The sequence below is a fragment of the Serinus canaria genome, chromosome 13 (genome assembly GCF_022539315.1).
Source record: "Serinus canaria isolate serCan28SL12 chromosome 13, serCan2020, whole genome shotgun sequence".
Classification (NCBI taxonomy): Eukaryota; Metazoa; Chordata; class Aves; order Passeriformes; family Fringillidae; genus Serinus; species Serinus canaria.
Genome location: NC_066327.1, coordinates 17,232,334 through 17,514,481, shown reverse-complemented (window position 1 = coordinate 17,514,481; position 282,148 = coordinate 17,232,334). Strand labels below are relative to the sequence as shown.

General features: G+C 54.0%; 3 protein-coding genes and 2 long non-coding RNA genes across 14 annotated transcripts; 4 read left to right on the top strand and 1 right to left on the bottom strand.

Annotated features, from left to right (window-relative positions):
- The first annotated feature begins 64,459 nt into the window (after positions 1-64,459).
- Positions 64,460-125,352, top strand: NR3C1 (nuclear receptor subfamily 3 group C member 1). Its single transcript, XM_030229132.2, has 9 exons — positions 64,460-64,784; positions 66,567-67,756; positions 101,529-101,692; positions 105,354-105,470; positions 110,190-110,468; positions 112,900-113,044; positions 118,554-118,684; positions 121,840-121,997; positions 122,842-125,352. Exons 2-9 carry the CDS (start codon positions 66,582-66,584, stop codon positions 122,992-122,994), a joined length of 2,322 nt encoding a protein of 773 aa, XP_030084992.2. The 5' UTR covers positions 64,460-64,784; positions 66,567-66,581; the 3' UTR covers positions 122,995-125,352.
- On the bottom strand, positions 124,669-238,647 carry ARHGAP26 (Rho GTPase activating protein 26). 4 transcript variants are annotated; one of them, XM_050979801.1, is made up of 23 exons: positions 238,513-238,647; positions 219,012-219,107; positions 218,060-218,121; positions 217,661-217,732; positions 216,262-216,363; positions 214,379-214,489; positions 214,053-214,157; positions 213,303-213,432; positions 212,934-213,034; positions 209,571-209,665; positions 200,882-200,960; positions 184,909-184,945; positions 180,043-180,108; positions 179,284-179,358; positions 174,967-175,054; positions 173,852-173,910; positions 173,037-173,142; positions 160,874-161,033; positions 159,377-159,515; positions 154,852-155,005; positions 138,812-138,922; positions 136,861-136,952; positions 124,669-134,832 (listed from the first exon to the last, which is right to left on the bottom strand). In XM_050979801.1, exons 3-23 carry the CDS (start codon positions 218,066-218,068, stop codon positions 134,744-134,746), a joined length of 1,980 nt encoding a protein of 659 aa, XP_050835758.1. In that variant the 5' UTR covers positions 218,069-218,121; positions 219,012-219,107; positions 238,513-238,647; the 3' UTR covers positions 124,669-134,743. The 4 variants fall into 4 exon arrangements, with proteins under 4 accessions (XP_050835758.1, XP_050835754.1, XP_050835755.1 ...); XM_050979797.1 differs by lacking the exon at positions 238,513-238,647 and adding an exon at positions 236,405-236,748; XM_050979798.1 differs by lacking the exons at positions 138,812-138,922; positions 238,513-238,647 and adding an exon at positions 236,405-236,748.
- LOC127060123 (uncharacterized) lies at positions 141,245-145,406 on the top strand. The gene is made up of 2 exons (XR_007778774.1): positions 141,245-141,369; positions 142,236-145,406. It is a non-coding gene; the product is annotated as an uncharacterized LOC127060123 (long non-coding RNA).
- On the top strand, positions 192,156-194,577 carry LOC108962280 (uncharacterized). 2 transcript variants are annotated; one of them, XR_001990806.3, is made up of 3 exons: positions 192,156-192,452; positions 192,725-192,843; positions 194,373-194,577. It is a non-coding gene; the product is annotated as an uncharacterized LOC108962280 (long non-coding RNA). The 2 variants fall into 2 exon arrangements; XR_001990805.3 differs by having other exon boundaries at positions 192,199-192,452; positions 194,393-194,577.
- Positions 238,648-251,851: 13,204 nt separating the features above from the next.
- Positions 251,852-272,633, top strand: FGF1 (fibroblast growth factor 1). Of its 6 annotated transcripts, none has more exons than XM_009091566.4 (4): positions 251,852-251,941; positions 266,168-266,364; positions 269,630-269,733; positions 270,402-272,633. In XM_009091566.4, the coding sequence occupies exons 2-4, from the start codon at positions 266,196-266,198 to the stop codon at positions 270,594-270,596; spliced, it is 468 nt and encodes a 155-aa protein (XP_009089814.1). In that variant the 5' UTR covers positions 251,852-251,941; positions 266,168-266,195; the 3' UTR covers positions 270,597-272,633. The 6 variants fall into 6 exon arrangements, with proteins under 6 accessions (XP_009089814.1, XP_018771159.1, XP_050835727.1 ...); XM_018915614.3 differs by having other exon boundaries at positions 251,853-251,941; positions 266,109-266,364; XM_050979770.1 differs by having other exon boundaries at positions 251,871-251,941; positions 266,050-266,364.
- Positions 272,634-282,148: the final 9,515 nt, after the last annotated feature.

The following is a 282,148-nucleotide window of genomic DNA, read 5'->3' as shown; positions in this document are numbered from 1 at the left end:
GCTGGAGCCACAGTGCAGGGAACAGGACTCACAAGAATGTGTTTCATGAGAGGATTCCCAGCAATTTTGACTTTTGCAGTGTGTGCTCAGGGCTGGAGGGTTACAGTGGGCACAGCCTACCCCTCAGAGGTGACTGTGCTGAAGGTTTGCCCATTTCATTGCTGGATCCTTGCGTTGGAAAGGGACTTTCTGAAGGTGTTTTTGGTACTTTGGGAAGAGGAGAAGGGAATTTGATGTTCCTGTGGAGCAGGCAGGAAGGGGGCTGTAACTCACTTCTAAAAACTCTTTAAGCTGCAAGGTTTCCACCCTTCAGGCTCTTGAGCATGTGCTCATTAGTGCCAAATAAATGAAAAAGTGGAATTCCTGGAATTGCTGGAAAGCTGCAGCCTCCAGGGGTCTGGAGCCCCCTGGGGTGCTCTGGGTCCCAGAGCAGGGGCTGCCATACTGAGCCCAGGGCCAGCAAACAGGGCTGTAGCCACTGCAGGGAAGGACATTTTGCTGTAGTGTGTCTGAGAACAGGATTGAGGGGGTGGAATGAGATGATCTCCAAGGTCCCCTCCAACCCAAACCCTCTGGGGTTCATTGGGGAGCCTCTAGGGAGGGGGTGAAGGGACAGTCCCGTCCCCAGTGAGGTCCCAGCTGTGGCTGGAGCCTTGCTGGGCTCCACTGGTGGGACTGGAGTGCAGGAGGCTCGGGGTGCTGGTCCCTGTGAGGTGGGAGGGAGCCTGGGCTGCAGGAGCAGCTCTTGGCAGCAGCCTCTCCAGGAGGGCTGATGTGGAGTCCTGGGGGTGGATTTGTGTGCCCACACCAGGGGCAGCAATGCTGGTGGATTTGTATCCGTGTGGGATGGCTCCTGCCTTTAAAGTGCTGCCATTTCCATGGCTCCAGAACACTCAGTGGGAATGGCAGCTCCATTTCCAGGCTGACTGGAATTGGTACCAGGCTATGGCCACACATCTGCCTGCTGCAAGAGCACGTTTTGCCCAGCCTGAAATGAAACCCTTCCAAATGGCCCAGAAATGGTTATCAGGCATGAAAACAGAGCAAGAAATTGCTCAGATAAAACCGACCGGAGGGGGCCCACAAAGCTGTTCTGTTTGGGAAACAAAAACCACCATTTAATCATCCTGTGGCAGTAAAAGTGGCATTTTTCAGTAACAGCTCTGAGCTGTGGTCTCCCTCCTCTGAAGGGAGGCAGAGCCTGCCCAGGGTGAGCCTGCCTGCAGAGCCCAACACAGTTGTGTGCAGAGCTCTGGTTAATGCAGAGCTGTTAATTGTCTGACCATTAAATTACTTGGCTTCTACTTAGTCCCCACTGGGGACTAATTTTAAATTCAATTAGCACAGAATTTAAGGGATATAGTTGAGGGATTCCAGAAAGCTGTGGAGATATGAAATCGTGTTTGATAAGATGCAGCCGGGAAAGGGAAGCTTTTAATCTCCATTTCAAGCTTTTAAACCAGGAGAAACTCCAAAAGAGAAATTAATTCTCTTTGAATACACGTGCACAAGTGAGATTCCTTCATGTTAACGTGCTGTAACTTCCACTTATTTTGTTCTCTCTGTCCAACCATTGATCAGCCAGAATGTGAACAACCAAGAAAGCCTCTGGGAGCTGAAGTCACAGGGCAGCATTTGAAGGCTCACACGTTGTTGGATGCTTTAGGTGCTGGCTGAGACTTCAAAGTGTCAAACACCATGGCATTCTTTCACTCCCTCAGAATCAAGAGGGATGAGAAATCCCACGGGGGGCTTGGATATCTGTGGGGCTGTGGGATCTGTGCTGTCTGTGGGGCTGTGGGATCTGTGCTCTCCATGGGGCTGTGGGATCTGTGCTGGCCATGGGGCTGTGGGATCTGTGCTGTCTGTGGGGCTGTGGGATCTGTGCTGTCTGTGGGGCTGTGGGATCTGTGCTGCCATGGGGCTGTGGGATCTGTGCTGTAGTGGGGCTGTGGGATCCTGTGCTGGCCCTGGGGCTGTGGGATCTGTGCTCTCCATGGGGCTGTGGGATCTGTGCTGGCCATGGGGCTGTGGGATCTGTGCTGTCTGTGGGGCTGTGGGATCTGTGCTGTCTGTGGGGCTGTGGGATCTGTGCTGTCCGTGGGGCTGTGGGATCTGTGCTGGCTGGGGCTGTGGGATCTGTGCTGGCATGGGGCTGTGGGATCTGTCTGTCTGGGGCTGTGGGATCTGTGCTCTCGTGGGGCTGTGGGATCTGTGCTGTCTGTGGGGCTGTGGGATCTGTGCTCTCCATGGGGCTGTGGGATCTGTGCTGGCCATGGGGCTGTGGGATCTGTGCTGCTCTGGGGCTGTGGGATCTGTGCTGTCATGGGGCTGTGGATCTGTGCTGTCTGTGGGGCTGTGGGATCTGTGCTGTCTGTGGGGCTGTGGGATCTGTGTCTGTGGGGCTGTGGGATCTGTGCGTCTGTGGGGCTGTGGGATCTGTGCTGTCTGTGGGGCTGTGGGATCTGTGCTGTCTGTGGGGCTGTGGGATCTGTGCTGTCTGTGGGGCTGTGGGATCTGTGCTGTCTGTGGGGCTGTGGGATCTGTGCTGTCTGTGGGGCTGTGGGATCTGTGCTCTCCATGGGGCTGTGGGATCTGTGCTGTCCGTGGGGCTGTGGGATCTGTGCTGTCTGTGGGGCTGTGGGATCTGTGCTGTCTGTGGGGCTGTGGGATCTGTGCTGTCTGTGGGGCTGTGGGATCTGTGCTGTCCGTGGGGCTGTGGGATCTGTGCTGTCCGTGGGGCTGTGGGATCTGTGCTGTCCATGGGGCTGTGGGATCTGTGCTGTCGTGGGGCTGTGGGATCTGTGCTGTCTGTGGGCTGTGGGATCTGTGCTGTCTGTGGGGCTGTGGGATCTGTGCTGTCTGTGGGGCTGTGGGATCTGTGCTCTGGGGCTGTGGGATCTGTGCTGTCTGTGGGGCTGTGGGATCTGTGCTGTCCGTGGGGCTGTGGGATCTGTGCTGGCCATGGGGCTGTGGGATCTGTGCTGTCTGTGGGGCTGTGGGATCTGTGCTGTCTGTGGGGCTGTGGGATCTGTGCTGCATGGGGCTGTGGGATCTGTGCTGTCTGTGGGGCTGTGGGATCTGTGCTGTCTGTGGGGCTGTGGGATCTGTGCTCTCCATGGGGCTGTGGGATCTGTGCTGTCTGTGGGGCTGTGGGATCTGTGCTGTCTGTGGGGCTGTGGGATCTGTGCTGGCAATGGGGCTGTGGGATCTGTGCTGGCCATGGGGCTGTGGGATCTGTGCTGTCTGGGGCGTGGTCTGTGCTCTGGGGCTGGGATCTGTGCTGTCTGTGGGGCTGTGGGATCTGTGCTGTCTGTGGGGCTGTGGGATCGTGCTGTCTGTGGGGCTGGATCTGTGCTGTCTGTGGGGCTGTGGGATCTGTGCTCTCCATGGGGCTGTGGGATCTGTGCTCTCCATGGGGCTGTGGGATCTGTGCTGTCTGTGGGGCTGTGGGATCTGTGCTGTCCGTGGGGCTGTGGGATCTGTGCTGGCAATGGGGCTGTGGGATCTGTGCTGTCTGTGGGGCTGTGGGATCTGTGCTGTCTGTGGGGCTGTGGGATCTGTGCTGTCTGTGGGGCTGTGGGATCTGTGCTGTCTGTGGGGCTGTGGGTGCTGTAGGGCAGCAGGGACCCCACCTCAGCCCACGCCATGGGACCCCAGGGATGGCCCCAGGGCTCTCCAGCCTCTCCAGCCCTTTCTGCTCCCACTGCAGGCAGCAAGGGCAGTGCTGTGCCCCAGCTCGGGGTCCCTGCAGTGCCAGGGCCCCGAGGAGGAGGAGGAGGAGGAGGAGGAGGAGGAAGGAGCCCTCTGCTCCTCCTGCAGCAGCTCCCCAGCTGCCCCAAAGGAGCAGGGCTGGCACACCCAGAGCACTGATCCCGGGGCCAGCAGAGCTCCACGGGTGCCCTGCACAGGGACTCAGTCCCTGCCCTGCTGCTCCTGCAGGACCCAGAATATTCACATTTTAGGGCAAATGCTGACAGAGACCGAGGCACTGCTGGGAATGGTCTGGTGGGAACACAAGGCTTTGCTGGGATGGAGCCTGTGCCCAGTGCAGCTCCCAGCCCTGGGCAAAGAGCAGGGACAGCTCCCTGCCCTGCCCTGTGCCAGGGCCAGCTCCTCTGGGATGTGCCTGATTCCCATGCCTTTATTCTCCTTAGCTCCTCTCCATTCCATTTTACTTGTGCTGTCCACTTTCTTTTCTACTTTGATGTCTGTGTATATTTTTGGGAATAGAACCCTATATAAAAATAGTTTTAATAAAAATATAGTTTTTAATAGTACATTAAACAAAATCAAAAACCAAACCGCAGAATAATTACAATTCAATTTAAAACTTTTTAAAGGATGGCAAGTTTATTTTTCTTCACTTTTCTGGCACAAATCCATTCAGAAACAGAGCCTGACAACCCATCTTAATTTTGGATAATTACATTTTTGCGATTTCTAATTTGCTAATCTATAGTAATTCTCCTGTGATTTTTAAAAGGCAGAAGGGGGAGTATGGAAAGCTGATTTCTGATCAGAGTTCTCCCTGCTATAATTAACTCCATCTAAAAAACCATAATTGATGCCTGTATAGCTCCCCAATAGCATCTCTTGAATTGGAACAGGCTGCATTGTAAGCTGTGCCTGCTGCTCTGCAGAGATTGATTTGCAGCCACTACCAATCTGTTGCTAAGCACTGGGTGACGGCACACGCCGAAGTCCTCAAGGACAATACAGAACAGCCAGAATGTTTTTCTCAGTATCAAACCATTTTCCCCCTGTCTCCTGAAATATTGCATCAGTTGCTCCTTAATCAAAGCATAAAAAATGTTGCCAAGGCAATGCCAGGGCCGGGCTGGGAGCTGCACATTTGGGGCTCTCAGAAGAGCAGCAGGGCCAGGGGGAGCTGGCACTGGAGCCTGGGCACAGCTCAGGATGTAGGGATGGGCTGGCACTGGAGGATGGGCACAGCTCAGGATGTAGGGATGGGCTGGCACTGCAGCCTGGGCACAGCTCAGGATGTAGGGATAGGCTGGCACTGGAGCCTGGGCACAGCTCAGGATGTAGGGATGGGCTGGCACTGGATCCTGGGCTCAGCTCAGGATGTAGGGATGGGCTGGCACTGCAGCCGGGGCTCAGCTCAGGATGTAGGGATGGGCTGGCACTGGAGCCTGGGCACAGCTCAGGATGTAGGGATGGGCTGGCACTGCAGCCTGGCCAGCTCAGGATGTAGGGATGGGCTGGCACTGCAGCCTGGGCACAGCTCAGGATGTAGGGATGGGCTGGCACTGCAGCCTGGGCACAGCTCAGGATGTAGGGATGGGCTGGCACTGCAGCCTGGGCACAGCTCAGGATGTAGGGATGGGCTGGCACTGCAGCCTGGGCACAGCTCAGGATGTAGGGATGGGCTGGCACTGCAGCCTGGGCACAGCTCAGGATGTAGGGATGGCTGGCACTGCAGCCTGGGCACAGCTCAGGATGTAGGGATGGGCTGGCACTGGAGCCTGGGCACAGCTCAGGATGTAGGGATGGGCTGGCACTGGAGCCTGGGCTCAGCTCAGGATGTAGGGATGGGCTGGCACTGGATCCTGGGCACAGCTCAGGATGTAGGGATGGGCTGGCACTGGAGCCTGGGCACAGCTCAGGATGTAGGGATGGGCTGGCACTGCAGCCGGGGCTCAGCTCAGGATGTAGGGATGGGCTGGCACTGGAGCCTGGGCACAGCTCAGGATGTAGGGATGGGCTGGCACTGCAGCCTGGGCTCAGCTCAGGATGTAGGGATGGGCTGGCACTGCAGCCTGGGCACAGCTCAGGATGTAGGGATGGGCTGGCACTGCAGCCTGGGCTCAGCTCAGGATGTAGGGATGGGCTGGCACTGGAGCCTGGGCTCAGCTCAGGATGTAGGGATGGGCTGGCACTGCAGCCTGGGCTCAGCTCAGGATGTAGGGATGGGCTGGCACTGGAGCCTGGGCACAGCTCAGGATGTAGGGATGGGCTGGCACTGCAGCCTGGGCTCAGCTCAGGATGTAGGGATGGGCTGGCACTGCAGCCTGGGCTCAGCTCAGGATGTAGGGATGGGCTGGCACTGGAGCCTGGGCACAGCTCAGGATGTAGGGATGGGCTGGCACTGCAGCCGGGGCACAGCTCAGGATGTAGGGATGGGCTGGCACTGCAGCCTGGGCTCAGCTCAGGATGTAGGGATGGGCTGGCACTGGAGCATGGGCACAGCTCAGGATGTAGGGATGGGCTGGCACTGCAGCCGGGGCACAGCTCAGGATGTAGGGAGGTTCCTAAGGTTCCTTAGGAAGCCAAGCATGTTCCTTTGGCAGAAGTGTCTGTGCTCAGCAGCAGTATCTGTTCCAAACAGCCCAGAAACAGAGAATTCTTCCCCAGTCCTGCTGTTCCCTTGGGACTGTGGGGGAGAGACAGTGGGAATGTGCATCTGCAGCAGAGATGTGACTCCTGCACACCAAGAAACCGAAATCAAGCCCCAAACCAAACCACTGTGCCCATCCATCTGTGCATTTTCTTTATGTGCCAACTGAAAACCCATCCTTAAAAAGAGATCCTAAACCATCAGGTCGGGAAGGGCTCCGAATGCTGAGCTCTCTGCTTGCCTGTTCTGCTTTGTTATGAGATTTTAATAAAAAGACAGAGAAGAATGCCAGCTGAGCTGGCACAGCTGACATTTTGATAACCTCGTCAATAAGAGTTATTTTATTTTAAGCAGCTGCAGAACTTTGCCTTATTGTTTAGCTGTCTGCTCCTTCTATTCCTGTCTTGTTGATAACAGTAAAAGGATGATGAGTAACGGTGGCAATCAATAGAAAGGCATGTTTCTTCCTCTATGACCATGAACCCAACTCTTCAAATTGCATCTTCAGATTCCAGGGTCTCTATTTCATCATAAATAGGTACACAGGGGGAAAAAACATCTGAGTTTCTAGATGGTTGTATGAATGTTTGCTCCCAGGTTTTCACTCTTCTGCACCAACTTGAATTCTTTCAAAAGCCAAGCACAATGCTTGTTCCAAGTGGCAGACAGGCTTTTAGGCTGCAGGTGAACATCTGATGGCCAGGTGGGCACTGGGTGACCTTCCAGCAGTGCTGCACCCCAGCCAGGCCCTCTCCTCTCTGGCCTCTCCTGCTGAGCCCTGCCAGGAGAGCTGAGCGTGAATCTGTGCTTAAAACTATTTTGGCTGCAAAGGTCAGAATGAAGCTAAATGCTGCTCTCACCAGCACCTAACTGAAGTCTGAGTGCTGGGCTGTGAGACTGCAGCTGGAGCACAGAAATGGAGGTTCCTGAGCCACCAGCAGCTCCCAGCTTGGAGCAGCTCCTCCATGGCTCTGCAGGGTTAGATGTATTTCATGGCTTTACACACCAGAGCCAATCTGAATTATTGGTTTGAAGGATTACCTTCTGCCTTCTGAAAATAGTGCTAGTAAAGTCTAAAGCCCCAGCAGCAGCACCAGGATGAATAAATAATGCAGAGCCTGGCCCATGCTGGTGGGAATGGGAGCCCAGGATCCAAGCTGGGAGCTGGGGCTGGCAGCAGCAAACAGAGAAAAGCTTGTGAATGGTTCTTTTCAAATGGTCCTTTCCAAATCCCTCCGTGCCCCTGGAGCCCTTCCCTCCCTGGGAACAGACCCAGGCTGCCCTTGGAGCCAGAGCTGGCCAGGCAGGGGGGCAGCAGGACTGACACCCTGTGTGAGCAGCACCAGCCTGGGCACACCTGGGGCACATCCCTGGGCAGTTCTGGGCACACTGGGCACACCTGGGGCACATCCCTGGGCAGTTCTGGGCACACCTGGGGCACATCCCTGAGCCTGGGCACACCTGGGGCACATCCCTGAGCAGTTCTGGGCACACCTGGGGCACATCCCTGGGCAGTTCTGGGCACACCTGGGGCACACCTGGGGCACATCCCTGAGCAGTTCTGGCACATGGCACCTTGGGCACATCCTGAGCAGTTCTGGGCACACCTGGGGCACATCCCTGAGCAGCTCTGGGCACACCTGGGCACATCCCTGAGCCTGGGCACACCTGGGCACATCCCTGAGCAGTTTGGCACACCTGGGGCACATCCCTGAGCAGTTCTGGGCACCTGGGCATACCCTGGGCAGTTCTGGGCCACACCTGGGGCACATTCCTGGGCCGTTCTAGGGCATCAGCCTGGGGCAAACCTGGGGCACATCCCTGAGCAGTTTGGGCCACATCCCTGGGGCGAGCCGTCGGGCACACCTGGGCACATCCCGAGCAGTTCTGGGCACACCTGGGCACATCCCGAGCAGTTCTGGGCACACCTGGAGCATATCCCTGAGCAGTTCTGGGCACACCTGGGGCACATCCCTGGGCAGTTCTGGGCACACCTGGGGCACACCTGGGGCACATCCCTGAGCAGTTCTGGGCACACCTGGGGCACACCTGGGGCACATCCCAGAGCAGTTCTGGGCACACCTTGGGCACATCCCTGAGCAGCTCTGGGCACACCTGAGGCACATCCCTGAGCCTGGGCACACCTTGGGCACATCCCTGAGCAGTTCTGGGCACACCTGGGGCACATCCCTGAGCAGTTCTGGGCACACCTTGGGCACATCCCTGAGCCTGGGCACACCTTGGGCACATCCCTGAGCAGTTCTGGGCACACCTGGGGCACATCCCTGAGCAGCTCTGGGCACACCTTGGGCACATCCCTGAGCAGTTCTGGGCACACCTTGGGCACATCCCTGAGCAGTTCTGGGCACACCTGGGGCACACCTGGGGCACATCCCTGAGCCTGGGCACACCTGGGGCACATCTCTGGGCAGTTCTGGGCACACCTGGGGCACATCCCTGGGCAGTTCTGGGCACACCTGGGGCACACCTGGGGCACATCCCTGAGCAGTTCTGGGCACACCTTGGGCACATCCCTGAGCAGCTCTGGGCACACCTGGGGCACATCCCTGGGCAGTTCTGGGCACACCTGGGGCACACATGGGGCACATCCCTGAGCAGTTCTGGCACACCTTGGGCACATCCCTGAGCAGCTCTGGGCACACCTGGGGCACATCCCTGGGCAGTTCTGGGCACACCTGGGGCACACCTGGGGCACATCCCTGAGCCTGGGCACACCTGGGGCACATCCCTGAGCAGCTCTGGGCACACCTGGGGCACATCCCTGAGCAGTTCTGGGCACACCTGGGGCACATCCCTGGGCAGTTCTGGGCACACCTTGGGCACACCTGGGGCACATCCCTGGGCAGTTCTGGGCACACCTGGGGCACATCCCTGAGCAGTTCTGGGCACACCTTGGGCACATCCCTGAGCAGTTCTGGGCACACCTGGGGCACATGCCAGAGCAGCTCTGGGCACACCCAGCCAGGCTGAGGCACAGCAGGGCTCTGAGCTGCCCTGGAGCTGCCCTGCGGCTCCGGGGCAGCTCCCAGGTCCCGTGGTGGCAGAGGAGCTCCAGCAGCACCACGGTCCCTCCTTTGACCCAGCTCTTCCTTCCCCTTAGGGCACCAAACCCTCCCGCGGGCTGCTGGAAAGGATGGTTTCTGAGAAGAGATGATCACAGTGCATCTCCACTGGAACATAATCTTTCAGCTCATCCTTGGGGGAATTTTTTGTCCCTGTTTGTGTGTAATTAGAAACTGAAACACAGGCAGAAGGCTTGCTGTACACAAATTGACGTGCTCGGCTTCAGGAGCACATCAGAGTAGAACAAAAGGGACTGAAAAGACTGAAAACCATTCACCTTGTATGGAATGGGAGCAGAATGTACTCAATGAGAGGAGAACCAACCAAACCAAACCAAACCAAGGGGAAAGAAACCAACTGTTCCAACCTACACTACTGGGCCCTTTGGAATTCAGCAATCTGGAAAGTGTCTTCTAGAATTAACCTGTGGAACTTGAGCTCTGTTGCTCTAATTTTTCCAATTTACTCTATTTTCCTCCTCCTGTAATACCAGGATAATATTTTTTCCCTGTTTTTATTTCCTTGAGTTAATTCTGAGTATTTTTCCGTGGTTATTTAATATTTGCTGTTCAAACTGTGACAGTTCTGCCTGTAGTTGAAAAACCTCATGTTGTGTTGCCAAAAGCAGCAAGAGAAGCCAGGCTGCTTGTGTTAATATTTGCATTTGAAAGTGCAAAACTGAATTTTCTCTAGCACCAGACACTTCTCTCCTGGTAAAAGCGCTGGAGAAAAACATTTGCTGGGTAGAGGGAAAGATGCAAAAAAATACTTATGGAAAATACCACTTCTTGAATGATATTTTCAAAATACAGAGGCCTTGGAAATGTCAGCAGTCTGTGGAGCAGCAGCAGAAGTTATGTTGTGGTTCTGTGCCCTAGAACAGTTCCCATGTGGCTTTAATGGCACATTCAGCTCTGGGGAAGGAAATCCCAGCTCCACGATGGCTCTGGGGGCTCTGGGGGCTCTGGGGGCTCTGGGGGCTCTGGGGGTTGGTTGGGTTTGGGTTTTTGTTTCCAGCCCTGCTGAGGGAGGGTGAGATTGGATGTTTTGGCTGCCTGTCTTTGCTGTGAGCCTGGCAGAGGGGCCCCAAAGCACAGAGCTCTGCCAGTCCCTGTCCTGTGCCACCCAGCCATGGCTGTCCCTGCAGGGGACACAGGACACCTGGGTTGGTTCTGGCTTTCCCCAAGAACAACACAGGCTGCACTCTGTATTTAAATGTCACCATGGCCGTGTCTGTGTCACCCTGGCTGTGTCTGTGTCACCATGGCTGTGCCTGGCTGTGCCTGTGTCACCCTGGCTGTGACAGTGTCACCCTGGCTGTGACAGTGTCACCCTGGCTGTGTCTGTGTCACCATGGCTGTGCCTGTGTCACCCTGGCTGTGACAGTGTCACCCTGGCTGTGACAGTGTCACCATGGCTGTGTCTGTGTCACCCTGGCTGTGCCTGTGTCACCATGGCTGTGCCTGGCTGTGCCTGTGTCATCCTGGCTGTGTCTGTGTCACCATGGCTGTGCCTGGCTGTGCCTGTGTCACCCTGGCTGTCCCTGCTCACCCTGGCTGTGTCTGTGTCACTATGGCTGTGTCTGTGTCACCCTGGCTGTCCCTGCTCACCCTGGCTGTGCCAGTGTCACTGCAGGGTTCCCTCGCCCGCCTGCAGCCCCTCAGTGGCCTCTCCCCCCCATCTCAGCACTGGCAAAGGGGCTCTGCTGGCCTGCTCAGGGCCCAGATGTCCTCCTGAGGCTGGCCAGTGTCCCCTGCTGCTGGGGATGCTCCTCCTGCCACAAACAGGAGCCCGGGGGGCTGGCCAGTGTCTGACAGAGAGCCCCAGCTCCTCCCCAGCCTGTCTCCAAATCCATCATCATTGGCCCCAAGTGTTTCTCATTGGGACTGGTAACATACTAATTGTTGCATGATTTGCTGAAATCCGTGTTCTTTTTTAAAAATGTCATTTATTTGACAAATGCTTCTTTGCACGCTGTCACAATAAGGAGAAGGAGAGACTTGCAGGGTGAAGCTGTGCTCTGAGCAGCATTGATTTAGTGATTAGTGTCATGTTCGTCTTGGATTTTGTAATTCAGACTCATTAACCTGAAAATATTCTTGCAATTTTCTTCTCCTAGACTGGTTTGAAAGTACAAAAGCAGCCTCTATTCATTTCCAAGGAATCCAAGAGCAACTGTCTCTTGTAAAGCACCGAACAAGGAGGGGGCAGGCTGAGAGTCACAAAATGGTATTTAAAGCATTACTTTTACCATTTGTTTCAAATCTTGATCAAAATAGTATTTATCTGCTTTGCCTCAGCAGTCTGAGCAGTGAAACTAGATCATGGGTTGGGGGAAGCCCAGCCCTTCTGCCCCTGTGCCCCAGTGCCCCTGTGCCCCTCAGCCCTCTGCCCCTGTGCCCCTCTGCCCCTGTGCCCCTGTGCCCCTGTGCCCCTGTGCCCCTCTGCCCCTGTGCCCCAGTGCCCCTGTGCCCCTGTGCCCTTCTGTCCCTGTTCCCCTCTGCCCCTGTGCCCCTGTGCCCCTGTGCCCCTGTGTCCCTGTGCCCCTCTGCCCCTGTGCCCTTTTGCCCCTGTCCATGGCCGTGCCCTGTGCCCTCTCCCCTATCCCTGGCCTGTGCCCCTGTGCCCCTGCCCTGTGCCCCGCACTGGCCGTGTGCACACCGTCTGACCGCACTGGCCCCTCTGCCCTCTGTGCCCGATCTGTCCCTGTGCCCTGTGCCCCTCTGCCCCTGTGCCCCATGCCCTGTGCCCTGCCCTGTGCCCCTGCCCCCTGTGCCCTTCTGTCCCTGTGCCTGTGCCCCTCTGCCCCGTGTGGGCCTGTGCCCCTTGCCATGTGCCCCTCTGCCCTGTGCCCCTGCCCTCTGCCCCTGTGCCCCTATGCCCCTGCCCTCTGCCCTGGCCCCTGTGCCCCTCGCCCTGTCCCCATGCCCCTGTGCCCTTCTGTCCCTGTGCCCCTTGCCCTGTGCCCTCTGTCCCTGTGCCCCTGTGCCCTGTGCCCTGTGCCCCTCTGCCCCTGTGCCCTGTGCACCGGTGCCCTGTGCCCCGTGCCCTGTGCCCCAGTTGCCCACTTGTGCCCCTGTTGCCCTTCTGTCCCTGTGCCACCTCTGCCCTGTGCCCCTCTGCCCCTGTGCCCCTGTGCCCCTGTGCCCCTGTGCCCCTGTGCCCCAGTGCCCCTGTGCCCCTGTGCCCCTGTGCCCTTCTGTCCCTGTGCCCCTCTGCCCCTGTGCCCCAGTGCCCCTGTGCCCCAGTGCCCCTGTGCCCCTGTGCCCTTCTGTCCGCTGTGCCCCTCTGCCCCTGTGCCCCAGTGCCCCTGTGCCCCTGTGCCCCTCTGCCCCTGTGCCCCACTGCCCCTCTGCCCTTCTGTCCCTGTGCCCCTCTGCCCCTGTGCCCCTCTGTCCCTGTGCCCCTGTGCCCCTGTGCCCCTGTGCCCTTCTGCCCCTGTGCCCCAGTGCCCCTGTGCCCTTCTGTCCCTGTGTCCCTGTGCCCCAGTGCCCCTGTGCCCTTCTGTCCCTGTGCCCCAGTGCCCCTGTGCCCTTCTGTCCCTGTGTCCCTGTGCCCCAGTGCCCCTGTGCCCTTCTGTCCCTGTGCCCCTGTGCCCCTGTGCCCTGCCCTTGCAGAGCTGGAGCTGCTGGGGTCCCACTGGGACCTCGCTGCCCTCGGGGCTGTCCCAGTCCCCCTGGCTGGCAGGACACTGCTCTGTGCTTCCCAGGGCAGAAATCCCAGCTCCCTTTGCTCTCCCATCCCAAGCCCCTCTTTTGGGGCCAGGTTACAGGCCTGTCTGCCCGAACAGCCGCCCAGAACCTTCCAGAAGGTGGGATGGAGCCCTTCCATGTGTCACTTGTGAGCCAAGCAGCACCTTGGCTGCCTGGACACTGCCAGCTCAGCCCTGGCATCAGTGCTGCAGCTCCCTGGTGCTGCCCCGAGCAGCTGGGAAGGCTTTTCCTGATGGAGCAGTTTCCTGCCACTGGAATCTGTCAGTCGTGTATGCAGATCCCTTTGGTATAATCAGCTCCTGATTCAAGAGAGCAGATCTGATGGAACAGCCCATTGCAGCGAGGGCAGTTTAGGCCAGACAGCAGGAAAACCTTGCTAATGATAAAAATGGTGAGGCACGGCCTGGGCTGCCAGCAGAGCTTAAGGAAACTCCATCATGGGAAGTCTTTAAGAATAATTTTGGCAGTTATTATCAGGAATGATTTAACTATAATTGATCTTGACTTGGAGCAAGAGAATGGACTGCATGACTTCTTCTTTCTTGTTTTGCATGATTTCCAAGAAATTCTCAAAAAATAGAGCTGAATTTAGATGGTTTGGTATTTCCAAATGTTCCTTCCCCTCTTTCTAGGGGAATTTTTTACTACATTGCAACTGAGCGTGCAAATAGTTGGACACAATTTGTAATTCCACATATGTCAAGGTCTGAGCCTCCTGGGGATGTAGCTCCACCTCTCTAAACATTTAAATATTTAAATATTTTCCCTTCTCCTGTGGCTGGGGGGGTTGGTTGTGCTGCAAAGAGTGGCCTGGAGTTGGTGTTTCCCCAGAGAAGCCCAGGAGCTGCAGGCACAGTGCAGAGCCAGGCTGAGCCAAACCCTTCAGTTCCACAAGTAAGAATGAGAACAGAGAGGGCTTGAAGCAAACACTCCTTGAGTTAAGTTAAAGGAGGAGCTGAGCATTCAGAAAATGACTCAGTGAGCAGCGAGGAGGGGGCTCTCCTTGAGCTCTTGTCTCAGGGCTGGCTCATTAACTCCTGGGGTGAATGACTAACAGCACAACTGATGCACAATGCTGATAATGTGCTCGACCTCAGAAACCTCCAGGAAACGTATGCTTTGCTCATTTTCTAATTTAACAAAGCAGTGACATTAGTCACTCCTCACATCTGCTTCTCTGGCTCTAGGGAGATAGATAGATAGATAGACAGATAGATAGATAGATAGCATAGATAGATAGATAGATAGGATAGGTGATAGAAGAGATAGATAGATAGTCAAGATAGATATATGACAGATAAGATAGACAGATGGAAGGCATAGATAGATAGATAGATAGATAGATAGATAGATAGATAGATAGATAGATAGATAGATAGATAGATAGATAGATAGATAGATAGGCATAGATAGAATAGATGATAGATAGATAGATAGATATAGATATAGATAGACATAGATATAGATGATATAGATGATATAGATATAGATATAGATATAGATATAGATATAGATATAGATATAGATATAGATAAATAGATATAAATGTAGATATAGATGTAGATGTAGATGTAGATGTAGATGTAGATGTAGGTGTCACACTTCCTATGTTTGGAAAGGGCGTTTCAGCCTTGGGGATGAAGGTGCCTCCCCAGAAGCTGCTGCAGGCTGCTGGGGCTGCTCCCCTGTGTCTGACTGCAGGATGGCAGAGGAGACCCAGCAGTCTGGAACAGCTCCTCACCCCCAAAGCCCACAGGCACAGGCACTGGAGTGGAGGCAGCGACCAGACCACCTCAAATCACAGCTGCATGTGGTCTCTCAAACATTCTGTGACTCCTTTCAGACATTCCATTTCGTTCCAGCTGCAATATTGCAGTGACAGAAATCTGCAGCCCTGACAGCAGACACCCCAGTTCATATTCCCTGACAGAGATGGGCCAAGCCTGGAGTTACTTTCCAAATCCCCGTGACTTTGCAAGTTGGAATTAGAATATTTAGGCAAACCACACAAGTGATTTTGGCTTCAGGACGTGCAAAACTTGCCTGGTGAGCTTTAGCCAAATAAAACCACTCTGGGTTTTATTTCCCGGCAGCTTTTCCAGGCGAGGATGCTTTTCAGAAAATGAAACCCGCTGACCCAGGCCAGGCCAAGCAGAGAGGGAAGGGTGTGTAAAGGTTATAACCAGAAACACTGGAAGGGTTCTGCTCCACCCCTCTGAAATTCCACTGAGTCCAGCAGAACCCAGCCCTGGGCACTGGTGAGCCTGCAGCCAGGAGCTCCTGAGAGCCCATTCCCACCTCAGACTGCCTCAGTCCTGACAGGCTGGGGAACACCTGAACGAGGAAAGGTGTTCTGTACAAAACCATTCTGTCCTGTTTTAGTGACTGGCTGTGGCCAGGTATTGCCATCCCTGGGCTGCCCCAGGAGCAGAGGACCTGGCTGGTCCCTGCAAACCCGAGTTCCAAAGATGTTCCTTGTCCATGGAGCTCTGTGGTCATGCAGGCAGAGCCAGGGTGGGCACTGGGCTGGGAGCCCCCTGGGACAGGGGAAGGTGTCCCTGCCCATGGCAGGGGCTGGACAAGGTGCACTTTAGGGTCCCTTCCCACCCAAACCACTCTGGGATTCTGGGATTTTCTGTGTTCCCTTCACAACCCAGGTTAGGCATGGGGAAACAGCTGATGAGGAAGCAGCTCTGCCCATGTCTGATCTGGGTGTTTAATTCAGTATTTCTGGCCAAGTAACCTGGTTTTGGCACTCCAGTGCCCCACCCCTCCTCCCCCAGTTTCAGAGGCTTGGAGAGTCCATCTTTGGGGAAAACCAAAGAATTGGCTTCTCCTGCTGTTTCTAATTTATTATTTGCACACAGGTCCCACTTCCCCAGCTGCTCTGGGAGCACCTCTGTCCTGGCTGGAGGAGCTGAGCTCTGGAGCACAGGGGCATTGCCTGGTCCCTCCTCTCTCTGCTCTCTGTGAGCATCTCCTGAGCAGCCCAGCGGGGCTCAGCTGGTCCTGCACTCTGGGAGCCCTACAGGAGGGGTCTGGGCCAGGCTTACTCAGGGGAGTCCTGCTCCTGCCTTGGAGAGGAGCTGGGGTCACTCTGGATAGCTCTGCTCCCAGCACTGCATTTGCAGGATGAGGCTTCAGCCACTCCTTCTCCTTCCAGCTGCACAGAGCTCCAACAAGTCAGAAAAGCTTTTGTCCCTTTCCCTCTTTTTAGACTGAACACAGAAAGGAAAGGGGGGGCTGGACATTTCAGTCCCCTTTCCCACTGTCAGGTGGAAGGAGCAGGGGTGACCCAAGGCCAGGCCAGTGCCCTGCCTCTCCTGAGATGGCTCTGGCACCCCAGCAGAGCTCAGGCACTCAGATGGGGGCAGAGAAACCATGGAAGCAGGTGTGGGGGGGACTGAAACCTCTTCTGACTGACACTGTTGTGGATTTGTCAGCCCTGGGGTGCCAGCACTGTGTGTTTCCCTCCTGGGATCCATCATGCTCCGTGTGTGTGAGCTCTCAGCTCCCAGCTGTGGCAGTGACTGTGCTCCCTGGGCCGTGGCTGTGGGTGAGGAACGGGCCACAGGAACAGAGGAGGTGCTACAGGACAGGTGTCTGTGCTCACTCCCTGGTCAGTGCAGAGGGAAAGGAGTGAAACCCTACAGAATCACGGACTGAGCTCAGCTGGGAGGCACCTCCTGAGGGCCCTGGTCCATCCTGCTCAGAGGGATCAGCTCCTGCAGGGTTTTCCCAAAGTCCTGCCCTGCAGGGTCTGACCAGCAGCTCTTTGGGACTCTGAGCTGCAGGGGACAGAAGGGAGGCTGTGGAGAAGTGCTGAGCTGTTCCTCCCCCCTCCTGGGCTCAGAACTGCCCAGGCAGGCAGCATCCTGCAGGAATTCTCTCTTATATGGCTGAGCTTGGCTGAAAACTTCACGAGCCTGAGCGGAGTTTGGGTTTGTGATCATATCCAAAGTGGGAGATATTTTGCCAGGGGGTTGCTATGAAAATTGCTCTCAGCTCCATTGACTGCCCGGGCTGCCTCTGCAGCATCAATTCTATCCCTGGCTGACACCTTGGATTTTGGAATTGTCTCCATTTTCCAGAGAAAAGTATGTACATCAGCTATTTTTGGATAGCGTATATTTAATCTCCTGCAAGAAATGGAGCAAGTCTCTTGTTCCTTACTTCCAGGGCCATTACATTTCTCTTGGTGACAGCTCCAAGGAGCAGAAATCCTTATCTTGCCTCATGTCTTCATTCAGGTGATGCAAAGATTCCCTTTGTGCCACTGTGGGGTAAATCCTGTGCAGCACCACCAGGTCAGGCAGTCCTGCCTCAGCCTGGAGAAAGGGAGTGTGCAAAAGGAGCCAGGCTCTGGATGGTTCCTGTGTCTGCCCGGGAGCCAATTTCAAATGCTCGGGGCTGTTCATCATCTTCCCTGGCCATTCCTTTCCTCTGTGCCTAGTTGAGGATGAGCTGGGGTCTTTGCACCATGTAAAGTGTGTTTGGACTCTTTGCTGGAGTGAAAAATGAGCTGTTATCTGTGCCAGTGCTGAGGAGAGAGGGAGAGATCTGGGACAGCCACAGGGCTGCCAGCGGAAACGAGCTGTGGAAGATGTGACTGCTTTAATGGCAAACACAGAGAGCAGAGGCACTCCCTGAGAGCTGCTCGGGGAAAGGGCCCTAAAGTCCAGGCAGCTCCAGGGGGGCTGGGGGGTTCTGCCACTCCAGCACTGCTCACTGGCTCTGCAGTGTCCCATGGCACTGCTCCCTGTGCCAGTGTCCCATGGCACTGCTCTCTGTGCCCAGCCCAGCTCCTGGCTGCCACTCCAGCACTGCTCCCTCTGCCAGTGTCCCATGGCACTGCTCTCTGTGCCCAGCCCAGCTCCTGGCTGCCACTCCAGCACTGCTCACTGGCTCTGCAGTGTCCCATGGCACTGCTCCCTGTGCCAGTGTCCCATGGCACTGCTCTCTGTGCCCAGCCCAGCTCCTGGCTGCCACTCCAGCACTGCTCTCTGTGCCAGTGTCCCATGGCACTGCTCTCTGTGCCCAGCCCAGCTCCTGGCTGCCACTCCAGCACTGCTCCCAGGCTGTGCAGTGTCCCATGGCACAGCTCCCTGTGCCCAGCCCAGCTCCTGGTTGCCACTCCAGCACTGCTCACTGGCACCTTCCATGTGCCCTGAGGGCAGAAGTTTGGTGCTGTGATCGTGACAGCTTTGCAAACTGTGCTGCTGAGGTTGTTCACCTCTCACCTTCCAACCTTCCAGGGCTGGCCCAGGAGCCCTGCCAGGCCCTAGGACAGTGTGAGACTCCTGCCCAAACGTCAGCCCTTGTTTGCAGTGGCTGGAGTCTGTTCTCTGGGATTTCTGTCACTGAAACATAATGCAAGGCACAAAAAAATTTATTTAGTGCCAAGAGAAGATTCTGAAATTTCAGAGGAACAAAAGTTAATGATCTGAACTTGCAATTTCCTCTCATCTAAAAAGCCACAGCTTATATGAACAATTTACATCAAAAGGAGAAAAGCATCACATGCAAACTCTTATAACAGACCCAGAACACCCAGAACTCAGACCTGAGTAAATTTTTGCTAATTTTACTCACATAACTTCTCCTGTGGCTTCACTGCAGCTGTACCAAAGTGGTGGTGTTGAGGCTGGAGCAGATCCTGCTCAGAGAATCAATCAGATCACAGACACTTTAATTGTTGCCTTGTTGAAGGGCCATGGAAGGGTTTCAGGGCCGGTCTGATCTTCAAGTGAAAAATTTTGGCCCAGTAATGAATTTAAAGTAGGAGAAAAGGCTGGCTCTGGAACAGGGATCATCTCCACAGGAAGGGAGGTCTGACCCTGCTTGGCTCGTGCCTCAGACAGCAAATTCTGGGGATGCAGAGGAGTGCAGTGCCCAGCCCAGCACGGGGGCAATCCCTGCATGGACAGGGGTGCAGGGAGCTGGGGAATCAATCCCTGCATGGACAGGGGTGCAGGGAGCTGGGGAATCAATCCCTGCATGGACAGGGGTGCAGGGAGCTGGGGAATCAATCCCTGCATGGACAGGGGTGCAGGGAGCTGGGGAATCAATCCCTGCATGGACAGGGGTGCAGGGAGCTGGGGGAATCAATCCCTGCATGGACAGGGCTGCAGGGAGCTGGGGAATCAATCCCTGCATGGACAGGGGTGCAGGGAGCTGGGGAATCAATCCCTGCATGGACAGGGTGCAGGGAGCTGGGGAATCATCCCTGCATGGACAGGGGTGCAGGGAGCTGGGGAATCAATCCCTGCATGGACAGGGTGCAGGGAGCTGGGGAATCAATCCCTGCATGGACAGGGGTGCAGGGAGCTGGGGAATCAATCCCTGCAGGGACAGGGTGCAGGGAGCTGGGGAATCAATCCCTGCATGGACAGGGTGCAGGGAGCTGGGGAATCAATCCCTGCATGGACAGGGGTGCAGGGAGCTGGGGAATCATCCCTGCAGGACAGGTGCAGGAGCTGGGATCATCCCTGCATGGACAGGGTGCAGGAGCTGGGGAATCAATCCCTGCATGGACAGGGTGCAGGGAGCTGGGGATCAATCCCTGCATGGACAGGGGTGCAGGAGCTGGGGAATCAATCCCTGCATGGACAGGGGTGCAGGGAGCTGGGGAATCAATCCCTGCATGGACAGGGGTGCAGGGAGCTGGGGAATCAATCCCTGCATGGACAGGGTGCAGGAGCTGGGGATCAATCCCTGCATGGACAGGGGTGCAGGGAGCTGGGGAATCAATCCCTGCATGGACAGGGGTGCAGGGAGCTGGGGAATCAATCCCTGCATGGACAGGGGTGCAGGGAGCTGGGGAATCAATCCCTGCATGGACAGGGGTGCAGGGAGCTGGGGAATCAATCCCTGCATGGACAGGGGTGCAGGGAGCTGGGGAATCAATCCCTGCATGGACAGGGTGCAGGGAGCTGGGGAATCAATCCCTGCATGGACAGGGGTGCAGGGAGCTGGGGGAATCAATCCCTGCATGGACAGGGGTGCAGGGAGCTGGGGAATCAATCCCTGCATGGACAGGGTGCAGGGAGCTGGGAATCAATCCCTGCATGGACAGGGTGCAGGGAGCTGGGGAATCATCCCTGCATGGACAGGGGTGCAGGAGCTGGGGAATCAATCCCTGCATGGACAGGGTGCAGGAGCTGGGGAATCAATCCCTGCATGGACAGGGGTGCAGGGAGCTGGGGAATCAATCCCTGCATGGACAGGGGTGCAGGGAGCTGGGGAATCAATCCCTGCATGGACAGGGTGCAGGGAGCTGGGGAATCAATCCCTGCATGGACAGGGGTGCAGGGAGCTGGGGAATCAATCCCTGCATGGACAGGGGTGCAGGGAGCTGGGGAATCAATCCCTGCATGGACAGGGGTGCAGGGAGCTGGGGAATCAATCCCTGCATGGACAGGGGTGCAGGGAGCTGGGGAATCAATCCCTGCAGGACAGGGGTGCAGGGAGCTGGGGAATCAATCCCTGCATGGACAGGGGTGCAGGGAGCTGGGGAATCAATCCCTGCATGGACAGGGTGCAGGGAGCTGGGGAATCAATCCCTGCATGGACAGGGTGCAGGGAGCTGGGGAATCAATCCCTGCAGGGACAGGGGGCAGGGAGCTGGGGGAATCAATCCCTGCATGGACAGGGGTGCAGGGAGCTGGGGAATCAATCCCTGCATGGACAGGGGAGCAGGGAGCTGGGGAATCAATCCCTGCAGGGACAGGGGGCAGGGAGCTGGGGGAATCAATCCCTGCATGGACAGGGGTGCAGGGAGCTGGGGAATCAATCCCTGCATGGACAGGGGAGCAGGGAGCTGGGGAATCAATCCCTGCAGGGACAGGGGTGCAGGGCAGTGGGAGCAGCAGCTGCCTGCACTGCCCTGCAGGGGTGGCAGGGATGTGGCTGCTCCTCCTGGAGCACAGAAGGGTTTGTCCAAGGCAGCACCTGGAACACGTGGCCACGGTTCCATCCTCTGGAACTGCTGCAATTCACACACAAAGGTCAAATTAACAGCACCAACATCTCCCGGCCTCTGCTTTTACTTAATTAAAAAGAATCAGATACTAATTAGCATTCTTAATTGGGCTTGTCAATCCCAAATGAGCCCAATGGAAACCAATAAAATCTCATTTCTGGCCTTCATTACCAGAATGAGAAGCTGTTTATTTTTTTACAAAATAAAGCAGCTCCTCATAATTTCCATCTGCCTTTGCTGGAAGGAAGAGCTGTCTGTGAATCCCCCCGATGGTTTTGGGAGCTTTTAGGTGGTTTTTCCTCAAGAGTCTGAGCTGGCACTTTTGGATGCTTTTGGGGTTTGCTTTCCCATCCTATTTTGTTAGCAAATACATTTTTCATATCTTTGCTGAAAAATTACTTCACAAGTTACCTCCTTGTCATTTTTGACATTGGATAATATTTATTTTTCAGGAAAAGCTGTTCTGCTTGTCCAGGCAATGTTCAGGGTTCTTAAATAGATGTTTTATTAAATAAAATAGATGTTTTATTAAATAAATGCTTCTACCTGTTCTTGTGTGGCATAGCAGAAGCTGTGCTACTCCAGGACAGAGGTTCCCTTGTGTAACTATTAATCTTTAGTGATGGCACATGGCTTTTGTGGCAGCAAAGCCAAACCCTGAGCCAGCTGTCTGTGTCCTAAGCTCCACTGGCCACCTGAGCTCAGGTGTGTCCTGGGACAGCTGGAAAACACCTCCCTTAGGTTCCCTTAGGAGACAAAGCTCTGGCTGAGCCATTGTCACTGCCTGCTGCAATCCTACAGTGCAAGAAGCTGCAATTTGGGCATGGATCTGGGGTGATGGGCAGCTGGATCTGGGGTGATGGGCAGCTGGGTCTGGGATGATGGGCAGCTGGATCTGGGGTGATGGGCAGCTGGATCTGGGATGGTGTGGGCAGCTGGATCTGGGGTGATGGGCAGCTGGATCTGGGGTGATGTGCAGCTGGATCTGGGGTGATGGGCAGCTGGATCTGGGGTGATGTGCAGCTGGATCTGGGGTGATGTGCAGCTGGATCTGGGGTGATGGGCAGCTGGATCTGGGGTGGTGTGCAGCTGGATCTGGGGTGGTGTGCAGCTGGATCTGGGGTGGTGGGCAGCTGGATCTGGGGTGATGGGCAGCTGGATCTGGGGTGGTGTGCAGCTGGATCTGGGGTGGTGGGCAGCTGGATCTGGGGTGGTGTGCAGCTGGATCTGGGGTGGTGGGCAGCTGGCTGTGAGCAGCCCTTGGATCCCCTCCCCTTCCTGCCAGCAGCCCCCTGTGCCCCCAAGCCCCAGGACAGGGGCAGCAGGACAGAGATGCCCCTCTCTGTGCCAGGGCAGGGCTGGGGCTGGCTGCAGCCTTGGGAGGAGCCCAGAGATGTCCAGAGCAGGCCAAGAGTGCTCCCTGAGCACCCTGCCAGTGGGCAGCGATTGCCAGAGCTCAGGGGCAAAGCCAAGGTGCTCACTGCTCCCTGTGGGCAGCCTGGAGCTGCTGGAAGGGGGTGACCCTTTCCCTCCACGCTCCAGCTACATCTGCAAGTATTGAGGAGTGAGGGAAGAGGAGAAAATTAACTGACTGTTGAGTAATGATTTCTGTTCGCCCTTTCTGGTTCAGACTGACACCTGAGACTCAGCTGGGCTCTGCAGGCTCAGCTGTCCCCCAGACCCCCCAGGCACCCCCACAGAACCCCTGGGTCAGGGCTCTGGGCCAGGCTGGCACAGGGCTGCTGGCCAGGCTCTCTCACCAGCAGAGCTGGCCTAGCAGGAGCAGGGGGCTTGAGAACAGGGAAGAAGAAATTGACTTTTATTTTCATTGGAATCCTCTAAGTGTCTTTGACAACCATGGCCATAAAGTTGTTTATACAAGCAGAGGTACCAATAGATGAAGGATGGAAATATTGCCACAGTGTAAACACAGGGCTGGGCTGGGCTGAGATCCTCTCCAGCATCCATGGGATGCTGCCATCCTCCTGACATATGGTAATGCTTTCTCCCAATCATCTCCTGCAGAAGAGTTCTGGGCCAACCATTCATACATTCAAATTCCATAAAATATATAGCAGAGTTTGTAAAGTTATTAGAACAGAAATGGCTTTGGAGCTCTCGTTTCATTGTACAGAAATCTGTAAACAGCTATTTTAGCTGACTACAAAACTCTCTTCAGTATTTACTCTGACAATCTTAGGGGTGGACCTCAGCCAGTGTGTTTATGCAGCTCCATGCCTGAAGGTTTCTGCTCCAGCTTCACAGCTGAATGTTTTCCTGTGTGATGGACAAGGATTCCAAACTGCTGCTCTCCCCAGCCCTCAGATCCAAGACAGTGTTTGTTGCAAGCTGTAATTTCAGTGCAGAGGCAGATTCATTTCATGTCAGTGTTTGTACATGAGGAGCAGAGCTTGGAGGTTCCCTCTGCACAAGTAACAGCAGAACAGAACCAGGTCCTCCAGGGTTCAGTTAAGGAGCAATAAATAACATTGATGTGCGTCCTCGAAATAATTATGTTTGCTAAAACAAACTGAAACCCTATGCCAGAATCTCTATGGCAGTTAAATTCAACATTAAAATTGCTTTTTACAGTTGTTGCCTGGACACCCAGCACTGGATCAAGCCTGGGTAAAAGTCAAATGAAAACAGCTTTGTTTGTCTCTGAGTGCTTGTTACTGTCTCCCAAACCCAAGGATGCTTCAGGAGAGAGACACAAACAATTCCCCAGTAACTGGCTCGTCGATGCAGAGCTGATCAATGCAATTAGCTGAACTTGGTGAGTGATTGGCCTCAGCTTTGAGCAGACCCCTGTCACAGGCTGTGTTTGCAGCCCTCTGCCATTGTAACACCCCCAGCTCTTGCCCATCCTTTGATGCCAGTATTAAATTACCTCCCCTTCCCTCTGCACAAGCCAGGCTGACATAAAATGATGTGAGAAGTGTGCAAAGAAATAGGTTTTTAAAGGTAATTTAAACAGAGTACCCAGTGAAAGGCCTAAGGAAATGCTACTGAGCACTGGGGAGCAGTGGTGTGATAATGGAATAGAGGCAAAATTATGGAAATTGCTGTTCATTGAGCATTTATTTGGAATATAACCCAGCACTCTGCCCATCTGCAGGAGGTGTAAGGAGAGTTCAGAGTGGCTGGGGCACCTGCACTGCTCTGGTTGCTTTAGGGACTGATGGTGAATTTACACTGGGGCTGGAATTTCAAAAGAGCTCTCTTCCATTTGCTTGTTTATATTTAGTGTATGTCTAAATAGAGAAGCAATCAAATGGTGAGATTAACACAAATTTTGGTGCACTTTTACTGATTGCCACTGTTTGACCTTCTAATTATTCTGTGCCTCCAGCTCAGGCACCCTGAAAAATCCATGACTGTATTAATGGGGATCCTTCTCCTTTGAGAACATCATTCCCTCAGCTCCTTCTCAGTCTCCTCCCAGTTCTGCAGCCCTTGGGGCTTGGCAGCCTTTGGTGCCTGTGCTCTGTGCAAATAAAGGTGACAAGAGTGGCAGCAAGGGCACTGCAAGAGAAACGATGGCCTGGGGAGCAGGACCCTCAGGGAGGTCACACATCCCTCTGTGCAGAGCCTGTAGAAATCAGGAGGGAATAAAAAACCCCAATTATGTCACGAATTCTCAGCTTTGCAGCTCCAATGTCAGTAGCTGCAGTTGGACTGTAAACACCAAACTGCTCCAGGTGGGGGTTTTGCCTCCATGCTGTTGTAGGGCAGCTGTGATTTTGGGCATTTGGGCTTGACAAAGGAAGGGCTCAGGTGAGCCCAGGTGGTCCTGGTGCCTGGGCTGGCCGAGGGGGTGGCACAGAGCTGAGGGCTTGGGGAAGGTGTCAGGAGCACGGGGCTCCAGGGGGTTCTTCCCTGGCATGAGTGAATGCAGTTTGTGTTCAGTGAATATCTTCATGTGTTTTATCCCAGCCTCTGCAACCAAAGCTCTGTACGACCTTGCCCAAGAACATGTATTTTGGTTTGGTTCCTAATTTTAACTTCTAGATAAAACTGAAGAGGTTTGGCTTTTACCATCGCTCCTCATTCCGAGCTGGCATCTGACCTGGGGGAATGAGAGCAGCCTGGCTGCTCTCCAGGAGCTCGCTGATCTGGGCCAGGCTGAAACATCTGATTATTATTATGTGGCCTTATTGACACACTGCTTAGAGAGCCCCTGAACTGAATTGGAAGAGACAGGTTTAATATCCTCTGCAGGGGAATTTTCCAGGAACAGAGGTGTGTGTTTGGTCCAGTGAGGGCTCTGCACATCACCCTGCAGGAGGCTCCCAGAGCCCTCCTGCCGGGTCCAGCCAAGCCCAGGTGGGCAGCCCTTGCTGAGGAGAGTGCTCCATCACCCTGGCATAACCCTGGGGTAGATGTGGGCTCCTGCCAGGGCTGGCATGGGCAGAGCAGCTCCCCTGCCCAGCAGCCCAGGCTCCTGCTCTCTCACCTGTCCGTGTGCCCCCTCTGGCCCTGGCACGGGGCTGGAGGCACCAGCAGCCTGTCCTGTGTGCAATCTGGAACACAGCTCGTGGCTCCAGACATCTCAGCTGGAAATGTATTAACTTATGAGATTCTGGCTTTCATAAGTCTGAGGGTTTCTGATGTTTTGGGACTGTTGTCATCTTGATTTATTTTCTGGGCTTGAAAGGCTTGAACTTGGATATCCATCTTTAGGTTTGTGCCTGTCTGCTCAGCACTTCCCTGAGTTGCTCTGGTATTTCATCTTCCTAGAAGATTACTGTGCTGGAGTCAATGTAAGGATGGCAAAACCCTCTGGAGGCAGTTTGGGCTGGTTTATGTAGAAAGAAAAATGTGGTAGATTTTCAAAACCGCTGCCGTGGGAAAGAAGGGAAGAGTGTCTGTTTGGGCAGTCTCTGCTCAGGTGATGGGAGGGATGTGACCAACACCCTGTTCCCATGGGGTCCTGCTCCCACTGGAACCTGCCCTGTGACACCTGGGCTGTGGGAAACCAGGCACTGGAAGTGAGCTGGTTCTCACAGCAGGGAGAGATCCCTGCAGAGGGATCCCATTTCCATGGGATTTGATCTGGAAATGGGGCAGGGAGGGGGGCACCAGGGGGGCACAGCCCCACTGGGGCAGGGTCTGCAGCTGGGCATGGCCCTCAGCCAGCCCCAGCTCAGCCCTCCCAGCCCTGCTCAGGGCAGACAGAAGGTTCTGGAAGCTCTGGCCACGAGGGCTGACCCAGCACGGCTGGGCTGTGGCTGCCGTCACTCGCAGAGCAAGTTTTAAATCCAGACTTTGGGAGCTGGTTTGAATTTTTTGCAACTGTCAGATTTGTTTTAATCCCCGTCTTCTTTGACCAACGAAGACTGTAGAGAAAAATTTATTTCCTTGTCTTTTTTTCCGCCATCTGTTTGATGCTGCTCCAGTACCAAGTGATTCAGACAGCCCAGGCTGGGGAAGGGAAGGAGCCAGATCTCCCTTCTTGTCTTTGCAGGAGCATTTTGGGGTCAGTTCTTCAGCTTTGCAAAAATGCAGCTCAGGAACACTGCCGGGCTTCCTGTGCCAGGAGAGCTTTGTGGCAGTCACTTCAGAGAGCTGAGGGAACTTTTTCCTGAGATAAATCACCCCCACGGCTTTGACAGCAAATATCCATCTTCAGCCCAGAGCACTTAATGGCCATGAGCTAATCTTCATCATAAATACCAGTTCCAATTTTGCTTCAAACAGGTGGAATGTCAAATGGTGAGTGTTGGCCAGCTGAAATTAGTTTGATCTTGATCAGAACTACAGTGGGAGCTCTGGCTCTGAGGGCACACACAAAGATTAAGTGTCACCCTGCAGAAAAATGATGGATTTGCTGCAGGGGAAGAAACCGAACTCCTCATTTCCAAGACCCCTTGTTGGAATTATTCCAAGTAGACTTTGCCTGCTCTGTGCTCAAAGGTTCTGAGCATTTGAAGCAGAGATGTGAATTTTAGACAGATGAGAGAAGGATTTGCAGCTGCAGGGAGGCAGACTGGTGCCCAGCTCCTCACGCCAGCCCCTGGTGCTGCCCCTGGCTCTGTGGGCACGGGCCTGGCAGGGACTGTCCGGGGGTGGTCAGTGCTACCAAGAGCCACCCCTGCTCTGCCCACAGCAGGGACACAGAGCTCCTGCCTGCCCCTCAGGCAGCCCCTGGCTGCTGCCTCAGTGTCCCAGCTGTGCCAGCAGCACGAGGAGGTTGGGGCAGCTCTGCACGGGTCCAGCTCCAGCGTGGAGGGAGCAGAGGTGCCCACGGTGCCCACAGGGGACATGGGAGTGCCCAGGGCTGTGCTGGGCACAGGCAGCTCTGCCATGGGGACACGAATTCTCAGTGCCCAGCCCTGTGCCTGTCACGAGTGTGCCCTGCAGCTGTGGAGGTGCTGCAGCTCCTCCAGCCCAGCCCAGCTCTATGCCATTGCATTTTTTACATCCTTTCCCCCAGTTCCCTGTGAACTCCTCCGAAATTACCCAGCTCTGTGCTTCCTAGCCTTTCCCCAGCTATCAGAATGGCTTTTTTCATTACTAATACAGACTTCTGAGCTTCCCAAACACCACCATGCAGTAGAAGCACAAAGGAAGGCGCAGGCTGTGCTAGGGGGGCTTCACAGGCTGATGTCTTTGTACCCGTGAAGGGCTTTGAATCGAGCTGCAGCTGAGCAGTGACTAACACGGAGCTCAGAGATTTCTTCTCTTATTTAGATCTCGTGCATCACGTTTATAATCGTGCTGAATAATATCACCAGTACTGTATTGTGGCTTCTCCAAGGATTTCAGTTTGTTTATTGAAATTGCTGCACCAGTCTGTAGGGGCTCTTAGGAAGGCAGGATGCTTTGGGAGACCCAGCATTCAGATCAGGATTGAACAATGTAAGGGAGAGCTGGCGGGACAGAGGGACAGAGGGACAGAGGGATAGAGGAACAGCGGGACAGAAGGACATAAGGACAGAGGGACAGAGGGATGCTGCCCGAAGAGGCAGCTGTGCCCCTGCCCTGCCTGCTGTGCCCAGATGTGCACCCCCAGCAGCCCGGGCCCCTGGAAGGGGAGCAGGGGCCGGAGCCATCCCCGGGCACGGCCACCGGGAGCCGCTCCGTGCATCCATCACCGACCCGGCTGGGAGAGGAGGGCAGCGGGCACCAGAGAGCTCCCGGAGCAGAGCGAGGGGCTCTGCTTCCCGCAGATGTGTTGTTTATAAATACGTGCTGTACTTAGGAAAGTGCCGTTCAATTTCCCAATAACGCCGGATTTATTTTTCCCAGTGGTCTCCAGTCTCCGAGTGGGAGCTGCGCAGCCCATTGGCTGCCTGCGATGGTTTCTCAGGAAACTGGCAATTAAGGAGCAGGAAAAACGTCTGTGAGTCACAGATACTTATAAACAAGGCGAGGGGATTGATTGGGCTGCTCGGGAGCCATCGGGCAGTGCCGGGTCCCGTCCCAGCGCTGGCAGTGCCACGGCGGGCTCCGGGCACCGCTGGCACCGCTGGCACCGCTGGCACCGCTGGCACCGCTGGCTGCGAGCAGCGGCCGCTCCCCGGTGCCGCTCTGGGTGATCCAGCTGTGCTTTGGTCCATCGGCACTCCTGGTGTGCCCACTCCGGATGTCCCGGCAGCAGCAGCCTCTGTGTGCCCTGTGCGTGCCCTGCAGCCGGAGCTGGCACCGGCTGGCACCGGCTGGCTGCTGCTGCTGCACGGGAGCCTGGGGACACGGGGACATTCAGGGTCCCTTGGCCATGGAGCTGCGCTGGCAGGGCTGGGCGCTGGGTGCTGCCCTGGCACGCCTGCTGCGGGAACACTGGGGAACGGAGCTGGCCTGGGGAAACCTCGTGTCTCTCCTCTCTCCAGGCCTGGGACCCCTCCCGGCTCAGAACTCAGAACTTCATTTTCTGGGGATGGCCTGAGCTCGTTCTGTGCTCCTGCAGCCTCTTTGTCCCCAGCTCTGGAGGTTCTGCCCATGGGGTGGTGCCCCCAGGTCCCAGCACAGCCTGGGCACCAGCACCCTCCCCACAGCCCTGGCAGAGCATCCCTTGCTCCAGCCATGCCCTCTGCTCCCTCTGCCCCTGCTCCAGTGGGGGGCTGGGAGGGCACGACCAAAGCCAGGGGCCCTGCAGAGTCACCGGAACCAGCAAACCCAAAAGGAGAGAGAAAACACAGATGTGAGACGTGTGCAGAGCCTGCCAGGGGCAGGGGCCGTCGTGGACAGTCCCACCTCTGGGCTGGCCACTGGCACCTGGCAGGGGTGGCCATTGGCATCTGGCAGGGGTGGCCATTGGCACCCTCTGGGCAGGACCTTTGGCACCATTGGTGGTGGCCACCGGACCCATGGGGGTGGCCACCAGCACCTCGTGGTGCTGTGCTGGGCCAGGGGCACCCTGCATGCAGTGAAGCACTGCAGAGGGTGAGACAGGAAACAGCAAGGGCTTCTCAGCAGCTCCTTTCTATTTATTCCATATCCATTGGAAAGCGATTGTGTCCTGAAATAATTCCTCTGCTGTCATACGGGGAGTTGATGATAGAACCAGAAATAGCTTCCCCCACGGTAATGCCTCGTGCTGTGCTGCTCTGGGCGGTGCTGCCGACACAGCCCTGCTCTCTTTTCTCCTCTCTTATCCCCCAGTAAGACAGAAATATTCAGAAATTTGGGGAAATTTCTCCTTTTCCTGCTGAGCCCGTCTCTCAGAGCCGCAGGGAGCTGAACTCTGTCAGCGCTCCCATTATCGGTTTTGTGCATTCTGACATACATTAGTCTGGAATATAAAAATCTCCTTTCATATTAAAGCTAATCTAGAATTTTGATTTAATAAATTGGATCATGCTCAAGGAAATCAGAGTGAAATATCAGCTTGTTAAGTTTCATACCACCAGCTCTCTGATAGGTATAATACGGCAATTTCTGGTGAATAAATTATCAAAAAGTTTTATGTGCTGCGTCTCATCTCGATTTCCATCAGATAGAAATTACCACCTACCTCCCAAAGGATTTTTATTATTATTCTTCTGTACAACAGCAAAATTAATTATGCTGTTTGGGGTGGGAGTTTATGAAAAAGACACAGAGGGTGGTTCTTGGGGAATTATCTTATTAATGTTACTTCAGCCATCCAAATAAACACGAGGGATTCACTTGAGAGGGAGGCAGAGTCATCAACTGCTTTGATTCAGTGGATCAACTCTGTCCCACTTCAAAGTCTCATCTTCATTATTTGGCACCAGCTCTCAGCTTTATCAGTTTTTTAAATGCCCTCCTCTGCTCAGCACTTTGGAGATATTTTCCTGAGCGGGTTGTTTGTTCCACTGGCCCTGGCTGAGCTGCATCATTATTCCACATCTTAACGGCGCTCTAATCTTCCTCCTAATTACATGTAATGAGTATTTTGGAGTTGACAGAAGTACATCAAGACATAATAATAAAGAAAATTACTAAATTGAGTCTTCCAATTACATTCTATTAGCTCAGATGGTTGGCATCTAGTAGAAATAAAAATAGGCATTATTAAAATCCTTCAGTTTTCCCTTGGTATTTTCTCCTGGCCCCACATGGTGCTTCCACAGTCACATCAACAAGAGGTTCTCTGTCCAAGCCAGAGCCTTGCAGAGGCAGAGCCGAGCAGAGCAGGGTCCTGGCTGTGCTGGAGAGGCCAGAACCCAACTGGCTGCCCTGGGAGCAGCTCCATCCCTCACCTGGGAAGGCCTGGACCCATTAAATGCCCCCAAATGTGTGAGGGTGCTGTAACTGGTGAACCTCAGCACAGGAGGAGAGGGCACTCAGCCCCTCTTAGGATAAGCTCCACTTTTTTCCTGTTGCCTATTGAAGGAAGCAAATTTTGTTCAATCTGACTGAAGGGTGGAGGCTTTGCTCTTGTTTTCTCACCACATCTTGTATTATTTATGGCCTCTTTCCACAGTGCTGATTTCAGTATAAATAGAGGAAAGGTCTTAATTACCACAGCTCTTCCATCCATGGAGTCCTTCCAAGTTTTCTCACCTGGTGGTGCAGCCATGGGTCAGTGCAGGGTGAGCACTGCAGCATCTGCCCCTGGGGCCTGGACAAACCCTGCAGCATCTTCATCCCATATCCTGGATCTGATGCTGAGCCCAAGCCACAGCACCTGCACCCAAACTCTCTCAGGGTCAGTGGTTTGTGTTGGAGCTCCTCTGGCTTTGGGATCTAAATGCAAACATTGTTCCTAGGGTTTGTGTCACCCCAGGGTTGCCTTGTCCTCACCTTTGTCACAGCCTTTTGCCTCTCTTCATGTACATCCCACTACAGAGGGGTTGAAATTTTGGAAAAGCCCTTCCCAAGAGAGAGAGAACAGCTAGAGAAGAAGATTTCAATATTTGATCACGTCCACAAGTGTCTTTGTGTCTTCAGGACAGGCTCAGGGTCTCCAGTCCCTTCCTAGCCAGGGAAAGTCCTGCCAGGCTGCTTTCCCTGCTCCCCCCTCAGCATGGCCTCAGCTAGGGTTTGGAATGGATTTGTTGCAGTCAGAATTAAACACGAGTCAGGCTGCAGCTCTCTGTGTGTCATGGTCCAGAAAACCACGCAGACATGACGAGCTCTGACCCCCTCAGCTGCCTCCACTGCTCCCACCAGGAGCTGGCAGATGAGCAGCTGAGCCCACGTTGTTTTCCAGCTGTTTGCTGCTCTCCCCCACAAAGAGCCCAAGACTGAGCTTCCCCTGAGTGCCAGCCCTGACACTCACACTCATCCCGGCTGCCTTCGCCTGCCTGAAAGTCATTTCCACCCTCGGGGCTGGAGGAACATGCTGGATTGGAGGTGCTCCCTCGTGCAGTGCCATTTGGAAGCAGGAGTGTGATCAGACTGAGGGATTGCCCATTAAGTGCTCGAGTGGTGGAAATGAAACCTGTGAACAGCTCGGCTGTTCTCCGCAGGAACGGCCCCGCTGCGGCTCAGCCCAGCTGATCTTTCCTAAAGACAATTACAGCATGCAAATATTTATAAATCACCCTTTTCCTTTTGGCCCCTTGATATGTTAAACACAACCTCTGTGTTTCCAATAAGGCCTGAACAAACTCTGCCCCTCATCCATCGCTCCTGAGCAGGGACACAGGTGCTGCTGGGGCCTCAGGTGTGTCCTGGGCTGCCTGGGGCAGCCAGGATCACATCCCTCCATCCCCACATCCCCCCATCCCCACATCCCCCCATCCCCACATCCCCACATCCCCATCCTGCTCAGCCTCTGGGATGGGGGCTGCAGCCCTGCTCTGTCTTTCAGAGGAGCAGGATGTCATCCTCCTAAAATTTTCTGTGATGCACTGGGAACATGGCACTGATAAAAAGAAAAAATGTCCCTTCAGAGCTGCAGGTGTTCAAATGCAATGGAGTCAGAGGCATTTGCCCCTTCCCAGCACCAACAGTGCCACCCTCCCCCTCCCTCTGCCCACCCTGCACTAACCCTGTCCCCCAGACCCTTTTGGCTGCAGTTCCAGCCACTCTCAGCCTGGACTGTGATGTGGCCTGACGGGATGGGGTGGCTTTGCCTCTCCCTGCTCTGCAGGGCAGGAGCTGTGAGATGTCACCATTGGCCATTGTCGGGAGCTGGGTGTGGAAGGCGGGCCTGCATGGCAGTGTGTGACTCTGCTGCTGCTGCTGCAGAAAGCCACAGCCCTGGTTTAGAGCCCCCAGACCCATCCCTGGCCTTTGGCAATGACCGTCCCCTCCCTCCTCCTCCTCCCCAGCCCAGCCCCTGCCTCGGGGCCAGCAGCCAGGCCAGGGCTGGGGCTCAGCCTCGAGCTGGCCCCATCAGACACGCCGTGATTTATACATCCTGTCCCAAGGAATGGCTCCAGCAGAAGAAAAGCACCGACTGCAATTGCTGCTGTCACTTGTGCTTCCTGTTTATGAGGCAGGATTGGGTTACACAGATGTCAGCGGTGGCACCGCGAGCGCCGCATCTGCCCTGGCTCAGGTACGGAGCAAACGAGGGAACATGAGCTCTCAAATCACATTTTGGTGCCAATATCTTCCTTAGCAATAAGGCAAAGAAGAAAAACGATTTCAGGAGAAGGCAGTATATAAGGCACGGTGGCTCCTGAAGCAGAACAATTATTGCTGCCATAAAGGAACCTGTGATGCATCATCTGCTCCTTAACAACCCCTGAGAGACAGGAGGGTGAGAGGGGGACTCGGGGGGCGAATCTCTAACCCCAGTCTTTAATGAAGAGCTGGAAAGAAGTCAGGAAATTATACACTTGTAGGGTTGATCTCAATGGTAAATGCGAGTCTACAGAAATTAATAAAGGATGAGGTCACCCAACAGCTGGAGGAGTTCGTGTTGGTTTGAAAAAAATCTCCAGATGGCTTTTCTAATTTCTTTTTTAAAGGAATAAGGCCTTACCTGACAAAGCTGTAAGAATGTTCTCAGCACTGACAGAGGAAACGAGGTGAGATGGGCAGTGACAGCACCTGGATGCAAAGATGCCTCAGCGTCCCTGTGGGCAAGGGCAGAGGGGCATCCCCACGGAGGGGGCCCAGCTCAGTGCCCTCCAAGCACTGCCATGGAGGTGCACCCAGCCAGGGGCCAGGTACACAGCCCTGCTCTGGTGCCCACCAGACAAAGCCCTCCAGCCATCCTTTTGGGGAGAAAACCCTCCTCCCTCTCCCCATCCCTGCCCCATGGCAGCCAGCCCAGGCCGTGGTGGGCACCCCCATCCCTCTGCAGAGCTGGCTGGGGAGCCAGAGGCTCCTTTGCTGGACTCTCAGAGGTTCATGCAAGGCCAGGGGACACCAGGGGCTGCCCAGCCATGGTGAGGAGCTCCTGGCTGGCTCTCAGCAGGTGCTGGGCTCTCACAGCCCATCCTCCTCCCTGGATCCTGACCCAGCACGGGCTGGCCTTTGAGGCTGGGGCCAGCTGGGCTGGAGAGAAATCAGTGCAGGAAACAGTGCTGGGGCTGAGCTCGGTGCTCTGCCTGCCTCTGGGGAGCACTGGGACCCCGAGTGGGTGTGGGCTGCTCCAGGGCTCCTGGGCAGCCCCGAGCTGCTGACTGGGGCATGTCAGAGGGGCACGGGGCTGGGCTGGGGTTTGGGAGCAGCAATGGAGGGCTTGGCAGAGACAGGAGGCTGCCTGGGACCTGCCTGGAACCCTCAAAGTCACTGCTGAGTTCTGAGAAGGGAGAGGAGAGGAGAGAAAATGCTGAGATAGAAGAGCCTGCCCACATGGATTTACTCCCTGTGCTATCCCCTGGGATGTTCAATGGAGAAAGAGAGCTCTCAGCAGGCAGAACCAGATCTGCCCCACGGGAGAGGCCCCACTGAGAGCAGAGCTGGGCACGTGGGTCTGAGCAGGGACAGTGCCTGCAGCTGGGAAATGGTCTGGCAGCAAGGTGCACCTCTGTTCTCCAGCCTGACACTGACCACACTCAGCCTGGGGATGGCCAGCCTGGGGGATTTTATCAGGAATTTCATGGCAGTGTTTCCTTAGCTGACAAGACTTTCCTCAGCTCTTCTGCCAAGACTCATGCAATACAGGGATTTATTTTGGTTTTACTACAACGTACCATTTTAACCTATTACTGCAGCCCTTAAATTGCAGTAAAACCCCTGTGAGTGGGAAATGCACAGAAAAGAACCTGTGGGAAGTTTGCCCAGCTGGGTGGTCTGTCTGTCACTCCTGCAGCTCCCACATTTTCCACAGAGACCTTCTGGTGAACTTTTAGCACTGAGCTAATCCTGAGCTGGTGTGAGCAAGCTCTGTGGATGAGAAGAAGGTTTTACAAGCCAGGGATTCTCTCACAGCAGTCTGCTGACCTTTCTCTGCTGAAGGACCATCTGACTGCTCAGGGGACCAAAAGTGGGTCACCCTCAGCCTCTTCTTGCTCAGCTATTGAAGGAGATGTGGTAAATAAATAAACATTTCAGCAGAGAGTGAACAAGATGTCTCTGTGCTGAGGAATCATAGCAGCCCTGTGGTAAGTGCAGGGGCTGTAATTAGTCAGCAGGAACCACTGGAAAGCAGCACCTGACCCTCTGTGTGCAGGCCCTGACACGCTTCTGCCCACCCAGCTCTGCTGCTTTTGGAAAAAATGTGTTGTTTTTCAGCTGGTTTCTAATGCCTTATTAACTTGTGCATCGCTGATGTGTGGGGAATGGGCTGTAGCCTCTGGCTTTGCTCAGCTGTTTGTCTGGGCTGAGCTCTGAGCCACCAGCCCCACGCACTGACACATTTCCTGGGCCCTGAGCACCAACACATTTACCAATCTGTTTACTAATTCATTCTCCAACACATTTGCTATTATATTTACTAATTTATTAACTAGATATTAGTAAATATTCTGACTGATTAGCTGGGAACTCCTTCTGGGCTCTCTCTTGATTCCAGAGCGCTCGAGCTGCACGTGGGCAACAACCAGAGCTGGAACCACCAGCCCAGGAGCCACCCAGGCCGGGGACACCCTGGGTCCCCTTGTCACCCTTCCTGGACAAGACTGCAGACTGTGTCCATGTTATGTTTTGTAATCAAAACCTTAATTTTGGTCTTTCTTTTGGACTTTGGCTCCTAATGCCTGGTAATGGATACATGGGCTGGAAAAAGGAAAAACCTCAACATTTGACCAGTCCCAGAGATTTCAAATCAGAGCAACTCTGGCACTTATAGAAAGAAACTCATTTAAGATTTTTATCATTTTCATTTCCACTAAAAAGCTGACACGCAGGTGCATGTCTAAGTCTACATATTGTCATCTTTCATGTCTTGGCTCTCTTTTATTTCCCTTTTATTTTTACCCCTGCTTTTATTCTTTCTTTCCTTTATTCAACAGTGACAACTCAAACCACCTTTTTTTGAGACGCATTGCCAGGTCAGTAAATCACAATACACACTTTTAAAAGTTAGGCTGCAACGTGCACGGCCATAAACAGCCAATAAATAAATTTATTGGCATCTAAAGGTGTCCTCTCCCAACAGACTTCCTTACAGTCATTTCCTAATTTTCCTGCTGACTGACTTACCAAAGTCGTTCTTTCCGTCCTTCGGAGAAAAAGAAGAAATACTAAAGAATCATTTCTTTCCAGTGGCACCATCCATTTCTGCTAAATCAGTAGCAGGTCACGTTGGCTCAGGAAGAGCTCTCCTCATCCTTCCAGCCAAAATGAACCTTGGCTATGAAAAGCAGCACGGTTACCGTGTGATTTGGGAATGCTGTTAAAAATAAACAGGGATCAGGGCAAGGTGGAGCCAGAGATGTGGCTCATCCCCCTTCCTGTGCCTGCAAATGCCTCTTTATGCACCATTCTGGAGAAGATGGAACAAGGCAGGAATGATTACAGTAATGTCCCTGTCACTCTGAATAAAACATGAACAAAATTAGTTACTCTTGCCTCAGATTGAAGCAATTATTTCATGTCTCCTTGCACGAGGCCATGTGTAAGCGATTGCCAGGCGCTGCAGTCGGGGCCGTGAAGGATGGAGAAATAACAGCTGGGACTAATTGGAATTGGGGAGCCTTGATTCACTCCATTTATTTATTTCTTTATTTGTGTGTGTGCAGGGAGGGGAGGGAAGTTTCCCTCAGCGTGCAGAATACTTAAAGGGAAAACAGCCGTGGCAGGTCTGCCGGTGAGCTTGGCTGGTTTAATTAACCTTTCCACACAATCCCCAGCTTATCACCTCGTTAACACTCGCTCCGTGCCCTGTCTGTCCTGCCCACCCCTACACCAGGCTGGCACTGCCAGCTTGTCCCCATGCCTGCTGAGATGGGCACACGGGGCAGCTTCCAGCTGGCACCCATGGAGCTGTTTGCAGGGAAAACCTGTTCCTGGGCAAACTGAACCTCCTGCACTCCTTATCCTCCTGTGTCTGATTATTCGTGGGCATGAGGAGGCAGCTCTGAGGATATTCAGGTAGCTCAGGCTGAAAATTCCAGGTGCCTTGGTGCAGCCCCATGCCCAGCCAGGCTTTGGGAAGTTTGGAGGATCCCATTCCCAGGGAAGCTCAGGAGAGAGAGCAAACGGCTGAGGAGCTTGTGGAAAATGTCTCAAATCCAGAGGTTCCTCCAGCCTGTTTGTGTTCTGACACAGGGATGATTTCAGCCCAGACTGTGTTGTTTGTCTGCAGCCCCCAGCCCAAGGATCCACGAGGGCCACTCTGGGCCCCATCACGGTGGGACCTGGGGTCTCTGGGGTCTCTGGGGTGTCTGCCTGGGGTCTCTGGGGTCTCTGGGGTCTCTGGGGTCTCTGGGGTGTCTGCCTGGGGTCTCTGGGGTCTCTGGGGTCTCTGGGGTCTCTGGGGTGACTGGGAATCAATCCCCATAGTCTGAAAACAGCAAAATGGTGCCTGGCAGCACTGGGGGAGTGCAGAGGTGGAACATTTGCAGGATGTTTCAGAAATGCTGTAGCCTCCTGGCTATAGATAGGCACAGAACCCACCGAGGCCGCTGGGAGCAGAGCACAGCTCATTTTGGGACATTGTGGGTTAATCTGGTGGTTTTTCTGCCCTACATTTTTTTTTTTTCTTAAGATGTGGCAGGATGCTGCTGAAAATGTGTAACTCAGGGCACTGGAAAGAATCCTGGGAGTTGCAGTGAATAAATGCAGAGCAGGGAGTATAAAATATATGTGTTTTTTAATATTTATTCATAGATTAAAAAGCCAATATAGTGGCTGAGATGAATGCTAAAAACTTTAATTAAAACCAAAACAACAACGCTTTATTTCAGTTACCGTGGCAGCAGAGAAAATGTAGGTAAACATCCTTCTTTCTGAAAAATGATCCTGTTCCTAGCAAAGCCCACCACCTCCCTTCCCAACAGGAATGCATCAGCCTGCTGAACTGAACCATGAAATGACACCGTGCAAAGTCCTCGGAAGTCAACGTGAGGCTTTCTGCTGATCTTGCTGGATGCCAGATCAGGAGGTGGAAAATGATCTCATTTCATTAATTAGTTGGGAGAAAATTAATCATCTTCTGGTGCATGAAATGTTGAATGCTGATTTCCCCTCTCCTGGGCTGTCTGTGCCAGGGTTTGGGGAGCCGTGGCTGCCTAAGGCCAAGCTCAGCTCAGCCTTTTCCAGGAGGCTGAGGGGTGGGACCCAGCAGAGACCAGAACTTTAACCCTGGCGTGTTCCACGAGCCCGTGGAACCAGGGCACGCTGAATCCTCCTTACAAAAACCACATTTCACCAAATTGTACCACCATGAGCAGTAATGATGTAGTTCAAGATGGGGACAAGCACAGAGCATTGTCTGCTCATTTGGGTTCCATTGCTGGGGGGCTTCTCCCACTGCCCAGGTCCATCTCCCACCACAGAGCAGGGATCAGGGGCCAGAGTGAGGGGAGGGAGGGATGGAGGGTGGGGGGATGGACGGACGGATGGATGGATGGATGGATGGATGGATGGATGGATGGCATGGATTCAGGATGAGTCATGCATGGAGGATGATGTATGGAGGATGGAGGAGGTGGATGGATGGATCGTGGAGGATGATGGATGGATGGATGGTGGATGGATGGATGGAGGATGGATGGATGGATGGATGGATGGAGGGAGAATGGTGGAGGAGGATGGTGGATGGAGGATGGAGTATGGCTGGATGGATGGTGGATAGGATGATGGTGGATGATGGTGATGGATGGATGATGGATTCATGGATGGTATGGATGTGATGGAGTGATGGATGGATTGGTGGATGGATGGATGGATGGATGGGATGGATGGATGGATGGATGGATGGATGGATGTGGATGGATGGATGGATGGATGGATGATGGATGGGATGGATGGATGGATGGATGGATGGATGGATGGATGGATGGATGGATGGATGGATGATGGATGGATGGATGGATGGATGGATGGGATGGGATGGATGGATGGATGGATGGGATGGATGGATGGATGGGATGGATGGATGGATGGATGGATGGGATGGATGGATGGATGGATGGATGGATGATGGATGGATGGATGGATGGATGGATGGTGGATGGATGGAGGGATGGATGGATGGGATGGATGGATGGGATGGATGGATGGATGGATGGGATGGATGGGATGGATGGATGGATGGATGGATGGATGGATGGATGGGATGGATGGATGGAGGATGGATGGATGGATGGATGGATGGGATGGATGGATGGATGGGATGGATGGATGGATGGATGGATGGATGGGATGGATGGATGGATGGATGGATGGATGGATGGATGGATGGATGGATGGATGGATGGATGGATGGATGGATGGATGATGGATGGGATGGATGGATGGATGGATGGGATGGATGGATGGATGGATGGATGGGATGGATGGATGGAGATGGATGGATGGATGGATGGATGGCTGGGATGGATGGATGGATGGATGGATGGGATGGATGGATGGATGGATGGATGGATGATGGATGGATGGGATGGATGGATGGGATGGATGGATGGATGGGATGGATGGATGGATGGATGGATGGATGGATGGATGGATGGATGGATGGATGGATGGATGGATGGATGGATGGATGGATGGGATGGATGGATGGATGGATGGATGGATGGATGGATGGATGGAGGATGGATGATGGATGGATGGGTGGATGGATGGATGGATGGATGGATGGATGGATGGATGGATGGATGGATAGATGGATGGATGATGGATGGATGGATTCGTGGATGGATGGGTGGATGGATGGAGGGATGGATGGATGGATGGATGGATGGATGGATGGATGGATGGATGGATGGACGGATGGATGGATGAAGCTCCCTGCAGAGCTGACACCCAGCCCAGCAGGTGCCTCTGGCTGTCCCTCTCCCAGTTGTCCCCACTTTGGGCACTTGCAGGGATGGGAATCCATAGCTTCTCTGGGAAGCTGGTGCCACTATCCAAAACAGGAACTCCAGTAAAACTTTTACCAGCCTGTCCAGAGTCTTCAGGCCTGGCATGGGCACGGTGAGCCCTTCCCACCTCGAGGGTGCAGAAAGTAACTCACACCTGCATTGAAAGATGCTTTATGAGCTGTGGGGGAGACCTGAGCTCCTGCATGTCAGAATTAGAAACCATTACTGCAGAGTTTGACAAAAATCAACTCAACCTTGACTGTTCATAAACATGGCCTGACATTTCCCTCGCTGTCTGTACACACTGGGCAGGCTTTTAAAGAGTCCAACCCTATATAAAGGATCACTGTTACGAAAAATAATTTACATTGGTTCCTTTCCCAAATACATCAATTACAACCTCAATAAGAGCACACGGTGTTTGCATTTCCACTTCCCACTACGTGTTCCTGTGAGAGTGCACTGGAATAGCTGGAGCACTTTATTCCATCCACAGACCTTGATAATCCAAGGTCCACAGGGCCCTCCTTATGGAAAAAGCAGTTTCAAAATCAGTTTTCCTTTCCATGAGGAGGCAATACCAATAAAATAGTTCATACAATGCTCATGTCACCCAGGATGTTGGCAACTGGAATGGTAAGGGACCTTAAAGCCCACCCAGTGCCACCCCTGCCATGGCAGGGACATCTCCCACTGTCCCAGGCTGCTCCTAGCCCCAATATCCAGCCTGGCCTTGGGCACTGCCAAGGATCCAGGGGCAGCCCCAGCTGCTCTGGGCAGTGTATATAATAATAATGTAAGAATTTAGCTGTAGGTTGCATTACATATCAGCAGGTGAAATACCTATTTGCTCATTTTACCTTCAAGTCATGAAGAAACGAGCACTTAATTTACTTTCTTCATTTACTTGTCAGCTCTATTCATTATAGATGCACATTTTCTGAGTTAAGTATCCAGATTTCATGTCTATATTATAATCAGAACTAGGAAAATGTAATGGGTACAGGTGTCATTTAACCCTCCTATTCAAATTACTCCTATTTTCAGCCAGTGGTTCAGGAGGGGCATTTCCAGGGGGATCTAAGCTGCTGCATTTTTCTGCATCCCCTGTAAAGATGCTAAAAGACATTTGGCCTTCTGCCTTCCATGGGCAACAGAAACTTGGCTGGCTAAAGCAAAAAACCCTTTAGGGCTCAGGTTTGTGTCCTGCTCTGTGAAATGGGAGGAGCTGGTGCTGCTGGAGCTGTGACCGTGAGGAGAAACTCCCAAATAGTCGTGGTGGAGGTGACAGCGGGGAGGTGGAGGTGACAGAGTCATGATGGAGGTGGCAGTGGGGAGGTGGAGGTGACAGTATGGAGGTGGAGGTGGCACTGTGGAGGTGGCACAGAAGAGTGAGGTGATGTTTAGGTGGGTGAGATGATGATCAGGTGGGTGAGATGATGCTCAGGTGATTGAGATGATGTTCAGGTGGGTGAGATGATGCTCAGGTGAGTGAGGTGATGTTTAGGTGGGTGAGATGATGCTCAGGTGAGTGAGATGATGCTCAGGTTGGTGAGAGGATGCTCAGGTGAGTGAGATGATGCTCAGGTGGGTGAGATGATGCTCAGGTGGGTGAGAGGATGCTCAGGTGGGTGAGATGATGCTCAGGTGGGTGAGAGGATGCTCAGGTGGGTGAGATGATGTTCAGGTGGTAAGGTGCCGTTCAGGTGAGTGAGATGATGTTCACATGAGTGAGAAGATGCTCAGGTGTGTGAGATGATGTTCACAGGAGTGAGAAGATGCTCAGGTGGGTGAGATGATGTTCACACGAGTGAGATGATGTTCACACGAGTGAGAAGATGCTCAGGTGTGTGAGATGATGTTCACACAAGTGAGAAGATGCTCAGGTGGGTGAGATGATGTTCACACAAGTGAGAAGATGCTCAGGTGGGTGAGTTGCCGTTCGGGTGAGTGTTTGGATGGAGCAGCTTTGCTGATGTTGCTCTGTGGGCTGCCTGAGCAGTGGCTTGTGCAGCCAAGCACAGTGGTGGTGGTGTTTGAGGGGAGGTGGGAGCATTCCCAGCGCAGCCTGGCTGAGGGATGACTGTGGTTTAAGCTGTGTGTGGCACAAGCACCAGCTCTGCTGCCCCTCCCTGCCCAGCAGGCAGCACCTTTGCTTTATATCAAAGTCTTGCACACAGCTCAATTACCACAAATGGTGCTGATAAGGTATAAGGAATATCAAAGGAAAAACATGGTAACAGCCCAGAAATGATGGAAAAAACTGATTGAGGAGTGTGGTAAAGATGAACTTCTTCCATTTGGGTATATTGAGTATTTTATTGTATTTATTGCTGCGGAATCGCAGCCTCTCCTGGGGCTTTTCTAATGCTGTGGTTTGTATGTGCTACACTCCAGCCTAACCAGCTGTCTGCATGCCAGGGACATTTTTTTTCCCATTATAAATGACAAGATTTTGATTTCACACCACAGTTATATCAATATTCCAGCCTCCCAAGAGCCTCTAAATGCAATGATAATCGCAATATTAGTTCAGGCTGTTAATCCCAGGGCTCCTGTATTTCAGCATATCCCCAGTCTCATCAGAGTTATATTCTTTCAAGAATATATTGTTGTGTTTATCTTCATATGTATCCCATAAATAATGCTGATGAGCACCCAAGCCTTAGCCAGAAGTTTCCAGGGGAGTGTGAGGAGCTGTACGTGGTACATTGGCACCCTGCATCCATCCAGGACTGGCTGTTTCACAGGCCAGCCCTGCTCTGCTTCTCCATCTGGATTTCTGTTCTTTTACACAGAGGAATTGCTTGGTGTTCTTTGCAGTCTCCAGAGGGAGCCTGAGGGGAAAATCCTCCCTGTGCTGCAGCCCCTCAGGTGGGAATGGTTTGGCTACCTCCCTGAGAATTCCTGGGCAAAGCAAAAGCATCCTGGTGTTATAAAACATGGGAGTTCCTTTGGTGCTGCGCTTGTTGTGGTTTGGGGCTTCTTCCAAAAAGTGCTTTCTGTGAATACTTTGTATAATTTTGAGGCTGCTCAAGGTGGGTTTGTGCTGGCTGAGGCTGAGCCATGGAGAGGCTGAGTGCAAGGCTTTCCTGCCTGGTTGTTGTATTTCTTTCTCACAGGAATAGCTGTGATTTTATCATTAACCAGATAAGGTGGTGTTGCCTGAAGCTCTATGAATAATCTCAACTGCCTTGCAGTGCCTTCTTGTCTGGTATTTAATTAGCCTGATTTTTTTAAGCTTCAGGCAGAGAACAGATCTGGCTGTAACTTCAGGAATACTGTGTGTAACCCCAGGAATAACACTGCTGAGTCTGTTAGGAGATGGTGCTGTGCCACAGTTCCTCTGTGCTTCTGGGAATTTCACCTCGACCTCATGAATTAGGCAATAGGTTGAGGGAAGGTAGAGTAGATATTGCAGCATGTTGGCAAATCAGAACCAACACACACAGTTGTCAGTTCATGCTGTCTTCATTTTCTGGCTCCAAATAACTTCCTTGTCACTTAGCAGAAAAGAGGGAATGTCCCCAGAGGAGCAGGGTGGGCAGGAGCAGCACATCCCCTGTGCAGCCCGGGGTCCTGCCAGCCCTGCTGTGGTAACTCCAGGTGTGCTCCTTTCTCTTTGCCACTGGTCATTCTGCAGGCTGGGTCCCCTCCCCAGCCCCTGCAGCCAGGGCTGAAGTCACTGCCAGGCTGCTCCTCTCAGCCACAGCTCTCTCACAGCCCTGCTCATCTCCTGCTGCCCCCCCTGCAGCACCCAAGGGAAGCACAAAGCCACTCTCCCGGACAGACCATGCCTCAGAGGGCTTCACTGTGTCTGTCAAGAGCAGGAGTGCTCCCTGAAGGGTCTGCTCTTCCTGCTGGTATGGCCTTGCAGAGCTGGAAACAACTTTATATATATATATATATATATATATATATATATATATATATATACATACGTATGTTTAAAGACTGAAAAACTTCTCCCATACTCCTGCCTAGGTCTGTCAGAAACTCAAAATATGGACCATGCCCAGGGCCAGAGGAGCTTCCAGGGCTTCTCAGCTGTATGTGGGGGCCCTGGCAGGCAGGCAGCCTGGTTCCCTCTCCTGGGCAGGAATTTCACTGTATTTACAGCTCTGCACTGGGAAACAGGCTCTGGATGCATCATCCTGAGCCCATGCAAAGGAAGAGGCTCCCATTCCGTGTCTTTGCACAGAATAAAAGCTGCAGCCTCCTGCTCAGGCTGCAGTCTCCATGCAGAACTGCATCTCTTTAGGTTAGAAAAAGGGATTGATGCCTCCACCAGAATGGTGATGCAGTAAAGACTTTGGTCTGCAGAAAACCCCACAGAAATACTTGCAAAGCTCTTCAGAAATTCTGCAAGTGGCCCAGAGCTTGCTTTGTCAAAGAATTTAAACATGTAGTCCTGACATGTAAATATTTCCAGAAATATTTCCTGAATAAATAAGATTCCTTCCAAGATGACCTCAGCCCCTGGCAGCAGCGAGAGCTGTACTGTACATCTTCCAGAAGGATTCATCTGCTCTGCTGGGCCGTGGAGCCCCTGGAGCTGCTGCCAGGAGCTTGGCATCTCTGCTGGGATGGGGCACGGGAGTCTGGAGTGTGTCACCCCTGCCGAGCTCTCGGCTCCAAAGCCTCCTTTTCTCTCCTAATCCCATCCTCCTCCCAGGTCTGCAGCACCTCTGATCCCCACCATGTATAGTCAAATGTGGGGAGGCAGAACTGAGCATCCCTGGGCTTTATGGACCATAAATCATCTGGGTTTTATAGTTTCTATAAGTCATCTTGCACTCCAGATAAGCAGGGCTGGAAGTTGGTTTCCCTCCAGTTTCTGGGGCAGGTTACTGGGGGCCCTGCAGAGCTGTTCCCACTGATCTGACCTTCCAAACCCCATGTGGGCTTTTCTCCAGGTTATTTTTGGAGCTCTCCCTCAGGGCGAGCACCTGTCCCTGCAGCCTGGGCCAGCTCCCACCTGGTGTGCTCACAGATCCCTGGGGGCAGGGACAGCATTTCCCCTCCAAACCTGGTGGGGATGTGGGGACACAGCAGACAATAAATAACTAAATGTTCATCACAGGCCTCTCTTAGTGCTTAGAGCTATTTCCCACTTCGGTGTCTGGGAATTTCCCCTGCCCCTTCCTTCTGCCAGCCCATCTCCTCCCCAGTGCTGGGATTTCCTCACACCCTGGAGCGTGGCTCCCCCTCACCTCTCTCCCTGTCTCCAGATCTGCGACCTGCAGCCAATTTCTTGCTGAGCTGAGCAAAGCACAAACTATTCCTGCCAATTAAATCTTTATCCAATGATCTTCAGTTACTTTTCAGTTGCCCAGAGAGCTGCAAAGTCTCAGTTCCCCCTCCTGTAGGGAGGCTGGTGAAGGAGCTCTGAGGGGAGCAGTTCTGCCTCCATAAAACACTGGTTTTTCTCTCTGCTTGTCTAAAGTTATAAAAGTGATAAAAAACTCCACTCATTTCTTCAAGTTCGAGGAGACCATAAAGAGTTTCCCAAAGGGCATCTCTTCAGAAAGGGGGATTTTAAAATCAGTTTCATTTCTTGGCCAATTTGTTGCTCAGCCCTCGCTGTGTTATCAAAATACTGAATTTGCAGAAGTGAGCAGGGCTGGCTGGAACACAAGAATGTCATTTTTTGGAAAGCTCTTAGACTGAAATTTGTTTGCAATGTTGATCACAACCAAACAACGTTGAACACAACCAAGTGCTTTTTTTGGGGGAAAAGAAAAATATGGGAACTGTGCCTCCTGGATGGGCACAGCCATCCCAAAGAGCAGCAGTTTGTGCTGCCCTGGCCTGGCCTTTGAGCTGCTGAGTGGGAGCTGCTGGCCCCTCGGCCCAGCCCGTGGCCAGGGTGACTCTGTGGTGTCCCAGGGACTGGGTCACTTCACATCTGGGGCCACAAACCCCTGGGCAGGAGCTGGTGGAGCCCTGCAGGGGGGTGGCACTGTCCAGGCTGGGCTGTGACCCCGGGGACATTGGGAGGGGACCCTGCCCTGCCCTGAGCACCGTGTTCACCCTCAGTGACTCCACACATGGACCTAATCATGTCTGAGTCCATCCATACGTGAATAGCTCCTGAGATTTTGCTTGCTGATCCCTGAAATTCTGCCTGGTGCTCCTGCAGAGCACGAGCAGGGCGGGCCCCTCCAAGGACATGGGCTCTGACGTTTGTTTTCCACCTATGGCTCAGTGGCTTTTTCCCCTCTTGGCTAATTATTGCAGTTCTTTTTAAATGATGCATTTGGTATTGAACTATGGATTTAAAAAAGTTTTTATGCTTGTCTTAGCTGGAAATATGTTCTGGCCTGACTTGTAATTCCCTCTGCAGCCTTGTTGGAGTCAGGTAATATACCTCAAATATGAAGTCAATAAACTTGTACTGTAAGTCACTGCAGATTTAAAGATTGTTTTTTTCTTTTAATGAACAAGAATCCCAGGCAGAGAGAAATAATTTCAAAAAATTCCAAGCTCTAATTAAAAAAATCATTAAAGAATATCTTGGGATTTAAAAATATGCCAAGGGCTTTGCCTGCACAGGGCTGTGATGGGCAGGGGGCTGAGCACAGGGGCTCTGGCCCCTCGTCCTGCTGGGGTGGGAGTGGGAGCGAGGGCAGTGCTGAAACTGCTCTGGGCAGAGGTAACTGGTGCAGTGGATGTTCCTGCCAGCAGGAAAGCAGAGGGGGAACATCCATCCCTGTGCCTGGGAGCTGGAGCACAGCCTCCCTGTGCCTGTCACGGCTGGAGCCACGTCCTGAGCTCCCCGTGGCCTTTGGGACCCTGGGCAGGTGCCACCAAATCTGCAGGCAAATGAGAAAAGTGCTGGGAGCAGCATCACGAGTGTGGCCCAGAGCAGCTCCCAGCTCAGTGTGCAGCTGGGCTTCCTGTGATGGTGAAAGCTTCCCACGGAGCACCCAAATGTTCTGTGCTCCACCTGCCAGTAAAGGTTGCAGCAAACCTGGGAGCCCTGGGTGGGCCCTGAGTGACCCCTGTAAGCTCTGGGTGACCCCTGTGAGCTCTGGGTGACTCCTGTGAGCTCTGGGTGACTCCTGTGAGCTCTGGGTGACCCCTGTGAGCTCTGGGTGACTCCTGTGAGCTCTGGGTGACCCCTGTGAGCTCTGGGTGACTCCTGTGAGCTCTGGGTGACCCCTGTGAGCTCTGGGTGACTCCTGTGAGCTCTGGGTGACCCCTGTAAGCTCTGGATGACTCCTGTGAGCCCTGGGTAAGTTCTGGGTGAGCCCTGTGAGCCCTGGGTGAGCCCTGTGAGCCCTGGGTGACTCCTGTGAGCTCTGGGTGACTCCTGTGAGCTCTGGGTGACCCCTGTGAGCCCTGGGTGACTCCTGTGAGCTCTGGGTGAGCCCTGGGTGAGCCCTGTGAGCCCTGAGTGACCGCTGTGAGCTCTGGGTGACTCCTGTGAGCCCTGGGTGACTCCTGTGAGCTCTGGGTGACCCCTGTAAGCTCTGGGTGACTCCTGTGAGCCCTGTGAGCCCTGGGTGACTGTGCCCCAGGATGGGAGAGGCCCAGGGGAGCACTGAGAGCAGGGTCAGAGCTCGCCCCGAAATCCAAGAGAATATCTTCATTTCCTTCCCCAAACACAGCATGGTCCTCAGAGGCTCGGGGAGCAGGGGGACAGGGGGCTCCAGCTGAGGGAGTGTGGGGTGTCCCCTTGGGCACACAGTGAGGACTCCAGCTCACCCAGCAAAGGGCAGCTCCCACTCCTGCCGGGGCTCGGGTGACCCTGGTCAGTGACATCTCTGGAACTCACCTGCTCTCAGGTGTTGGCCCAGTTCCTCCTGCTGGTCCTGGCTGCAGGCACAGAGGGCACATTCCCCATCCAGTGGGAGCAGCTCCTCTGGGAGCTCCTCAGCGTTGCCCTCGCAGGGTTTGGGGGCTGGGAGCACACCCAGCTCGGGGTGTCCGTGTGTCAGCCAACACCCTTGTGCTGGGGAGGAAACCAGGGGTGTTTCAGGGCTCTGACCCCCCCAGAGGGCTTTCCCTCTGGGAATGTTCTGCAGGTAACACCACAGGAGGGTTGCCTGCAATCACCTCCAAGTGTGGTTATTCACACAGCCACAAAACCACCGGAGATCCAGAACAGTGTGTATAGATTTGTCTTGTTTGGGGTTTCATTTCATTTCAGCCTTTTTTTGGCTGCTTCTCCCAGCTCAGGGACACCTGGAAATAGTATTCCTGGAGGGATGCACCTTCCTGAAAAACCATGGTGGGACGCTTTAGAAATAATATTTGTGTTTAATGATTAATTCCACCTAATTCAGAGTTCCACTGACCTCAAGCCCAGGTAAAGCCTTCCTAAAGAATGGAAGACATTGGCTGTGGTTGGAAGCATCTCTTGTGTTATGTTTAACCTGGAAGTATTTAATTTTGAGATAATTTGAAATCATGTATTTTGCTTTAGAGATAACTTGGAAAGAATAATTCCAGTAAAAGGATCTGTGGTTACAGCACCAGGCTTGTTTCTTCAGAGCTGATGATACTGATGGAGTCAAAGCTTATGCACTCTCATAAAGCAAATGAGTGATTCACAGGCTCCATCTCTGCACAGCGACTCTATTTATATGATCCCAGAAATTATATAAATACTGTGTTAATCATACATCTGCATTCACTTTGATGGCAAGGCAATTATTTCTCCCCAGCACAGTCCTGTTCAGTGACTTCCTAATGCTCCAGAGATTATTTAATTCAGAAAAAAATGTTAAATACACTTAAATGGTCAACACTGTATTGCCCATGCTGTCCTTGTCATGCCCCAGGCAGGGACAGGTGGGTCCATGCAGCTGGTGCTGCCAGGGGCTGGCACCTCCACGTTCTGCCAGCTTCAGGGACAGCAGGGTCCAGCACTGGGCTCACACTGAGGGCTGCACCTGGGCAGGACAAAGGGCAGCCAGGGCCACACCTGGAGTTCATTCTGCTCTGTTCTGCTTCCCCTGTCACCTGAAAACCCAAACACTGATTTATTGCCCCTTTTTCCTTCCAGGCAAGGTTCTCACTGCAGGCTGGGCTGGCAAAGCCCTGCACCCTGAGCAGCTGGGCACTGACGCCCTGGCAGGGACAGTGCTGCTGTCATGGCCCAGCTGCTGTCACTCCATTGTCACTGCCAGTCCTGCAGCTGCCTCCTGAGCCCTGTCCCCAGCACGGCTCCTCCTCTCCCTGCCCAGCAGCGCCGTGTGCAGCCAGAGCACCCCGGTGTGCTCCTGCCTCCCCTGTGCCGCAGGTGCTGCCAGTGCTGAGCTGCCTGCACGGCTCCATCACCCCCACACATGGGCTCTTTTTCCCTAAGATGAAAAGAGCAGCTTCTTTAGAAGTTTCTTATTAAATGCATAATCTTGTTGAGCAAAACCATCTTGCTTTTAACTCGTTTTAAGGGCCTTTCATCGCATATTTGTTCATGCTTGATCTACAAAGTGCTTTAACTTTTGCAGAATTCCGTGGGTGTCGAGGGTTATTTTCTCAGGATTTTGTCTTGGGGAGATTGGAATGGGAATTATTGCAAAGACAAAGCAAAGGTCCCAGTGCCAGGCAGGTTCTTCAGGCGTTTGTGGCCTCAGACTTTGCTGTGTTACCTCCTCGCAGTGGGTCAGGCAGTCCCCAAAATCCAGGGTACAGATGGGACCCCACCCATGCTGGACTCTGGGCAGAGAGGAGGTCTGAGAGTTTCAGGCTGTGTTTTATTGTAAACTGAAACGCAGGACCTGGAAAATTGGGGCTCCCAATGGGTGAGGATTGCTCCCACCTCCCCAGTGCCCCTTCAGGGAGCACCCCTTCCCCAGCTGAGGGCAAACCCCATTCCCCTGCTGTCCCTGGGCTGGCTGCATTCCTGAGCTAATTGCACAGCAATTAAACCGTGCCCTCTGCATGAGATGTTGCAGTTGCAGTTCTGCCTCTTCTCGTTCACAGTGCTGGGCTCTTGCCTATTGCCAGGATTCATCCCAACTCCATTTCTTGGGAAAGATCTCTGCAGGAGTGGGAGCCATGCACCAGGGCAGGCTCAGGCTCCCCATCACAGGTGATTTACTGACAGCATCCTGCTTTGGCAAACAGGAATTTCAGTCATTGTAGCTCCTTAAAGGAAAAACAGAGCTGACACCTAGATCAAACATCTAGACTATGTCAAATATTAAGGTTGTTCAGGTACTAGTTTAAATTACTTAATCTTTATTTCTTTTTTAAATTTTTTTCCCAGCACTAATTAATATCTCCCTAAACCTTTGGAATTCATACAATTTCATATCTATTTTAGCCAGGCAAAAGCCTTTAAAAATATTCTCTTGCTATGTTAGGGAAGAAAAAAAAAAAGAAAAAGAAAAAAAGAAAAACAATCTACCCAAGGAAGGCTGTAGTTAGATTACTTCTGCAGCCAGAGACCATCTTGCTCTTAAAATATATCAAAAGCCCCTCTCAGTGAACTGTGTACATTCTGTCCCCAAAGATCTCAGAGCAGCAGTGACCTCAGAGGGTCTCTGGAAGAGCAGCCCTTTACGTCTGAATGGGTGTCCTGACATGTGATGAAGAGATTGCCATGGCAAATCCGCATTTCTTGCTGTAATCAGAGAAAATAAGTGAATAAACCACATAAGTCTGACTCATAGTTACTGCTGCTCAAGGCTCTAGTAAGCCCTCGCTCCTGTTGCATGGCCAGAGCTTTTCTAATTTAAAATAATAATAATAGATTGTTAAATTCAAATAAGGCCATTTCAATCCAGTTGTGCTCCCTTTGCCTTGCAGGTTTAGAAATGTTCACTTACAGCACAAAGGAGCCCAAACCCAAGAAGCTGCTCCTGCAGCTCCAATCACACACAGAGCAGCAGCCACGATGGGCCCCTGGTGCTGAACCCCTTTCCAGGGGAGCAATCCCCTTTGTGCTGAGCCCCCTTTCCAAGGGGAGCAATCCCCTTTGTGCTGAGCCCCCTTTCCAGGGGGAGCAATCCCCTTTGTGCTGAGCCCCCTTTCCAGGGGAGCAATCCCCTTTGTGCTGAGCCCCCTTTCCAGGGGTAGCAATCCCCTTTGTGCTGAACCCCCTTTCCAGGGGGAGCAATCCCCTTTGTGCTGAGCCCCCTTCCCAATCCCCTTTGTGCTGAACCCCCTTTCCAGGGGGAGCAATCCCCTTTGTGCTGAGCCCCCTTTCCAGGGGGAGCAATCCCCTTTGTGCTGAACCTCCTTTCCAGGGGGAGCAATCCCCTCTGTGCTGAACCCCCTTTCCAGGGGGAGCAATCCCCTCTGTGCTGAACCCCTTTCCAGGGGGAGCAATCCCCTTTGTGCTGAGCCCCCTTTCCAGGGGTAGCAATCCCCTTTGTGCTGAGCCCCCTTCCCAATCCCCTTTGTGCTGAGCCCCCTTTCCAGGGGGAGCAATCCCCTTTGTGCTGAACCCCCTTTCCAGGGGGAGCAATCCCCTCTCAGGATGAGAACAGTCAGGGAGCACTTTGCCTCTGGCTGTGGTGTCTGATGGCACCCAGAGCAATCTCCTGCTGGTGTCCCTGGGTGTGTCCTACCTCCACAGCACAGCCTGCTTGCAGCAATTTGCCCTCCCTGGGATGAGCCCCCGCAGAGCTGCTGAAAACTGGTTACCCCTTGGAACCCTGGGGCACCAGGTGGAGAAAATCCTCATGGTTTCATCTAAAATGTTGGAGTTTTATTCCATTCTAATGGTCCAGCCCCAGGAAATGTTAAATGCAATATCCAGCTCAGGATCTTCCATGATTCTGTGGTTCCAAGAGCTGCACAGCAGGGAAGGCACCGCTGTTCCCCCCTGACCTCAGAGCTGCCCCCAGTTCTGGCTGTCCCTCCCATCCTGGGCCTGCTGGGTGTCCCTGATTTCCCTGTGCACCGGGATCCTGCAGGATCCAGCTGCAGGATTTCACCTTCACCCTTCCCCTGGGTGGTTGCAGTGGAAGTGCAGAGCTCTGCTCTCAGCTGGGACAGGGACTGAGGGATGGGGATGTGGGCAGGGACCAGGCGAGCTCTACCAGGCCAGAGGAGCAGTCTGACCATCCAGGAGCTGGGAAGGTCTCAGAGGGTACAAACACTCCCCAGTTAACAGGCAGAAGTCAACCCAGCAGAAGGATTGGAAGGCTCTGGGTAGTGGCAGATTGTTTCTGAAGCGGAGAAGTGGCAGTGTAATGGGAACGGCAGGTTTTCCTGGAATTCTGGATGTTGTACAAAAACAGCTCCTTTCAGACCCAGCAGACAGAAGCCGAATAAAATAGGGGTTTTGAGTGGAAAACTGCCAATTATTCCAGATTGTTGTGATAGTTTAGTGATTCACACAAGACTTTTGTAGACTGCTAAGAGAACTCCTTCTCCAAATGCTCTTCAGGCTACAGAGCCTGTTTGGGAATAATGCACATTTGGAAGGAACTCTTCCATGCAGTTTTTCTGCTTCCTGAGGACTTCCATTGTATCAGCAGGGTGGGCAGGGGGTGGCCAGCAGCTCTATGGGTAACCCCAGGGCACAGGACCAAGGTGGGGTTGTGGACAGCCCAGGTGTGCTACTCACACCCAAGGCAGGGTGGGAGGAGTTTTACCTGCAGCTCTGTGGGTAAATGAAGGTAGTAGCAAAAAAATAATATTGACTATATTGACTCATTTTTACCTTACCTAAACTTCTCACTAAAATATGTGAGTGATAGAACGTGCACGTGGCATCAATTCTGTTATAAGTGCCAAAAAAATTTCTATACAGTTTACAGAAACCACAACAGATCTTTAAAACAAATGATTTTGGTGTTTTTTCTTTACAATTTTGCAGTGTTGGCAGTTTAAGGAATCTGAAAATTGAATCCATCCATCTGGCATTGGGAAAACAAACAACATATTTGTCTCTGTTCTCTCTTCACTCCAAAGCTTAAAGATGTGAAACACAAGCAAGTCAATGTGACACGGGAGGGGAAGGGAGGGCTGAAATCCCTTACGCCTCAGGCTGTTAGCTTGAACAGGTTCTAAAGACAAGATTTGACTCATTTACCAAAATTCTTCCTTGCAACTGAGACATTTCAGAAGCTGTAGAAGATCTGAGAAGTGCAGAGAGTGTAAAATCCCAGGAACTGATCCGACAGCCCTGGGCTCGGAGCTGTCCTCTCACAGCAGGGCTGTGCTCCCTGGCATGGAGCCACAGGGGACACAGGGACCCACCCTGGCACCCTTTGGCTCCATGGAGGCTTTTCCAAGCACGGCAAACAGCAGCAGTGCTGCTCCCAGGTAATTATGTGGGACCTGGAACTGCTGGCTGAGGAGTCCTGGGTGCTCCACAGCGATGCTCTCGCGTGCAGCATTCACCACTCTCCTCCACCTCGCTCCTCAGCCGTCTCAGGGGCTGATGCAGAGGTTCTACCATCACTCCTTCTCCTTCTGGACATGGGAGGAATGACAGGAGAAGAGTGATGGTGTCTCACCAGTGAGTGCAACTGGTCCCTCCACGAGTTATGCTCATCAGGAAAATGCAACAAGCCACAGATTCTCTTCTTCCCTGTGCAGAAAGAAACAATTCCAGAAATTCAGCTCCCCGTGAAGTGACAGTTCCCAGATTGCCTCAGGGCTTTGTGCACTTGGCTGTCTCTGCTTCCAGAGGTGTTTTCTTTAATTTTTCTGTTCTGGGCTCTAACAGTTTAAGTCCATCAGGAAAGCTTTGGCTGTGGAGAGCAGGTCCTGGGGCTTTGTGTGCCCTGAGCCTGTGAGCTGGAAATCTCATGGACTGTGCTGAAGATGTAGCATTCTCTCAGGGTGAAGGATAGCCCCGATACTGCTTCCCTCTGGGAAGGTGTTCTGGCCTTCCACAGAAGGAATCACATCCTTCAGACCCTGATTACATTCTGAGGACAGCAGGAGGAAACTGAGGCTGTCAATTTTCCTTCCTGAGGTCAGGTCAGTTGGGACCGTGTCATGGTTTGAGAAGAAATGAAGTTTTTTGTGATGGTGTGGGCAAGCTAATCAGTGTTCAGATTTAATATTGGATCACTGGGCACTTGCTAAATGAGAGAAACTGCAAAGAGTTAATCTTTATCAGGAAAGCATAAGCACACTTAAGCACACATAATAGCCACATTATTTCCATTAAATTCCCTCCTCCCACCTATAACCTTGGTCACATAATCAGGAATGAAAATCATTATCTATTTCATTCACATCTGTTAGTAATTTTTTTGAAACTCCTTTTAATCTGATTAGAAAGTCTCCTCTAAACCAAACAAATTCTAAACTCAAGGCTAAAATATCAGGTTAGCTTAGTAATCCACGTAATATTTTCATTTTCTCTTCCTAATTGAATTTGTACACTGATCCGTTACTGTTCTCCTGGCCATTGTTATCAGCTGTTTCCAAATGCCAGAGGTGTCTGGTGCTCTGGGAACGCACTGACAGCACACTGCTTTTCCAGCCCCTGCATCCCTGTCCCTGCCCAGGCCATCCCCTGTGCCTGCCCCTCTCTCTCTGCCACCCCTCAGCTCTCGGGAGGATTCTTCACCTTAGATTGGGAACCTTGAGGTGAGCTCTTGGGGTGAACCTGGCTCAGGGTGTGACTGGACACCCCATCCCTGGCTCAGGGTGTGACTGGACACCCCATCCCTGGCTGAGGCTGTGAAGGGACACCCCATCCCTGGCTCAGGGTGTGACTGGACACCCCATCCCTGGCTCAGGGTGTGACTGGACACCCCATCCCTGGCTGAGGCTGTGAAGGGACACCCCATCCCTGGCTGAGGCTGTGAAGGGACACCCCATCCCTGGCTGAGGCTGTGAAGGGACACCCCATCCCTGGCTGAGGCTGTGAAGGGACACCCCATCCCTGGCTCAGGGTGTGAATAGACACCCCATCCCTGGCTCAGGGTGTGAATAGACACCCCATCCCTGGCTCAGGGTGTGACTGGACACCCCATCCCTGGCTGAGGCTGTGAAGGGACACCCCATCCCTGGCTCAGGCTGTGACTGGACACCCCATCCCTGGCTCAGGGTGTGGAGGGACACCCCATCCCTGGCTCAGGGTGTGAAGGGACACCCCATCCCTGGCTCAGGGTGTGGAGGGACACCCCATCCCTGGCTCAGGGTGTGACTGGACACCCCATCCCTGGCTCAGGGTGTGAAGGGACACCCCATCCCTGGCTCAGGGTGTGACTGGACACCCCATCCCTGGCTCAGGGTGTGACTGGACACCCCATCCCTGGCTCAGGGTGTGGAGGGACACCCCATCCCTGGCTCAGGGTGTGACTGGACACCCCATCCCTGGCTGAGGCTGTGAATGGACACCCCATCCCTGGCTCAGGGTGTGACTGGACACCCCATCCCTGGCTGAGGCTGTGAATGGACACCCCATCCCTGGCTCAGGGTGTGAATGGACACCCCATCCCTGGCTGAGGCTGTGAAGGGACACCCCAACCCTGGTTCAGGGTGTGAATGGACACCCCATCCCTGGCTCAGGGTGTGGAGGGACACCCCATCCCTGGCTCAGGGTGTGACTGGACACCCCATCCCTGGCTGAGGCTGTGAATGGACACCCCATCCCTGGTTCAGGGTGTGAATGGACACCCCATCCCTGGCTCAGGGTGTGAATGGACACCCCATCCCTGGCTGAGGCTGTGAATGGACACCCCATCCCTGGTTCAGGGTGTGAATGGACACCCCAACCCTGGTTCAGGGTGTGAATGGACACCCCATCCCTGGCTCAGGCTGTGAAGGGACACCCCATCCCTGGCTCAGGGTGTGAAGGGACACCCCATCCCTGGCTCAGGGTGTGAAGGGACACCCCATCCCTGGCTCAGGGTGTGAATGGACACCCCATCCCTGGCTCAGGGTGTGAAGGGACACCCCATCCCTGGCTCAGGGTGTGGAGGGACACCCCATCCCTGGCAGTACCCAAGGCCAGGCTGGACAGGGTTTGGGTCACCCTGGGACAGTGGCAGGTGCCTGTGGCAGGAGTGGGACAGGATGGGCTTTAAGGTCCCTCCAACCAAACCATGCTGGGTTCTCTGGTCCTAACTTTGGGAACGTCCTGCCTGGCAGTGCCAGTACCGGTAGAAAGAGAAGGCAATCCAGGGCATCGTCTTCCCCTCCTGCCGGGTGTCCCCATTGCTCTGCAGGGCCTCAGGCTCAGCAGGCAGCAGGACACTGTGGGGAAGGAGCGGGCACAGGGAACGTCCATCCCCTCTGCAGGGCTGCGCTTTCCTGTTTTCTCGGTCGGTTATTTAGAGAGGTCTCTCTCCCAACACAACCAGGCAGCTCCCTCTGGGGCTGCTCCCGGCAGGGCCGGGCCAGGCCGGGCCGGGCACCGCGGGGCCCGGGCTGCCGTGCCAGGGCCCGAGGGCACGGCCAGCAATCACCTGAGAGTTTCACTTTCGTTCTGCTGAGGAGAGCGGATGCTGCCAGGCGGTTTCGCTTTGTGGAAATGCCTTGGTACAGCGGCTGAGAAGGCCGGTGGGAGCTGGTGCAGGCCTCGGGAGGGCAGGCAGGGAGCCCCGAGCCCCGCGGCTCCCGGGCCGGCAGAGCGCTGCAGTTTGCTCTCATCTGGCCTCCGCTTGTCTTGCCTCTATCTCAGCCCTTCGGGGGCTGCAGGCACAGCAGAGTTTTGGCAAGGAGACCACGCTGTAAAGCTTTTATTTGCCTTTTGCAGTTGTTTCAGGTCCTGTTCCTTGTTAAGCAGTAATGGGAGAAGTCAAACACTGACCTTTCGTGTAAGCACAAAGAGCCTTTTGGGGCACTGTAACAACCTCTGAGGACCCCTGTAGTTCTTCACAGGTCTCTATAAAGTTACTATTCATAATCTGCTTTTTCCTTCCTCTCTGATGATGAGCGAGTTATTTTAAATTAGTATTTCTTGGTTTATTAGTAAATATTTCTCAGTCCCGTCCATTCATTGGGGAGCATCCTCTGACACTGCTCATTTAAGGTGCAGGTGTCCCTGCCCACGGCAGGGGCATGGACCAAAATCATCCTTATGGGCCCTCCCAGCCCAAACCAGTCTGGGATTCCCTAATTCTCCAGACATTTCCTTTGGCTTTCCCCAAGAGAAATGCCCACTGTGGGCACTCAGAACACCCTGAGGAGGCTGTGCCCATGGACCTGGCGGCTGTGCCCGTGGGTGCAGGGCCATGGCAGGGATGCTGGCACACCACAAACCCCCGTGTGATGGCAGACCCTCTCCTGCAGACAAATGATGCTGCAAGGTTTAACACTGGACTGCTCACAGCACCCAGGGAGCTCCAGCTCCTGAGAGATGTGAGAAACTTTTGTAATAATTCCCAGCGAGTGCTGAGCCTCGGGTTCTCTTCATCTTTGTTAAACCCTATAAATCATCACACCTGCAGGACTTCTGCCATCACGCAGCCCCTTCGGCTGTGACAGCAGGGGTGTGGTTGGCTCCTACCTGCAAATTACCGAGGAGTTCCACACCATACCTGAAAAACCAGAGAAGACTTGTTTCACAGGAGAAACGGTTTTTTTTTAGGAAGTTTTGCATTGATACAGGAGAGTCCAAACCTGCAGCTTCATTAGTGCCTCTAAGCCAATTAACCTCGCTCGTGTTCTCCTGGGGAGAAGTTTGCAAACTGAGGAGTTAAAATCCTGCTGGCGAGTCTGTGCTTGGGCAAAAGCCCTGGCTCCTCCTCGCTGCTGCAGCTGAGGGCTTCTGTCTGCAGGGTGAGTCAGGCTCTTGCTCCTCTCAGCAGGAATCTCTGATTTCCTTGTGCTGACACCCACAGCAGAACTGGGCCTTCATCTCCCTTCTCTGGGTTTTAATAAAAGGTCAGGCTCCTCTGCTTTCTCGCCCCTTCAAGACAGCTTTCATGTCAGACAAATTGAGCTGCCCAGAGTAACAGAGAGGATCCTTTAAAGGCTCAAAAAGTGGTTGAAATGTGGAAGTAAAAGGTAGGAAGAAATAGATCATTTCACAGCTAAGTGGAGTCCCACAGAGATCTCTGCCATTCCAAATACTCATAAATGATTTGGAAAAGGAGAGGAGGTGGTAGGAGGTGGCAGGAAGTGACAAAGATGTCTGCTGAAAATAAATTATTCAAACCCAAAGTCTAACTAAAGAGCTGCAGAAGTGGCTGACCAGTGTCCGACCTGAGAGTGAACAGGTGATCAAATGCCAGGCTGAATTTATAATGCACTGAAGATTATAAGGCACACAAGGAAAAGCAAGAAAAACAAACGAGTGTGTGCCATGACAAGCTGTAAATTAGATATTGCCACTGGAGATATGGAGTTCTTCTGAGACAAACTCCCCTCTGGCTTTCAGAAAAATCAGCTGGAATTTTCAGAATGATGAAGGAAGGGAGAGAGAAGAACTTTGTGTGACCATGTCTTGTGTAGTGTGTGTGCTTCTGATCGCCCCTCAGCAAGTATATCCTAGAATTAAAAGGTGTAGAAGAGATCAGGTGACAGGATTAGGGTAAAACAGCAGCTTTGGAGAGCACACACTCCTGCTGGATTCCGTGGTGCTGGAGCCAGGGCTGAGGCTCCTGTCACTGTGCATCTGCCCCTGGGGAGCTCTGTGACACGAGGTGTGACATGGGACACTTGTCCCCTCTGCTCCCACGTCCTGGGGAGAGCTGAGCCCAGCCCCAGCGAGGGCTGCAGGGGAGAAAAGGAGCTTCAGGGGGCTGGCTCCAGGCTATTTCTGAACAAAAAGTGGGAGAGGCCCTGCTCCTTGAAATATTTTAAGTGAGGCTGTTTCTGACAGAGCTGCTGCTTATTTACACTGAAGTGCTTCAGAGCCACTCGCAAGTCTGGGTTTCAATGCTGCTGGCAGCACAGAAACTCTCAGGTGGCAAAATAACCACCTGTTCTGGAGAGCCTTGTGTTTCCAGAATGTTTAGGCTGTCTCTAAACTCATCTTTAAATAAGATAAGACAATATCATTTTCTTTTTATTTGTTTTCTCTTTCAGCTCCAGTTTCTGTGATGTCAGTCAGATGACAAGCACAATCCCACAGAGGAAATACCTTAGTAAGTATTTTGGTTTTTTATAAGATCTCCCAACTAAATCACAGAAAATGCCTGTTCAAAACAGCAGTGCTTTGAAAGTTATATCCATGTAAATACTGGAACAACAAAACACAGGGAGTAAAGAGGATGGAGCTCAAAGGATAAGGACAGTTAAGCACTTCTTCCATAAGAAATTAAAAGATCAAGACCTTGCATCCAATTAATTTCTACCATATTCCCTTCTTGTCTCCAGAAAAAGCATTTTAATTTTTTAAGTCCCAGCTCCTTACCTAACTCCCTTTGAATCCTCCCATTTTGGGTTTGTGATATTTAGGAAAAGGTTTAAAAATCCTTTCTTCATATGGCACTCATTGCAAGTCCAAGAATCCTTCCCCTTGGCCCCTGGGATTGCCTCAGGCTCTAATTTAGGAGCCATCCAGGGTACTAAACATGGCAGAGTTTGGAATTATGGGTTCAGTTTGAAGAGGTACTAAATCTCTTGCTGTAAAGGCAGATGTTTTAAAAGGCAAGTGGTGTTTCATAAAACACGCTTTAAGCAGTAACATTTTTGTTTTGTTCATACCTTTACTTACATATTTCACTCCTGAGTCCGAGCTGAACACTCTGCCAGTGTCACAGCTGAATTTGTTTCATTAGTGAACCCAGCTGCACATAACTCTGCTTTATTGCTGACAAGCCCTGGATTTATGGAACGTGCTTTGAAATCACCAGCATGGGGAAGTAGGACTTGCTTTAAAACAAAAGAGGTGTCAGCCTGCTGTGTGGTGCACTTCTGCAGTGGATCTGCCATGGTGGAGTCACTTGGGAATGCAGTTCCAGAGTCCCTGGGAATACACAGCTGTGCCCACGCTGGCTCCAGCACTGCCTTGGCACTGGTGTTAAACTGCCCCTTTGCAGCAGCAGCAGCGCCACAACATTCCAAAACAAACAAAGGAGCTCCCAACACTGTTGTTCATTGTTTCTGCTTGCCTGGCTCCCTGCACGTGGCAATTCATGGAACTGCTGAGCTGGGTCAGGCCCTCACTGATTCACCTGTCCAGGTAACTTCTCCCCATCCCCAAGGACAGCTGAGCTAAGGTGAGCCCAGGAGCTGCCATTGGGTCTCTGTGACACAGAGAGCTCCTACAACCCCCCTGCCTGTGGAGGGGCTGCCTTGACAATGCCACAGAGCCCAGGTTCCACTCAAATCTGTGTGCCACTGGCTACTGGATTTCAGCAGGCATTGTGCTGCAGGAAAAAATACGGCTGCAATCAAAGGTGCTTCTCTTCTTGCAGGCATCCTGTAATTAGCTCAAGTTTTCTTTTTTTCATAGAGACGTCTTGATGCATAAACCAAAGGTTTCCTTTTCCTTGCATGTTGTTGCCAGATGTTTCTGCAAAGAATCAGAACAACAAAGTTGTTTGTGTGTACTTGCATATGACTTCACCCCATGCCTGTCACAAAGTGCTCCTCCTCCTCCTCATCAATTAACCCAATTAATTCCCCTCCCCTTCTCCCCTCCATTTCTGACCATTGCATTTCACTGTCTGTCTGTCCCAGCACCTTGGAGTTTCAGCCCTTTGTCACAGATCCCACAGGAATGGTTTGAGCTTCAAGGTCCCTTCCAAGCCAGGCCATTCCATGATCCTTTAGGGGAAGGAACAAAGGGATTCAGGATGAAGCAGATCAATACATGAAAAGAGGAAGGAGCTGGGAAGGAGAACTACAGAGGGAGAACTACAGAGTGGTTCATCTAGAAGTGAAGGACCTGGTGGGAAATCAAAGCACAAAATAGACCACAGCAGACAAGGGCTACCCTGGGAAATACAGGAAAAAACATGGTAAAGATAGGAAAAATACCAGGAGTCATTAGTACGAGGAGGAGTTAGGAGGGCATGGCCCTGCCCCTCTGTGCCTCACTCTGTGTCTGACCACAGCTAATGGCAAAAGCACACTTGGAGTGAGCTCAGAGCCAGGAGCCTCCCCGACAAGCACGTGGAGGATGCTGTGATGTCCTGCTGGTAAAGCAGCAGCTCCTGAGCCGTGGGAGCCACAGCTGGGGAACATGCTTATCCCATTCTGGCTTCCCTGCAGAGCTATTGACAGGCTGCAGGCACTGGCTGAGCGACTTTGATGTATGTTCAAGAATTAAACAGAATTACTCTCAAGCTGATAGGAAACAAAACTCAGCTCCTTACAAGGCAACCGAGATCTCAAAAGATTTGGGCTTGCAAGAGCCTTAGACACTGGGCATGTCACTGCCCTTTTGGGAGAGAGCAGATTGCAGAGGGGGGAGCAGGATGAAACTATAAAACTCTGCTTTACATGAGCTGTCTGAGGCACAGCTACAGAGCTGGCATTTCATAGGAAAAGGCAACACAGCCCTTACTTTTGGAAGTACTTCCAAGTAGGCTTAAAGACTTTAGGAGTTGTTATGTGTGGAGTCCATACAGCCTTCATTCCATAAGTGCAGACTCTGATCTTTCCCCATGTGACTCCACACTGAGCTGCTTCCTGTGGCCCATGTTCTGCACGCTCCCTTCTGTCAGATGTGACAGGATCTGCTTATCTCCAGGTGCCCCCATTGTCCATGCTGACCCCAGGCAGATTTATGTCAGCATCTGGCAGCCATAGGAGTTCCCTTCAGATGTTCTTTCTGACCTTTGGAACGCTCCACACAAAGCTCAAAGTGGCTCCTGCTTCCATGAATTGCCTGATCTCCTCAATGAAAGCCATAATTATGTTTTAATGATTTAATAATATTCTCCACTTCTATATTTTAAAGTCTATATTTAGTGTTTTTTTTAAGGTCAAGGCTCATTATCTCTGCAGTATTATTACATTGTGGCGTAGGAATGTGCAGCCATTTATAGATTTTTGAAATCTGTAGTATGACAATTGGCATCACTGTCCCTGCGGCCCCCCAAAATTCCTGGGGCTCTGGGCTCCCACCAGACCTGCACTTACTTGAAAAAAAAATCACGAGTTTTTTAAAGCCTAACTTACTCCATGCATTTGTATAAACTAGCAAAGATGAGCTGTATTTAGCTCTGACCATCATCACATAACACACTGGAAGTTGTTCTGTGTTGGATACACATTAATGTGGTAAAGCAGCCAGAACACACAGTTTATCAGCTTTCACATTACATTATTTTTACAGTGTAGGAGTGTCCTAGGGATCACTTGTGTCCGAAGGAGAGCGAGGGGAGGTGGTTTGTTGGGTGCTTGAGCCCCAGAGGGCTGTGTCAGAAAGGTTTGTGCAGCTCCAGGGGAGCCTCGGGCACCGGAGCATCCATCCCCCGGCCGCTGCCCCGCGGGACGCTCCGGGCTGCCCCCGCCCGGGGAGCACCTGGAGAAGGGCGAGCCTGTAACCTTCTTTTCCCAGTGTTATAGAGGCAGAAAACAGCTGACATTTTTTTATCTGCTCCATTCAACAGAAAACTTTTAAAGGGACCAGATCTCAGGGACAGAACCCGGTGCAGACTTGGCGCGGCTGCAGCGCCGGCCGGAGCTGCGGGGACACGCCGGGAGTGTCACCAAAAGGGCCGGCACTGAGCGCTGCTGCAACCAGCACCGAGGAGAGACACCTCGGGAGAGGGGGACCGCTGTGGCCCGGGCAGAGCCCCCTGCACACAGCCCTGTCCCAGTTCCCGCAGCGGGAGCTGAGCTGGACGCGCCCGCAGCCCCCAGCGCCGCACTGAGCCCCGGGCTGGATGAATTCACAGAATCACAGCACGGCTCGGGCTGGAAAGGACCTAAAAGTCCCCTCATTCCACCCCCTGCCATGGCAGGGACACCTCTCACTGTCCCAGATGCTCCCAGCCCCAGTGTCCAACCTGGCCTTGGGCACTGCCATGGATCCAGGGGCAGCCACAGCTGCTCTGGGCACCTGTGCCAGGGCCTGCCCACCCTGCCAGGGTACAGTAAAATTCTGTATAATAACTAAAATCGGGTTCTTTTGGATCAAAGGTGACATTAAGATAAAGAATTATTCATTAGAGAAGGAGTGTTCCCCCCATTACTGTACAAACCCAGCTGTAATTAAGCATCTGAACGGGTGTTTATAAACAGATGTTCTCATCTAAATGTCTTAGAAATAAACAGCTTCGTTATTCCAGTTTCCCCAGACTACAGAAGGAGCTACAGCTCTCCTCCAGGCTGATGTTCTCCCACATGTACCCTAATATTTGAGTTCCCCAAATTGCAGGGGTAAGAGGTGTCCCCAAATGCAGGACAGTTTCTGCAGCAGAACATTCACAGAGCAATGGTGTGAATTTCCAGGCAGCACTTTGGGATTTCGTGCTTTAAGAGAGATCATTGCCTTTATTGAACAGCCAGAGGACCTCTGCAACAGCTCTGCACTGGTGACAGAGGTTTCACAGTCTCTGTGAACACTCTGACTTCTGCTATTCCAGTTCCCTTGCATGGGAAGAAGCGTTTCCTGAGAGCTGTAAATCCATTGCATCATTCAAAATGCACCGCAAGACAATTTTGAGGGCTTCTTTAAACACATCTTTCAAAAATGGGGAAGAGCTACAATTTTTAGAACCATTTTTCATGACTTGTGGGGGAAAAAATAATGTTAATGTAACATTTTGTGCATGTGCTTTGCATTTTAAATGTAAAACAACAGCTTCCAAAAGTCAACGTGGCCTGAAAAAAACTTATAATTAAAAAAAACAACAAGAGGACATATAATTGTGCTGTAAAATCTCAATCTTGTCCAAGCCTCTGTCAAGGCAGGGTCACCTGGAGGTGACACAGGAACATGTCCAGGTGGGTTTGGGATGTCTTTAGAGAGGGAAACTCCAGCCCCTCCCTGGGCAGCCCTTCCAGAGCCTGCCACCCTCCATGGAAGGAAGTTCTTCATGTTGAGGCGGAACTCGTTGTGTTTGAGTTTACTGCTCCTTGTCCTGTCACTGGCACCACTGAGCAGGGTCTGGCACCATCCTCTGCCAGCCCCTGGAGATGTTTGTATGGATTAAGGGGATCCCTCTCAGTTTTCTCCAGACCAGTCCCTCCTTGACCACAAAGATGCTCCAGACCCCTCAACATTTTCATGACCTCTGCTGGACCCTCTCCAGTAGCTCCTTGTCTCGCCCATAGAGCAGAGCCCAGAGCTGGACACGGGCTCCAGCCGTGCCACGCCAGGGCCAAGCGGGAGCATCTCCCCCTGCCCTGCTCTGCTCCGTCCTGCCCCGCTCTGCCCAGCCCTGCCCACTCTGCCATGCTCTGCCCTGTCCGGCTCTGCCCGTCCTGCCCTGTCCATTCTGCCCTGTCCTGCCCCGCTGTGCCCGCTCTGGCCCGGGCCCGGCTGCACTTTCCCGTCTCGGCCAACAGGTCGCACCGTTCGCCCTCGGCTGGGGCTGCCCCGGAGCCGGGCGGCGGCGGCGGCGGCGGCGGGGCCGGAGCCGGGCTGGGCACGGCACAGCAGAGCAGACGCGAGGCGAGCCGGGGCGCAGAACAGCTCCGGCCGCGGCCGCCCCTCGCCGAGCCGGCTGTCTCCACTCCCTCTCCACGTCGGGGAGGCGGAGGGAGGGAGGGAGAGAGGGAGGGGAAGAGGAGGAGGCGGCCGCCGCCGTCCTCCATTTTGTGGCGGGGGCAGAACCGCCGAGCGCGGCGCTGCCCGGCGGAGGGACGGGGCGGGGAGCGCGGGGGGGCGAGGTCCGCGGAGGCAATTAGCGCTAATTAACGGAGGGGGCGCCGCGGCGGCGGGTGGGGACGGGTCAGGGTCTGGGGCCCGCGGGAGGAGCAGCGGCAGCGGCCGGAGCAGTATCGGCGGCGGCGGGGGGAGCGGTGCTGCCGCCGCAGCGGCCCCGAGGGGCGGCTGTTGACCCCCCCAGCCGGCTGCCGCTCCCGCCGCGGGGCGCCATGGCCGTGGGCGGCTGAAGGAGCCCCAGCGCCCTCCCCCGGACGAGGTAAGGGCGGCGGGGGTCCCGCGGGGGCTGCGCTTCCCCCCGGGAACTTGCCGGGGGGGTGCGGCGGTCCCCGCAGGAATGCCCGGGGCGGGGGGAACCGAACCCCGGAGGAGCCCGGGGCCGGACGGCAGCGGGAGCGGCGGCGGGGCCGCCCCGGCGGGGCGCGGGGACCCCCGGGCCGGGCCCCCGGTGTCCGTGTCCCGGGGGAGCGGGGGGCGCGGGCGGGGAGCGCGGCCGAGCCCCGCGCGGGGCTGCTTCTGCTGAAGTGGGTGTGCCACGAGACGGCTCAACAGGTCCCGACACATTTCTCTGAAAACTGTACTTTGCAAAGGCGATTTTATTGCAATCCGGCGGTTTTAAGTATTTGCAGCGTTTTCCGCCCTTCGGCAGACTCTCGCAGCTGATTTTTGACACGTTTCCTATGCGGGATGATTCGCTGCCTTGTTTTTTTGGGGCGTTGGGGGAATTGTCAAATGAAATAACTACCTTTTCCCTCCCCTTCATGTAAAAAAGGAAAAGGCAGCGCTGGAGATATTCTTGTGTTTTCTGTATTTTTTCCGGTCGCTGTCGGGTGTCCACCTTAAGCAGCTCAGCGGTTCGGGGTGCCCCGCGCTCCGGGCTGCGGCTCCCCCGGGCTCCGCTGCCCGGGCAGGCGGACGGGACCCCCGCAGCCCCGCTGCCGAGAGCTCCTGGCGCTCAGCCGCTCCCGCCCGGGACGAGCTCGCCCGGGCCACCTTAAGGTTTTACACGTGGGACCTTTCTGCCGCTCGCAGCCTTAACTTTGCACACAGAAATAGCGGCGGGGCCGGGGCTGCGGGGCTGTGGCGGTGTCCCCGTGCCCGGCGGGAGGGGACAGGCTGGCAGTGCCCCCCGGACTGCGGCAGTGCGGGCTGGGCGCTGCCGGGGGAAGGCCGGACACCGTGTCGGAAGTTTGCCGAAGAATTTACAGTATTTCTCCAAATATTTATGCTCTCCGCTGGGAAAAAAAAAAAAATGTAGCAAATACAAACATCTGAAACTTACGAGGTTTGTTTTCAGTGTCGGGTGTGTTTGGAGAGTAGCAGTGAAAGGGTAGAGTGCTGGAAGCTAATACAAATTATGCTCTTTTTTAGCTAGATTTTTATTTATAAATTGGAGATATATTTAAAGAATTATGCGGGGTTTACTGCGAGATGGGTGGGTTGCATTTTAAGACTGAACTCGTGCAAAGGCGGCAAACGCTGTCTTTTGTGGTGGGGAGGTTGAGTCCTGGGGAATGCCAAACCACGGAGGTGCCGCCTCTGGGAGCTCCAGACCTGCTCTGCAAGGGGAGACCTGACTTGAAAAGGTGGCAAATGTCCTTTTCCCCTGCTCAAGGTGTAGTTAGATACCAGAGGAATTTACCTTGGAAAATTTGTAAACTGGGTCCTTTACCAGTTCTTACATTTCCTTAGTGCAGGGATGGGTGACAGAGCTGGAGAGTGCGTGCACGGATGTCACGTGCTGTAGCTTTATTCCGAGTTGTGTGCAGGCAGACTTACCCCTTCCTCCAGGTTTAGCAAAGCTTTAAAATACATAGTTCCTCCTCATTAGACAGAAACCAAAACCTAAAACCCCCTGAAGACAAGTGCAGGGTGTCTGAGAGACGTGGCACGTGTCAGCCCAGAGCGTGGTGTGGCGTGCCTTCGCTCTCAGAGCAGCTGAGCCAGGTTTGCTAGGCGAAGGATTTAGACATTATACTTTAAAGCTTTTATTAACGTATCCTTGCTGAGCTGACTTTGACTGCTTCTCATCTTTTTATAGTTAAATGGTAAAGTAATGGATTCCAAAGAATTGCTTAACCCGTTGGATCAAGATGAAACCAGGAAAAATGCACTCATCAGTACCAAAGGAGGGATCGTGATGGACTTCCATCCACCCTTCAGGGGTGGAGCTACTGTCCAAGCCCCTGTGTCTACATCTCCTCTCCCTGCATCTTCTCAGTCAGATTCCAGTCAGCAACCTGCTTTGGCTGACTTCCCAAAAGGATTAGGAAACAATGTGCCTCAGCCAGACCTTTCCAAGGCAGTGTCGCTCTCGATGGGACTGTACATGGGTGAAACAGACGCAAAAGTGATGGGAAACGACCTTGGATTTTCGCACCAGGGCCAAATCGGCATCTCTTCTGGAGACACGGACTTCAGGCTCCTGGAGGAAAGTATTGCGAGCTTGAACAAGTCCTCGAGCCTGGCCGAGGACGCCAAGGGAACCGCGTCTTCTGAGGTGCCGCTCGAGCCAGATTTCCCAGGCATGGCCGGGCGCGGCGTCCCCGCGGAGTCGGGAGCTGCGGTCCAAGGCCAGGTGGGCTCGAATGGTGGCAACTTGAAGTTGTTCTCTGAAGACCAAAGCACCCTGGATATCCTCCAGGATTTGGAATTGCCGCCGGTGTCGCCGGGCAAGGAGCCCAACGGGAGCCCGTGGCGGCTGGACCCATTGCTCGATGACGGCGGCTTGCTCTCCCCCATATCCGCGGACGACGCCTTTCTCCTGGAAGGAAGTCTCAGCGAAGACTGCAAGCCTCCTCTTTTATCTGACACTAAACCTAAAATTAATGACCGTGGTGACCTTTTACCCAGTTCCAAAATGCCAATGCCTCAAGTGAAAACAGAAAAGGAAGACTTCATCGAACTGTGTACTCCCGGCATCAAGCAGGAAAACATGGGCCCGCTTTACTGCCAGGCCAACTTCTCCGGGTCGAACCTGCTGGGTACGAAAGTCTCGGCCATCTCCATCCACGGTGTCAGCACCTCTGGGGGACAGATGTACCACTATGATTTAAATACTGCGTCGCTCTCTCAGCAGCAGGATCAGAAACCAATTTTTAATATCATTCCATCTCTTCCTGCCGGGTCAGAAAATTGGAATAGGTGCCAGGGATCGGGGGACGAGGCATTGGCTCCGCTGGGAACGCTCAACCTCTCTGGCAGACCTGCTTTCTCTAATGGCTATTCAAGGTAATTAGTTTGTGTTGCTCTTTATTAAAATGCTACAAGTGTGTTTAGCACAGCTCCATGCATGCTGGTTTGTTGCTTGGGCTTTTTTTCCTTTTTTTTTTCCTTTTCCGTTTGGTGTGTGTGGATGATCAGACATCACTAGGGAGTGTTTATCCCACAGTACAGCATCAGCTTTAAGCAACTACTTAATTGGTATTAAAGGGAAAAAAAGTGGAGGGGAGCTGGCATGGTCTAAAAAGTAACTAAATAAAAATAAAGCTTCCAAGATACAGCCTAGAGGGGAAATCGAGTATGTGGTAGCAGGATCCATACACAGGCAGTATGGAAGGAAGTATTTAAATGTATACAAAAGCTCCTTCGTTCCCAGAGGTTAGAGGATCAATCACTGTGGGCTTTTTTTCCTTCCTAGCATTACTTAAATGTTGTGCACAAAAATAACTTGGTTGCTGGGTAAATTTCTAGAATTACATTTAAGCTGAACTCGAGTTTTCGCTGTGCTCGGTATCGCATTTACCTTACATGGACAAGAAGATTCCGAGTGGGAAATACTCTGCAGCTTGTTCAATAACTGCCTTTAGAGAGATAAGAGTATTTGCACTCAGACTTAAACATACCTGGAATTTAACTCCAAGTAGAACGGCAGGAGGGGGTGTGGGGAGCTGGTTCCTACCTGTGCCCAGTGCCTTGGTGGTTGTTTCCTGGAGTAATGCAGAGGTGCTGCTGGAGGAGCAGCTCTGGGACAGTTTTGGGACAGCTCTGGGATAGCTGTGCTCGGCTGTGCTGCTGGAATGGTTCTGGTTCCAGGGGAGCACCCAGCTGTGTGTCTCCTTGAGCTGCTCTGTGTTCAACAACTCCTTGCACGAGCAGCGTGTGGCCTCGGCAGAAGAGGGGGATTTGTGGAGTCTGTTAGAAAATGGCCCTGCAAGTGCCTATACAGAAACCTGGCATTTATAGGCTTTTAATGAAGGATCTGGTTTAACATTCTGGGTTTTACTGCTCTGCTGACAGTTGGATCCCCAGGGTGTTCCCACCAGTCCCGGGGCTCTCCCTGCAATATTTGCTCCATTTTCCCATGGCTGGAATGAAGCGTGTGAGGATTCCTTCTTTGTTTCAGGAAGAAAACTTTTAGCTTGCATTTGTTCTCAGTTTCTTTCATAGATTGTGATTTCTGTTGTAAACATTTTTTTTTCTTTGAAATGTTTAAAGCAACTTTTAATCTAAGAGATCCAGAAAAAAAAAATCAAACTCTGTGGCTAGACTCCACCTTGATACGTGAATATTGAGCGTATCTCACCATTTATTTCAAGAGACTAGAAGTGCTTTGTGCTAACCTTTTGCATAATTTGTTCAGTTTGTTTCGTGGGCGTTTTTTTGAGTTTCCTCTGTTCTGACTGTATTTTTAATGATAATCATAAACTTTGTGTCAAAGCAAGAAATGTTTCTGCACTGGGGAGGAGGCTTTCAGGGACAGTTTAAACAAGCAGATTCCCCCGAGGTGGTGGAAATGTCCCTCTCGAGGGTAATTCCGAGGAGGTGCTGCCCGGGCTGTGCTGTGCAGAGCTGTGTAGGCAGAGCCCCGTGCACTCGGGGTGGGCAGCGTGTCCCGTGTGTGATCCTGGAGGGATGGGCAGCTGCTCTGGGCTGTGATCATAGCAGAGCTGTCCTGGAGGGTGAGGGTGAGCAGGGGGAGATGTTTTGGGCTGTAGGAGCAGTTTGGGGCAGGGCTGGCAGTGCCTGGGACAGCACAGGGACTGTCCCGGGGCGTCCCAGCACCAGCTTCCTCCTCCTCTGCCCAGGGTTATCCATGCTGGGGCTTCAGCATTGACGTTCTTGCTTCCTGCAAGGTCATCTCACATTTTATTGCTTCCTTTTTGCTTTAAGATAATGCGATTTTTTTTTCTTTATGGAATGTGTAAAGAATTTCGAGGTGGCTCCTAGCTGAGCTTTGCATAAAAATGCATTATTCACAAGTTTGTGGGAGCTGTTCTTGCTTCCCAAGGATTTTTATACACTTCAACTACAAAGTCCAATTCTAAAAACAGCATTGTTTGGGTTTGCTTAATTATTTTTGTTCTATAACATTCAGGCAAGTCCATCTTCCTTTTACCATGTTTGAGGTATTAATGAACCCTGGGTTTGAAACAGGAATTTTTATTCTTCTTGAACCTTGCCAGAAATATTTGGTCTAAACTGGGTTAGTTTAAGGTGATGTATTGTGGATTTGTTTGTTTTTCTTGCAGAAGACTTAACAAAATTGGCATTTGTTTTAGAAACAAAGGAAGGACTCTCTTGCCAGGTTCCCGTGGTCTGGTTTTTTTTAGGTACTAAATGTGAGAGGTGGAGGCTGGGATTTTGAGAAGCTCCAGTTTCCAGGATGAAATACTTTTTGGTGTTTGTAAAATTATTTGTCTACTAATAACCTATTAATTATGGACTGAACACTGGAGAAAAAAAGCTGCAGTTCAGCCCTGGTGTTCAGGTTGTATTTAATTTTCCTGTTCAGTGGGAAACCTGGAATGTCCCTTTCTGTCCACTCAGGCTGGAATTGATGTCATGCCATTTCTGAGTGGTTTTTCTCCTCCAGGATGCCCAGCATGCTGGCTTTAATGAGACAAGTGATGATCAGGCCCAAGAAAACCAATCAATTGCAGGGAACTGCAGGAGGGATCCGGAAGTTAACGAGCAGAGTGCAAACTTCAGGAATTTGATTAATGGGAATGAATTGGCAATAATCAATAAGCTGCTGTCGGTGGAACAGCCAGCTGGGGCTGTGCTGAGCTGCTGAAGCTCTGAGCTGCAGCTCCTCTGACTCCAGGTCTGAGCACGGGGAGGCTCTGGCCGGCAGGATCGCTCGGGGGCTCCCCTCTGAGCCAGTGCAGTCCATGAGGAAGGTGGACAGAGTAAAAGAGAGGAAGAAGGAGACTAGCAGACATTTTACCTTAGATTGTCCTTAATGGCAGTGAGACAGCAGCTGGAAGAGGAGCAAATGGTGCTGCAGTGCTTCGCTGAAGAGCTGGAGGGTTTGCTGGCGTCCGTCTGCGATGGGATGTTGCTGTGATTTGTTACACAAACCCAGGGAAAACCGTTCCATTGCAAGGAAATGGTTTTAGCAACACACACTCCTGGGGCTCTTGCATGGTATATACATTAAATCCTTCGCTCAGCTCCTATTGCTCTGACTTCCTGGAGATGTGGCTTGTTGTGGGGGGAGTGAAGGATGCTGAGAACCAGCCCAGCAATGCAGGGTTTGCTCCCACAGCCAGAATTCACAGAAACTGGGCCCCACTGGCAGTGTTATGGCTTCTCTTATTACAGTTGAAATCATTCCTAGTACTTAAGCTTGTGGGGGATAAGGATCATTAAGGAAGTTTAAGAAAGGGCAAGAGCTGAGAGAAGCCATTAAAGGAGAGTCTGGAAGGAGGAAAAGTTTTGCTGGTTGGTCCCAGTCCAAAGCCTTGCTTCCAAAAGTTACCTTTCTGCCCTTCTACCCCTGACTCTCTAACTGGGATTCTTCTTGGGCTCAGGTGCTGTGAGAAGGAAGGGGAAGGAAGGGCTTGTTTGCCAGCAGTGGTAAAGGTCAGTTGTCCGTTTGTCTTGCCGCTTTGTTTCCCTCGGCTGCTGGCCAAGGCCGGTGGCTTGGCAGGGCTGGCTGCAGAGCTCTCAGTGCTGCCTGACTCAGCAGAGGATAATGTATGGGACATCCGCAATCGGGGCTCTTTTAACCATTCTGCTTTGATAGAAAACCCAGGCGCGGTGTTTGGAGGGCTCAGGGTTCCAGCAGGCTGTGTTGTGATTTGTCAGCTTAATGTAATACTGTACTTGGGGGTTTGACTCTGGAAGTACATGGTGAAAACCCAGTTGTTTTGGCAGAATGGGGTGAATCAGGAATGTCCTGCAGAATGTGCTCTAAGGTGCTGTGAAAAGGTAACTAGATAAATGCGAGGTCGCATAAGGTGTAATCCACTTTTCCCAGTTTTGGCTGATCCTTCCATCGTGTTCATAGTCAAGGAGGTTGCTGCAAGTCCAGTCCAAATGGTTAACTCCTGCAAATTTATTTCTCCTGACAATGATCTCTATTTTTAACTTAATTCTGGCTTATAAAGCAACCTTATTTTTGTTGTCCGTACGATTTTTTTTAAATTTATCTCCATGGTAAACTCCTTGTACTCTCCTACTGCCAGTGAAGGCAAAGCTGTGGTTGAATGAGTCCTACTCACGAATCTTCCCAGAAATGAGAAATACAGGTATTATCCAACTCCTACATTGTATATTTACCATGCTAAGGATTACTTTTACAGCGAGAGCAATTTATCCTGGGGGAAGCAAATATCCCTTCTTCCCTTATTGCTGCTCATCCTGGAAATGAACAAGTGGTGCATATTCTGTGTGGATATGTTACTGCAAACTGGAGTTATTTCTGCACTGTAAAAGGTTCCCAAGTCCTCTTTGGACTGGCATTCATTTTTGGGGTGGTTGAAGCCAGGCCGAGCTGCTGTCCCACCCCAAGGTGCTGCTGTAGTGTCATGTGTGCATTCTGCTAACAGTCCCCATGGCATCAGCCTGGGGAGAACAACATCTCAATAAAATCCTGTTTTCAGTCCAAGTTACAGGCAATAGGAAAGGCTTTGTAGAGCCGTAGTTACAATAACCTTGGGTTTGTGCTGTTAAAATAACTGTGAGCATCACCTCTGGTGTAGAGAAAGGAACCTGGAAGTCGCCTTTGTGATCAGCTTGGAACTGAGGAGCACAGAACAAGTGTGTGTGCAGCAGGGTGGTTTCTGGGCAGAGCACTTGGATGTGCTGAGTGCTGTGTGCCAGACCCAGGGAGTTTGGGTTCAGCTCTCTTTGGTTTCCCAGCCTTTGTCTCCCAGAGTCTCAAGTATACACAGATTTTAATCTTATTTACTGAAGAATTAATGTGTGGCAGTGTTGCATGTACAGATGATTGTTCTCATGGCGGGGATTTTCCGGCTGATTCAGTGCAGTGTGAGATCCATTGATAACCGTTTGGAGCAGCCCCTGGAGTGGGAGATCCATTGATGCCCTTCTCTAACACAGCCTTTGCTTCAAGAGCCCGGGCCCTCGCAGAGCAGGAGTTAATGTTGTTCTCAGTGCTGGGCTCTGGAAATACTGCTCAGATGCTGTCAGCGGATGGCCTCGTCCCCCTGGGACAGGAGTGAACCAGTACAGCTGGAATAGATGACACACGCAAAAAAAGAATCATTTCATCTCATTGTCTTGGCTCCCACTCCAGAGTAGCTCTTTTGGGCTATCTGTGGGAAAAAAACAAAACACAAGATCGACTGTTTCTTTGCCCCTTTGTGAGGGTGTGACCAGTTGTGGCTGTGGCATTGCTGTCACCTGCAGAGGGATGTCAGTCGAGGGTCACCTGCACAGAGTGAGCTCCATCCGTGGGCTGGAGCACTTGGTACCACAGACCTGGGGGGCAGCTGGAAGGCTCTGGCCGTGCAGCTCTTGCTGCCTGTGGGCAGGAGAAGCAGCAGCTGTGCATTGTCCCCATGTGTAACCAGTCCAGCACCCGGGTCCCTGCTGGGGTGTGGGTAACTGTGTCCCTAGAAGTGCACGGTTGGGCTGGGGGGGCAATTCAGCACAATTCCTGTGGCTCTCCTGGGGGTTTTCCTCCTTACCTCACCTTCACTCCAGAGAAGGTGTTGTGCCTGTGCCTCCCATGTCCTGGCCTGACTCGGCTCCCCCACACCTCTGCCATGATGTTTCCTGCTGGGGTTCCATCCCTGCATGAGGCAGTGTCTCCCTGTGCTCAAGCCATGCCTGTATTGCTTGAAACAGAACTACAGAACACCTGAGAAAGGATTTTGCTCCCTGGCCCACTGGCTGTGTCCCCTCCATGTCCCAGAGGTGTGTGGCAGGAGCAGGAGGAGCAGCTGCAGCTCCTGTGGCCCAGGGAGCCTGGGCTTTGGAATGCAGGAGATGGAGATGAGGTCAGGTTTTCTCCCTGCTTTAGACTCCAGGACATGGTGTTACTTACCCAGGATATCATGTAGAGTTCTATCATCTTGGTGCCTTAAATCAATAATCACCACAATTGTCTGGATTTCTGGAGGAAATTGTGCTCTTCAGAAGTCATCCTGACATGGTGTGTGGAGAATGTTTGTGTACCAGCCCACTGCCTTTCCAATCCAGCCCGTGCCAGTGGGTCACCATCAAACCTCCAGGTTCCAGCTCTACCTGTGGAGCTCCCAGTCCTTGCTAAACCTCCCTAGAAAATGACAATCCTGATGTATTTTGGAAATTAATATCCCACAGACTGCTGATACTTTGCTGTGGGAATGCAATATCACACACAAGTTCCCCTTTTTGATCAAATATCTTGGTTTTTGTGACATTGCAAATGCAAAAGTACTGTTGGGGAAGGAATTCTAAAATAATGATCATGTCTTTCTTGAATTCAGTTCACTGCTACTGTAATTTAGTAAAGAAAACGAGTTTCATATTGGATTTTACAGTAATACATTCTTCATACTATTTGTAATATGTTTGTACAGTTACTGTGTGTCAGAAAGCAGCTGGAGATCATCAAATTTCTGCGCCACGGTCACACAAGATTTAATATGAAACTTGTGAGCAGCAGGGTGCCATTTACTCTTGTCTTGCTTTATTCAGACACTTCTTATTTCTCATTACTTTTATTTGTGTAGCTGAGTTTAAAGTTAGCAAGTATTGCTCAGGATGGGACTTTTTATAAGGAAATGAGGGCACAAATGAGTAGTTTGCCTCAAAATACTACTTGAGAAACTCAGAAATGGGCTGTAGAGTCAAGGAGGAGCAAATCATGAAGTATCATTGAAGTGTGTCATCTATTCTAGAAGCAAATAATGGAAGTGATTTCACAGCTCCCTGGCTTGCTTTTCTTTTTTCCAAGAAACCTGGAAAAGGTCCTGTCATTGTCCTTACCCAGCAGATCCCTTGTGGCGCACTTCTGGGTGCAGCAGGGACTTCAGTCTTTTCTTACTAGAAACTTTGCAGGCAGGGGTGATTTGGGGCTTTTTGGTGTGTGTTGCTGTCCCTGAGTGTTTGAATCCCTGCTCCTGCTGGCAGTTCTCACGGAGAAGAGGGGCTGGAAGGTGGGTGACCTCTTTGCTCACAAGTGGGCAGCACCTTGGCTGCCTCTCACTGGTGAGAGGGCTGTGAAAACAGGATATCTGGGGATATAAAAATCTGTGAGATTATTACAAAATGAGGTTCTGGGCTTAGATGAGAATCCTGCAGGCGTTGCACAGCTCCTTTCCAGCTGTGTGAATTGGGTGTGACGGGGAGGGTTCCCATGGATCTCTTCCTTCCCAGCTGCCATTGGGAAGGACAGGGCTGCCTGTGGTGTGTGTGCACCTGGCCTTGGTTTGGGCTTCCCCTGCCCTCACAGCCTGCTTTGAGAGCACCACTTGGGCTTTGGGGGTTCTCAGGGACTTTTATTGCCAAGCTCCAGCAGGTCCCCTCTGCCCTGAGCCGGGAGTCCGGAGTCTGTGACAGAAACCAGCAGCTGATGTGGTTTATTTTTGCTGTCAGGGCTCAGAGAACCTGCTCCGAGGTGTGGTGGTGTGTAGGGATGTAGTAACAGGGTCTGGGAGGGCTCGGCGTGGCCAGGGAGCTGTGCCAGGGCCAGGCTGCCGGAGCGCCTCCGACACCGCGGTGCCACCGGGCTGGGCTGGGACAGCGGGGGCTCGGGGGGCTGGGTGGGCAGGGGAGCTGGGCTGGGTGGGGCAGGGGGAGCTGGGCTGGGCTGGGACAGCGGGGCTCGGGGGGCTGGGTGGGCAGGGGAGCTGGATGGGGTGGGCAGGGGACTGGGCTGGGCTGGGACAGCGGGGGCTCAGGGGGCTGGTGGGCAGGGGAGCTGGATGGGGTGGGCAGGGGGAGCTGGGCTGGGCTGGGACAGCGGGGGCTCGGGGGGCTGGGTGGGCAGGGGGAGCTGGATGGGGTGGGCAGGGAGCTGGGCTGGGCTGGGACAGCGGGGGCCGGGGGGCTGGGTGGGCAGGGGGAGCTGGGCTGGGTGGGCAGAGGGGAGCTGGATGGGGTGGGCAGGGGGGAGCTGGACGGGGTGGGCAGGGGGGAGCTGGACGGGGTGGGCAGGGGGAGCTGGGCTGGGTGGGCTGGGGGAGCTGGATTGGGTGGGCTGGGGGAGCTGGATGGGGTGGGCAGGGGGAGCTGGATGGGTGGGCAGGGGAGCTGGGCTGGGTGGGCAGAGGGGAGCTGGACGGGGTGGGCAGGGGGAGCTGGACGGGTGGGCAGGGGAGCTGGGCTGGGTGGGCAGAGGGGAGCTGGACGGGGTGGGCAGGGGGAGCTGGGCTGGGTGGGGTAGGGGGAGCTGGCAGGGGAGCTGGGCTGGATGGGCTGGGGAGCTGGACGGGGTGGGCAGGGGGAGCTGGGCTGGGTGGGCTGGGGGAGCTGGATTGGGTGGGCTGGGGGAGCTGGATTGGGTGGGCTGGGGGAGCTGGGCTGGGCAGGGGAGGGGGTTCTGGGCTGGCTCAGTTCAGGGGTCTGTGCCGAGCTGCTGCTGCTGTGCTGAGCTCCTCTCTCGTGCCCACAGCCTCAGAGCAGAGCTCAGCTGCCATCTGTCTGTGCAGGAGGGGCTCTGGTCCCATGGATGCGCTGCCAGGAAAGGGCTGGAGGATCTCCCCCATCACTCAAAAATGAGGGGGGTGTGGGTACAGCTGTGATGTGTTAAACTTGACATTTTATTTGGGATTTCAGCAGCTTTTCAGTTGGTCAGATGCTGTAAATTCAGAATGATGTATTTTAAACCAGCACACCTATCCACAGGCACGCTGTCCATTGCTGTGTACCCATATATTTTTTCCTCTTGCTTATTTTTTTCCCTCCCCTAAGAGTTTCTGTTACCTTTCTGAAGCAATAACTTCCTAAAACCATCAGCAAGGTTTTGAATAAATCCATGCTGAAAACGTGCATGTCCTGAATGCACATGTGTGGATTTGTTGTGCAAGAATGCAGTTCAGCCTTGTTAACTTCAAAAACAAAAACCAAAACTAAATAAAGAAAAGAACTGGCAGACTTGACAGTTTCATGTGGATTTCAGTCTGCATGTCGATTTCAGTTTCCTACTACCCCCCTGTTGTTTTCTCTCTTGTATTTTTTTCTGTGGGTTACTTTTGCTACCAGGGCCTTTGATGGTTTATTTGCCTGTTGAATTTCTGTTAATATTGTGTTCTGTATGAGTTGCTCCCAAATCAATTGTGCTGTCCCCATATGAGGGCGTTGTAGGTATAATTAGACTTTTTTTTTATAAAGGGCTCTGCATCTTGGTTCTCTTAAAACATGGAGTAGATTAGAACATTAGCCAATACAAGAAAAACAGTTGTATCTGAAAACAGACTTTTAAAAGAGCTTTAACAATTAGCAATATTAAGCTTCCTATGCAGAATAGTTTTTGGATGCTGAAGATGTGTGGAATTTAATTTCGCTTCACACCCTAATTTTAGTAAGATAATACACGTGTTTATTGAAATAACAGCATACTGGGGGATGTACTGCCTGTTGGTAAGGATTGGCAGTGACCCCAGTGACAGCACTGGAGTCACCTTTGGGGTTTCCCAGACCCGGCTTTCATTAAAAATCGTTTTCAAGCAGAATAATTTTGGTTGGAAAAGCCCACCAGGACCATTGAGTCCAAGCTGTGCCCCATCCTCCCTTGTCACCAGCCCAGAGCACTGAGTGCCATGTCCAGGTTGTTTTCTGTACCTTGCTGGGGTTTCCAGACATGAATTAAAATTAGTTTGTAGGGAATGATCTTACATCTTTGCCTTTTGATTAAAAACTTATGTAATCCCACTTGGGGGAAACGGAGGACCTGGAATGCTTTTGGGGTTATTTGCTTTGACTGAACAATCCTGATAAGCCTCAGGTTTGAAAGAGCACGGAAGGTTCAGTTCATGCTGCTGTTTGAAGCAGCACAAAGTGTAGCCGTGGTCCTGGATCACAGACAGGCTCTCCCAGCTGGAATAGCACTGCTGCCTTCATCCATACTCAGCAAAGGCTTTTTCTCTGACCTACTTTGGCCCAGCCCAGCCCAGGCTTTTGAGAGGTGCCCTGGCCACCCTGACTGTGGGGGAAGTTCTCTGGTGCAGGGTCTGAGTCCTGCTCTGGTGTGAGTTCCCTTGGTTTCATTTTCACGTCGCTGTACCAGTTCTGCCCTTCCTGGACACGTGTTTCTGCTAAGCCCCGCACATCTGCCATTTTCTGAACCGAAAAGGAAGCTTCTCTGACACCTTCTTTTTTAACAAAACCCATCTAACAAGTTCTGTGCTGACTTGGTTTCCGTAGCTGGAGAAGACAAGTCTGTTCTCATGCAGTGCCAGGTGATTTGCAAGTTCTGTGCATGATTTGATAAAAAATCTAGTGCCGAAACTCCCTCATCTAAAATGTAAGTGTTGTAAGAACCCGAGTGCTTGGAATTCTGTATTATGAGTAGCAGAGCATTCCTTTTTCAGCTCTTATTGAAGGGAGCAGTTAATATTAGGATGCCTGCACGACAACATCCTGAGTCATCGAGATACTTGACAGCTACTTTCCAACCAGAGCAACTGGTTTGACAAATGAGCTTGGACTTATTTTATCACTTTAAAGATAAATCTTTAAAGACTCATTTAACACGTTAAAGGTTGGGACATCTGATATTTTATTAAATAACAATCTGGAGGTTTCTGAGTCCACTTATTTTAGTGGCTGAGCTTGTTCCGTGTGGCAGATCAAAGCCCGGCTGAGTCTCAGGCATACCAGTGGGGAGGAGGAAGTGACTGGGTTTCTATTCCTGGCTGACCCCAGCCTCGGAACCGAGGGAGAGCTTTAAAGGAAATGCAGCATTCAGCTCTCTGAATCTTTCCAAGTATTCAGAAGTGCTACCAGCGCTGGCTTCCTGCGTGCGGCGTTTCAAGGCGTGGACATCTTAAAACTGTCCTAATTTCAAAATGAAACAGGGCTAACAAGGGAAGCCCTAAAATTCATGGAAATAGCAAAACTTGCCCTTCCAGATTTTATCAAAAACATCCAAACCATCCTATTTTTACCTGGCAGGCAGCTCTGCAAGCCCAGGCAGGGTGGGAGGTGGTGGAAGGAGGTGGGTGGGAAGGGCTGGCCAGAGCCCAGTGGAGCTGCTGGCACAGGCTCTGGCCCCCTTCAGCCTGGGCAGGGGGAGCTCCGTGGGATCAGTGCAGTGCCAGCCGTCCCTGGGCCAGGGTGGCTTTGCCCTGCAGACCTGGAGGAGCTGCCAGCCCTCAAGGATGTTGTCTGCAGTGACCCAGCAGCGTGTCGGGGCTCCTGGAGCACCTGCAGTTGCCCAGGAGCTGGAGCACTGTGGGTTGGAGCCCAGCTCTGGCCCTTGGCACAGGGGCAGGCTGTAAACCTGTAAGGTCACCGAGCACGTGGGGGCTCTTGCGAAAGAGCTGTCCTTGCTCCTGGAAGGAAAACATCATTTCTGATACTGGGATATTCACATCAGTGGCCTGGGCTGCTTGAGGGTGTCGGTGAGCTGGAAGTCCAGTCCACCTGAATCGACTGGAATTGCTTTTTCTCCTTTCTTTAAGACTTTGACATGATTCCTTGCCAGAGGCCATTTCCAAAGAAAGAACCCACCCAACAACCCCCCAGGGTCTCATGGAACTGGAGGAGCAGTTCTTCATGGGCTGGAGAGCTGGGCAGTGGGGCAGGATTTGGGGTGCCTGGTGAGGCTAAGGAGTGACCACTGGTTCCCTGTGGGTCAGCACTGGGCTGGGGAGGAGAGAGTGTGCACAGAGGGGTCTGGGCTGGCTGATCCTGAGCTGGTTTGGGTGCTGGGTGCCAGGCTGGACAGAGCACAGAGCTGAGCACGGGGAGCTGCAGCTGGAATGCAGGGCTGGGAGCCTTGGGAATATTGTCTGTGCATTGCTTGCACGGGATGGAGCTGGGACTCGGGAAGGGTTTGGGCTGTCACTGACCCTCTGGGGACACCCTTAGCTCAGTGTGCAGGTGGGTGAGGGTGTTTGTCACCAGGGAGGAGCAGCTGTGGCTGTGCTCTCATCCCAGCACTGCCCCTTCCCTCCTGACTGGATCCTAGAGCACTTCTCTGGATGGGTTTGGCTCCAGTGCTTTAGAAACTGTCCCCAAATGCCACCAGATAAGCAGCCAAAATGGAAGGGGGACAGTGGCAAATCCAGGGTGGTTGTGGTGATGGCTTCCTGCACAACACTTTTTCCTTTCCTTGTTTCTGATACTGGAATATTCACACATTTGTGTATTCCCCCCAGCCCATGTGTTAAATTCCATACTTCATTTTGTCTTTAAAATTTCAAATAAATCAAGGTGATTATAGGAAACAGGCTCTGCCAGATGCTGCCTGGGAAAATTCCTAAGGGCTTGAAAGCCATCCTTCACTTCTTCATGCTGCAGTCATCGTTCCAGAGACATCTAGGAAATTAAAATCTTCTATTAAAGAGATGGGTTCCTCTGTCACGCATATTACCATCAGGAGTTTCCCTGGCTGTCCCTGTCGTCCCCACACGCTTTGGGTTGCTGTACCAGCTCTGAGGAATGTTCTTTTCACTCCTGTGCTGCTGCCACAGATGTGCCACCAAAAGCAGCCAGACCCCAGTTTGGCAAAAATCACTTTTTTCTCTAGTTTACCTGCAGGGAGATTGTAGTGAATAGAATGAATATCAATTTAATAGAATTAATACAAATTTGTAACTGAAATGTAAACTTTCAAAGCATTTTTTCAACCACAGCAAGAAAGAACTTTAATTGTTCAAGAAAAACGAGAACTTGACCGTGTTCTAGCCATTCCAGTAGTTTATTTGTCTTTATTTTCTGACTGCCAAGATAGAACTGCCAAGGATAGAACCCTCTCTAATCATTCTTTCCCAGGGAAAGTGATTGTGTGTGTTGTTGCTGTGTTATAGATGTGCTGTGGTACTCCAGACTCCTCATTTGAGGGTGCATTAAATCCAGGGGTTTCCAAGGTGAGAAGTGGGGCTGCTGGGAGGAGCTGCCTCTGCTTTGGCTGTGTTGGGAGCAGGCTGAGCCTGGGGTCTGCAGGGGCAGGGCTGGGGAGGCCAGGGCACAGATCCCCCCTCAGACACTCCGTGTGTGCAGTACATTGTGTTTCTGCTGTACATTTCCCAGGGTGATGATGAATCTCAACAGTTTTCCCAGAATTGTAGTTTCAGTGAATAAAGCTGTTCTCGATGCTGGAGCGGGGAATGGCGTTGGGAATCCTTTGCCTGTTTCTGCCCTGGAGGGGTTTCTAATTCTTTCCAGTAGAAAGTCATCGTGCAGATACTGCAGAGCATTAATTGCTTGGCCTGAGCCTCGCACAACATGTGAAAATTAACAGTAATACAAACAAGCTGGCAGTGAGACGCTGCCCTGGGAGGCCTTGTGTTAAAATGACAATCACTGGCTTCTCCAGCCTGTGTTTTGAAGACCTTTCTGTGCCCATGAGTGAGCCCAGGCTGGGAGCAGCTAATGGCTCCATGCTCCATGGCTGCTGCTCTGCTCCAGGGCACGTTGCTTTGCTCTTATTTCTGGAGCTCAGTCAGGCTTTCAGATCACTTCCAAAGCAGTATTGTTTTGCTTGAAGTCCATCTTTGGGCAGTGGTGTCCTTGCTGTAGGCTGCCACAGTTTGTGAAGTGGAAGAGCAGAGCCGTGTCACTGCACACTGGAGCAGTTTCTCAGGAAGAGCTGTTGCACTGTTCTCACTGCCCTGGACTGCCTGAGGTGCTCCTTCTCACAGCCTGTGTCCTGGCCTGAGCACTTGGATTTCTTTGGACTCTGGACCTGTTCTGACCAAACCTGTTGGCTTGTTGCTGTTATTGGAAGATCTGCAGAATGTTATTCCTTTCCTCTTTCTGCAGGTGTCTGAGCTGTCACCTGCCTTTATTAATGCCTTTCCGCATCACGCTCGTCAAGCTGCTGCTGTCTGGGCAGGGGCTGTGTCTGTTACCATCCCTCATCTCAAAAAGTGGAGTCAAATATTTGGTGATAATTTTGTAGCACCTCAGCACTGACACATTCTCCTTTTATTCTGGACCCCTGAGTTGGTGAAGTCTCTACTTTCTTTTATTGTTGCTGGCACAGTGAAGACAGGATCCTAGAATGGCTTGGGTTGGACAGGACCTTAAAGCCCACCCAGTGCCACCCTGCCATGGCAGGGACACCTCCCACTATCCCAGGCTGCTCCCAGCCTTGTCCAGCCTGGCCTTGGGCTCTTCCAGGGGCTGCTCTGGGCATCCTGTGCTAGGGCCTCACCCAAAATCCCATCTAACCCTTCCCTCTGTCAGTTTAAAGCCTTTTCCCAGGCCTGTGTTGAAAAGAAAAGCGCCTTTTGTCTCCTTCTAAGTAACCTTTTGCCAGTCCAAATTTCAGTTTTCAGGCCAGCCAGTCTGGGTTTTGCAATTGCCTTTGATAAATAAGCAGTGTCTGGGTTTGCATTTGACAGGACAGGCATGTTGGAATTCAGTTGGTGAAGCCTTTTGCCCAAAACTGCTTCCTCACCCTAGTGATGCCTTTTACTGTTAAATCACCAGCTGTGATTAGATCTCTTACCATATGCAAATTTTAAATTTTCTGTTATGAAACTTGTATTTACTTAGATATCTGCTTAGGTATCTACTCAGATTAGAAGACACATGCAGAAGGTCTGTATTTGATGTTTAATATTTTTAGAGAAGTAGCTGGTTTTCTCTCAGGTTAGACATGCAAATGTCAGGCAAACACTTTGAGTCACAGGTCTGAAGGCTGTTGGTCAGTCCCAGCCTGTGGGACAAGATTAGAGTGTCTGGCTGTGAGAGATGGTCGAGGACCGAGTCTTTCCCTTAACAAACCAGGGGTTTTGTAACTGTCCACGTAAAGGCAGGGGAGAGCTCAGCCACCATCCCCTGCCAGCTCCTTATCAGCTCTGCTGCAGCCTGTGCTCTGGAATCACAGAGCAGGATTAGCTGGGGCTGATGTGCAGCTGCAGATCCAGCCCAGCAGCACCTGGGATCAGACACCTTCTCCCTGCCTGGGATCAGACACCTTCTCCCTGCCTGGGATCAGACACCCTCTCCCTGTCCCCACTCAACCATGGAGCCCTTCAGGCTGGCCAGCAGCAGGAGCTGTGTGCTGGCCATGGCTCCTGGAGCCCAGGCTGGGGCTGTGCAGTGAGCTGGTGTTTGGCTCAGCCTGTCAGGGTGGGTGCTGGTGGCAGAGCTCAGCCTGCCAGTGTGGGTGCTGGTGGAGGGCTCAGCCTGCCAGGGTGGGTGCTGGTGGAGGGCTCAGCCTGCCAGGGTGGGTGCTGGTGGAGGGCTCAGCCTGCCAGGGTGGGTGCTGGTGGCAGAGCTCAGCCTGCCAGGGTGGGTGCTGGTGGCACCTCTGCTGTCCAGGCAGCTGCCAGGGCTGCTGCTCAGGGTGGCATTGGCAGCAGCTGCTCCTGCAGTGCTCATGGTCAGCAAGGGGCTCAGCCCAAAGCTTCATGCTCTGTATGACTGCAAGGGAGGAGAATATGCTTGGAAAAAGCCACTGCTCTCTGTTTGTGGGGGCCAGAGGCACTTGCCAAAGCCATGCCAAGGCTCCAGCTCCTCTGGCACGTGGCTGGTGAGGCTGGGACCTGGCCACCAGGACTGTCCCAAATGAAGGTGCTGTGGCAGTGTTCTGTGTACACTTCAGGACTTGGCTTGTGGAATGTTTGCCAGCACCCATCAGCAGGGTTTTTCACTTGAATCACAGATTAGGTTTACTCTTCAATAACTGAGAGCTCTTGGAAGGAAGCAGACATCTGTGTGGTGTGTCTGCTTCAGGTGTGCATGTGCTCTGTGCTTGTGCTTGCTCGAGGAGCAGGGAATCCTGAGAGCTGGAGTTCTACATGGGGGGCATGTACACAGCAGCATTATTTCTCTATAGTGATATCATTCCTGCTTGCATCTAAATGCTCTTGCTGGTTTGATACATAAGAGTTCTAATTTGACACTGGATTCTTTCACCACTGTATATATTCAGAAGTGAGTGTAGTAGCCATCAGCAGTGAATATTTTTATTGTTGTCAGCCTTGCTCTTCCTTCCTCTCTGACCAGAAAACTTGGTTCTCTTTTGGGTTCGTGGATGCACTCTGGAGTTATCAGTGGTTAGACAACAAGTAAACACGTACTGTACATGGGCTGCTGGCCAGCTGGCCCTGGCAGCCGGCAGCTCAGGACTTGCTTTCAGCCCCAGAAGAATGCCTGTTTGCTTGGTCATTTCCTTTCCTTTCAAATACAAAAAAATAAAACTTTTTTCCTCCAATTAAATTGCTTTCCTGGCCTAAATATTGAAATTAGGGAGAGAGCTCCTCAGATATTGGGGCTTGGGCAGTTGGGGAGGGAGCTTTTGAGTTTGCACAGAAGCCCTCGAGAAGCACTCACTGGGATGGGAAGTGACCAGGCAGAAGAAATTCACTTCTTTTTTTCCCCTTTCTTTGTTCAACACTGACTTTCTCTCCCTGGCTCTGTTCTGCATTTTCTGTGGCAGCTGTGCTTGCCCCCAGAGAGGTGTTGGGGCACACAGAGCCCTCGAGGGACAGTGCCCTGAGCACGGGCTGTGTCCTTGAGGCTGAGATTTTCCTCTGCTTGGAAAATCCCCTTCCACGAGGGTGTTTTCTGTATGTCTTGAACTCCAGGATGGAGAAGGCAACCCAGAACATGACCTGAAGCACCCTGGGACATACCTGGCCACAGTACCCTGGTGTTTTGCACCACTGTGACTAGTTTTCATCCAATATTTGAGTGATCACGTTTCTGTCATGTGGAGTTAAAAATGTCTATGCTGTAAGCTGGAGAATAATTAGAATGAATGCATGCCTGTAATTGATCTTTTTGCTGGTTATTATACTAAAGACCTGCCAGGAAATTTGCCTCCTTTCCCACATCACTTCTCCCCTCAAAATGTGCTCAGGAACTCCAAAACAAAATCCCTCTGCTGGGAAAGCCTCAGCACGTGAATCGAGGCTCGTGGTTGTGGCTCCTTCTCTGACCCAAGGAGGATTTTTGCAAGGGCACCAACACAATGTGTGCATTATTCCCTCCAGCTCATGGGTTCTTCAGCCTGGGATAATGTATGGGCAGGTTTAACAGGGGCTGCCCAGGGGGGTTGGGAGTGCCCATCCCTGGAGTGCCCCAGGAAGGGCTGGAGGTGGCACTCGGTGCTCTGGGCTGGGGACAAGGTGGGCACTGGGCACAGCCTGGGCTCACTGGCCTTGGAGGTCTTCTCCGGTTTGAATGATCCTGTGATTTTGCTGGCATCCTTTGAGCAGTGTTACATCCACCAGAGAGTTATTGTTGGGTGTTGGAGTGAATCTGCTTTTGCAGGGAGCTTCCCAGTCATTGTTTCTGACCCTGCACTCCTAGGGATCATCTCTCTTCCTGGCTCTAGTCTGAGGTGAAAAGAAATCAGAGGGTGTCTTGGCACTGGGGTTGAAACAGCAGCACAGGTGGTCTTGGGGTTAATTTACTTATTCCACAGAACCCTCTTCCCAACTTAATTTTATCGCTTCCTGCGATCTGGTGTCTCTGTCCATGTAATGCTGTTTTGCAATAGCAGTTGCATTTCTGGCAGCTCCTGGGCTGGTTCTGCTTCCTTGGGGTGACAGAGCTGCCCCCACGCAGCCACAGCTGCCCCTGCTCGTGGTGCAGTGCTCAGGGGCAGCCTGGGCTGGAACACATGGATGTGTCTTCTGGAGAGGCTGGGGAAGGTCTCAGGAGAGACCCAGCATTCTGTATCTTGGCAAATCAGAATAGCAGAGGCTTTCAGGAGAGTGAAGGCTGATGATAGGAGCCACCTTCTTTTTCAGCTGCCTCAAAAAAAAGTCAAGTAAAATGCTTATTTTACACACCAAGGCTGTGAGGGAGTTTGCCTTTTAAAAGTGTGTAAAAACTTTCTTTTCATATTGTAGTGATCAGGACTGAATGTAAAGGCTGGTTTTGAAATCAATAATACTTAGTGGAAACTGGGTTTGAGTATTTTGAATAGTTTTCTTCATTATTAATTTCCATTTGAGCACTTTGAAGCCTATCAAGTCCATTTCCCGTCTCCATGATCACATTGAGATTACTTGGTGGTTTCTCTGATCTTCTCAAGGCCTTGCTTTCTGTAAATGACAGTCCCTGTGGTATTTATAAAACTGTTTTTCACTTGGTGGTGTTATTAAAAAATGCCGAGCAGAAAAAGTGAATCTGGAAGGAATGAATTTGGTTATTTCTGACTTTGCAGCACTCTTGGGTGGCTCTTGCTGGGGGAAGGAGGAGGCTGGTTCTGAGCAGGAGAGCAGTAACCGTGGGTTTATTCTGAGTCTGGGGAGCACATTCCTGGCTGCAGTTAAGGCTGTAAGGAGGTAAGGAGTGCTCTGCCAGGCTGCCATGTGCAGTCCCTGCAGGGCTCCAGGCATCTGAACACGGTACATTCCCATAATACACTGAATTTCTGGAAAAAACCTGCTTGTACGTGTAGGGCTGTGAACACAGCCACAGATACTCCCCTTGGGGCTGGTCCTGAACCTCCTGCACCCTGGCAGCAGTGGGCTGCATATGGAGCTGGGATTTGGCACCTGCTGTTAGCATGGAGCCGTGGAATTTGGTCCTTGCTTCATCAAAGCCCATAAAATATCTCAAGTTTTTCTTACAAAGCTTAAAAACAGTACCAGGTCATGGTTTGAGGCTCACCTTAATCGTGAGATTTAGTTGGTGATTTCCTTTCAAATACAAAAAGTAAAACGTTTTTCCTTCAATTAAATTGCTTTCCTGACCTAAATATTAAAAGGGAAAGAGCTTCTCAGATACGGGGGCTTGGGCAATTTGGAAGGAAGCTTTTGAGGTCTTTGAGAAAAGGTTCTGCAGATCACAGAATCCCAGAATCACTGAGGTGAGGAAAGACCCCCAACACCAGCGAGTCCAGGCTGTGCCCCATCCCCACCCTGTCCCCAGCCCAGAGCCACAAGTGCCACCTCCAGCCCTTCCTTGGCCACCTCCAGGGATGGGCACTCCCACAGCTTATCCCAGGCTGAAGAATCCAGGAGCTGGGAGCAATAATGTTTTCTTTTTCTTTTCTTTGTGCAGCAGTTTAAGCCCATTTTCTCTCCCTGGTTGAAATCAGAAGTGCTGCTTTGTTCTTTAGCTGCACATACATTTCTCAGTCCAGAACAGGTTTTCTGAGAAAAGACAGATTCTCTTAATTGTCAGCCCTTAAGTGAAGCTGAAGGAGAAGTGCCAGATGCTGCAGGATTTGTGATGAAAGTTGCAAGAATAATCAGTCCAGGGAAACACTCATCATTGTCTCCTTGGAAAGGCCAACCTGCTTATCTCCAGCTGAGGGGAGGAGCTGCAGCCTTTTGCCTGGATCTGATATTTCCTTATGGATTGTTGCAGGGGAAAATGGGGTTAGCTCATGACTTTTCCAAGCTTTTTGAAGCACCACAGCTTCCAAAGTACTGAGGAGTAGCAGCAGTGATGGAAGGTGGTGGGTCTGCTCTTGTCATGTTGTCATTTACTGTATTTCTCTCATGGTGCTTCCTGGGTTTTTCTTCAGGACCAGCTGCAGGTTCCCCATACAGAATAGGGTGAGAGGAAGATCTGTGTTACAGGAGGAAAAGCTGGAGATGATGATGGCGTGTGCAGCATCATGAATAAGAAAATACAAAACTTAAAGCATTCCTTCCTGTCACTTTGATGATAATTTATATTCAGGCGTTGGTTAATCTCATCTAAATTCAGATGTGCTGAGGACTCAAATTTAAGAGCATAATTATCCATAGTTCAGTTTTCTCCATGAGGCAGTGGGGAGGAGAAACAGGCTTGGATTGTTCTTGGCTCTTCAGTGTTTCTCTGTATTACCAGGTAAGTGTTCATTATAGCCATACTTCTAAAGTTAGTACCTCTTTTGGTTCCTGAAGTGAGATGAAATTAATTTGGGGAGAAAAATTGACACAAGATTTTTTAAAAATATTTTGTTCTTAGGATGTGTTGTAGTTCTTTTTTTTTTTTTTCATTTTCTGTGGTGGTGGTTTATTTGTTGATAATCTTAATTATACTTTGCAGATTGAACATTGAGACACTGAAATGTTATGACTGTATCCATCCTGCATGATCCAGATGTTGTCTTAACCTTTAACCTGGTTTGTCTCTCAGCCACATCCTTTATTACCTTGCCACGAGTAGATTGGATAGTGAAGCTTCCCTAGGCAGGGTGGAAAGGAAAAACCCCATGTGTGGTGGGGTGACTCCATAAAAACCAGGAGCTCCTGTTCTCCTGGGATCAGTGGGATGGCTCCATAAAAACCAGGAGCTCCTGTTCTCCTAGGGGTCAGTGGATGGCTCCATAAAAACCAGGAGCTCCTGTTCTCCTGGGATCAGTGGATGGCTCCATAAAAACCAGGAGCTCCTGTTCTCCTGGGGTCAGTGGGATGGCTCCATAAAAACCAGGAGCTCCTGTTCTCCTGGGAATCAGTGGATGGCTCCATAAAAACCAGGAGCTCCTGTTCTCCTGGGGGTCAGTGGGGATGGCTCCATAAAAACCAGGAGCTCCTGTTCTCCTGGGATCAGTGGATGGCTCCATAAAAACCAGGAGCTCCTGTTCTCCTGGGGGTCAGTGGGATGGCTCCATAAAAACCAGGAGCTCCTGTTCTCCTGGGGGTCAGTGGATGGCTCCATAAAAACCAGGAGCTCCTGTTCTCCTGGGGGTCAGTGGATGACTCCATAAAAACCAGGAGCTCCTGTTCTCCTGGGGTCAGTGGGGATGGCTCCATGGCACCAAGAGCTCCTTCTCCCCAGGAAGGGCCAGCTCAGCAGATCCATCTGACACGCCATGGGTCCTGCTGGCTGCCCTGCACCTGCAGCCCCCAGCCTGTGCCAGGTGAATCCCTGTCCAAAGAAGGCTTTATCTGCAGGTCCAAGCAGAACCCTCTCCTCACAAAGAGTTAAGTGTGCAGCCAGAGCTGGGTTTGTTCCTGTTGCAGACGTGTTTGCCAGCGTGACCTTTGTTTAATGTTTCTCAGACAGAACATGTAAGTGACATGAGAGCGGTTAGACACTGCCGGAGGGATTTTAGCCTGGAAATACAGCCAGGCAATGGGCATACCTGTATTTATTGCACCTTGCAAATGCTCCTGGGATAGCTGCACCTTCTGGGGCTGTTGGAGCCTGGGTGGGAGCCTGTGCTGGGGAGCCAGGCTGGTCCCAGCCTCTGCTCTTGGAGCCCTGGCCGTGCTGACGTGTCCGGAGCCTCACGTGCTGCTTCGCCCTGAGCCACTGTTAAAAACAGGGAAAGATTAACCACCCTGCTGGTTCCTAAAGGTGGCTTGTTTTGGGGTTAATTCCTCTGAAACCCCATGAATCTCAGAGGAGCTTAGGGAGAAAAACTGTTTTTCTGAGGGAGCCTCATCCCAGCGTTGGGGTTGGCTGAGCCATTGGATCAGTGTCTCCCAAGCAGCAGCAGTTGAAGTTATTGTATGGTTAAAGCAATACAGAAATGCTTGTTGAAACCAGGATGTTGTGTTTTAAATAAAAGCGCCTCCATGTGCTTTTTATTTGAAAACTTAAGGCTTTGTGAATGTCAGCATCCCCTGTTAAAAGCTTGTTTGGTGTGTGTGATTGCACCTGTATGGGGTCTGCACCCTGGGAGTTTCAATGCTGCTTTGGTTTGTTCTCTGGTACTTGCTGCTGAAAAAGCTGATTATAAAGCTGAGACTGAGACTAAGTTGTACTCCTGTGAGGTCTTCTCAGTAATGTCTGATTGAAATGGATCTTTTTTTCCTCCTTTACTTTATGTTAATATTTTTTAAAGGTGGGATTGTTGAATTGACTGGTCATCTGGTGGGTTTAAGGAGCTGGCTGATGAACTTTCATTTTTTCCTACCCTATCCTGCGTCTAGCTTTGTCAGATTTTGTCTCTGATGCACTCTCTTCAGGTGCCCATGGCTTTGAAACCTTTCCTGGCTGCAGCTCAAAAAGCATTTTTTGATATTTTTATATTGCTCAATTTCATCAATAATATGGGAAACTGATTGCCATACCTGTTCTTTCAGCTCCTGTGTAATTATGCTTATGTAAGGATTTAAGGACTTAGGGACTAATACCAGTCTTAAAACTGAATTAAGCACCTGTTTTCTTCAGGTGCTGAGTAGAGTGAGCCCACCTCCCAAACCCAGCACGCAGTGAATTCTGCCTTTCCCATTTTCAGTAGTAAACACCCCATAATTTTTCAGTGAGGAATGCTATGGCTCTCCTACTGGAACAGTCTTCAGATGTCTTCAAAACCTGTTGCAGCTGTGAATGCAATATATACTCCATTGAGTAAATCTTGAGTAATGACCATAGTTAAAATGTTGATCTGAGCTGTTGTGACATGTTCTAATTCAGGAAAAGGAAAGAGTTTCCCAGCAGGAAGGTTTTTAATACTTTTCAGAAGGAATGTTGGGATTGCTGATGTTGGACACCTGCAGTAAGTCCAGCCCCGAGGACGCAGGAGGTGCTCTCCGAGGAGAGGGATGGTGGGGAGAGCTCGGGGTCTGTCTGTCCCTGTCGTGGTGGCTGAGTGAGAGAGGTAAACAGCCCATTAATGAAGTTTACAGATGGAGTTTAATTGGGAGGGGTTCCCAGTGCTGCTCAGGAAGAGAAAATACACAAAGAGGCAGAGAGGAACAATGTGGCCAGGAAACAGCGCGAGGTTCAGCGAGGAAGGAATAGAGCTTCCTTCAGCTGGCAGGGAGGGGAGAGGAGGAGGAAAGTGCATAAAAAATACCAGAAGCCCTGGAGAGGGAGAGGAGGCAAGAGCTAAAAGTATCACGGGGGGAAAAAGCACAGCACAAAGGAGCCCAAAGCCCCAAGGTGAGAGCTGCCTGCAAAGGCGGGTGTGGGCAGCAAGGAGGGATGTGGTGAAACATCTTTATAGTCTGGTGTGACTTGGTTGCCAAGTGGAAATGAAAGCAGGTAATAACCTACTGTGTGTGCATGTTATAGCAGAAATTGTATCTATAATTGCTTAACAGTGTTGACAAAAGTAATTACAGCACTCTTCAGGATAATTCAATAAAGTTGACTTAAAAAGCCTTGGAAATGACATACTGTATACACGTCATGCAGGTCTGGGGTGCTACTCCTTGCTTGGTCTTCTGAGAATATTACACAAGTTTCTGTGGCTGATTTCATGTCAATAAACAAACTTAGGACGTGCTTTTCTTCCTGTTCGTGCAGGGAAGAGTGGTTTCGTATTTGTTTTTTGCATCCCCTGTGTCAGGGGCCAGTTAAAGTGAAGTGAAATTGTGTTCTGAAGGGTGGTAAAAGTGATTATAAGAGTTTGGGAAATGGTTCTTAAACAGATTCACTCGGTTTTAAGCTCTGTTACGTAGACACACAGATCTGGATATGAAGGATAAAATGCATCAAGGACTGAATGTGAAACAGGAAAAAAAAGCTTTTGTAGGGTTTGGGGGGGAGACCTCAGCCTCTCCCTCAGGGCCCTGAGCCATCACTGTGCTCGTCCCTCAGCAGCTCTCTGATTTTAAAGTCACCAGGAATTTTGAATTTGCTCCCTGTCTTTCTTTCAAGAATTCCTGTTCCCTCTGTAAGATGGTGAAAAAGAATCCCTACCCTTTGAAGTGATGTTGGTGCTCATGACCAGACGGGGAGCACGATCCACGCGAGCTGGCGCTGCACCTCGGCTCGGCCCGTGGCGCTGACTGCAGCTGCAGTCGTCATCCTTGTGACTAAGATCTCAAAATCATCACCAGTATTTTTGTCTTCCAGCAAAGTACCCAGGATATGATGTTTTTATTGGGTTTTGTTTGTTTATCATGCTCTTGGAAGCAGTCAGGAAAGCTGATTCCGTCCTGGCGGGTTTATTGTAGCAAAGCCCAGTCTCCCTTCCCACTGCTCTTCTCATTAGAGCCAGCTCAAGCTCCTCCTCGGCTGTTTCTTTGCCTGATGATGAAAATAAGTGGATATAACAATGAATTTCCCTCTCAGGGGATCAAAACATACTGAATACATACCTGAAATTAGAGTGGAAACACAGTGAGTTTACTCACAGTTTGAAAACAACAGGCATGGACCTTCAGTACAGATTCCTGTTGGTAAATACAGATTTTCTATGTAACAGGTTCATTTCGTGTCGCATCCATGTGGAAACAAACCACTGCAATTTATGTGCATCTCTTGTGCCAAACAGAAGGGTGTTTTCAGTACTGAAGCACTAACTTCTGGGGGTTAAATCTTTTCATTGTCAGCTGTAGGTTGAGCACTGGCTGAAGCAAATGACTGGTGTGCCCATTGCCCATCCAGAATTTCAGGAATATTCTACTGTTAAAAATACAGTTCTCATTTGCCAGTTGATTTATTTTGGGGGGAAAAGTTTGCTTTCCTTCCTACAGATACTGGGAATATAACAGACACGTTCTAAACCACGAGGTGGATTTTGATTTTTCAGTAGTTTCTGCTAATAGCAAACGTCATTTGAGAGTATTTTTCTTGCTTACATGCCTTATTTAAACTCTGTTTTGGCCGCTTTCTTTTTGGTCCACTGGTGTTTTTTGAGCTTCTGGACTCCTGTTCAAAGTTTAAAGAACAATAACCAGTCAAATGTAAAATAATGTCAATTGAACCAGCCGATGACTCAACAGTCAACCAAGTCATCCTGGCCCTGCACCAAGTGGAGTGAGGCCAAAACCTGCAGTTGGCACGGGTCCCCATCCCTGTGCTCCATGGATCTGCACTGGGGCAGAGCCCAGGGTGCAGCACTGGTTAATATTCCATCATGAAGTGCTGCACGTGGGAGTGTGTGCCTCCCATTGAGGGAGCCCGTGCTGGGGAGGACCTGGAGTCTGCAGGGCTCCCTCCAGAGGGACAGGGACACAGGAAAACAGGGAATGGGCTTTGTGCTCCAAGGAATTCAGCAGCCTCGCTTGCTTCAGTAGCATTTCCCCTCTGAACAGAGCTTCCTAGAAGGGCTGGAGAAGGAATGAAGGAAGAAAACATTCCTTTCTGCTTCTCTTGCCCTCTCTTCATCTTTTCCTTCTCTTCTTCTTCCTGCTCAGAGTTAAGGTGTTATTTCTGCTCTGTTATTTGTGTTTGAGTTACATTACTCTTAGTTTCTTTTTTTTTGTATTTCTCCTGATTTTTGTTGTTGTAAAGCAGGAATTACCTCTGCAGTGCAGCTAAAAGCATGAGCTGGTGAATAAGTCTGTGTGTCCACATTGATACAACTCCAGGTCCAGACCACTGTTCCACTGGCAGCAGGAGAGTCTTGATTTTATTGTGTTTCTTCAGAAGAGAAGACATGAACTTCCTAGTTACAGCTCCAAATTTATTTATGTCTTGATGGTTATTTGGCTGTGGAAGGACTATACTGCAGCTTTGAGGCTTTTCAGCCTGGAGGAGAGAAGGCTCCAAGGGACCTTGAAACCCCTTCCAGTGCCTAAAGGGGCTCCAGGAGAGCTGGGGAGGGACTTTGGACAAGGGGGAATGGCTTCCCACTGCCAGGGAGCAGGGCTAGATGGGATACTGCGGGTGGGGAGACCTGGCACAGGTGCCCAGAGCAGCTGGGGCTGCCCCTGGATCCCTGGCAGTGCCCAAGGCCAGGCTGGACAGAGCTGGGAGCACCCTGGGACAGTGGGAGGTGTCTCTGCCCATGGCAGGGGATCTTGCAGATCCTTTCCAATCCAGACCGTTCTGGGATTCTATGATTCTGCTGCAGTTTACTTTAATCTTTTACTGCCTTTCTCTCTGTATCATTAATATTTTTCCATGTATGTTAGAACCAGCTTTCCAGATGTCTCTCTCCTTTCCTAGCAGCATCGTTTTGGCAGCCTGCACACAGTCCTGTGATTGACACGAGCTCTGGACACCGCTCATGCTGAGGTCATTAATGGAGCAAGTCCTGTTTAATACTTTAAGTTCAGTTCCTCTGGTACAACATTAATGTGTGCTGGAATAAGGGGTCAGATCCGATCTGTGCTGACTGTGGAGGAAGAGCCAAAATGCTGTGGCTGCTCTGAGCTCATGAATCTCTTGTGATCACCACAGAATGTCTCTGCAGCTCTGCTGCTGTTCAATTCCAGGTGCTGGCCCATGGAACTGGTGTGTTAAATGGTCAGTGTTAAGACAGTACATTTTGGGGCAGTTAGTTTGGCTCTTGGTTAGTTTGCAAGGTTCAGAAAACTGAAAACCTGCTTTCAAGAAAGGTAAAGCAGCTCTGAGGCTCCTGAGATCTGAAACAGAACCAGAAGCTGGAAGATACTTTTAATGTTATCAAGTCCAGGCTGTGCCCAGTGCCCACCCTGTCTCCAGCCCAGAGCCCTGAGTGCCACCTCCAGCCCTTCCTTGGGCACTCCAGGGATGGGGATCCAACCCTCCCTGGGCAGTTCCAGTGCCTGAGCCCCCTTTCCATGGGGAAATTCCTGCTGTGCCCACCCTGAGCCTGCCCTGGGCCAGCCTGGGGCCGTTCCCTCTCCTCCTGTCCCTGTTCCCTGGGAGCAGATGCCAAATCCCACCTGGCTGTCCCCTCCTGGCAGGAGTTGTGCAGAGCCACAAGGACCCCTCTGAGCCCTCTTTTATCCAGGCTGAGACATTTCTTGGGATGCACTGAAAATTAAAAAAATACCCAATTCTACTCTGACTTTTGCTCTCTACTGTGGAGTGCAATATTTTGCAGCTGTCCTGGTCCTGGCTCACCTCAGTCTGTGAGCACAGAGCATGTCCCTGTACCTGCAGGTTTGAGATGATGCACAGGCTGTAAATACAGGTAGATCAAATGGCTATTTTGTCATCCAGCAAAGCTTAAACAATTGGTATGGCCCAGGATAATTTGATTCCATATTTTTATGCAAAGTTTGTATTTGAGTATAGAGGTACTGGCTTCTGTCTGGGTCTCTTTTTTTTGCTGCCTCTTTATTTAGGGAAGGGTGAACAATGAAATTTAAAAAGCAGCACAAAGCTTTGGAAAAGTATGCCTAAATTGATTCATACAGAAATGAATTCTACCCTTGAAGGTAAGACTTTTTGGCCGCTTTACTGGAGCACTGTAATAAATATAAAAGTTTAGAACATATAATTTAATTATCATATTCTGGCCATAAATGCTTTAGGTCTGTAGTACATTTGAAATCCCAAGAGCTCTGGCTGAGGTTGCAGCTGCAACATCAATTACCATTTATCCATTCCAAGAAAGCTTTGCCTGTGCCCTTGAAACCTTCACGTTCTGGAGAGGCTCCAGGGGAGCGCGGCCGCGCTCGGCGCTCCCGGTGATGCCAAGATGGGAGCGGGCGCCATTTCACAGCGGGGCCAGGGCTGGCCCCCGGCCGGTGCCTCTGGAGCTGCCAGCCCCTCCTGGGTGCTCCCAGAGGGCTGGGCTCCCCTGGGCAGGGTGGGTGCTCCTCGGGGACTGGGGCTGGACGCGCCGCCGGCCCTGGGCAGCGCTGGCTGCCAGAGCGGCTTTGCTGCGTGGGTCGTGTTGGTGAGCTGCAGGTTCCTGCCCTGCTTCCCTGCTCTTTGTCTGACTGTACAAACCCACCAATGCAGCTTCAGTTGTATGAAGGGATGGTTAAAGGTGTGTTCTGTGGTGGGGGATGATCCAAGACTCTGCTGCTTGAGGGATCCCTGACATTTGGAATTTCTCTGTTGGAACCGTGGCATCCCCAGCAGCATTTGCTGTGGCAGGTTGGTCAGGAGGAGGGATGGCTGCTGCCCCTCCGAGTGCACACCAGGAGCTGCTCTGCCATGGGTTTCTGGCCCTGGCAGTGAGGGGAATTCAGCCATGGCCTTCCGCAGTGACACATCCCTCAGGGTGCCATTATCTTGGCCGTGTCACAGACGTGCTGCTCGGAACGAGACCGTTAGTTCAGCATCTGATTTCCTGGCTTATCAGGGGCTTTTTAATACAGTGTTTATCTGGGTGTGCGATAAAGGAAACCGTGGTAATCGTCCTGGTTCTCAGAGCAGCTGGAAACCAGACATGCTGGGGGCTTTTGTTTACAGGCTTTGGTTAAATAGTCCAGAGGAGATTCTTCATTTCTTACGGCATCATTGAGAACATGCGTGTCGTCAAGACCTGCGCTCCTACCGAAACCATCCAGGCCTCCATTTTAAACAGAAAATAGGAAAGAGTGCTGAGGAATGGGTGGGTCTGTCAGGAAGTGACGTGGAGGGAGGATTTGTGGCTTTATGAGCAGTCAGCACCCCAGTTCACCTTGGCTTGGGGTCTGTCACCATGGCAGTTTGTGCCTCTGCAGTGGCTCTGTGCCCCCTCTGTGGCACCCGGCCAGCCCGGGCTGGCTCTGTGTCTGCAGAGCTCAGGCAGCCTGGGAGGAAAACCTGGGTTCTTACCAATTTTCAGTCTCTTCAGAATGAAGTGAAAACATTTCAGGAGACAGAAGAAGCCAATGGTTCAGGTTCTCAGCAAAATGCCTTTCTGGAATTGTTTCCAATTGGCAAACACACTTCTGTTTTAATAGTCATGACAAGTCTAGTGTCAACAGCCTTGGACTGAAATTTCTTCCTGCTTGAACTCAAAACTACTTCCCTGCCTGAGAGGATATAAAAATAATTAATAGTTTCTCTAGTTAATGAAGAAATAAATAAACAATTCAAAAAATGTAATCAGGCAGTGTCCACAGCCTGGTGTTTACATTGTTCTCATTGCTGGAAGATAAGGAGGAGGCCCAGATGGCAATGACATTGAAAATGGTTTCTTTACTCTTAGTTTGGTGATACCACTTGCACCAGTAAGTAACTTGCCTTTAGGAATCCATTCCCAGTGGTTGGTTCAGTTGAGCTGAAGGACCAGGATGTGTCGTGGGCCACGTTTTGGTGTCTGGGGGTGTGAGGAGTGACCTCCTGTTTGGACAGAATGTGATCCAGGCTAGCCATCCCTTTCACACACTGGTGAGAAGGGGTGCAGGCTGTAGGCTGGAAATGGTCAGTAATTTTGGTCCTGAAAGTGTTCCCCTTGCCATTGTCTCACTAGATTGTTTTTAATAGGATCAGAGAATCATGCAGTGGTTTGGGTTGGGAGGGACCTTGAGGATCATCCTGTCCCACCCTACCACGGCAGGGACACCTCCCACTGTCCCAGGTGCTCCCAGCCCCAGTGTCCAACCTGGCCTTGGGCACTGCCAGGGATCCAGGGGCAGCCCCAGCTGCTCTGGGCACCTGTGCCAGGGCCTCACACCCTCCCAGAGAGAATCTAAATCTCAAATCTAAACCTACTCTTGAAAGTTCAGTACGTTTGTGATTTTCATTTAATATGCAAAGTTACAGGAGGGCGGTGTGTTTTTAAACTAGGTCACAGTGTTATGGGGTTCAGCACGTGGGGCTGTGCCCATGCTGTGTGGGGGTTTCTGTTCTGTGTGTCCCTGTCCATGTGTCCATGTCCGTGTCCCCCTGTCTGTGTGTCCGTGTCCGTTGTCCATGTCTGTGTCCATGTGTCCCTGTCTGTGTGTCCGTGTCCCTGTCCATGCGTCCCTGTCCATGTGTCCCTGTCTGCGTGTCCATGTCCGTGTGTCCCTGTCCCTGTCCACATGTCCCTGTCCATGTCTGTGTGTCCCTGTGTGTCTGTGTGTGTCCATGTCCGCGTGTCCATGTGTGTCCCTGTCTGTGTCTCCCTGTCTGTGTGTCCCTGTCCGTGTGTCCCTGTCCGTGTGTCCCTGTCCGTGTCCCCTGTCTGTGTGTCCCCCTGTCCGTGTCCCCTGTCCGTGTGTCCCTGTCCATGTCCGTGTGTCCCTGCCCATGTCCGTGTCCCCCGTCCGTGTCCCCTGTCCGTGTGTCCCACTGCCCAGGCTCTGGCTGTCCATCCCGCAGCAGGACCCCGGGTCAGGAGCCCTCCCCAGCCGTTGCCACGCCTGCCTGCTGCCGGTGACCCTTGAGCCAGGGTTGAAGTCCCTGGTGAATGATTAACCCTGGAATGGCTTTAATTAAACACCTCGATTTCTGCTCCGCTCGTTACCGGGGCGCCATCTTCGTTAAGCCTTTCCATTTTCCCTCTTCAGTAAAAGTGCCCATTTCACCCCTTTCATTAAGGTTTCCCATTTTGCCCCCATGTGTTCCATTGAATGGAAATGGTAAACACATCTGTGCAAGTAAATAAAATCAGATTGCTTATGAATAATTTCTAAAAAACACATGGGAATGTACTAAGTTTAGTACCCCATACCAATACCTTGCCTCCCAAAATGAAATTTAATCAAAGTTTTTTACGGATTTGGAACTGAAAGTTGGGTGGTTTTTTCCTCTCTCATCTGTGCTGCTTGATTTTTTCTTCTATCTAGATAGGACTCATAGTTTATTAGGGTTTGTTGAGCTGAAAGCAATTTCTGTAAATACTGAAAGGTGTTCCATTATTACATTACCTCAGAGTGTAATTTCCCTGCCTTAGCTCTTCCTTAGGAAGTGGTCGTTTGCCTTTTTCTGTGTATAGCTGTACAGGTGAGAGATCTGCACTGAACGTGGCTCCTGCAGGAGCCCTGCTGCCCTGCAGTCCCTCCTGGTGCTGCTCTCGTCTGGCAGCCCTCCCCACGGCCAGTAAATATTGCCCTTATCTGATACAGCCAGCCTGGGAAGATATGCCTGCAGCCCGGATTAGATTGCTGGCTACTGCTGTATTAATCAATGTAATCATTTATTTTTAGTTTTAGAAGTCATATCATCTGTTTTCTTTCTCATATTACATTTTCTGTGGTGCTGGTACAGAAAATGAGCCCTGTTTAAAAATTAAAGGTGACTGAAAAGTTTCAGTGGAATATGTTTGGCACTGTCATGGTTTCCCTGACAGCTGATGAATGTTTCCTTAAAAATGCTTTTGTCAGAAGTTTGAGAGGTATAAAGAGTTTTATTTTTGTATCTAAATTAGCTGTCTTCAAAACTATACATAGAAAGATGTTTCCATCTTTTTAATAATTTTAATGAAGCGAAGTTCTCAAGTTCCATGTTCCTTATTTAAACTCATAGCTCCTAGCCTGTACTTCAGTGTTTAATCTGAGATATTTATTATTGGAAAATGAGCTATTTGGCCTAAACTTTTAGAGAAAATAAGGGATCTTGGAGTAGCCAGACAGTGACTGCTGCTTGTTGAAGGGGTATTGCTTGATTTTGAGGTAAGTGTTGGGGTTTTTATTTGGGTTTTTTTGCATATGGAAGTCTAAAAGCAGAGAAACAAATTTCTTTTTCCAAACGTATCAGTAAGCTGGGGAGAGAAGAAAAAGAAATGAAAGAAGAAAGTAATATGTGCATCACATGAAAGGAAGCAAAGCTTTGAGGTCAAAGTTACTTGTCTGATGATCAGGCAGGAAAGCTGTGAGAGAGCAAAGAACCAAGGGTGGCTCTCAGGCCGGAGGCTCTCCTCTTGTCTCTGGGCTCCCTCTGAGATCCCCTGGAGCAGCAGAGCTGGCCAGAGCCAGCAGAGCAGGAATAGCTGTGGATGCTCAGCTCCCTTCCCAGGAGGTGTGAGCTCCCCAGGCACAAGCTGCAGGTCCGTGCTCAGAGGGGACAGGGCAGTGCCCCTCCATCCCTCCAGAGCTGTTCTGCAGCTCTGAGCCCTTGAGGAAGGCAGGCCTGCTGGCAGCCAGGCTGAGCTGTGATTGCAGATGTGTGTTCCTAGGGACAGGCAGTCAGTGGCACTGGCTTGGGTCGCATCCTGCTGTGCTGGGGTGCTGCGGGTGCACTGTGCAACCAGAGGGGTCCATCAGAGTAATTCATTGGGAGAGCCATGCCATGGCTGATGGGCAGGGATGCAGTGCCTCAGTGTCCCTGCTCCAGCTGACAGACACGTTGTGGGGGCTGGCAGCCTGTGGCAGAGCCACGGAGGAGACGTGTTGAACATTCCAGAGATGCTTCTGAACGCAGAGCAGCGATGTGACAGATTTGAGTTCTTTTCCAAGTTCTGGAAAGAAGCATTCTTCCCTTTGGGAAAAGAGGGGCCTTTTTCTTCCCTTTTTCCTCAAGTTTGACTCATTCTCCTCCATTCCTGCTGCCAGCCTTTCCAGCTGAGGGCTCTGCACCACCCTTGTTCTGGTCTTACTCTGCTCTCCTCTTGCAGCACGTTGAAGCTGTTGCTGGTGTTTTCTCTTCTGCTCAGCCCTCTCTGCTCTGAGACACAGCTCAGCTTCTCCCCAGCTCAGACACTGGTTTAGGGGGTCTGCACATCCCTTAGGTCTTTGCCCGCCTCTGCTGTCTCATTTTTTCCCCCTAACGCAAGTAATTTTCACTTCTCTCTGCCTCCTGGTTCCATTTTTGTCAAAGTGAGAACTTCATTGACACATTTGTTGTGGTTTGACTTTGATCCCTCCGTGTTTGAGTGGGAGGATCCTGCTCCTTGTCTTTTGATTGCCTCAATCCCTGTAGGAAAAGACGAGCACAATGGCAAAGTCCTTTGGATCAGTGGATGGGCCATTTCTCAGGTGCTCCCTGGGGATGGGACATATGGACCTGTGCAAGAGCAGAGCTCCCAGGTGTTGGAATGTCTTAGTTTGGGATGGAATTTTAAGGTTTGCGTGAGCGTGTTGGAGCTGTGGGTTTTTTTAAATGTGTGACCAAATCTGGTCAGACTTCCTTGAGGAGGGGAAAAGGAATTTTCCATGCAAAAGCCATCCCACATACAAATGCTAAACCCACATCAGGGAACGTGGATGGTCTGGAGAGTTTCCAAGGCGAGGCACCAAAACCTTAAATAAAAGTGTCATTTTTCTAGCTTCATCTGGAGAGTGGCTGGAACCCTGGTGGAGCAGGATTTTCTGTGAAAATCAGTTTCAAGTGAAGCAGGCAGTATGGAAATCATGTTTTAGGCGTTTCAAACTCAGTTGGGAATCACAGAATAGCTGGGGTTGGGAGGGACCTCTGGAGGTCATCCAGTCCAACCTCCTGCCAAGGCAGGGTCACCCAGAGCAGGGACACAGGAACGTGTCCAGGTGGCTTTGGGATGTGTCCAGAGAGGGACACTCTGTGACCTCCTGGGCAGCTGTTCCAGTGCCTGCCACCCTTCGTGGAAGGAAGTTCTTCCTCCTGTGGAGGTGGATGAACTCAACCTCTGGGCCTTTCCAGGGCTGTGGGGCAGTGGTCTGTAGGATCAGGGTTGGTCTGTAGGGATGCCATGCAGCTCTCTTCAGACCAGAGAAGATAAGCCACCATAAGAGCAGCCCCTGAGCTCTGGCCCAGCACTGCTGGGTCAGCCCTGAGGATTAGGAGCAGCTCCAAGGTGGTTAAGATGGATTGTTTGTTGTTCTAAGAGGGATTTGGGTTTTTTCCTTAACAAACCAATCCTTCATTTGTAGCTGGGCTGGGTGTTTCCATCCAGATCCTGAATTGAGGGATATTTCTCACTCTTCTCCCGAACTGCTGGGGTGAAATGATCACTTGTTACTGTGAATGTTTGTTGCTATATGGCCCAGTTTGCACGGCTTCTTGCATAACAGCATCCCAGTGGAGCAGCCGGCGGTGGTGCTGGGAAGGGAGCCCTCGTGCAGACGGCAGGGAATGTGGCAGTAATGGAAACAATATGGAGTAAGAGCATGTTTAAAGAGTCAATTTTAAAGGCTGGGATAATTGTGCAAGAAACTTGGCTTCAGAAACGTGTAAGGGAAGGAATCTTGATGCAGCCAAATAGGCCGTGAAAAATCCATACAGCTTTTCTGGGGTTTTACAGAAGTCCTGGTTTAACTGTTTCTGGTGCTCTCTGTGTGCAGAGCTGCCCCACCAAGCTGCTCCTGGCAGGGGCCAGCCCTGTGCTCGCCTCTGTCCCAATTAAAGGTATTTCTCTGCTTTGTTTCAGCCCTGGAATGAGGTCAGATGTAAGCTCCTCTCCATCCACAGCCTCTGCAACTACGGGACCACCTCCCAAGCTCTGCCTGGTGTGCTCCGACGAGGCCTCCGGGTGCCACTACGGTGTCCTGACGTGTGGCAGCTGCAAAGTCTTCTTCAAAAGGGCAGTGGAAGGTAGGACCTGCTGGGATGAGTTAGCTGCTCATAAATATCAGATCCCCACACACATCATCCATTTTCAAACGCAGCATCCGTGGTTCTGCCAGAACCCTACTGAGCAGCCCATCCATTAGATCAGTGATCTTGTCGTGGTAAATCACATTGATAATGGTGCATTATCCAGAGCATGGATTCCATTCACATTGATAAAATGCTCCCATTCACTCTGTGTAAAAGAATTTATTGTTGTTTTGGCTTTTGTCTCTTTCGTTTTCTCTCACTGTTGTTTTTGTTTGTTTGTCCCATTTTTATACAGATATTTGTCTGTGTGCAATAGATTTGTAAAGTTTGTGATTTTTCAATTTATGGTTAGTTGGTTTGTGTAGAAAACTTACGTGGAACTTGGTAAATGTGTTGTGTGGGAGGGTATTGTAGTTTTCCTGTAAACAATATTGCTTGAATTGCATCCATGTCCCTGGGTGTTACTTGCAGGGACACTGGGTACCAGGGACGTGTGTGGGATTGGATCACTGAGATGTCTGTCCAGTTGTGATTAGAGAAAACTGTTCTGGAAAACAGAGATGATGGGAAACTGATGTGAATAAGGGCTCTGTGGTTTCTGGGTGTGCCAGTAGCCATTTGTGAGGGACCAGGTCGTACCTCAGGATCTGACTGTGCTTCAGTATCTCATGCAGGAAAACTGGAGCATATTCCCAGTGTTTCTGGGAAGATGGTGATTCCCCAGGTCTGAAGAACATCACTCCTGGCTCTGGCCCTCAGGGTTTCCTGTCTTGTGCCTTCCTCGTGCAGCCCTCTCTGAGCCAGGCTCTGTCTGCTGACATTTGTGCAAGCTGGGGTCACTGCAGGAGAGGGAAGGCTCTTTGGCAAAGACAAGCCACCGTTCAGTCCTCAGCAGCAGCACTTCCCCCCAGTTCCTGGCCCACCAGGTGCCATGGGGAGCTCCATGGAAGGGCAGAGCCCCTCAGAGGGGGCAGCTGGGTCAAGTTCATGTGGTGGTCTCTGCTGGTCACAGAGGGGTGCTGGCTCTGTGGCAGCTGAGGTATAACTAGGCAGTATGAGCTCAAGTGCAAAGCAGATAATCATCTGTACCTTTGATTAAAACATGGTCACCAGAGATCCCTCAGAAGACAATTTATGAGGCAGCTGGACTGGTGCCACAGCCATGGGTTTGCCTGTTCTCAAGCCTTAATAAGTCACAAAAGTATTGATACAGGAAGGAATCACCCCAGGGATTCCTTTTGAGTTTGACAGACCATAAATCAACAGTCTTGATGTTAAAAATGTAAACAGGCTTGTGGCAATCAGTTCCTCAAGGCTCACCTCTGCTTCCATTTTGTCTGTGCCACAAATTATCTCACTTCTCAGAGAACCCCAGAGCCATTAAGGTTGGAAAAGACCTCCAGGTTGATCAAGTGGAGCCTGTGATGGATCTCCACCGTGTGAGCTGGGCCACAGCACCAAGGACTGAGCCCCTAAACCCTTCCAATCCATGACATGGGTGTTTGCAGGACTGCTTCCAGCATCCGTTAGTCCCAGTCCTCACTTTAAGGAACAAATAATTTGGTTTTGTCTTTTATAGGCATTTTTCTTATTAGGAACATATGTAAAAAGAATTTGTTTCTGCAATATCCTTTTTATTAGTGGCTGCCAGGCACCTGTTAGTGCTCAGATCAAGCTGACTCTGCACACTCATTATCCGGCCTTTAGCCAAAGCCCTTTTTTCCACCTTTGCCTCCAGGCCTGTGTACTGTGACAGAAACAGTCACAGAAACTGGAAGTGTCAGTGTCTAGGGAGTCAATATAAAGTGCATTTTTTCAGCAAAGAGTAGAACCAGAGGAGAAGAGGAAGGTGGGACAGCAGCTGTCGATTTATGTGCAGTTCTTCAGGCAGACAGGCCTTTCTCCAGGAGCCCAGGCTGGCCAGAGAGAGCTTTTCCTAGTTCTGATTTCATGGTGTTTCAGAGCCCTCGTGGCTGAGTTTCTCCAGCCCCGCTCAGCTCCCAGCCCTTCACCCAATGGACCAACCTGGATCCTCCCCAGCTCCTCCCAGCTCCTCACACCTCCCTCCCTGCAGGCTCCCCAGCTCCTCTCCCTCCTGCTCTGCTCCAGATCAGCCCTTCTTCATCAGCACTTTCCATTCCATCTTCCAGAGTCCTTTGTCTGCAATTCCCAGCCTTTTTTAGGCTGCTGTGCTCAAATGGGCACAGAGCTGTTGGTGCCAGGAGGGCTGTGGGGATGGGGATGGGATTGGCCAGCCTCCAAAGAATGCCCCTGTGTGCCCCAGATTCCCCTGGAAGCTGCTGCCTTGGCTCACTCCTGTTTTTTTAGCAGAGTATTTGTGGAGTGCCTGGGTTTGAGCAGCAGAGAGAACTGGAGCACGTTCCCTTGGCTGCTGGCACAGCCCTGGGCAGCAGGAGGGCATGGAGCACCAACTTCCCTTCATTCTCCCCCAAAACAGTCGTGTGACTAGAGGCTTTGATAGGATGTAGTACAAATAGTGCAGCTTGGTCCTAGAAAAGGCAAGAATGGGGACAGGGAGCTGCTGTCTCTGCTCCCTGCAGGGCTGGCACATGGGCAGCAGTTCATGTTCTGTGTGTGCTTCCACGTGTTAGGATGCTAATGGCAACCAGAATGGTGAGTGCAGGATCTGTTGTCTGAATTCATTAAACACAGAGCTGGCACAAGGGTCAGGAAGGCTCCTCTTCCCTGAGTGGAAGAGGTGGGGCAGTCATTCAGAAAAACATTCCTTGGAATATCAGCTTGAGACACTTCACAGGAGTAGTTTGGCCAAAGCCGTAGGAATGAGCTCTGCATGCCCATAATTTTCACAGCTGACTTGTAAGAAATTCCTTCTCCAAGCTGTTTTCCTGTGAGAAAACTCTTGGACTCTTGTTAATAATTCAGTATTTGGAAAATCTGTTTGTTTCTCACAATATTGTACTGTCAGTACTTTGCAATACAGAGTAAAAGCCCAGGCTGCAGCTTTCTGCCCTCTGGAGAAACATGCTCCTTGACCCCTGTCTGGGAGAAGGATCTATTCTTTGGTAATACCTTTCCCTAAATAAGTTACATTCAGACATTCATTCACATAACTCATATAATTAAGAATAGATACTTCTGTTGCCCTGCTCTAAGCAGCTAAGAAATAGAGTTATTTTAATTTATGTACTTCAACTTGTCATGTTTTCAGGGCCAGTTTTGCTCTGAATCTGTGAATCCATAAAAATGTCAGAGAGTTTGGTTTGTCCAGGGCAGGCTGTAAGTTCAGGAAGGTTTCATGGCTGTCCAGCTGATGAAGCTGTGTCTGTGCTCTGTAGAAATGTTTACAAGTGTTTTCTCAGAATTTGTTTGTGCAGATTATTTATGTCTCTTGTCAAACTATTTGGAGAAATGGGAAACCTGCTGTAGAAGGCGGCTTCGGTAAATGCAGGGGGAAATAGTTTTAAAAATAGAAGTTGCCTGGTGTTAACAAATAGAAAATAATGTTTTTACCTGAATGTGTTGGCTTTGAGATCTAAACATGAGAAATGGCTTTGGGTATGTGAAGTCAGGTGGGTACCGAGGTTTTTGCAAGGCCCACCGTGCAGCGAGGGAAGGTCGCTGAGGCAGGGCTGAGCAGGGGGAGCTGATGTTTGTCTGTCTGTCTTTGTGCCAGGGCAGCACAACTACCTGTGTGCCGGCAGGAACGACTGCATCATCGACAAGATCCGCAGGAAGAACTGCCCCGCCTGCCGCTACCGCAAGTGTCTGCAGGCGGGCATGAACCTGGAAGGTAACCCTGCCTGCCTGGGCTGCTGGGGCACTGCTGGGGCACTGCTGGGCACTGCTGGGGCACTGCTGGGGCACTGCTGGGGCACTGCTGGGGCACCGCTGGGGCACTGCTGGGGCACCGCTGGGGCACTGCTGGGGCACCGCTGGGGCACCTGCTGGGCACCTGCTGGGGCACTGCTGGGGCACTGCTGGGGCACTGCTGGGCACTGCTGGGCACTGCTGGGCCCTGCTGGGGCACTGCTGGGGCACTGCTGGGCCACCTGCTGGGGCAGCTACTGGGGAGACTGCCAGGGAAACTGCTGGGGGCAGTTTCAGTCCGTGCTGCATTCTCTGGGCATCGTAACGAGACACTGCAGGGCTTGTGCTGAGCCTTCTCCTGTCTGTGCTCACTTGCTGGCTCTGGGTGTCCAGCACAAGCGAGGCACACACAAACAGGGGTTGCTCTTCATTCCTCTCAGCATGTATGTCTCATGGCTTTTCCATGGAATGTGGGACAGCAGAGCTCTTGGAGAACACCTGGAGGGAGGTGTATGTACCACTTGTGGGAGGGTGTGCTGTGACCTGACAAAATTTCTCTAGAAAGTGTTGGTTAAATTTAACATACCACCACATCATTGTGCTCTGCTGAGTCCTGAATGACTCCTGAGAATCTGAAGGCCACATCAACCAGAGATTTAGCAGCACTTGTAAAATGGCATAAAACACTTTTATTAGTGTCAGCTTCATTTTATGTTTGCTATTTTTCCCTGAGCAGCAGAGATTAACGCAGCACTTACTGGTGCAGTTATCCTGGTGGTACGTGTATAATCAGAATTGTCAGATAAAATAAAAATGTCAAAGATGTATTTGTCAGCTCCAAGGATGAAGAGAATTTCATTTCAGCGCTAACATCCTTGGTGAGGTGTAAGTGATAAGTTAAAGAGATCAATGAGGCACAGCCTGGTGTCTGTGGTAGCACATCCTTCCTCCTGTGCTCCCAGCCTCCCTCAGGAGGACACAGCACCACTTCTCCTGGGCTGCAGGGGCTGGACCTGCCCTTCCAGGCACATCCCCTCCTCAGGGTGGGTGGGATGCTGCTGCTCCTTCTGATGAGCTCTTGTCATGATCTGTGTGCAGGAGGGGAGGCTGCAGCCAAACCCTACACTAGTGGGGTCTGAAATAAATCCCTAAAGGCTGTGGGTGGTCACTGAGTGTCTCCCAGGGGCTGGGTTTGGGGTTTGGACGCTCCCAGTGGGCTCATCCTTCAGAGGTCAGGGCAGGACAGGCCGTTTGCCTGCTCCTGGTGTTTGTGGGAGAGGTCATTGCCCTGCCAGTGGCTGGGAGCAAGGACACCCAACAGCAGAGCCTAAAGGCAGCTTAAATATTGCCAGACCCCACAGGTCTGGTTTTGAGGTGGGAAAGAATGCATTTTGGGTAAGGTTGATTTTTATTTTTTCTCTTCACAGTTGTTTTCAAAATACATCTGTGATATTCATGGATTTATCTATGTGGAAAAGTGCTCTCATAGTAAGGAATAGTTCTCTAACAGGTTTAGCACTCCCACTGTGAGCTTTTCCCTCCTGCATCACTTCCAGTGGGCACCAGGGTTGCTGTCTGTGGCTCTGGGCCATGGGATCAGGGGATTGTGGAGAGCTTGGGGCTGGGAAGGTCCTCAGAGCTGGTGCAGCCCCAGCCTGCCCTGGCCCAGGTGGCCCCCCAGGTGGCCCAGGTGACTCCCCAGGTGGCCCCAGGGCTGGGCAGCCTGGCCCTTGTGCAGCACAGAAAGGTCAGGGTGGTGACACTGGGCTCTTGTCACTTCTCCACGTGCAGGTTGGAGCCCTCCCAGTGGGGTTTGTCTGAATTCTGGCACAGAGAATCCCAGAGAATGGGGAGGGTTTGGAGGGTGGATTTTGTTATATAAGTTGTTGGAGAAGGTGGGGAGAGGGAAGCTTTTATGGCTGAGAGGGAAAAGGAATCTAGAAACTCAGGAGCACAAAATGGAAGAACCCAGAGTAGTGTGAAAAATGCCCTGAAAAGAAGGAATTTTGGGACAGATCGGAACAGATGGAGAAGTGGTCATGCAGAAAAGCAAACTGGGAGGCAGCAAAAGGTGCAGAACAGACTGAAATCCAGTTTATCTTGTCTGTTTTAGGGTCACAGTTTAGGAATGACTGTTGTTCAGAGAGAGAATTAAATTTGCATGTTTTTTAGACAGTAATTTCTTTCTGAAAAGTCCCCAGCTGCATCCTCAGTGATAAAGAATGGTTGTAGCAAAGCAGGGAAGGGTCAGAAGAGACCCTGGTGTCCAGCCCATCACTCCTGGGGCCCCTTGTACTCTCCTGTCTTCCTGCTGGACTTTTTCCTGGAGCCTGCCCTGTTTTGGGTTTCTCTCAGTTTCTGCTACCTACAGTGGATCTCACTGTTAGGTATTGGGTAGAAAATCAATTTATTTTTTAATTAATTAATTAATTAATTCACTCATTCTGTTGTGCAGTATTTTAATTGACCTGTTCTGTCCTGAGTTAAAAGTGCCTCTTTCTAGTCACTTGATCATTTTCTGTTAGCCTTTTTTACCATAAAAACATTCAGGTTGGAAAAGACCTCAGGTCCATCAGCCATCCTTTTGGCCCTGCATATCACCCTTTTCTGGAACTTTCTATTTTCTGTTGCGTGTTTTTTGGGGCGTGGGGGGCTGGAAAAACATCAGACTGTCAAGCTGCAGGTACCAGAGCCTTACACAGCACAAAGATGATATTTTGTACTCCAGCCTTTATTTCCTTGAGTTCTCATTTCCGCTCCCACCGTTAATTGGTGTTCCTTGGCACCCTCTCTCTTTGTGATGTGCTGGAAGAAAAGATTTATTGTTAAGTTTTATGCCTGTAAAAAAAGGGTCTCATAATTTTTTTGGCTTTTCATGCTGCATTTTACAGTTAAACTTGGCAATTAATTAGTTTTTTCTGCAGTCTTCGCTTGGAATTTATTTCAATTTTTTGAGGAATTTTTATTTTTTTCCAATTCTTTGCCCTGCTCTGCCTGCAGTGGGCTGGCTCTGGCTGGCACTTGGGGAGGGCAGTGCCTGCTGGCCGTGGGGGTGGTGGCAGGTCCCTCGCCCACCTGGCTCAGGTGCTGGGGCCATCTGCCCCCAGGCAGGGAGGAGGAAGCCTCTGCAGCCTGGTGGATGCCAGACTGCAGGAGGCTGGGGCTTGGAGGGTTTTGTTTGTTTGGAACAGAAAATCTTGGATGCTTTTCTCTCCATGCTGAGTTTATCTGTGGGGGTTATCTCCTGTAGGGTGCCCTAAGGAGCTGGCTTTAAATTAGTGGTCTCTTTATTATTTGAAAATTAATTGCAAAGAAATACATTATCTCAACCTTCTTTTTTTTTCTTTTTGTGAGGTACAACTGTATATCTAAGTCAGGACTGGTAACAGCCTGATAAAAATTCTTGCATAATAATTTGTCTTATCAGATCTGTTTATTTTGATTATAATTTTATCAGGCTTTCTGGGCTGGAAATACTCCATCCAGGTGTCTGCAGGAAGCTGAAGGCATGTGCTTCTAAATTTAAGTCAAAGCAGTTCATTTGCTCTCCGGAACACGGATAATGGGGCAGAAAAGTGTCAGAATGTGAAAGGATTTTGACGCAGCCATTTCAAAATTGAGACGAGAATAACGAGAAGCTCTTTGCTCCAGGGAAACAGCTCTTGCTATTCCCTCATGGCAGGCTTGGCACATGTGGCCAGTCTGCAGAACTTTGGGAAAATGCAGTTTGTACAAGGTCTGTAGAGGATTCCTTGTCTTTGGCAGTTGGTTTCTGAAGGCTCTGCTGCAGCCAGAGGGAGGAGCAGGTCCAGGAGGGGTTCTGGGTGCTGCCCCTGCAGCCTTGGTGCATTTTGGGTGCTCAGGGATTCTGAACAGCTCAGGAGGGACTCGGAATGCACGACCACGCTCCGTGATGCTTTTCTGGGCTGCAGATTTATCTGGGGAGTTCCAGAGCAGAAATCAGTTACTGAGCTGAGGCACCCAGGGAAGGAGCTGGGCTGGCTCGGGCTCCCTTAAACAGCGAGCTCCTTCCATGTGGCCGCTGCATCCAGGAGAGCCAGAGCCAAGCAGGAGACTCCATTAGGGACAAGATGCTAATAAAATTGTTGCTCCAACTTTTTGTAGTTTATAGTTAACATCTCTGTGTGATGTTTTATTTATTTGGCGAATGAGTTTTATGGTTTAATTACGCAGCAGTGATTTATATGCAACAGAGCTGGCAAGAGAGAAAGCTCTTCCTGCCCAGCATTTTAGAAAAAAAAACGTTTTCCCTGGCTCGAAAGATCCAGTAACTTCTTACCCATTAAATATTTTTTTTCCTTTCTTTTGCCTGGTTTCTATGTTTGTTATTTAAAGGAACTTTTACAGTGTGCAGTCCTGCAGATATTTCCAGTGGTGGGATTGAGCCTTTTATTTTAGGGTCAGCCTTGCATTTTAGGGTCAGCCTCGTAAGGTGCCTGCAGACATAACTGGACATTTTGAAGCATTGGCATGAATGTGACTCGTATGAAAATGTCAGGTATTGTTTTCACTGGAAGTTTCCTTGGAATGAGTGTGAAATTCCCGACTTTGCAGAGCTTGCGGCGCAGGCTCCGCTGCCCTGCTGCCAGCCGTGGGGGGAGGAGAGCAGCCTTTCCTCTGCTGTGTTTATCTCTGCTGTGGCCGTTTCCAGCCCTCACCTTGGCTTCCCCACCCTTTGCAGCCCGCAAGACCAAGAAGAAGATCAAGGGGCTGCAGCAGGGCGGCGCGGCGGGCGCGCGCGAGGCGCCGGAGGCGGCCGGCAGCAAGAGCATCGTGCCCGCCTCTCTGCCACAGCTGACCCCCACCCTGGTGTCCCTGCTCGAGGTCATCGAGCCCGAGGTGCTCTACTCAGGCTACGACAGCTCCCTGCCCGACTCCAGCTGGAGGATCCTCTCCACCCTCAACATGCTGGGCGGCCGCCAGGTGGTCGCTGCGGTCAAGTGGGCGAAGGCAATCCCAGGTGAGGCACGGGCACAGGGGGTGCTGCCTGCAGGCTTCCTGCTGCCCCTCAGTCTGCCTTTCTGCCTTCAGAGCTGTGCACAGAACTGGTGGTGTATCGGGGCTTCTTCACAGCTCAGGTACTTCCAGAAAAAACTGCAGATGCAAACATTTATTTGCCACAAGCTAGGTCATTTCACTTGAACACTTTGACCATTCAGTTTTGGAATTCTTATTTAAATGGGTATTGGTTGTAAAAGTATTACAGAGAACTATTTGTATTAGCTCTGTCTCCACCTCACATTCACAGAATGCCAGAATGGTTTGGGTTGGAAGAACCTAAAAGCCCATCCAGTGCCACCCCTGCCATGGCAGGGACATCTCCCACTGTCCCAGGCTGCTCCAAGCCCCAGTGTCCAGCCTGGCCTTGGACACTTTCAGGGATCCAGCCACAGCTGCTCTGGGCTCTAAATTATTTCTTGAATACTTCTAGCAATGAGGTTCTCTTGACTTCTGTGCTGGCTCATTGGCCCTGTGTTCATGGGTGGGTCTTCCCCGTCTCCCCCTCACTGTCCAGCTCCAGGGTGGAAGTCAAGGTGTTATTTTCTCTCCAGCTCTGCTCAAACTGACTCTTACCTGGGCAAAGAGGGAGGTTTGCTGCTGTTCTGGCTCCCACCTAAAGACACAGTGAGACACAGAAGAAGTGATGTCAGATCTCAGCCTTGGATGTGACACGTGGCATCTGTCTTGGAGAGGCCAGGGCCAAGGGGAGCTGAAGACGTTTGTTCCTGCAGAACAAAGCCCAGTGTTTATCTCCCTCTCACCCCTGTCAGTGCTGTTCACTACCTGTTCTCCAAATCCCTGGCAAAAACACCTCCATGACGCATAGGTTGCCCAAAAATAACATCACAGAACAGGTCTGCCAAAAAAAAAAAGAAAAAAGCCTGATAATGAGATTTATGAGTCATAACTGTGTCTCTTTGAGCAGAGGAAATAAATTAACAGTGGGAAGGAAAGGCTGGAAAACTCGAATACATCCATGTCCAGCAGAGATGTGACTGGAGAGGTTTGTGTGGGTCTGGTGGGGCAGGTTGGACCAGTTGGACTCAGTGATCCTGGGGGACTTTTCCAAGCTCAGTGATTCTGGCATTCTGTGTCAGGGCTGTTTGCACTGGGCACTGGTGCTGAACTAGCTCAGTCTGCTCGAGGAGAGGCTCACATGCACACACTTCCTTCTGGGACAGGTTCTTGGGAGACCATCTGGTATTCCCAGATCCAGATTTAGATTCCATTTTATAAAACACTTCTCTGTTCATCCTCTCTGCTGAGCAGAGATGTTTGTAATTAGCCAAACCCTTCAGGTTAGAGCTTATGCTCTCAGTGAAAATGCCAATCTTCTCTTTAGTAGCTACATTAATAGCAACTATTCTTATCATTTTTATCTCCTTTCTTTTGTTTGCTGAGGTGGTTCCTCATGAGTGTTTAATTTGTATATCCTGCTCCTGTTGTAGCCCATCAGCCATGCTGACAGCACGCCAGCATTCCTTGCCAAACCCTTTAGCTGGGATTTCAGAATAACCTTTTCCTGGGGAGGGTTTGAGCACACATTTCAAGGTTTGACCCAGAAAGGCTGGAATCACTCTGAAACCCTTTCTTTGTGATTTAGAGGCAGAAGCTGGTCGTTGCTGGTGGCTCCAAAGCCAGGGGCTGTGTTTAGAGCCACCAAGTTAGCTACACGTTCATCCACTGGCTCTGGCTGTTGGCACAGCTTCAGGAAGCAGCTCTTCAGATGTTATGAGCTCTTTAGATGTCAGATGCTTAATAAAAATAGATAAAATCAACTCGTATTCAGGCTCTAATAATGGCTCCGTGTGGCACGATGGTTTCTTGGTAAGTGTAGGCTGGATCTGATATGAGCTGGTGCTGCAAATCCAAAGCTGGTGGCATTTTCAGACTCTTTGAGGAACCAGTTGCCAGGTTTTACTCATTTCCTCCCTGTTCAGTTGGCTCTGTTCATGCTGCATGTGAGATTAGAAGCAGTTCATGCTGGTAACTAGTGCAGTACTTATTTTGTAGGTTCAGTGTGCAATTGTTGTTGAATAAGAGCAGCATTTGATATTAAATCATTTATTGTCTAGCAGGCTGCTCTCATGAAAAGGAGCTAACCCTGTTATTTTTGGAAGGCAGCCCAGTGAATTACAGTGTGTGTGAACTATAATTGTTGCCTTTTGTGATGTATCTGACTGACCATCAGCTCCAGATAACCACACACGCATCTGCTGTGACTTTTTTTATATTACATCTCTTTTACTCCCTGTGGTAGCTGTGCACTGATAACACAGCAGTTGTGCTGCTCATAACCCTGCTCCTTTCCCAAGCCATCCAACTTTTTTGTCCTTTGTGGCTTTTTTGCAGCTGACACGCTGATCCCCCCTCCATTTGTATCTCTCCAGGTTTCCGAAATTTGCACCTGGATGACCAAATGACCCTGCTGCAGTACTCCTGGATGTTCCTGATGGCTTTTGCTTTAGGCTGGAGATCCTACAAGCAGTCCAATGGCAACCTGCTGTGCTTTGCTCCAGACCTGATCATTAACGAGTGAGTAGGAGCTGCCAGAGCTGGGCTGTGCCCGGGGGTGGCTGGGGCTGCTCAATCCTCCCAGACACCCCCAGCACCCCTCCTTCCCCACCTGCTCTCCTCCAGCAGCTTCCTTAGCATTTCCCACTAAGTCAAACGGAAGGTAATTGAGATATTAAGTGTATTTATATCCAGAAGTTTTTGTGGGAGGTGTTTGTGCTTTAACATCCCATATTGTGACTGTTCCTGCACCATTCACTAGAATCATTCATTTTGTCAGAGCCAACACAGTCACAGCTAAAAATATGCCTGGGATGGAGAGAAAAGTTTGGCAAATTGCATAATGTTCTGTCTGTTTAGTGTATCAAAGTGGCAATATGGCCCCAGGAGTTTGCCAGAGTGAAACATTTCCATCTGATCTGATGAAATTAGGGCTGAAAAGACAAGGTTAAATGGAACAACCTGCCTGGTTCGTATTTTCTTGTTGAACTTTGTTGTTGGCTTTCCAGCAAAGCTGAATTTGGTGGAATGTTTGAACACAGATTTTCTTGCACCACACATCGTTTTCCCTGTATTTTTCCAGGTTTGTGTTGTGCAGTAATTCTGTGCTGTAGAAGAGGGAATTGGAGATTGTTGAGGTGGTTGGATCTCATTTGTGTGTCTCTTTTCTGGTTTGATATGGAGGCAATACTTTTAGCCTGCTTTGGCACAGTTTAATATTTTTGGTCCTATTTCACTTCAAAATCAGATCTCCCACATATTTTCTGTGTTTTGGAAAAATACAATAATTGTTACATTTTCTGTGGGATCGGCGATTTATAGTTCATGTTTATTCATTCCCTTGTTTTTTTTTATTGTAAATATTTACCCAGGCTTTTATAAACTGTAATCGTTGCCACGTAATAATAATTTAAGAGGCTGAGAAGGAGATGGCAGGTGAGGGCCCATCTGTGTCCTTGTGTTTATTAAAGTGCTAAGAATGTGTCCCTGGAGTAGGATAGTCTCTATATGGTGGAATTGAAATAATTGATGTTGTCACTAAGTGCAATAACATCTAATTTGCTGTAAGTCAGAGGTCTCCTGCTGTTTTATCAGTGGGTCAAAAGCACAGAGCTTCACTGCTAGGTGTTGGAACTCTTGGAAACCCCCAGAAATAAAAGGGTAATGCTGTTACAGCAAAGAGTAATTCCCAAATTCCTTCCAGCTACAGTTTGGTGAATTGTAGATCAGAGTGACATTTGTTTTCAATAAAACACTGAGCTGACTGAGAGCACTGCAGCTCCTTCCAGTGAGCTACAGGTTCTCCATAAAACTCTCTGGTCGTAACTTTTTATGTCCCATCCCTCAATAAAACAGAGCCACCTCGGGGTAAAACCTGACAAACACCAAGGGAGACGTGAGAGCCCTGCAGGAGAGACCTTGTGGGCAGGCAGACTAAAATAAATCCCTGGCTTTGGGTTTGTGCCCACGTGGGGAGGTGAGCTGAGGGCTGGGCAGTGGGGCTGGGGCCTCTGCCACGGCTGCAGGGAGGGGCAGCTACTCCTGCCTGGTTCCCTCGGGCTTTTACAGGGGTTTAGAAACCATTTATTCTTCCCTGAGCTTTCAGGACTTACCCTCAGGTTCAGTGCAGTTCAGTGTCTTCAGCTTCACAAAGGGAAACTCCATCTCTCCAAAACTTGGTGGTTCAGTTGGACTTCACTGCAGTTACTGGTTGATTTCTTTATGGGATTAATTAGACTTTCTTTAGCCTCATGGATCTGCTCAAGCATCTGAGCAGCATCAGTCCTTCATGCATTTATCCTTGTGCCAGCTCTGTGTATTTACTGCTACTTACATGCAGCAGCAACATCCAGTAGCTCAGAGTCTGTGGTAGGAAAGAGGACTAAATTCTCTTCTTATGTTTTAAACTGGCATATCAGTCATTTGCTCAGTCTTCTCCTAAAAATTTAATATTTATTGACTATTCCATTTTTATGTCTGTACTCCTATAATTTATTTATTTTTTATGGAGGTATGTCTATACTAGCTGGCAATTTTATATATGTTATACGTGTTTTTATACACATACACATGAAACTCGATTCAAGCTGTTGAAAAGTTTGGCAGCTGAATAAATCTTAGGCTTTAGGCCATTATTTAGTACTTGGAAAGGGTTTAAACCTGTGATTTTGCAGTATTGTATAACTGTTTCCCCAGTTTGTGATTGAAAACATGCCCTGCTGGAGCTGGCACTGCTTCTGTCTCAGCTTTCGTCCTCTGGGTATGTCACAGGGTGCCCAAAATTACAGTGAGCACAGTGACAGTGCACAGTGGTGTTCTTCGAGTAGCAGATGCCATTTAATTGCTGTCCAGCTGGAGACAGAAGTTCCTGGAAGTCCTGGGCCCCAGGATTTTCTCTCTGGTTCCATGCTCGTCACTGTGGCTCCTTGCTGGGAGGGGTGAGGTCACGCTCCTGCTCTCATGTGCTGTGAGGGTGGCTGTGCTGCTGGCTGCCAGCAGCCAAACAAGTGAGGGCAGTTTTGTAAGCAGGGCTTCGTCAGTTCCCTTTTTCCCCGAAGTTTTTCCCCGGCTTTCTTTTGTAACTCTTTCTGTGGAGTCGGTGCCATCTGGTTTTCAGAACAGCAGCATCTTCTCTCCTGGGGTTTGGTGCTGTGCAGCTCTGCTGAGCTGGGAAACTCAGAGCAGTGCAAAATCCCTGCTGTGCTTCCCTCGCCCGCGTGCCCGCTACTGTGCCTGTTACTGTGCCCATTGCTGTGTCCATCCCCGTGTCCATCCCCCTGTGCCCGTCCCCGTGTCCATCCCCCTGTGTCCATCCCTGTGTCCATCCCCCTCTGTCCATCCCCCTCTGTCCATCCCTGTGTCCATCCCTGTCCATCCCCCTGTGTCCATCCCCCTGTGTCCATCCCTGTGTCCATCCCTGTGTCCATCCCCGTGTCCATCCCCCTGTGCTCATCCCTGTGTCCATCCCTGTGTCCATCCCCCTGTGTCCATCCCTGTGTCCATCCCCCTGTGTCCATCCCCTTGTCCCTCCCTGTGTCCATCCCCGTGTCCATCCCCCTGTGTCCATCCCTGTGTCCATCCCCCTGTGTCCATCCCCGTGTCCATCCCCGTGTCCATCCCCCTGTGTCCATCCCCCTGTGTCCATCCCCCTGTGTCCATCCCCCTGTGTCCATCCCCCTGTGTCCATCCCTGTGTCCATCCCCCTGTGTCCATCCCCCTGTGTCCATCCCCCTGTGTCCATCCCCCTGTGTCCATCCCCCTGCATGCTCATCCCTGTGTCCATCCCTGTGTCCATCCCCGTGTCCATCCCCCTGTGTCCATCCCTGTGTCCATCCCCTGTGGCTGTTGAGGGGACCAGGAGGGGGTCAGCTGGAGCAGCCTGCTCAGGGGAGGTGCCCTGGGAAGGCAGATGTGTGCTGTCCTCCCGAGTCTGTTCCATGAGCTGAGTGTAGCACCCCGGGAAGGGTTCCATGCTTTGTGTGGGTGGGTCCGTGGGGCTGGTGAGTGCCCTGTGCAGGGAGGGCAGCTGGGATCTGAGCAGGCAGAGCCCTGGGCCCTGCCCTTGTCCCCTCTGTGTCCCCAGGACAGCTCCCAGTGCCAGCTGAGATCATCTGATGTGCCCTGTGGGCTGGGGCTGGCTGGGAGCTGTTCCCAGAGCTGTGCCAGCGCTGGGACCTGGGACAGGCTGGTGAATCAGCCTCCTTGTGCTCTGTCACTGGGCACGGGGCAGAGCCTGGCTGGGCACAGGGCACAGGGGCCGTGGCTGCTCTGGGAGCTGCAGCTTGTGTAGCCTTGGCCCTGCCCAGAGCTCTGTGCCTTCCTCTGCATCCTCAGCCTCCTGCATGGGCGTGCATTCCCAGCGGGCAGAAACAAACAACAGGCTGACCCCTTTCATAATGTTGATTTTAACCTTCTGCCCAGAAGTGGGCACAGTTTTACATGAGGAAAACTGCTGAGCCCTGGCAGAGAGTGGGTTTAAATTACTCAATCTGAAATATGTGAGATGCCCTTTGGTACAGCCCAGAGGGGCCAGGACAGTGTTTGCCACCTGGCCAAGGGTGGCTTTGTGCCAGTGCCCTGAGAAATGTCCCACAGCCCAGCAGGGCCCTGACTCCTGTGCCATGCAGCATCACCTGGTGTGCTCCTGGTGCTCCTTGGTGGTGGAACCCCGAGGTGAGGCCGGGCAGTCTGAGCTGCTCCCAGTGCCCACAGCTGCAGGTGTGGGGCAGTGCCACACCTGGGCCAGTTCCGTGTGGAAGGAATTGTCCAACAGCTGCATTTGGAAAGGGGTTTTACCCTAGTGCTTGCTCTGCTTTAGTGCAGCTTCAGTAGTTTGTGTTCTGTCTTTCCAAAGCCATCAGGATTCCCCCTGGTTTTTGCACCTTGAGAATGGGCAAACCCTGTTTCCACTCAGGGTTTCCCAGGGTGATTGTGAGGGAACATTGGATAATCCTCTTTAAGGGAGGGAGAGAATGGAAGAGGGATCAACTTTGGAGGAATTGTTGTTTCTTAACCAAATCTTGCTCGTAACTCCCACAGGGATCCCGTTTTGTCTCTGTGCAGATTATGATGCTGTATTGGTGATAACCAAGGGAGGGTGACACCTTATTTACAAAAAATGAGGTGCTGGCATCACTGCAGAGAGATTGTGTACTCATTACATGGAGTTATTTTGCTTTTCTTTTTTTCTACAAAAGAAAACCCATGGAAAATCATGAATCTGTCTTACGCTCTTCAGAATTAGTCTGTTCTTCATTTCCCACTCAAAACTAATTCTGCAATATTCACAGTAACCAGCTGTAAGAGCACAGATAAGCAAGATTGCTGTGTCAGATGAGGTATTAGATAAAAGCAGTTCCTGTCTTGATGCAAGGCTTCATTGAAATAGGGAAGAAAATTTACCAAAACATGATGTTTGTTATTCTGATTCCAAGATTTGCCTTTGCTTGTCAACATGACTTTCCATTTATGGTTAGAAACAAGTTTATTACGGTACAGAGATAATGAAGTTTAATTGCAGTGCTGGTCATTGCTGCAGGACCACAGATGGGCACAAGTATAAAGTCACTTTGAAAACTGAGGAGACACAGGAAGATACTCCTAAATACATAAATATGCATTAAATTAGGTGCACTTCTCAAAGGCACTGAAAGAATTAGAGAAATCCCAGCTCTAGTGTGGCACTCCATGGTGCTTCCCTGGGAATGTGAGAGGGGAGCTGGGACTGAACTTGATTTCTGTGCCACGTTGGTGCTGGGGCTGCTGAGAGCAGAGCTTGCTGCTGAGTCCTTGGTGCAGACAGGCTCCCTTTGTAGGGCCCTGGGGCTCAGGGGGTCACAGGGCTGCTCCTGCCCTCGGGGCCAGCGTTGGTCTGTGCCACCAAGGCGGTCACCTCGGGGACACACTGGCAATGGAGCCTCCTTTGCTGTGCCCTGGCTCACGTACAGCTCCTTGTCTGCAGGTGGAAAAGCAGACCCAGAGCATGCAGATGGCCAGACCTTGCCCTAACTGCTGTGCTTTTGTTCCTCAGGCAGAGGATGAATCTCCCGTGTATGTATGAACAATGCAAACACATGCTGATGGTGGCCCGAGAGCTGTCCCGCCTCCAGGTCTCCTACGAGGAGTATCTCTGCATGAAGACCTTGCTTCTCCTCTCTACAAGTAGGTGAACAGCTCAGTGCCAGCTTCTGGCTCCTGCAGTGTGTGGTGGGTTTGCAGGAGGTATTGTGGGATAGATTTATACAATATGCTCCATGCTGGTTTGATCTTGAGGTGGGATATGCTGGAGCTGAACGAGTCCCAGCTTGGGAAAATCTGTCTGTAGTGCATGAAAGCTCAAAGTGCAGTGTCAGAAATAGACACTTCTAGAATATACAGGACAACCCAACCTGATATAAGTGATTATTTGTAAATACCTTTCACAGTGATGTTTTTCCCCTCTGTTGATATCAGTGCTAGCCAGTGACTTTGTTCTCCCCTGCCTCATGGGGCTGCAGCTCCCTGAGGGTCTGACTGAGCTCAGCCCAGGCTCAGCTGCAATCCAGGGACTTGCAGAGCAGAGAGAGAGAGAAAGAAAGACTGTATGTGAGTGTGTCTGAGTGTGTCTGAGTGAGCGTGAGTGTGCTGGAGTGGGTGTGAGTGTGCTGGGGTTGGTGTGAGTGAGTGTGAGTGTGTGTGAGTGTGTGTGAGTGTGCTGGGGTGGGTGTGAGTGAGTGTGAGTGTGCTACAGTGAGTGTGAGTGTGTGTGAGTGTGCTGGGGTGGGTGTGAGTGTGTGTGAGTGAGTGTGAGTGTGCTGGGGTGGGTGTGAGTGAGTGTGAGTGTGCTACAGTGGGTGTGAGTGACTGTGAGTGTGCTGGGGTGAGTGTGAGTGTGTGTGAGTGTGTGTGAGTGTGCTGGGGTGGGTGTGAGTGAGTGTGAGTGTGCTACAGTGAGTGTGAGTGAGTGTGTGTGGGTGTGCGTGGTGTGAGTGTGAGTGTGTGTGAGTGTGTGAGTGTGCTGGGGTGGGTGTGAGTGAGTGTGAGTGTGCTACAGTGGGTGTGAGTGAGTGTGAGTGTGCTGGGGTGGGTGTGAGCCGGGCACCTCGCTGCAGCACAGCCTCTGTGTCCTGGGAAATCCCATCCTCTGTCCCATCCCACGCTCACAGGGTCCCCAGGGAGCTGCTCAGGCAGGGACTGACGTGTTCCTGCTTCAGAGCAGTGACAGAGGTGCCAACGTGTTTGAAAGGCAGCAGGAGAGCAAGTGAAGATTGTCAACAGACTTTGGTGCTTTGTGCATCATCCTCATCAGGTGCCTTGGCTTGGAAGGGACCTGAAGTGGGATGAAAAGTAAACATTATAAAGTTTATTATGCTGAAGGTGTAAACATTCCTTATCTTTAATGCTTCCAGTGAATAATAGCATTGATTCTCATACAGAAAGGAGGATTTGTTCACCTTGGGCTTTTTCTGGATAGGAGCAGGAGGACTGGGAACCCCAGCACTGCTCCTGTGTCAGGGCAGGGGTGATGGGTGTGGGCAGTGTGAGGGTGCCATGGCCAGTTCCCCCAGTGCCCCTCCAGCCTGGCAGTGCCCAGCCTGCCTCGCTGCCAAGCCCAGAACTGGGACAAGGGCTCTTTTCAGAGGAAACTTTCAGCCTCTCACGGCCGTGGGCTTTGTAGGAACTTAAAATTTCCCTGAAACTGCAGATTTCAAACAGTTCCTGTTTGATTCTGAAATCTCTCCCAGAAATTCCTCAAGTGTTTCGGGTGTGGTGTAGGGCAGCTTTCCTCACAGGAGCTGGAAATTTCCACAGCGAAATTTCCATGGCAGAAGTGGTGAGGAGGCAGCACTGGCAGGACTCAGCCCCTCCAGCAGCAGGGCTGGGCAGGGGCTGGCACTGCCCAGGGCCCTCTCCATTTCCAGTGGGAGACGATTTATCTTCATTTTGCCAAGTACATACATTGTGTGAGTGATACATCAGGGAGCTTCTGCAATTGAATAGCTGAGACTTCTATAGCTCTTTAATCCACCACTTGACAATTTGAATTTGTTTATTGTGTTTCTGTGTTAAGTTTTCCAAGAGGAGAGGAGGAGTAAAACAGGAATCCCACACAGGTCTAGACTTGCAGCTCACGCACAGACGTAGCTCAGAGACCTTTTCCATGTGAAGGATTGAAACAGTTGACAGTTCCATCTCCTGTGTAGGCAAGACAGACAAGAGACTTCATTCCAGAATCTCTCAGATGCTGACAGTGCAGGGAATGTTGGATTTCCTAAGGAAGGGAATGTGCTCTGTGGCCTCTGTCCTCCTGTCCTGCTTTCTGTCACCTTTGTCTCAGCTCTTTCTCTTCTCTGTCTTCAACTCTTTCACTTCCCCGAGGTGATCAGAGGCCTCAAGGGAAGCACCTTAAGGACCTCTGGAGTCCCCTCTGGAGTGCTCCATTTGTCTGGGTTGCTCCTTGGCCTGTGGAAGGACCATCCCCACAGGAGCAGACAGGCACAGGGAATTCACCTGGCTTTGACTCCCCAGGCCCTGGGTTCTGTCCCAGCTCCTCACCTGCCCAGCCCTGTCCCAAACAAGCTGTGTCCATGCCCAGTTTCCCATGGCTGGTGCAGTCTGTTTGTTGTCCAGTCTGTCACTGCCTTGCCTCGTTACTTGATCCATGTCAGGAGGCTCAGAACCAGATGATCTTTCACAATCCTTTCCAAGCCAAGCCATCCTGTGATCCTGCCCTTGCTCTTCCCGGGCACGCAGAACTTTTAAGGAACTTTCCTAATGTCCCATTTCTCCAGGACTGAAGAGCACAGGAGCTCAGCCCTGGTGCCTCTCCATCAAGGTGCTTCCAGGGCTGGCTGTTGTTGCCTCCGTGGTCCAGTTCCCCTTCTGCTGGTTTTGGTGGAATACCTTTGGAGGTTATTTTTTTTATTTTGCAGCAGGCCTGTGCTTTGTGTTCAGCTGGTCACTGTCCCATCCTGCTCTCTCCTCGTCTCTCTGCTGTCATTTCAGTCAGTCCAAGTCCTTTTCCTTTTGCTCATTTTCACAGAATCACAGAATAGTTTGGGTTGGAAGGGACCTTAAAACTCATCCTAGTCCATCCTGGCCTTAAACATTCCAGGGATCCTGGGACAGCCACAGCTTCTCTGGGCACCCTGTGCCAGGGCCTCCCCGCCCTCACAGGGAAGAATTCCATATTTTACCCTAAATGTCCCCTCTTGCTCCTTGTCCTGTCACTCCAGCTCCTGATGCAGACCCCCTCTCCGTGTAACTAGTGTAAGAGAGCTTTAACCATGTCCCAGTTCAGTCTGGCAGTGTGGTGAAGGTGGGTGTCCGTGTTGCAGTTCCCAAGGAGGGCCTGAAGAGCCAGTCCCTGTTTGAGGAGATCCGCATGACGTACATCAAGGAGCTGGGCAAGGCCATCGTCAAGAGGGAAGGGAACTCCAGCCAGAACTGGCAGCGATTTTATCAACTGACTAAACTGCTGGACTCTATGCATGATGTAAGTCCTGACAGGAATGCTGCAGGCATTCCAGAGAAATACGTTTGGGGCGGGGACAGCGAGCTCCTCCAGCTTTTTATTTAAAGGGACGAATATCGGGGAGGAGGAGGAGGAGGAGGAGGTCATGCTCCTCTGCTTTCTCACCAAAGGCAAATTGAGAGCCTTTAACATGGTCCTCTCAGGCTGCCTCTGCAGTGCAATCCACAGCAATTAATTGTATAATTAATCTCATTTTCAGTCTCTGCAGTTTTTAAAAGTTGTGTTGCTTTAAAAAGGAGGTGCTCAGGAACTGTGACTTTGCAGTAGAAGCAGAAATGTGGCATTTAAAAGCAGTCTAATCTCAGAGCCCAAGAAGCAAAGAGTTTATGGAATAGTTTGAAATTCTGTTAAAACAATGCCTCAGCAGTATGTGTGGGGTTAGCAATGATCTAATTTCGAAGGAATTTCCAGTTCAGACCGTCTCCTTGGCACTTTAATTCTAATTACACATGTAGCACAAAGCAGTGTTTAAGACAAGGGTAACTTTGAGACCTCACAATTACTGTTTTTTTCTTGTAACTGCACCAAGCACCTGGAAAGATCTAATTTAGCTTATCCATGTGTGAGTTATTTCTCTGCTGGAAAGGGAATTGGTACCAGATCTCCTCAGCGTTTGTAAAGCCCTGCACAGTCTGGTTGGTTGGTTTCCATCAGAGTGCCATGGACAGTAATTAATGCACTAAATGAGGATTCCTGTGCTCATCTTGCCTGAGCCCCATCCTGTGGGCAGGAGCTGGGGAGGAGGGAGGTGGATGTTCTCTGAGCGTCTTCATCTGCAAGTAATTCTTTGTCTTGTCACTCGTAGGTGGTTGAAAATCTTCTGAGCTTTTGCTTCCAGACATTTTTGGATAAATCCATGAGTATTGAGTTCCCAGAAATGTTGGCAGAAATCATCAGCAATCAGATACCAAAATATTCCAATGGAAATATCAAGAAGCTCTTGTTTCATCAGAAGTGACTGCCTTAACACAAAGGGTTGCCTTAAGAAACCGTCACACGATAGCTTTGTTTTGTAAAGAGAAAACCTACAGAACTTGTTCCTTTTGTCCTCGCAGGTGTTTCTTTTGTAATTATGCACTACATGTGGTTTACAGAGGGCCAAGAGTTAGGCTGGAGAAGCAGCGGATTTCTCGTGTTGGGGAAAGGATTGGGGAGAAAGGAAAGGAAAAGAAATCGTGGTTTTGGCAGAAATTTTCTCTCTCCCCTCGTGCACCATCCCTGGATGCATCAAACCACCAGTGACAAGCTCTGAGGCTGTTACGAACATTCTGCTAATTAATTAATTAATTGCTGCAGTTGGCTGGAGACAATTTTTTAGGCTTTTTTTTTTTTTTTTATTTTAGTAAAGTGTTTTGGATTTTTTTTTTTTTAAAGTTAAGGTAGTATTTTGGTTTATGCATGTAACCTGAAGAAAGTTTACAAGTGTATATCAGAAAAGGGAAGTTGTGCCTTTTATAGCTATTACTGTCTGGTTTTAGCAATTTCCTTTAACTTTATATACCGTGAACTCGGCTTGTTCATTTTTTCTTACATAATTTTTTTGTAATACTTCAAGATGCCTATTGTACAGCTGGTTTTTTAAGGTGGGGCAGCTCGTAGCTTTCCTAAATGACCTCTAGACAGTAAATACTCAAGTAGATTCATGTGAAACTGGGTTGGGCTTTTCTAACCTAACGCTTTCAACCGGCAAAGTGGCCATAAAAATTGGGTTTTTTCTAAGGGCCCGGGTGGGTGGGAGAACACTCTCAAATCTCATTTCAGTAGATCCAGATGAAACAAATCCTTTTGGTACATTGCAAAAGTGTTGGATATGCAGATTCATAGAAAATTATCCCAGTCCTAACTGGATGTAAATGAGCAGGTTATTTTATATAATGAAAAAAAAAGAAGCCTGATTTTTGCATATGATGCAACAGCCATAACGCAAAGAGTCACGGGCTGCATTGATGCCAAGAAGATCAGTCCTGACTGCCCATCAGGAAATTTTCAGGAAAATATGCATAGCTTCAGAAAAGTTTACTTCTGTGTGGAGAAACTCCGTTTTCTGTACACTTCAAGCTGCCATCCCACGAGTATTTCTGGAGACCCCAGGGACAGGGGAGGACGTGCGAGTGCACCCGGCGGCTGGGGTTGTTCTCCTGTAGGATTCCAGGATCCTCCTCTCCGGGGACTTGTCCACGCAGCTGGGATGGATCTCCCGGCTCCGAACTCACCTGGTTAGAGACCCAATTCCACATCTCCACCCTTCACTGACTGCTCCATCCTCTTTCCTGGAGAGCAGGAGAGCTCCGCTACTGAGTTTGTGGTCTTAGAGTTGTCCGTCAAACTTTCTGTCTTTGTAAGGCTGCAGCCCTTCACGTTGAATTCCTGGCGTGCCATAAATTCCCATAGGCCTTGTGGATTTCTCCTTGTTGCCATTGATGAGGATATTTTTGACATTTAGAAGCTGTAGTAGCCTTTTCTACGTGCACCTTAACAATTTTCTGTATCTCAAAACTGAAATATTTACTATGCCACTCTAAAATTTGATTTTTACTCGAAGTGGCCAGATCGTTTGTGTAGTAGAAATGAGAAAGATCGTCTGAGAAAATACAAAACCTAATATATTTTTATATTTAGTTATAGTTTCAAATATGTATAATCGGTATATTCGCTGATCCAAGAAAAAAAGGGAAGGGCTACTGCAGCTTTAAAAGCAATTTATTAAATGATTGTAAAATAGCTTGTATAGTGTATAATAAGGATGATTTTTAGATGACAGATTGCTTTATCATGATACATGTAATTATATTTTTTGTAGGGGTCACAGATATGCTGAGTGGAAACCGTCGCGCGTGGTTTGGCCGGAGGCAGCGCCGGGGCTGTCGGTGTTGGTATCCAAAGAAGTGCTCTGTTGAGAGGGGAAACCTGTGCTCCTGGGTGTTTGTAGGGTTGGGTTGTGTTCATGGAATCACTGTGTACAATTCCCGTTGGTTTGGGGGGGATACTCCTATCTGTATGGTCGGGAGCCGCTCCCGAGGCACGGCTGAACCAGACCCCGCTGCAAAATCTGTCACGGCTCTGACAGCAAAAACAGCTTAGAAATTGGGCAATAATCCACATCCAGGTGCCAGCAATATGTAAATACAGAGCGTGGGGTGTTCACAGCACATTTCTACATTGAGCAGACCTTGGTTTCCAACTGAAATAGGAAACTCAATTCTCATCCTTTCTTAAAGCTCTTTTTGAATGTTATACCTATTAAAAAAGATCCTATATTCAGTACTTTGGAGTAAAATAGCATCTTTAATAAAAGAAAATAATCACTCTTCTTTGATCTGTAAGGAATATGTACATTTTGTAATAGTAAAGGTCAGGATTTTAATTACAACTTCCAGCCCAAGTCATTGGGAATTGTCCCGCGCCCGTTTGCGATACAGATAGGAGTTTGTACTGGTGGGGCTGGGGGGTCGTGGGGAGGGGAAACCTGCTCTTTCTTTGGAGAATGTTTTATAAACTTGCATCCCCAGAGCCCTCGGTCAGAGCCTGGGGACGCCGTGTGCGGGTCGGGGTGCAGGGACCCCAAATTGTCGTTTTTGCCAGCAAAAAGCAACTGCAGTGAACTCCAACAGGTGGTGGAGTCCGGGGTTGGAACTGGATGAGCGTTAAGATCCCTTCCAACCCAAATTCTGGGGTTCTGCCATCCCCCCGTGAGAGAACCGGTCACATAGGAGGAGAGGCTCTCTGCGCCTTGTGTCTGTTTGCCTGTATATTCATTTTTAGTCTCTGGATTTAAGGAGAAACAGAGGAAACTGTGATGTTCGAGGAAGAGTCGTCCTGTACATGCTGTTCAGTTTAAACTTCACCAGTGAGAGTCCGTAGTGCTGTAGCCAGCAGTGAGAAGTCCGTGTCCTGTTATCCGTGGTCCGTGTAGCAGTGGGGAGTCCCTGCACTCTGGATAAAGCAGGGAGAACTCGGCCTTGGCCCTTCAGTGCCTTATCACAAAGTGCACGGATCCGCCCGCACCCGGGGGCAGCTCAGGACTCGCAATGGCCTTAGGGGGACACCGGGACGGGGACAGGGACAGGGACACGGGGAGGGGGGCGGGGGGCTGGGGACAGGTGCCAATCGATGCCGAAAAATGACCTCGCCATTTCCACAGGAAAAGGTAGGGAAGGAGGAAGTGCCTGGATGAACACGGGCTGTGGGAAACACCCTGCGGCCAAACTCCAGAGAGGGAGGACTTCAGGGACATGACTTAGAGTGAGGTTTTATAAAGATTGTATTCTTATATCCCTGCAAGTGTTGGAGGCCACCTCGGACGGGGCTGGGAGCAGCCTGGTCTGCTGGAAGGGGTCCCTGCCCATGGCAGGGGGGAATAGATGAGCTTTAGGTCCCTTCCGAGCCAGCCCAGGCTGGGATTCAGGGTCGCAGACCAGGCACGCTCTGCCCCATCCCAGTCTGCAGCCAGGGCTTGCTGAGCCATCCATGTCTCATAGGAACCAAATTTTCCGTGAAGGTCGAGGGCCTCTCCAGGCAGAGGCCTCGTGTCCGAGGGAAGGCTGGGAGTGTGTGGGAACGCCCCACCTCCAACCCCCTGCCCGCAGCAGAGGCAGCCATGGGTCATTACTCTATTTTGTATATTAAACAAAAAGATATATACTGGGGACAAATCCTATATCATACCAGTGTATGGCATTATTAAAAAAAATCATTATTTTTATCACAGCAATTTTAAACAGCATTAAAAAAAAAATTAAACCAGTGACTCCTGTTTAAAAATAAAAGTTGTAGTTTTTTATTCATGCTGAATAATTCTGTAGTAACAAGTCTGTAGTTTTCACCTACTCAGTGAAATGTTGGACTGTAAAAGCTTGTGTGGAATTGTTGAACATTTATTTTTTCATTTAAATTTGCTGTTCTGGTAATACAAAGCCACACATCTGTACAGAAGTTGCAGTAAATGTGAGCCATTTACAGCAATGCCGAATAATGGACAGAAACCATATAATAAAATTCTGCTTTTTTTCATTAAATGGCTCCAAAATGCTTCTGTGGAGTTTTTGTTGTCGTCTCGGAGAGGGTTGGGTCTGACATGGCAGGAGAGGAACTCTGTCAGTTTATGGTCCCTTCCAACCTCAATCCCTCTTTAATTCTGTGATTTTAAATGCATTTTGTCACTGCAGTGCTTCCCAACTGTCTGATACTCATCAGAATGTGATAAAAGCTCCCTCCCAAGGCAGGTGCCAGCTGCCAGACATTAGTGATGGAGGGAAAAAAATGCACTGAAAAGCCCCGGAGCTCACCAGGTGTGGGCAGGGGACAGGTGGGGGGGGCTGAGCTGCCCTGGGGTCCTGTGCAGAGACAGAACTGAACCCAGGAAAAAGGGAAGAGGACTTGGTAAATCAGCAGGGCTGAAAGGAGCCTCTCTGGCTGGGAAGATGCTGCTGGGTTCAAAAGGTCTCAGCCCTGGAGCAGAAGATGCTGCCTGGAGCTCCTTCCCTGCCCTGCTGGAGTTTCCGACGTTTCCAGCCCCTCAAACTGCCGTGGTTTTCCCCCAGCACAGCTCAGCCTTTCCCCCGAGCCACAGAGCGGGGCCTGCTGTAATAAAATCTCATTTAACTGCAGCAGAAAAGGCCGAGTTCCCAGCAGGGAACGATTTCTTTGAATTGTTTGCAATTAAAACAAAGCTTACATAAATTTCCCTTCGGTAATTCCCAAGCTGGATGGCTGGGGATGGGGGTCAGAGGCAAGGCAAGGATGGGATTTACGATAACCACGTTTGTTTGGGCCACAGTTATGGAAAGATGCTTTAAGGAGAGCCATCAGACACTCAGATAAAGAACTGCTCAGTGCCTCACGGGCTCCAGCCTCACAGTAAGTGCATCAAGCCCTCAGTGTGGTCACATTCCACCCAAAATCCCCTTTGTCCCATTCCTTTTATGAAAGCATTGATAGCAGAAGCCTCTGTGGCCAGGATCCGATTCCCTGTGGGATTTCTGCCCCTTCCCTCTGCACCCCCCCATGCTCCATGGTCCTGGGGGTGGGTTGGGACAGGGCTGCTGCCCTCCCTCACCTGCCACCTTGTTCTGCTGTTGTTTGCTGCCTTGGGCTCTCTCCTCAGCTTCCAGGAAATTGGGGTGAAGCCCAGCATGTGATTGCAATTCACCATTTCTGCTGTGTTCACATTATCCCAGTAAAATGATGGCATTTCAGACTGGTTAGGAGAAGATGCCATTAAATGCCATTTTTACAGCTCTGACATTCAAGATTTGAGCTTTTGAGTTCGTGTCTGCCCCCAGGATGGTCCCAGGGGGCTGGATTGTCCCTGGCCCTGTCCCCTCTGCAGCGTGAGCTCGTGTCGAGCTCTGGGCACACGGAGCTGGTCCATGTCAGGCACAAATTCTGGGGTTTTACAGAATAAAAGACTCCTTGGCTCTATGGTACTGCTTATCCCAAAGGGGCTCCCAGATGCTCTCAGTGCTCTTGCCAAGCTCCTGATGGGGTCCAGCAAGTTTGGTGCATTTCCTTACCAGGGTTACTGATAACTTCAATTATTGGTGAACCTGAAAATACACTGTATATTACATATAGTACATGGCCATTTCAAATTTGAAAAGCATAAATATTGGACTTGTTACAGTCTGGCTGGAGGAGCAGCATGGAGAGGAACCATCAGAAGGGAGTGCACTGGTGTCCAGTGCCTGAGCCCGTGGGTCAGCTGATAAAATCCAGTCTGGAGAAGGGGGGTGGCAGTAAATAGCCTTATCCAATCCATCCCAGGCCTGGCACAGCTCCAGAGCATAATGAAGGATATTCTCTGAGGACACAACAGGGAACCTTAGGTTAAAAAAAATAACAAGTGGAATAATAATAATAATAAATCATAAAAAATAATAAAAATAAGTGGAATACTTCTAATTACAGTATCTGTTTATTTGAGATCAAACCACATTAAAAGGTTGGGGCAAAACTGCTGAGGCAGCATCAGATGTGGGCACTAATTGTGCTCCTGATGCAGGAGATGGGGTGACACTTCCTGCTGAGGAAGGTGACCTGGTGTGCCCAGGGGGAATGTGTCCCCAGGGAGCAGAGCATGGAGGGGAAATAATCTCCAGGGACTGGACACGGGGAGCTGCATCCCTGAGGAGCTGAGAGGGGAAACGGGGGGACAGGCTGTGACACAGGTCTGTCCCATGCCGTCCTGTCACCCTGGGTCCTGGCCTGGCCCCAGCACAAACAGGGGGGACAGGCAGTGACACGTGTCAGGGGGCTGTTGATGCCATCCTGTCACCCTGGGCTCCTGCCCTGGCCCCAGCACACGCCTTTCTGGGCTCCTGAAACAACAAATCCAGAATTCAAACCCAGCATTTTTAATTCCTCATTTCTCTCCTACCCTTTTCCTTTTTACCCTTTTTGGCTCGCAGGCAGAGTTCCTCCAGCTGGCTGCAGCCAAGCTGCACGTGTTCCTACCCCAAACAAACACAGCACTGCCCTGCCAGGCTCAAACACAGCAATTACTAAAAATAATTTTTAAAAATCCACCCAGCCCAGCCCAAGCCTCAGCGAGTCCAAGGGAACCCGAGGGATGTGGCTCTCACAGCCTCCCTCCTGCAGCCCCTGCCCGGGCAAGGACAGCTCGGGGGTCCCTGCTGGGGTCCCGGGGGGCTCCTGCTGCCCCTCGGCCACTGCTCACGGCTGGGTTGGCTGAGCAGAATGGGGCTGAAACAGCTCAAAGCTGTCGGGCTAAATATATCCCCGTTGCTGGGGAAATAAATAATAAACAGCAGTGTGATGGGGATGTCATTGGTTCTGCTGGGGCTGGGGCTGCAGCGCTCCGGGTACCACACAGGGCAGCAAAACTCAACAAAAACTGGGAAAAACCAACAAAAGCAGCGGCTGAAAAAATAGCCCAGCCAAACCCAAACTTGGCAAAAAATAACCAGCAGTAAAAGAGAGGCAAAAGCAGCACGAGCATCTCCCAGACTCAGAAATATTAATGATAACGGCTGCAGCAAAATTAATAAGCTTTGAAAAGGAACCAAGCATCTCCAGGATCTCTGGGAGTGGGAAAGGGGGGGCAGCTGGGCATGGGGCAGAAGGGGCTGCCCCATCCCTGTCCTCATCCATGGGGCAGCAGAGGTGGCACTGTCCCAGGCCGGTGCCACCGAGGTGTCACTGCAGTGCCACGGGCAGGGCTGCAGCTGGCTGAGGTACCCAGGCCAGAAGGAGCCTGTTTGCTCCAGAGCTGGGGCAGCCTTGGGAACAGCCTGGCAGCCAGCAGGGACACGGTGCCATCGGCTGGAAATGAGCACTTACCTCTGAGTGACCGTGAGGGGCTTTGGACAAGGGCCTGGAGGGACAGGACCCAGGGAATGGCTTCCACTGCCAGAGGACAGGGATGGATGGGATCTTGGGAATGAGGAATTGTTCCCTGGCAGTGCCCAAGCCCAGGCTGGACAGGCCCTGGCACAGCTGAGGCTGCCCCTGGACCCCTGGCAGTGCCCAAGGCCAGGCTGGACAGGGCTGGGAGCAGCCTGGGACAGTGGAAGGTCCCTGCCATGGCAGGGTGGCACTGGATGGGATTTAAGCCCTTTCCAGCCCCCTGTGCCAGAGAGATGCTCACCCCAGGGGTACCTTCACTGTCAGCCACATTCCAGCCCTTCTGGGGCTCATCCCCAGAGCTCTCCCATCCCCTGTCCCTCCTGCTCTGCTCTTCACCCACAGCTGGCTGTGAGCAAAAGCTCTGAGCAATCTGCAGATATTTAATTATCTGATTGCTGGGGTAAGCTGGGTCCTGGGGCAGGGCAGGCCTGGGGGAGCAGCTGATGGGGGCTGTGGGGGGCTCCCAGAGGGATGGCAAGGACACAGCAGGGACACAGAAATCCCCCTGTGGAGATGGGATTGCTCCAGCTCCCCCCACTCCCAGCTCCAGACCCTGCTCTGCCATCCCCACCTAATCCAAGCTGGGCTGGTCTCCGGGGCAGCCGGCTCCTGCAGACTTTTTCCCTTCCTGCCTGCGTCAGTGAGTTTAGAGCCCAGGTGTGATTTTCTAGACCCTTTTGTCTGAGCTTTAGAAGCAGAATAAGCTTCATTAGCAGAAGGGAGGATTTACAATAAGTAATAGGTAGGTGCTACCTTGTGAGCTGTCAGCCTCGTGCTAAACTACCTGCAAACAATCAGCTCCACACCCAGAGCACAGAGCTTTAAACGGCTATTCCTCTAAAAACCTCTGCTTTTAATCGTTATTTCCCAAAAGCTAAAAATCTGAATTAGCCCAAATGCACAAACTAATTGCTTTGAGGTTTCTGGTTTGTTAGCAGAATTAAACCACCTCACAGTCACTAACATGTCTGTCCACCCTCAGGCTCTGGCTCTGTGCAGGTGACTTCCCCTTCATCTGCCCCAGATCCATCCCTGTGCTCTGCTGGTGCCCAGGAACCAGGGCTGTGGCCTCTTCTCCAGGCAACCAGGGACAGGACAAGAGGAGATGGCCTCAAGCATCCCAGCCAAGCCCAGTCCAACTGCAAACCAAACCCAACCCAATCCAACCACAAGCCAACACCAAACCCAACCCAACTAATCCAACAACCCAACACCAAACCCAGGCCAACACCAAACCCAGCCACAACCAACACCAAACCCAGCCACAACCAACACCAAACCCAGCCCAACACCAAACCCAGCCACAACCAACACCAAACCCAGCCACAACCAACACCAAACCCAGCCCAACACCAAACCCAGCCACAACCAACACCAAACCCAGCCCAACACCAAACCCAGCCCAACACCAAACCCAGGCCAACACCAAACCCAGCCCAGCCCAATTAATCCAAGTGCCCCCAAACCCAGCCCAAACTCACAGCGTGTTTGTGGAACATCAGCCCTTGGTGTGAAACATGGCAGGGCTGCACCAAGACTCCTCTGATGTCAGCTCCAACAGCCATCATTGCACCTTCTCTTTTTTTTTTGTGACTGACCAGGGGCCACAGGAGAGTCTCAGCCCACTGGCACCCAGCTTTTGTTTCATTTTGACTGATTTCTTTAATATTAACCATCAAATGCTGTGTCAGGCTGGTTTAAAAAAATATTTCCTACCTTTAATTTCTTTTGGAATAAACCAATGTTTACTACAGTATTAAAGCTGGCCCAAAATGGGAACATTAAGTAAGCGTTCCAGACAAGTTTTTCTTTTTGGAAAATTTTAATTAAAAAAAAAATATTCCACTGGCTCTCCTGTAGGAGCAATAACTTCTGCCTCAGTTTGATTTCCTTTCCTCCAGGAGACATCTCATAAATACATGTGTGTGGGACTTTTGTTCCCAGAAACTCTCTAGGTAGCACATCCAAGAGCTCCCAAGTGCCTCTGAAAAGGAATTTACTCTGGTCTCAGAGTAACTGGAGTATCCAGGAGCTGAAGGGGGACCCTGCATGGAAAGGTTTTGTGGGGACACGGCGGGAGCAGCGTGGTGCTGCTGCTCACACAGCATTGCTAAGCAGCTCCCCAAACACCCTGGCCCCAAATAATGCCTTTTGGAGGGCTCTTGGCAGGTTTGCAATTCCCATCCATCCCCAGCACTCGCTCTGCTCCAGCAGCATCCCGGCAAGGCAGGAGGGAGCTCGGCACAGGACAGTCACAAACACAAACAAATAGTGCTGACAGATGAAGGATGAAGGGTTTTTAAACCCTTCCCATCAGCCCTCCCCATCCCTCTCCCAGCCCCAAGGAGGGGCTCTCACAGCCAGCCCAGGCAGCCCCGAGGTCCCAGCACCAGCCACAGCCGCGGAGCAATGCTGGGGCTGGATAAAGCCTGGCCTCAGCCTAAGCCAGGGCTGGATACAGCCCAGACCCTTCTGATGCCAGGGCTGGATAAAGCCTGGCCTCGTCCTTGGCCTCAGGAAAGCCAAGAAATAGCACAAAAGTTGGCTATAGAATCCAAGGATGGAGATGAACCAGCAAAGTGCTAGGGAAACACCGGATTTTATCCCTACAAGCCCCTGGCCCTCTGCATCACCACCTCAGAGCAGAGACCACGAGGCAGTCTGGGGACCTCACGCCTGCCCAAACCATACCAGCCACTGAGGGTGTTCCCCAAGGGGTCAGAGTGCTATGGAGAGGGGGTGAGCCCATGGGAATGAGCTGTGCCACCCACCCTGGAAAGCAGGAAAATAATTACTGCCGTTTTCCTCTTTTTTTCCCCAAGACAAAAGCCCAGGAAGTTTAATTACAGTGGACAAACACATGAAGAAGGCTGAAATTTCAGCTGCCTTCTCTCTAAGTGACACCACGGAGAGAAGGAAGCAGCAGCTCCAGGCTGGGGGTCCGGGGGTTTGGAGCCTTTTGGTGACCAGCCTCAAATGTCCTTTGCTTCTCCCCTTACAGCTCTTCTAAAAATATCAAATATAGATCTTTTCCTCATAATATTTTAAGATAATCTATTTATACATTAATCCTTTCAAAAATAAAAAGTGACACATAGAGCAATTCAGTCACTCAGAGTCTTTAAAACTGTTACAAAAAGCCACGACATCCATCCTCAGCGCCACGGCCTGGGGGTTGAGACTTTCTTTTTATAAAATATGATTCCAGCTCTCAAAATCCCGGCTCTGCAGCCAAACAGGGCTCCTTCTCCACCCTCCCCCCTCAGCACGACCTGGAACGATGAGGGGTTTGCACTCCCACACTGCCCAGCCCTCGTGGCGTGTCCATGGATGCAGGAGCTGGGCTGGGGCAGCCAAAGGGCTCCTCCTGGCTCTGCACAGCCCCATCTTGGCCACACCAACAGCAGGGATGGAAATAATTCACCTGGCACAACCAGCACTGCACAGACTTGGCACAGACGAGGCTGCAAGCAAGGGGAGGCCTGGAAAACAACGCTGGAGAGAGGCAGAGGCAGCTCCAGCAGGGCCTGGGCACTGGTGGGAGCACAGAGGTGTCTGTACAGTGGGATTTGGGAGGGGCAGGTACCAAAGAGCCAAACAACAGCAGGGGGGTTTGTCTGGGGCCACAGCAGGAGGGCAGCACGGGCCGCTCACCTCGCACAGACTGAGGGCTGCCCCACAAAATCAAAATCCTGGAAATAAAAAAGGAGAGTTTGAGAGGTTTGGTCCAAAGCATCCTCTGTGCACCAAGCAGGTGCCTGCTGAGCCCTGCCAGCCCTGGGCCCTGCAGAGCCCACCCGGGGCTCACTCTTGCCAGCAAGAGCTGGCACTGCTGTGGCACAAGGAGGGGACACTGGCCAGCGCTGCTCGGCCACCACGGGGGCTCAGCCCCCCAGCCCTTCCCCTGCCCCAGAACTCCCTGGCAGCACCGAGAGCTGTGCTCGGGGCACCAGGGAAGCACAGGGAGCACAGGACTCCTCCTGGGTGGGGGCCCTGGGCTCCCTTGGAATGTCCCCCTGCAGGGACCCCCCCTGGGGGCAGCTCCGGCCATTCCCAGTCTTCAGCTCGGCCCCTCGGAGCATTTGGCTGTCCCTGGGCTGGTTTTCCATGGCTGGGATGTGCACTGAAGCACCCCCTCTCAGGGCTGGGGGAGCCTCTCCATCTCCCCAGGAGCGCTGCCTGCAGCCCAGCAGGACGAGAGGCGGCATCTGATGCACACAAACATCCACAGCGGGCACGGGGCTGTCCTCCCCGCGGTCACACGGTGGCACAGGGCACAGGGGCCTGCAGGACTGGCCATGGATACCATGGAATGCTCAGCAGTGGCTCCAGGCACCCCACAGTCATAGGAACTCCACGTAGTTCTCGGGGATCAGTCCTGTCTTGCCGTTGAGGGTCCCTTCCAGCCAGCCGGGCTCCTGGGACGGGTGGACTGCAGAGACAGAGGAAGGGCAGCTCAGACCTTGCATTTGTGCTCACTTTTAAGAAAGGGAACAGACTTAAAGATGATCTTCAAGGTCCCTTCTGACCCAAACCATTCCATGGTTCTGTGAAGACACCAAGGGGCTCAGGCAGCTGAAGTGCTCTGTCCCTGCCTGCTCCCCGTGGGACTCCTTGGCCTTTCCTTCAGCAAGTGAGCTGCAGGCTCCAAATACTCCCTGGGGCTGCTGGGCTGAGAGAAGTGAAGTATCTGGGATAAAAAAAGGGGCTCAAAACTTCCCCTGGATTTGAGCTAAGATCTTGTGGAAGTTGGAGAGAACGTGGTTAGCTCCATCACATGGTAACTCTGCACATCCCGCCTTGGCCTGGGCCCAGGCTGGGAGAGAAATTGTATTAGAGAACAATCCCAGTGGGAAAGCAAACCCTGCAACCTGATTGTGTGCAACCAGAAACCTGATCGGTCCTCAAAAGCCTTTCTTTATTCAATCAACCCCCAAAAATTTGCTGATTTTGCAGGAGGCAGGCCAGGGCTACGCCTGCAGGCAGAGGAACATCCCCTCTCCCACAGTCATGGTGGGAAGCCTGAGCTCCTGGAGCTCCCCGGGCTGCTGTGACTGCAGGTCTGGCCTCACTCCCTCACTCGTGTCTGGGTCAGTGACCTGGAGCTCTCAAAGTGCCACCGTGCCCACATGGGTGCTGCTCCCTGTGGGCAGCAGCAGCCCCAAGCCCCAGCTGGATCGAGCTGCTGCTCAGCCACGTGCAGCCCCACAGCAGCTCAAAGCCAAACTGGAACCTGGCTCCAAGTGCTGCCAAGGCCCCTTTGCCTTCGCTGGGGTTTGAGAAGGCCCTTGATCACAGCAAGAGTCCCACCAAGCCAGGCTGGCTGTACCTCACGTCCCCCAGCCAACGTGAGCCCCGGCTGCGCTGCTGAGTGACTGGAACACGCTGTGTACTTTTTCCCTTGAATAATCCATTGATTTTTATCAGCAAACATAATGTATTTAATTCAAACTTGTTCCCCTCCTAGCTGCTCTGATTCCCACGGGCCCTCAGAGGGGAGACCATGTTTATTTATAAGATGACTATGGAGCTGCTTCGGAGAAGGATTGTCTTTAATTCACATGTATTCATTCTCCTCCCCTTTCTGCTGTGTTCGCCTCTATATCCCTGGGCAAAAACAGTGCATGTGGTAGCAGCTTCCCAAATGACAATGCTTAACATTTAAAAGTCAAGAATGACTTGGAAAGGAGTAAAAAGTCTTTTCGTTACACTGGGATTATAACTAAGCCAGAGCTGCTCAGCTCCATGGGGCACAAACTCTTGGTGCAGGAAACACCAAATCTGAGTTCATTAGCGTGGTCTGAGTGAGCAAAGCCCACCTGCTCCAGCGCTCCTATCCTGAGGGAAAAAGCACACGTGGCTTTCCCATCTCCTGCACAAAACATTGCAGCAGCTGCCCCGAGTATTTCTGGTGCTGATATCTGGAATCTCATCTCCCCTGCACAGAACAGCTCTGGGAATGGCAAACGCTGGGGCAGGCACAGCTCACCAGGGTCTCCCTTGAGCTTAGGGGAGGGGTCGGGAGCCACAGGAGGATTTGGAGCCCAGGGGGTGTGCAGGGCCCGAGGGACAGAGCGGGAGCAGGGCTGGTCATGGCACAGGCTGGGAGCAGGGCTGGCCATGGAACAGGCTGGGAGCAGGGCTGGCTGTGCCTGAGGGGCCCAGGGGTGGGCAAGGCCTGAGGGACAGGCTGGGAGCAGGGCTGGCTGTGCCTGAGGGGCCCAGGGGTGGGCAAGGCCTGAGGGACAGGCTGGGAGCAGGGCTGGCCATGCCTGGAGGAGCCCAGGGGTGTGCAAGGCCTGAGGGACAGAGTGGGAGCAGGGCTGGCCATGGAACAGGCTGGGAGCAGGGCTGGCCATGGAACAGGCTGGGAGCAGGGCTGGCCATGGAACAGGCTGGGAGCAGGGCTGGCCATGGCACAGGCTGGGAGCAGGGCTGGCCTGGAGGACCCAGCACTCACCGTTGTCGAAGACAGTGCCGGCCGTGAAGGAGAGCTCGGAGTCGTGCTCGGCCTTGCAGGCGTAGAGCGCGCGGGCCTTGCGCAGAGGGGAGCTGCAAGAGAGGCACCAGTGGGCACAGGGCCACTCAGACCCCTCACCGTGCTGTGCCCCTCTGCTCGCACTGCTGCTCTGCTGCCCCAGAGGGAGGGAGGGAGACACCAGCAGAGGCTGAAGGCTCTCGGGGATGAGCCACGTTTCACCCCAGTGCAAATCCCAGTCTGAGCCCAGCTGAACTGGAGCCCACACTGGTGCCCAAACAGCACCAGCCCAGCCCAGGGGTCCCCTCATCTCCTCTAGGCTGGAGCTGGAATGTTCTGTAAATGAGGGGCCATCACTGACCAGAGGCTGGCACAGAGCAAAGGGGGCAGCAGGTGCTGGCACTGACCCGCTGCCCCTGGCCCTGCTCTGCCAAACCCATCCAAGTGCAGCTGCAACCACAAGAACAATTTCACAAGGAAGAATAAGCACTTGGTTAGGTTATATCAAAACAGAAAGACAAGCAGGTCCATGAAGGATTTGCTGCACTTCTTTAGAGACTGTACCTAAAGGTAAAAAAGATTTAACAGCCATTAGATTTTGCTGGAAGTGTCAGCATGCCCACGCTGCAGGGGAGGGAATTGGAGCAGGGAGAGACAGGAATGGAGCAACTGCTGGCAGAGAGAAGAAAATGAGGGACCTCAGGGCTCCTCAGGCACAGCACAGGCACACAGAGCTGTCCCTGCACCTGGAATCCCCACCCATCCTTCCCAGCTTTGGGCTGGAGCAGGGCTGGTGGAAAGCTGGGACACTGCCAGGCTGCAGTGACAGTGACAGTGCCAGCCCAGCCAGGCCCTGGCCATCGGAGCAGCCAGACACATCCAGCACTGCTGCTCAGCTGTGACATGGCCAAGGGAAGCGAAAAAGTGCCCCCAGGAGCTGCTGGGCTGGGGAACAAGATGTCACCATTCTCAGATCAGTGGCTTTACCGATATTTTATCTTTCCAAGGACTTGAAGTTCCTGAGATCTTGGATGAGCCCAGGGAAGCAGCAAGGCAAGAGCAGCTCCCCTTCACACCAAAGTCCAAACCAAGGAGCTGGGAATGGTTTTGGCTCTGCTGCAAAGAAAGCCCTGAAATGGAGATCTCTCTTCTCCAAATTCCAGCTGCCTGACACGAGCAGCTCCCAAACACTTAAAAACCAGGATGGGCAAACAATCCTCCCACTCCAGAGGGTCCTTCACTGCCAGGAGGCACTGCTCACACGGAGTGCTTGAGACCATCAGGTGGAAAACAAAAGGAATTTCCAGGCTCAAGGGGCTCTCAGGGCACAATGCCATCACTGGTGCCAAGGGCACAGGACCCCGGGCAGCACCTGCTCAGGGCACAGGGGGACACCACGGGGCTGGCACACAGCTCAGCCTGACCCACTGCTCTGGGACTCGCTGGGAATCCTGCCCTGGTTCCTCTGCAGCTTCCAGGAAGGGTTTGCTCCAGCAGTGCCCAAGGACCTTTAGCCTGGGAGCAGCCTGTGCTACCCCGTGCCCATCACCCTCCTGGGATCCCAGACAAGGCCATGGCCAGAAAGCCAGGGGTGGCAGAGCTTTCCAAAGACTCTTTACTCCTCTCAGTACACTTCTTACCTGTTGCAGAGCAGAGCAAAGCCAGCGCAGTGCTGAGCTGGGCCCGGCAGTGACACCGAGCAAGCTCCTGCTCCCCTCACCTGGGGGCTGCTGGCTCCAGCCTGACTCGGGCTGCTCCAAGGGGCTCTCCTGGAGCAGGAGGGCTTGAAAGCTCCCCTCTTGCTGAGTGCAGACAGCTGCTTGGGAGGGTTCAAGCAGGATGCCAAGGAAAAGGGAAGTGAAGTGGGGGAAAACAGGGAAATTCAACAGAAACAGCAAAAGCAACAAAAAGCCAAGCGAATTGTGCAACAGACCTGATGGGGGATGAGTCGCTGGACGTAGAGGAGGTGGGCATAGGACTTGATGGCGCAGAGAACATGGGCCAGGACGGTGAGAGGGGTGACGTTGGGCTTGGATTCTGAGGGCTGCAAGACATAACCAGAGACCTTATCAACGTGCAAGCACAGCAACAAACAGCAACCCAGAGACACACAGACGGCAGCCGACGATAGCGAGTGCCTTGGGAGTATTCCCAGCGTGAGACACAGCTACAGAATGAAGTGCCAAGACCTTGGGGAGTGTTTCAAGGCTGGGTCTGCATTCGTCTGGACAACAAGAGCTGGATCTTCCAGTCAAACCCCACTCCATTGCCCCAGGTGCATCCACTGTCGATGGCACCTGGCACCCCGTGTGCCAAGGGTCTGTGCTGCAGCACAGCCACTTACCTGCCTGTGCTTCCCCCAGAGCTCCCAGAAAGAGCTGCTGGTATTTCTGGATGTTAATGATGCCTGCAAGCAGCCTCCAACCCCCTCTGTCTGTCACCTGTGGTGCTCATACGTTCAGTGTATAAAAATGCCATTGATTTAGTTTTCCAAGTTTTACATCCCTTTTTCCCCTCGTGCTGATTCCTGAAGCCACAGCTGCCAACTGGAGCTGAATCGAGTTACTGAACCGGTAATTGCACACAGAAGTTTTTGGGTCCTTCCAAACTGTTCAATTCAGGTCATTCTCAAGTTCACCAAAAAGCAATTATTGTACTAAAATACCAGTTTGATTAATTTACTGCTTCTCTGCTTAGCACTCATTGGTATTCCCTATCCAGTTCAGATTAGAAACTCCATCCCTGATGAAACACCAGAAATCTCTCTCCACACTGCAAGTGCCTCTGTAAAAACAAGTTTTGTAAAAGCATCATGACTTATGTTTCCTCCTTGAAAGAGGGACAGCACCTCTGATCACACAGGTCTGATGAGGTGGGGACAGAGCACAACCCCCAGGATTCTGTCCTCAGCCCTCAGCTGGGGCCTCCTGGGGTAGAGGGAAGGGATTCAGGGAATGGTGGCTCCAGAACACGTGGAGAACCTCAGGAGTTCAGACCAACGTTTAACCTTCCCCAGTGTCCTCTGGCTGCCACCATGGGGGGATATTTATGACACGGTTGCTTTTCCTCTTGGAAATTGGACCATCTCTGCTTAAGCTCTTGGCTTGACTCCCTGCAGAAGCTGTGTCACTGGATTCAACAGACACTGATTAATTCCCTCTGAAATTACAGGCAACACCTTTATTACATCAGAAGATTACACACATAGAGAAATGGATACAGCAGTGAGTGCAGCATGACTTCACCAGAGGCTGGGAAACAGGGAATGCTGTCAGGCAGGCTATCAACGAGATCCTCCAAATGTTCTGCTAATAATCATCACTATTTAAAAACAATCCTTTAGCATTTCTATCATCAAAACTGTGCATCTTTTGAAAAATGAGTTTTCCTTGGTCTCTACCAAACCTGACAGCCATTGGTACTTACCAGATACTCCATCTATGCCCACCCCCAAACCAGAGGTGCTACCAAGGTCACAAGTCATGGCAAACTGCCAAAATTAACCCTTTAAGCACCACTGCTTTCAAAGAGATGGCCTAGCAATTCCCTTCTCCAAGAGGAGCCTGGCCAAGGTGGGACTTGGAGGGGCAATCAGCAGGTGACCAAAATGTGGCTGAGCTTGTCCTGCTGAGAGCGGCCACCAACAACCACCAGCTCTCCCAGCACTGTGGCTGTGGGCAGCAGGCTCCAGGTGCAAGAGGCCATGGCACTGGGTGTGCCAGCATGGGATGGCCACTGTGACATGGCACTGGGTGTGCCAGCATGGGATGGGCACTGTGACATGGCTCTGGTGTGCCAGTGATGGGATGGCCACTGTGACATGGCACTGGGTGTGCCAGCATGAGATGGGCACTGTGACGTGGCTCTGGTGTGCCAGCACAGGATGGACACCATGTCTGCCATCAGCCGTGGCTCTCTCCACTGCACAAAGGAAGGAAAATCCAGTGACAGAGGGCTCCAGGACTGGAAATTGCTACTGCACTTTTTGAGATGAAATCATGGCAGAAGAATGCAGCTCTAATTTCTCCTCAAGGCGCTGTCATTGCTCCACAACTGCGCGCCCGCTCCGCTCATGACAGTGGGGAATGCAACCAGCAGGATCTCAGAGTTACCCGGGGGAAAAGCCTGAAAGAACCAACACTTGGGCTGGCCTCTGCCTGAGAAGCTATCAGTAGTTTGGAGCAGAATTTTGGTGTCTTTGGATCCTTGGTGTCACAGAAAACACTCTGTGCCCAACAAACCCACGGAAAGAGCGGATCACTAACTCCAGCGTGTGCATTGGGGTGTGCAGAGCACCCTGTGCCCATCAGGTGCTCACAGAGGAGATGAACACGGTCCTACAGTGACTGAGCTGCTCTGCAAGTCCTTCCAGAACATTTCCTCAAGAAGAACCCATGGACAGCTCAGGACTCACCGGAGCAGCTGCCCAGGACCGACAGACCCTGGGGTATGATGGGCATGAAGGGTTCACCTCCCTCCCATGAAATACAGGTATTTATTTCCAAGCTACTGCTTGAGTTTCACCCTCCTGAGCTTATGTGACTGCCAGACTCAAGTCCTGCCTCGCTGGAGGTGTCAGTGCACAGGGGGGAATGGGCTATCCCGAGATCTCTGGCGTTTTGGAAAACAGTCTTCTTGTAGGATCCAATTTCCTTTGTTTCTCACAAAAAGAGCAGAGATGGTGAGAGGCTGGGGGGAAGTTCTGGCAGCTGCCTGCAGGCAGCAAATGTCAGCTGGACGGTTTTTTTCCTTCTTCTTACTCAGGAGGGCTTTGCGAGGGGCTCTTCCTGTTGGGTGCACAGTGGAAACAAAACAGAGAAAATTGCTAAGAACCAAAACCATCAGAAGCAGGAAACAAAGAAATGGCTCAAATTAGAGTCTTCCAAGGTGAGAATGGACCTTTCCCTAGCAGAAGCAGCTGGGGGAACTCCACAAGTCTGTAGCCCAAGGCATCCTGAGGCTCTTGCCCTTCCTGCTGGTCCGACTGCGCCTCAGAAGCAGTGGCTGCGATCCCACAGGGAGGGAGCACTGCTGGGCACGGGCAGGGCAAGGAGGGCACTGTGCCACAGCACCTGCAGGGGCACCTGCACCTTCTGCTCCATGTGTCCCTCTGGCAATCCCACTCTTCCAGCAAACACAGTACTTGGACATGAATTTAGGAGATAAATCCTCCTCCCTGCTTCCCGTGCCGGCCGTACATGCTGCCTTTCCCAAGCAGATGTTTTGTTTGCTGCCCAAACACTGAAAAAAAGCAGTAACTCTTGTTTCAAGACTCTGCTGGAGTTGCTGGGGCTAAAAAAATTTTTTTGTGCTCTTTTCTCCTAACCTGCCTCTTTCATTCCTCTTCCTCTGCCCAGGCTGCCTCTGGCGCTCCACAGCCGGCTCAGGCCCCCAGGCATGTGCAGCTCTCAGAGCACCTCTCAGCAGGTCTCCAGACAACTTCTGCTGCTTTGATCTCCTGGCCGAGAGGACATCGGTTCCACTTCAAACATGTTTACAACCTGTTTATTTTTGTGGAACTCGGGGCTATTTCTGCCACAGAACATCTCAGAGCTATGGACGGGCAGAGCCCACTGATGCATTCCAGCCCTTTCATGAAATCACCTCAAGAATAAACAACAATATTCCCCTTCTGACATGATCAGTACCTGACTGCAGAAAAATACATCAAGGACCACCCAGCCCTTCGCTCCCTGATCTATTCCTATAGAACAAAGCTGCGGAACATAAGGTTCTTCTCAAAGGTAACAAGAAAAAAGAAAATTACAGCTTTATGTAATGCCAGAGCACTTCAGCTCTGCTGAAACAAGGACAAGACTGCAGCTCACCAGCAGCCATGGCTCCGTTGCCTAAATGAAATGGGAGGCAGCCTGGGTTTGGGAAGCTCATGGAGCTCAAGCAGTGCAGCAGGTCCTAGCAAAGCTTGGAGTGATGGATGGGCTCTAGGAAGCAGCTCCTGGTCACTCCTGGCAGAACCACCCCAGACCTGACCACCAGCTCACAGGGCTCTTCCTTTGCTTGGTACTTTAAAGCAAGAAAAACGATGTTAAACTCTGCAGTGTTGCTCTCTTGGGAGCAATGTTGCTGCATGCTTGTTTGGGAGGGAAAAATTTAAAGAAATTTAAAGAAATTAGCGGCTGGAATGGCCTGTGGTCAGCATCACTTGACCAAACTGGTCCAAAAATTCTCAAATTCTTCAGTACAGACCTTCCCCACATCTCCATTTACCAGTTTGCCATCTCCATCAGCACAGATTTCAGGATCTTCTTTCCAACAACACGGACGTGTCCCTCTGTAATCCTGATGACACCCAGCACATGGGTTTGTCTTGTCACTTTGCTGCTTGGCTGATTTCCCATGTGTGGGAATATTTCCCCGCTTTAGTCATTTCAGAAACCATCCAAAAGCTTTTCCACTTGAATAAGAGCGAGCCCAGGATGAGTTCTGGCTCTGGGGAGGAGAGCTGGAGCTGCTGTCCCACATTCCCATCTCCGGGCGCAGACGGATGGTGCTCGATGGTGCAGAGGGAGGAGGTGACAGGTACAGAATTCTGGCACGGAGCTCAGAGCCTGCTGCTAGTGCTGCAGACAGCGAGGGAGCAAGCAGAGAGTCAGCAGTGGAAGAGTTCTCAGCATGAGCAAGCGCTGCAGGCACTGCAGGAAGGAAGCTGCAGCACCAGCCTGGTGCCAGCACAGGTGTCCTTGTGCCAGGTGAGCTTCAGGTGATTGGACATGGTGACATCTTAACAGGGAAGGGCATTTCAGTAACAGCTGCACAACTGGTTTGAGCCAGAGAGTTACCAGTACCACCAGCAAGCTACAGACCCAGCAGTGGCTGCTCTCACAGTCCCAGCACCGGGACAGGCAGGGGGAGACGGGGCAGGGCAGGGAGTGGAGGCAGCCACAGCTCCACACAAACCTGCCTGGACAGGACCTGGAGTCACAGAATGGCCTGGGGCTGGAAGGGACCTTAAAGCCCATCCAGTGCCACCCCAACCTTCCACTGTCCCAGGCTGTCCAAGCCCTGTCCAGCCTGGCCTTGGGCACTGCCAGGGACCCAGGGGCAGCCCCAGCTGCTCTGGACACCTGTGCCAGGGCCTGCCCACCCTCACAGGGAAGGATTGCTTCCCAATATCTCACTCCACCTTTTACTCAGCAGCTGCATTTTCTGCTCCATCAATACCCCCTCCCTCTTCCTCTCTGTCCAAAAGGCTGTCAGCTGACTCAAAATCAGGCTGGAAGGTTTTATGTTGAACCGAGTGCTTTCAAACTGTGTTAAAGCTCTTAATTATTAATAGAAAAGTTGTAATGTGGCAGCAGGGAGCCAAAGCGGCAGTTTAGGAGGGAAGTGTTGGTAAATCAGGAGCCAGTGCCTTAGTCATGGCTTCTCCATCGTGCCACAGCTTCTAACATGAGATAATGCTGCAAGGCTGGGTGCATTAGTCACCAACAAATTCTGTTTGCAATTAAGCAGAATTCAACAGCCCTCCAGAAATCTCACTCCTCTCTGGCATTCAATGCACTGCAATCTTACATCCCCCTGAAAAGAAAACTCTCCCATCTGCCACCCCAACAACCATATGGGATCCTTGGAAAATGAAGGAAATTAAAGTCCCTGTGGGATCACAGCTCCCAGCTCAGCTGTGGGGGGTTTGGGAGGATCAAATATTTGAGCTAAACACATCCTGTGCCCCAGGCGGCCCCACGGCACTGCCGAGCTGGCTCTGCCAGCCACCAGCAGCTCAACCTGAGCTGTGTGCCTGAGGGTGACCTCCTTTTGGGAGCTCAGAGCTGCAGGGAAGTGAGGGATACAGAAGGACACTGTCCTTGCTGCCAGCCTCCACCACCTGCCCTGGGGGAGGGCAGCCCTGACCCCTGCCCAAGGCTCCGGTAGGTCCAGCCCTGCAGCACCCACCCCGTGCTGCCCCAGAGCCCTGGCAGCCTGGCTTTGGGTGCAAAGTGAGGGCATTTGGTCCTTGTTTCCCCACGCTGAGCCCTCCTCTGGCTGGCAGAGCTGTTCTGCTGCAGGAGCCAGGAGGGACCCTGGATGGCCAAGGCAGGCAATGGGGGATCCCCTGCTCTGCCCCACATGCTCCCAGGGGGAAAAACAGTGCTCTGCCACCCCCCAAGGAGGGTACAGACTTTGGGATGGCAGCAGCAACTCCCCCCAGGAGCTCTCCAAAGGGGGAGAGGTTCCTTTCACTTTTTAAGCAGTTTCTGGAAACGACCAGAACAGTTATTCCCCACTGCAAAAAATTCATTCCTGGCTAAGGAATATTCCCAACATAACTTGATAGGAGGCCACTTCCAGGCTCAGATCCTAACAGAAAACAAAGACAGTTCCTTTGAGCCTCATTAGCACCACGGGCTCAAACTCTCATTTTTTAGAGTGTAAATCTCCTCTCTGCACAAGGAGCCAACACTGCCCACGGAGAGCACACACAGTGGAAAAACAATGGGATTACTTGGGCCTGAGAAGGTGATTGAAAATAATGGATGAGTAAAGACAATGCATAATAATTTTCTGCATTTTCTTGGTTTTCCTGATTTTGTTTTGTCCATTTGGCCTCGAGCTGCTTTGCTCTGCAGCATTCTGCACACACCAGTTACAAAAGCTGATCAGAGCATTTCACTGCGGACCCCACAGACCACAACACTGAAACAATCCAACTCCATCATATTTATCAAAAGAAACACCATGTTAGTTCTGTTCTTTCTTTTTCCATCTTTTTTTTCACTTAAAACCACCAAACTTTGTAATAAGATTTTTTGCCTCAGCAGCTCTAACCAGCAAAACTCCCCTCCTCCAGTCGCACAGCTGGGAGGTGTGAGCACCACAACCCTCCCAGTTTACTGGCCCAGCCTCAATTTCTCTCTCTGCCATCAAGCTGGACATGTAGCCTTGGAGAACCCTTCCCAGTACTCAAATACAGCAAAGATTAATACACTCAATTGACTTTTTTCTGGTTAGCTGTTTTTCCACTCCTTTTCCTGTGTGCTTTCCCAAATCTCCCTGTGCTGCACCCACTGCTGTGCTGTCTGCCCAAGCTCCCCAGCAGTTCCCTTCCTAGTGCCCAGCCAGGACACCTTCCCTGAGGATCCCTCACTCCCAGCCCCGGGCACAGTGCCAGCCTGGGGACAGGCAGGGGACTGTGACAGCTCTGGGGCTGCTGACAATGTCCCAGCTTAGCACTGCCCTGTCACCAGTGTCTGCACAGCAGCCACGGGATTGGGTTACCCCCAGGTGAGGGGAAAGCAGAGGCCCTACAGCTCCAGCTAATTTAGGAGATTAGTTAGGCACAAGGATCCCCTTTCAGAGGAGACACGGTGTCTCCGTGAGCAGCAGCCCTGCTCTGCTCAGTCCCTTTGGGGCACTTGTCAGCCTTCTGCTGGGAAAGGGGAAATGGGACGGTGTGCAGGGGTGGCCCCAGGGTGGTCCCCATCTGAACCCTGCTCACGTCCCCTGTGCCAGCCCAGCTCCTGCCAGCCGGGCCACGGGGGAGCTCTGGGATGCTTTCAGCACTCCCAGAGCTGTGTGGTGGGGCTGGAGCCCAGCACTGCCTCAAGAACACTCCCAGAGCTGTCAAAAGACTTACAAGGGAGAGTCTGGGCCACGTCCTTGGTTTTGAATTTGACCTCCCTGCAAAAAGAGGAACCAAAGAATGCACTTGGCCGTTTCTCTACTATATTTCACCTGAGGTGACATTTATGGGTGGCAGGAAGACCTAATGTACCATCATTCTGCTTTCAGCAGGCTCAATGAAAGGTTTGGCTGGGCTCACACTTGAGATTCTGCCCAAAGGAAACTCAGACACTGACTGAGCAGAGGGGCTGGGAGCGGAGCTGGATGGGGCAGGCAGAACACCCCAGGACCCCAAATTCAAAGGGGAGAAGGCAGACAAGGGAGGAGAAAGAGAAAATAGAGAGGCTTGGCCAGCAGGATGATGATCCCGAGCTCCCCACAGCAGCTCAGCACACAGAGTGCCTGTGACTGCCCCCAGGAAGGCTTTGGTGGAGCATCTTTGATTCCTGCATCCATCCCCCCACAGTGGCTGGGATGGATTTCAAACCCTGCTCCATTTGAAAGTAAAATTTCCATTAGCCAATATTTGTCTGAGGCAGTTTCTTTGAAGAAGATGCTGCTATGCAGCGATCTCCACACTAATTACAGGAATTAGGAAAGCAAGTGCAAGATCTCTTTTTGTCCAAGGCTTTCCAGAAAGCTGCCTCTTAAGCATCATGTGCTGCTGAAGTTTAAGGTGCATTTTTAGAACTCTTGCAAGGAAATCTAAATTAATTCAGCTTGCGAGAAGCACCCTTAGATGTTCCCTGAGCATCACCCAGATGGAACAGTGCTCTTCAAAGGCAGAAACATCTGAGGAGTCTCCTGAGGGGCAGCTCTGGGAAAAGCTGTGGATGGTGGGAGTCAGGCTGCAGGAGCTGTGGGGTGGCCTGGAGTGCAGAGCCTCTGAAGTTCATCTGTCCATCTGTCTGTCCATCTGCAGCCACTCACACACCCCCGTGCCACCAGAGCCCAGAGGAGCCCATGGCCAGGGCAAGGCAGAGGATTCAGAGCCACCCCAAGTCATTCCTGCTCCTGTTAGCAGAGGGCTCTCAGCAGTGAAGAGCACTGTTCTATCTCTTCCATCTCATCCCTCAAACAAATTCCCTTTGTTTGAGGGATGAGATGGAAGAAATGTTTTGATCTATGACCTCTGGGTCACATGGGGCTGGCCACAGGGCTGGAGACTCGTTTTATGAGAATATTTGCCTTCACTTTCAAGTTCAGTTTGTGGAAAGTTTCTAGACCAAGAGCTGACCCAAAAGTGGGGGAGCTCAAGCTTTGCACAGTTGCTGTGCCAAACTCCAGGGCCCGTGGAAAGCCCACACAGCAGGAAAACACATCCCACCTTTCCTCCTGCCAGCCCAGAGCAGCACACAGAGATGCTGGGGCAGGCAGGATCCCACTGCTGGGGGCTTCTCTTACCCAAACAGCCTGAAAGGGTTTGCCCACCTCAAAGGGCAATCCACCACCTCCCCCTGCCCTCCACAAACCCCTGCTCCTGCAGCCCACAGGCATTGCTCCTTTCCACACATCTTAAAATACCTCCTGGGAGGATACAGATGCTCAGAAAGTAAATCCTGGATTATTTAAGCACAACAAGGGAAGGAATTCATGGAATCATTAAGGTTGGAAAAGGCCTCCAAGATGATAAAGTTCAACCTTCTATACAGAATCTGTACATATACATGGATATATACAGATATAGATATAAATTGAAAGATTATATGGCCATCAGCAACTAAGCCTCAAGTATATTTATCTGTGGAGTCTACTGAGTTTGCTGCTGGTGTTTTCCATGAGCCAGGTTTAAGGACATTTGCCAGAGCCCTGAATCACTCTGGTTTATGGAGCTTTCTCACCACAGGCATGATCTAGGACTCCCAAGTTAAATCTGCTCTAAAAGAAACAAACACACAGACACCCTCACAACAGTCTGCACCAAAAAAAATAAATAAGTCACAAGATAGTTTGAATGTTATGTCATCTGGAATCAGCCAAACAGCAGACTGGGAATTTTAGGAGCTTTTCTCAAGTAAGAGGACTGGGAGATAGGCGGGTTCTGTTCTAGCCTGGCAGCAATCTCTGCTCCTCCTGAGCACAAACCAACCCCTGACTGAGGCACAAAGATGCCAACCCTGAGCAGCCACACAAGGAGGCATTGAGGGGAGGGGAGGTGAAAGAATCGAGTACCCTGACCCTGCCTGGAAGGCAACACTTCAAGCAGCAAAAGCCTGGGCTGGGGACGCAGGGTTGGGGGCCAGCAGGGCACCTCTTGCAGCAGCTCCAGCCATCCCACCCTGCTGGAACCACAGACACTGGGTGTAAAGCCCCCTGTCCCAGCCTGGGACCACAGCTGGGAACTGGTCTGCTGCTCTCAAAGAGCCACTTAGATAAGGCTGTTCTGGAGCTGCTCTGATTACAAGATTTTACCTAATCCCCCAAAAATGCCATTTATTGTTTGGCAGCCCAAAGATCCGCCCCGCGGGGCTGGCCTTGGCGATCCAAACCCAAACCAGGCAGAAGAGCAGAGTTTTGGGGTCTGGGCTGAGCTCTGAGTGCCTGCAGGGAGCAGATGGAGGCAGACACTTCCCCCCAGCCCCAGGGTCCAGCTGGGGCTCCCTGCAGTCACCCACGGGTGCCCAGCACACACGGGGTGCTCAATCCCCCAAGGAAGGGCAGCAGGGGACACGGCAGCAGAGGAGGGTCCCCAGGGAGCCCCAGCCCTGCTCTGCTGGCCCCAACACGCCTCTCCCAGCTCTTGGCTTGCTCCAGGGCCACGGTGGCTCCCGGCCAGGCGGCCACAATGCGGTGGAAGGAAGAAGAAACAGCTTTGTTTTGCCCAAAGCCTCGCAATTAATCAAGTTCCTATTTCCTCGCAGTTCCACGCTCCCCACCCCAGGCAGCTCCCAGCCGTGGCAGAGCCCCTGGGCTGAGCACAGGCTTTGCTTTGCAACTTCATGTGAACAGAGAACCAGAAAATGAAATCAACGTGAAATGGAAACGTCTTTGCTACAGTGAGAACCACCCAGGGCCCTGAGGGTCCAGTGCAAGACCAGAGCCTCTGGAGCAGGCTGGCAGCCCCATCCCTGCCAGCACCACCCCTGGGACTCCCCTGGGCACCAGCTCTCCACCCAGGATGAACACATAGAATCCCAGAATCATTTAGGCTGGAAATGACCTCCAAGAACATCAAGTCCAACCTGTGCCCAATCCCCACCTTGTCCCCAGCCCAGAGCTCTGAGTGCCACCTCCAGCCCTTCCTGGGGCACCCCCAGGGATGGGCACTCCAACCCTCCCTGGGCAGTTCCAGGGCCTGAGCACCCTTTCCAAGGGGAAATTCCTGCTGATTTGGACCCCTCTGAGCACAAGTCACTGTTTTTATACTGACACACAACAAAGCAAAACACCAGTGCATTTTCCTGGCTTTTGTCCAAATTAAAGTGGGGCTGAGTATCAGGGTGGGAGGAGAGCGGGTGAGAATCCAGGATCCTCAGGGACAGGAGCAGCTGATTTATGAGTAAATTTCTTAAACAGAAGTCCCAGAGATGCCATTTCAGAGGGACATTCCCAAAGTGGCTGCCGGGAAGGCAGGATGAGGGTGGGACCTGTGCCTCTGCACCTCTAATTGCCATTATTCTTCAGGAATATAAACAAGAGGAGCCACCCAGCAGAGAGCCATGAAAGCTCAGCAGAACGAGCACAGGGACAGGAACTGCAGGTCAGGCAGGTGAAGGACTCATTCCTGGCTCAGCACAGCCCCTCTGGTGAGGACAGATGGGCAGGCACAGCACAGCACAGCCGGGTCTCTCCTGCAGCTCTGCCCAGCTCCCCAGGAGAGGGACCAGCAGCAGCTAAAGGTCTGTTTGCTTCTCCTCACGTGCCTTTGCTTTCATGTGTCCCATCTGATAACTGCCTAAGTTACCTGCATTTCTAAGAGACCATTTTTCCAGAGAAACCCTACCCTCTCCTGTTTGATCCATTGCCCCACCCCTGACAGGGTCCAAGGCCAGGCTGGACAGGGCTTGGAGCAACCTGGACAGTGGAAGGTGTCCCTGCCCATGAGATGGAGGAGCTTGAAGGTCATTCCAAGCCAAAGCAGTGTGTGGTTCCATGATTCTGGGATGCTGCACTTGGATTTGGGATGGTGAGGGCCTTCAGAGCACAGGAATGGAGCAATGGGAGGAAGGTGCAGCATCACCCCAGTCCCATGGCTCTGGTGTACTGTCCCCTGTCCCCCTGCCCCACAGCTCCCTCCCAGCCACTTGGAGAAGTCCCTGATGGAGACAGCAATAGTTGAAATTTCTCGCATTTTCAGGCATGGAAAGAGAAATGTTCAATTTTAACTGGGATGCCTAATGAAGATTTATTTTTGTGGGAATAACCACTCTTCCTTTGAGTAACTGGGTTATTTTTTCATGACCACTAGACCTTAGATCTGCTCCTCATTTCTTTCCATACCCACAGAGGGCAAGAAATAGCCCTACTTGGTCAGTGAGAAAATGAAATTAAATGCAAATAGACATGCACTGACTAAATCTAAGTTTCCCAAGTTATTATTTCTCTAAATGCCAAGTCCCTGGGGTGAACGAGGAGCAGCATCAGCCTGGGCCAGGGCTGGCAGTGTGGGGGCTCAGCCTGGCCCATGGCCCCATCTCCACCAGTGCCCTCAGGGTGGGCACCAGCACTGGGAGCACTGGCAGGCCTGTGGGCACTAATGAACATGGAAAGGGTGTTAAACTGGTTCTATCTCCTTGGCTGGAACCACCCAGTGCCCCCCTGACACAGGCAGGGACACCTTCCACTGTCCCAGGTCACTCCCAGCCCTGTCCATCCCTGAGGCAGCCCCAGGTGCTCAGGGCACCCTCCCAGGGAACAGTTCCTCCCCAGCACCCCATCTAACCCTCTCCTATCAGTATGAAGCCATTCCCTTGTCCTTCCCCTAGCTCAGCTGAAGGACACATCTCTGCCAGAGGCTTTCTGCTTCATGCTTGGCTGTTTCCTAAGGAAGACACTTTCTGCAGGGGCAGGATAAAGAAACCCAAAAGGACACACAAACCAGCAGGACACAGAAACCTGCTGGGACACAGAGACCCAGCTCTGCTTTGGGCACCATCCCTGCCCAGGGCTTGGTGGCCCTGGTGCCCAGGCAGCCACAGCCACAGTGACAGCTCCTGGCACGGGGCAGCAGTCCCACTGACTCACCCAGTACAACTCCTGCCCAGAGCAGTTTTTCCATAAAAATAAACCCAGCCCTAATAAATAAATGCATTCTCATCGTAAAAGCCCGATTGGTGGCTGGGAAGGAAGAGCCTGAGCCCGGCAGCAAAACAATTTCCCTCTGGATTGGAGACTGTGGGTTGTGCTCCAGGGAAAGCACACCAGAAGGAGCCCATTTCCCTGGGGAGGGGGACAGGGGGACAGGAGGGCCAGTGCCGAGGTGGAGGGACCCCAGCCCCAGCACAGCCACTGCTGCAGCAGCTGGGAAGGAGTGACACTCGCTCACCAGGGGGATTTAGGAACTGGCCCAGCTCCTGGCAGAGCAGACCTGGGAGATACACGACCATTTAGCAGGGAGCCAAGGGCTTTTGTAAACAGAAGCTCAAACAAACATCTCTCATTTCACAGATGGTGCTCACAATTTACAGCTGGCACATTTAAAGGCCACCTCGGACACATCGGAGCTCACGGCCGCAAATGGGACACAAGAAACACCCCAGGCCTGCAGGCATCAACATTTGCACTCCAAGGAGCCTCCCTCTGAAATCCACAAGAGTTATTTCCACGGAAATGTCAGTGAAGTAAAATATCATCAGAATGACCCAACTCCTTTCCCTGCAGCTTCCCAGTCTGGGCGAGCACAGGCTCCCGATGGGCTCGTGGGGGCTGCCAGGAGAGAGCCCCTCCTGAGCAGCTCCCCAGCACAGCAGCCCTGGTCCACAGCTAAAAATTACAGAGAATTGTGAAGAACACAAGAAAAACCCCAGAGTGCTGAAGCAGCACTCAGGGATAGGTGTCACAGCACTGGCTGAGGATCTGGCAGCGTTGGAAGCAGCACAAACCCTGAGGTACCTCCAGACCCTCCCATGGCCACAGACCCTAAATGAGGGCAGGTAACTCCAGGGCAGCCCCAGCACCCTGGCACAGCAGCAGCAGCTGCCCCAGCCCAGGGCAGAGTGCGTGGCTGCCCGAGGCTGCCTGCAAAGCCCACATTTCTCAGCTGCCTGGCCAAACAGAAGTGCCTTTATGGAGACAGGATTTGGGCAGCCCCGCAGAGCAGGGCCGGGGCCGCCGGACACTGGCACCATTCAGACACCCTGCCCTGGCCCAGCCTGCAAACACGGGGCAGGGCTGGGCACAGACCCACTGCTGGCAGCCTCCTCACCCTCCTCATCCTCACCACTGCAAACCCAGCCCCACCGAGGGCAGAACCCCACGGAGCTCTCAAAAACACGGGCACGGCCCCTGCTCCTGGGCAAGCAGGGGGAGTGACAGCCACACACACTTAGAATAAAATCGAGTTAGCTGCTTCATTGAAAGACTGGATTAAAGACATCTGATTTAAATATTTGGGGTCACAGAGAATATTTGCCCTGTGGTAGCCCCCTTAGGATCCATATTTCAAACTTCAGCTCAACACAGACCAAAACCCCCTATGGTCCTGCATGTGCTGAAATTATCTCATAATCCCTGGGCTTGTGGAAAAGCACCAAGTGCCACCAGCACTATCAGAGCCACGTGCTGCCAGTGCTGTCCTGCTCAGCCCTGTTTCAGCTCACAGAACTAAAGGCTCTGTAGCTGGCACAAGCACCTGGTTCAGTGCCAGCCCTCTCACCTAATCCCTGGGGAACAGCACGGTGCCTCCGCTCCCCAGAGCCTCACACAGCTTTAACTGAGCTATGCTGCTGAATTCCTCTGCAACTTCCGTTAAGAAAGAAACCATGAGGAAGAGGCAACTCTTGGAATCTGAAAAACTGAATTTGGCAACCAATCCTTGTAAGGTCTCAGCAAGACCCGGGCTCACAGACCTCATTCTGTCATAAGACACACCATTTTTCTCCCCCTTGAAGGATAAACTAAAGCCATCCTGTTGGGGAATGGGGTGTGACTGACTCCAGAGCTTCAACCAGGCACGAGAGAGAGAAGCATCTTTACTCTGTATGTACAATATGTACAGCACAGCCTTCATTTGGAGCTGTCCTACCTTTGGGTGGTCTGTCCTGCTCCCAAGGCTCTCCTGCTGTGGGATGATCCCCATGGAGCAGGCACAGCACAGGGTTGGGCATCCCAGCCCTGCCCATCGAGGAGAGGCTGCTGTGGGGCTGCTGCAGCTCAGGGTTTGGTGGCAGGAGAAGGATGATGGAAGCAGAGAAGATGGTGAAGCTGGATGAAGCCTGTGTCCGTTTCACACTTACCTTCCTGCCTGGGAGAGCCCAGCAGGGCCTGGAGCCATCCCAAATGCCAGAGTGAGAGCTGCACCTCAGACCCCAAACCCAACCCAGCCAAGGCAACAGCTCACCATGCCCACAGCCCCTGTCCCAGCACCCACTGGCACCCAGCTACCCTGGGCATGGCCTAGTGGGGACTGGCAGTGTCAGGGGCCATGGGAGGGGTGACAGGGAGGGTGTCCCTGAACTGGGAGAGATGGCAAGGAAGGTGTCCCTGCACTGGCAGGGGTGACAAGGAAGGTGTCCCTGCTCTGGCAGGGGTGACAAGGACAGTGTCCCCACTGGGACGGGAGCAGTGCTCCTGCCGCCCATCCCAGGGATGCACAGGGCGTGCCCGCAGCTCCAGGGGAACGGGCTGCATCTCCTGGAGATCTGAGCAGATCCTCACGTGGTGGGGAGGGGAGCTTCTGTGGGAAAATGCTGCAGGGCTGGCCAGGGCTGGCAGGAAGGAAATTCCCCCAGCGGAGCCGCCATCGCGAGGGCTCTGCCGCGGCAACTTCAGGGACTCAGAAATAACCCTGCCCTCCCCAGGGAGGCACTGCTAAGGTCACTATTTTTTCCCTTGAACTTTCCAGATGAAGGAAGCAATAGCAGAAGCAACAGCATAGATTTGGCCGGAGATCAACTGTACTGACAACAGTCACAGGATTGAACTCAGAAGAAAAGTCCTTTGTGTGTGTTGGAGTTATCACCAGATGGGCCGGGCAGCACTGGGGAGTTCTGCTCAAAAATATTCCACATGGGCAAAGCCATCAAAGCTGGAACCCAAGGCAGATGTAACCCACAGTAACTAATTCCACTGCTTAGACCGAGTTAAAAACGGAGGCAAATGTTTGGTGCCCATTAAAAATTAAAATGTTAACTTGTATTCTTCAGCAGGCTGCTGAGGTTGAGAATAAGAAACAATTCTGATTAAGGATTAAGGATGGAGAGTCTATAAAACACTAATTGCCATTGTACTTACAGGGAATTTGGCCTGTTGGGCTTAATTACTTCTAGTTCAAGATCACTCGAGTTCAGGCTGGGCTGGGGAGCGCTGTTGGAGTTGAGGAAGCTGTTTACATTTGAAGAGACGACAGATTCCAGGCTGGAGTTGATGATGCTGTTCCTATTCTCCTCTAAAAAACACCAAAACCCAAGAATCATCAGCTGCCACTGCAGACAAAGCGAAGAGCAAATGGCTGTGACGGCATCGAGCATTCCCAGGAAACCCTGTGCCAGTGCAAACAGGGACATGTCCCCAGAGCTCAGTTAGTTACAGACACATTATACATTAAACCACAAGAAATACCAGGTACTCTTTGGCTCCTTTGGGCTTCAGATGCAGTGAGCACTGACAACACTGTGCGACTCAAAGAGCCACCACCGGCCAGGCCCCCTCCTCAGCTCTGCCAGGCCACCCAAAATCCCATTAACTCATTTCCAGGAGCTGCCTTTGCCATTGGAGCAGTAATTGCAGTTGTGAGAAGCAATTAGCAATGCTGATGGCACGAGAGCTGCCCTGGGCAGAGAGTGGCTGCTTCTGGGATGCTCCTTTCCTGAAAGACAGGCACCAGCTGGAAGACACAGAGTCCTACTGCAAGGATACCTCTTTCCAAAATTATTTTCCTGGTGCACAATACCATGGTCAAACTACCACCCAAAAGCATGTAGTGAGAGGGAATCCTTGCTCTCAATCTCTTTAAATTCCACCTCTTTTTGAGTGAGGAGAATGTGCAACACTAATTTGTATCCTGTGCACATATAAAGGGGGGTAAAAGAGTGCAAGAGGAACTCCTGGGTTGTGTGAAAGGTTAATCCTGAGCACACAGCAAAAAGGAGAGGCTGTAAAACAGCCTGGCAGGGGGGTTGTCTTGGGGTGTTGGTGCAGCTCTGCCACCACTCCACAGGGAAATGCCACATCAGCTCTGGAGCTGCTGCATTTCCCAGGTACCTGGACAGAACCAGCACCTGCAGGGCAGCAGGACAGGGCTTGGTTTAGCTCAGGCTGAGCTTATCTTCCAGAGGTGAGCCAAGGATGTGTGATGCTGACACATGTCAACGTGTTCCTGCAACTGGATTTCACTAATCTTCATCTGCAACGAGCCACCATGGGAACAAGCAGCACAGACATTGCTCTATCCCCAGCTCTGCAAAAGTTCAACCCTCAGGGCACCAGCACCCTGGGATGAAAAAGATGATCCATGCAGAAGACAAAGCAGGAAAAGTGAAGAAAAGCAGAGTACTGATCTCCACAAATACTGACAGGCAGATGTGACAGCCAGCAGATGAAGAAATAAAGAAATTAAGCTAAGGACCTAAAAGCCCCAAATCCCTCTGTTTTTGCATCTGGCAGAGCAAGTTTTAGGCAGCCCATGAGAGGCCACCTGTACACAGCTGGCCAAGTCCAGGGACTCCCTTGCTGAGCCCAGCCAGCCCGAGGCCCTGAGGAGCTGACCTGAGCCCCTGGAGCATGCACTGACACCAGCTCATTATTTGCAAACATCTTCTGCCCCAGGCTGGAGGCTGGGAATAAGCTCCATAAGCTTGGCAGCTCAGCGTGGATTGTCCCTCTAATCTCCACAGCAGCCACAAGCCAAGAGCAGAGTCCCTGTCAGCCACAGAGCTGGAAGTGCCTCAGCTCAGGGGGAATGGAGATGAATGGCAGAATCTGAAACTCCTGCTTCATTTTGTTTCCTCCTTTTCAAAAGGTGAAACTGTACTTTGCTTCATGTTTTTGAAAGCTCACATGAAGGATTCTTTGCTGGAAGATTTGATTTGGTCTTACAGCTGCAGGAGCTGAGCTGCCCATCAGCTCAAGAGCATTTCCAGTCTGCAGAGAAAAGAGCATTTCACTCCTTACCCAAACTTCTTGTTTCTAGTGGGAAGTCAGGCAGGCAGAGCCACCGGAGCCTCACCAGAGGCTTTGTCTCCAGGAACCCTGATAACTGATCCAGGGCACCTTGGTGACACTGACCCCAGGGACCAGAGAGGGGATGACAACAGAACTGATAGGGAACAAAATGGTGTTTGCTGTGTTGGTGACACTTGTGTCACAAGAGCTACTCCCTGGGTCAGATGTGGATAACAATGTAAATGTTTAACAACAAAATCATCACTACAATCATAGATTAATCATGATTATCTAATCTGCTTCCTGTGTGTTGAACATGATAGTTTTTGACTTAGACACAGCTTGGTATGACAAATGCTAGCGAAAATAGAAAGATATTGGACTTCAATTAACAGGCTTCAAGTGATGGAAAATCCACTGTCCCACTCCACTTCTTTTTATGTCAAACTGCTCCCAGTCTTAAAAAATGTGCACCCTGCTCCCATTTAGAACATTTTTAGCTTCAGTTTCAATTTTCAATTTCAGCTCAACTGGGCTTGAGCGGCTGCCTAAGCCCTTGTGCTTCACCCTGACTTCAGAGCCTTGGTCTGTCTCCAGACCAGTAAGAAAGGAAAGAAAGAAGAAAAGAAGAAGAAAGGAAACCTCACATATTTCTCATGATGTGCAGCAGGGAAGGCAAATAAAACAGTAGTGGCTTCCCAAAGACACAGGAGGTTATAGACTGTCAGAAGGAACACCAAGAAAATGTTGCTTCACATGGGAATAAATAAATGCAGAAATAAAGAAATGAGCTCAGATCCTCTCCCAGGCACGGGGAGGATGGCACACGGAGCCCGGAGAGGCTGGAGGCTGACAAGGCACTGCTTAGTTAGCAGCAGATCAATTACTGGGGCTGAAAGTTTTCAAAAGCAGCGTTTGATATCTGAGGCTTCACCGAGAGTCGTCCCACACCATTTCCAGAGCACGCTCGGGGCCACCACTGCTTCCTCAAACCCACGCGGATCTTTCCGACACCTCCGAAAGTAGAGTGCCTGGTAGTTAACAGTAACTTAATCAGACAAACCCACGTGTTTGGAGAGTCAGCAAAGTCCACAGCAAGCCCTCTGTGCACCCTGGGGAGCTGGCTATCCCCAGCCCTCCCCTGCTCCTTGCTCCACTTGTGCTTGTCCTGCTCACCAGGAGACTCTCCTGCTTTTTTACCAAACTGGGAGAGCTCCCTGGGTGCAGCTGGCTGGCTCCAGGAGCACACGGGCAGGAAGAACCAGAGAGCTGGGAATTGGGTTTACTCTGTAACATGAAACAGCAGCCTGAGCAGACACATTTCTGCCACCCCATGGGCAGGGCTGGGGCCTTGGCTCTTTCACCCAAATATCTGGAGCATCAATTAGTGACAGAAATGGAAAGATGAGCTCCAACATTTTCGAACTGCCATGGCACATAATCCTCAGGAAAATGCCGAACCTCCTGGCCGAGTTTTCCTGTCTGTAAAAGGCAAAGTGCCCGAGGGCATCCCGAAAGGGCCGCCCTGTGGTGGCTGCCCTTGCCACAGGTGTGGCACCACGTCCTGGCAGCTGATGGCAGCGATGACGGGCCCAGGAACATGAGAAGGGGACACGCAGGGGCCCGTCAGGTGGGGAGGGGACAGCAACACTTTATCCCGTGCTAGGGCAGCCTCATGTCGAGCCCCGGTTAAGGGCTTGGATGCCAGGAGAGATTCCACTCCCCACCAACACGACAGCAGAGGAAAGCAAAGCCTGACCCTGTTATGGAATCAGCCCTTCCACTGACAGCAGGAAAACTGCACGGGAATGGCAGGGGAATGGCAGGGAATTGGCAGGGGGATGGCAGGGGGATGGCACAGCAATGGCAGGGAATTGGCAGGGTGATGGCAGGGGGATGGCAGGGGAATGGCACGGCAATGGCAGGGCAATGGCAGGGCAATGGCACGGCAATGGCAGGGCAATGGCAGGGCAATGGCACGGCAATGGCACGGCAATGGCACGGCAATGGCAGGGCAATGGCACGGCAATGGCAGGGCAATGGCAGGGCAATGGCACGGCAATGGCAGGGCAATGGCACGGCAATGGCAGGGCAATGGCACGGCAATGGCAGGGCAATGGCACGGCAATGGCAGGGCAATGGCACAGCAATGGCAGGGCAATGGCACAGCAATGGCACGGCAATGGCACAGCAATGGCACGGCAATGGCAGGGCAATGGCACGGCAATGGCAGGGCAATGGCAGGGCAATGGCACGGCAATGGCACGGCAATGGCAGGGCAATGGCACAGCAATGGCACGGCAATGGCACGGCAATGGCAGGGCAATGGCAGGGCAATGGCACGGCAATGGCAGGGCAATGGCACGGCAATGGCACAGCAATGGCACGGCAATGGCAGGGCAATGGCACGGCAATGACAGGGCAATGGCAGGGCAATGGCAGGGCAATGACAGGGCAATGGCAGGGCAATGGCAGGGCAATGGCAGGGCAATGGCAGGGCAATGGCAGGGCAATGGCAGGGCAATGGCACGGCCATGGCAGGGCAATGGCAGGGCAATGGCAGGGCAATGGCAGGGCAATGGCAGGGCAATGGCAGGGCAATGGCAGTCTGTGAGGCATGGCTAGGGCACAGCTGGAGGGCAGGGAGGGCACTCACGCTTCTCGTTGGGCTGGGCCGTGTGGAAGAGCGTCAGCGGGCGCTCGCTGCACGAGGGAGGCTTCGACTCCGTGCTCTTCTTGCGCGATAACAGCAGCTGCGAGTTCGGCGCCGGAGCCTCTGGCACCGTGTTAAATATCTGTTAAAAATAATAAACAAGTTGTTCTTTGGCATCACCCCGTGGAACAGGACAGCTGCCCACCTGCCTGGGCTGCACCGCTCCCCAGCGCAGCCTCTGAGGAAGACACGCACTCAACAGGGCAAGGTTTTAGGGACAGATTCCTAAATTCCACTTCTTCATTCTGTCTGCACTCCTCATTTTTTCAGCCAAGAGGGACACTGCAAGCTGTGAAGAACCCTGACACTCTGGCACTCTGCTGACTTTTTGGGGGTGCAGGTGATGATGAGCAGCCCAGCCAGACCAGCAGTGTCCCCCCTGTGCCCCCCACTGCGTGACCCGGCGCCCACGCTCCCACGGCTGCAGACCAGCTTGGGAAAGTCTTTGCAACTTCCAGCTACAGCTGTCAGAAAACTGAGTAATCACATTTTTCTCAAGGGGATGAAATTTTAAAACTGCGTGAACCCAAAGGGCAGCAGCCTTGCTGGTTGCTGGTATTTGGTTATGTACTGCTCCTTTTCTAGACCCCGCAGGCTCAGAGAAGGGCAGTGACCCCTCCAGACCAGCTCTCTCAAAGCCCCTCTCCATTGCTGAGAGTCCATTAAACCCACTCCTCAGTGTCCTCCCTGCTCTCCTGCCCCTGTCAGACAGACAGCCAGGCTTTCCCAACAGGAAAAGCACACGTTGGCACAGCTCTCTGCTCAAGACAGAGCTGGATGTGGACTTGGAGCCATGATGCTACCCCAGTCAGGGCAAGCTGCTTTCTACTGCTGCCTTCACTGCCCAAATGCACAAAGCCATTACTCCTTTCCAATCAAAACCAGACTAACAAATCATAATCAGGGAACTGGCTGCATTTAGAAGAAAATGGTATTTTTTAAAAGGCTCATGTAGCCAGGGAGGGATGGCCAGGACTTTGGCCCCACCGAGCCACCACTGCTCCACTGGCAGACCCCAACATCCATGGCCAACAAACACAAATAACTCAGGATTCAGATCAACAGTGTGGATAAAGCCAGTACTTGGATAAGCCTGGAGTTAGTCAGCAAAGCTGAGGTGTGCATCTCACTGGCTTGCTTTAGCACTCATCTCTCTTGACACCAAGGACAAATTCCCATCAAACAGTGGGAAGGGGGAGAAAGGGAATTTCTGTGATGGAATCACAGCCATGCTGACACACTGGGATGACCATAAATAAGGCTGGCTACCAGCAGCACTGGTTACACAGCCACAGCCCAAAAACCAGGTGCCAGCTGCCCCCTCCCCAGCACAGCCCCACCGTGGTGCCACTGGCCATGGAGAGGGGGCTGCCATGGGCAAAGAGAGACCAATTCCTTTCCATAAACCCCTGACATGAAAGAAGCAAGGGAAGCCATTACCTTCTCGTGGTTCTCTATTAAAATTTCAATCACAATGTTCTGGAATTTGATGTCCATGATGGCAGCCACAGTTTCCTCTTGAGGTCGAAGCAGCGTCGGCCCAAACACCACACCCAGATTAGCAACAGTCATCAGATTCTGCTTGTGATTATCTGCAACTCTGGGAAAAGAAGAGAAAGAAAGTGGAGTAGGTGATGGAACTAATCCACAGGGAACCCCATCCCTGCCTTCCCTGCCTCGTGGCTGGCACAAGGCTCACAAGGCTGTTTACATTTTTCACACTCCTGGTGAGCTCCTTGAAGGCTCAGCCATGTGGAAAAGTACAAATTTAACTGTTGTGCTCCTGGGGACCTTTCAGCCCCCACGAATTGACTAATCCCATAAAACCTCAACCCCGCGCCAGCCACTGAGCCTCATGCTGCAAACCACTCCCAGGAAAACATCTTGAATCATTAATGCTCAAAACCCTTCTGAAAACAAATTGTTGGACCTCTGACACATGCTGCTCTCCAACTCAATGAGTGACCTCATATGTTCCAAAGGCCAATTCCTTCCCAGCCATTCCAGCACCAGAGGTCAGTCCCCTCTGGCCCAGCCAGGCTGGCTGGGAGGCCAAGATGGGGCTTTGCCCCCAGATCCCCATGTGTGCCCTTCTCCATGGCACAAGATGGGGACCCAGGGACACCCAAGCCTTCCTCCTCACCACCTCCATCTCTTTCAGCTCACAGGAGGGCACAGAGCAGCTCAGCAAAGGGAAGCAGCTCTCGCTGAGGATGGGGCACCCTGCTTATGGTGTTTGAGGGGTTCCCCTGGAGCAGCTCCAGCTGGCACCTGGTCTGAGGGGGGCAAAGCCCCAGCAGCCCTAACGGGACGCATCCTGTGCTCTGCCTCGCCCCGAGGGGACACAGCAGCAGGGACACAGGCAGGCACCCCTCAGCCACGCTGGGCTGCAGGTGCTCAGCTCTCCAGGAAGGACAGAGCTCACTGGGCACCCTGGGTACTGCTGGGACACCTGTGTGCCCCCTGGGCACTGCTGAGTCACCTGTGTGCACCCTGAGCACTGCTGAGTCACACCTGTGTGCCCCCTGGGTACTGCTGGGACACCTGTGTGCCCCCTGGGTACTGCTGAGTCACACCTGTGTGCCCCCTGGGCACTGCTGGGACACCTGTGTGCCCCCTGGGCACTGCTGGGACACCTGTGTGCCCCCTGGGCACTGCTGGGACACATGGGGACACGTGTGTGCCCATGACCTGCAGTGCAGCCCTGCAGCCCCAGGAGTCTTTCTTGTGGTTTGCCCTCGACCTCTTCAACCAGGAAATGTGGTGGCTTCAGGCTGTGTGCTCACATGGTTGTAGCCTGAGGGAGTTTTAGTGTCTTTTCCTTCTCTTTCTCTCCTGTCTCCCCGGGCAAATGCAGCAGGCCAGCACACAGCGAGGCTCACACTCACTTGCTGGACTGACCCTAAAATTTATTGCTGTGAGTTTCTACCATTGATCTTGGGGTCAAGACATTTGTGTGCAAGCTCAGCACATTTCAGCACACTGCAAGTCTGGGCTGGCTAAAAACAAAAGATGCCTTCCATCCTTTTCCATCCAAATCTCACCTGAACCAGCAAGAACTCATCCCTACACACAGCTCCTCGGGCAGCAGAGAGGGGCACATCACAAGGGGGGCTCAGGGACTCAGGGCTGCTGGCTTAGCTCCCCCCAGCAGCAGCACCAGCCCTACTCACTGCCTGGGCAAGAAGCCTGACACTGGTGCAATTTGACCCTGGGGAACAGCAGAGTGTGCCCCCAGTGAGTGTGCACCTGGCATCCAAGCTCAGAGTGGCAGGTCCTGGCCAAAGCCCTCGGGAGCTGCCAGGACCTCCCTTCACCCATAACTGCCCCACTGCCAGGAGACTCTGAGTACTTCAGCACAGCCTGTGGGAGTGCCAGGGTCAGGAATGGCTGGGAGGGGTGGGCTGGCCCCCAGAGGGCTCTGCCACAGAGGGGACAGCCTCACCAGAGGGGACAGTGTCACCAGAGAGGACAGCCTCACCAGGGGGGACAGTGTCACCAGAGGGGACAGTGTCACCAGGGGGGACAGCCTCACCAGGGGACAGTGTCACAGAGGGGACAGTGTCACCAGAGGGGACAGCCTCACCAGGGGGGACAGCCTCACCAGGGGGACAGTGTCACCAGAGAGGACAGCCTCACCAGGGGGGACAGTATCACCAGGGGGACAGCCTCACCAGGGGGGACAGTGTCACCAGGGGGGACAGTGTCACCAGGGGACAGCCTCACAGAGGGGACAGCCTCACCAAGGGACAGTGTCACCAGAGAGGACAGCCTCACCAGGGGACAGCCTCACAGGGGACAGCCTCACAGAGGGGACAGCCTCACCAGAGGGGACAGCCTCACCAGAGAGGACAGCCTCACAGGGGACAGCCTCACCAGGGGGAACAGTGTCACCAGGGGGGACAGCCTCACCAAGGGACAGCCTCACCAGAGGTGACGTGCTGCTCACACCCAGCCAGGCTGGCCATCCCGCCCCTGGGCAGGCACAGAGCCTCTCCCCATCCCCATCCTCATCCTCACCACAGCCAAGAGCTCACTCATGGCCATGCCAGCACCACCAAGCTGGGAGGGGAAACAAACTCTCCTGAGGGAGTCACAACCTCATGGAGCAGCAAGGAAGGCAGAACAGGTTCAATAAGAAACAAGATATACTAAATAATGCTTAAATACTAAATAATACAAATAATACAGATAATAAATAATACTAAATAATACAAACCCACCCCCCACTCCCACCCACATCACTCACAAACCCCAATGACATTTCTGCATTGCAAAATTGTCTTTCAGACACACGTTCACATGCTCCTAATTGGATATGGAAAAACGCAGCTGCAGTCCAAATGGCTTTCAGAAGCATTAATAAAATAATAATTTTAATGATCTTCTGTGGTTAGTAAAACAATGTTCATTTATAAAAAAACAACTGAATTGATCTAAGTCGCACAAAATTAGGTGCCTCCATTTCTCATTACCGTTACCATGTCCTACATCACTCTAATAAATTGCACTGTCATCAGCTCATTACAGGGAGGCAGCTGAGCGTGGTCCTGGCAATTATTTCAGAGTGGGCTATTAATGGCTCCCCAGGCAGGACATGGTCCCACAGCACCAGCCCCGGCCCTGCCCGCTCACCCAGGGGGTGCTGGCCCTGGCCTCCCCCACCACCCCCTGCTCAGTGTGCTCTGCTTTGCCTCTGGAGCGTGGGAGCTGTCCTGCAGCTGGGCAGTCTGGCTCCTTTCTGGAATACACCTCAGGGCCACAGGAACTCCTGCTCTGCACCCCGGGTACTTTTCCAGCAACAGCCATCCCTGTACCAGGTCACCACAGCCGTGCTCCAAAACATGATTCACCTTTCACATCCTTCAAATTCCCCATCCATTACCCACTGGATAATTCACTCTAAATTACACCTCTTCATCATCCTTTGTGCTAGGAAATAACGCTGCCGTTTCTAAAGATGGCTGTTCTCAGCCCAAAGTGGGCTTAATGCTGGGGCTGTTCAGCAGGGACTGGCAGTGCCATTCCTGAGCTGCTCTTCAGAAGTTTTCCAAGCAGTCACTGTATTTTCCTTTTAACCTGCTGTTTCCTTCCGGCCCTTGATGCACTCTGAGAGAAATGCACTACCATTCATTTCTGTGGGTCCTTTTTCTGCTCCCCACTTTACAGGAGCCACTTCCAGCACAGCAGAAAGCAACAGCTGGTGGAGGAATGTGCAGAACCTCTTCACTTCACTCCTGCTCACAGTGCCTTTGGGACTCTGGGCTGGTCCTTCCTTGGCAGCACACGATGGGGATCAGGGGAGATCAGCCTGGGGTGTGGGACAGGCAGAGCCCCTTGGCCAGGGAGGGTCTGTGCTCAGCATGGCCTCCCCAGCCAGCAGCTCCACCAAGACCTGACCCACTTGGTGCTGCCCCAGACCCAGCTGGTGTCACTGGGAGCCAGCCCTGCCATGCCCTGGGGACAGCCCAGCCCAGGGAGCACCGGCCCCCAGGCCATTCCCAGGGTGTCCCTGGACATCACTCACTTCTCACTCCCTTCCAGCACAACAAAGGAGAACAGCAGCGGAGTAAATCCATGTGGGGTGTTAAATTAGATTATGCCCGGGTTGCCTGGATACTGTATAATCACTGCCATGACCAAACACAATTTAATACGGGGTAATTGGTAGCCAAGGTTCAGTGCAGAGGAAGCAGGGAACAGTAAATATTCCAGCGTGGTCAGAGCTCCTGTGGGTGCCACGGGGGCTCCTGGCTCTGCTCCCACAGAACTTCTGCCTCCCATGTCTGGAATCACTTCCTACATGTATTTTATAGATGTATTTATATGTATGTATAAACTACCGTGTGTTTATTCTATATATAAACACTTATTTTATATATAGAATGCATGTATCTGAATCTCAGCCAAAAGTGCCATTATTAGGTCAAATATCTTCCCTGATTCAGAACAAAACCCCTGAGCAAACAGCCATCTGAAGGGAACAAAAGGAAAGTCTGGAGTGTTTCTATTTCCATGCCTGGGACAAACATTTGCCATCAAAGTGCTTGTTGTGGCTGGCCTAGCAATTCCTCGTAGGATGGAAAATAATGCAGCTCATTCCTCTTGCTGCAGGTGAAAATCCATCCCCTGCCTGCCACCACCACTAGAGCTCCTGTTTAACGTGAAAAGCCAGTCACATAGAGGCCAGCAATCTCCAGAGAGCAGAGAGCACCCCCAGCCCCACTGCTCCAGAGAGCAGAGAGCACCCCCAGCCCCACTGCTCCAGAGAGCAGAGAGCACCCCCAGCCCCACTGCTCCAGAGAGCAGAGAGCACCCCCAGCCCCACTGCTCCAGAGAGCAGAGAGCACCCCCAGCCCCACTGCTCCAGAGAGCACCCCCAGCCCCACTGCTCCAGAGAGCAGAGAGCACCCCCAGCCCCACTGCTCCAGAGAGCAGAGCCAAGCCTGAGCAATGCACATGGAGGCCAGCGGATCCAGAAGGAGGACAGATCACCAGGGAATGACAAAACCCTCCAGTGAAGACAAGGGGAAACCTGCTGAATGCAAAACCCTTGCTGCTCTGGGGTTCCCTGCTCAGCTGGGACCAAAGCTGTGCCTGCGCCGATTCCGGGCGCTCTGACTTGCTCCAACAAGACTCGCTTTTTCTCCTGGGTGGATCTGGCCACAGCTGGATGCTTGGGTTCACTCCCAGGCAAAAAAAAAAAAGGGCTCATGTTGCACTGAGAAGACACAGAGGCCAAATGTGAGGTTCAGTATCAGTGAGCCAGATCAGCGTGAATACCAAACGTGCTGCGACTTGCAGGGAAACACGCAGGGAGCTCAACGCTGCTGCGGCTCAGGCATCCCAGCCTGAGCCAGAGGGGCTTCCAAAGCCATCCTCTGTGGCTTTGGGCAAGCTGAGCTTGAGGGGGGAATCTCAGAGGGGCCCCAGCCCTGCTCACCAACCCTCAGCTGAGTGGCACTGGGCTGGCAATTCCCTGTGCCCGGCACGGCAGCACTGCAGGTTTCCACTGACACCCTGGTGAAAACCACAGGCACGGCCAGAGCTGATGTGAAATGTCACCATGGTTTCCACCTGCACAAACACAGCCAGCAAAGGGGCCTCAGGCTCAAACACCCCTGGGGATGGGGCTGGAACAGGGCCTGCCACGGCTGCAAACCGTGCCACTGTACCCCAGTGCCAGCCCCAGCGCCTCGGCAAAGCCCTGCTGCACGGGCAGCTTTTCCTCCAAAACCCAAGCTCAGTGGTGCTGTCACCCTGCAATAACAAACCCCCCTGGCCAGCAGGGCAAGGAGAGCCCGACAGCAGGTCTGGGTTAACAAGGAGCCCTTTGAAAGGTCTGCCGGCACGGCGAGTGCCACGCCGGAGTTACAACCTGCTGCATGGAAAAGAGCCAAAGCAAACGGGCTCCCAGAGAGCCTCCCGGCAGCAGCAGCACTGGGGTGAGCAAGTGCAGCTCCCACATGCCCACAGGAACCATTCCAAGCCAGAGCCAGGTCACAGGGCCGCGTGCAGGAGGTGCTGGTGCACACCTGCACCTTGGCACGAGTGCAGGGCCAAAGGAAGAGCAGCAGAGAGGGGCTGGCCTTCTCCTTCCCTTACAGGTATTGTGGAGCTCATTCACAAGTGCAAGGTTGGAGCTCATCCCTCCAAAATACTGAATTCCTAGAAAACAGTGTTGGAAGGAAGGGAATATAGGAATGAGGAGCTTTCAGAATTAAGGATGTGAACAGCAGGAGAAATGCTTCTCTCACCTTCACCAGTGGGACAAGGTGTTGCCCAGTGACTGGAAATACCCCTTACTCCCCCAGTTCAGAGCCCCCTGCCACACACACTTGGGCTGGAAGGAGATGGCCTTTAAATGTGCCTCCCAACCCCAACCTTTCTGTGATTCTGCAGGCCAGGGATCACTCAAGCATCCTGGCAAAAACTGCAGCTCAAAGATATCTTGGCAATGGTGATTTCCAGCCTCCTTTCTTCTGCTGAAAGACTGTCTGACTAAAATCTCTCTATCTGAGTTTGGTTCAGTGCTGGGTCTGCTCATGCAGAGCAATCAAAGGATGTGCTCATGAAGCATCTCCATCCCACTCTGTCTGCGGGGACGGTGCAGACACCACCAGGGAGACTCCAATCAGTTATTGGAAATCTTTTGCTCACTCTCAATTCAATCTCTTTCCATATCCAGTTTCAGTTTCACTGTGATAAACAATTAAAAAATGATGTGCTATCAACAACCTCTACCCAACAACGCCAAGCTCAGACACAAGCCCACAAGAATTCACACTTGAGAAATGCAGAATGCCTGGTCCTGGAGATCCAGGAGGAGCTCGGCAGAGATGTTCAACCACAGAAACTCCCCAGCAAACCCAGCAGGTGCTTTGTTATGAGCTGCTGAATCATCATGCCAGGCTGGTGATGCCAGCTTTAGTCCAAGACCCCATTATCCAATCCCCAGACTCGAGTCTTGTGCAGGATGTGGGTGCAAAAGAACCTAACAAGGGACTGCAGGCTCTGGGGCACATTCCCCTCCAGCTAAAAACTGGAGAGCCTGCATGAAATACAAGGAACTTTTAGAGAAGCAAGGAAGGAAAAGCTACCAGCACCCACACAGCTGCTCCAGGGACCATCCAGACAGAGGGGGTTAAAAGTTCATTTGCAGAAGCAGAACAAAACCTTTAGCTAATTTACACATTACAGGAAGCCAAGCCCAAAAAACCCAGCGTACACCTACAGGGCTTTTTGTGGTGGTTTGTAATTCTGCAGAATCTTAAATTAAAAACAAAAGCAGAGGAGTGAGAGGGAGGCAGAGCTGGCAAGGGCAGGCACAGAGTCCTGCAGGGCTGTCTCGCCTCTGCGGAAGCATCACTGGCTCCTCCACCAAAACACCTGAGGGAGAGGAGAGCAAAGGGGAAACCAAAGGTGCTGCTGTTCCCCACCAGGCTCTGGTACCTCCAGCTCCAGAGCTCAAGTCGTAGAATCATGGAACAACAGAATGGGTTGGGCTGGAAGGACCTTAAAGCCCAACTCATTCCAACCAGGGAAAAAGGAAAAGGAGTAAAAGAGCACAGCGTGAACCTGTCCCAGGACAGGCAAGCTCCAGGCAGGATTCTCCCTGTCCTGCAAGGCAGCAAGTGAGTCTCCCACAGGGAGTCACCTTCCACCTCACCTCCCTTTTACCACCCACAGGAGCACCCAGATCCTTTGGGTCACTGGAACTCCAGGGCTTTGCCTGGATCCAGCACTGCCATGACCCAAAAGGAGCAGAAACAGGCACTGGGCATAAAAATGGCATTCCCACAGGCAGCAAGGAGGACCATTGCCTGACCCAACCAGCTCCCCGTTTGCCTCTGGCAGCCAAACCAGGCGAGCAGCACACGAGAGAGGGGCATCTCAGAGCCCTCAGTGGCTAGTGGAAATTTCCAGAACGTCCTGGACAAGAATGACTTACTGGAAGCAATACATAAATCAAGCAAATGAATAGTTACCAGACAGCAGCATAAACAGCTGCCACGGGGATGAAATCAGACCTGCTGTGCCAAGAGGCGTCAGCCTCCTTGCCGGCTGCACCTTCAGGGGAGAGCGGCAAAAGGAGGCAGGGAAAAGCACATTCCTGGGGGAGCTGCCACCCCTGGCCCTGCACGGGTGCCCTGCAGGGCCCTGGAGCTGCCTGGCACGGGGGCAGCGTGGCGGGCACTGGAGCAGCTCCTGCAGGGCTCGGCGGGGCAGCGCGGCCCCGGCACGGCGCGGAGCTGCCCACGCCGAGCACCACGAGCCCTGCTGTGCTTCTAGGCAGAAGACCTGGAGGAATTTGTTCCTCTCCTCCTTTGCCAGGAGTCCCTGGTTGAGCAGCGAGCCCTCCAGGACACGCCAGGCTCCGTGTCCAGCCCTTGCCCTGGCGAGGGTTCTGCTGGACCCCCATGAGCAGCTGCCCTGCAGAGCCCCTGGAAACCACGGCCCTGATAAACAGCAAACAATTTGTGCAGGAGATAACAATCGCTGTCATCTCGGTTCAAACACGTAAACTAGAAAACACCGCCGCAGCAAAACCAAAGGGAACCAGGCGGTGTTGGCCAGGCCACAGCTGGGAGTGATCAGAGATAATTAATTCTGCTAAACACACGTACACTCAGCTCGCCTGCAGCCTCCTCCCTGGGCCTGACCCTGGCACCAGAGCAGTGGGTGCGTGGATCTGGGGGTGTGGGGGGCACTGGCAGCGATGCCAACCCACAGAAGGGTCTGGGAGCCCCAGAGAAGGGGTATGAGCCTGGCACCATCTGTGCTGGAGAAGCCAGACTTGCTGCCAGAAGAACAAAGCAAAGCTCAGGTGTCAAATTATGGCCATGCATGAAAAATAATTCCCTAAATGCTTGAAATATAATCAGAGTGAAATCCCCCTGCTCTGCACCTCCACAGCATTGACTCCTGGGTGAGAAAGTACATTACAAAAGAAGGAGGAGACAGGGATGATATTGCAGCTCCACTAACAAAAATGGCAATTTTCTGCAACCAGCTCCACTCCAGCAGCACCCCTGGCACAGCAACCACCAGCCCAGCAGCACCACAGGCACCTTGTTTCACTTTGACTTATTTGGCATTAAAACAAATTGGTTTAATCACAGAATCCCAGACTGGCTCAGGCTGGAAAGCTAAAAGGTGCAGGGATGGGGACAGCTCCTGGACATGTGGGCATGAGGCAGAAGGCAGCACAAGTGGGCTTGGAGATGCAGTAAGAGGCAGAAATTGAAATAATTGTCTGTCAAAAGGCTCCTCGCCCTCTACCCTGTCTGTGCCTGTTCCTGAGATTTGTCCCCTCCCTCCTCTGTGGCCCCTCATGCTGCACCCCAATTCTGTGCCCCCAGCTGCCATGGGACCCACCACATGGGGAGGGCACTGCTGAACCACCTCCAAGGCACTTATCCTGTCTGATACTGGGCTTAATAATTGCTATTTTTGAACATTTCAGCTTTCTTACCAGTTTTATTACTGCTAATAAAAACTGCAGCTTCATCTCATGAGGAGCCCCACATCCCTCATCAGTGCAGCAGAGCACGTACACCCCAAAAACACAAAAGTCAGAAACCACCCAAGACAGGCTTTCTTTACTTGACCGACTCAGCCCTAGTTCTGGTTTTAGTGTCAGAAATCTCCACAGCAAGACTGTGAGAAATATTTTTTTAGCTCATCTGATAAACATGCAAATCTTGATTATTCATATGTTACTTAAAATAAAAAACCCAGACAGAAACAGATGAGACAAACCCCTCCAAGCAGTGCAGGGCAGCCTGGCAGGGCAGCCAGAGGCCCTTGGCTTTGCCCCTGCTGGCTGTGGGTGCCCTGCTCTCAGCAGCACCAGACCCAGCTGGTCCCACCCTTCTGCAGCATCCCCTGGGGCAGCCAGGCCTGTCCCTTGGGCAGCACGGCCCCTCCCTCCAAACATCTGCTGCAGATGTGAAGCTTTCTCCCCATTCTTGTCTTTAATCTGGCTCAGTGGCACTGCAGCCTCAGGCAGCTCTTTTAGAGAGTACTGGACACAAACCCTGGCCCTGGCTGCCCCGTGGGCATTCCTGGGTCAGGGCACTGCTCCTGGGTCAGGGCACTGCTCCTGGGTCAGGGCAATGGGCACTCCCATAGGATCAGGGCACTGCTCCTGGATTAGGACACTGCTCCTGGATCAGGGCACTGCTCCTGGTCAGGGCACTGGGCACTGCTCCTGGTCAGGGCACTGCTCCTGGGTCAGGGGACTGGGCACTGCTCCTGGGTCAGGGCACTGCTCCTGGTCAGGGCACTGGGCACTGCTCCTGGATCAGAGCACTGCTCCTGGTCAGGGCACTGGGCACTGCTCCTGGTCAGGGCACTGCTCCTGGGTCAGGGGACTGGACACTGCCCCATAGGATCAGGGCACTGCTCCTGGATTAGGGCACTGGGCACTGCTCCTGGGTCAGGGCACTGCTCCTGGTCAGGGCACTGGGCACTGCTCCTGGTCAGGGCACTGGGCACTGCTCCTGGGTCAGGGCACTGCTCCTGGCTCAGGGCACTGGGCACTGCTCCTGGTCAGGGCACTGCTCCTGGTCAGGGCACTGCTCCTGGTCAGAGCAGGGGCTGCAGGACCAGCCCCAGAGGGATGCTGAGCCCACACCTGGGGCTGGCTGTGCCTCTGCCCCCACAGCCCAGGATGCCCCAGGAATGGCACCAGGGCTGGAGAGCTCAGCAGGCTCTTGCTCCTCAGCTTCCTGACCTTCTCTGAGATAATTTTTTTCCTATTAAATAACACTATGAGCTGTTTCTCTTCCTAAAATAGCCCACACCACCACACACACTGTTTGTTTTGTTTGAATTCCTTCCCCACTAAAGCAGCACAAGCCCCACTGTAAACCTGACTCCACATCTCTACTCCATCACCAGGTTTTTCCTTTAGATGGAAAACACTGAAGCAATTACAGATTCCCTGCACACACAAAATCACAGAATCCCAGAACAGCTTGGGTGGGAAGGGACCTTAAAGCTCACCCAGTTCCACTCCTTGCCATGGACAGGGACACCTCCCACTATCCCAGGGTGCTCCAAGCCCCATCCAGCCTGGCCTGGGACACTTCCAGGGATCCAGGGGCAGCCCCAGCTGCTCTGGGCAATCCCATCTGGCTGATGGGTGCCCCTGGAAGCACAGGGCCTTGGCTTCAGGCTGCAAATGCAGAAGGTTTGAAACCAACACCTAAACCAGCCATTTGGTTTCTAACAGCCTTGCCAGGGACCCCATGGAGCAGACACAAGCCCAGGAGACAAGAAAGCATCTGGAGTTGTGTTTAAGCCTTTTTCAAGTATCATCTGTTGTTTTTTCTTTTAAACAGATAACTTGGATTCTTGCAGCTCTCCTCCTGAGCAGTTATCCTGATTAAGTCATTCCCCAGCTCTCCCAGCCCTGCTGCTCCTGCAGCACCGGTGCAAACAGCAAGGGCAGGTCCAACCCTGCAGCCTTGAGGCTGCCACAAACACCTGATGATGCTTTCACTTCTAAAACACTAATCAAAGGTTTCCATGGGAACCTGTGGGAGCAGGAAGAAGATGGGAAATTACAGGTCAGCTCTACCATCGAAAGAAAAAAATTATCCCATTCCTTCGCCCTCGCAAAGTTTCAAGGTAACACAAAAATATTGATTCATGAGGGTGCAGAAAGGCAGCAAATACGCCCCAGAGCAGTCATTTGTTGCGCAAAGAAATCACTTTTAGTCCTTCCATGGCAGGTTTGCTCTGAAACCACGTGAGGAGCTGCACCTCTGCTCTGCCTCCTGGACTGCCTGGGCAGCCAAACCCAGCCCAGGCCACCAAAAGCAACACAAGGTTCCCAGGAGTGAATGGGCTCCTGGTGCTGCCATGGGGCTGGGGCTGGCAGGGCAGCTCCTGTCCCTCATCCCTCCCTCCCTCCCTCATCCCTCCCTCCCTCCCACCCCACTCCGTCTCTCGGCCCTCGGTTCGCTCACACGCGTTTCCCGTTGCCAACCAGAAATGACTCAACACCACACACACACAAGGAAACTTTTCCACCACTATTAACTTTCAGAGGAAATGGAAAAAGGAGAGAAAAACACATCAGTCATAAACGTACTTTGCCAAATGGTTCATGAGCAAGTGCAGCATCTGCCTGTTTTTCTCCGGGAGCCGATGAACGAGGCTGTGGATCTCCGACACCCTGGACTCCTGATTCTCTAGTTCTGCACGGGGAACAGAAGATGATTTATCTCCACATTAGGGGGCTGTGATGGGAAGAGACCTAACACTGTTCCTGACAGACATCCCAGGGAGCTGCTCCATCCCACAGGCAGGCACTGCAGATACTGCAGTGAGCTGAGAGCAGACACCACGTGAACAGCACGGTGAGCAGGGCTGCCTGCAACCAGAGTGATTCCAGGGATGGGAATATGGGCACATTCCCACGTTCAGTGTGCCCAGTGCAGGCCAGCCTGGAGCATCTGCTGCTCCACAGGCTGCCTGGGTCCATGGTGCTAAGTGTGAGCTGCTGGAGGAGGCCAGCACTGCCATAGCCACGGGCCACGGGGCCCTCCTGACATCCCACCCCCTTATCCACAGGCTGCACGACTGCCAACAGAAAATCCCCTGCTCCCAGCAAAGCCCCTTCCCCTGGGCAGTGAAGGAGACACGGCCCAGATGTGTGAAGCAGCAGGGAGCCCCTCAAAGCCCCCCAAACCCCGTGGTGCAGCTCAACTGCAGCGATGGTCCCAGCCACGGGAGCTGCCTGCACTCCCTGCTCCTCTGTCACCCCCCAACACCTGCCTGCCCCAACCCAGCCCTGCTCTGCTGGCAGGACAGCCCAGGAGGAGCTGGGCAGGCAGCAGGGCAGGGGGGATGGCAGCCATGGCAGAGAGGCTCCTCTGTGGGAGCCATAAACACCAACAGACTCACTCGCTGCTTTGATGAAGCTCCTTTGAAACTGGTACATCATCAGGGGCCCTGGGAGCATTCTGGAAGATAAAAAGGAAACAGGCACAAAACACATCTGAGGAACACAATCCACGCTGAGAAAGATTTGCCCTTACAATAAACTCAGCTCCATTTTGAAAAGGGCAGAATTAAGCAACACCAACTCTAATTAATTCCCCTCATCAGAAGGAGTAAGATCTATGCAAGGACCTTTGATTTATTCACCACTAAATAATCTTTAATTTTAGCATTCCTTCAGTAACACAGCTTCAGTGCATTGCTGAGCCCATGATTTCCAAGTAAGTTTGAAAATAAATTGAAAAGATAAACAAGCCTAGCTGTAAAACTTTCCCAATCCCCATTCCCATCGTCCCCTCCCACGGCTGCATCCCTTCAGAGGGACACGCTGGTGCTGCCCACATTCCTCTTTGCTTAGCCAACAGCTCAGACTCTGGAGCAAAGGTTGCCAATCATGCAAAATTCTGCGATTCTCTAGGCAGAGATCCACCAGGCTAATTACACTCATCACCCTAATTGGATTTAGGCTCTCTCCTGTGCTCCCTCAAACACAACCCAGCACACAGCAGTGGCTGAGAGCGAGGAGCTGCGGTCACAGCAGGTAGGAGCACGTTGTGGGTAATGAGATGCTGCTGGCTGCCAACACCCAATCCTGTTGGGAAGATCCCCAGGATGATACTGGCTCGCCTGACACACACAAATCAGAACTACAATAAAGCTCAGCACCAGGTCTGGAAAAGCTCTTCAGCCCCTGCCCTTACACAGCACTGCCCTCCCCTTCTGCCTCGTGCTCAGGAGGTGGAAGTCCACTGGGAAAAGCTTAAATCAAGGCAGGGGATGCAAGAATGAGCTTTTAAAATCATGTCTGTATAATATGTGCACCTGTCAGAGCTGAGTGTGCTCCCCAGATCCTACTCAAACATACTGGAAAGCCAGGGAAAAGCCAGAATAAATTCCCCAAGAGCAGTTTCTGCTCTGTTTCTATAAAAGTGCTGTTGTTAAGGGTCGGCAGTAACAGGCAGTAAAATCCCAGGCCAGCACCAAACCCCTCCTGAAGCCAGGTGAGCTTTTCTCCTTACCTCAGGTATGTTTTCAGTGCACTAGTAATGGTCTTGATCTCCCACTCTGCACAGATCTCTGTGTCTGTCTCTGTGGCTGTCTTGGGATCTATGGAAAAAGCCAAAAAAACAGTAAGTGAAGGAAACTGAAGACAATTCCAGCTCGTGCCAGTCCAGCTGTGTGGGGAGACCATCACCCCCCCTTTTATTTGCTATTCCAGGGGTGTGGGGCTCATCACCCAGGACAGGCCAGGCTCAGTGGCACGGGACAAGAGAAGGAAAAGGGAATCCTCCACCCTGAGCAAGGACAGGGCAGTGTGGCTTGGAGCGTGCCAGGACACCAGGCCCAGCAGCCCGAGGTGCTCAGGGACAGCAGGGACAGCCAGGCACAGACACAGGGACCAGGGACCCTCCTCCCCACAATGGGCAGCACTGTCATCCTGCAGCCAGCTCCCCACCCAGCCCTTGGCTGGCAATTACAGCCACAGCCACCTGCAGGGTCACCTCTAGGGTCACCTGCAGGGTCACCTGCACAGCCACCTGCACAGCCACCACCAGGCCAGTGGCAGTGGGCTCAGGCACATCACTGAGACCCAGATGGTGACAGCTCTGAGCTGGGGCCAGGAGCACCCAACCAAGGCCAGGAGCACCCAACAGAGGCCAGGAGCACCCAACTGAGACCAGGAGCACCCAACAGAGGCCAGGAGCACCCAACAGAGGCCAGGAGCACCCAACAGAGGCCAGGAGCACCCAACTGAGACCAGGAGCACCCAACTAGAGGCCAGGAGCACCCAACAGAGGCCAGGAGCACCCAGCCAAGGCCAGGAGCACCCAACTGTGGCCATGGAAAGCCCAGCATGGAAGTGCCCAGTGTGCTGGTCTCTCCTGCCTGGATGCTGCTCCACCAATGGTCTTTGCTAACTCCATCCTGGAAACTCAGCCAGGATCCTGGTCCCAGCTGAACCCCCCCCGTGGGGGTGCCTGGTGTGGGTCCCCCCAGTGCCAGGGCTCCCACTGTCCCCAGGGCCCAGGGTGGCACAGCCACAGCTGCCAACCCCATCTGCTCCCACGGGCTCAGCTCAGGGGCTTTTTGCCTCTTCACAGACACAAATAATGCACTTTTGAGGTTTAGAGCCCCGTGTAAGCATTGGGCAATTTTTAACCTACCCAAAAGAATGCTGTGAACAGAGTTCAGCTTTCCCTCAAGGCAAAGGGTTCATTTTAATTTAAAAAAACATCAAGAGGCGCTTGGAAAAGTAAATACATAAGAAATGGATATTCACACAAAGACCATGTGTGTCTCAGCAATCACACAAATGACCTCCATCCTCCTGACTCAATGCCCAGGAAACTTCCTACAGCACTGCCTTCACAAGGAGAGAATTTTAAGATAAGGAGTCAAGATAAGTTTGGCATAGTAAAAAAAAAAAAAGAACAAAACTCCCCAGAAGCTCCATCTTTTTTTACAAGAAACTTTTCACCCAAAGCAGGACAAACAGCTCCAGAGTGTGTCTCTTTGCAAAGGCTCAGCCAGCAGTTTCCAGGCAGGATCATGGAACACGAGGTGAAATTCCACAGTCGGTCCCATGAAAGGGCTCAGAGCAGTTAATCAGCTCCCCTTGACCTTCACATTTATGAGTCTGCAAGAAGCTGCAGCAGCTGCAGCATCTGTCCCCCAGGCAGGGGTGACATGCCAGCCCTGCCTCCCATAAGGACACACTTCCACAGGAACTGGGGCCACGTGGAGTCAGGGGCTGGAAAAGCACCCACAGCCACAGCCAGCATTAACCCTGCAGCTGCTTTTTGCTGCCAACCCCTGCTCTGACATCTCTCACAAATTTCCCCAGGGTAAAGGGGAACAGGCCAGGGAAGCACCTCATCACCCCAGTGTGATTGTCAGGGAGAGACTTCCAAACAGCCTCAGGGATGACACTCCCAGCAGTGAGGGGCTGGAAGGAGCCCCACTCCCAGCCCTGGTGGCCCACGTGGCCCAGGAGCAAGAGCAGATGCTGGAACTCACCTTGTGCAGAGTTCAGACCTGCTGGGGCCCCCCAGTGCCACAATCAACCCTCTCACGGGAGCTCCCACGGATGCAAGTTTGGTTATTTTTGGGTTTTGTCCTCATTTGGATGGCTCATGGTCCCAGTGAATGCTGGGGAGCTGATCTGCCCCCCAGCAGCCCTGGGAGCAACCCCCTCTGCATCACCCCAGCCCAGACCCCAACAAGATCTGCCCTGAAAGCCAACCCAGGGGCTGGGGCTGCCCCTGCCCCAGCAGTGCCCTCCTGCAGGACACCCTGCCCAAGCCCTTCCCAGCAGTGCCCCTGACAGCAGCTCAGGGAAACTCGATCTTTTTGCCATTTCAGCTGTATGTGAAGCAGTAAGGCTGCCCACATTCATTTCTAAATATAAGGGAAACCTGACAGTGGGAGCACAGTTTGGCTCCTCCATTCACCAGGAGCCCCAGGGCAGGGAGAACAGATGGGGCTTGACAAGGGACACGTTTCCTGTGACACTGACTCCACACACAGCCCAAACCCCGGGGGTGATGGAGATTTAATCCCCCGCAATTTGGAGGAATTAGGGAGTCGTGGGGTTGCAAAGCACCCCAAGGATGGACACCACGGGGGATTCCCAAAAGGGGTCCCACTGCAGCCCTGACTCACCCCAGCCAAGGAGGACAGGCCAGGACAAAGGAGAGGCACCAGCCATTTATCACCTCCTTATGAGACACAGGGGCGACAGCTGAGTGGCTTCAGTGGCTGAGGAGATAATGGATGCTGGATGCTGTCCAAAACTGGATCCCTCCCAGCTCTGCAGAGCTCCTCACCCAGGCCACTTCTGCCATCTGTCACAGCCTGGGGACTGACAGCAGCACTGACACCTCTGTGACAGGAGAAGGGGGTCTGTGGCCCTGCCACCTGCGGGATGTGGTGATGAGCATCACCCAGGGCCTGGCTGTGGACCTGCCAGGACCTGCCCCGGGGCACCAAGCCAGCCTGCTTCTATCAGCAGCGCTCCTGGACCGGTGCTGTCCCCAGGGCCACCCTGGGTGCCACAGGACAGTGCTGGCTGCCCACAGCCCTGGGCCTGCAGGGCACCTTCACATGCCCAGCCTGTGCCAACCTCCTCTAATAACAGCACCAGCCACCAGTCCCGTGACTGCAGTGAACTTTCCAAATGCCACTTTGGAAATTCCAAATGAACTTTCCAAATTTCCAACTTTCCAAGAGCAGAGAGGTGCCCTGCACCCGGATCTGGAGCCGTGCCCTTCCTCTCCAGTCACCTGGATTATCTATTTTCCACAGGTTAACACTGACAGCTGTAACAGCCACCGTGGGCTTTGCTCACTGAACACCTCAGTGGTGGCAAAAGGAGGAGGAATTGGAAAAGGAGAAGGAAAAGATGTTGAACCACAACAGGTGAAAACCTTCTGCAAGAAGAAATATGCAGAGAAAGGAGCACTGGAGTTTTGTGAGGACAAGGAAAAGGAAATCATGTAGCAAAGGAGAGACAGCAAGTGAAGGGAAAGCAGATGACCAGAAACGCCACGCATTTTCCCCAAGGAGTAACCAACAATTCAATGGGGCACTAACACATTAGTAAGCGTTTGTTTCCCTGTTCCTGCAGCTATTTCATCCCTGGCTTTGCCAAGTCTGAGCAGCATCACACAGGAATGGCCAAGGGCAGCTGCCCTGCTCCAGCCCAGCTCTGTTCTCTCTCCCACTGTTGCGTCTCAGGCATGTCTGGACAGATGGACAGACTGGTCCAGGGCTGCAGCTGTGGGATGGAAATGCTGCCCATGAGGTCAGGGCTGAAATGGTTCTGTCCTCACAGCCAGAGCAAACCTCTGCTGTGCCAAGAGCCAGCAGCTTGGAGCATCCAGAACCGCAGCTCATCCAGAACATGCTGGAAAACTCTGGGCAGGACTGAGATAAACAGGCTCAAGAGAGTCCATGGGGAAAGCAAGAACAGCCACAGGCAGCATGCAACATCCAGAGAAAATCATTTCAAAGGGTGCTGGGAACAAGGGGGCAGGTAGGAGATGAAAAGCCAAAGCTTTCAGCTATTTCTTTGAAGGTTTTGGTTTGCACTTGGGAAGGCTGCCAGATCTCAGAGCATGTGTGAGCAGGACCCCAGGACTGCAGCAGGGCCTGGTGAAGCCAGCCCTACCTTCAGACCTGCCCATGGTGCCCAGCACCTCCCAGCCTCGAGCAGCACATGGTCCTGAGGGCACAGCCACCCCCACCAGGGACCCTGGCAGGAGCCTCTGCTCCTGCTTGGCAAGGCTTCAAAGCAGCACAGCCCACCTGCCTTCACCCAGACTCCAGCCACTCACCCATCAATATGCTCAGCAGCTTCTGCACCCTGGAGTTCACCCCCACGATCCGGTAGAGCCCCTGCTCATTGATCCCTGGGAAAACAAGGGACTTGTTAGCAGAAGGTCACAAGAGCTGCTGAGATTTCTTTCACTTCTTTGGCTTCTCAAGTAGCAAAGCCAATGAAACCTTCTCAGCTATCAAACACAAAGCCACAGCAGATGGTGAAATGTGGGGTTGATATCAAGGTGTTCATTAGAAGTGGTACCCCCAGTTAGCTCAGGAACAAGGACCTAAGGACACTTCTCCTCCTTCCCACAGCCATGGCAGCCCCGTGCAGGATCTGCACTTAACCAGGACAATCTGGGAAAACTTTACTGTGCCAAGTTCTTCAGGCTGAGGTCTGAGCCTTCTGCATCTGACCTCCCCTGCAGGGCTGGGACAATCCCACCTGGGCACAAGGAGCCTCACAAGAGGTTTTGGGGACAGAATCCCACATGAGAGGGTGGGGCTGGCAGCACTCCTGCAGGAAGGATGCTGAAGTGGACACCCCCTTCAGTCCTGTGCCAGGGGGTTATTTGCTAACTCTGCCCCATGTCTGTGAGTCCTGCTGGCCCAGCCGTGGGGCAAACCCTTCCCTCATCGGCCCCAGCACATCGTGGGCTCATCTGATGTGGGTCCCAGGGCTCATGAATCATTCTCTCCATGAAAAGGGAGGAAAGCAACTGCTCCACTGCCAACAGCTGCCCCAGAGCAAGCCCAGCCCGAGGCTGCCCTACCTCTTGTTTCCACGGCGTGGATGCACTTCTTGATGATGCTGAAGCCGATGCTGTCCAGCTGGGCAGCTGCAGGGGAAGGGCAGAGAGCAGGGTGAACAGCTGGCAGGGCAGGCCCCCACAGGGAGCACCAGGCTCCTGCTGAATCCCTGCCACCCCAGCAATGCAGCACTGCCCAGAGCAGCAGGAGATAAATGAGGGCAGAAAAACACAAGTCCAGCAGTTTGTACCAGCTGTACCCGGGCAAACACAGACACTGATCAGCATTCCAGCCTCCACATCCCTCTGAACCAAGCCCTGGGCTCTGCCAGGCATCTACCACTGCAGATGGACATAATTGATTTAGGATCAAGGTGAGATAACCCAAATTTGTCTGGAAAGTTGACAGCGGGTTGCTTGGAAAGAAATGAAATTGGACATTTGGACACAACAAATCCCTGAAAATGGCACATGAGGTGTCTTGCCTCTGCCCTAGAGTGAGAGCTAAAACACAAGAGTGAATGGGATGTACAGCTCAATTCACCTGTGCCAATGCAGGCTTTCACTTCTAAGTTCAAGGAATTACTAACACAGGGACCCCAACACCTGCTGGAAGAATTCCCCCCACAGAGAGCTTTCCACCACTGCCCACAGCCAGCTGTTTGTCATGGAAAATTAGTTCCTCCCTAGGGAAAGGTTTGGAAAACCTTCCAGGGGGCAGGAGCCCCTCAGGGAAAGGTGGGCAAAGGCTCCAGGCCCCAGGGAATGCTGTGATGGGAGAGACACAGCTCCTTCAGGGCAGGGCAGGGAGCGGTGCCCAGGCTGGCAGTGCCCTCTGCAAGGCACGTGCAGCTGCCCTCCCTTGCAGTGCCCTGCCCTCCTGCCCCGTGGGCAGCTGCCAGCTCCCAGCCCCTGCTGAGCCCTTGCTGTGATCCTCTGTGGGGGTGGGCTTTGTCTGGTGAGTGGCACGAGGACCCAGAGCAGAGCAAAGGAAAACAGCTCCATTCTGTTTTTCTGGGCAAGCAGGCTGCAGTGCTGAGCCAACACAAGCACACGAGCTGCAGGATGCCTGTGCCACAGGACGTGGGGACAATGCAGAAGCTGCAGGGCCCTTTGCTGGGCACCCTCAGGGCTCCCAGCATGGATGCAGCACAAACCCAACGTGCCATCAGCAGCAGGGCACAGCTGCACTCCCAGGCCACTGACCAACACAGGGGGACCTGAGAATCTCAAAACCATGGTGTGGAAACTCTCCTGCTGCAGCAAACCCAGTCCAGCAGGTCTGACCAGCCTTGGCACGGTGTGACCCTGAGCTGTGGGCATCCCTGTGGGTGCTGACAGTTTGGAGCACTGCCTCAGGCTCTCTGCCACCCACTGGCAGTGCCAACCCATCCCCCAGAGCAGCAGTTTTCCCTTAGCCCCTTGTTTGGGCCCCCAAGGCCAGGCTGGACAGGATTGGAGCAGCCTGGGATGGTGGAAGGGGTCCCTGCCCACAGCAGGAGCTGGATCAGCTCTAAGGACCTCTCCAGCCCAATCCCTTCCATGATTCCAGAGCCCTGCAGGGCCCAGCACCCCAGGGCCAGGCAGGGCTGGGATCCCACCCCCCTGCAGCAGGAGCAGGAGGAGGAGGAGACCCAGCAGTGCCTCTGGATGAAGTGACCTGGCATAATCCCCCTGAGCAGATGAACAAGCTCTTCCACTCACTGTCAAGCTCTGGATCAGGAAAGGTCGGGGATTTATTTGCAGTGGTTACATCCAGAAATAATATCTGATTAAATTTCCAAAGTGCCTTTATTCATCCTTCAACTAAACTTCTAATGAGCACGGTAAAAGCTTGATCTCCCCTCTCTCAGAGCATCTGCTCTCTGTCTCAGCCATTCAGCCAATGATTCAGTCCAGATCAAAGGCAGATCTGGACCTGCTGCTGTGCAGATCACAGATCCATGGAACCATCTGGGGTTGGAAAGCCCCCCAAGGTCATCAAGTCCAGCCACTCCCCCAGCACTGCCAAGGCCACCTCTAACCTCTGTCCCCAAGATCCCCATGGCTGTGAAACCCCTCCAGGAACAGGGACCCCCTGCCCTGGGCAGATGTGCCAAGGCTGGACAGCCCCTCCAGAGAAGAAATTCTGCCTGCCTGCCAGTCTGAACTGTCCCTGCCTGGCTGAGGCCACGTGGAAGAGCCTCCCTGGAGCTCTCCCTGCTCAGGGCAGGTTTGAGGCTCAGCTCCAGGCCCCCACACGTGTGCAGGCTCTTCCTCCAGCAGCAGGAGCTGCCCTGCCCAGGCTGGGACCCATCCAGGAACATTTCACATCAGCACAGGTGACACACACACCTGGACAGCAGCTGCTGCCCACACAGCCCCACGCTCATCTGACCTTCAGCAGCATCACCTTCCAAGGGCCACTCAACTGCTCTCATCCCAGTCTATTTTTGCCTGGCAGATTATTTCTATTTAATCCATTAATTCCCTCTCTTTGCACTGCTGTGCCACATCAGTGCAAAGGGAAGGGGGCAGGGGGCTGAATCAGCTCTGCCAGCCTGGCTCCAGCTGTGTTTCAGGGCAGGCCAAGGTCACAGCAGCTCCTCTGCCTCCCCACACCCTGGGCCATGCAACCACCTCTGGCCTGAACTCTTCCAAAGGCATTTTGGAAATAAGAGCCACAGAGGAGGGGGGAAATCGTGAAGCACAGACCAGAGGACTGAGCTTTCAAGTCTCACCAGAAATGAGTTTTCAGGGCTCTAACCACCAGAGAGCTGCCAAGATTGGCAAAGGAAGATTGAGGGTCAGATCAGATTGGAGAATGGAAGAAGCTTTTTACAATGAGGGTGGGCAGGCCCTGGCACAGGTGCCCTGAGGAGCTGGGGCTGTCCCTGGATCCCTGGCAGTGCCCAAGGCCAGGCTGGACAGGGCTGGGAGCAGCCTGGGACAGTGGGAGGTGTCCCTGCCATGGCAGGGAGGGGAAGAGAGGAGCTGTAAAGCCCTTCCAACCCAAAATATTCTGTGATTCCATGACTGTGATTGCTGGGAAGGGCCAGAGCAGCCAGACAAGGGCACAGCAGACAGGGCAGCCAAAGGGACTCAGGAGTGGACGTGGAAGATGGAGAGTGAAATGGTGGGAAGGAGGAATTCTGTGCTGTTCCATGCAATAAGCACAAATGGCCTGGAGGATTTGTTTCCATGGAGCAGGGCAGGTCCTTCTGGTGAGCAAACTAGAACACCTAAATTCCCCTGGCTCTCATGGTTCAGTGACAGCCCCCAGCCCCCCTGCTCAGCACACCAGGATAAATCACCCAGGGGCCCACGGCCATCTGGCCACAGCAGGACAGACAAGCCAGAAGCTCTGCACAACCACAGTGTCCTGAAAGTGCCACCAGAGCACGGGAGGCACTCCCAGGCTCCCAGAGGTGCAGGCAGGAGGCAGAGGTGTGGAGGCTGCAGGGCCAGGAGCTGCATCCAGCCCCAGTCCCTCCCCACAGCAGAGCCTGGATCAGGGGCTGCTGGAGCCAGGCACTGCTGAGTGCATCCCAGATTTCCTGGGGAGGCAGGCAGAGCTCTGCAGCACTCAGCCCTCTGCCCACAGCAGCCCAGCCCCAGCCCAGGCAGAGGGTTTGGGAGCAGGGGTCCCAGCCTGCTGCCAGAACCAGGGAGGACACACAAGGACAGACAAGGAGGACCATTCCCATTTTTAAGAGAGACCATCCAAACGGTCTCCTGAGCCAAAGCAGCAGGTCCAGAGCTGGCAGAGCTGTGTGCAGGGACACGGAGCACTGACAGCTCATGGCTGGGCAGCACAGAGCTGGGTCACCCTGGGCTCTGCACCCACAGACTCCTCCTGTCCTCTGGGGAAAAGGGAGCAGAGGAGCTGCTCTGGCAGGGCTCCCAGCCAGGGCACTGACCACTGACCACTGACCCTTCCCAGCCCAGCACTGAGCTCTGCTGCATCACCTGGGAGCACAGAGCAGGGGACCCAGGCAGGAAAAGATGGATGTGCAGCTGATGGCAGAGAGGATCAAAGGCAAGGAGAAACCACAGAGGGGGAAGAGATTGCTTTGTGCAAGGGCTGAAATGGGTGTGAGGAACATTAGCTGCAAATTATACCAATTACTGAGAGAGAAATGCTGGGGCTGCAGAGGAAAATGTCGTGTCTGAGGCAGCACCAAAATGAGCCAAGCACTGAACAGCAACCTGGGCCTGGCCCTGCCTGGCTGCTGGGGGAAGGAGGGAAGGGACTGGGGCTGGAGAACTGCAATTATGGCACATCCAACCGACTGGGAAATGGCTCAATTAAGGGGTTTAAAACACAGGACATAAGAGGCAGGACCAGGTGCAACTGCTCCTCTAGGAAGAAAAACAAGTGCTTTCCTGACCCAGGGCTTTGATTGCCTGAACTACAATAAAAAGACTTTTATTTTTAAGGGCTCATGTTGACAATCTTGACAAGGCAGGACCTCCTTACTCCTGTATTTCTGCTCCAATTCCCCCTTGGAAAGACACACTCACCCTGCACATCCTGGCTCAGAGAGAAGAGCTGCTTGGTCCCAGGTGTCACCTGATCCCTCTGCTGAACTTCAGGAGAGGTCCCGAGGTCACCAGACCCCAGCAGTGCCACTGGGGCAGGAGGGGACACACCCTGAGGGATGCAGGGACTGCCTGGCACTGCTCTCCACGGCCCCAGGTCCCACCAGCAGGTTCCCGCCCCTGGTCCCTGCTGGGTGCCACACTCAGCTCTCCCTGGGGCCACCCTGGGGTCCCCACACTGAGCCCTGTCACCCCCCAGCCCCAGGCTGTGCTGTGTCACCAGCCCAGCCCAGTGTCACCAGCCTCTCCTGCCGCCCCCCCCCCAGCTCAGCCACCTCTCAGGGGTGAGGCTCGAGGAGAAATACTCACTGCCTTCGCTCTGGCTGTCCTTGTTGGAGTTGTACACCTGGAAAACACAAGCAGAAAGCCTTATGAAGACCCTGGCTCCTCCAGCTGGGACTGCTGGCAGAGCTGGTGCCACCACGGTGTGTCTGCTGCCAGCACCTCCCCCAGCAGCCAGCTCCCCAAACACCACCATGACCTCCTGCACACAGATGCTGGGCTGGCCCAGCTCTGGAGTTTGTTAAAACACTGACTAGGACAGCTCTTAAAATGAAAGAATGAAAATGGGATGGACCAGGCAAAACCAGAAATTAGAGGTTTCTAAACAAAATGGAGGTGGGGTTGGACTAGATGACCTTTAAAGGTCCCTTCCAACCCAAACTGCTCCATGGTTCTGACTCCTCTCCTGAAAGACACATACAGAGGATGCAAACTTAGAGCAGAGCAGGCAATTCCCTTCTGGGCATTACAGGAACCCTGGTGGGTGCCACTGGGGCAGGGAGCAGGCACCACCCTCCCCAGGTACAGCCTGGGCAAAGAGCAGGAGAGGAGAAGAAATGCCATTAATTTAGAGAGCACAAGAAGTGCAGCAGGATGAGGCACTGGATGCATCCAGCACTGCTCCCAGCAGGACTCCATCCCAACGCTGCTCCTCCCACCCCATCCCCACACCACCCCAGCCTGGCTGCTGGAGAGTAAAGGCACATCTCAGGGGATACAATACAGAGGGAAAACACTGGCAGAAGGTTTTAATCACCATGTGAGGGCACTTTAAAAGCCCGGGATAATACCAACAGCAGCTGTAAGAAGATCAGCCCTCAGACAGGTTGTATTTCTCCAGCTCAGCACAGCAAAACGGTTTAGAATAATCCTTCAGTGCTCAGAGTGCCACCAGGAGCACTCCCACACAGCCCCAGCAGCATCCTGGATGTGGAGCAGGCCAGCAGGCTGGTGAGGCTGTGGGGAGCAGGGCTGGCAGCCCTTGCAAGGGGAGCTGCCTGCATCACATGCTGCCTCCCAAAATAGCCAGCGGGCAGGGCGAGCCTCCAGGGACCCTGTTGGTAGCAACAGCCAGCAGCAACGGGGGCAGGCTGAGGGCAGGGCTCTGCTCCAGCCATCCCAGCCCCTGGCACCAGCAGGGAGCCCAGGGTGCTCTGTGCTTGCCCTGCTGGGGCATCTCCCCCAGGAGCTCCAGCTGCAGGACGGGGCTGGGCACTGCCTGGGATGCTCCCAGAGGATCAGAGCCAGGCTCGGGCACTGCTGGCACAGCAGAGCTCACCCTGCTGCTCACCCGGGGTGCCCCAGCAGCACCAACAGCACCCAGCGAGGCTGTGTGTCACAGGGCATGCCAGCAGCAGGGCACAGACACATCCCTGCCCTGGAGGTGACCCAAACACAGGCCAGTCCTGAGCATGGCAGGACACCTCGGACCTGCTCCACCAGCCAGGACCTGCTCAGGGCAGCACAGATCCAATGGAGCAGCTCAGACCTGGGCTCTGGGCAGGCACTGACCCCTCCAAGGGGCTCCTTCCCTCTGCCCCTCCCAGGACACCTGGCTGTGCAGCACCAGAGCAAGCAGAGACGATTGTTGGCAGAGAAAATCCATCAGCCACATCTGGCAAGCAGGGGATGATTCAGCAGCAAAAGCAGCTGCAGTCAGCAAGGGAGCTCTCCTCTAGGAACAGTGTTCATAGCAAGAAAATTCAATAAGTGGAAAGAGGGAAGGCAAACACCCACAGGCTCCCCTGGCAGCAGTGCCCACCACAGCCAGCCTTCCCTAGGGAAGTTCTCCCTCCAAGTTCAGAGCCTCTGCTGAGGGACTGGGGGCTCAGCCCGTCACCCAAAGGCTTGGGGACAAACCTGGGATCACACACAGACCTGGTGCCCTGGCTCACCCCCTCACACAGGTAACACTAAACCCAGCCAAGGATCAGGCTTGGAGCACCCTGGGATAGGGGCAGGGGTGGGATGAGAGGGGCTTCAGGGTCCTTCCAACCCAAACCATTCCAACTCCTAGTGCACAGCACAGCAGCTCCAGGGACACCCTCTGCCCTTCCAGTCTGGATCCATGAAACAGCAGAGGCTGTTATCACCAGAGCCTGCTCTGAAAACAAGGGAAAAGGGCAGACAGGGAAACACAGCATGCTTCTGCCATTAATTGCAAAGTGTGCACACAGCAAGAGGGAAGCTTCACACAAAGGTCAACAGCAACCATCAAGCACAGGGACACTGCCACCCTACACCCATCTCACCAAGGACAAACCTTTTATCCCTTGTCTCTGTTAACCCTCTAACACAACTCCACACCAGCAGGGTTTTAGCCAAGCCCCAAGACTGTGGTATCCCTTCCTTTTCCAATAAATGCTTCTCCTATACTGCCTCAAATCTTTTAGCGGGAGATTGTTCTGGATAAGAGAAAGTTTCCAAGTCTGAGGAAAGGGCTGCTGTATCAGAGGTCCCAGAGTGAGGCTGCTCCAGTGGCCCAAGGGTCACCCCTGCTCTCTGGACCCTTGGGCTCGTGCCTTGGCAGAGGCTCTCCTGCCCAGCCTGGCCCTAGGGATGTTGATATTCCACTCCTTACAAAACAGCTCTGTCAACAGGCAGGGCTTAAAGCAGAAGATGCATCTGAAGATTAAACCTCATCCACGTGAGTCAGTTCATGGACCGAGCTCCCCCTGGGACAGGGGAATTTTACAGAGGTTCCTGCTGTTCCCACACCACACGCACAGCACAGAGCCCTGCAGCACCTCTGTCCAGGAGAGATGGGCTGGGAGCCCCTGGGAAAAGCTCTCCTGAACCCTCCTCCACACAGCTGCCAAGTGCTGGATTTGACTCCCCCTCTCAGACTGGCACCACTGCCATGGCCAGGCTGGCTGTGGCTGCCTCTCACACCCACCCCGGGGCCAGGGCAGCACCAAGGGACAGCACAGTGCCACTGCCAGGGGCACAGCACCCAAGACACGGCTCCTGGGAGCTCCTGGGAGCTGGGCCAGGCCAGGGCAGGAGCTCTGCAGACACACACACACAGCCCAGACAATAAAGCACCATTAAATGAGGGGATTTCTATGCCCACACGCCATTTGTCCTGTTGTTAACACGCTCTGAGGAAACAGCCCCAAACCCAGAGAGTTTCTGGTGAAATAAAAAGCTTCTTTCACTTTCCAGTATTAGTCACTGGCAAAGGGTGGGAAATCAGAGGGAAGAAACATTGCTGGGAGGTGAAGGGCCTGTGGCCCATGGACACGTGTGGGAACAGGCTGGGTTATAAAACTCCCAGAATTGGGACCAGTGACTAAGGTGGAGACAAATCCCTGCCCTGCAGCACTGCCATGCTTCAACATCTCGCTCTCACCAATTATTCCCTTTTGATTGTATTTCCAGAGCCAAAATATCCTCCCAGGCAGTTTCAGAAGTGATGTGTATAGAAAAAACATATATTAAGATACTACAAAACTTACAGACCTTGGTGTCTTGTGTTTAGTTTTCTAAACTCCTACTGTAGATGGTAAAATATCCTGAACAAAACCAGACTGTATAACTTTTTTTAGCAGAAACTACTGCTGCTTCATTCCTGCAGGATAATTGCTGCCTGGAAGCTTCAAGAAGGCCTTTGCAAGCTATTATTGAAAAATTCCAAGATGCATCTGTAAGTAATCCAAAAAGATAAATTTCATGAGAGCAGTTACAACTCATGACTACTTTGACACTTGCACTATGTTCAATTATGAACTTGATATTTAAGATAATTCATCAAAGAGCCAGTTATTTCCTTTGCTGAGACATTTCACCAAATGCATGCTTTGTTTTGCAGAGGAAATGGTTTTATAGGGATGATTAAGAGCTCTGAGATGTTCGAGGGTGTGGTAGAGGAACACAGGGCCCAGGAGGCAGCTCCCTGCTCCCCTGGAGCCCAGGGATGAGCCCAGGGATGAGCTGGGGGTCACTCACTCACGGCCACTGCTGCTCCTGGATCCACGTCCCAGGGGCTCAAGGACCAAAGCCTGGGCAGGAGCAGCAATGCAGGAGCAGCAATGCAGGAGCAGCAATGCAGGAGCAGCAATGCAGGAGCTGCCCCTGCTCCTGCCCCCTCCAAACTCAGTCCTGCCCCCACCACCCACCCCAACACTGGAGCTGTGCATCATGCAAACGTCAGCTGTGGATTTTCCTCATCAGAAACCCTTTGAAAGACACCATCTGGAGCCTCAAACACTCCCACAGCCACTGACAGCCACCAGCTGGAGCCTAAACCACCTCCACAACCACTGATGGCCATCACTGAGAGCCTAAAATACTCCTACAGCCACCAAGAGCCACCAGCCAGAGCCTGGAACACCCCCCAGACACCATCCAGAGCCTGGAACACCCCCCAGACACCACCCAGAGCCTGGAACACCCCCCAGACACCATCCAGAGCCTGAAACACCTCCCAGACACCATCCAGAGCCTGAAACACCCCCCAGACACCATCCAGAGCCTGAAACACCTCCCAGACACCATCCAGAGCCTGAAACACCCCCCAGACACCATCCAGAGCCTGGAACACCCCCCCAGACACCATCCAGAGCCTGAAACACCCCCCAGACACCATCCAGAGCCTGGAACACCCCCCAGACACCATCCAGAGCCTGAAACACCTCCCAGACACCATCCAGAGCCTGGAACAGTCCTACAGCCACTCTTCATCATCTGATGCACCTCCTGCCTGTGCACAGATAAATCAAGGAGAATTCAACCCGTCAGTTTTCCAGCCTGATCCTAAAGAAACTTTGCACACCCTTTGTGCAAAGAGCAAATGGGTATGTGAGTGGTTTGGGATGAGCCTGGGCTGTGGGAAAAGAAAAGGAAAAGGAAGTAGCTGGGGGTTGGGAGGGGAACTACAGAGAGATGATGTTGAGTAATTCCATTTTTATTTCCTCATTTCAGAGGTCAGGCTGTTGCCCGTGGTGCTCATTAACCTCCACAAGACATGGGCTATGGTTTCCTAGGGCACTTGCTTCATTTCAAGTTTCATTCACTTTCCTTTAAAACCCAAAATGGCCCAAACCTCAGCTGCATCCCTTGGAGGCTGCACAGCGCTCAGCACAGTTCCCAAAATCCTTCAAATTCCAACCCTGGGGTGAGATTCCACCTGATGGCTGAAACCTGGAGGAAAGGATTGCCCAGCTGCTCAGAGGGGTTTCAGGACAGCAGGAGAGCAGGAGGCCAGCAGCCCTGCTCAGCAGAGGGGGATCTCCATCCAAGGAGGGTTCCAGCCCCACGTCCTGGCCTGGGAGATTCCCCCTGACACTCCCTGCCCTGGTGCTGGGACCTTCCCTTCCAGCCAGAGTTTCCACTTGGACTCCCAGAATGGGCCAGTCCTGCCAGCGTTCCCTGGGGGACAGGGGTGTTTGCAAGGTCCAGAGCAATGGGAGGAAATGCTGCAGTGTTATGCAATTTCCTTGTGATTCATATTCAGAAATCCTCAAAAACAGCCAGGAATGAGTCTCTCAGCTTTCAGCTCAAAGATGCACAAGCCCAAGGGGTATAAATAGATGTGACATTCCCTCAGAACTGGTAGCCCAAGTGGCTTCCCAGCCAGGCTGGGACAGTCTGGGGAGCCACGGGCAGGAGGAGCACAGGCATTCCACAAGAGTGTTTTGCAACCCTTTTATAAGGGCAAGTGGGCTGAAGAGCAGAGTTCCAGCTGGAGCCTGGCCACCCTGACTGACTCAGCTGCTGCTGGGTGTCTGCAGCACCCCGAGCACCCCAGAGAGCCCTGCCTGAGCAGGGATGGCTGGGGAGCCCACACATCCCTCTCCACACCAGAAGGAACAAGCCTTTCCTCTGGATGCCTTCCTCACCAGGACACCAGGGATGTTCCTGAGGGTGTCCCCACAGTCCCCAGCCTGTCCTGCAGGGCCCTCCAGGGGCACAGGGATGGCCAGAGCAGGGCTGGAGCTCTGGCACCCAGAGATGGCACAGGCCTGGGGCAGGGGCAGCCTGTACCCTGTCCCTGCAGCAGCAGGGAAGGGGTCAGAGGAAGAATGGAGAGAAGGAAGAAGAGAAGAGGGAGGTGCACCCTCCAGCCCTGCCCCTGAGCTCAGCCTGCAGAGCTGCTGCACTGGGACACAGCCCTGGAGCAGCATCCCAGCAAAGCTCATGTACAAAAAGCCCATTTCCTTGTTAAAAGCAGGACACCTGGCAACCTTGATGAAATCAGCCCTTGTTTCTGGCTCTGCCTTATCAACCCTGTTCTATTTCTGTCTGAGAGCCAGGTTTTTGTACTACAAGCAGGATTTTCAGAGCTAGACTACACCGTGTTGTGGTTAGAAATAACCTGCCCTGCTCTGAGAGCCAGAAGGATATAGATAGGAGTATGATCTCTCCCAGCCCACACCCCTGCAAACCTCTCTGCAGCAGGAGGGGAGGGAGAATTATGCCTTACTTTCCCAAGGGGAGAACTTGGCAGGGCAGCAGAAACCCACTGTGAAATGCTGGTTGATGTCATGCAGACGAAGCTGTTCATTTGGAAGAGGGTGGCCAGGGACCCTGGCAGCTCCTTCCTTCCTTCCTTCCTTCCTTCCTTCCTTCCCTCCCAACCTACTGTTCATCGCTGTCGGAGTCATCTCCCACCTCGTGTCCCCCTTTCTCTCTCCTGCTCCTTCCTTCCTACATAAATTCCAGCTTCAAACTTATACCCTGGGCCTGACCAAAAGACAGAAAAATCCACCACAAACGCAGCATCTGGGGGGCCTGAATCCCCTCCACGGGCCTTGCTCTCCAGTCTCTCGGAGCTGAGCTAAAGGATGGCTCTGATTAAAAGCAAGCCCACATTTTATTACAAGTGCAGGCATTCCCAAGGGCCTCTGGAGCCGAGGCCAGCCGGGCTCCCCGCCAGCCAGCTGGGCTGCTTAGCTCAGCGCAGTTATATAACCCTGTTTGTCACCCAAGGAAACAATCACCTGGGCCAGGACTGGGCCAAAAACCACCTGGGCCAAAGTGCCAGCTTCCCAGGGCTCAGCCAGGCTGGGGCAGGCAGCAGCAGCCACGCTGGGGCTGTGTGGGAGCGAGGGGAGCAGAGCGTGTCCGACCTCGGAATAACACAGCTAAAGGTCACCGCTCCAACAAAACACATTTCTGGAATAACTAAAGCGCCCAAAGTTTCCCAGAGCGGCATTTCCGAGCGGGTGCAGCGAAGCAGACGTGTTGGGATGGCTCAAATAACCGATTAAAAGTGAAAACTTCTATGCTCCAAGCTTCCCTCAAGTTTTCTGGGATGCTTGAGCAACAGTTCGCACATCCTCCTCCGGCAGCTCTGCCTGGAGCCCGGCCACCCCGGGCAGCACACACGCCCTTCCTCCTCCCAACGTCTGCTGACGAACACGGGCTCTCAACACATCAAAACCAGCCTAATTTTAAATGACAGTGTCATCTTTATTTTTAAAATAACTGTAACACAGCCGTGCCTGCCGCTCCTCCTCTGTGAAAGAGGCTTGACACCGCCCGGGTGCTCCAAACAAGGGTGGTGGCTTCGTGCCAGGACTGGCTCAGCCACCACTGCCTGCAGCTTTAAGGACTGGGACATCCCTGATGTGAGACCCCTTTCTATCCCCCATCTGCACCTGGGGACACCGTGGGGCAGCACAGACCCTGAGCTCTGGGGAAAGCAGCAGAAAGGGGACACAGTCCCACCCCTCCTCTCCCAGAGACATTTCTGTAAGCCCAGGGTGGCTGCAGAGGGGTCTTGGCAATCCTGGGATGTGGCACAAGGTTCTTTCCTGGCCTTGGGAGCCAGCCCAAAGGGGCTTTAAAGGCTCCTGGTGTCCCTCTCCAAAACTGCAGCAGCACATTTATCCCTCTCCAGACAGGACCTGAAATTCCACAACACTCACGACCTCCCTGGGAAACCCTCAGCCCTGCCTGTACCCACCCCAGGGGCTGCCAGCACTCCCCACCACCATTTCCACCATCCAACAAACACTGGTGAGAGACAGCATGGGACACATCCACCCTGCCATGGCCTGAGCCTGCAGCCTACCTGCTCCTGACCCCAGCCCTGCTCCTGACCCCAGCCCTTCTCCTGACCCCAGTCCTGCTCCTGTTCCCAGCCCTGCTCCTGGTCCCAGCCCTGCTCCTGACCCCGGCCCTGCTCCTGACCCCAGTCCTGCTCCTGACCCCAGCCCTGCTCCTGACCCCAGTCCTGCTCCTGACCCCAGCCCTGCTCCTGACCCCAGCCCTGCTCCTGACCCCAGTCCTGCTCCTGACCCCAGCCCTGCTCCTGACCCCAGCCCTGCTCCTGACCCCAGTCCTGCTCCTGACCCCAGCCCTGCTCCTGACCCCAGCCCTGCTCCTGACCCCAGTCCTGCTCCTGTTCCCAGCCCTGCTCCTGTTCCCAGCCCTGCTCCTGTTCCCAGCCCTGCTCCTGTTCCCAGCCCTGCTCCTGACCCCAGCCCTGCTCCTGACCCCAGCCCTGCTCCTGACCCCAGTCCCTGCTCCTGACCCCAGCCCTGCTCCTGACCCCGGTCCTGCTCCTGACCCCAGTCCCTGCTCCTGACCCCGGCCCTGCTCCTGACCCCGGCCCTGCTCCTGACCCCGGCCCTGCTCCTGACCCCAGCCCTGCTCCTGACCCCAGTCCCTGCTCCTGACCCCGGCCCTGCTCCTGTTCCCAGCCCCTGCTCCTGGTCCCAGTCCTGCTCCTGACCCCGGCCCTGCTCCTGACCCCAGCCCTGCTCCTGACCCCAGTCCCTGCTCCTGACCCCGGCCCTGCTCCTGTTCCCAGCCCCTGCTCCTGTTCCCAGCCCTTCTCCTGACCCCAGCCCTGCTCCTGACCCCAGTCCCTGCTCCTGACCCCGGCCCTGCTCCTGACCCCGATCCCTGCTCCTGACCCCAGCCCCTGCTCCTGGTCCCAGCCCCTGCTCCTGACCCCAGCCCTGCTCCTGACCCCAGCCCCTGCTCCTGACCCCAGTCCTGCTCCTGACCCCGATCCCTGCTCCTGACCCCAGCCCTGCTCCTGGTCCCAGTCCTGCTCCTGACCCCAGCCCTGCTCCTGTTCCCAGCCCTTCTCCTGACCCCAGCCCCTGCTCCTGACCCCAGCCCCTGCTCCTGGTCCCAGCCCCTTCTGACCCCAGCCCTGCTCCTGGTCCCAGCCCTTCTCCTGACCCCAGCCCTGCTCCTGACCCCAGCCCTGCTCCTGACCCCAGCCCTGCTCCTGACCCCAGCCCTGCTCCTGACCCCGGCCCTGCTCCTGACCCCGATCCCTGCTCCTGGTCCCAGCCCTGCTCCTGTTCCCAGCCCTGCTCCTGACCCCAGCCCTGCTCCTGACCCCAGCCCCTGCTCCTGACCCCAGCCCCTGCTCCTGTTCCCAGCCCTTCTCCTGACCCCAGTCCTGCTCCTGTTCCCAGCCCTTCTCCTGACCCCAGTCCCTGCTCCTGTTCCCAGCCCCTGCTCCTGACCCCAGCCCCTGCTCCTGACCCCAGCCCTGCTCCTGGTCCCAGTCCTGCTCCTGACCCCAGTCCTGCTCCTGACCCAGCAGAGCCCAGCTCCACACACGGATCTGCCAGGAATGACAACAGAAATAAAATTATCAAAACAACAGAGTCCAAAGACCTTCTGGGGCTGCAGCTGGGAGAAGAAAAACCCCAGGGTGAGGGATGGTGGTGGGGCTGCAGCAGGACAGTAAATCACTGCTTAAAACCAAATGTAAGACCCAATAAAGGAGGAAATAATGGAAGAGGCTGGCTTTGAGAGTCATTGTAGCATCAACCATTTACTTTAATTTTTAATTTAAAGTAGGAAACAATACTCTAATAGTCTATTTAAATTGGCAGGGAAATTTGTTCTCCCAACACGGAGCTATTCCCTGAATTTCTACATGTTTGTTGAATTGCCTGATCAAATAACTCGAAGCAGAGGTGATAAAGAGAGGAAAGGAAAGCGAGTATGCCCTCTTTGGTCTGTCACTCCAGCTGAGGCTGCCAGCATGGCTGAAGGGTGGACAGCACGTCCCACCAAAGCACCACACGAAATCACTGGCTGCAGCACCCTGCTCCCTGCCCTGAGGCTGCTTCACCTCTCTGGGCCCAGGCTCACAAACAAGTTGCTGCAAGCAGCTGCTCCATCCTGTTCCACACCTGTGCTGCAATCCAGGTTTGATTATCCCCATGGCCCAGGCAGCCCACAGACCCAACCCAGCCCCCAGCACCACGCTCACCCCCAGCCCGGACCCAAACCCAGGAGCACACCTGCAGCAGAGCTGGGAGCTGTCCCACGCAGGAGACGTGTGCTGTGCCATGTCCTGTGGACCAGGACCCACAGTCACACCCCCAGCCCTGACCCCCTGAGCTCCTCTTGGGGTTATCAGCAGGGACAGAAGGAGATAAGTGGCTGTCGCTGGGTCCCCACCAGAGGCAACATCTCCCAAAGGGAGAGCAAAACCCAGCTGGTGTCCTGGGACCAGCCAGCCCAGCATCCAGGCAAAGCCAAGCTTCCAGAGCCAATTTCTGCAGCACAGGCCCCAAGGAAGAGCAAGGAATGCATTACAGACACAGTGAGGTATTCACACCAGAGACAGGAGCTCTGCTCTGCTCCTGGACACCCCGACAACACAGCTGGAACAAGAGGTCACAAACTTGCCAGAACTGGGTGGGACAGCACTTTTAGGTGTGTAAAAGCAATCCAGAGGGCTCTTTCCTCTTTTAAAAATTATCCATAATGCTTCTCTAAGTATTTTTCTCTGAAACAGCTTCTTAAGCAGAGGACAAACCCCAGCAGCCACAGGGACTCCAGCTGGGCGAGCCCTCAGCCACTGAAGCAGCAGTTGCTGGAACCAGGAATAAAAGCCTGGAGTCAAGGCTTAAGACCTCACTGGCTTAAGTGCTTTACAAGCAAAATAAAAGCTAACAAACTCCATGTAAAGTTACTGCTATTAGAGGCTTAAAGGGTTACCAAACAGGAGAGGGAGAAGGAGGGAGCAGTGACAAGAGCAAGTGATCTGAGAACTAACACGGAACATGACATGGACCGTGCTTCTCTGAGGATCCTCTGCTACCACCTTGTCCCCAAAAAGGACAAAGAATTTTTCTGGGCAATAATCTTGAGCTGTGGGATGCAAAAAAGCCAAGCAGGGGCTCCCCTGGGCCAGTGTGGGTCCCAGTGGGACTCACCATCCCCACAGCTCCCTGCACTGGGGGGTGGCACTGATGCCCCCAGAGCACGGAGAGACTGAGCTCCAGTTCAGGGAGAGTTCACTGGGTTGTCTGGGCTGGGGAACAAAGAGGAGGCAAAGAGAAGCAGCAAACAATAAAAACTTAGACATAGGAGTGGGCAGAGCGGGGAAAAAACGTTCTGTTCACTAATGGGAGAGACAGGGAGATGGAGAAGCAGCAACAGGAATGACTCAGGTCATAGAGAACAACAAAAGAAATCTGCTGTAAGCAAACAAACCCAGGCAGGATGAAGGCCGTGAAAACCTGCAAGACAGGGTACACAAAAAACCATATTTTCCAGAAAGCTGACAAAAACACGTCTGTGGGATTGAGAGCTCAATCAAAGCTCAGCATGAGAAGGGCTGTGAGGAAAGGCAGAGCAGGGGCAGGCAGGGAGCAGCCCCTGGGAGAGCAGAGCACAGAACAGGGCGCCGCGCTCGCCCACGGGCTGCCCGGGCACAGAGCTCAGGGCACAGACACCTCTGGGCTCACAGGTGCTCTGGGTGAGGCTTCCTCCACCACCCCTGATAACTGAGATGGAATGAACTCACAGGACAAAGCAGATCTGCAGCTCCAGAGAGTGCCAGGGCAGTACAAGGGCTGGGAAGGGGAGCAGGGGGTGTCTGTCCTTCCCCCTGCAGCCACACCGGGACTGAAGTCCTTCAAGTGAATTTATTTCTTGAATGAGCCAAAATAACAGGAATGCCGAGGTTGAAAGCACTGGAGTGAGTTCAAAGGACAGCGTTTCCACTGGGAAATAAATCTCTCACCATTTTGTATAATTAGACAAGGAAAATTAAAAACTATTTCAGAAAGAATTCCCAGAAGCAATATCCAAGGAGGAGGTGAGAGGTGTGCTGGGCAGGAATGTGGGGCTGGGCTCTGCTGTCACTGCCACAGGAACACGGGTGGCATCTCCAGCAGCAGGGCTGGAGGAGCTCCAGGACCACTGGCAGATGTGCCAGGACCACTGGCAGATGTGCCAGGACCACTGGCAGATGTGCCACCAGGAGCACTGGGACAGGAGCAGGGCACAGGCAGCTCCAGAGGCACACCCAGAGTGGCACCCAGCCCATGTGGAGGAGCCAGCAGACCCTGAGGGGACACACTGCAGGAGGGGGAGGCAGAGAACAGAGGAGGGACACAGGAGGGACAGGGGAGGTTTGGGGCTGTGAGTCTGGGGACACAGCTGGGAGGTGGGCACTGTCCCCACTCCAAGCACCCCCTCAGCCCCTGGTGCGGGCCGGGGTCACTTCTCTGCCCGGGGCAGGAGGGCCCGGGGGTGCGGTGGCACCCGGGGCACAGGTGCCGTGCGTGGCCGGTCTCAGCTGCCATCTAGTGGGGAGCAGCCACGGCTCCGGGCTGGCCCCGGCTCCGGCACCGCTGGGGGAAAAGCCCTCCCAGCCCATGGAGTCCAGGCTGTGCCCAACGCCCACCTTGTCACCAGCCCAGAGCCCCGAGTGCCACCTCCAGCCCTTCCTTGGGCACTCCAGGGATGGGGATCCAACCCTCCCTGGGCAGTTCCAGTGCCTGAGCCCCCTTTCCATGGGGAAATTCCTGCTGTGCCCACCCTGAGCCTGCCCTGGCCCAGCCTGGGGCCGTTCCCTCTCCTCCTGTCCCTGTTCCCTGGAGCACAGCCCGACCCCCCCAGCTGTCCCCTCCTGGCAGGAGCTGTGCAGAGCCACAAGAGCCCCCCTGAGCATCCTCCTCCTCCTCCTCCTCCACACTCATTCACCACAACCTTACCTAAATGCTTACCTTGTTCTTTGCCACAAGTCACAACCTAATTTGTGCCTCTCCTAAACCCACAGCCCAGCACAGCCAACACAGCTTTTATTCCTGACTCAGGTTCCAAGGAAGTTTCAGAATCGCTCGGGCCTCCACCACACACATTTGCAAACTGCATCAGCAGAGGAGAAAATCCGTAAGAAACTGATCCTGAGTATCTTAACAAAACCAACCACCGCTGCTCCGCCACGGAGTTAGCAGTTTCTCCTGTTTCCAGCCTCTGCAACATGGAAGAAAACCCAAAGTCAACACGGGAGCTTTATCCAAAAGAAAAACAAGTGGTAAGAGTTAACGGCGTGATGAGGGCTGTCTGGAGCTGCTCTGACTGTGAGACACAGCGTAAATCTTCTCAAGTTGTGACAAACGTCTTGGCTAATGCAGCCACACTCTATGTTTAAATCTCACTAAGATGTAATTTGACATTTGGGTTTACTTTTTTCATTATAATTAAGAAACGAACTCCAGTCCGCGCTAATCTCTCCACAGCCTGCATTTGCTCATGGAATTACCATCCCCACCCTGCCAATCCTTCCCCACACTCCACAGTCGAATCAAAGGAAACCAGACATTCTTTCCAGTAGGGTTCTTTGGTTACAGCAATACAGTCAAAGCACAGGATGGGTATTTCTAGGAGTCCAAAGGTTAAATCCTCATCTCTTGCTCAAGGAAATCCCTGTGGAATAGGTAACACGAAGATAACGCGCTGCACCCTGGTGTTATAAGATAAGAACCCAAACAGAACAGCCCACAGCTGCATTTTTGATGGATGGAGGAGGATAACTGAGGACAAGGAGCTGCCTCATGTGTCAACACACTCCACCTTCAGCAGCAAAGCACCTCCTGGATCCCTTTCCATGCAGGAGGCATTCCCATCGCTCCCACTGCACACCTGCAAGGGCAGTGTAAGCCATTAGCAGTTAAGTGCCACGAGGTATGGCATTAATGCACAGCCACAGCCCTGACGTGCTGGATGAGCCAGCTGCCCTCAGCTCAGCTGATGGGCACGATAGGGGAGAGCAGCAGCACGCAGGCACCACCACCTGCCTGGTTTGGAAGGAGCTCTCGTGACCACATTCTGGAACAGGATAATCCAGGCAGTCCTGTCCTGGTTGCTCCACAGAACCTTTGGCATGCACAGCTCTTTGCAAGCACCCAAGATGTGTGTCTGCACCTCTGCAGACTGGCTCTGCTCCTGGGCTGCACCCTGGCACCATCAGCAGCTCACACACAGCTGGGCGACCGCTTTCCTGCAGCTCCCATGGCAGCTGGCTGGCTTTGCCATCCCTGCCTCAGCAGCTGCCAGCTGAGGTGGGCAGTGGGAGGCAGGTGAGCGGGCTGGAGGAGCACAAGACTCCATTCAGATGAGGAGCAACAGTGCCCATTTTGTTTCTGAAGAAATGGTGCCACCAGAATCAAGGCAGGGGTTTCTTTAGGAGGGATCAAGACAGCTGGCACCTGCAGCTGGAGAGGCACCCCAGCTGCCCCAGGGGTCGAGAGCCAAGGGTGGAGGAGCAGGCTGGCTCTCCCAAACCAGGGCCCCTTTCCAACAGGCAACAGAAAAAGGGAGCAGAGGCTGTCACAGAACCAGAGAGTCATGGAATGGTTTCAATTGGAAGGGGCCTTGAACCTCATCCAGTCCTGCCCTCTGCCCTGTCCAAGATGGACCTGGACCAGGGATGGGGCAACCACAGCTTCTCTGGGCGGGTGTAAATTGAAACAAGAGAGGTTCAGCCTTGGGTCAGGAGGCCAGGGAAGCAGCTGGGCTGGAGCCCAGGCAGGCTGTGCCCTCTCCTCCCTCGGATGCTCTCAGCTCCCAACCAGTAACACCCCGAGCACCCTGCTCTGAGCAGGAGGTTGGAGCAGAAACCTCCTGAGCTCCCGTCCTACCTGAATTACCTGATGGATCTCCAGCTCCAGGCTGGGACCTGGCTGCAATCCACCACGCAATCCTTTCCCTGAAATGCAGGGCAGCACCTCCCACACGCAGCCTCCCCATCTCCCAGCTGCTGCACGTTCCAAAATCCAGCATTTGACCAAGTCCAGCACTCAGAACAGCCTCGTGTGTCCACGCCTCACCTGGCTCCAGTGAACATTTCTTCTGACAAACAAGAGCCTTTCCATGGACCTGGGGGGCTCTGCTCAAACCAGGACCAGTCTGTGGGAGCTGTGCTGGGATGGGATGCCCTGCTCCCTGCATGGGCTCTGCTCTGACTGACAGAGCCTGGCTTGAGCCCAGCATGCAGCCACCCACTCCAAAGCCACACAGGCTGCCACAGAACAGCCCAGGCTGCTCTGGCTCTCCACATGGCTTCTTTTCATATCCCAAAACACTGCTGGCCGTGAGCAGGCACAGAGGCCACAGACTGTCCTGGCTGCTCAGCAGTGCTCTAAGTGCCACGGGAGAGTCACCCCACGAAGCTGGGACGGGCCACATCGTGAGCCCAGCACCCCCTGAGGGACCTGCTCTGAGCCAGCCAACGCTCCTCAAGCTGGCAGTGAGGTTTGCAAATGCATTCCAAAATAAAAACGAACAACAATGAGTTTTCTGCAAACCTCCAGAATCCCTTCCAGAGGTGAGGAAGCCTTTGGCACAGCAGGAGCAAACAGGGGGAACAGGGGCCACACTCCTCCGCTCACACGAATCGTACAATCCTCCAGCAGACCCAGAGACGGCTGCCAAGGAGCCGCGGGACTCCAAAAGCCCTGGAAATCTACAACGTATTTTCTTCCACTGCTCTTTTTGCCATGTTTTCCTTTCAGCACGGCAGAGCAGCATGTTTGTGCTGGCCAAGCCTTCCCTCCTCCTCTCCACCGCACCTCCAAGCAATCCAAGCACGGGAGATACAGTATTACCTCAAATATTTAACCAAGGGATTAAAGGATTCTCTTGGCAGGAGGCAGAAGCTGCCCCACGGTTACAGCTCCCTGGCTGGCTGGCAGGCGCTGCAGCTCTGCAGGGAGCGCTCTGCCCGGGGCTCCCGGGGCTCACCACTGATTTCCTCTGCTTGGTGCCCAAAATTGCTGCTCACCGGCTCGCGGCCGTCCATCGCCTCCATCCAGAGCCGCCGGTCCTCCTCCGAGAGCGCCTGCATGGTGATGACCCCGGGCCTGCCGAGAGAAAGGGGACGCCGTCAGCGAGCCGCGGGACGGGGAGCCAAGTGGCAAAGATGAATTTTTCATGAGAGGAAGAGGGAAGGAGGACAAGCTCCTTCCTAGGCAAGCCCCAGCACAAGGAGGACAAAAGCCGTGGACACCCCTGCAGGTCCTGGGCAGGACCAGCAAGGAGCAGAGGACATTTCCAACAATAATACACCTCTCCTGTGGTTTTGTGCAAGACCTGGGTGCCAAATTCCTCCTCTGGCCCTCGGCCAGCCAGCTCACCTGCACTGGGTAGAGCACGTCCATGCAACGGCAGGAGAAGGCGAGGAAGGGAAGCGAGGAAGGGAAACAAGGAAGGGAACCAAGCAAGCAGGAGCCCCATACATCCCAGCCCCTGTGTCTCACCAGCCCCCCAAGCACCAGGCTCACGGAGGAGACCTTCTGCTGTGCAAAGCGTTTCATCCCCAAACTGTCCATGCCCTCATGGCCGTGCCAGTCCCCTGGCCCTGTCTGTACCCTGCTGTTAGACACAGCAGTGGCAGTGACACGATGCTGGCCCGTGTCCCCCTCCAGCAGCCTCACAGAGGGAGCAGTGCAGGAGTGCCAGGGTGCCCAGGGTGCTGCTCCTGCCCCCAGCACTGTCACACACACCGCAGCCCTGAGCTGCCCCGTCAGTCCAGCCTCCCACAAACAGCCCTGGGACTGCTCACTTACTGTAATGAGAAGGGAAAGGACAGACCTGGGTGCTGCACACACAGCACAGGAGCAGGGCACAGCAGTGGCACTGCCCTCGCCCGAGGGCAAACGCCACCTCCAGGTTCCTCAGTGGATGCTGTGCCCACTCCTGGACCTCCCTTTCCATGGAAGGAGTCAAACCTCCATTACCTGCTCTGCGACCAGCAGGGTGAGGATGGATTTGACACGAGAGAGTGTTTGCACAGCCTCAGGTGTGGGCTGTGGGGACAGGAGGTGGGAGCTGTGACCCCACGCCAGGGGCTGCCATCTCTCTGTGCCCTGCTTGGCTGTGAGCTCCCAGGATTTCCATCTCCACATCCCAGCCCATCCTGCAGCCACACACAGCTGGCTAAGCCTGCTCCTCCCCAGCCTTGTGCCTTTGGGCTGGTCTGCATCCCCCCAGCGCTGCTCCTGGGCTCAGGCAGACAGACGGACAGAGCTGTCCGTGTGTCTGTCTGGCGCTGCCGCTGCCTCCCCGGCTGTTCCCAGACACAGCAGCCGAGCAGATTCCCTGGCAACGGGGACACACGCAGGGGGGCTGCCCTGCTCTGCCCATGGGGCTTATCACACTGAACTGTGACAGCACAGAGCCCCTGGGGCTGCTCCCCCCAGCCCAGCAGGGCTCTGGAAGGGCACAGGGGCCAGGAGTGCTGCTCCAGGGCTGCAGGGCACAGGGAGGGGAAGGGAAGGGAAGGGAAGGGAAGGGAAGGGTAAGGAGACAGGGAAGGGAGGGACGCGGAGAACGGGAAAAGGGAGGGAAGGAAGACTGGGAAGGAGGAAGGCAGGGAAGGGAAAGGGCATAGGCGAAGGGAAGGGGAAGGGAAGGGAAGGGAAGGGAAGGGGAAGGGACGGAAGGGAAGGGAACGGGCGGGAAGAGGAAAGGAGACGCGAAGGGAGAAAGGGACGGGAAGGGAGGGAAGGGAAGGGAAGGGAAGGGAAGGGAAGGAAGGGAGGGAAGGGAAGGGACAGGGAGGAAAGGAGGAAGGGAGGGGGTAAGGGAAGGGAAAGGGCAGGGATGGATAGGGAAGGGAAGGAAGGGACGGGATGGGACGGGAGGGCAGGGAAGGGTAAGGGACCGAAAGGGACAAACGGGAAGGGAGGGGAAGGGAAAGGGCAGGGAAGGAAGGAAGGGAAGGTGAAGGGCAGGGACGGGCAGGCCGGGAAGGAGGAAGGGACGGGACGGGGCCGGGACAGGGCCGGACGGGCCGGGCTCGCGGCTGAAGGACGTAGGGGAAGGGACTGGCAGGGCCGGGACGGGCCGGTGCACAAGGGATGGAAAGTGGAAGGGAAGGGAATGGGGAGGGGAAGGGAAGGGATGCGAGGCGAAGGGAAGGGAAGGAAGCGGAAGGGAAATGGGATAGGGACATGGAAGAAGGAAGAGGTACGGGAAGGGAAGGGAAGGGAAGGACGGGAAGCGGAAAGGGAAAGGGAAGGAAGGAAGGGTAAGGGAAGGGAAGGGAAGGGAGGGAAGAAGGGAAGGGAAGGGAAGGCAAACGGGAAGGAACGGGAGGGAAGGGACAGCGGACGGGAAGGTAAGGGCAGGGAAGGAATGGGAAGGGAAGAAGGGACGGGACGGGAACGGAAGGAAGAAAGGGAAGGGGGGAAGGGAACGCGAAGGAAGGAAGGAAGGGACGGACGGGAAGGGAAGGGAAGGAAGGGAAGGGAAGAAGGAAGGGCGGGACGGGGAAGGAGGGAGGACGGGAAGGGACGGGAAGGGAAGGGAAGGGACGGAAGGGCAAAGAGAAGGAAGGGGGCAGGACGGCAGGAAGGACGGCGGGCCGGGAAAAGGGAAGGGAAGGGAGGGGAGGGAAGGCGGCCGGAGAGGGCAGGAGGCAGGACGGGTTAACGGGATGGAGGGAAGGGAAGGGGAAGGGAAGGGACGGAAGGGACGGGACGGGACACGGAAGGGAACGGGCCGGGCAGGAAGGGCGGGCAGGGGAAAGGAAAGGGAAGGGGGATTAAACCTCGGGAGCTGCCAACCACCTGCACAGCGTTCACTGAGCACGTAGGCTCTGTTCTGTACTCGACCCCCAAAACCTGATAAAGCCTGGGGAGAGGGGTGACTTCTGACTTGAACTCCCCAAGGGTGATTCAGCCAGAAAACGTGAGCTGCACCAACACTCTGCAGATGCCCTTTGGTCCTTGATAAGAGCCTGTAAGAAAATTAAACTTTAACAGGGGCTCTCAAGAGGTGGGCTTGGCCCCTCTGCTGCTGCTCTGTGGCACGCACAGTCCAGGAACCGAGGATTAACCCTTCTCCTAACTCCACTCCCCATCCAAGCAGGCCAGCCTTCAGCAGGCACACGGCAGCTCAGCACTGTCCCACCAGGGGAAGCTGTGCCCAGGTCCAAAAACCAGACATAATGTGCTTGATCTCTGCTAATCCCATTGGTGAGTCAGTCAATACTCACCAGCTTAGTGGTTTGGAAGTTTACTCACTTAGGAGGGAAGAGGAAACCACTTAACTATCGCCTCATCTGAGAGGGAAAAGGCTCCACATCCAACAGCAAATATGTTCAAAACACTGCACAAAGCTCCTTGTTGTGCAGGTACAGAGTGACTCGAGAGCAGCCTCTGGTACCTGGGGAGCTGCAGTGGCCACTTTAGCCAGGGCTTAGGTCTGACCTGAAGCCAAGCTGCTGCTGAAGGCACAGACACCTCAGTCAGAAAGCCCTGGAAGGGCTCTAGCTCAGCGAGGGACACACAGGAAAGGAAATACTGGCATTTCTGTCTCTTTAGCCAGAGAAACAGAACAGAGAAATTGAAACCCTCCATTCATGGCATGCTGGGCACTGGACTCCCAGCAGGGCACGGTCCCAGAGTGGCAGTGCTGGTATCTGGAGTGCCAGCTTCCCTCAGCACAGGGCAAAGAGGTGGTAACAGCAAAATGTTTGTTCTGCCTCTCAGCAGATAACAACTCCTCGGGCTTCACTTCAAAGCCAAACTTCTATAACAGCATGAGGGGAGGGACTGAGAAGCTGAATCAAACCCATTTCCATTGCAAATAGCCCTGCATTTCCTCCCCCAGTGTTTATTTGCTAGGGCACCCATTGCATCACTTTCCTGAGCAGAACCATCTTCCTGGCTGTGATAAATTTAAAATGCACCCACACATTATGCCTCATTCATTATGGATGTGGCCGAAGCCCACGGGGTTCCATGAGCTCCCAGCCAGGTGGGGTGGCTGGCATGGGATCAGCCTCCTGCCAGCACTGCCAGCAGCTGGAAACACTGCTGGAACACACAGCTCCATCCTCACCAGCACCAGGAAACTGCTGGGAACACACAGCTCCATCCTTACCAGCACCAGGAAACTCTGCTGGAAACAGCTCCATCCTTACCAGCACCAGGAAACACTGCTGGAAACAGCTCCATCCTTACCAGCACCAGGAAACTGCTGGAAACACACAGCTCCATCCTCACCAGCAACAGGAAACTGCTGGAAACACACAGCTCCATCCTCACAGCACCAGCAAACACTGCCTGACACAGCTCCATCCTCACAGCACCAGCAAACCCTGCCTGACACAGCTCCATCCTCACAGCACCAGCAAACACTGCCTGACACAGCTCCATCCTCACAGCACCAGCAAACACTGCCTGACAAGCTCCATCCTCACAGCACCAGCAAACACTGCCTGACACAGCTCCATCCTCACAGCACCAGCAAACACTGCCTGACACAGCTCCATCCTCACAGCACCAGCAAACACTGCCTGACACAGCTCCATCCTCACAGCACCAGCAAACACTGCCTGACACAGCTCCATCCTCACTGAGCCTCCTCAGGACCAACCCCTCTCACAGCCAAGGCAAACCCCTGCCCGTCCCTCCCTTCCCAAGAGGAGCAAAATGGATCTGTCCTTGTCCCCTCACCCAACAATGACCCCGAATACTGGGGGTCACTTATGAGATAATTATTTATAAAGTTAATACACAGTAAACAGAGATTTTGCTGTGGGGCAGCTCCCACCTCCTCCCAACACAGGATGTACCTGGAGCCAGGTGCAGCCAGCCCACCCCGGCCAGCCCCAGCTGTGCCACCAGGACAGCAGGACACCCTCCTGGAACCTGAGCTCTCGTGTTAAACAGAGCAAGGACCTGCTGATTCACTCCCAGGGGCTGCATCCCACATCTCCACCTGCATTCCACATTTCCCACCAAACCCCTTTGCCTTTTTCTGGGACACAAGGAAGGGAAGGGACATTTTGGGATCAGAAGAAATCCACTTCTAAATGGGGTGAGTGTAGGAGGGTGAGACTGGAGCAGAACATGGCAAACACTTAATAAGAAAGACTATTTTCAATATGCTACAATCTAAAAATGGAAGATTTTTCCATATGAGACCACACAGGAAATTTGAATTTTCTCAATATCTCAGCTTTTGTGACAAATGGCCTGGCCTTAAGGAGCTGTGACTAAGCACACTGAGAAAATGAGAAACTGCAATAGCTTTTCCTTCTTCCAGGAAAACAAACAAATAAGGAAAGCAATAGAAACAGATAAGAACTTCCAACTGCTGTAGCAGCTTATCGCAGCGAGACAATCTAAACTGCTGATGAAAACACACAAGAGTGCATTAATAACAACAGGGCTGAGCTGGCTGAGTGCACAGGGATGTTCCCAGAGCAGAGCAGCTCTGACAGGACCCCACAGCCACGGGCCTGGCACCAGCAGCCAGGTGTGGCCCCAAAATGCTGGGGAGCAAAGCTGGAGTTAAGGGGGAGATTGATCCCAAAAATGCTGGGAAGCCAAAATGTGGCCCCAAAATGCTGGGGAGCAAAGATGGAATTAAGGGGGAGATTGACCCTGACCTCAGAAAATTGGGGTGCCCACACAGAGCTCAGAGCACTCCCAGTACAGCCACCAGGGCCACCAGCACCCCCAGTGCAGCCACCAGTATGTCCTGCAGGGGTTGGGGCCACCGTGGCTCCCGTGGCCACCAGGGGAAGGAGCCTCATCCCTCACTGTGCCAACCCATCCCTCTACCCCTGGGACAGCCCCCAGGCTTTGTTTGGAAGGTGGCTGGCCAGGTGACACCGCAGAGGAACAGGGACAGGCTGCACTCACTGAGGCACTGCGGGCACAGGGACAGCACAGCAGGGCTGGGCTCACCTGGCACAGGAGCAGGGGACAGCTCCTGCCACTGTCAGAGCCCTGCTTCCTCAGGTGCAGTCCCAGAGCAAGGCCAGCAGCCCTCCTGGGATCACCATCTGCTCAGGGCAGCACTTGGCAGGTGCCTGGCAGCCCTCCTGGCCCCATGCCAACCACCCAGCCCCTGTGCCGATCCTTTCAGGAAGAATTTCCCCATGGAAAGGGTGCTCAGGCACTGGCACCGCCCAGGGAGGGTTGGATCCCCATCCCTGGAGGTGTCCAGGGAAGGGCTGGAGGTGGCACTCGGGGCTCTGGGCTGGGGACAAGGTGGGGGTCACAGGTGGGACTCAGGGATGTTGGGGCTCTTTTCCCACCTCAGAGGCTCTGGGATTCTGGCTGTAGAGTTCCAACTGTGCCAGGCGTGGTGCCAGTCACCCTGGGGGCACCCGTGGGGCAGTGGTGGCACCTGCAGAGCTCACTGCTCTCCTGACACACCAAACCCTGCACCTGAACAGCTCCTGCTCCCCTCAAAGCCAGCTGGCACTGTGAAGCAGTTTGCTTCTGGCCCAGAGCAATGACCTGCATTATCCCAAAGGACAAAGCCTTTGTCATCAGTCAAATGAGATACTCCTCCTCCCCAGGCTCCTTTAGTGAGGCACTGGCTGACATCCCTGTTCACCTTGTTGACAAACCTGATTTAATGTGCAGAGACTACAAACAGGTCTAGGTAATGAGAAAAGAGCACTAGCAGTAACACACAGCGTCCCCCAGGCTGGGGGTGTGTTTCAGGCAGACCCTGGAACACCACCTGGGGTTAACTTTGCTGTAAGAACACAGTACAACAAATACTTCTAACTTGCCAACATGAGAGCTGTTTGTAAATGCCAGGTTGGATGGGGGTTGGAGCAACCTGGCCGAGTGGAAGGTGTGCCTGCCCATGGCAGGGGGGGAATGAGATGAGTTTTAAGGTCCAACAGAAACTATTCTGGGATGCTGAGACAAGGAAGCAATGCTGTAATAACAGACCAGGCTCCAGATTTTCAGCTTGGTTGTGCTGAATCATCTTTGCAGGAGAAAAACACACTTTTTTTTTCCCACCTAGGAAGGAACAGCTCTTGGCTGGTGCTATTTAGGGTGTCCCTGCTGGGCTCCAGCCTGCAGCCCGTGCTGTCTGAGCTCCCAGAAGGAGAGGCTGACAAAGTTTCTGTGCAGGGTCTGAAGCACGGCCGAGGCTGCCACCTCCAGGCTGCCTGAGAGCTGTGGGACAGCCCAAGCCCTGGAGATGCCAAGGGGAAGGTGATGCCCAGCACACCCTGCCCTGACAGCAGGACCTGGTGGTGCCCAGATCCACCCCAGGGAGACAGACTGGGCACAGCACAGCCTCTTTCAGCCAGGGCAAAACTTGTTGTTTCCTCTTCCTCTTAAGTTTATCCAATATTTTAGACATCTAATGACAAATTCTGATACCAATGCAGAGCTGCCTTTTCCTTCAGGTGTGTCCTGCTCTCCTGCTCTCTCAGGCAAATCCCTGCAGCAGGAATGTGCACATGAAAGGAGAAATTCCTCAGGTTTCCCCTTCCTGTGCTACTCCACTGCCATGATTTACATGGAGCATGCAGATTTCTGGAGCAGCTCCTGATCCCATGCCTGGCAGGCTCCAAACATCAAGGGAAGCTTCAGCTGCCTCTGAACACGCTGAAGAAAATTATTGTGGCTCCATTCACCTTCTCCCACTTTTTAGTTTGATTTTCACATTATAAAATACTAACCTCAGGGCACAGCCAAAAAAAAACCAAAAAACCCTGTGTCAGCAGAAACACTGCAGCTTTCTGGAGAGAAGCACTGCTCCAGAGAGTGGGAGGCAGCCCCAGGTTGTCTCCTGCCTCAGCCAGCACAGGCAGAGCTCCATCACCCCAACCCTGCCACGGGCTGGCACTGAAACACTGCCCAAGCACAGGCTGGGTCATTCCAGGGGTTATTCCAGCATTATTCAACACCCAGATTTTAATGAGCTTGGGCTTTTCTGAGACCTCCGGGGGATTCCTGCAGAGGGGAGGACAGCTGGACAGGCACACAGCTGGGAGAACACAGAGTGCCTCTGGAGCAGGCTTTTGTGAGCTCCTGCAGCCAGGGAGACCCGAGGCAGTGACTAATTCCTCTTGGAACAGCAACACCAGCCTGGCCTTCCTGTTTATGTGTGCAGGCCATGCACGATGCCAGCTGATATGGCAACAGCTCTCACTCCTGGGTGCCAGAGACTGAATCCACACATACCTCTGGTCCAGCTGCTGTGTGATAAGTCACAGCTGAAGTGTTTTCCTTCTTCAGGAGAAAGGGAGGGAAGTGCCTGGAGGCACGAGCCAGAGTCCATTATCACCATCCATGAAGAAGCAGCAACAGGCAGCCCAGCAGGAAAGCTGACACTATGCCAGCAGACAGCCAGTGCTGGAAGAGGCAGCACATCCCTCCCAGAACAGCCACAGAGCACCTTCTCCAGGCTGGAACCACTCACCTCGTGTGGCCAGAGGCTGCAGGAGTGCTACAACACCCTTAAAGTCAGAGAGACTCGAGTCAGAGAGACTTGCAAACCAAAGCACTGACTCAATACACAGAGAGCACCTGGCTGGGGAAGGTGTGACTGCATGGACTAAAGCTTTCCACTCACTGAGGGTGTGACCAGCAGAGAGAACACAGGAACTGCACAGGAGCTGTCCCAGAGCCAAGAGCAGGAGCACAGCCCTTGCCTGCACGTGGTCAGCACAGCCCCAGGGGGTTCCTGGCAGCACTCACCGATCCACAGCCTCCACATCAAAGCAGAACCTCTTCTCAATGGTGTCTGTTTTCCGCCGTGTGCAGGATTTCAGGGTCACAGCTTCATCTTCCCCCTGAGAAGGACAAAATCACAGCTGAGGCTGAGAACAACCAACAGCCACAGGCCTGTCCCCAGCTGTCAGTGAGCAGGTTCAAACCTGGGGGGATCTGGCCACATCACTCTGCTAAAAATATCTGTTTATACCTCTGACAGGAGGACTTGTCTTTTTACCCTTCTTTAGTCCAAAACCTTTCATGAGGAGCCTTCCCTTCAGGATGCCCACGATTCAATCTGTGCATAAAGCACCACACAATTCATTCTCCATGTGGGCAGGCACTGCTGGACCACAACTTTTGGGCAAAATCAGCTTCATTTTCCACTGCTGAACAACACTCCTGCTGGCAGTTTGCACTCCACGCTGCCTTGTTGGCAGCACTGTGCACACGAGGACTCTCAACAGGAGCAAACACGTCTTAAAATGTTGATTATATAACAAAGCAATGACAAAACCATTCTCCCACCCCGAGAGTGCCTCTCTGCATCCAAGCTGTACTGGATTTCCAGAGGGCTGAGCAGAGACCCAGCAGGATCTGTGAGCACTGCTGTCCTCTGCTGGAGGGAATCCTGCCTCAGCCCCTGCCAGCACAGACACCTCCTGCAACTGTGAAATTCCACTGATGACTTCAGAGAAAATGAATTCTGAAGGAGTTCCTGGAGACAGACACTTTTCTGGGCTCTCTGTGCTGTTCCTGATGACACCTTGGCTGACCACCCTGTTCCCTGACATCACCATTTTTCCAGGAAACACATTTAGAATCACTTAGATTGGAAAAGACCTCAAAGATCACAGAGTCTGAAAGTTGCCCAGAACAGCCAAGCCCACCACGAATCCATGTCCTCACGTGCTACACATCCATTAAATTCCCCCAGGGAGGGTGACTCCCTCTCCCTGGTTCTTACCCACAAACTCCTCCCCAGTGCCACCACCATCCAGCTCCTGACACCCAAAACACTCCCTGGCACTCAGGCCTGCCCATCCCACCACCATGGCAGCAGTTTTCCTGCTGCACTGTGGGGCTCCCAGCCCCTCCTGCTGGCTGCCCATGTTGCAGGCAGATGCTCTTCTGCTGGGACTCTGAACCTGCCCCAAACCAGCCCTAGCCTGGCTGTTCTCATGTGCTTCCAGGGTTTCTGACCCACCAAGAACTCTCCTGGCCCAGACAGGGACCCAGCACAGAGCCAGGAAGACAGAAGAGCTCCTGCAGGGCTGGTCCCTGGGGTGTGGCAGTGGCCTGGCCCTGGTGCCCCCCAGCCTGGCCCACGGCCAGCACAAGGCTGCTCCCACTCTGCCCAGAATTCAGGGAATGCCCCTGCTCCAGACCCACCAACAGCCAGCTCTGGCCACAGCCCAAGGTCACCAGGGGCTGGTGCCACCACCTGGTGTGAGCAGGAGTGAGGGGGCTCCTGGTGCAGCACCTCAGCCCCTGCTCCAGCCAGACCCCAGAATTCCCAGCAGTGCACCCCAAGCCCCTGGGCTGCTCCATGCCCAGATGTCCATGGTGTGACCACTGCCAGACCCTGGAGCCCAGCCAGGGCTGCCCCAGCATGGGCAGCATTTCATGGCAGGGTGGTGCAAGGCACAGGTGAAGCCAGCCCTGCAGAGGGGCTCCAGCCTGGCCCTGGAGAGGGGCTCCAGCCTGGCCCTGCAGAGGGAGAGGGGCTCCAGCCTGGCCCTGCAGAGGGGCTCCAGCCTGGCCCTGCAGAGGGAGAGGGGCTCCAGCCTGGCCCTGCAGAGGGGCTCCAGCCTGGCCCTGCAGAGGGAGAGGGGCTCCAGCCTGGCCCTGCAGAGGGGCTCCAGCCTGGCCCTGCAGAGGGAGAGGGGCTCCAGCCTGGCCCTGCAGAGGGGCTCCAGCCTGGCCCTGCAGAGGGGCTCCAGCCTGGCCCTGGCAGAGGGGCTCCAGCCTGGCCCTGCAGAGGGGCTCAGGCTCAGCCAGCAGCTCCCACAGCCCTGGGTGCTGGGAGAGCCCTGAAAAGAGAAGGGACCAGACAAAACACAGTACAGCCACTGACGATCACAGGGCTGGGATATGTTAATGCTGAGCTATAATGAAGATGCTCCGAGGCAAGAGGAAATTAATTTTAGAAGCTTCCCTGCCCACAGCTGGCTCCCTGTGCCAGCAGGAAGCCGTGTGGGAGCCTGTCCAGCTGCCCCAGGCACTCCCCAGCAAGGGGATTGTGTTTGCACACTGTCCCAGCTGGGAGCTCTGTGGAGGGGTCTATTGTTCCTGCTGTACAGAGCAAAGCCAGCCCTGGGTACAGCCCTGGGAGCACTGGGACACAGCATGTGCTGGCCCCCCACACCCCACATCCACTGCTCCCCCTGCTCTTCACACCCCCTCGGGGCCAAGGGGAGCTCCAGGCTCTGCTGTGGCTCTGTCCAAAGCAAAACAACTTCACTGGCCAAGTCACAGGACCAGCAGAGACTCACTGAATGCTTTGGGTAGAAAGGGACTTGGAGCCCATCCTGTTCCTCTCTCTGCCATGGGCAAGGACACTTCCACTCCACCAGGCTGCTCCAAGCCCCATCCAACCTGCCCTTGGACAAGTCACAGGCATTGGAGAAGGAGCAAAATAATGAACAGGTCCTCTTGTCCATGCCTTGGAGCAGGAATGAGGGACTGGGGAGCAGGAGCACCCAGGAGCTGGAGCGAGGTGGGTGCACAGGGCTGGCAAAGATCTGTGGGCTCTGGGGGGCTCCTGTCTTTTCTTTCTCAAACCAGGTGCCAAGTTCATTCCCTGTGTGGCAGCCACTCAGCCTGGACTGAACGTGACCCACTCCACTGCCTTTGTGTCACCTTGCCAAAAAGGTGACAGAGTTTGAGCCCTGGGAGAGCCTGCAGCCAGCAGTGCCACGTGCTCCCTGGCAGGACACAGTCCTGTCCCAGGCAGCACTCAGCCCTTTCCCTCCTGCTCCCAGCCCTCACTCACCCCTTTCCCTCCTGCTCCCAGCCCTCACTCCCCCCTTTCCCTCCTGCTCCCAGCCCTCACTCACCCCTTCCCCTCCTGCTCCCAGCCCTCACTCACCCCTTTCCCTCCTGCTCCCAGCCCTCACTCACCCCTTTCCCTCCTGCTCCCAGCCCTCACTCCCCCCTTTCCCTCCTGCTCCCAGCCCTCACTCCCCCCTTTCCCTCCTGCTCCCAGCCCTCACTCACCCCTTTCCCTCCTGCTCCCAGCTCTCACTCACCCCTTCCCCTCCTGCTCCCAGCCCTCACTCCACCCCTTTCCCTCCTGCTCCCAGCCCTCACTCACCCCTTTCCCTCCTGCTCCCAGCCCTCACTCACCCCTTTCCCTCCTGACTTCTGGTCAAAGGGCACCATGGTGATGCGCTTGGATTCCCTCTGGTAGGTGCAGTAATGCTTCACCCAGGAAGTGCCAAAGTGACCTGCAGAGCAAACACAAGGCTCAGAACAGTTCCAGTGCCCTCCCATTAGACCCTGCCATCTTTAACCATCTTTTCACATGCCAGGCTCCTGTGCCTAACAGACTTCTGGGAGGCACTGGCAGGGATTCTGCCTGGCTGCCACACTCCCACTCCCAGGGCCAACCCCTGCTCCCAGGGACTCTGTACCTGCTGGATCAGCCTTTGTGCCCCTGTCCTGGCCAACCCCCTCCCCAGGCTGCCACCCCCAGGCTCCCAGCCCGACACCCACGCTTCTCCTGCACGTAGAGATAGCCCTCCATCGTGTAGGGGCTGATGTTTTTGTGCTCGTGGGGATTCTCCTTCATCTTCTTCATCAAAGCTTCAACCTCTGACCTTGTTCCTTCAAAGCGGTTTCTTGTCTGCAAATTAAAACAGGAATGTCTTCTCCAGTGCAGGGACCTGTGCCTGGCTCTGCAGCACATGGGGTGGGGCTGGGGAGCCCAGGGGCAGCCACAGGGCAGCTCTGCTTCCTGAGCCTGGATTTAAGCTAAAGCCAAAATACTGCAGCAGTTGGTAAGGCCTGCCAGAATTTTAGGAGGGCTTGCAAAAAGAGGGAGAGTGATTTTTGACATGGATCAATAGTGATAGGACAAGGGAAATGGATTTAAACTCACAGAGAAGAGATTTGGATTGGATATTAGGAAAAAGTTCTTCCCTGGGAGGGTGGCAGGCCCTGGCACAGGGTGCCCAGAGCAGCTGGGGCTGTCCCTGGATCCCTGGCAGTGCCCAAGGCCAGGCTGGACAGGGCTTGGAGCAAACTGGGACAGTGGGAGGTTTCCCTGCCATGGCAGGGGTGGAATGAGATGGGCTTTAAGGTCCCTTCCAACCCAAACCAGGCTGGGATTCTGTGATGAAAATACACCAGAAGCTGAGGTGGCTCTGGAGACGCTGACAGCAATGGGCACGGGGACACCCTGGGCACAGGGGCACCCCGGGCACGGGGACACCCCGGGCACAGGGACACCCTGGGCACACTCACATTCTGGATGCTGATTGTCAGCTCTGTCTTGAAGTCACTGAAGTCCTTTGCAAGCTCGTAGCCATGGTGGTAGAATGTGAAGAGCCCCTGCAGAAAGGCCAGCAGCTGCATTGGGGAAAAGCAAATGGAGATGGTCAGTGGAGAGCCAGAGCTGCACCCAGAGCCACCAGTGCTGAGGGGAGGGGGCCCTGCAGCCCCCCGGGCTGGAGAGGGGCTGTGGGGTGAGCCTGGGCCCCCTGGCCCTGCCCTGCCAGGGCTCCCATGACCCCATTTCACCCCAGCACCCCAGTTTTGTGCAGGCTGAGCCAGAATGAGAGCTCACTTACAGGTTCCACAAACTCAAACATCTTCCTCTCCTGGACCTCCTGCACCTTGAAGACGTATTCCAGGGAGACCTCGTAGAAGTGCTGCCGAACCAGGTCCACCTGGCTGTCTGCCTGCAGGGGGTGGAGAGGAAACAGAGCTCAGGAACGACCAGAGCACACCTGCTCTGATGGGAACACCCCCAAGCACAGCAAACCCAGCTCCAGCCCCAGCTGGACAGAGGGCACAGCAATAAAAATAAACCTGACCCACACGAGCAAGCTCTTCCTTCAGCTGAGGAAAATGGGTGTGGGGAGTCACGTTCTCACCTCCCCAGCAGCTGGGTAGAAAACAGGCAGCAGAGGTGAGAAAAATGGAAATCTGAAAAGAACAACTCTCCCTTTTCTGGACAGCACTCCCCCTCGCCAGGGATGCCACATCCACATTCCACAACTCCACACTGAATCCTCTTTCTAAGGCAACCCCTCCCTCGGGGGTCTGAGCCAGCAAAGCACGGGCACTTCCCAGCGGCACGGGGGAACCGGAGCAGCCCTGAACTGGGAGCTGCTTCCAGCGGGCTCCCCCCGCCTTCCCGGCAGCAGCCCGAGCCAGGCCGGGTGGGAGATGCCACCAGATGCCACCAGATGCCACCAGATGGCACCAGATGGCACCAGCAGGCAGCGCCGCTCCAGCGCACCTGCACGGCGTCCGGCATCCCGCACTGATCCCGTACACATCCCCAGCTGAATCCCAAACACATCCCAAACTGAATCCCAGACTGAATCCCGCACTGATCCTGCACACATGCCCAAGAGAATCCCAAACAGAATCCCAAAGAGAATCCCAAAGAGAATCCCTCACTGCATCCTGAACTGAATCCCAAACTGAATCCCATACAGCATCCCAAAAATATCCCAGACTGCATCCTGAACACATCCCGAACACATCCCGAACAGAATCCCACCTGTACCCCATATGGCACCTCCAGGCAGCCCCCAGGGCCATGCTCTGTCCCGGGCACAGGATCACACCTCTGACAGCCACGAGTGGATCCTTCCCTCCCCAGCCAGAATTCCTTCCACTCCCTGCCCCATCTCAGCACCTCAAACACAAACTAGACCAGGGCTCAGAGGGTCATTAAAAGCCACCATTCCCTGGGACACACGGGTGTTATTTACAAACCCCAAGGACAAGGCTGGCTTGCAGGCACATCTGCCCAGATTCTGAGCCCTCCCCAGCCCTGATTTGCTGGAAGATGATCACCTGTGCCCCAGGTATTCCTGCTTTGCTGGGCACAGTCCCACCACCCGGGTACAGGAGCCCACCAGAGCCCCCAGTAAGGGATCAGCAGCACACCAGCACCATGCCCAAGGGCAAGGACACACATCCTTCAGGACCAACCCAGCTCTGGGTCAGCACAAGGAATTCCAGACTTGAAAGAAGGGATTGAAAACTCAGCACACTCATCCAGCAGGAGCACTTGTCACCACAGCTAGCCATGTCCTGAATCACTGATGGCTCCTAAAGAGTTTAAGGCACTAAGCCTGATCCCTCCTCCCCTGGAGCACAGAGCAGAGCAGCCACTTGCAGAGGAGAGCAGACATCCATGATTTGTGCTGGCACATGGGAAGCCTGCAGCAGAACCAGTTCCTTTCTGTTACACTCTTTAATTATAAACCCTCTCTCCTTTTTGACTGCCATCCATTTTTGGATCTCTCTGATTTACTCACCAAGAAGGCTCCACATCCTTTCATTACAGGAAAAGGGGAAAACCCAGCACCCGCAGCCAGAATGAAGGGAAAAGATGAGTTTACAGCCAGGAGAGCCATTGTTATAAGCTGTGTGAGGCATTCAAAAAGCTCTCCACAGTGACAGCCAGACATGGAAACTCAGAGGCTGCTCTCACCTCCTGAAGCTGGGATTCTTTCTTCTTGGAAGACAGATTCAAGTGCTTTTCTAGGACACCACAGTATTTCTCAGTCTCCTTGTCGTATTTCTTTTTGGCATCCTACAAAAGAGGACAAAAAGTGTGACACTGAACACAACGGTCCCAGAGCAGCTGTGACAGCATCCCTGTGGCACTGGGCAGGATGGCAGTGCCAGGTGGGAGCTACCATGAGACAGGACCTGGGGGCAGCAGCTGGAAGAAGGTGAGGCTGCTTTTATCTGCCAGCATCAGCAGCTACAGGAAAGCAGCTTATGCTGCCAAAACCCAAGGCTTTAGGGAACCCCTCCTCTGCTCCTGGGGCCCAGTGCTTGGTAAAACACCCAGATCCAGGTCCAAAAGCAACAGAGTGAGGAAAGTGCTTTCTAAGCAGAACATGGTCACAATTCCACATCCCACCCTGCCACCCCTCCAAAAGCTTCTCCTCTGTGCCACGGGGGACAATGACACAGCACCTTGGCTGTCTGTGGCAGCAGCATTAAGAACACCAGCTTCACTTGCCTTGGCAGCCCTGTCCCAGCCTGGCCAGCCCAACACCTGGCCCCAGCCCATGGCAGCAGCTGCAGGTAAGCAGGTGTGCTCTGCAGGACCCCTCTCTGTGTTTGCAGGTAAGCAGATGTGCTCTGCAGGACCCCTCTCTGTGTTTGCAGGTAAGCAGGTGTGCTCTGCAGGACCCCTCTCTGTGTTTGCAGGTAAGCAGGTGTGCTCTGCAGGACCCCTCTCTGGGTTTGCAGGTAAGCAGGTGTGCTCTGCAGGACCCCTCTCTGTGTTTGCAGGTAAGCAGGTGTGCTCTGCAGGACCCCTCTCTGGGTTTGTCTCCAGCTGCACTGGGCACCGCTGCCATGCAAACGCAGCCCCGGGTGCTGACATGAGCTGCTTGCAGGCAGCAGCAGGTTGTTATAACAACAGGGGAGCCACAGACAGAGGTTTTCATTTCAGAACAAAGGCAGGAAAGGAAGGGGGGGGCCAGGCTGTCTCACGGGGGGCCAGGCTGTCTCACGGCCGCCCTCAGCCACACCGGCGCTTCCCCGTCCTGCCAGAAGTGTCTGAGTTCCCCTGCAGCCCCCAGCGATGCTTTGGGGTGGGGAGTGCAGGCTGGGGGACTCAGGAAAATGTGAGCCCCTCCAAGAAAATCCTAATTCTTCCTTGGAGGAAGGAAAAAGGTTCACTTCAGCTGGCATGCAGTTTTTTGCCCTTGGCACATTATTTGGCTGCGGGTGAATTCAGAACACTGAGGCACTTCCCAGGAGCTGGATGGCCCCGTGTCCATCCCAGAGCAGCACACTGCCTCCTCCCATGCCCACGCCCATCCTGCAGTGTGCCAGGTCCTGGCCAGCTCTGGGGGCAGTGGCTGGGTTACCTTGGCAGCCCCAATCTGCTCCTTGCGGAACTTCTCCAGCGGCGTGATCAGCACCTCGCTGGCGTTCTCGATCTGGGGGCAAAGACAGGCACAGCTCACCTGTGCTGCTCCACAGCCTCTTCCATGGAACCCTCCCACAGCCCCCAGACACCCCCAGGCTTCACCCCTCCATCCCTGCACACCTGTGACTCCCCCAGCACCAGCACAGGCCACTCTCCAACAGCAAGACCCCATTCCTGATGCTTTCCAAGTGTTTCCCTGCCAAGCCACCTTCTCCTTCCTCGGCCCTACCCTGCAGCTCCAGGCCAGCGAGGGAAGGAGCACTGGGGCAGGCAGTCACTGCCACCACGGTGTCCCAAGTGCCACCACCCCCTGCTCCCAGGACAGCTGGGGCCATACCATGCGCATCCGCTCGTCTTCCAGGTTCCGCAGCACCGTGGCAAACTCCTGCAGGGACTTGGCTGGAAGGGACACAGTCAGCATTTCACATTCAGTTCTTAAAGAGAGAAACTGCGCAGAGGGGTTTTGTCTGTCTGTGTTTTGGGTGGGGAGGTTGGGGTTTTTACTATCCTTGCTCTCTCCCTAGAAAGGTTCCTGCCACCCACAGCTGGCAGCAGAGCATTCCCAGGACCAGGCTTCCTCCTCCAGACACCAACATCCTCAGCTCAAACCTGCCCTGCCCAACGCAGTCACCAACCAGCCCCACAGCACAGCACTGCTCTCCAGCCATGCCCAGCACACGAGGGGCAGCTCCCCAGCACGGGCACAGCACCAGGGAGACCTGGATGAGGAGCTATTTCTGCTGAGAGACTGGGCGCAAATAAACAAGCAAAGTCAAATCAGGGCTAAAGCTTCTTTGCTCTCCTGGCTCCAGATGATGTGCACAATAAGCTAAAAGTTCAGCTGGGGCAGGAGCAGGAGGAGAGAGGGAAGAGGCTGAAGCCACTGCCCAGTGCCAGGAGAAGCTCTGTGGCAGAGCCAGGCTTTGTTCAGAGAGCCTTGCCAGGCTCAGCACTGCTGATTCCCCCAGGCACAGGATCTGTGTGACTCTGCTGCTCCTCTGCTTCAGAGCACAGCCCCTTGCAGGGTACCCTGCCACAACCACCTCCAGATGCTCCTCTCCAGTGCAAAACATCCAGCTACCAGAGGTGGTTTCAGACACGGGCAATCTTCTCCCTTTCCCATCTGGCAGGGACAGATTTAGGCCAAGAAGCAAGAGGTGATTCCCTGGGGGAGGCTGTGCTCCTGAACCAGAGGATAAGCAGTTTCCAGAGAGCACCCAGACATATTCCCTTGGTGTCCCCTGGTGCCCTGCTGGAGCAGGTGTGCCTCCAGGAGCAGCAGCACTCACCTATGCAGATCTCATCGTCGGTCTCGGCGTCGCCGATGCAGCGGAACTTGAACTCGTTGAGGGAATCCGCGAACTTGCGCTTGGCGGCCGACAGGTCTGTGGGAGCACAGGGACAGCACCAGTGGGAAAGTGCCCCAACAGCAGGACACAGACACCTGATCCCAGCCAGGAAACACCCACAGAGCGGCCCCTGCCACCAGGGAAGCCCCAGAGCGCTGCCCTTCTGCAGCCACCCCAGGGACGGCTCTGTGGGGTCCCTGTCAGCACCCCCAGAACCCCCTACAGGAGATGGAACTCCAAAACAGCCAAAGAGCCACCCCAGAGCTCTGACCCAGAGGCATGGGGGCAGCAGCCAACGGTGACACACAGTGACACTGTCCCCCAGGAGATGGCCCCTCTGCCACGCTCCCGGCCCGCTGAAGGAAGGCAGTAGCACAGAGCTTTGCTGCTTCCCGAGCTGCAGATTCTCTCTGAGATCTGCATCCTATTAAGTTCTTACTCACAGTGACCTGAGTGGATCCAGGATTGGCTTCTCAGGCCAGCCCTGCTAGCCTGGCACACACAGACACAGACAGTCCTGGGCACTGTGAGGCCACCAAAGGCCCCGTGTGGCTGCAGTCCTGCCGGTGTGAGGAGCCCACAGTGCTCACCCCCCGGGCATTTCTTCACTCCAACCCAAAATTCCAGGGACTTTCCCATCCCCAGCACCGGTGGAAAATGCGTGTGCACACAAAGGCCGTTTCCTCCTCTCAGACACCAGCAGCCAAGAGATAACCACAGCAGAGTCCAAGTGTTTTGCTTTCCCCATGGGATAAGGGAGCTGGCAACTTTCTGCAAGCATTAAAGCTGTTTTCCCAGTATTGCTGCTGACAGCCCTGGGGTTAATCCTGCCCAGTTCAGTCCCAGCTGCCTCCACACAACTGCTTCCTAAGGCAGCAGGAAATCACCCAGCCAAGGCAGGCAGGGAGAGGGAAATCCCTGGGAGCTTCCCCAGTGGAAAAGTACAGAGGGGCTTCTTGGAGGAGAAGGTTCACACATAACAGGATTTGCACTTTGCTCTCTGGAGGGTGGAACGAGCACGGCTTTTACACCCTTCCTGTGCCTGGAGCTGCCACGAGCCTCCATGGCACCCACAGAAACAGGACACACGTTTTTTGGGGAAACTTCCCCAGTGCTCCTGGGCAGGATTGAGAGGAGGGACTCAGGAGGGTGGGAGGGTTTGTTCCAGCTCAGCACAGCCCCGAGCAGCTCCCCCTGCTCCCTTCCATGTGCCAGGGCTCAGGGACTCTCCCCGGACCCTCCTGGGCAGGACTCCAGAGCTGGAGGCTGCTGCAGCACAGGGATGAGCACCTGGGGGAACTGAGCTCCCCAGCCCAGGGCAGGGTCACCTTCTCCAGGGCAGGGTCACCCTCTCCAGGGCAGGGTCACCCTCTCCAGGGCCACCCTCTCCTCCACCTGAGAGTGAGGAGCAGGTCAGGGCTCTGGGACCAGCCAGAGCAAAGCCAAGAAGCCTCTGGAGCCAGCAGCACTGACAGCAATGGCCCACAGTGCTTATAAATAGGCAGGGGAGAAGGAGATAACTCCTGGAGTGACAGTGATAAAGGATAAAATTAGCAGCAGGATCAGCCAGAAAAAGAGAGAGGGGCACCCATGCCCACCCTGTGGGGCCCCATCGTCCTCCCCAGGCCACTGTCAGACCACCCAAGCCCCCTCAAATACATTTTGGGACAAGAGCCCTAGGGGAAGCAGGAAGGCAGCCCCTTGACAAGCCTCAGCTCCTGTGGGTTCTTCTTCCCCAGGGCTGTGAACAAACAACCCCAAAATCCTGCAAAGGCTCAAGAGAATCTGCTGCTTCCTCTCAGGCACGAGCAAAACCACCCAGACCCTGCACATGAGTCACGCCAGGGCTGCACCAGGGGCTGGCAAGTTTTCCTTCCAAGTCCTCTCTCTGCTGGCTTGTTCAGTCAATCACAGCATCAGGGAAGGCCACCACAAAAAGCCTGGAAAATCCTTCTGCCTGAGCAACACAACCAGCTCAGGCTGCAGGTCTCATCATCATCATCATCATCATCATCACCTCCCATGGCTCCCCTTTCCCCCCTGGGCTGGTGAGGATGGGACAATCCCTTCAGGAAAGTCCCCTTGACAGAAAACTGGCACACACAGGCTCACCTGCACAGCTCCAGCAACCAAGGATCTGAAATAAAATGCCCTTTTAAAAGTGATGCATCCTCCCCTCCCACTGCATCCTGGACACCCACCTCAGGAAGAGCAGGAACAGGGACAGCTCCCAGCAGGTCAGAGGGCAGCAGCCTTTCCTGGAAGCAGCCTCAGATAACCCCTCTGGCTGTCCCTGCTCCCTCCCAGCCAGCCCAGGGGTCACCCCACCGTCCCCTCCTCCCTCTGCAGCCAGGGCAATTGCTGAATTCCATCCCAGCCACACACCTCCAGCTCCAGGGCTCATCCCAAACCTGCCTGAGGGACCTTCTCCAGCCCCAGGAATCCTGCCAGGATCAGCAGGAGGAGAGCACCTCGTGCTCCCCGTGTCCCCCCTCCTCCTCCTCGGCTGCTGAGAGCTCAGTCTTTCTGGGAAGTGCTTGCTGTTACTACAAGGAGACTCAAGTGGCTGCTTCTTACATAAAGAGCCTCTTCCAAAGGAATTTGGAACTCCTGAGAAAGGCCATTTGTGGAAGGGTTGTGTCATGATTTCCCACCCCTCCTCCACGAGTGCAGCACCCCGGGCCCTCTGGGGTGACCCCACTCAGCCAGGTCTGCAGCCAGCACCCCAGAAACAACAGGCAGGACACTGAGGGGAAGCACAGCCCATCAAACTGAGATGTCAGGAAGACAAATGTCCCCCCTGCCTGGTGCTGCTGCCTGGTCCCGTGCTGGGAAGATCAGGTCAGCCAGGGCAAAGTGAACCTGCAGGCTCAGAGAGGGGGGGCTCCCCAGGGCTGACTCTGCAGCCAGTCTGCTGCATAAGCTGGAAAGAGCAAAAAGCTCTGGCTCAGCTGGCCCCAGGACAGGGCAGAAGCAGCAGGATGGGTGGCTCAGGTTAAAGACAAGCCTGCTGCTGAGTGTGGCCATGAAGGGTTAATGCTGCTGCAGAGGGGAGCAGAGGATGCTGCTGCTCGGGGCTCTGGGCTCTGCCAGAGGCTGTGCTCACACGGAGCAGGATTTCTACACTTCCTGCAAAGAAAACTGCTTAATAGCCTATATTTACTGTTCAAGTGGACAACAGGAACTGAGACTCCTGCCCCTTCCTTCCCCCTCAGCAAAGAGCAGCAGGAACAGCAGCTTGGGCTGTCTGTCCCCTGCAAGCCCCTGGAGAGGGACAGGAGGACAAAGCCAGTGCCAGCAGCAGCCCCTCTGCCCCAAGCAGGGCAGACCTGTGGGATCAGCTCTCCCAGCCCTCATCTGGCTGCAGGGAACAGGACACAGCACCTCCCCAGCTCCCCAGGCACGCAGGGGCCAGCCAGGATGGGTCATCCAGGGAACAGCCACGCTAATCAGCAGGCGGATTACAGCCTGCCTTTCTGAGGGTGCTCAGAAAGCAGCAATATGGTGTCTGTGCCCACAGCCAGCCAGGGCTCAGCTCAGCTCCCCTTCTGGGCTCACACAGCACTCCTGCAGCTCAGGGATGGTCAGAGCTGGGAATGGCCAGCAGGATCTGGCCATGGATGCCTGGAGCACTCTGCATGGGACACTCAGCCAGCCTGGCCCCGCAGCCCGTGCAGGAATCCAGCAACAAGAACCTCGTGCCTGAGAGCAGCGTTTGCAGCTGCCAGTCTGCAGTGTCACCCAGCCAGCCCCAGCCCCAGCAGCACTGGGGTCAGCACCAGCGTCAGGCCAGCATCAGGAAACGCTTCATTTGCTGCAGAAGGTTTAAATCCCCTCTCTGCGCTTCCCAGCAAGGTCAGCAAAGCCCTGCTCCCGAGAGACACTGGCCTGGCCCAGTCCCAGAGTCACCTCCATGCAGAATTAGCACTGATCTGTTCATTAAACAACTTCTCCACCAGGTGGTTGGAGTTAATCAGTGATTTAGGATGGGCCGGCAGCTGCTGGCAGGTTCCCCCTCTGAATCATCATGAGCAAATATACAAAAGCAGATGGGCAGAGCCCACCCCACCTCCAGCACAGCTTCTGCCATCATGTTCTGCACAACAGCCTGTGGAGAGGCTGTCACAGCTTGGCACTCGCCACAGATGGAGGCTAGAGGGTGCCAAGGACACCAAGGTGACCCCAAGGACCAGGGCCACGGGCACAGTCCCTGCAGCCACCCCAGGCAGGACCCCCAGGGCAGGGAGAGCATCACTGAGTGGCCCCACAGCCCCCCAGACCCCGTTTTGGTGCCTTTTCCACCCACAGCCTCCAGCTGAGCCCTGTCTCAGCAGCACACCCAGGGAGCCAAACCCCAGCAGTTCATTTTCAGCGAGTTTACAAGCACACACTCCCTACACAGCACACTGCAGGCAGAACACCCAGAACTGCTCAGATGTGCTAAAACACACAACAACCTGAAGCTCTGGCCAAGATGCCCAGGAGGGCAGGTCCAGGAGGTGCCCCAGCTGTGGCTCAGCCCTGCCCTGCAGCCAGGGGAGTGCTGGGCACTGCTGCCAGCCCAGGCATCCCCGTCTGCCTGGACCCCAGGCTCAGCTGGCCCCGTATGGCAGCGCTGGGCACGGGGACACAGAGCCCTCTGTGTGCTGAATGGCACCATTGACAGGCTCCAGCAGCACAGCAGACCTCAGCAACACGCTCAAGACACGGAGCATTTCCACGGGATTTGAAGAGATAAAGGTTCTGCACGTCGTGAAAAACAAAGTTATCCCTTGGAAGGGCTGCCTGGCTGCACAGCTAAAATTATCCCTGCTGCCCACCAGCCCAGCACCCCGGCCACGTCAGCGTGCCACCCCCAAATCAATAATGCTCAGACTTCTCTTGGGAGCTTTGCCAGCCCAGGACGCTTCTGCAGATTCCTGATGGACAGCACTGGAGGTGCAAGGGAAATGAAGCCAGAAGGACCAGCAGGTCCCAAGCTGCCAGTCCAGTGTGACATCCTGCAGCAGGGCCAGGGCTGCAGCAGCACCAGGGCAAGGAACCACTTCCTTCAACTCCCACTGCTGCAGCCACCCTCGTGTTTTCCCCTGGTTTGAGGGAGTTGGAGGTCAACTGGAACTCTTGCCCCTCTGCCCCACTTCTCAACCATGAATCAGCCCTGGAGCTCTGAGCCCAGTGCTCAGCCTGCTTTGCCAGAGGCAAAGGTCTCACAGCCTCTCTCCATCCTTCCTGTTCAGCTTTTCTTAGCACTCACCCATCAAGTCATATTGCAACAAAGCCACGCTCGTGAGTCAGATCCTTGTCTCACAGCGGCTGAGACACTGCAGAAACCCAGCTCATGCCAACAGCTCTGCCCTTCCCACTCAGAGTGTCACCAGGGCTGGGACACTGCCAGGAGAGAAGCTGGCCCAGGCAGCAGGGATGGGTTAATGATGCAGTTGATGAAGTGCCCCTCACCAAGGGTCCCACCTGGAGGGACTTCAGCACTGGCCATGTGAACCATCGAGCAATGACCTCTGCATCCCACCAGGAAAGGAAGACTTGGGCTGCATGTGCAGCCACAGGTGCCAGGCAGCAGAGCCTGCCCTGCTGCAGCCAGGACACGCAGGAAACAAAACCCAGGAATGATGTAAACGACCCTGGGAAAGGCTTCCCATTCCTGGAGAGCCTGAGCAGACAGATGTCTGCAGCTGCACAGCCCAAGGAGTCCTCACTCCCAGCAAGGGGCAGCAGGGCTCTGAGAAACACAGGCCTGCCAGAGCCCTCCTGGCAGCCCTGGCAACCACTCCATGCCCCCAGGATGGCCCTGGAAGATCAGGAGCCTGAAGCCAGGCACCACCACCCTGGCAGGCAGCTGCCAGGCTGACCATCACCGTGCAGAGAACCAGCACAGGGGATCAGCAGAACCCCCAGCACTGAGCAGAGCCCTGCCCAGGGGGATTCCTGGTGCTCTGCACAAACATGGCAACATCCCAGTCCTCCCACAGCCCCCAGAGCATCCCTGCCTGCAGCTCCTGGAGGGGCACAGCCCACCTGCCCCCAGCACAGGGCAGCATCCCCCGGATGCCATCCCCAGGCTCTGAGCTGGACACGGAGCGTCTCGTGCACTTAGCAGCAAAACAAAATGAAACGGGATTTCTCCACTTCCCCGCCCAGCTCCCATGTCCGGCACTTTTCCCTGTGCTTATTTTTGTTCACATCCTGGTGTTGTTTTATGGCAGAATCCCCCGGCCTGTCCCAACCTGCAGCCCAGAGTCTGCCAGGCAGGGAGCCGGGCGTCGGAGCAACAGGAGCTCAGGTGGGAGCAAGCACAGTTTCTGAATAAAATCTAGAGTAAATATCCACCACTCCAACACAGAGGAGGGATGCATCCCAACAGCAAACACAGGCAACAGCTTAAGTGCCTGGAAAACATCAGGGACGTGGTAATGAAATGGAAAATTCCCACCCTGGCTGGCATGTCCACGGGCAGCCGGCTGCACAGCACACAATGTGAGGAAGCAGCAGTGAAAATCCCTGTGTCCCAGTCAGGCCAGGGATTTGGGCACAGGGCTGGCCCAGAGAGAGAGATGTCAGACCTGCTGAGCACAGCTGTCCCACTGCACCGAGTGCCTGACCTTCAAACCCCAATCCCTGACCGCCATTCCCAAAACCAGGGTTTTGAACAGCACATCTCCCCTCCACCTGCACACTGCCCCACTGCCACTGCCCCAGGCAGGTCATGGAAACACCTCCAGCCTTACAGCTGTGAGGAAAGGTTCTACTGTTTTACTCACAGCTCCCCATGGCCCCCAGATCCCTCACTGGGCAGTGCAGGTCAGTCCCTACCAGCATCACACTGCTCCAGTAATTGCAGCTTCTCCTCCAAGTGCCACGAGAGGTTCAGGTTGGGCATCAGGAGAAATTTCTTCCTGGAAAGAATGGTCAGTCATGGGAAGGGGCTGCCCAGGGAGACGGTGGAGCCCCCATGCCTGGAGATGTCCAAGGAAGGGCTGGATGTGGCACCCAGTGCTCTGGGCTGGTTGACAAGATGGTGATGGGTCACAGGTTGGACTTGATCATCTTGGAGGTCATTTCCACCCTCAATCACTGTGTATTTCTGTGATTCCTCTCCAAACCCTGGCATGACCCACAGGAAGGCTGCAGATGACTTTACCCTTGTTACCACAATATTTCATCGACTGGAGCCTGGAATCACATTTCATTAGGACAGAACGCCCTGCCCGAGACAGCTAATCGATTTAGAGGACACTAATCCACAAGAAATTTGCTCCTGACCCAGGCAATGCCCATTAGCAGAGCAGAAGGGGGTCTGGCAGGGGGGGCTGTGGCAGAGCCCCTGCCAGACCTCGCCAGGCAGAGCAGATTGCCTCAGGCACTGGCCCTGCTTCTGGATTAGTTCGTTATTAGATCTAATTAGCCAATAGGTGGGACACAGAGAGCCCCCTTGATTTCCCAAGGGGCAGGCACCAAAGCATTGGGGTGCCCAGGGGAGGGGACCAATGCCCTGTCCCTGTGGGCAGGAGGGACAGGAGGCCCCCCTGGCAGCCCCCAGCCAGGCCATGGCACGGGGCAGTGCCTCCCCTGTCCCCATGCCAGAGGCAGCAGCTCTCACCCACAGCCAGGGCAGGGTCAGCTCCCAGCCCCTGAGGAGCTGTTCTGCACAACCTGCTTCCTCCTCCTCCTCCTCCTCCTCCTCCCAAGGAGGCTGCGGAAATCCTTTTGTCGCCGGTGCTCCTCCACCTCAGCTGTAAGAACAGGAAAAATCCCACTGTGCTTGCAGGAACATCAGTGGCAAGTGAGTCAATTTTTCCTGCTTCGGCAGGAAAAGAGAAAATAAATTAAAATCTCTAGTGGAGCTTAGGGAGGCACGCAGGGTGAGGACAGGGATGCACAGCCCGGGGCGTAGCACAGAACCATGGAACAGTTCAGGTGGGAAAAGCCCTCCAAGATTCTCACATCCTGCTGTTCCCCCTGCAGTGCCAAAGCCAACAATCACCACTGTCGTCACCCGTAAAACCCCTCCAGGTTGGTGACTCCACCACGGCCCTGGGTAGCCTGTGCCAGTATGTGACCACCCTTTCCAGGAAGAAATCACTGCCTTTAACCTGGGCTTTCCCCTAGAATTCCTGGGAGAGACACCCAAAGCTCTGCTCTGCAATGGTTGGGATTTTTTTGTAAAACATTGCTTAGCAACCAGCACTCAGCGAGGGCACCGCTCTGGACAGACGCTGCTTCAGCGAGAAAAAGAATGAAAATCCAGCGAGGGACAGCATGGCAGCAGTGTTGGGAAAAGGCACACGCCAGCTCTTTTCACAGGTCACTCTGCCCAGAGGACCCTTCACACCTCCCTCGCTGTGGATCATGGAATCCCAGACTGGTTCGGGTTGGGAGGGACCTTAAAGCTCATCTCATTCCACCCCTGCCATGGGCAGGGACACCTCCCACTGTCCCAGGCTGCTCCCAGCCCTGCCTGAGGGTGCAGGGGGGGCTGAGCAGGCAGGGAGGGCTGAGCAGGCAGGGGGGGCTGAGCAGGCAGGGGGGCTGAGCAGGCAGGGGGGGCTGAGCAGGCAGGGGGGGCTGAGCAGGCAGGGGGGCTGAGCAGGCAAGGGGGGCTGAGCAGGCAGGGGGGCCTGAGCAGGCAGGGGGGGCTGAGCAGGCAGGGGGGGCTGAGCAGGCAGGGGGGGCTGAGCAGGCAGGGGGGGCTGAGCAGGCAGGGAGGGCTGAGCAGGCAGGGGGGGCTGAGCAGGCAGCCCCAGCCCTGGCTGTCCCCGGTCCCTGCACTGCGCCCGCCGCTCCCCGTGCCCGGGCCAGATGGTCTGGAGGCTGCTGTGCTGGAAACCCGCCTGGCACCACGGCACAGACACCCCTTCCCCCTCGGTCCCCAGGGCACAGACACCCCTTCCCTCTCGGTCCCCAGGGCACAGACACCCCCTTCCCTCTCGGTCCCCAGGGCACAGAGCATCCCAGCACACCCCCTGCACTCCGGCATGCCGGGACACCCCAGCTCCCGCTGGGAGCCGAGGCAGAGGAGCCAACTCCCAGCTCCTCCAAGCCACGCTGGAGACCATCCTTGCCATTAACATCCTTGCCTATAACAGCCGGGGTGATGCCCTAAAGACTCACACTGGGCAGGAGCCCACGGGCCCATGGCCACCAGCGCTAACACAGAGCAGGTGGAAGCACCTCTGGCATGGGGAGTGTGCCAGGAAAAGAGGGAAAACATCCCTGTCCCAGGAAAGCATCCCTGTCTCAGGAAACATGGGAAAACATCCCTGTCCCAGGAAAGCATCCCTGTCCCAGGAAACATGGGAAAACATCTGTGTCCCAGGAAAGCATCCCTGTCCCAGGAAGGCAGGGAAAACACGCGTGTCCCCGGGCGGTGACAGCCGCTGGCGTGCCCGGGGGAGGAGGAGGGGATGATTCACAGCAGAGTGAATAAGCTGTGCAGGTTCCCTACGAGCTCCCCCTCCCCTCCCTCCCACCCACCATGGTCACGCTACAGCTACTCATCATCACAGCGAGGATGAAGTAACCCGAGCCAGCCATGGATGCCTGGCAAAGCCCGTCCCCCTGTCCCCCGCTGTCCCCCAGCCTGTCCCGCTGCTGGATGCTGCAAAGGAGCCCAGAATGGCCCAACCCAGAACCACAGGGTTGGCTTGGCCACACTGCTGCCCCCCAGACACAGTGAGGGGACTGAAGCCCCTCTGCCATGTGCAGGAATGCCAAGCCCTGAGCAGCCCTGCCCTGGTTTGTGGCTCCTGGGCTTCAGGGAGAAGCACACCCCGATTTTAGGGTGCAAACAAAGGGGTTGGTGGTCCCCCTCTGGCAGGCAGGGAGGGGTCTGGCAGACAGCAAGGGCAGAACCTCCTCGCCCCATGCCATCCCTGGTACTGAATCAGCAAGAGAAGCACCATGTGTGCCACCCTGCAGAGAGCACTGGGACAGCACAGGGACAGTGGGCACTGTGTGCCAGCCTGCAGGGAGCACAGGGACAGCACAGGGACAGTGGGCACTGTGTGCCAGCCTGCAGGGAGCACAGGGACAGCACAGGGACAGCACAGGGACAGCAGGCATTGCCGCCTCCCAGCCTCCGCAGCAACCATGGGAACGGCATCTCCTCACTCAGATTCCCAACGTCACTGAGAGCTGCTACAGCAAAGCAAAGGGAAAAGGGGAAACCTGAAGAGCCCACCGCTCCCAGCCCATGCCCAGGGCACACAGGTGATGCCACACACACCTCATGGATGCCACACATACCGCAGGTGATGCCACACACCTCTCAGTCTGGCAGCACTGCAGAAACAAATGGAGACAGATGATTCAAGCTGTGCCAGCACATCTGCAGCCTTGGGAAAACAGCCTCCTGACCCAAATCCAGCAAATCTGCTCCATGCTGGAAGCATGAGCAGGACACAGCATGAGGGTGACTGCCAGTGCTGGGGGCACACAGGGACATCCAACCTGGCCCTTCACAGCCCCTGCCCAGGCCCCCCTGCCCAGTGTGCCCTCTCAGTCTCCTCCAGCCCCTGCTCTCAGAGCTGCCCTCTATCCCAGGCCATCCCCTGCCATCCCAAAAGGCTGGGTTTAGCCTGGCATGGCACACGAGCTCAGCACAGGCCCTGCAGCTCCTCCAGGCTCTGTGCCCATCCCAGCTATCAGGACACGTGCCCAGAGGTGCTCTGTGGCATGCTCCCAATCACAGAGATCTCCCAGCCCTGCTAACGAGCCTTCTGTCAGCACAGTGTAGAAGATGGAATCATGAACAGGCTCTCCTGCACACCCAGCCCTGGTGCTCACGGGGCTCCCTGTCAGTGCTGCTGACAGCCAGAGCCAGCTCCAGTCCAGCCCCACACCCCACAGCACCCACCCAGTGCCTCCTGCAGGATCCACGAGCCCACCCCGCCCTCCCTGGCTCCCACCATCAGCCCCCAAACCTGCCAGCACTGTGGGGTCCTGGCTGGGCCGGGATCCCCTGGCAGATGGGGGAATATTCCCTGGGGATACAGGGAGCACTCCTGGGTGTGTGGATCACAGCCATGGCAGTGCACAGGGGAACCACTGCAGGATCCAGTAGGGAGAGCTCCCTCTGACACTTGGCACAGCCAGGTGGGACAAGTGTGCAGCCCCCTGAGCCAGCCCTGCCAGGTGGGACAAGTGTGCAGCCCCCTGAGCCAGCCCTGCAGGTGGGACAAGTGTGCAGCCCCCTGAGCCAGCCCTGCCAGGTGGGACAAGTGTGCAGCCCCCTGAGCCAGCCCTGCAGGTGGGACAAGTGTGCAGCCCCCTGAGCCAACCCTGCAGGTGGGACAAGTGTGCAGCCCCCTGAGCCAGCCCTGCAGGTGGGACAAGTGTGCAGCCCCCTGAGCCAGCCCTGCCAGGTGGGACAAGTGTGCAGCCCCCTGAGCCAGCCCTACCAGTCTCTCCAGGGCTCACAGTGCAGACCCACCATCACAAAGAGCACCTCCCAAGCAGGAATCTGCTCCTGCTGCCAACTTCCACTGGGAAAGAAGAGGAGGATCAGCTTGTGCTAAAACTGGAGCACACTACTATCACCTGTCCTATCCCCCATTTGAATAAAATCCCAGACAGGTTATTAAAGATGTGGCTGCACAAGCCACACAGGTCATGCAAAGGAGGAGAAGTCCTTGGTGCCTCTGGCTCTGCTGGTGCAGGACTGGCTGAGCCATAACCACATCCCTCCTCCACAGCTCCAAGTATTCTCCAAGTGTTTCCTACAGGAATGAAGAGGGGAAAATGCCCCCTGCCCCAGGAGAGCCTTGTTACACATTACACCTCGGCTGGCTGAACAAAGCAGGAAAAAATCAAAGTCAATCATTTTACCAGCCAAACCCAAAGCCACGTGCTTTCCCTGTGGTTTGCAAGGCAGAGGGAGAGCCCAGGGGGGCCTGGGGGAGCAGGCAGGGACCCTCCCCTGCCCCTCCAAGCATGGAACGAGCTCCTTGGGAAAGGCCTGGATGCTCCAGGAAACCCTCCCTGCAGCAAGGCAGCAGCTCCTGGCGCTGGGCAGACACGGGAAGGCTGGGCAGGCACAGGAGGCTGCCAGGCTCAGCCCTGGCAGGCACAGGTGACTCACCTGGGCTGCCCCCACCACCACAGCCCAGCACCATCTCTCACAGCACAGCCTGAGCAGGACGAGTGCCAGCGGTCACGGCAACCCAGCCAGGTGCTGACTGCTGGTTCTGCACCCTCCAGGAAGCACAAGGCTCCTTCTCCTCCAAACTGGAGCCTGCAGAGCTCTCCTGGGCAGGAGCACAGCTCTGAGCACTCAGGTTTGCACCTGCACAACCAGGGGCTGCTCCTGGAAAGGCCAGACCTAAACCTGTGACCGAGGTGGTTTGGGCTGTGACTGCCTTCTTCAGGGACCAGAACAGCAAGAAGGATGAAAATAACGTAAGATGGGCTTTGGATTCCTTCTCCCCAGCACCAAACACCTGGGGCACGAGGGCCTGTCACCCCAGATGGCAGCAGGTGACCAAGCAGCCCCAGACTGGGATCACGCTCAGCACACCCAAGGGCTTTGTCCCTGCAGAGGCACACGAGGGCCCTTCAGTGCCCAGCTGCCCTCTGCCCACCCAGCCAGGGCTCCCCCAGCCCACTCCCAGGGGGATGGAGTGAGCTGAACCAGGGGCCATGGGGAGCAGGATGCAAAAACAATGGCAAAGTGGCAAAGTGGGCAATCCCCGTCAGTTTCCTTATCACCGCCTCAGCCTTGTTTGTGTCAAAGGGAATTGAGTAAACACTGGGCAAAAGTTTCACTTTCGCTTCTGCTGCAGATCCAATGCCAGCTCCATCCAGGACAGGCACTGCCACCCCACAGCCACGGGCACAGACACCTCATAAAGGCTCAGTTTCACCAAGGTGCTGCAGAGAGGTGGAACAGAACCCATGAGCAAGCACATCCCTGAGTCTGGAACACCACCAGGAGCCACCCCAGCAGCCCACTACAGGTTCAGAGCTGCACAGCAGCCTCGGAGCAGGATGTGTCCCAGGAAACACCCCAGAGCTGCAGCAAAAGCCCTGCTGGCATTCCCATGGTGGCAGCACAGGGGTCAGCCCAGGGGACAGCTCATTAAAATCACACCCTGCAGGCACAGACAGAGGGGACACCACACCTCTCTGACAGCAAACCTCAGCTGGGAGCAGGGGCAGCCCCAGGCAGCACGGGACATGCTGGTGGGGGGCAGAGCTGGCATGGGACCCTGGGACAGTGCCCAGCATGTGCCCTGGGAAGCCAGTGGGGCCAGAGGGGTTCCCAGGCACTGCAGGATCCAGGTCCAGCCAACATCACCCCTTGGCCCCATCCCTCCTCACTGAGCTCTGCAGTGACCTGGCCAAAAAACCAGCAAAAGGAAAAGTGACCCAGAACACCAGATCAGCCCAGCTGTGCCTTTCCCGTGGGAGCCCGGGGCATGGCACAGCCCCACCGGGACCCAGCCCCTGTGCCCTCGTGGGGAGGGGGCTCACAGAGCCACCCCAGCCCAGCCCCACCACACAAATTGCAGTCTGTGCCGTGGGAGCATGGCAGCAGCCAGGGCGTGGACGGCTTTGGTGGCTTCAAATTAGTGCCTGGGAGTTGGAAGAAGGAAAACAAACCAGCAGAAACGTGGCAGGGCACCAGGCTGCACCCAGGGCCTGAAGGGGACAACAGCCCCATGGCCACTGGGACACGGAGCCTGGCAGCACAGGGAGGAGGGCACAGGGAGGAGGGCACAGGGAGGAGGAGGGTGCCAGGCTCAGCCCTGTGCTACAGCAGGGGGAGGCAATGGCTGGCAGCCCCTGCACCCCCACATCCTCCATCCCTAGGTGTGCTGCCTGCTTCCCAAAGCAAGCTGAGGGCATCTCCTCATCACCCTCTGGGTGCCCGGGCTCAGCTCCCCCTCCGTGCCAGCACAGGGACGAGCCACTGCTGCCTGCCTGGCCCTCACACAGGCACAGGGACATGCAAAGGGACAAAATCCTTCAGCATCCCTGCTCCTGACGGTCACCACAGCTCCTGTGCTGGAGAAGGAGTTTCACGGCATCCAGGCTTCGAGTTCATTATTTATGTCACACTTGAAGTCTCTGCATCTGCAAAACTTTCTGAATAATTTATGGATGGTGGATCAGGGAGGAAGAGGGACACGTTTTGCTGAAAACCAGGTCACTGAATACCAGCCAAGCAGCAAAGGGAGACAATGGAAACAGGCACTGAAACTCGCTGGGGGAAAAAGATCCAACAGCATTTATGTACACACAGACACACACACTCCAGAGATGCCCTTGGCATCTGAGGATATTTAGCAAGACCAGCCCTTCAGCAAATGAGGATCATTTTCAACCTTCTGAATTTATTCTTTCTTCTCAGGGAAGCAGAAACTGCTGTGAATCATTCCTATTTCCCTCTGTACCTACACAGAGGGCAAAAGCAGGGCAGAGCAGCCCTTTCACCAAACCCTGGCAGAGACTTTGTGCTGTGTCCTCACTCCAGTCTCACCATTCCTGCGTGCCCATGCCCAGCTCTGCAGAGGGCTCTTCCTCCCTCATCTTCCTCCCCTCCACTGCCCAGCCCCAGCAGCCCCTCAGCAGCACCATAGTCACACGTTGTCCCCACGCCTGCCTTCAGACAAAGAGGATGTGAAACGTTCAGCAGAAGAGGCAAGAGGAAGGAAAAGGAGAGAGGATATTGCCAAGACCTCACGTAACTCTGGCTGCAGGCAGTCACTGCCCAAGGGCCCAGACACCCCCAGAACCCCTCACTCACTCACTCACTCACAGCACATCCTGAGCCAGGGCTCTGCTGCCCCCAGACCTGCCCAGCTCCACAGCCACGAGTCACAGCAGCAGCTGAGGAGCAGCATGGAGACAATGACAGTGAGATAAGGCCACCATGCCCAGCCACAGGGAGACAAAACCACTTGGAAACACCACTGAAAAATAAAAGCTGGCTTAGAAAAGCAAATCCCTGGTCACAGTCAGGAATGGCCCCAGATCTGCACTGGCTCACAGAGGTGACATCCCAGCCCCTGCAGCAGTGACACAGATACAACAACCAGCAACAGGCAGCTCCTCACCCCTGGAGCATCTCCATTCCTGCTGCTGGACACAGGAATGGTCTGTAAGGGCTCACACAACACATCAGACCTTGGGCCTGTCACACTGAGGGTGACACAGGTGGGATAGAGCCAGCCCAGATCCCACCCAGCACCAGGGATCAGCCGGAGCCATCACAGCCCCACAGCCCCTGAAGTCACCCCTACAGCAGGAGAAGGATGCACAGAGGGCTGAGCATCCCAGCCAGGGAGGGGACACCCCATCCCAGCCTTCCTGCCCCACACAGCCCAAACCCTCTCCCAGAGCACCCTGGGGCCACCACGGTGCCACACATGCAGGGGAGGTGACCCCAGGGCAGGCAGGGCGGGCGCCTGGGCACTGATTTACCCTGCAGCAGAATCAGCATTATTCCTGTCCCTGCAGCCTGGGCACTACTGGAACTCCCCCCAGCCCTGTGCAGGAATTAAGGGCTAATCCAGGAACACATTCAATAGGAGCTACAAAACAATTCAGCCATAAAAACATCCTTATCTCCAGAGGCCAGCGAGCGTTCTTCCTGCCCGGGCTGGGGTGTGCAGCACGGCCACGGCCACGGCCACGGGGCAGGAGCCCACGGGCAGCCACGAGCCCACAGGGGCTCTCTGCACACCCCAAAATCCTGCACACAGCGTGCCAGGGTGTGCTCTCTGCACACCCCAAAATCCAGCACCTCAGCCAGCACCTGCTGCAAGCTGACTAAGCCTAGAGACACCTCAGGACCCACCAGCTCACTCCCAAAATGTATTTTCTGTGAAGAGCAGAGCTGTAGGATTTGTTCTGGGGTAAAATGAATGCTACAGGCAGGGCCAGGCACTGCTGCCTTCAGCAAAAGCTCCACAGCAGAACACAGCTCAGACCTGCAGAACCATAAATGCACCCACAGCTGTCGGGTTTGAGATTCTTTTAACCCCAAATGCCAAGAATTGGTACAATGGGAGTCCCTGTAAGCCAGATGTTCCCAGCTGCTACTTCAGCACAGAGGAACTACACCCATGGGGCTCGGTGTGAGATCAGAAGGGGAGGGAGCAGGAATCAGCCCTTCTGGGAATGGCCAGGGTGCAGGGAATGCTTCACCTGCCCGTGCACCCTGGGGTGACCTCGCTGTCCCACAGCCCCACAACGACCCTGGCCAGGCTGGCTCACGGCAGGTGATGCTGCAGGGGCTCCATGGCACCCGTGTTTGTGACATGCCCCTGTCACCCCATGGCACAGATTGGTGACCACGTGTGCTGCCAGCGTGCTGGGTACAGGCAACCCCCTGGATAGAGAAACACTCTGTGATTTGGGCCAAAGAAACTCAAACACAGCGAAAACCCCAATGACCCCATGAGGGAACAGCAGAAACACAGCTTGGGGAGCAGCCCACCCAGCACAGCACTCGAGGGCACAGCCCAGCCACGCAGAGGTGTCCCCAGCCCCGGCCGTGGGGACAGGAACAGCCCAGCCCGGGCATCAGGGAGGACCGGGACGCTGCCAGCCACAGGTGAGGGTGTCTCCAGCCCGGAGCCACAGCTGCATCGCTGCATCCCCCTCCCACCCGGACCGCTCCTCCCTGGTTTGCAGCTTTGCAGCCACCGCCGCTTCCCCTGGAGACAGAGGACAGCCCTGGAGGGGTCCTTGGTCACAGTCAGGAACGGCCCCGGAGGGGTCAGCCCGGGCAGAGCCGGGGGGCTCCGGGCGCCCCCACCCTGGGCGGACACGGAGGCTAACCGGGGGGGCAGGGGAACCAGGCACCAACGCATCGCCCCAAAAACCGCCCCAAAGGATGCGACCCCCGAGAGCCGCGGACCGGGACCTGCTGGGCCAGGAGCAGAACCGCACACGTGCCAATGGACCACGGCCACGCACATCCCCGACGGAGCAGGACCGGAGCCCTGCACGTCCCGATGGATCCACCCTGATGGAGCACACACGCCGGATGGGCTGGGGCAAGGCCCGTGCGTGTGCTGATGGTCCAGAACCAGGAGCAGGCGTGTGCCCGTGGACCACGGCCGGGCACATCCCGGAGCACCGCGCGCGTCCTGCTGGACAGGACCAGGAGCAGGACCAGGAGCAGGAGCCGGAGCAGGCAGGGCCCCGCGGCCCGGCCCGCAGGGGGGGCTCGGGCGGGCGCGGGTGGTCCCGGATGGAGCAGCCCCCGTGGCGGGGGCAGCGCGGGGCGGGCGGGGCTCGGCGGGCGGGCAGGGCCGGGGGCGGGCGGGGGTCGCGGGGTCCCGCAGGGCCGCCCCCAGCCCCGCACTTACTCTTGAGGGCGGCGACGAGCGACTTCCCGTCCTTGATGAGCTCCTTGATGAACTTGTTGGTCCTCTCCAGCTCGGCCTCGTGGAAGCGCAGCCGCTCCCGGAACTGCGGACTGTCCAGGCAGCACTCGCTGAACTCCAGCGCCGGCAGCCCCATGCTGCCCGGCACGGCGGGGGCAAGCACGCAAAAATCCGGAGAAAATGCAGAACGGAAGGGCTTTCCGGGCGAGGCGCTCAGCAGCCGGTGCGGGCGGTCGGCGGGAGCGCGGTGCCGGGCCAGGCCGAGCCGAGCCGAGCCGAGCCGGGAGCGGGGCCGGGCGAGCGGCGGGAGCGGCGCCGTGCCGGGGGTGGAGCCGCTGCGGCCGCGCTGGGGCCCCGCCCGGGCCGGGCCCGCGCGCGCCACGCCCCCCGCGCTACCGACCAATGGGCGCGCACACCCTCCGCCTCTCCCCGCCCCCTCCGCCCGCTCGACCAATCAGATGTCGGGGCGTGGCGGGGCCGTGCCCTCCCCGCCGCTCCCGCACCTGGGCCGGCGCCGCCGCTGCAGAGCCGCCTCTGCCCGGGGCGGGCCCGGCTCTGCCCCGCTCCGGCCCTGCCCCGTTCCCCGCGACCCTGCCCGGCCCGGCCCGGCCCTGCCGCGGGGAAACCCGCGACCGGCCTGCGGGAGCGCCCCTCCGGCCCGCCCCGCGCCCGGCCGGGTGGCGGCTCGCACGTTTCTGCTCCCATCATCGCACATCTGTGCGGGAGATTATCGCCCGGGCTTAGTGATCTGAGAGAATGAACCCGTAATCTCCTGGAAGGGCTGGATGTGGAGCGGCCGCGGGAGGAGCTCTGGGGCCCTGTCCCTGCACCGTGTCCCCAAAAGCATCGCCCCACGGACGATGCTGTCACCACTTCCCTCCATAGAGGATGGATGTCGTCACTTCTCCCCCCAGACGATGGCTGTCGCCGCACACAGCCCCGGTGGCTTCTCGCACCGCCCGCTTCCTCCAGGAGCACGCCAGGAATGCGGCCCGGGCTAGCAGCCGGCTCGCCGCCTCCTTCCCCGGCCGGGAGCTCCCCGGAGCGGGCACGCAGCAGCTGCTCCTCGCCGCGGGGCCGGGGGCAGCTGACCCCAGGACAGCGGGACACACCGCCAGCGCCACCGCCACCGCCACCGCCAGCCCCGCGGGCCGGGCAAACCCCAAAACAAACCCGGCAGCCAGGCGGGAGCGGAGCGCCCCAAGCCCCGGCCCGGAGCCGAGGGGTGCCGACCTGTCCCCCCGGGCTGTGACAAACAGCCTCACCTGCGGACCGTCCCCGAGGGGCTGCGAGTCCCCGTCTGCCCCGCTCGGCCGCCCCGGGGAAGGCGAGCCCCGCTGGCACCGAGCATTCCTGTCCGCTCAGCCGTGAACGGCACCGGGGCCCGGGCCAGCGCTCCCGGAGCTCCCGGGGCATGGTCGGGCACAAAGCTCGGGCTGGCAGCACGGGCTCCGGCCACGCCTGGCCTTAAAAAGTTCATCCACCTGTGTTTTCCAGAGGGTGAGCGCGGGCACAGGAGCCTGACACCAGCTCAACCTTTTGTCTCTGTTTTTTTAGTCCTCTGAAGCACAATTCTCTCCATCCTCACAACACAGCCTAATTCAGGCTGAGTCACCGCCTTCAAATATGGCTTGTGAGCCACATTTTTTTGGATGAGGCCTCCTAATTATAAAAAAGGATGTAATACTAATTACATGCTTATCTTGTAGGCAGGATATAAAGTTTAATGAGCTGTCATTTACGCCATATGCACACAGCCCCACAAAAGCATGAGATGTTATTATTTGGATTATGCTCCCTAATTCTACCCTGCACAAAGCCACAGGAGCACTATTTTGGTTTTATCCTTCTCCATCACCATTGTTCATATTTAAAAGTGCTCCAGCACTTACTGCTAATAGAGAAGAACCTGTAACTAGATTTATAGGACACTGCCTTAGAGGATGCAAATATCTGGGGCTTGAAACTGATTTTTTTTCAGCACTTTTCCAGAACCACAGAAAATGATGTGATGCCTAGACTGTCATTTTCTGATGAGAACAGAATCGAGGTCGTACAAAGCTCTGCCACTCATGAAGCACAACACTTACCACTGGAACCGAGGCCTCAGGCAGGCAGCGAGGAATCTTCTCCCCTTTTTCTGGCTGCATTCATCAGGAGACGCTCACTGTGTTTGAGCTCCAAATGCGGGAGCAGAGCAGGGCAGCAGGACTGGGGAGGAACAGCCAAGGACATCTTCCAGCCTCATTTCCCTGGGATTGTGCATCCAAACTGCAAAAGAGTATCATAGAATATCCTGACAAACAGCAATCATTTAGCCCAGCTCATGGCCCTGCACAGACACCCCAAGAATCCCACCACATTCCTGAGAACATTTATCACTGAAGGGAAAAATAAGCAAACAAACACCCCAGACTTCCACATCCTCCTGCCTGTGGATGACAACAGCTTGCATCCCTCTGTAATCCCTGCCATATTTGCCTGCTTTGATTTATTGTTTCAAGCAGCTGGGTTGTCTCACCCCAAGAGAGCCAGGTCAGCTGGACACCGTGTAGGGATCCAGCAGCACAGGACAGAAGCCTGGCCACCGAGAGCTCATCCCACTGGCCACAGCCAGTCCTCCTGCCAGCCTCTGCAGGGCTGTGCTCGCACATCCTTCCCACAGAGGAAAGCTGTGGCTGCCCTAATCCCACACTCCCACCCCGAGCCGTCCTTGACCACACATTAGCACATTCTCCCTCACTCACCAACCCACATCCCACAGCTCACTCGCTCAGGGAACATCTGCAGAAAACTACTCCACCATTAAAATAAAATAAAAAAAAAAAAAAAAAAAAAACCACCAAACACGTGGGGGCTGTGGGAGGAAGGGGAGACTGCCAGAGGGCAGGGTTAGATGGGATATTGGGAAGAAATCCTTCCCTGGGAGGGTGGGCAGGCCCTGGCACAGGTGCCCAGAGCAGCTGGGGATGCCCCTGGATCCCTGGCAGTGCCCAAGGCCAGGCAGGACATTGAGGCTGGGAGCACCTGGCACAGTGGGAGGTGTCCCTGCCATGGCAGGGGTGGCACTGGGTGGTCTTTGAGGCCCTTTCCAGCCCAAACCAGTTTGGGGCTCTCTCCCTGCAGTGGCATCAGCTCAGCTCAGCCCCAGCGTTATCTCTGGGTGGGTCCCACAACCAGCTGGATCCAACCGGTTTGTTTGAAAAACAGCAATTCTTTCCAGAGTGAGCTTTCAGCTGGATCGGCTCCCTGATCTGAGCACAGCATCCTCCCACCTCCGCATCCCGGCCCGTCCTCACGGCGCTGCATTGTCACCGGCTGCCGTGACACATCCACGGCTAACACGGCAGAAGGAGCCCCTTCTCCTCCGGGAAAGCTTTCTGCCAGTCAAGTTCAGCAGCCAGGGAAAGCTGGAGTGACAGCAGGAGCGGGAGGTGAGGAGCCAGCCCCGTGCCCCCGCGGCAGCTCCCGGCTCCGTCCGGGCAGCTCGGAGCGCCAGAGCCCCGCGGAGGGGCTGTCCCGAGCTCAGCCCCCGCACACGGAGCCCGGGCCTCGCCGGGGAGCTGAACCTTCACCCCTGACCGTCCTCGGGGGATCTTGGAGCCTCCCTCCAACAGCTGCCCCGTCCCAGCAGCTCCCACCCTGTGAAAACCCAAACCCGTGTAAGAGGGGTAGGGAGGGTGGAAAACCACCCACTTGGGCACTAATGCATTTCATGAAACCCCATGAGACAACAGCAGGCATCCTGACTGCCAGAATGCAGGAGCTACAGCAGAGGTTTCTTGGAATTGCCCTCAGGCAGCAATGTTCAAGGTCTGCTTATTATGTGGCTGTATATCACACTCACATCTTCCTTGCTCCCAGGACTCTTTTTATTGGGCTAGACACAGATGAGGCATTGTAGATGGCAAAAATAAAACAGCCCTGCTCCAGATCGTGCATTAGACCACCATGAGGAATACCCTTGAATTCCCCATTGTAAAGCAGAGGGTGTGTGTTGCCCTGTTGTACTGACGGCCCTCCAAGAGGCCTGATCCTTGACCTCGGACCTTTCCTTGGCTGTGAATCCAGCTCTAGGGCAGACACCAAGGGTTTCCCCTTCTCCTGTGCTATCCTGAGATGTGCTGTGGGGATATTCTTGTTAGAAACTTCTCCATGTGACTGCAGCAAACAGCCTCGGTGACACCTGCAGCGTGACAGTGCCCCCTCCGCCGAGCGCTCACGAGCTTCCCGTGGAACATGATTTCAGATGCCTCTATTTCAGAGTGGAACAGTACTTTTCCTTGCTTCGTTGCACCTCTCACAGTCACACATGAATTTCCACCCACTCGATTCCTTTTTTTCCCTGCTGCAGCTCACTTCTCTCCTTGCAGTCACTCCTCCTGGCCCTCAGGCAGATTTGCAGGGGTGGGTGAGACAGACAGGAGACGGGAACAGCAGTGACACAGCTGAGCCTCTGCAGGGACACAGCTCCCCCCAAAATGAAAAGCAAACCAGGCTGGGGTCTCTGCTCCCAACCCCTCTCCACTCCCAGCTCGTTAACCTCCCATGATTTTTTGCAGTACTCATCATTGCCACTCGTGCTGCCAAGTCTGCCCAGACACCACAGGTTTGGAACCGGTTTTGGAACTGGTTTCCCGTTGAATGGAAATATCAATGCCATCTCCTGTTAGTCAGCCTGTGGTGCCACAGCAATCTCCACATCCAGCTCCTTCCAGGTCCCTGAGCCCGTGTTCATGCCCTGGGCCACGAGTTCCTCTCCCCTGCACGGGGCTCGTTGCTGTAACCTCAGCTGAGCCTCTCATCTCTTTCAGCTAACTGGCTTCACCTCCTGCTCGTGCTCTGCCACACTCACACCCACCTGGACATGCCCAGGTCCTCACAGTGCCACCTCTCCCGGGCTGGCACGTGCCTCTCAGAGAGCTGGAGCACCAGGGAGAGCAGGAATCTCCAGGAAAAGCCCCAGGCCGTGCACCGAGGGGAGCTGTCTCCAGAGGAGGCACACTCCCTGTCCTTGCCCTGGCAGGTGTCAGAGCAGATGGAGCAGGACCCAGCTCCCCTGCAGGAGGCACAGGGACCCTGCTCAGGCTGGAGAGGGGCTTCTGGTGCCGGCGCTTTCAGCCTGTGGGGAAGGTTGTTTCCTGTGATGCCTTGTTAAAAATAGAAGAAAACTCTTCAGCTGAGACCCTGGGCAGCCGTGTGTACCCCTGACCATGGAGCTGCCCTGCTCCTGTCACACTGCACGGGTGGCACTTCACCCAACTCTGCCAATTTTTGCCACAATTCCCCAGAGTGCTGCTTGTCTTCCCCTTCCCCAATTTCAGGGGATCTTACTTACATTTCTACCACTTCATTAAGATTTAACCTTTGCTCCAACAGCTGCAAACCTCCCTCCTCCTGTCTGAATGTGTGACCCCAGTCCTGCCTGCTGCAGAACCCAGATCCTCCTCAGAGCACAGGGGTGCTCACAAACCCCTCTGGATTTCCCAGCCTGATGTCAAGTTTGACTTTTGTTTCCAGGATGATGCTCAGGGTGCTGGAGCCCGACTGCCACTCTCAATGTCTGCTTTGTGTCCCCCTAATTCAGTGCTGGTATTGATGACCAGTGATCAAAGGCACCCTGAGAGCCTTATGTTGAAGCAGCTCTTAGAACTGCCCTGCTGGGTGTGTGCTCACCCTGTTCTGGCCAGGAATGGACACAGAATGACTGACAAATCAGAATCATTATTTTAAAGAGCAGTGCCTCAGTGGGGGATTGCAGAGGCAGTTTCCCAGCAGCACAAATCCCCGTTTGACTGGAGCCACAATGACCCTTCTCTGTGTCCCCTGGGAGCAGCATTGCCACTGTCAGTGCTACCAGGGCTGTGCACACGTGTGGGACAGAACAAAGCTCTGCATTATCACCACCAGCTCTGCATGGTCACACACCAGGAAGGCAGTGGCTGCAAGGTCACAGCTCCTGGAGGTGTGATGAAGATGAGGGTGGGACAGTACTGGGTCAGGGAGCTGGCATGTCAGGAGGCATTTAGCACATTTAACATGATGCAGGAAGAATGCACAAAGGAACATCATAGAACAGCCTGGGTTGGAAGGGACCTTCCAAATCATCCAGTCCCAACCATAGCAGGGACAACTTCCACAGGACCAGGCTGCTCCAAGCCCTGTCCAACCTGGCCTTGAGCACTTCCAGGGATGGGACAGCCACAACTCCACAGTTTTCACGTGTGTGTTTGGATATTTACTCACCTTCACAGCAAAGACAGGCTCAGTGCTGCTGAATATCACTGTCCCCTTGCTCATGGTCCTGGTTACAGCTCACCCTGAGAGGAGGGTGGGCTTCCAGCATCATCATTCCCTTCATCCCTGACCTTCCACTGTTCACAAGCTTCACTAGCTCCTTTTCCATCCCGGCATCACTGGCACAAGGATGCTGCAGAGCAGGGTGGGGGATATTTAGCAAGGGAGGGGAAGGGAATCCAGCCCCTCTAGCTGCCAGAGAAGTGGCAAAGGAAACATCAGCACAGGTCCCCAGGGAAGTCCTTACTGACAGAAAAATAGAGGTGACACATAAGTACAAAGAGAATCGAGCTCAGGATTTTTTGGGTGAATTCCTTAAGGGAGGAGGTGGGCGCACAGCACACAGAAATACAGAAAACCCAGAGCACCTCACTGGGGTGGAAATGTTTTTGAAGGAAGAGCTGGTCATAGGTGTTCTCTAAATTCTCTGGGAGGAAAAGAAAAGGCCTGACAGGTGCATTTTGGGCAGTGACAAGGCACCGAGCAGCTGGCCAAGCTACAGTTAAACACACAAAGTCAGAAAGAAGCTCTCAATTAAATGGAAAAGTGAAATTAGTCACGCCCCTGGGAGTCACTGCAGCGCAGGAAGCTGAAATGGAAAAGTAAGGGAACCAAAGGCTAGGAAATTGTCAGTGATATCCATGGAAGAAGTATTTAAATAACAGGGTTAATTCTAAAGATGACAAAGTTTCATTGTCAGGAAAGGCTGAACAGTCTGCCTATTCTTACTCTCCTTTTAGGGAGAAATACAAGATCCCCTCAAAGGCCCAGCCAAGCAGCTGCCACTCATTTCCTCTCCAAACACCAGAGATCAGCCTCTCTCCATGTTCTGCAGGGGAGCTTTGGGCTGGTAGTGCTCCGTGGGTAAACACTCCCACAGGTGTGGCACAGGGGCTGGGGGAGGACAGGGACCCCAAGGAGCTGAGGGCCTCATCCTGTCCCAAAAATCTCACCTGTGTCCCTTGGAGATGGACCAGCAGCAGCACCCAGAGGGGCACCAAGCCCAGACCCGAGGCAGGAAAGCTTTGGCCACTCCTGCATTAGACACCCACACGTGCCATGCCAGTGCCCTTGCCCTCACAGGAGCTGGAGGCAAACCCCAGAGGGGGCTCCAGAGGCCCCAGTGCACCCAGGCTGGGTGACCAGTGCAGCTGCCCCAGGCAGGAGCTCTGCAAGGCTGGAGGAGGCCAGAGCAGCAGCATTTATAGCCCAGGGCAGGCTGGATGCCAGCAGCACTGACAGCCTGCAGCTGCTGCCCCTCCCAGCAGCACCTGGGCAGAGGGAGCCAGAGACACAAAAGGCATTCAGGAACACCTCCCTCCAACTCCTGCCATGGCAGGGACACCTCCCTCTGTCCCAGGGGCTCCCAGCCCCAGTGTCCAGCCTGGCCTTGGGCACTGCCAGGGATCCAGGGGCAGCCCCAGCTGCTCTGGGCACCTGTGCCAGGGCCTCAGCACCTGCACCAAAAAGGTTTCAAGGACAAGCCATGCCTAAGGATTCCTGTGGCTGAGGAGGCAGGATCCGTGCCAGGCAGATGGGGCTGCTCCTCACGGGCCCCTCTGGAGGGGTGTGAAGCCATATGAAACCTCCAACCACTTAACTGGGGTTATATTATCACAAGACAATTCCAAGGAGAGGAATGTTTTCCCAAAATTTGTATAACCACTGGAAAAATGTCACAAACCACTGTGAAATTGAGCTGAAGCTGTGTTTCCAGGAATTAGAACCAGAAGTTCCCAAACCAAACTCTAGTTTCCTTTCTGGAGGGGCTCCAGAGATGTCTGCTGTGCATTAGCCCTGGTGCAGCCCGTCCAGGGATGGAAGCTCTGCCTCTCCCTGTGTAAATAGCAATTTCCTCCTGGTGCTGCTCAGCGCTCCCAGCCCTCAATGCTCCTTCTTTTTCTGCCTCTGCTCCTGGAATCTGGATGGAGATTTTCCCCTCCCCAGCACTCAGAGACCAGCCCTACACACGAACCACTTTACAGCAACTCCCTACTGTTAGCTTCAGCGCAAATCGTTTTAATTCTCATCATTAGGTAAGGCCACTGCCTTTCCTGCATAAAAATATCTTCAAACAGCTTCTCGAAATTCCTGTGGAAATCCCCACTAACTATCCCAGCCGTGCCCGGAAGCCCAGACAAAGGGTTTGTTCCTGGGGCTGGGGTTCGAGGAGCCAGCCCTGGTTCCCCCTACCTGACCCTGCACCCCCGGTGTCCCTGCAGCCCCCCGGGTGTCCCTGCAGCCCCCCGTGTGTCACTGCACCCCCCGGTGTCCCTGCAGCCCCCCGGGTGTCACTGCACCCCCGTGGTGTCACTGCAGCCCCCCCGGTGTCACTGCACCCCCGTGGTGTCACTGCAGCCCCCCGGGTGTCACTGCAGCCCCCCGTGTGTCACTGCAGCCCCCCGAGTGTCACTGCACCCCCGTGGTGTCACTGCAGCCCCCCGTGTGTCACTGCACCCCCGTGGTGTCCCTGCAGCTCCCCGGGTGTCACTGCACCCCCGTGGTGTCCCTGCAGCCCCCCGGGTGTCACTGCACCCCCGTGGTGTCCCTGCAGCCCCCCGGGTGTCACTGCACCCCCCGGTGTCACTGCACCCCCGGGTGTCACTGCACCCCCGTGGTGTCACTGCACCCCCGTGGTGTCACTGCAGCCCCCCGGGTGTCCCTGCAGCCCCCCGTGGTGTCACTGCACCCCCGTGGTGTCACCATCCTCCGTGCCCGTGTTCCTCAGCCTGTCCTGGGCTCTGCTCATGCCTTGTCCCCTGCTCTGAGCTGTCAGAGGACACGGAGCGGTGGCAGAGCCAGAGGGTGACCGGAGGGTCCCCAGGGTGCCCGGGCTCGCTGGGGAATCCCGGGAGGGCTGAGCCAGCCCGCCTGGAAGGGCAGGAACGGAGCCGCCGCAGCCCGGCTGACTTACAAGAAAAGGGAAGAAAACCGAGAAAACAGATTTACATTTTAAAGTTAATGATTATAGGAAGAAAAACAAGAGGCGGGAGCTGCGCCAGCCTGTCCGGCAGCCCGCAGGACTGGCACCGCGGCTCTAGCGGTGAATTCAAGGCCGTTCTGTCCCGCCCGGGGATGCGGCTCCTTCCAGCCCGGAGCATCCGAGGCTGGAGCTCGGCAGAGCCCCGGGGGCAGCACGACCGCGCCGGGCACGGGGGATGCCACCTCCCGCCCAGGAGCGGCTTATGGTGCCCTGCAGCCCCCGAGGAGCAGCGAGGGGTGGGACACGGCCCCAGTGACACCAGGCGCTGTCAGACTGGCTGTGCAGGGTGGGAAGATGGCAGCGCTCAGGTGTGTGACACCCCTCGGTGGCCCAGAGCTCCCGAGGGTGGCGGTGAGGATGGGCAGTGCCATTCCAGCCCTGCTGCAGTGGGGACACGGCCAGGTCCTGGTGCCTTCCCCCAGCCCTTACTCCGTGTCAGCATCGCAGCACCGAGCCAGGTCCTGCCTGTCCCCCACGGTGACCTCGCCGCCCGGGGACGAGGGGTCAGAAGCTGCCCCTGAGGCGGCAGCTGTGGGAGCAGCAGAACAAAATTACCCTCATGGTCTCCATTATCTTCCAGGGACAGATTTCATCTGCTCCAGAGTGCCGTGAGAGGTGTCCTGGCGGGCTGGGGCAGTCCCGGGGCGGGCACAGAGCCAGCGTGGCACCCATCTCGCTGGGCAGAGCCAGCCCGGGCGCTGCTCCGCCTTGGCTTTCACAGCGCTGCTGCCAGAGGACGTGCCCTTGGCAGGGGAGATAAGATACTGATGATGGGGAGCAATTCCGTTTGATGTTAAAAACACCCGGTGCCTGCAGAGCTCCTCATGCCAAACCTGCTGCGAGGGCACTGCCCCCGAGCCAGGCACTGCCCCCGGCTGGGCACTGCCCCCGAGCTGGGCACTGCTCCCGGACCAGCACTGCCCCCGAGCCAGGCACTGCCCCCGAGCTGGGCACTGCCCCCGAGCTGGGCACTGCTCCCGGACCAGCACTGCCCCCGAGCCGGGCACTGCCCCCGAGCTGGGCACTGCCCCCAGGCCGGGCACTGCCCCCGTGCCGGGCATTGCTCCTGGGCTGGGCACTGCCCCAGGCTGGGCACTGCCCCCGGGCCAGCACTGCCCCCAGGCCAGGCATTTCCAGGGGGTCCAGCGGTTCTCCCGGCAGCAGAGCAGCCCCAGGGGATCCCACGGGCACCACTGCCCCCTCTGCCTGTGCCCAGCTGAGTGCCAGCTTGCCAGGGCCAGCGTGGAAATGCCCATTTCCTCACAGCAGTCCCCTCTCCAGTCCTGCCTCTCAGACAGCAGTGGTTCCTTTGCCTTCAGAGCTGTCCCCAAACACCAGTCACAATTTCCAGTTAACAGGCCTGGCCCTGTTCATTCCCCTCCTGTTCTTGGCCCTTTGCTGTCCCCATCCCGTGGCAGAGGCAGGAGGGCCGAGGGCTGAGCTCATCTCATGCCTGTTTATATTCATGTGGCTTCTGAGATTTGGGTTGGAACCATGAAAATATGTTATTTACCGTACAATTAAATATTTGCTTCCTAGTGGGTTGGACTTGGGTGAACTGCAGTTTCTACAACATGACTTACACTCTTCCTCATTGCCTTCCTTTTTGTACCTTTAATTCCTTCACTCCTTGTGCCTTTATCTGCTGCAGGGAGGTTTGCCAGGGACTTAGCAAAAAATTAAACAAAAAATGTGAAAATAGCAACCCCAAAACAAAAATGCAGAATATTTCTTCACTACTCAGGAGTACTTCCCCTGCACATACATCAGCCCAGCCTGGGCACCGAATTACTGTGTTGATAGTGGTGGTGACAGTGCTGTGACACACTGGAGCAGGCTGTCACAGCCTGTGCCTGCAGATTATCTGCCTCACCAGCCCTTCCCAGGGCGCTGTGTTTAGCTCTGATGGCTGCTGTGTCCAGCAGGAGCCTGGCAGGGCAGGGCTGGGCTGGGTTTGCCCTGGCACTCCCGTGTCCCCAGCAGGGTGGCACACTGCTCCATGGCAATGGGACCAGCTCGGTGCTTCTGTCTGGCTGCCCATGCTGGATCCATGGTGTGCTTTGTGGGAATGTCCTGTGCAGGGCCAGCAGTTCCCTTCCAGCTCAGGCTCTCCCACGATGCTCTGATTAGGTGACTCCTAATTTTTCTGGTTTTCAGACTTTCATCTCTTAAACCCAGTGCAGAAGCCCAGAAGATTTCCCTCCCTTCCTGGAAGCAGGAGAGTTTCCATCCATCCATCCATCCATCCATCCATCCATCCATCCATCCATCCATCCATCCATCCATCCATCCATCCATCCATCCAGCCAGCCAGCCATCCAGCCCGCCAGCCATCCCCAGCCAGCCATCCATCCATCCATCCATCCATCCATCCATCCATCCATCCATCCATCATCCATCCATCCATCCATCATCCATCCATCCATCCATCCCTCCATCCATCCATCCATCCATCCATCCATCCATCCATCCATCCATCCATCCATCCATCCATCCATCCATCCATCCATCCATCCATCCATCCATCCATCCATCCATCCATCCAGCCATCCATCCAGCCCCATCCATCATCCATCCATCCATCCCCCATCCAGCCATCATCCATCCATCCATCCATCCATCCATCCATCCATCCATCCACCATCCATCCCTCCATCCCCATCCCTCCATCCATCCATCCATCCATCCATCCATCCATCCATCCATCCATCCATCCATCCATCCATCCATCCATCCATCCATCCATCCATCCATCCATCCATCCATCCATCCATCCATCCATCCATCCCTCCATCCCTCCATCCCTCCATCCATGCATTCCCAGCTGGGGCCAGGGCACAGCCCCGCACTCAGGCCCGGGACAGGCCGGGCTGAATTCTCCGGGTTAATTGCCAGGATGCCAGTGCAGGGGACAGACAGAGATTCCTTTGTGCCGGCTCCAAATGCCTCTGTTCCAGGAGAATGGCTCACAACCGACCTTGCTTTGTGTGCCCAGCCCTGGCTTGACAGTGTTTGCACAAGTAGCTGGGCTGACAAAGACAAAATGAGGAATTCTTGGAGATTTTGGGCAGTGAGGTATCTCCTGGAGCAGCCCTCAGACACAGCAGCCCCAGTTCTGTTTTCCTCATGGGTTCAGATCAGAAAATCCAGTGTGCAATGAGCAGAGCTGACATTCCTGAGTGAGCCCCCACACCGGGGTCCTGGGCTGCCCTCCCTGCCCTCCCTCACCCAGCGAGGGAGCAAAAACCTTCTGAGGCAAAGAAACATCCACCAGGGGCACACAGGGAGAGCTGGGATCCTCCAGGTCCATCCTTGGTCCAGCCAGTCCCGCCGGCAGTGGGAGTAAACACAAACAGATAAATATAAATACAAATATACATACAAATACAAACAGTGTGAGTTGTGCCTGCCCATGGCAGTGGCTGGAACAAGCTGGGCTTTGAGGTTTCTTCCAATCCAAACCATTCCATGAGCCTGTGATTCTGTTTTTGGTAACTTTTGGAGGACCGTGGTGAGGGAACAGCAAATGTGCTCATGGTATCTCAGCAGCTCTGGGGACAAGGCTGTGGCAGTGGATTGCTGCTGGTCCTGGTGGAGCAGGAGCTGCAGGCAGGAGACATCTCTGGGAAGCAGGGGAGGAGGACAAACGGATTCTGTCAAGCTAACTCGATCTATTTTTAGATAAAACCGTAATTAAGTCAGTACTTGATAACAGCAGGACTTTAAAGGTAATGGGGCTTCTGGTACATATCTAAATGCAACATGGCACATATTAAATGGATCAGGAGATGTCTGTTTTCCCTGGAATGTAATTACACAGAGGCCTCCTGGTCAGGGTATCCAGGAGAGCCCTCTGGGAGGCAGCTCCTGACTCTGAGCTAATGCCCAGCGAGTAAACAGCACTGGGGTCGGTGTCTCGGGTCATTTGTGAGAATACAAAGGCTGGGAGTCATTCCTCAGGAGGGGCTGATCCCTCCTGGGAAACAGGGACTGGGAAACTCCAAAGGGGTCCCGGCCAAGGAGCCAGGACTGAGAGTCACGTTCAAGACCTCGGCAAAGACAAACAGAATCACTGCCCTGTGTCTGCCATCGCCCCCGCCACACCCCCCCTTGCCCATCCAGATGTGCCCGCCTCAATCCAGCTGTGCCCGCCTCAATCCAGCTGTGCCCGCCCATCCAGCTGTGCCCGCCCATCCAGCTGTGCCCGCCCATCCAGCTGTGCCAGCTGCGCTGCTGCGGTTCCGCGGTGCCCTCTGGCGGCCCCGGAGCCTCCCTGCGCCTCCCTCTGCCGCGGGCCTTTCCCAGCTCATTTTGATCGCCTTCTTCTTCATTGAAACCTCTGTTACCTTTATAAAGTGGCTTTCCCCCTCTTCAAAGAGTGTTGAAGGGAAAAGTGGCTTCGTAGGCGTTTCTGGTCACCAAAATCCACCTTGTTAGGACAAACACCCAAATTTGGAGAGACTGCAGGAGGAAAGCTTTGGCCCTGGTGAGAGTCACCCAAAAAGAGAGCACTTAGTAAGAGTCAGAGATCACTTCCTTATTTCACATAAAACTGTTTAATGGGAAGCAGGAATAAGAAAACAATAAATAAGTCTTAAATAGAAATAATAGAATTTAATAGTTTTACGTATTTAATCTACATTTAATATATTTGCCATATGGTTATCATTCAGAATATTTTTTTAAAAAATAAAGACTCAGAAATAGGCTGGAAAAATAAGCGCTGTCTAATTTTTGGACCTGAAATTTTCACATCTGTAGCACAGCTCTGGAATGACCCATTCCTCTGTAACCCAAATCACACCCACCTCTGACTGAAGTCTCACGTGGTGGGTCCTGTCCTTCACCTGTCCCCTGCTGCCACGTGCCACCTGTCCCCTGCTGCCACGTGCCACCTGCCCCTGGTGTTGCGCAGTCAGTGCTGAGCCAGCTCCTCCCAGATCTGAATTTCCCTGAGACTCATCACAGGGACCTTTAACGAGTTTTAGTCATGCAAAGACTCGGTTGAGGCACCCACTCCTCCCACCACCCGCCATGGAAGGGCACGGTGTGCCCGCAGTGACACATGCAAGTGGGGACAGCCAGATCCATGGATGTCACGTCCCTGACATCCGTGCTCTGCCCCACATCTGCACCCTCTGAGCCAGGCTGCCCTTCCCCAGTGCCCCACTGGGCCCCTGCAGCTTTCATTCACAGGGTCGAAAGGAACAAATAGGATAAAAATGGTCATCCTGACAGCTCTGGGCATGTGGCACCAAGATGTCCCCAAGGATGTCCTCAGAGGAGACCTCGGGGCAGGCAGGACAGGATGCCCACAGGATCTGGACACGTGGAGAGGAAGGGCCCGCAGAGCCCCCCTTGTCCCTTCCCGTGCCTGTCCTGCCCCCTGTCCTGTCCCTCTCCTCCGGGCACTGGTGGCACCGGGGGTCGGTGGCAGCACAGGGGCCGGGGCTCGCCGCGGTTCGCTCCCAGGCTGCTGCACGCTCCGAGCATATTTTTAATGTATTTATCACCCGCCAGCTTCCTGCCAGGCTGGGCTGGGGGAAACGGGCACCAAGAGGCAAACGCTGCTGGGACACGGCGGGTCCGCAGCCGGGCCGGAGCCAGCGCCAGCCCCGGGGATGTCGCGGGGCGGGGTGGCCGCGGGCCGGAGGGGTGACCGGGCCGGTGTGCTCGGCACAGCCGGGCTCCATCAGCGCTCCGTGGGCTGCCCAGGGCAGGAGGGGACAGCAAGGGCTCGGCAGCCGGCAGGGATGGTGGCAGAGCTGGTGGCAGGGTTGGTGCCCCTGCCGCGGGCGGGCGGGCGGGCAGAGGTCCTGGGAGGGCCTCCGGGAAGGGGGAGGCTGGATTCAATCCTTGTCTTTCACCTGGGCTGGAGTCCAGCCCCGAAATAGCCGTCCAAAAACAAGATCACATGAGAGGAAAAAAATAGCAAGGCGAAGGATTATCCATCCATACTTCCTCGTCCTTCGGGTGCGGAGCCGCGGCGGCAGCGCCAGCCCCGGGGCCGCTCCGGCCGGGACCCGGTGCCTTCCCGGTGCCTGTGCCCGCCTGCGGGCCCTGCCCGGCTCGGGGGCAGCCGCCAGTGCTGCAGGGGCCGGGCTGTGCCCCGGGCAGGCGCTGCCAGGCTCCGGGAGGTGGAGCGAGGGGCAGGGTGACCCCAGCACGTCCCTGCCCACCCCGGCAGGTCAGCGGCGCTGCCTCCCAGGGCCCGCCCTGCGCACCTGGAGCCTCCACAGGTGAGTGCCTTCTCCAGCATCCTGCACTTCCCACCCTGGCACAGCGTCACACATTCCCGGGGGCTTTGCGGTGCTTTCCCACAGGCTCTGCAGCGCGTTCCTGGTTCCTGAGCTCCCGGCCAAGCTCAGCAGCTCGTCCATGTGTGTGGTGCTGAGGAGCAGCTGGGTTTCCTCTCCTCTGCCCCGGCTCTGGGAGCTGGCAGGAGCAGGATGGGGCTCTGCACCCCGGTGCTGTTCCAGCTCCTTCTGGGCTGAGCCGTGTCTGCTGAGTGCTCCCAGGATCATCACTCAAGGAGGGACAGAACCAAAGCAGGACAGGACGATCTGGAGGGTCTCACTCTAAACGTGCAGGAAGTGTTGTTTAAGTCATCTCTGCTGTGAGACCGTGGTTTGGGGCATGAGGAGCCGCCAGGACAGCGGGGCTGAGGCTCAGCTGCTCTCACAGGCACTGCCTGTGCGTGGGGCCAGGCAGGGGAGCACCTGCAGCTTCCTCGGGGCTCCGTGGTTTATTATCCACTGCGCTTCCCTACAGCCCCGGGAGCTGGCACTGATGGGACTCGGAGCCCAGGGGGCTGGTGGGCATGAGGTGAGCAGGTTCCTTACCACAGGCAGGGACAGGAGAGGAGCTGCAGCAGCAGCACCCATCAAATCCACCCCGAGAGCCTGAGAAATAGCACAGGCACCTGCTGCAGGTGCTGCTGGCACTGCCCAGGCAGGGCTGGACTGGGGAGGGCAGGGGGGCGGCAGAGCTGCTGCCAAGGCAGTGCCCCCATCCCTGAACAGGCCCCATTCCTGCAGGGTTCCCCATTTACACTCTGTCTCCCATTCCTGCAGTGCCCCCACCCCTGCAGTGTCCCCACCCCTGCAGTGTCCCCATCCCTCTGGCTCTGGGGGCAGGCCCCGGGGCCACTGCAGCACGGTCGGTGCCTGGGTTTTGGCCAAGCCTCCTCTCCCTCGTGCCCGGCGCAGATCCCGCTGCCCAAGTCCATGTTTGCTCTGTGTCTGCGTCGCTCCGGCTCTTGGCTCCATCCCGGGGCCATCAGCCTTCGGGACAAGCAGAAAGGACACAAATTTGGCAGGACACCATCTGCAAAGCACCGCACCAGGGCTGCTGAGTGCCAGCCACGACCAGGGGGCAGGGGCAGCTGGGCATGTGGGGAGGGTTGGGCTGCAGGGAGGGGGTAGCCCTTGGCATCCCCAAAACAAGGGGGTGTTTCCCTTGAGTGAGAAAATGGACCAGCATTTCCTAATGTTCCCCACATCCTCACAATCCCCACGCCTTTAGTCCAGGAGAACCTGAGGCAAAGCCAGGCCTGCTCCTCTGTTAGATTCAGGAATGTTTGGTTATACCTATTTTTTATTTTCTGAAAAAGCAAGATGAAATCTTGGGCGGGATTATTAAAAACAAAGGGGGAGAAAAAAAGTGTACTGCTATGTCGGGAAAGCTCGGGATCCACCTGCGCTGTGGGGAGCGCTAGGAGCTGTCCCCAGCCGGCGCTGGTAACCACGGTCAGCTCGGGAATGTTTTATCCAAACGTCTGGGCTGCGGGCATTTCCAGCCCGGAATGCCTGTCCAAACACGCTGGCTCCACGTGAGCCGCCACTGAAAGCCTATTCTGAGCGAGCTTTAGATAACGCAACCTAAACATCACCACATCAAAGGGCTGGTGGAGCCCGGCCAAGCGCTGAAATCATCGCTCGGGCTCCGCCAGTGCTTCATTAGAGCTTCATTAGTGCTGCGGCAGCGACCTCGCACCCCGCACAGCCGCACCCCAACCTGCACCCAGCCCGTGAGCCCCGAGCCCACCCCGGGCACCCCCCGAGCCCACCCGTGGCCCCCAGGAAGGGCAGAGCCCCGGCACAGCCCCCCCGGCAGAGCCAGCACGGCCACCAGGCTCCAGCGCCGTCCCCGGGGACGCGGAGCTGCATTTTATCCGGCTGACAGCGCTCCCGAACACTTCGGCTTTTAAGGCCAAGCTCTGCCGGTGCCAGCGGAACGCAGCCGTGCCCGGCATAGCCCCGTGGGTGCCCCGGCCCCTTCTCGGCAGCTGCCCCCGGGGAGGGCAGGGACCACCCTAAGGCTAGCAGGGACCACCCTAGGGATGGCAGAGACTGCCAAGGGGAGGACAGGGACCCCTTCGGGGAGGGCAGGGACCCCCTCCCCGCTGCCCGGGGCGCTCGGGGCTGACAGGGGTGAGGGAGGTCACCGCCTTCCCGGAGGGCACTGAGACACCCAGCGCCGCAGGAATGTCCTGGGCGGCAGGCAAGGGCGGTAGGGACAGGAAGGCCGGTGCTGGCCCGGCTCCGGGGCGAGGGGGTTTGTCCGCTCCTGCTGCCCGGGTCTCAGCCGCAGCCGCCGCCCACTGCGCTGCCCGGGCAGTGCGGCAGGTGCCCGGCCCCGCCGGGGGGTGGGTGCGATCAGCCTCCCCCTTCCCCCCCCGCATCCTCCCGCCGCTCCCCCGCCCCGAGGCAGCTCCTCCTCATCCTCACCATCCCCGCTCGCTCTGTTCCATCCCGGTTCTCCCCGCGCATCGGGAGCCGCCGCCGGGAGCGCCGCGCAGCCTCCGGTAGGTGCGGGCGGGGGGCGGCGGGACCGCACCGGGCCGGGGGCTGAGCCCCCTGACGGTCCCACGGAGCCTCGCGGGATGCTCAAACACACCCCAGGGCACGGATTGCCACCGGAGACTCTGGGATCCCCCGGGATGCCCGTGGGTGCCCTGGGGATGCTCTGCCAGCCCCACAGATCCCCCCGGCGTGCTCAGGGCAGAGGGAGGCTCCGACGTGCAGGGTCGGGCTGGGATGTGGTGGGGCAGCAGCTCTCTTCCCCAGGGACAGCTTTAGGGCGGCAGCGTGATGGTCCCCCCAGCTGGGACAAACCCCCCCAAAACCCTGCAGGTGCCCCCAAATCCTGGGAGGGAGGAGTGGCTCAGTGATGGGAGCATCACTCCAAATGACAATCTCCAAACTACTGCAAATTCACCTGAAGCTCTGGGTAGAAGCAGAAGCCCAGATGAGAATTCAAATAGAAATATACTAAAACCCAAATATTTAAAATGGCAAAACACAATATTTGGACCATTAAAAAAAACCCCAAACCAAACAAACTAAAAAACCCCAATCAGACAGAACAGCAAACAGAAAGGAAAATTGTTGCAGTGACACAGCACTATAAATGGTTCATTTTTGACACAAAATAAATAAATCACAGAACCATAGAAAGGTTTGGGGAAGCCACAGCTCCTCTGGGCAGTTAAGTATGGTTGGAGATGCCCCATCCCTGGAAGTGCCCAAGGCCAGGTTGGACAGGGGATGAAGCAGCCTGGAATGGTGGAAGGCGTCCCTGCCATGGCAGGGGATGGAACTGCTTGGGCTTTAAAGTCCCTTCCAACCCGAACCATTCTGGGATGATTCTATGATTTATGGCTGAAATAACACCACAGGGATCACCCAAAACTCCTCATCAGCAGCATGCTCTGAGCTGTGAGCTGCTCTCAGCCAAACCAAAGATGCCAAACACAAATTTCTGCAGGCTGGAATCTCCCCGGCTGGGGGTGCAGGTGTCAGGCTGAGACTCTGCATGGCCCCAGGGCCACATGTCCCCACTGCCCCCTTCCCTTGCCAGCACCTGCAGCCTCCTGGCTCCTTTGAGCCATTTAGCAAAGGTGAAACCCCTGACAGGGCAGCAACAGCTCCCTGTCCCTGTCCCCACCGTGCTGGGGTCCTGGGCACTGTGGGGCTTTGGCTCCTCTGGTTGGGAGTAAGGGCAAGGAGCCAGAGCCAGCTGCATCAGGAGCTGCCTCAGCTGGGAGGAAGATCAAGGTCTCAGCAGTGGGAGGAAGGCCAAAGTCATTTAGGGAGCTCAGGAGGAAGAGCTGATCCCCTGAGCTGGGGTGGAGCTGGAGGAAAGTTTATGCAGAGCCCAGCTCTGTCCAGCCCAGAGCCCAAGTGTGTGTTCCTGCAGAGCCCAGGCCGGGGGAGCTGGGCTGACCCGGTGTGCAGGGAGAACAATTGGCCATTGTGCTGCCTTATCACCACGGAGCCCTGTCCTGCCTGAGGAACCCATTAAACTTTAGACCCCTCTTTGGACAGGCCTTCCCGTATGTCTCATGTGTCCTGCAGCCTCCCACCCCTTTTCACCCTCCACTTTTTTTGTCTCTACTTTTCTTTTGGCCTCCCACTTTATTTTGGCCTCCTGTCCTTTTCAGCCTCTGCAGTTCTTTCCCCCTCCCACACTTTCTTGGCCTTCTACCCTTATGCAGCCTCTGTTTTTTCTGTCCTTGTTTTTATTTCTGATCAACATTTTTTTTCTCTTGCACTCCTCAGCCTTTACTTTATTTCCTCCCCACCCTTGTGACTTCAATTCCTTGTGGCTCCTCCTTCTCACCTTTAGCCTCCATTTCTCTTTCAGCCTTCCTTGCTTATTCCATCTCCTTTTTTTTTTTTTTTGCCCCTTCTTTATTGCCCTCAAAACACATTAGCACTTGCACTAGATCAAAACCTTTTAGTAAATATTCCCTGAAAATAAATGGATATTCCAGGCAGGTAAAGGCTGCCCTGCCCTCCCAGGCTGCCCCTGGGTACCAGCACTTCTCCCTCCGGGGCACAGCAGGCACTGACTCATGGCTGGGGCATTTTTAGGAATCCTGTGCCCATTGTCTGTCAGTGCAGATCTATTGGGGATTATCCTGGGGGTTGGGTCTGGCTGGGACTGTCTGTCAAAGAGAAACCTCACATTAGAAATCTCTTTGCACTTCTGCATTTGTTGAATGCCAGTTCAGGGAGAGACAATGGCTCTGTCGTGGTCTCTGCTGGATGCAGGAATGCTCCCTCTCCCCCGTGTTTGAAAGGTGCCTGACTCAGTGTTCAGTTCCTGTTTCTTCCCTTGTTTTCTACACCAGAATCTGTTGGTTTAAAGCTGTCGGAGAAGCAAAGCAGAGACCAGGGCCAGGCAGAGCAGCTGCAGCAGCAATCAGTGACTTGCAGGGTTAATATTCCCAAAATCTGCCAGTGTTTAACAGGGCAGGTGGCACTGCCCACCAAGGCATGAGCACTTGTGCCTCGTGCCTGGATTCCAGGCAGCTCTGGCCTCCAGCCCTGAGGAGGCAGAGACAGTCTGCACCTGGCATCTGCAGTGACCAAACTGTCTGCCACAGCTCCTGCTTTTCCCTCTAAACCTTGAATAACAAAAGTGTTTCATTTCCACCTGGTGGAGGTGGCAGAGAAGGGCTGAGACAGACTCTCACGGTGCCAAGGTCAATATTTAGGAATTCCCTTCAAGAACAGCTAATACACAGCCAGTGCTAAATAAAGTTCTACTAACCCCAGCACAGCACCATTAACATGCACCCATGGTCTGCTTAAAGCCTGACCTCTCTTTTATTTAGGTAACAAACCCCATTCTGCTGGGCCTGAACTCAGGAGTGAGCTCAGAAGAACCCCCTTAGGCTGAGCTCAGAAGAACCCCCCAAGGCTGAGCTCAGAAGAACCCTCTCCCCTTGTGTTTGTGCTTTCCCTGCCCCCAGACTCTGTCCCTTGCCCAGGGAAAGCAGCAGACTGAGAGGGCTGTTGGGGAAAGGACCAAGCTGGGATCCCACAGGCAGATTCCAAGCCCACAGCATCAAAGCTGGCAGCTGTCCCTGAGGACAGAAAAGTTTCACAGGCTGTGGGAGCCAGGCTGGCTGCTGTGCCCAGGTACCACTGACTCACAGCATGGCATCTAAAACCCTCCTGTCCCCTTCAGACTCCTTTTGGGAGTGGTGGTGTCTGCCCTGAGCCGTCCTCCCAAGGATTTGCCGACTGCCCACAGCAGTCTGGACACACAGTTCACCCATGACTCACGGCCCGCTGCTGCTCACAAAGTCTGTCCTTGCTCCTGGCTCTTAATTTAGCCCTGGGTGTCAGCCTTGAGCTGGGCTCTTTCCTTTCCACAGCTCCAGGGCTGGTAAATCTGCCTGTCCCACCTGCAGACCAGCCTTGCTGGCTCTCACCTCTGCAGGGACCCTGTTTCTGCAGAATCACAGAACCCAAGAGCTGTTTAGTTTAGAAAACCCCTCTCAAATCATCGAGCCCAGCCATTCCCCCAGCACTGCCAAGGCCACCAGTAACCCATGTCCCCAAGGGCCACATCCACACGTCTGTTACAGCCCTCTGAGGTGGAGCCAGCCTGGCAGTGGCATCTTCCTGTCTGGATTATCACAAGCACCACAGCAGAGCAGCTGGGGCTGCCCCATCCCTGGCAGTGCCCGAGGCTGGGTTGGGACACTGGGGCTGGGAGCAGCCTGGGACAGTGGAAGGTGTCCCTGCCCATGGCAGGGGTGAGACTGGGTGAGTTTTAAGGTTCCTTCCAACCCAGACCATCGTGTGATTCCATGATCCTTGGCTGCATCCCCATGGGCCAGCCTGGCCCCAGAGCAGCTGTGGAAACACGGGCACAGCAAAGGCTGCGGTGTCTCTGAACTCCCACTCAGGAGCTGCAAATAGCCAGCGTGGGTGAAACCTCAGGGGCTGAGCTGCTGCAGGTTGTTAAAATTGCAGCTTTCTGTCCTGCACTGAGCCCTTTGTGGTGCTTTGTTGTTTACAGAGATGAGAAGGGGCAGCAGAGCACCCAAAACCCATCCCCTTCCCTTGGAGGGCTCCGTAATGGAAAGCCAAGGCAGGGCTCTGTTTTCCTTGGAGCACTGTGGCTGCACTGCCTGCTCCTGCTGCTGTCACAGCCTGTGGTCACCCTTGTCACAGCAAGAGCCAAACAGGTGCCCAGCTCTGCAGGGACACAGGTGTGCCCCTGTCTGGGACAGCAGGAGCAGAAGTAGGGCTGTCCCTTCCACGGGCTCTGGCAGGTCCCAGGGAGTGACTCAGGCTCCCTCCTAGGCAGAGCTGAGGGTGACACACAGAGGGCTCAGTGTCCGTGGCTCCAGAGCCACCCACTGCCACAAGTGAGAGTTCCCCCACCTGTGCCTGAAGAACACGACCAGCAGTGACCTGTCTGCCTCTACAGACCACAAGAGGTGGAGGTGCACAGCTGCTCTCCTTAGTTCACTCCAGTGACTACTCAGCCACACTAATTCCCGGTTTTTTGCTGACCCACTCATCTCTATTTAACAAGATCCAGCTCTGAGCTTGCCTTGCTCTGATCTTTCATCTGAAACACTCCTTGCCCACTCCTACATGCTGCAGCTTTTCACTGGAAGGCATTTTCTCCGGTCCCAATGTCATGCAGATAAGAAAATTATTATTTATTGGAGGATTTTCCTGGTAATAGCCATTATTAACTCGAGCTTTTATCGCACTGTTATTGAGCAACAGCTTAAGCTCCTTACTCAGGCAGCTTGGAGGAAAAAACTCAGGGGTACTGGAGACTGAATTTAAAATGAGACACTGGGCAACAGAATTAAGAACAGGATTCTTCCAGCCAGGCTTACTTAGATGTTAAAAAGAGCAGCTGTACAGGCCATACACAAACACTGCAGGATGAACAGCATTAACTGCCTGCACATTTCCATAGTAAATCACTGCTGGGCCTATGGTGAGCCCAGAAACCCCAGTGATTTTCCTTGGAACAGCCCAGAGCGAGGCTGTGCTGGAGGAAGTTGGATTTCTGAGCGATGATATGTCTGCTGATGGTTAACCACCAGGATGGATGTGGGCTCTTCACTTGGCCTGGAGATGAAACCCTCGATTCCAGCACCCTCTGCTTCTCTGGGGAAGGACAGGGTACAAAGGCTGAACCCAAACTCCAATCCCAGTTTTGAAGCTGGAGCCAACCCTCGGCTGGGCTTGGCCACCCTTCAGAGGGCCAGCTGCAGGAGGTGCAGCCTGACACCGTGTGAGCATTCCTCTCCTCACTCCCAGTTCCAGCCTGGAGGAGCTGGGCCCCTCTGAGCACCGAGGGTGGCAGAGGGCGGCAGGACAGAGGGACAGGCACGAACCTGAACAGGGCTCAGCAGAGGAGTGGCCCTGCAGGGCTCACAGGGGACACTGTGCAGCAGGAGAGCCAGGCCACCGCTGGGATTCACAGCACAGAGGGAGCTCCTGGGGCTGGAGTTTGTCATTCGGCGCCGTCCATCCGTCCGTCCGTCTGTCCGTGGGTGTGCGGGGCAGCCACACCTGCAGCGCCAGCCCAGACAGCCACAGCCAGGCTCTGTGGTCTGGCTCTGTGCCCGTGTCCTGCACGGACAGCGGGGGTGGCAGGCGGGGCACGGGGACAGCGGAGAGGTCACAGCAGTGTCACAGCCAGGTGGGACCCCACGGCAGGGCCCCCCGCTCTGGGGCTGCTGAGCAGCAGCCAAGGGCACACGGGGTGCCCCCTGCCCCCGGGGGACTCCCACATGGTCACAGAACACTCCAGCCAACACCTGATCAGCTGCATCCACTCCCTCCCCATGCCTTTCCCGGGAAGCCAAGCACAGGCAGACCCAGGCAGGAGAGCTGCCCACAGCCCTGCCCATACCCAAGGTGGCACACCCAAAACAAGGGTCCTGTGCCTGGTGCATCGTCCCTGAGCCCTCAGCAGCACAGAGCCACCCTGCTCCTCGGGTGACAGGGATGAGACTGGTGTCACTCGTGGCACCTATCAGTGGCAGCTCCCAGCCAGCCCCAGGTGCTGGGAGGCAGCAAAGCACAGGAGCAGGGACCATGCCTGGCACTGGCCTTGGCACAAGCCTGCGAGAGGGAAAGGGCACCTGGAAAGGGCAGACTGGACCTGCTGCATCCCGGAGGGAAGGGGAAGCCCGGGGTGCTCACTGCAAAGCCCAGACGTGTCCCCTGGGAGCAGCACATCCTCCAGCCCACCCTCGGTGATTCTCTGTCCAGGCGTTCTTCCCATCCGGCAGGTCCCACACACCCGGCTTGCTCTGGGAGGGACAGGAACGGTGGGATCCGTGGGGTCTGTGTGTGCAGCCAGGGCTGCTCCTGTCCCTGCTCCTGCTCCCAGCCCCGACAGGACACGGGGCAAGGCCCTCCTGGCAAAGCTCCTGCTCTGGGGCTGGAGCTGCAATTAAGTTAATCACCGGATGGCCGAGGGCCGTGGGTGGGAGGTAATTAGAAAGGGGAGGATGCCTTGGTTTTCCTGCCTCCCCACGGACATCACCAGCCTGGTGCGAGGCTGCAGCGCCTGTCCCAGCAGCCGGGGTGTCCCGGGCTCAGAGCTCTGAAAAAGCCACAGCTGGCTTGGGCCAGGGATGGGGCTTCCCCCTGGGCATCCCTGAGGGCACAGGGCTGGGCTGGGTTAACCCTGTCCCTCCCGTGGTGCTGCTGTGTTGGTCATCAGCCGTTAGTGACACCCACTCAGGAAAGTGCTGACGTTCCAGCTACACAGCCCCTCTGTTCTACCAGCCCCAAATCCAGTGGGACTGGGTGGGATGGCTGTTTTCTGGTGGAGAGCAGCAGATGATGACAGCAGGCATTAGTTAAATTGATTTTTATGCCTTTGGTTGCACCTCACACAGCATATTCCACTTGCAAAGGGTAAAACCTGGCTGATAAATACTTCATTAAGCAGTTAATCACATCACTAGAGATAAAATCACCTGGTCATAAACAAGCCTAGGAAAGAGCCAGTGCATTCCACTGATACTCACAGAGTGATCTATTACATATTTATCATATGCTTTGCCCAATCATTTATTAAATCCTTCCAAGAGGAGGTACAGCCCAAGGAATCCGAGCTGTGCCTTGCACTGCCAGCCTCGGGAGGGGAGGCAGCCCCTGCAGGCTGCCCATGCTGATAACCCCAGACCCACCAAGCTGCTGCTGCAGCAGCCAGAGCATGAGGAAACCTCTGCCTGCTGTCTAATCCTCTCCTGGATGAGGAAATCCATCCCATGAAATGGTTCTCTGAAACTTACAATGGATAAAATCTCTGTTTATCTGAGAGATGTTTGCTCCACATGCCCAGGTAGATCTCAGACTGCCCCAAAACCCACAGGAACCCCTGGGAAAGGCAGTTCAGAGCCTGAATTCCCTAAAAATAGTCTACCTGTTCTGAGAGCTTTCCATTCCCACACGGAGTGTCTGAGCTGCCTGGGAAGTGACTGTTCTGCTCAGGTGGCTGCAGTCACAGTGGGAGTGGGAAGGGAGCCCATCAGGAGGTGATGCTGTCTGATCCCAGCTGAGTCACACGTCCTGGAACAAACAGCATTTCTGCTTTAATGGAGAAAATAACACTCTCCAAAGTGAAACCAACTGGAGTCTTTCCACTGAACTCACCAGAGCCAGGTTCACGAGACACTGATCTCATTACCCAGGGCTGCACAAAGCCTCAGGAGACTCCTGGGTTCAGCAGCTTCTCATCTCTCTGGAGCTCTCTGTGTGATCTCCAGCTGATCACCTAAATGACAACTGTGATAAGCTGCACTTTTCATCCCCGTGGCCACTCAGAGGCCATGCAGAACATTTCTTTCCAACCCTACATAAAAGATTGTGTCCAAAGCCAAGGAAAATTTTGATGTGTTTGAATCAATCCAATCTGGTTTTAACCCAGTAGGTGAGATACTTCTGCTTTCCTCCAAGTAGTAGCCAGGTATTTCATACCCAAGGAAAAAAGGCTCACCTTAAGCTGTCAACTCTGGGTTGAGCCTTTGCTGGCCACTAAATCTGTGCCACAGGAGCCATAAAAAAATTTAAAAAAAAAAATCCTGGCAATTCTGACATGCAAAACCTTTTGGACCATTAGGAATCCCCCACATTTCCATCAACACCACCTCTGCCATGCAAACAAGTGCTGTGTGGTGAAGTCTGCACAGCTCTAAGGCAGAGAGCAGAGGTCCCACCCCTCCCTCCCTCCCTCCGTGGCTCCCAGCATGTGCTGTTATTTCAGAGCTCACACGCCTGATATTGGCAGCACCACCAGCCCTCCATGCTCACAGTCAGATGCTCGCAGAGTTTGGGATTTCACATCAAAGCCACTGGTTTGGCCAGTGATAAAGTTTGGAACCGACCCCAAACTTCTCAGAATTTCACAGCTATTCCAGCTCTGCACTGGGCTCCTCTCCCTCAGAGCTGTAGGGAGCAGCACAGCGCAGCCACCACGGCTCAGCAGGACCTGGATCAAATGAACATTTGGGTTTAGCTCCCTTCTTAAGGCTTTTTTTTACCTTCAGAACTTAGTTCTGGTCCTTTGGGGTGCTGAAGTCTCCCCGCAGGAGGCAGAGCTGGGTGCCCTCAGCTCCCCAGGGTGCAGATGGAGCTGGGGCTGTCCTGGAGCAGGTGCCCTGGCTGCAGCTCCCAGGGACTCCTCCTCGTGGGGGTTTTCTCTCAGGCAGCACAGCAAGGCTGTGCACAGAGCTGGAGCAGACAGGAGCCACAAACACAGCTGCTTGTGGACAAACAGGTCAAACCCCAGTCCTGGAGAGACCAGGGGGCTCAGAGCTCAGCAGCAGCTATGCCCCTTACAGCCATCTCCTCTTGGAATATTCTCCTTTCTCCATGGGGCACCAAGTAACCACTGGAGTGTGGTGTCTCTCAGCCTTGCATACTTGAGAGAGCTTTCTGTTCTGCTTTCAGCTATTTAATAGCATTGTTGGGCTCCCACCCAAAGAAATAAGGCCCTTTATGTTGTCTTTGGTTCAGGTTCTCTCTCTCACTCGAGCTTTTTAATTCCCATAAAACCCTAACATGTTCCTGCCAAAAGTATAATGCTAGGGCCATGAGGGCTGGTGTTTGTAGAGGAGCAGCTCCATGGCCATGAAGTCTGAGAACAGCAATGGTATTTAGCACGGGGAGACAAGGGGAGTGGAAAAGTGTTCATTGAGCTTTGCTGGGGCACTCAGGGCAGCTGGCAAGCACTGGATTCTTCCTAAAAATAGCAAAAATAACCTTAGAGGAAATCAGTGATGATGAAGAAGCTGTTTCCAGTGGAGCTGCTCTGGTCAAGCTGTCAGGAGGTGCCCTCAGACCCTGAGGTGACTGTGGGGAGAATCCAGGCTGCTCCTCACTCCTGGCTGCAGAGTTTGCTGAGATCCTGCTCAGAGCCCTTGGGTCTGGGGTGTTTGCTTCTCAGTACCACCCACCACCAACCCAGGAGACTTCTGGGTGCCTTCTACCCTCAGATAAATGGTCAGGAAAAGCTTTGGCTCTAGGAAATGACCCAGTGCTGCTGTTGATTAAAGCTCAGTGGAGGAGCAGAGCCCCGTGTGCCACCCTGGGTGAGCTGGGGGCTTTCCTTCAGAGAGAGGCTGGCAGCTGGCAAGGAAACTGAGCTACTGCACGGTGGTGTCTTGAGAGAAAAGTAAATGTAGGGATCAGACACTCTAAGAAATAACTTCACCTCACAGTGTTGTTAAACAAAGATTTTGAGTCTGTATTTGGCATCACCTGCTCTGGAAACCATCAGGAGCCACAGAGCTTCTGAGGCTGCATCTCCAGCCTCATGGCAATAGCTGGGGGCTGGGGGTTGTCACTGCAGAAATCACTCCCCAAAATCCCAGTCTGTGTCACACGAGGGGTCTGAGAGCCTGGGCTGGAGCCTGTGCACGAAGGAAGCAGAGCTGGTGCAGTGCCTGGGGGTGCTCTCACCCACAGCCACACTCTTCGTCTCCTGGGATCCTCCTCTTAGCAATCCAACTGCCAGAGGTTTTTACTCTCTGCAGGCAGCTGGGATCCATTTCCAGGAGTAATTTCCCCTTCTTGCAGCTGCTTTTGCAGGTTTTTTTTAAATACTGAAGAGTTTGGGGCCGAGTGTTTAGAGATTCTCTGTGTATGTACGTGTGTGCTGCAGATACCCTCAGTATCTCCCAGGGCACTCCAAGCAGCACAGCAAACCCACACAGTGTGGTACTGGCTCCTTCCCAACGTACCAGTAGCACAACTCAGGCCTAAAGAGACATTTTTACAACCTATAAACACATATAAACAGCGACTATAAAATATTTTCCATAATATAGCTGTGGGAATACATGACATTTAAAGCAACTTCCTGTATCTAGATTTATTCTGTGCCGTGTCTTTTTCTGTTCATGAATTCACTTCTCTCCAAACACTACAGAACTCTGTGTATGAAAGACAGAATGAATCTGTGGGAGATTGTAAATGTAGTTTCTAGGCTAAAAACATGACTGTACCTGGAATATCCGTGGGACTCTGGCCCCCACCTGTGGCATCCCATGATGTCTGTGATGGCCCTTCTGTGACAGCACTTCTCACTTCTCAGCCTCCAACCTCCACAGCTTCTTTCTTTGATTGCTCTGGTGATGCCTTCAGGTTTTGGCACAGCATCTGCTTAAACATGGATTGTGACCACAGCCTCCAGCAAAATGAGGTTTCAGCACGATCTTTCATGAGACCAGCTTGCTCCCAGTGCCCACCCTGGCCTTGGGCACTCCCAGGGCAGAGGGCAGCCCCACCCACACAGGGAAGGATTTCTTCCCAAAATCCCACCTGACCCTGCCCTCTGGCAGTGGAATTCCCCCTTATCTTGTCCCTCCAGATCCTCGGCCAAAGCCCCTCTCCAGCTCTCTTGGAGCCCCTTTAGGCACTGAGATGTTGCTGCTTGACCCTTGGCATAGCCTGGACTCAAAATTCCCATTTCCAAATGCTGCTGATCAGTGTCTGGGTAAATCTGCTCAGCCTGGCAGTGAAAGCTCCTGGCCCCTGCCCATCTCCACCACATCCAACATGTCCTGACCTTTTCCAGGGGTGTCCTGGGCAGGTGAGCTGCAGAGTGCCAAGAGATGAGCAATATTTACTACCTGACACGCAGTGGGTGTTGCAATTCCTGGTCATAATTGTGTTTGAGAGTTATAATAGTGCAGAGAGAGTTTTACCTGGGCTCCCTTCCCGCCTCCTGCGGGTTCCAATCAGACACCGGCTGTTTTTCAAACTGGTTTTCGGAGTGTGTAATTTTAGCACGCACGTCAATAGAAGGGAGAACAAAAACAAAACTCACCGTGATAAAATTAAAAGGACAGAGTCCCTCCTGCCCAGCCCCACCCAGCGAGGAGACAGCCCCCCGCACCTCCCCCGCCGGGGGAGCATCGCCTTGGGCTGTGAATCAGCGGCCCCCGGCCCGCGGGACCCCCGGGCTCCCTCCCCCGTCCCTGCCTGCCTTTAAAGCCGGGCGGCAGCAGCAGCGTGTGCCAGCACTCGGTGCCACCCTGCTGTCACCTCCCTTGCAGCCCGGCAGCAGCAGCGTGTGCCAGCACTCGGTGCCACCCTGCTGTCACCTCCCTTGCAGCCCGGCAGCAGCAGCGCGTGCCAGCTCTCGGTGCCACCCTGCTGTCACCTCCCTTGCAGCCCGGCGCTGGCAGAGAGAGGCTGCGCGATGGCCGAGGGGGAGATCACCACCTTCAGCGCCCTGACCGAGAAGTTCAACCTGCCCCCGGGCAACTACAAGAAGCCCAAGCTGCTGTACTGCAGCAACGGGGGACACTTCCTGCGCATCCTGCCCGACGGCACCGTGGATGGCACCAGGGACCGCAGCGACGAGCACAGTGAGCACACCGGGGGCTTGGGGGGCTCCTTGCGCTGAGATTTCATCAGCTGGGAAGGGGGAGCTGGGGAAAACGGGGTCTGGACCAGGATGGTGTGGCAGCGCACATCCCGGGGGACAAACATACCTGCAGGGGACAAACACACCTGCAGGGGGACAAGAACACCCAGAGCTGGGACCCCGAGCAGGGGAGGTGTGAGATGTGTGCTGTCCAAGTGCAGATTTGAAGGACAGCAGTAGATATCTCCAGTATTGGACCTGGCACTGGCTTCACCTCAGGGCAGGCAGGCAGACACAGGGACGCAGCAGGGCTGGCTCACACGGGGAGCTGGCCCTGGCAGGGGGGGCTCAGGGCAGCCTGGCATCGCACACACACAGCATCACATGGAATTCTGTGCTGTCCTTGCACTGCCATCCGTGTGCCACAGCCCTTTACGAGGTCACCCTGGCTAGGGTCCCCCCTTAGCTGTCCCCATCCCTGCAGCCAGTGACCCTGGTGGCTCCAGCCCGTGGGACACTGGCACCTCTGCTGGGAGGAGCTGCTCCTGCAGACACCACCACTTGTCCCACCGAGGAATCATTGGGAATTTAATGCTTTTTGTGCTCTTGCATTACCAAAAACCCTTCAGAGGATTTTTTACCCTGCTGCCCAGGAGAGCTGGACACGCAGCAAAGCTCCTGCAGGGCTCCCTGGGCAGCAGGGCTGGGCTCTGCCCCTGCTCTTGGCAGCAGCCTCAGGTTCACATCCTGAACATTTACTGGAATGGGACCAGGCCCTGCCAGGCTCCTATCTCACTAGAAGGAAAGGCTGGGAGGAGCCAAGCCAGCCTTACAAAGTGCTAAGAAAAGCACTTTTATTTTCTTTAAACCACAAGCACATATGTGGCTTCTCCCCCAAACTTAACCTTTCCTCTTGCTATTGTTGTGTTACTCACAGGCAGTTTAGAGCTGAGTTTTAATTACAAACACTGTCTCTCCAGCACGAGGCAGTGCTGGGGGATGGATGGAGATGAGCTCCCTGAGGCTGGATAAACACAGCAGGCAACTCCAGCCTCCAGGCAGGAATAAAGCCAGCAACTAACCCTCAACCCCCTGGAAAGGCTGGATGATGACCCAAAGGATCTGCAAGAGACAGGACTGGGCTCACAGACACACCAGGAGAGGTGGTATGAGCTCAGACAGTGTCTCTGCAGCATTTTCCAGAGGTTTTGCTGGAGTCAGAAGGAGAGGCCAGGATCAAGATGACATCTCCTGGGACATGGGGAGCCACCAAGGCCATGAGCCCACTCCTGTGCCCTGGCCCAGGCTGGTGTCTCACAGCATGGATGCCATCACACAGCCCTGTCCTTTTCCCTCTGGAAAAGCAGCTCCTCACCTTGGAGTGGTCCCCAGGGCTGCCCCGTGCCCTGGGCAGGGAGTGCAGGCAGCCCTGCCTCCCAGCACGCTCACACCTCCCTGGCTGCTGGCCCGGGGCCACATGTTTGCAAACCTCTGCCAGAAAGGAACCTCCTGTAAATGATCTCATAAACTGGGATATAGGAGCACACTAATATTTACAGAGGAAACTCCTGGGAGGGCTGAGTGCCAGCAGAGCAGCCTTGGGGAGAGGTGCCCTGCTCTGAGCACCCACGGTCCTGCCCCTGCGCCTGGAACACGATGGAGCCGCTCAGCATCGTTCCCTGGTGTGCAAGAGGAGCAGCCCAGACCATGGCTGGCACTGTGGGACATTGTCACCCAGCTGGGACAGGCACCTGCCAGCCCCAGGGAGGGACAAGGCACAGGAACACCCAGGGCTCCTTGGGAAGCCAGAGGGGACAGCAGTGTTCCAGCTGTGCCGGTGCTCTGCACACTGCCCGCCTGCATTTTGCTCCAGACAAATACCAAGAATTCTTCTTATTCTCTCAAATGGCCTCAGAATCAGGGAGGACCTCTAAGAAGAGCAGAAGGAGTCACTCTCTCTAAGCCTTTGTTGTCCAGCCCCACATCAGGATCCACTTCCCATGTCCTTTATGTGGGCATTCCAAGCTTGCGCCAAGGAATGGAAAGAAATCTTACCTGGACACTTCTCCAGGATGAAGCTCACGCTCATCTCTACAAAAAGTCTCCTTTTCCCTCTTCCATCCCATTACTTCATGGAAGGAAATCTCTGTACAGACCTGGAAGAGAACATGAAAGAGTTTAGTGCACGAGCTCTGTCCTCTGGATCCACTGCTCTCACTCCCTCTTGGCCAAAACCTCAATGTCCCATTGGCAGCAGGAGGGTCCTCACTCCCCCCTCCCAGGACAGTTTTTAGAACAGCATCCTCATTTTCAATCCATTTCCCTCCTTCCTCCCTGGCCTGCTCTCAGCAGTCTCAGGTCTGCAGCACCTCAGGGAATGCAGGTGGGCTGGGGTTTTCCCAGAGCACATTCCCAGCCTAAACCAGGCCTGCACAGGGGCCAAGCATTCCTGCAAACCTGCACCCACACTGCCTCCTAATTAACTATCATTTACTGAGCAGGAAATGCCAGAAATGAAGGATGTGAACCATTCCAGCAAAAATTTCACTGCAATGGGTGTTCCACCAGGCCAAGAGGTAACACTGCCTTTTACCTCATCTAAATAAGGATAAATAAATTAAATATAAACAGGAAGGAAGGAGCTGGAGCCGAGACATCCGTTCATACTTCATTCCAACCAACCTAAATATTGCTGTTATAAATCTTCGGGAAAGAAGCTGCCTACGAGATGGGAAGGATCACTGGGAAGAGCTGGAATTTGCAAGTCACTGTCACAGCCTTTTCAATTTCTCCATTCTCCATCTACAACACTGGATAAATCCAGCTGCAGCAGACAGCTGGGTGGGATGCTTTGGATCAGGGGGTTGCAGTGCAGGCATCTGCAGTCTGCCCATCCCTGGCTTAGCTCTCAAAATGCTTCTTCATATGTCACTCCTTAAGTGTCTTGTCAAACCACATGAGAAATTTGTAAATTAGAGCCAGAATTAAAACCCCAATCTCCTGTGTCCCATTCCAGCATGGTAACCAAAAGGCTGCCCTTCCTTTGATGTAAAATAAGGGAAAAATTGGTCTTTGGTTCCTAAAGGATGGCTGTGGGATTTCTTTGAAGAAGAGGGTACAAGGAGACACTTTTATTACACACTGTACTGTTTCCTATAAACTCTTTATAAGCCAGGCTTCAACAAAATACCCCACTAAACTTCCTGGCAGCTCTTTTTATCCCCTTTTCCCATTTTCCTCTCACTGTTGTTTTATTTTTGCTGCAGTCCAGCTCCAGCTGAGTGCAGAGAGCGTGGGGGTGGTGCACATCAGGAGCACCCAGTCGGGGCAGTACCTGGCCATGGACACCAACGGGCTGCTCTACGGCTCGGTAGGTGGGGGGATCCCCTGGGAGCAGCCACGGGCAGGCTGCAGGCATCTCACAGCTGAGGAATGCAAACCACAGGCAGTAACTGGGCTCTCTTTGGGATTCTGGCAGCTGCACGGCTACTCTGCATCTGGCTTCATTCTGGGGGGACATCAGTAAATTAGCAAATAATGCCATTTACTGCCCTGCCTCTGACAAATATTGTGTTTCCTATCTGACACTTGATAAATATTGTGTTTCATTCCTGGAGCAGCAGATACTCTGCAGCTTGCAGCTCCCCCATGTAGGTGTCCCTGCCCATGGCAAAGGGCTGGAACTCAGTGGTTTTTAAGGTCCCTCCCAACCCAAACTGTTCTGGTTCTGTGCTCTGAGCCTGCAGCTGCCACCACACAGCTCAGGGCCAGAGCAGGAGCCAGGGCCAGGGGCAGCCTATGGAGCACGGGGCTGATTGCTCAGTGCCAATTAAAATTCCCAGGTCAGGCACCTTGCTACAGGAGTGGCCCAGGGGAGTGAATCAAGGCCACCCGCCCCACAGTTTAAATAGGAGCTTTACTGGGGTGTGGAAATCTCAGAGGCAGGTCTGGATGGCACCTTAGAGGGGAGAGCTGGGCTGGGATTGTCACGTCAGGAGCATCCCCGGCTCACCATCCCTCCCCCGGGCTCTCTTGCAGGAATTACTGGGTGAGGAGTGTCTGTTCCTGGAGAGGCTCGAGGAGAACCACTACAACACCTACGTCTCCAAAATGCACGCGGACAAGAGCTGGTTTGTGGGGCTGAAGAAGAACGGGAACAGCAAGCTGGGCCCGCGGACTCACTACGGCCAGAAGGCGATCCTCTTCCTGCCCCTGCCCGTCTCGGCCGACTGAGCCCGGCCCCGAGCCCAGGGACGACCCCAAACCCCGAAACCCAACTGCTGCTGCCTCCTGGAGCTCAGCAGAGCTCCCAGCTTTAGGTCAAGGCTTTGCCAAATCCAGCCAAAGCAGAGCCCCTTTGCTCTGCACCCAGCTTTGCAGAGATGAGGGGACGAGTCCTAACACCCTCCTGAGGTCATGGGGGCCCATCTCCCCTGCCCTCAGCTCCGTGCCCGTGTGTGCCATGACCCTCAGCTCCGTGCCCGTGTGTGCCATGACCCTCAGCTCTGTGCCCGTGTGTGCCATGACCCTCAGCCATGTGTGCCATGACCCTCAGCTCTGTGCCCGTGTGTGCCATGACCCTCAGCTGTGGGTGCCACGTGTGCCATGACCCTCAGCTGTGTGCCATGTGTGCCATGACCCTCAGCCATGTGTGCCATGACCCTCAGCTCTGTGCCCGTGTGTGCCATGACCCTCAGCCATGTGTGCCATGACCCTCAGTTCTGTGCCCGTGTGTGCCATGACCCTCAGCTGTGTGCCATGTATACCATGACCCTCAGCCATGTGCCCATGTGTGCCATGACCACGCTGCAGCTCCCAGGACCTGCCCTGGGCAGGCACCCAGAGATGTGCCCGAGGGTCATGCCAGTTCCCAGAGAAGCTCACACTTTGTGTCCCCAGGCATCCTAAGGCAAAGCCTCCCTGGCTACTGTCTGTTCATATATTTGTCCATCCAGGTGTGTAGCTTCTGACCTGCCCTCGAGCAGTTCCAGACTGCACCATCAGTCCCCTTATCCAGGCCAGCCTGGTAGGTGCCAGCTGGGCATGCTGAGCTGAGCTAGGCAAAGCTCCAGCCTCAGACCTTATCTCCCTCACAACATCAATAGTGTGTATTTCATGCTAGTACCTGCCATGTGTTATTTGTATTTATTTATTAAGTAAATATGTCTCTTCTACAAGCTGTCCAGAAGTCATTCCAGGCACCCTGAGGCTGTCCCAGTGAGGATGGGGCAGTGGCAGTGACTGTGTGAGGGTGTGATGTACAACAGCAAGGGGCTGCACGAGGGGGCAGAGCATCCATTCCCAGGGGATTCCTCCCACTGCCTCTGTGTCTGGCCAAATGGGGCTCTGAAAACAGCACTGAGGCCCCTTGGTGGCTCTCAAACCCCCTGAGATGCTGAGTTTCTCCATTGCTGGCACAATGCACATCTCCCAGGCAGCTCAAGAGCCACTCCTGCCAGCTGAGAACATCACCAGAGCACCACGCTGCCATGCTCCACCCAGAGCATCCACAACTCCTCTGGAAAACCTGTGCCAGGGCCTCACCACCCTCACAGGGAAGAATTTCTCTTTAATATCAAATCTAAATCTACCACCCTTCACCTTAAAGCATTCCCCCCTTGTCCTGTCCTGCTATCAAGGACAGGGAGAAGACACAAACAACAAACCTGATCAGCCACCCCACATGGAGGAAGGAATAAAAGGCTCCTTGCACATTTCTGCAGCAGCAATTAGCCACTAATTGCTGAGCTTTACAATTGCTCTGCTACTTACTGCACTCCTGAACTTCTGCACTTGCTGCACAAACCTTCTCCCCAGCACTGATAGCATCTCTGTAATCCAGGGCTGCCAGGCAAACAGGAGCTGGCACGGGAGTGCTGGAGCCATAGCTGGGAAGGAGCCTGTGCCAGGTCCTTGCACCCTCCCTACAGCCTTGTAGAGCTGCTTCCCTCCCACCTCTGGGATCCACAAGGAAATAGAGGGGGAAGGGGGATCCTGCTAATCCTGCAGGTCCCAGCTGCTCCCCTTGGCCAAGAGAGGCACCCAGCCGCTGCCTGGCTGAGCTGCTCTGCTGGGCACGGCGTGATATTGCCATGGCAAACACAAAGCTGGGCAAGACAGGGGGAGGACGACTGCCAGCAACACCCACGCTTCTTAAACCCAGCAGTCACCTTCCCTGGGAGAGGCTGAGCTGTCACTCAAGTCAAAAAAGTGAATTAAGGCATGAGCAGGAGGTCCAGGTTTCTAATTAAACTGGAAAGTTGGACCGTGTCATGCTGGATTTAGCTGTGCTGTCTTGCAACAACTCATTAACCCAGGGCACTCTCTCGTTAGGCTTCTGCTGCTCCGAAACCGCCCCCGCAGGTACGGCTTGACACCCGACTGGGGGAAAATGTCAACACCTGGTCTGAAAAATAATCCCCGGGGAAGCCACAGTAATTGCTCCAGACCGATGGACAAGCCAGCATTGCCCAGAGAAACCACGCTCACCTCGGGGTGTTTGTCCTCAGCGTGAGAGGCAAAAAGGAGAATTATAAGGTTTAATAAAATCATCACACGTGAATATCTCTCCCGGTAAGTGCTGCGAGCCCGAGCGTGCTGTGAGAGGGTTGCTGGGCAGGGCCGGGCTGCACGGCGCAACAAGGAAAATAAATAAACTCAGCCCCGCCGGCTGAGCGCACGGGAACCGCGCGTCCCCTGCGGGGTGTCCGGGAGGCACCGAGGAATAAAGAAAATAAATAAACAGCCCCAGGCTGCCGCGGGAGCCGCCGGGACGCCGGGAGGTGGCGGTGCCGAGGCGCCGGAGCTCGGGCAGCCGGGAGCGGGGAGCGGGCATCCCCGGCGGTGCCGCCGCCAGCGGGCGGACGCGACCGCGCCAACATCTGGCTCAGCATCTGGAGCGCGAAGGGAGCGAGAGGAGCCGCAGCGGCCGCTGCTGCGCCCACCCCGGGGAGCCCCGCGTGGGGCCGGGGCTGCGGGACCCCCGTGGGGGACAAGAGAGGGGGAGCGAGGTCACGGTCCCGCAAAAGCGCTCATCCCACAGCGTGGCCTCTCCTTCCTCTTCCTCTCACCCTTCGCCCATGAGACAGAGCTCGGCCCCGGCCCGGAGAGCCAAACCAACCCGAGGAGGGAGCCTGGAATGGTCTGTCATTAGAGTCTGGGAACTGATGGGAATCCAAGCAAAAGGAAAGCTTGGGTTTCTGCTGCTTTCCTGTGGTCGGCATGTTGGGAAGGCTGCCGGAGGACACACACAGGATGGGAGCTCTGGGATACTGTGCTGGCCACCACCGGTCCCATCGGGCAGCATCGTCCCCTCGGAGGCTCCAGCAAGGACCCAGGGAGCCCCACAGCTCCAGCCTGGCCCCTGGTGATCCCATCCCTGCAGCTCTCCCTGGCGCTGGGGTGTCCCCCCCTCCACACACCCTCCCCCAGCACCCTCCACTGCCCCCCAGAGCTCCCTCCCCACTGGCCCAAGCTTGTGCCAAACCATTTTGGGATGTCCTGACTGAGAGAGGCTCTTGGGACAGCACATCTATTCCCCTTTGTGCCCCCACTCCTCTTTTAGAGCCAGTGTCTGAAGAATTCCCAAGCTGAGCAGGGAGCTGGGCTAAAGCTCTGTCCAGAGTAGCAGGACAGTGGAAATCTGTTGGTTAAAGAGGAGCGATTTCCATGGGGAAGGTCCCGTTGGGAAGAATGGAGGGATTTGCTGAGCAGAGCCTGCCAAACCCCTGCCTACAGCATCACCACGGCTCTTGCAGGTTGGGCTCTCCCTCAGCACGTGCAGCAATTTGTTCTGGCTAGTGAGGGCGGCTTGTGGCAAGTGCTAATCCCAGCTCCGGGGTCGAGCCCCTCAGAAGAGGGGAGAGGCCCCCACTGGCAGCCCTGGCTCCTCCCCAGGAGCTGAGCATCCAAAAGCAGCAGCTTTGTGTAATCCCCACACAAAGAGGTGGTCACTGCTAATGGGTTTACCTGCTTAATTCTCCCTGGCCCTTCCTGCCTCTCAGGGTTTTCCCTTCCCACTGGCTCGGTGCTGCAGGAAACTCTGCTTCCCACATTAAGCAGATTGTCTGCAGCAGGACAGGCAGATGCATTTATCCTGCAGAATTCCCCGGCCGTGACACGGCGGCGTTTCCAGGATATGAATCCTCTGTCCCTCACATCCTTCCCGGCTCCGGAGCTGAGCCACGACGCATTTATCAATTTATCACCCGAGGCACAGGGCATCTTCAGGGCCCTGGCTCCCAAAGCATTTCCCCTGGGACGCTCTGCTGTCACCCCCAGCTGCCCAGAGGAGCCCTGATGCTCGTGGTGACCACCAGAGCATCTCCCACCCACTGCCAGGGCTCATCCCTGCCCAGCACAGCCCCATGTCAGAGGGTCCCGGGGCTGGATACACTTGGGACAAGCTCAGACACTCCTCACTACCCCAAATTTACTGCTTTCTGCAGAAATGATCCCAAGATGGGTTTGCTCTGCTTGCAGGAGAGAAGGTGGGAAGGACATTCACACCCACAGGTGCCACAAGAGCCAACCCCTGCAACGTGCCTCAGTTAAAAATGGTTTCTAAGCTCAGGCTAGGAAATGTTGGCCCAGTCTGGGGAGGATGGGCTCTGTCACAGCACTGCTGGGCTGCAAAATCCTTTCCAGGCACAGCCATAGAAGTTACAGCTTGATAACTCGGGCTGCAAGGTTTGTGCTCCTTGGAGAGCAAGGCCCCAAGCTCAGGTCCAAACCCTGCTCTCCAAGGACAGCCCCAGCTTTCCAAAGCAAATCCAGGCACAACTCAAAGCCATCAGAATCCAATTGCTGCTCACTCGAGCACATCCCCCTTGTCACTGAGCATGGAAATTCAATATGTGGGAAGAACTTGCAACAAAAAAATGAAATTCTATTTATTTTCTTAGCAGGAGTTTGGCCTAAACCCTTCACTTTTGGAAAGAGACTCAGTGACTCTGTCACTTCTTTTTTTACCCTCCTTTAATTACTTTCTAACCTAAATGAGAACCAAGAGAAGGCTTGGGGCACTATCACAGCAGCGTTGGCCAGATGTACCCTGGCCAAAAATGTGATTCCAAAATGAGACAGAGTGCACTGAATTATAACTAAAGCATTGTTGTACCAAGTTTCCTCAGAATCTGGACAAGTTTTTCCCCAATACAAAATAAATATTTTTTTTTTTCCTAGCCAAACAACCTGTGTAAGAGCTTGGGAAGGGCATCCCTGAGGATGTCAGTTGTCACTGCAGATGCTCTGTCCAGAGGAAAAGGCACACGGACACTGTGCATCAGCCTTAGCTCCACCAACACCTCAGCCCAGGCTGCTGTGCTGGGAGCAGCTCCTCCACACGCCAGGTGTAACTTTCTGTGAGCACCACAGAGTTCACTTTGTGTTAAGCCCATCTAGACACGGAACCATCTCCCCCTCCCCAGCCCTGCCATGCTGCTGAGCCCCAGCCATTAACACTGTCTCCACCAGGGAGCAGAGAGGTCCCCACGGCTCCTCTGCTCCCCCAGCCTGCTCTGGGCTGGGTTTCTGGAACAGATCTTCCTCCCTCCTGATGCTTGGGACACATTAATTCATTCTGTGCCCATGGGATGGGTCCCAGCATGCACAGAGCAGCTCCATGGTCTGTCCTGCTCCCCCAGCCAGGAGTTGTTCCATTCTGCTCCTCCAAACCCTTCAAACCCACCTCTTCTCCTTCCTCACTGAAATTCAGGCTTATATCTCTTTTTCTTTTTAGTAAAATCCATTTTCTGTTGTCCCTCACAGCTCTCTCAGGTGCTGCCCACGCTCCCAGGCCCTGCTGTCCTGCACTGCCACAGCTCCAGCCCTGCTGCTGCCCAGCCATCTCCCAGCTCCCCTGCCTCTGTAGCCAGCCAGAAGTGACACCCCACACAAGAGTTAAGCCAGCCTGGAGAGTGGCTCCTGCCCCACTTGGCTGCCTGCACACCGTCCAAAAGCAATTCCACAGCACAATAACCGCGGTCAGGAGCGCTGGGGCTCCGCAGGGACAGACAGCAGCAGCACCCCCGTTCTCTCCAGGATTTTTCCCCTAGGCCATTTCCATTCCTTTTGGGGTTTTCTTGACAGTCTGGGCTGTCCCCCCTGGCAGGCTGTGCTGCCTGGCCCTGTCCCCACGCAGTCCTTGTCCCCGCAGGGCACAGGGACCCCAAGGAGGCCAACACAAACGGCCACCGGGACGCCACGCGTAACGCTGACAAATCTCCTAATAAGTGCTGAAAATAAGAAGAAAAGAAGAAATAAAAGGAGCCAGAGGAAGGAATCTGCTCGGGGAACAGCTCCATGTGGGCTTGGCACCAGGGCACTCACCACATCAGCGCCGAGGGGGCGATGGGTCCTGGCCAGACGGAGCTGCTGGCCCCAGCCCCGCAGGGACTCGGCCAGTTCAAACGCTGGGGCTGCAGGATTTCTCTGCTGAAAAGGGGACACGCAGCCAGGGATTCCTGAAAAAAGAAAATGGCTGGGTGCTTGCCTCGCTTCCCTGCCCTGGCCAGGCTGGGGAGGGTCCCCAGCAGCAGGAGCTGGGGGCTGTGGGCAGCGTCACCTCAGGTCTCTGTCCCACAGCCATCGCTTCCTGCCTGTGCTTTATCTATCCCACCTGTTTATTTTCTATACAGTTTGTCCTGAAATATGGCAGTTTGGGCTGTCGAGGCTTTCCTATCCACTGGGGTAAACCCCACATGTGGGATGACAAAGAGATGGAATCAGCCAGGGCTGATTCTGTGCTCTGGCTTCTGCCAGCTCCACAGAGGCTCTGTGGGCTTTGGGGGTTTTGTTCCTTGGCCCTTTTTTGACTTTTTTTCCCCCTTTTTTTTTCAACTGAACTTGTGCTTTTAACACTTCCTAGCTTAAATATTTTTAAAAGTTAGAAATAGGAAAAAACAAAAAGCTCCACTGCTAACAGCTTTTCCAGGTTGTCATGAAAATAAGAGAATCTCTCAGGATGCAGTGGGTGATTGCTGGGATGTGCCAATGGAACAGCGACCACAGGTCCTGTTCTGGGGGTGTTACTGTGCTCCCCCACCTCACCAGGACCTTAATTCTGGGCATTTTGAGACAGAGCTGCTCTGTGATGATGACAGCAGGATGCTCAGCCCCAGCTGGAGCAGTGCCATGACCCTCCCCCAGCCCGAGGATCAAGAATGAGAAATAAAAGAGAAAAAGGAAAAAAAAAACCCTCTTTGAAATCAGTTTTAAGTAAACAAAAAATTGATCTCACAAGCTTCAGTAACCACAAGCATAAATTTGGGGTTGGCTGGGCTCTGTTTTGCTTGGGTTCTTCTGCATCACATATAAAGCCTATTTTAGGATGATTTGCTGGAGCGGTTCAGCACATCACCAGGGCCAGCATGCCCTGCACAGTCACCCAGGAGCCACTGCTGTGCCCCTGGCCACGGGGACAGGGAGAGGCAGAGCTGGTCTGGAGGGCAAACAAAATCCCTCATGCCTTGGGCTCCTGCTGCCAGGGCGAGCTCTGGCACGAGTTCTCCCTCCCAGCTTCTCCTGCTGCTGGCCACGTTCTCAGCTCCACTGAGCCTGCTGCCTGTTTCTGTGCACAGCATGGAAGGAGTCCCTGGGTGCCTGTCCTTGCCCCAGGACAGCAGCTGTGGCAGCTGTCACCTCCCCAAGTGCAGGGACAGTGGCACAGCACAAGCAGGGACCTCCTTCCAGCAGAGCCCGCCTGAGGAGAGGCAGGAGAGCTGCAGAGCTGCACGGAGGAACATCTCAGCACAGCCTTCCAGAGGGATAAGGGTGGGGGAGCAGTGCTTGGCCAGAGGCTGGAGCTGCTGAGCTCCCAGGCAGAGGGAAGGCAGGGAACTGCTGACAGCCTGGCCCTGGACACTGCTCTGCTTCCCAAAGCCCTTCCTGCCTGCCCCGAGCTCCCCCAGCACTCCCAGGCTCAGGACACACTGCCATGGCTTAAACTGACTCCTTCCCTACCTGCTGGCAAAGCAGGAGCAGGGAGGCAGAACCATTCCCTCATCCTCACAGGAGAGGGGGGGCAGGCTTGGCTGGGAGCAGGACCCCAGGCAGTGGGGTGAGGGGAGCAGGACCCCAGGTGATGGGTGAGGGAGCAGGACCCCAGGTGATGGGAGGAAGGGAGCAGGACCCCAGGCCGTGGGTGAGGGAGCAGGACCCCAGGTGATGGGAGGAAGGGAGCAGGACCCCAGGCAATGGGGGATAAGCTCGGAGCTCAGGGGGGATGCAGCCCAGTGCAGAAGCACAGGTCCAGCACAGAACAGTGCAGGCTGCTGGGAAATCAAAGCAGGAATTGCCAGGGCTCACACATCAGTGCTGAGGATGGAGGCCACACACAGCTGGGGCTTTACCCACCCTGACAAAACCAGCAAATCAAACTCACACCTATAAAACACCCACAGCTCATCCCCGAGTGTTCTGCATTTAAAGAATGGCTGCTGCTATCTTCCAAAACTCCCTGATTAAAATCCATGTCTAACTGGCATGACTGCAGGTTGGCTGTGTTTATCCATTCACTGTGAGTGAGCTGCTCAGTTTTCCAGAATCCCAACACAGAAACTTCCCACTGAGATGAACAGGACGTGCTTTTAGTGGTTTAGCAACTGTGCATCCTGTGTGTCCTTCGTGACAGCCACGAGCCCCAGCACGGCTCCCTCACGCTGCCTCCAGCACATCTGCGCTTCTGGAGTAATTCAATATAAATATATATTTATATCAGGTCCAGCAGTTGGACTCAATGATCCCTGTGGGTCCCTTCCAGCACAGGATATTCCGTGATTCTGTGATATATTTGTCATACATTCAGGAAGGGTGGCTTTTCAAAGTCTTGCAGGGCTTGGAACCAGCAACGATTATAATCAGGAAAAGAGTAGAGTGAGACATCTCCCAGCTTTTTATGGAATAAAAGTCCCATTTCTTTCTTTATAGGGATAGATCTGATATTAAACTCAAGCTACATGAATACACGGGGGAAAAAAAGGATTCTACAAAGAAAATTCCACACTACTGTTGTCAGATTTTAACACTTCAAGACAGGTAGGAAAAGTATTTCTCACCTATCACAGGAAATCATCTGGATTTTCTGTGAAAAGAGCCTGACTTGCTGAAGCACACAGAGATCAGATGGAGACACCAGGGCCAGGGCAGCACCTCACCTCACTCCCCAGAGCCAGCTCAGGTGTGAGCATCACCTTGCACAGAACTTGGATCTCTTCCCCCCACAACAGCAACTCCCACCCCTGTGAGGCTTTTGTGCATGCCTGGATGGAAAGAATAATTCCAGTTATCCATTAGCTGTGATTATTTGGCATTAGTGAGCTTCTGTATTTTGCTGCTGCCATGGTTGGCTGAGGAAGACTGAGGATGGCCCAGGAGGTTTCTTCAGTATGGTTTCTATCAATACATTTAACGTTTTAATATTTTTATGCTTTTGCCAATTTTATTCAAATCTAATAGATCCTAATCTCTCTATCAGCAGCATCTGCAGTGCTGTGAGAGAGCAGCACCTCTGTGGACAGATGTGAGGGGGCACAGGGGACAGAGCCCTGTCCCCAGGGCTTGTCCTTCCTGACCCTGCAATGTCCTACTCCAGAGCACAGGAGCTGGAGCCACCTGCTGCCAGCGGGAAATGACAATGACAGGGAGAAAAGGCAGATTTTATTGTGTCTGCAGAACTGCAGCTCCGTGAAGCTGAAGCATTTAAATAGACAAGAATCTTTTGTCCAGGAAACTGAGCACTAATAATAACATTTCCTCCCGCAAAGAAGGCTCCTTCCCAGCTGCTTTCCACAGTCTCTGCCTCCTCCTGTTCCCTGGCACTGTCCCAGACCTTGTCACCCCCCTTTCCCCTCTCAGGCTACAGAACACCCCACGGCTTTCCAGGCTGCCTTCACTCCACTCCCCAGCTCTCCCTCCTCCACCAAACATCCGGATTATTTGATTCCCTGCTCTGTTTTCTCCTCCAGGCTGCCTTGGCAAGCACACACCAGAAAGAGGAAGCCTCTCCTCTGCTCCTGGTGCCCAGAGCCACGGCACACCCCCATCCTTACTGGGAGAGCTGGTCCTTACTGGGAGAGCTGGTCCTGCTCGTACAGACGTCCTCTCTCAGAGAGCACAGGGCACCCTCACAGAGCCACCACCTGCACCTCTTCCCAAATGCCCACAGCTTCCCAAAGCTATGGGGGAATTTTACAAGGATGAGAGAGGACACAGCCCAACATTCCATCTGCTCATCAACTTCCCAAACCCTGGCCAGAGCATGGAGGTACTCCAGCTCTCAACCAGCTACAAATTACTGAATTATTCCTTCATTTCCTACGGGCGCTCTTCCCAAGTCAGCCCCAAAGAAAATCCACCCCAGGACGCCAGTCCTGTGTGTGGGTGTTGGGATGCACTGCTGTGGCAGCAGAAAGAGACTTGGGGCAGCTGGGTACCTCACCCAGGGAAGACAGGGAATTTCCTGGAGCAAACCTCACCAAGGGAAGACAGGGAATTTCCTGGAGCAAAGACCAAGCCCTGATCTGTTCTGCCAGCACAGAACAATGTGCTGGAGGAGCCAGCAGCCATCCTCTGGAGAGCAGAGCTGTGCTTCCCTTCCTCCCCTCTGGAACAGCATCCTGTCCCCATGGCCGTGGGTTAAACACCAGGGCTGGGTCCCCTGGGAGCATCCCACGGGACAGGAGCAGCCCTGCAGCCTCTTGCTGGGACAAAACAACGGGAAGGAAAGATGGAGTGGTCAGAAATGAGATCTTTGGGAAATCAAGTCTTACCTGGAGGAAATGTAGGGCTCTGGGAGCTGTGTCTGGGCTGGAAAGGAGGGGTCAGAGCAGGAGCTGTGGCTGCTCAGAGATCTGGGCTCAAATCCTCCAATATCCTGCTGCTGCCAGGGGACAAAGTCTCAGCAGAACCTGCACAAGGTGACAAATCTGAAAACCAAAGTGCTGGGTAACAGGAGGAATAGAAAGAAATGAGCAAAAATGAAGGGATTTAATGAAAACATACCTTGTTTCCATCTTAAAGAAGGGGAAGAGGTAGAACAATTCTTATCCCTAGCTCAACATATTTATTGGAATTAATTTAAGAGCAGAAAATTCACAGATAGAATAAATATTGCTCAATCATGACTGAAGTGTCCCGACAGTGTTGGTGTAAAATCTTTGTTGGCTCTAGTAAAATAAATTGGATTTAATGGTGGTTTGATCTCTCGAGTTCAACAGGACCACAGCCCTACCCTGCACCCTCAAGCCAGCCCCAGAGCAGAGGATGGCTGTGGAGTCAGGAAAGCTGCAAGATATTAACAAAAATATTGAAATTAGGGTCCAGGTTTCTATACACAAAACCTTAAAGAAACTGGATCCCAAGTGCCAGTTTTTAATTAAATACCAGCTTGGAATAGTATAAAAATCCAGGAAGTAACATGTAATTATGCATCTACAAAGCTGATGACTCAAATTATTCTATTGATTTGAAATACAGTGTGTCCAAATGCATTTTCCATATGTAATAAACTTGTTAGCTTAATAAATATGTGGAGACAACATTGAAATTTGTGTCTGATTTTAGAAACAAGTGGCTAAATCCCTGACCCAATCCCTGCATGAGAAAAGTGAAACAAAGGCTTCACTCCTTTTATTTTATTTCATTCTTATAGAAGCAATGATTTAGAAAATGTACATTATCATCAACACTATAATCACCATCCTGAGTCTGCAATTCCATGAGGGAAGCCTGCACTGCACATAAACTAAACCTACTGGGGGCTGTTGAAGCTTAAGTTCCTGAAGAAT

Coding starts and splice junctions, on each gene's coding strand:
- NR3C1 (XM_030229132.2), top strand. CDS start 66,582: ATGGATTCCAAAGAATTGCTTAACCCGTTGGATCAAGATGAAACCAGG. Junction 101,693..105,353: donor CTTCAAAAGGGCAGTGGAAG/GTAGGACCTGCT, acceptor TCTTTGTGCCAG/GGCAGCACAACTACCTGTGT. Junction 105,471..110,189: donor GGCGGGCATGAACCTGGAAG/GTAACCCTGCCT, acceptor CACCCTTTGCAG/CCCGCAAGACCAAGAAGAAG.
- ARHGAP26 (XM_050979797.1), bottom strand. CDS start 236,558: ATGGGGCTGCCGGCGCTGGAGTTCAGCGAGTGCTGCCTGGACAGTCCG. Junction 217,733..218,059: donor AAGACGAGCGGATGCGCATG/GTATGGCCCCAG, acceptor CTTTGCCCCCAG/ATCGAGAACGCCAGCGAGGT. Junction 200,961..209,570: donor GATGTGGAGGCTGTGGATCG/GTGAGTGCTGCC, acceptor TTCTCTCGGCAG/GCCCGGGGTCATCACCATGC.
- FGF1 (XM_009091566.4), top strand. CDS start 266,196: ATGGCCGAGGGGGAGATCACCACCTTCAGCGCCCTGACCGAGAAGTTC. Junction 266,365..269,629: donor GGACCGCAGCGACGAGCACA/GTGAGCACACCG, acceptor TTTTTGCTGCAG/TCCAGCTCCAGCTGAGTGCA. Junction 269,734..270,401: donor ACGGGCTGCTCTACGGCTCG/GTAGGTGGGGGG, acceptor GCTCTCTTGCAG/GAATTACTGGGTGAGGAGTG.